Source organism: Oncorhynchus mykiss, chromosome 7 (genome assembly GCF_057628025.1).
Source record: "Oncorhynchus mykiss isolate SJ-2025 chromosome 7, ASM5762802v1, whole genome shotgun sequence".
Lineage (NCBI taxonomy): Eukaryota > Metazoa > Chordata > Actinopteri > Salmoniformes > Salmonidae > Oncorhynchus > Oncorhynchus mykiss.
The window spans coordinates 58,868,986-59,112,778 of record NC_143028.1 but is presented as its reverse complement, the minus strand read 5'-3'; the positions used below and the strand labels follow the sequence as shown (position 1 = coordinate 59,112,778).

At 41.4% G+C, this 243,793-nt stretch overlaps 7 protein-coding genes and 1 long non-coding RNA gene across 22 annotated transcripts; 5 read left to right on the top strand and 3 right to left on the bottom strand.

Annotated features, from left to right (window-relative positions):
• Positions 1-582: 582 nt before the first annotated feature.
• On the top strand, positions 583-33,716 carry slc11a2 (solute carrier family 11 member 2). 10 transcript variants are annotated; one of them, XM_090239481.1, is made up of 17 exons: positions 583-918; positions 5,286-5,381; positions 8,814-8,950; positions 12,001-12,120; positions 16,274-16,393; positions 16,510-16,616; positions 16,836-16,906; positions 17,022-17,089; positions 17,254-17,409; positions 17,685-17,843; positions 18,002-18,088; positions 18,266-18,385; positions 18,578-18,727; positions 19,120-19,193; positions 19,482-19,635; positions 19,843-19,905; positions 29,211-33,716. In XM_090239481.1, the coding sequence occupies exons 2-17, from the start codon at positions 5,348-5,350 to the stop codon at positions 29,280-29,282; spliced, it is 1,692 nt and encodes a 563-aa protein (XP_090095607.1). In that variant the 5' UTR covers positions 583-918; positions 5,286-5,347; the 3' UTR covers positions 29,283-33,716.
• On the bottom strand, positions 32,513-35,555 carry LOC110528241 (HIG1 domain family member 1A, mitochondrial). Its single transcript, XM_021610129.3, has 4 exons — positions 35,374-35,555; positions 34,757-34,849; positions 34,101-34,235; positions 32,513-33,936 (listed from the first exon to the last, which is right to left on the bottom strand). The coding sequence occupies exons 2-4, from the start codon at positions 34,842-34,844 to the stop codon at positions 33,872-33,874; spliced, it is 288 nt and encodes a 95-aa protein (XP_021465804.3). The 5' UTR covers positions 34,845-34,849; positions 35,374-35,555; the 3' UTR covers positions 32,513-33,871.
• An 11,990-nt stretch (positions 35,556-47,545) lies between these two features.
• On the top strand, positions 47,546-49,128 carry LOC149982618 (uncharacterized). The gene is made up of 2 exons (XR_016497361.1): positions 47,546-47,706; positions 48,835-49,128. It is a non-coding gene; the product is annotated as an uncharacterized LOC149982618 (long non-coding RNA).
• A 7,924-nt stretch (positions 49,129-57,052) lies between these two features.
• On the top strand, positions 57,053-86,657 carry LOC110528240 (carboxy-terminal domain RNA polymerase II polypeptide A small phosphatase 2). Its single transcript, XM_036983827.2, has 8 exons — positions 57,053-57,430; positions 71,376-71,527; positions 75,300-75,338; positions 77,006-77,107; positions 78,119-78,175; positions 82,170-82,262; positions 82,517-82,702; positions 82,960-86,657. Exons 1-8 carry the CDS (start codon positions 57,370-57,372, stop codon positions 83,083-83,085), a joined length of 816 nt encoding a protein of 271 aa, XP_036839722.1. The 5' UTR covers positions 57,053-57,369; the 3' UTR covers positions 83,086-86,657.
• A 6,679-nt stretch (positions 86,658-93,336) lies between these two features.
• On the top strand, positions 93,337-113,455 carry LOC110528239 (advillin-like). Its single transcript, XM_021610127.3, has 20 exons — positions 93,337-93,688; positions 94,085-94,207; positions 94,313-94,387; positions 102,714-102,910; positions 105,076-105,184; positions 105,298-105,408; positions 106,969-107,174; positions 107,391-107,469; positions 107,585-107,683; positions 107,854-108,007; positions 109,772-109,872; positions 109,989-110,126; positions 110,251-110,409; positions 110,612-110,791; positions 111,046-111,197; positions 111,431-111,575; positions 111,776-111,964; positions 112,093-112,161; positions 112,482-112,592; positions 112,834-113,455. The coding sequence occupies exons 2-20, from the start codon at positions 94,148-94,150 to the stop codon at positions 112,945-112,947; spliced, it is 2,448 nt and encodes an 815-aa protein (XP_021465802.3). The 5' UTR covers positions 93,337-93,688; positions 94,085-94,147; the 3' UTR covers positions 112,948-113,455.
• A 3,458-nt stretch (positions 113,456-116,913) lies between these two features.
• On the top strand, positions 116,914-125,621 carry LOC110528237 (putative Bax inhibitor 1). Of its 2 annotated transcripts, none has more exons than XM_021610125.3 (10): positions 116,914-117,068; positions 118,563-118,661; positions 121,175-121,283; positions 121,503-121,623; positions 122,410-122,458; positions 122,555-122,652; positions 122,899-122,978; positions 123,135-123,235; positions 123,527-123,602; positions 123,888-125,621. In XM_021610125.3, the coding sequence occupies exons 2-10, from the start codon at positions 118,606-118,608 to the stop codon at positions 123,906-123,908; spliced, it is 711 nt and encodes a 236-aa protein (XP_021465800.1). In that variant the 5' UTR covers positions 116,914-117,068; positions 118,563-118,605; the 3' UTR covers positions 123,909-125,621. The 2 variants fall into 2 exon arrangements, with proteins under 2 accessions (XP_021465800.1, XP_021465799.1); XM_021610124.3 differs by having other exon boundaries at positions 123,885-125,621.
• Positions 125,622-127,107: 1,486 nt separating this feature from the next.
• LOC110528238 (ly6/PLAUR domain-containing protein 1) lies at positions 127,108-129,804 on the bottom strand. The gene is made up of 3 exons (XM_021610126.3): positions 129,580-129,804; positions 127,744-127,881; positions 127,108-127,574 (listed from the first exon to the last, which is right to left on the bottom strand). Exons 1-3 carry the CDS (start codon positions 129,629-129,631, stop codon positions 127,345-127,347), a joined length of 420 nt encoding a protein of 139 aa, XP_021465801.1. The 5' UTR covers positions 129,632-129,804; the 3' UTR covers positions 127,108-127,344.
• Positions 129,805-143,046: 13,242 nt separating this feature from the next.
• Positions 143,047-242,997, bottom strand: LOC110528236 (nck-associated protein 5-like). Of its 5 annotated transcripts, none has more exons than XM_021610122.3 (14): positions 242,783-242,997; positions 213,267-213,465; positions 192,973-193,042; positions 180,299-180,433; positions 171,608-171,676; positions 171,382-171,420; positions 171,098-171,217; positions 160,156-160,314; positions 153,648-156,919; positions 151,652-151,820; positions 151,462-151,540; positions 151,114-151,365; positions 150,719-150,852; positions 143,047-146,398 (listed from the first exon to the last, which is right to left on the bottom strand). In XM_021610122.3, exons 4-14 carry the CDS (start codon positions 180,425-180,427, stop codon positions 146,153-146,155), a joined length of 4,668 nt encoding a protein of 1,555 aa, XP_021465797.3. In that variant the 5' UTR covers positions 180,428-180,433; positions 192,973-193,042; positions 213,267-213,465; positions 242,783-242,997; the 3' UTR covers positions 143,047-146,152. The 5 variants fall into 5 exon arrangements, with proteins under 5 accessions (XP_021465797.3, XP_090097632.1, XP_090097630.1 ...); XM_090241506.1 differs by having other exon boundaries at positions 151,652-151,793; XM_090241504.1 differs by lacking the exons at positions 213,267-213,465; positions 242,783-242,997 and adding an exon at positions 202,944-203,384.
• Positions 242,998-243,793: the final 796 nt, after the last annotated feature.

Below are 243,793 nucleotides of genomic sequence, written 5' to 3'. Positions count from 1 at the left end.
CTCTGAGAGGGTCTTCTCGAAAACGGGACAAATAATTACAGAGAGAAGAAACCCAATCAGCCCCTCGAAAGTGAGGCAGCTTGCATTTCTGAATGCAAATCTCTCAGAAAAGCAATATATGGTCAGCATTGCTGTGTGCTGCTGGTTATATGGCAAGAAAGAGAGAAAAGAGGGACCAGTTTAATGTTTTAAGTGGGATGCTGCAGTTTTGCACATTGTTATTTACTTTTCTTTGATATGGTGCAATATTATATTATTATGTTGTTCAAATTGTATTCGTTTAGAATTGTTACATTTATATGCACTTTGTTAATATACATTAAAAAGTTATACTTTAAATGCACATGTTTAATAGCATTGTTTTCCATAACAAACCAATGCATTTGTAAATACATTGTGGTTAAGGTAGAGTATGATTTCTTTTAATAATTTAATTAGAATTGTTTTAACACCAATCATAGTCAAACTATCGCAAAATACAAAACATATTTTTTTAAAGAGCCGTTTGGGAGTCAAAATAGCCGGCTCTTTTTGGTGAGCAGAGCCGAACGAGCCGGCTCACTGAAAAGACCCGGAATGCCCATCACTAATTGGTGAGTTTCGGGCCTCGGAGAGAACATAATTGTACACTCGCAAAGCCGACTGAAAACGAGGGGCTTACGTTGCAAACTTCCCTTGCTTGGCTAATCATTTGGACCACACACCAAGATGGCGACGGGTATTCCCCCAAGGGTTTTAGGCGAGGGTTAGTGGACGAGGGTGTGTCTTTTAAGTGTTTGGACGGTAGACGGAGTGTGCATATAGGTTCACTCCAGGGCCTGAAACTCCCCATAATTAAATTCGCGACGATTGTACATCCGCTAAGAAATGTCCGCCAAAACTTAAAAACAACGTCAATAGAGAAGTCAACATACAAGTGTAAGTAAAAACGAATGCAAATAAGTTAGAAATTGTGATACTAATGCACATGACATCACATGGCACAAACACGTCTTGTAAAAAGTACATATGTTTTTGTTGTGTTATCTTTTGGAAATTGTAGAAATAAAACATGTTCTTTTTCAGAAGTTCCAGCTAGGCAATCTAACTTTAGTTAGCTAATTAATTTGCTAGCAATCATACAGTAGGCGTATATTAATAATTATATATTAAATATATCGGTAGAAACGCTTTTATGCGAAAATATTGATATAATAACCATAACAAAGTAAACTTGGAGTCACGACATTTTGTGTGGTCCTCCCACTACGACTCGTCAGGAAAACATGCAGTTTGTTAGGCTACAGATTAAATGAATGATGATGAACTTCATAGGGAGGTGAAAGTGCAAGGAGCTAAACTTGTTGCACCTTTCCAATAAATATCGAGGGTCTTATTCTGGTGACATGATGATCGATGCTTGGCTGCATTTGGCAAATACAAATAATCTCATAATGTAGGCTATACAGATATTGCCAGCAAACCAGAAATGCAAGGTGAAGCAATTCAGGCATTCTTGAAAGTCAGGACAATCATTGTCCTGCAAAGACACATTTTTATATTAGAAAAAAAATATTTCGCATTTAGAATTAATCGTGGAGTGGAGCTTTATAGTTACGTTACGCGGTTACATCGCGTGCCCCGTGTATCTTCAAATGATTCCGCAATCATTATTTATTCGAGGGAAATTTTTTTTCCATAATTTGTCGCAATGAAGAAAGTTCGACAAAATAAAAATCCACCTCAGTCTAACGGATAAAAATGTCGATCTTTAGAAATTGCCGTTTCCATTAGACATGTCGCAATGACATTCTTTTTTTGTTTTTGCGACATTGCTTTTGTCGAATAAACCTGGGTCAATGGACACCGTCCTACTGTCCTAGTGTTATGTCAGTTTATCTATTCGTTATTTAACGTAATGAAATTGACATGAACACACGTTTTGTACATAAGCTATATCCAGGTAAGACGACGCTGATACATTCATTCCGGTGCTTGTTTTACTTGAACTTTACATCTAGCTTTCTAGCCGGCTAACACCATGGCATCCAAGTTAGCTAGCTAGCTAAGCTAATTGCTTGCCACATCATAGGTCAAAGTGAACTAACTAGCTGGTTAGTTAGTTAGCTGTCAATTATTTACTGTAAAATGTAAGTAGACAGCTATGTAAATTAAATAACACTTATTTGTGGTATTATATTATTAATGCAGCATAAGTTAGCTAGCTAAGTTACACGTTTGGTAACTAGCCAGCTAGAGTCCATGTTAACGTTAGTTGCCCAATGTTCCAGCGCTAGCCGGGGAATGTAGTTAGTTTACCTGTGGTTTGCTAGCTACCTATCCAAGGTTTTGGCGATAATCTATGTTTCTTAAGATATATAACAGTTAGTTAGTATAGACGTCAGAATACTGTTCAGCCAGGAAATTTGGCTCATGTAGTTACTCAACTGACTTCTTACATTTGCTCAGATTCCATTGGTTTGTTATGGTACTCCTTTGACGCTTACTTTTACTTAATTTCAGATAGCTGCCATAGACATGTCTAGACTTTCTGCTCCCCCTTCCTATCCAGTTATTAACCACACTTGCTTGCTAGTCATTTGTTATTGACTGGGTTTCAAAGTGAGCCCATGATTTGACTGGGTTCCAATGTCAAAGTGAGCCCATGATTTGACTGCGTTCCAATGTCAAAGTGAGCCCATGCCACCAAACGGCTTAAAATAAATGCATCTAGTATATGCAGTGTAGATGGAAATTAATGGACAGTTTTTACATTGCACAAGTTTGAATATCAAATTACCTTTAATCACTTCACTGTTTAAACCACAACCTTTGAGACTTGATCTGAAAATGGTCAGTCTGACCTTAGTTTGACAGATATGTAGGCCTAATCATTGATTTGGACAAACTATAACATGTTCTAAACTTGCCAGACTGTTGCCACAGACATTTATTCAGCCCTCAGACATTTCTAGGCCAAACTGTTCTGTTTCCTGATTTCAAGCCTACTCCTTGTGTCATGTGAGGAATATAGCCTAAAGGTTTGTGTTTTCTTCCTAGGCTGCTATACCTTAAAAGAGATGGGTAGATGGGTGTGTGTGTGTGTGCGCAAGGTCCTTGTTCCGTTAGGGAGGTTATATAGAGTGAGCTGTTTTTCACAGATTAGGTCTGTTGGAGAGAGGAGGGGGGAGAGGAAAGGCCCCAGGTTAGGGGAAGAGCAAACTGCTCCCACTCTGTTCTCTCTCCCACCCCAAGTTTTCAATGAGTCATGACTTTATAGTTGCATGCTTTCACAACCCCCCCATTCTCCTCAGCCTCATGCTTCTGTTTCTTGGGAAGAATGAATGATCAGGCTTATTATTTGACAATTTTAACTGAGTATATACACAGGTATTGTACAACTTATTTTATTTACATTGATAGGGGTGTTTGCCCAAGGTTGACAGGATAGCGTCTCCTGATTTGATTTTTTTCTTGTTTGGGCATTTGTAAAGTGTTGAAGGTACACTGTGTGAATGTCAGGAGGTTTTTGTTAACTTCCCGTTGAGGGAAGTGAAATTTGCTCAGTGGCGACAGAATAATATGTATTCTAACCACAGAGACCATGTTGAGGTCAATTTAAGGCTTTTGTACCAAATATTCTCACAGGGTAATATTTTTTTGTATTACATTGTTATTGATTACGACACTGTTGGGGTTAGCGCTTGCTAGAAAGGCGTTACACTGTACTTGTACATGTGACTTTAAACTTGAATGAAGTAGTCATGTGCATTTGCTGAGTCATTTTGCTGTTGCAGAACTAGTTACTCAACAGCATCAATATCAGTCGTCTCCTGTCATGGGTTATTGATACAAGTTTCAAGAGTGCTTATTTCCCATTGTAATGAATACCTTTTTTCTAGGTTACCTTTTTTTAGTTTGTCTTGTCTTGTGTAAGATCTGGTCTAACGCTACAAATTAAAGCATGCACCAGTCAGCCTCTCACCATTTTCTATAGCGGTCCTGCTCTTCTCTGCCAGAGCAGTATTTAGACCCAAGTGGAGAAATGGTGGAAAGAAATGGAACTCTAACCCAGGTATTCCCAAACTTTTTCACTCGGGGGGGCTTCCAGCATTGGAATTTTTCTGTGGACACAAGCACTGTTCATGACACAAACTGTTGACACCTGTTTTGTTGGTAGAGATAATATTGCAGGTTTAAAGTTTATTTCCTGCAATTCTACACATTTTGTCATGAGGTGCAAAGAAAACGTTGCAGTTTTAAAGCATTTTTTGTTGTAATTTTATACATTTGACCTGTCTGTGTACTCGTGTTATTTGAGTGACAAAAAAATTACAACTATAACCCCCCCCCCCCACACACACACACACACACACAGACCCCTTGGGTGTTTGGGAACCACTGCCCTAATATAGAGATGCTCTGTTTTGTTTTTTTGACACCACACTCCAAAAAGGCTCATGTTTTGTCTAATCTTGATTATAGTCCAGTCGTGTGGTCCAGTGCGGCGAGGAAAGACCTAGTTAAGCTGCAGCTGGCCCAGAACAGAGCGGCACGTTTTGCTCTTCATTGTAATCAGAGGGCTGATATACATACTATGCGTGCCAGTCTCTCTTTGCCAAGAGTTGAGTAGAGACTGACTGCATCACTTCATCTTTTTATAAGAAACATTGTGTTGAAAATCCCAAATTGTTTGCATAGTCATCTTACGCACAGCTCTGACATACACACATATCCTACCTGACAGGCCACCAGGGGTCTTTTCATAGACCCAAATCCAGAACAAATTCAAGAAAACGTACAGTATTATATAGAGCCCTTACTGCATGGAACTTCTTTCCATCTCATATTGCTCAAATAAGCAGCAAACCTGGTTTCAAAAAACAGATAAAGCAACATCTCTCGGCACAACGCCTCTCCCCTATTTGACCTAGATAGTTTGTGTATGCATTGATATGTAGACTACGTGTGCCTTTAAAAAAAAAAAAAATGTAGTTCTTGTCAAATTATGTTTTGTGTGGACCTCAGGAAGAGTAGCTGCTGCTTTTGCAACAGCTAATGGGGATCCTAATAAAATCCCAAACCAACTGTTTACTAACACTGATCCTTCAGTGATTCAGTGGGTGACTGGACTGACAGCCTGCAGATACCCACATTGACCAGAGTTTAATTGGTCAGAAATTAAGGCTAGAGATGGAAGCATACTTTTTTCAAACCCGAAATAAGTGTTACTGGTCTCTGCAGTGTTGTATAATATATATTTCTCTTAATATTTAGTTTAATTTCAGTTGCCTGTTTCCAGACAGATCTCCAGTCTCTGCGTTTCCAGAGCTCCCCCTCCGCCTCCCTTTAACCCCAACCCACACTGATGGAGACAGAGCGGGAAGCCGACCTTCTGGAAGGTAACGTTAACAGAAACAAGACATTCCACCACACTAACTCCCACGACTTACTGTGGTCAGCTTTGCAAACATGGTGCACTATAGGCTCTATGCCAGTATACACAATACATTGTAGAAAAAATAACTCCTGAACACACGATTTACCTCTGCACATTTTTGATTCAAGACCTTTTTTCAAGACAAAGTGAGATTCACCTTGTTGTTTTTAGGGCATTAACTCCCAGCCCCACAATGAGATAATCTTGGTGGTAGTGTGTGTGATAACCCTCTTCTAAAGTGTCAAGAAGTGACACTGTGCTCTTTTGGGGAAACAGCATGGTCATGGTTTTCAATTTAGGAACTCGTGCCTTGGACTTAGAAGAGATGTGTTATTATGTTCTTGCATGACTGTTTTTGTGTGTGTGTGGGGGGGGGGGGGGTGATGATGATGTGGCAATAATAGAAATCAGGAGTTTGTGACCAAGCTTTCTTTCCATGGGTTGAAGGGGAATGGGTTAGTAAGTTAGTCTTTGTCATCCTGAGTCTGACTCGTGTATTGAAATAGGAAGTTATTGAGACATTAATTGAGTTAGGCTATATATAGCCTATGTAAGCAACGCTCCTGTTAGAAGAAGTAGACTTGGACCCAAAGAGACTGTAGTGCGAGAGGAACCTTTGGGAGATGAAGGAAGAGAAGCCCAATGAACATTCCAACCTGAGTAAGTACAGATCATTGTATCAGACCATCGGTAGAGTGGTACACTGTTAGTGTAAGGAGGAGGATGCATTAAGGGTCTAGAATTCTTGTGTAATGATGTGATTATTGGGCTTTTGATTCATATGATGTGACAATTCATGTGATCACTCTGTTCATATTTAACCTGTTACGCAAATAGATATTTGGCCTTAGTATTGCTCTTTGTTTAGCCTACTTTTCAGAGGTACGATGTAGCCTATTAATGTAAAAGGTGCATTGAAAGAGAAAAATGACACCTATTAAGCTATTGGGTGGCAGGTAGCCTAGCGGTTAGCGCATTGGTCTGGTAAAGGATAGGTCGCTGGTTCGAATGCCAGAGCCAACAAGGTGAAAAATTAGCCGACGTGCCCTTGAGCAAGGCACTTAACCCTAATTTGTTCCAAGGGCGCTGTATTACTATGGCTGACCCTGTAAAACAACACATTTCACTGCACCTATCCGGTGTATGTGACAATAAAAATATTGTAAAAAAATGTTTTACAATACGTATCTTTTACTTTATAACCTGAAGTGTTTCAAAATGTGTCATAACAGGTTTGTTGGCCCTTCCTGGAGACTCAGCCAGGTTAAGAGAGTTGATTGACACTCCATTTACAGTGGACTTTAATGTGGCACTTCCTTGTTGAAGTTGGCAAACGCTTCTGTCATTAGAGAGACTGAAAGTATGGCTTTCAATCTCTTTACTGTGGCAAGGTTGCCAATGAATGTCTGCTTTAATCTGCAGCTGAATCAAATCAAATGTTATTTGTCACATGCGCCGAATACAACAGGGGTAGATTAATAAACAGTGAAATGCTTATTTACAGGCTCTAACCAAAAGGTGTTAGGTGAACAATTATGTAAATAAAGAAATAAAACAACAGTAAAAAGACAGGCTATATACAGTAGCGAGGCTATAAAAGCCCTTGACCAATAATACTATTTTATTTACTAAAATAAACTGAAGTAAATTTAAAAAAATAATAATTAAGGAGTGACAAAATAACAGTAGCGAGGCTATATACAGGGGGTACCAGTACAGAGTCAATGTGCTGGGGCACCGGTTAGTCCAGGTAATTGAGGTAATATGTACATGTAGGTATAGGTAAAGTGACTATGTATGGAAAATAAACAGAGTAGCAGCAGTGTAAAGGGGGGAGGGGGACGACAATGCAAATAGTCCCGGTAGCTGTGTGATTAGCTGTTCAGGAGTCTTGTGGCTTGGGGGTAGAAGCTGTTAAGAAGCCTTTTGGACCTAGACTTGGCACTCCGGTACCACTTGCCGTGCGGTAGAAGAGAAAACAGTCTATGACTAGGGTGGCTGGAGTCTTTGGCAATTGTTTGGGCCTTCCTCTGACATGCCTGGTATAGAGGTTCTGGATGGCAGGAAGCTTGTCCTGGGCCGTACGCACTACCCTCTGTAGTGCCTTGCGGTCGGAGGCCGAGCATTTGCCATACCAGGCGGTGAAGTAACCAGTCAGGATGCTCTCGATGGTGTAGAACTTACTTTTTGAGGACCCATGCCAATTCTTTTCAGTCTTCTGAGGAGGAATAGACTTTGTTGTGCCCTCTTCACGACTGTCTTAGTGTGTTTTGGACCATGATAGTTTGTTGGTGATTTGGACACCAAGGAACTTGAAGCTCTGAACCTGCTCGACTACAGCCCCGTCGATGAGAATGGGGGAATGCTCGGCCCTCCCTTTTCCTGTAGTCCACAATCATCTCCTTTGTCTTGATCGCATTGAGGGATAGGTTGTTATTCTGGCACCACACTGCCAGGTCTCTGACCTCCTCCCTATAGGCTCTCATCGTTGTCGGTGATCACTGTTGTGTCGTCAGCAGACTTAATGATGGTGTTGGTGTCGTGCCTGGCCATGCAGTCGTGGGTGAACAGGGAGTAGAGGAGGGGACTGAGCATGCACCCCTGAGGCCCCCCCCCCCGCTGTTGAGGATTAGCGTGGCAGATGTGGTGTTACCTACCCTTACCACCTGGGGGCAGCCTGTCGAAGTCCAGGATCCAGTTGCAGAGGGAGGTGTTTAGTCCCAGGGACCTTCGCTTAGTGATGAGCTTTGAGGGTACTATGGTGTTGAGCGCTGAACTGTAGTCACTGAGTAGCATTCTCACAAAGGTGTTCCTTTTGCCCAGGTGGGAAAGGGCAGTGTGGAGTGCAACCTCTGTGGATCTGTTTGTGCGGTATGCAAATTGGAGTGGGTTTAGGGTTTCTGGGATAATGGTGTTGATGTGAGCCATGACCAGCCTTTCAAAACACTTCGTGGCTATGGTTCGGTATTCATTTAGGCAGGTTACCTTGGTGTTCTGGGGCACAGGGACTGGTGGTCTGCTTGAAATATGTTGGTATTTCAGACGCGGTCAGGGAGAGGTTAAATGTCAGTGAAGACACTTGCCAGTTGGTCAGCGCATGCTCGGAGTACACGTCCCGGTAATCCGTCTGGCCCTGCGGCCTTGTGAATGTTGACATGTTTAAAGGTATTACTCACATCGGCTACGGAGAGCATGATCACAGTCGTCAAGGAACAGCTGATTGTCTCATGCATGCTTCAGTGTTGCTTGTCTCGAATCAAATGGTGTGGAACATAGCTTGGTCATGGGAAGAGTGTGGGTAGAATAGAATCTCTTCATATTGCTCAGGGTCATGTGATCACAGTAGTTTTCATGTCTCTCACTCACTCTCTCTCACTCTCTCTCACACACACAGAGGAACCTCCTCAGGAGAATGGGGTCATCCAGAGCACCCAGGGCCTGTACAGCTCCACCTCCCCTCCGGCTTCAGACGACGAGCCTTTCTCCACATACTTTGAGGAAAAGGTGCCCATTCCAGAGGATGTCACCCAGGTACTGAGGCCATGTGCCCTATGACCTCACAGGGATTATTAAAACAGAGCCCAGGACCTCACACAGATTATTAACACAGCCTAGAAAACCCCAGGGATTATTAACACAGAGCCTATGATCTCAGGGTCTATGACATCACAGTAAGTATTAACTCACAGAGGGTTATGACGTCAAGGTCTATGACCTCACACAGATGAACCCAGAGCCTATGGCATCACATGTGCAATTATGACCTTATAAAATAATGTACCAGTCAAAAGTTTGGACACACCTACTCATTCAAGGGTTTTTCTTTTATTTTTACTATTTTCTACATTAAGAATAATAGTGAAGACATCAGAACTATGAAATAACACATGGAATCATGTAGTAACCAAAACAGTGTTAATCAAAATATATTTTATAAATTAGATTATTTGAAGTAGCCACCCTTTGACTTGATGACAGCTTTGCACCCTCTTGGCATTCTCTCAACCAACTTCATGAGGAATGCTTTTCCAAAAGTCTTGAAGGAGTTCCCACATATGCTGAGCACTTGTTTGCTGCGGTTCCTTCATTCTGCGGTCCAACTTATCCCAAACATCAATCAAATCCAATTGTATTTGTCACATGCGCCGAATACAACAGGTGTAGTAGACTTTACAGTGGAATGCTTACTTTCAGGCCCTTAACCAACAATGCCATTTTAAGAAAATACCTAAAAAAATATTTAAAAAAGAGAAAAGAATAACAAATGATTAAAGAGCAGCAGTAAATAACAATAGCGGGGCTATATACATGGGGTACCGGTACAGAGTCAATGTGCGGAGGCACTGGTGTCGAGGTAGTATGTAGGTAAAGTGACTCTGCATAGATATAACAGAGTAGCAGCAGTGTTCCAGAGGGGGGAAGGTAATGCAAATACTCTGGGGAGCCATTTGATTAGCTGTTCAGGTGTCTTATGGCTTGGGGATAGAAGCTGTTTTAGAAGCCTCTTGGACCTAGACTTGGCACTCTGGTACGGCTTGCTGTAGCAGAGGGAACAGTCTATCACTAGGGTGGCTCGAGTCTTTGGCAATTGTTTGGGCCTTCCTCTGACACCGCCTGGTATATAGGTCCTGGTTTGCAGGAAGCTTGGCCCCGGTGATGTACTGGGACGTACGGACTATCTCTGTAGTGCCTTGCGGTCAGAGGCCGAGCAGTTTCCATACCAGGCAGTGACGCAACCAGTCAGGATGCTCTTGATGGTGCAGCTGTAAAACCTTTTGAGGATCTGAGGACCCATGCCAAATCTTTTTAGTTTCCTGAGGGGGAATATGTTGTCGTGCCCTCTCCTTGAAAGCGGCAGCTCTACCCTTTAAGCTCGAATGTTGAATGTAGTCCATGGCTTCTGGTTGGGGTATGTACATACCGTCACTGTGGGGACGACGTCCTCGATGCACTTATTGATCAAGCAAGTGACTGATGTGGTGTACTCCTTAATGCCATCGGAGAAATCCCGGAACATAGTCCAGTCTGTGCTAGCAAAACATTCCTGTCGTTTAATATCTGCTTCATCTGACCACTTTTTTTTTTTATAGACTGAATTACTGGTGCTTCCTGCTTTAATTTTGGTCAGATTTGCCAAATAGAGGGCAAGGGAGAGCTTTGTACACTTCTGTGTGTGGAGTAAAGGTGGTCTTGATTTTTTTTTCTCTGGTTGCATATGTAATATGCTGAAGAAATGAGGTAAAACTGATTTGTTTCCCTGCATTAAAGTCACTTGGAGTGCCGCCTCTGCATGAGGGTTTTCCAGTTTGCTTATGGCTGTATACAGCTCATTGAGTGCGGTTTCAGTGCCAGCATCGGTCTGTGGTGGTAAGAAAAACACAGGTCTTTTACCAGAGACTGCTGTTCTGTCCTGTCGATAGTGCCAGCTGTATGTTCTTAATGTCGTCGTTCAGCTACGACGGTGGGAACCACACACGCAGCGATTATCCGTTCACCTACTGAACCAAAAATCTCATATTTAGACTCCTCAGACCAAAGGATAGATTTCCACTGGTCTATTGTCCATTGCTTGTGTTTCTTGGCCCAAGCAAGTCTCTTCTTATTATTGGTGTCCTTTAGTAGTGGTTTCTTTGTTGCAATTTGACCATGAAGGCCTGATTCAATCAGTCTCCTCTGAACAGTTGATGTTGATGTCTGTTACTTGAACTCTGTGAAACATTTATTTGGGCTGCCATCTGAGTTGCTGTTAACTCTAATGAACTTATACTCTGCGGCAGAGGTAACTCTGGGTTTTCCTTTCCTGTTGCGGTCCTCATGAGAGCCAGTTTCATCATAGCGCTTGATGTTTTTTGCGACTGCACTTGGAAAAACTTTCAAAGTTCTTGAAATGTTCCGGGTTGACTGACCTTCATGTCTTAAAGTAATGATGGACTGTCGTTTCTCTTTGCTTGTTTGAGCTGTTCTTGCCATATGGACTTGGTATTTTACCAAATAGGGCTATGTTCTGTATACCCTCCTATCTTGTCACAACACAACTGATTGGCTGAAACGCATTAAGAAGCAATGAAATTCCACAAATTCTTTTAACAAAGCACACCTGTTATTTGAAATGCATTCCAGGTGACTACCTCATGAAGCTGGTTGAGAGAATGCCAAGTGTGCACAGCTGTCATCGTGGCAAAGGGTATATTGTATGTTTAGTTTAACACTTTTTTTTTTAGCTTACTACATGATTCCATGTTTTCATAGTTTTGATGTCTTTTCTATTATACAATGTAGAAAAATGTAAAAAATTAAGAAACCCTTGTTTGAGTAGTATGTCAACTTCTGACTGGTACTGTATATTACATCACAGTTGAGTCATAGAGCCTATGGCATCATCATGACATCACAGGGCCTATCTTCTAAGTGCGTATGACCACAAAGAGCATATTATGCTAATCTGATGACCTGAATAAAGTTATACACAAAGATATTAGTATAGAATAATTTAGAAATTATTACTTCAATGACTGGTAATACTTCATGCTAAGATTTATTTTCAGGCATTGATTGTAATATTTGCGATCCTCTCTTTTCAGATGTTCAGTTTCCGTAAACTCTGGGCCTTTACGGGACCTGGTTTCTTGATGAGCATCGCCTATCTTGACCCAGGGAACATCGAGTCCGACCTGCAGTCTGGAGCTAAAGCTGGCTTTAAGGTGAACACAAACCTTCATTCAAGGGACGGGTACCAAGTCAAATCAAATGTTATTCGTCATGTGCTTCGTAACCAATAGGTGTAGACTAACAGTGAAATGCTTACTTACGGGCCCTTCCTAACAATTCAGAGAAAGGAAAAATAGAGAAATAATAGATAAGTAATACACAATGAGTAACAATAACTTGGCTATATACATAGGGTACAAATACCGAGTTGATGTGCTGGCGTACGAGGTAATTGTGGTAGATACAGTGGGGCAAAAAAGTATTTAGTCAACCACCAATTGTGCAAGTTCTCCCACTTAAAAAGATGAGAGGCCTGTAATTTTCATCATAGGTACATTTCAACTATGACAGACAAAACGAGAAAAGAAAAATCCAGAAAATCACATTGTAGGATTTTTAATGAATTTATTTGCAAATTATGGTGGAAAATAAGTATTTGGTCAATAACAAAAGTTTCTCAATACTTTGTTATATACCCTTTGTTGGCAATGACAGAGGTCAAATGTTTTCTGTAAGTTCGTCTGTAAACTCGTCTTATGTGGCAGGGCTTGCAAACTATTAGACTACAAAGGGAAGCACAGCTGCGAGCTGCCCAGTGACACGCACCAGATGGGCTAAATCACTTCTATGCTCGCTTTGAGGCAAGCAACACTGAGGCATGCATGAGAGCATCATCTGTTCTGGACGACTGTTATCATGCTCTCTGTAGCCGACGTGAGTAAGACCTTTAAAAAGGTCAACATACACAAGACTGCGGGGCCAGACGGATTACCAGGACGTGTGCTCCGGGAATGTGCTGACCAACTGGCAGGTGACTTCACTGACATTTTCAACATGTCCCTGACTGAGTCTGTGATACCAACATGTTTCAAGCAGACCACCATAGTCCCTATGCCCAAGAACACAAAGGCAACCTGCCTAAATGGACTACCGACCCGTAGCACTCACATCTGTAGCCATGAAGTGCTTTGAAAGGTTGGTAATTGCTCACATCAACACCATTATCCCAGAAACCCTAGACCCATTCCTGTTTGCATACCGCCCAAACAGATCCACAGATAATTCAATCTCTATTGCACTCCACACTGCCCTTTCCCACCTGAACAAAAGGAACATTTATGTGACAATGCTATTCAGTGACTACAGCAATTGCTCGCACTCTGACCGCAAGGCACTACAGAGGGTACTGGGCCGTACACACTACATCACTGAGGCTAAGCTGCCTGCCATCCAGGACCTCTACACTCGGCGGTGTCAGAGGAAGGCCCTAAAAATTGTTAAAGACCCCAGCCACCCCAGTCATGGACTGTTCGCTCAACTACCGCATGGCAAGCGGTATTGGAGTGCCAAGTCTAGGTCCAAAAGGCTTCTTAACAGTTTTTACCCCTAAGCCGTAAAACTCCTGAACAGGTAATCAAATGGCTACCCGGACTAATTGCATTGTGTGCCCAACCCCTCTTTTTACGCTGCTGCTACTCCCTGTTTATCATATATGCATAGTCCCTTTAACTATACATTCATGTACATACTACTTCAGTTGGGCCGACCAACCAGTGCTCCCGCGCATTGGCTAACCGGGCCAGCTGCATTGTGTCCCACGACCCGCCAACTCCTCTTTTACGCTACTGCTGCTCTCTGTTCATCATATTTGCATAATCACTTTAACCATATCCACATGTACATACTACCTCAATCAGCCTGACTAACCGGTGTCTGTATGTATCCTCTACTTTTATAGCCTCGCTACTGTATAGAGGTAGACCGATTAATCGGAATGGCCGATTTAATTAGGGCCGATTTCAAATTTTCATAACAATCGGAAATCGGTATTTTTGGGCGCCGATTTTAACTTTTTATTTTTTTTATAAATACCTTTATTTAACTAGGCAAGTCAGTTAAGAACACATTCTTATTTTCAATGATGGCCTAGGAACGGTGGGTTAACTGCCTTGTTCAGGGGCAGAACGACAGATTTTCACCTTGTCAGCTCGGGGGATCCAATCTTGCAAACTTAGTTAACTAGTCCAACGCAATAACGGCCTGCCTCTCTCTCATTGCACTCCACAAGGAGACTGCCTGTTACACGAATGCAGTAAGCCAAGGTAAGTTGCTAGCTAGCATTAAACTTATCTTATCAAAAACAATCAATCATAATCACTAGTTAACTACACATGGTTGACGATATCACTAGATATTATCTAGCGTGTCCTGCGTTGCATATAATCTGACTGAGCATACAAGTATCTGACTGAGCGGTGGTAGGCAGAAGCAGGCGCGTAAACATTCATTCAAACAGCACGTTCGTGCATTTTGCCAGCAGCTCTTCGTTGTGCGTCAAGCATTGCACTTTTTATGACTTCAAGCCTATCAACTCCCGAGATGAGGCTCGTGTAACCGAAGTGAAATGGCTAGCTAGTTAGCGTGCGCTAATTGTCGTTGTGTTGCTGGTTCGAGCCCAGGGAGGAGCGAGGAGAGGGACGGAAGCTATACTGTTACACTGGCAATACTAAAGTGCCTATAAGAACATCCAATAGTCAAAGGTTAATGAAATACAAATGGTATAGAGGGAAATAGTCCTATAATTCCTATAATAACTACAACCTAAAACTTCTTACCTGGGAATATTGAAGACTCATGTTAAAAGGAACCACCAGCTTTCATACGTTCTCATGTTCTGAGTAAGGAACTCAAATGTTAGCTTTCTTACATAGCACATATTGCACTTTTACTTTCTTCTCCAACACTTTGTTTTTGCATTATTTAAACCAAATTGAACATGTTTCATTATTTACTTGAGGCTAAATTGATTTTATTTATGTATTATATTAAGTTAAAATAAGTGTTAATTCAGTATTGTTGTAGTTGTCATTATTACAAATAAAAACAATTAAAAATCGGCCGATTTAATCGGTATCTGCTTTTTTGGTCCTCCTATAATCGGTATCGGCGTTGAAAAATCATACTCGGTCGACCTCTACTACTGTATATAGCCTGTCTTTTTACTTATTTCTTTACCTATTGTTCACCTAATAGCTTTTTTTTTTTTTGCGCTATTGGTTAGAGCCTGTAAGTAAGCATTTCACTGTAAGGTTGTTTACCTGTTGTATTCGGCGCACGTGACAAACTTTGACTTTTGAATTAATCGGCCATGCCTAATGGCTGTTTGCGTTTTAAATAATGCAGCAGTAGCTCTGGCTTTTTTGTTTCACCTGCCGGTTGGAAGGTGGAGACTACGGTGTCCGAGGCGGAGGGACTGTTCCTGACCACTGCCGATGTGTGGTTGATTTTTCTGGTGCTTTATTGCAGTAGAAGCATCACTCAGTTGGGTGTTACACTGTCGACAATGGAGGATCAGCTACCTATGGAGGAGTGGCTACTATGAAGGAACTGGGAACTTTGGACAAAGGGATGGACCCTGATGAAGAGCTTCTGGCTTGACTGACACTGACTTTCTCCCTGGCTGTACTGTAGCATTGATGCTCCCTCGCAAGCCATAGAGTTTTCCAAACTGCCTCAACCCCATTCGTTTTCCATCTTTCATTTGTTGATTAAATGTTAACATAAGTTTCTAAACATTATTATTTATTTTTTTCCTTGATGATTTGCAATGTATCCACATGTGTGATCTATTGTGATTTTATTGTCAAATATAGCAGTCTTATGGCTTGGGGGTGGTAGAAGCTGTTCAGGGTCCTGTTGGTTCCAGACTTGGTGCATCGGTCAAGCTTGCTGTACGGTACCAGAGAGAACAGTCTGTCTTGGGTGGCTGGAATCTTTGACAGTTTTTAGAGCCTTCCTCACACCGCCTGGTATAGAGGTCCTGGATGGCAGGGAGCTCGGCCCCAGTGATGAACTGGGACATACGCACTACCCTCTGTAGGGCCTTGTGGTTGGCAAACTCCGTGGTGATGTAGCCAGTCAAGATGCTTTCAATGGTGCAACTATAGAGATTTCTGAACCATGCTCAAATTTGAAGACAAATAATTTACTCAAAGGCATAGTTCTATCTCTGGTTGGACAGTAATGTTTTATTCTATAAATCCGCATTTCCTATTACATCTGATCTTTTTGCTCTTGATTATGTTTAATTTACTCCAATGCTTCATCATCATTTTGTCCCCCACTCTCGCTCTCTTTCTCTCTCAGCTCCTGTGGGTGTTGTTGGGGGCCACCATCATCGGCCTCCTCCTGCAGAGACTGGCTGCGCGCCTGGGGGTTGTCACAGGGATGCACCTCGCAGAGGTCTGCAACCGCCAGTACCCCACTGTGAGTAACCCTCCCTTGCCCTACACCATATAGAAGGGTTTAAATTAATTGAATGTGATTGCTTTGTGTTATATCCAGTCTTGTTCTTCACTCCTCCATCCCCCCCTCACTCCCAGGTTCCTCGTATTATCCTGTGGCTGATGGTGGAGCTGGCCATCATCGGCTCAGACATGCAGGAGGTCATCGGCTGTGCCATCGCCTTCAACCTCCTCTCTATGGGCAGGTAGCTACAGTACCATCCGCCAGCGCCCAACCAAGCCACACTTTACTACACTACACAGAGTGCGTCCCAAATGACACCCTATTCCCTATATAGTGCCCCCTGTTCGAAAGTAATGCACTATAAAGGGTGACATTTGGGATGCTGACAAAGGCATACAACGGGTGGTCTAGAGGTCAATGTATTGGGGTCAAAATAACATTGTTGTTTGCTATCTACCAGGATTCCACTTTGGGGAGGTGTCCTCATCACCATCATTGACACCTTTGTGTTCCTTTTTCTAGATAAATATGGTGAGTTTCTTTGACACATTAAGATGTCTGTGATTTTTAAGTCCTTGGGCACAGGTGTGTGTATGCATTTCTGTCTGGGCGTGTTTCAAAATTATTTCTGACTTTTGTTTTTTAGGCTTGAGGAAACTTGAAGCCTTCTTTGGGTTTCTCATCACCATCATGGCTGTAAGCTTTGGATATGAGGTAAGAACAAGCTTTTCCCTGTGTTCATCTATAAAAAATACCCTTCTGTAAACCTGCCAGCTGGTTTTTATAGTATATAGCGCAGCTTTGATAGAATTTGGTAGGTTTTTTTTTCTGCATTTGTGTATATCTGACTGCCGTCTCTTGTGTGTGTGTGCCTGTAGTATGTGATGGTGCGTCCGGACCAGGGGGAGCTGCTGAAGGGGATGTTTCTGCCGTACTGTGAGAACTGTGATTCTGCCCAGATGGAGCAGGCTGTGGGCATCGTAGGAGCTGTCATCATGCCCCACAACATCTACCTACACTCTGCCCTCGTTAAGGTAGGTCTCTTGCATTACGACATAGTGAAAGTCTTTCACTCCTCTATAGTATGACATAGGAGTCAAAGACCTGCTTTATGACTTACTACAGAGTCAAAGATCTTCACTATGACATAGTAGAGGGTCGTCATTGACCTTTACTATGACATAAAATATTGGTAACGATTGAAACAATCATTTATACATTTTTTGGCCTTACAACCAGAAAGTACAATGTCACAAGAATTGTGATTTATATTTTAATTCATTAATTTTAATGATATTTTATTGTCTAGTCTCGGCAAATAGATCGTGGGAACAAGAAGGAGGTGAAGGAGGCCAACAAATACTACTTTATCGAGTCAACTATTGCTCTCTTCATCTCCTTCCTCATCAACGTCTTTGTTGTAGCAGTGTTTGCTGAGGCCTTCTACGACAAAACCAACATTGAGGTGGTGGGTATAATGACTAACCAGACCCAGCATGTCTCCTTGCCTCGGACTGTAGCAATCATTTAGAGATTGTTTATACATTAATATAGCATCAGTATGGCACCTCTAAACCAGTGACCTCCCTTGTTTGTGATGTGCTGCTGTTATTCTGTGTGTCACAGAATGCAAAATGCAATGCATCAGGCAGTCCTCACACAGACCTCTTCCCTCTGGACAACAGCACGCTACAGGTGGACATCTTCAAAGGGGTACATCTTTCAAGGATTAACGACAATCTATATAACCTGTGATATGAAATCACTTTGATACTGTATATACCTGCTATCTCAGTCAGTCATTTTGCCATGAAATGAACATTTGTTTGGTGTTGATAATATGAATAACCATGGGGGGAATTCCTACAATCTCCCACTCACTCTATACAGGGCGTGGTGCTGGGTTGTTTCTTTGGCCCTGCGGCCCTCTACATCTGGGCCATCGGGATCCTGGCTGCCGGACAGAGCTCCACCATGACAGGCACTTACTCTGGCCAGTTTGTCATGGAGGTGAGAACGTGCACAAGTACCCAACTACCGTGTTAGTTTGTGTATGTGAGAGTGCACATTGTATTGTTAACCTTTAAGTCAGTCCTTGTGTATGCGTGTGTTGATGTTTTGTATGTAAACACCTCAGTGTTTTGTCAGTAGGGATGTGTGTTTGTCTGTATGTTGACTATTTTCTCTCTTCCCCTGCCTCAGGGTTTCCTGAACCTGCGTTGGTCCCGTTTTGCCCGGGTGCTTCTCACCCGCTCCATCGCAATCTTCCCCACCCTGCTGGTGGCCATCTTTCAGGACGTACAGCACCTAACGGGCATGAACGACTTCCTCAACGTATTGCAGAGCATGCAGGTCAGAGAGAAGACATGACCAGAGCCCTATCAAAAGTAGTGCACAAAATGGGGACTAGGTTGCCATTTGTGATGCCGAAGGGGTCTGGGAACATGCAGAGAGAAGAGACAGGGCTTGCTGTTTGGGGTTTTAGGCTGTGTTTCTGTATAGCACTTGGACATCGGCTGATGTAAAAAGGGCTTTATAAATATATTTGATTGATTAGGGAGGAGGGTGCAGGACGGAGATAGTGAAGACTTGGGCTAGGGACTGCAGGTTAGAGAGAGGGGTATCAGCTACTCTGGGCTGGCTTGGGAGTCTTTGGGGGTGTTAAACTGATGCATGTATTAAAAGCTATTGAAGGGACAGAGACAGAATGTCATCAGTTCTTTCTGTCTCTCTTTGTTCCACAGCTGCCGTTTGCTCTGATCCCCATCCTGACCTTCACCAGTCTGACATCCATCATGGATGACTTTGCTAATGGACTGTGAGTCACCATAACCCTCAACCCATGTAACACTGAAGATTGCTTCTGTATTTGCACTGATAGACCAAAAAATGAATAAATGTGATGACGGGGGATGCATCTCAAATGGATCCTTATGTCCTACATAGTGCCATACCTAGTGCACTCTGTAGGGAATAGGGTGCCATTTGGGACTTAGTCAGATTTATTTCTGTATTTTCACTGATCGACCAACTAATTCATAAATGTGATGACAGTGACCCTTTATCATTGATGCCTAACTGTTTCGTCTGTGACTGTGCTCCTGAGGGTGTGGAAGATTGGCGGAGGGGTGGTCATCCTGGTGGTCTGTGCCATAAACATGTACTTTGTGGTGGTCTACGTGACTAGCCTGAACAGTGTGGCGCTCTACGTGCTGGTGGCCTTGCTCTGCATAGCCTACCTAAGCTTTGTGTGCTACCTGGTGAGTTACTGTAGTAGTCATTATAGCAGCATGGACTGGGTTGGATAAGCATACAACACTGTAGATCAATTCCCAAATAAAGAGGCTACCGTTCGATGTGGAATACTAGATACTGAATGCAGGGATATGGTTTGAAAAGATGGATTGTAAACTATTATAAGGAGTACAGTGATCCTCTTCTGACCTCCCCTCTCTGTGTGTCTACAGGCGTGGCAGTGTCTGATAGCCCTCGGTGTGTCCTGTCTGGACGTGTCCTGTCTGGGCAACAGGGTAAGCAACAACTGCCACGCTGTGTTCATTGAGGAACAGCCAGCGTATGACACCTAAAATGGAACAGGACATTGTTTTAAAGGACAAGACAGACCAAGACGAACGTTGGCTGTGCACAGCAGATCACCTGCTAGGTGTCGACAAACGTTGGAGATGTAGAATCGTTGGAAAATGAACAGAAAATGACGCACTCGCTGCACATAATGTTCTTGTTGGTCTGTCATGTCCTTCAGGCTTTGAGAGAGACGTACACCTTTTTATAGAGAGATCTTAAGACCTATCCCGATATCTCTAATCATGAGATCAACACTTCAGAGAACATTTTCCCTCCACTGTTCTAATGGTTTTATCGTGTTCTGTTGAGCTACTGGTATGTGGGGTTTATTATGTAAAACCCAATTACGACGACCCCCTGTCCCTTTTTAGAGTCCTCAGGGTTCAGTTATAGTTTATATCCTATCTCCTGTATTTTCATGCTCAAGCAGTGTGACATTCTTATGCTTTTCAATTGGAAAATTAAGTTTGAATTCTATTTCTCAAATTATTGCAGTCCTATTCCAGGTTAAGATGTGACAAGTTATGATCTGGCAAAAGGGCAATTCTTAACCTGCTGACATAATAAGCTGAAGTCTACAGTATTTGGCAGCTGCTATCGTTCTGTTTGGTAATTTACTTTTTCCGTTATTGTACCTCTGTGTGAAGACACCATTTATGATTATTTGGTCAAATGTAGAACTGAAGTATATCTCTCCTTGCTGTATTATTTAATTCATTTTAGATTTTTGTTCATTATAATTACAGTTCTCACCTTTTCAGCAAAAGAAACCATGGGAAGAGAACACTTTTAGTTTGGGTTGAGCATAATTAAAAAATTACCTCTTTTAGTCAGTATTTTCAACACATCTCTCCATTCAAACTGATTTTTTTCAGAGTGCATGTGTTTTGACTTCAAAACTGTTAATATAATCTGTACGTAAATTGGGGTTGTTCCCCACTAGAAGTGAGGCTTTGGAATGGACACGTATGTACAATTTGATGTGACTAGGAAGGACAAACTTTTTAAGTGTAATATCCTTGTTATGGGGAGTAATTAAAGAATTCTCGCATATCTTTTAATTGAGAGTTTTGCCAATTGTCTAACACTGTGGTAGACTTTTTGTAATGTGGTACTAATAACATGCCCCTTGCTACCTTTACTAAATTACGTATGTTATAACATACCACTTGAGGTTAGTTTTATCTTGAATGTTAGTTGTAATGTTTTTGATAAACATCAGATTGGAATTACAGGACTGTTAAAAGCATTCATGAGTAATTTCCTATAATGCCTCAATGCTTTTTCATAAGATTCTATGGTTGTTTTCATTCCAACAAATCCTTGGATAGATAACAAAAACCTATAATTCCAAGTGAGATCGAAGTCAAACGCTGAAATTCTATTTTAACAAGTTGATTGCCCTTAAAGGGATACTTCAGGATTTTGGCAATGAGGCCCTTTATCTACTTCCCCAGTCGGATGAACTTGTGGATACCATTTTTGTCTTTTGATACGGATGTTGCCACTTTGACGGAAGTTGCTAAATAGCATTAGCGCAATGACGAAGTCTAGTCATTGAGCTAATGCTAATCAGCATTGGCTCGCAAAACTAACTTCCTTCATACTGGACACAGACATAAAAATGGTATCCACAAGTTAATTTGACTGGGACATCGCTTTAAAGAAAAATTACATCCCAAAAACATATTTTGTTATTTGGTTCATTAGTCCACTGTTGACAAAGTCCCAAAATGTTTTGCTTGTCAGCAATATATTGTTTTAAGATTGAACATGCATATACAGAACTGGTTTCTTGCTGATGTTTAATGCAACATACCAATCTGTAAACTTAATTCATGCAGTTCTTACATGGTCAAGCTCAATCTATTTGACTAAGAATAATATTCAGCAGCTATAAAAGGTTAAGGATTTTACTATGTTTTTACCAAGGTTTTAAGATAACTCAAATGTAACTATCTGTAGTGTCACACCAGTGCATCTCTCTCTCTGTGTAATACAGGCAGGCAGACTCTCTTAGCAGTGCATTGTTCTGACTAGAGGTGTGTTTGAACCCAGCAGAACCAAGTGAAGCATACTGTAGATATAAGCTATACGACAGTGTCTGTCTCACTACTGAATAAAGCAACACCATGTATCAAAAATAAAAATCAAAACAAACATGGATATTTCTAGATGTCTTGTGTCTTGGTGTTCAATGAGAGGATTTAAGTTTTTTAACTTCCCCCCCCTCTTTAATGATAAATAGTTGGGTGTATACATTTGTCCTATTTCACACATGCACAAGTGTGTATTATACGCATGTGTGGATTGAGAGTGGTGTCAGATCCAGGGATCAGCCATTGACGGTGACCCTGGAGCACTTAATCTTAAGTGCCTTGCTCAAGGGCACAGACAGATGTTTTTTTTCCACCTAGTCGTTGCGGTGTTGACCTTTGGGTTACTGGTCTACCAATCTTAAACCGTGAAATGCTTACTTACAAGCCCTTCACCAACAGTGCAGTTCAAGAAGAGTTAAGAAAATATTTATCAAACTAAAGTAAAAAAGTAACACAATAACGAGGCTATATACAGGGGGTACCGAGTCAGTGTGCAGGGGTACAGGCTAGTTGAGGCCCGCTCATTCTTGGATTACCAGGATGTGTACTCAATCTGGCCCTGCGGCTTTGAATGTTGACCTGTTTAAAGGTCTTGCTCACATCGGCTACCGAAAGTGTTATCACACAGTCATCCAGAACAGCTGGTGCTCTTGTGCATGCTTCAGTGTTGCTGTCCTTGAAGCAAGCATAAAGGCATTTAGCTCACCGGGCAGATCGCATCCGAGTTTCCCTTTGTAGTCCATAGTTAAGCCCTGCCACATCTGACGAGCGTCAGAGCCGGTGAAGTAGGATTCAATCTTAATCCTGTATTGACACTTTGCCAATTTGATGGTTCGTCGGAGGGCATAGCGGGATTTATTTTAAGCGTCAGGATTAGTGCTCCTTGAAAGCGGCAGCTCTAGCCTTTAGCTCGATGCGGATGTTGGGATATGTACGTACGGTCACTGTGGGGACGACGTCATCGATGCGCGTATTGATGAAGCCGATGACTGAGGTGGTATACTCCTCAATGGTATTGGATGAATCCTGGAAAATATTCCAGTCTGTGCTAGAAAAACAGTCTTGAAAGCGTAGCATCCGTGTCATCTGACCACTTTTGTATTGAGTGAGTCACTGGCACTTCCTGCTTTAGTTTTTCCTTGTAAGCAGGAATCAGGAGGCATGCATGTCTACGTGTGGAGTAAATGTGTTCTTGAGTTTATTTAATTCAATAAAAAATCTCTGGTTGCATGTGACATGCTGGTAAAACTGATTTAAGTTTGCCTGCATTAAAGTATCTGGCCACTAGGAGCGCCACTTCTGAATGAGCATTTCCTTGTTTGCTTATGGCCTTGGATGAGTGCGGTCTTAGTGCCAGCATCAGTCTGTGGTGGTAAATAGATGGCTACGAATAATATAGATAGTGTGGTCTACGGCTTATCATAAGGCACTCTACCTCGAGACTTCTTTAATAGAAGACATTGCGCAACAGCTGTTTTTGACATGGCTTCTCTGTTCTGCCTGTGCATGGAAAATCCCGCCCGCTCTATATTTTTTATTTAACCAGGTAAGCCAGTTGAGAACAAGTTCTCATTTACAATTGCGACCTGGCCAAGATAAAGCAAAGAAGTGCGACACAGAGTTACACATGGAATAAACAAACGTACAGTCAATAACACAAAGTCTATATACAGGGTGTGCAAATGAAGTAAGATTAGGGAGGTAAGGCAATAAATAGGCCATAGTGGCGAAATAATTACAATTTAGCAAATCAACAGTGGAGTGATAAATGTGCAAGTAGAGATACTGGGGTGCAAAGGAGCAAAAAATAATACAATAAATAACTATATGGGGTTGAGGTAGTTGGATGGGTTATTTACAGATGGGCTATGTATGGTATGGTGCAATAATCTGATGCTTAAAGTTAGTGAGGGAGATATGACTCCAGCTTCAGCGATTTTTTTTTTTTTTTTTTTTTATTTTTATTTTTTTTGTATTTTATTTTTTAAATTTTTTTATTTTTATTTTTTATAAATTTTTTGCAATTCGTTCCAGTCATTGGCCGCAGAGAACTGGAAGGAAAGGCGGCCAAAGGGGGAATTGGCTTTCGGGGTGACCAGCGAAATATACCTGCTGGAGCGCGTGCTACGGGTGGGTACTGCTATGGTGACCAGTGAGCTGAGAAGGCGGGGCTTTACCTAGCAAAGACTAAAAAATGACTTGAAACCAGTGTGTTTGGCGACGAATATGAAGCAAGGGCCAGCCAACAAAAGCATACAGGTCGCAGTGGTGGGTAGTATATGGGGCTTTGGTGACGAAACGGATGGCACTGTGATAGACTGCATCCAATTTTCTGAGTAGAGTGTTGGAGACTATTTTGTAAATGACATCGCCGAAGTCAAGGATCGATAGGATAGTCAGTTTTACGAGGCTATGTTCGGCAGCACGAGTGAAGGATGCTTTGTTGCGAAAATAGGAAGCAGATTTCTAGATTTAATTGTGGATTGGAGATGCTTAATGTGAGTCTGGAAGGAGAGTTTACAGTCTAACCAGACACCAATGTATTTGTAGGTGTCCACACATTCTAGGTCCGAACCGTCCAGAGTAGTGATGCTAGGCGGGCGGGCAGGTGTGGGCAGCGATTGGTTGAAGAGCATGCATTTAGTTTTACTTGCATTTAAGAGCAGTTGGAGGCCACGGCAGAAGAGTTGTATGGCATTGAAGCTCATCTGGAGGTTAGTTAACAGTGTCCAAAGAAGGGCCAAAAGTATACAGAATGGTGTCGTCTGCGTAGAGGTGGATCAGAGAATCACCATCCGCAAAGCGACATCATTGATTTATACAGATGTCTATTGATGTATATATATTATGTCTCGTCGTTCAGCCATGGCTCTGTGAAACATAAGATATTACAGTTCTTAATGTCCCGTTGGTAGGATAAACGTAGGTCATTTTATTTTATTTTCCAATGATTGCATGTTAGCAAGTAGGACAGATGGCATTGAGAGTTTACTCGCTCACCCACGGATTCTCGAAGGACTTAAAAGGAAACAGCTTCTTGCAGTTCGTGGTGAGTAATTGCTGTTTTGATGTCCAGAAGTTATTTTCGGTCATAAGAGACGGTATCAGCAACATTTGTTGTACATAATTGGTTTAAAAAATAGTTTACTAACAAAATAGCACAATTTGGTTAGGAGCATGTAAAACGTCAGCCAACATCTTCAGTGCCATCTTAAATACCTGCTTTTCAGCAAAAAACTATTTCTCAAGCAAGAATTGTGCTAGGACTGTCTGGGAGTGGTCTGGTGCGGGGCAACCTGAAAACTGGCTGTTAACTAGTGGTTTGGAACTTTTTTATTTTTTATTAGGGGGTGGATAAGCTTTAATATTGCGGATAGATTGTTGCTTCCATCAGTAATTTTATTTTATAATAATTTCCAATTCCCCATATATTTTTTGGGTCACTTAGAAATGTCCTTGTTTTTGAAAGAAAAGCGCTTTTTTATTTTGTCCATTTTAAAATAACATCAAATTGATCCGAAATACAGTGTAGACATTTGTTAATGTTGTAAATTACTATTGAAGATGGAAACGGCTGATTTAAATAAAATAAAAATAGATTAATGGATTATCTACGTAGGCGTACAGAAGCCCATTATCAGCAACAATCACTCCTGTGTTTCAATGGCACGTTGTGTTAGCTAATCCAAGTTTCTAATTTTAAAAGGCAAATTGATCATTAGAACACCCTTTTGCAATTATGTTCGCACAGCTGAAAACTGTTTTACTGATTTAAAGAAGCAATAAAACTGGTCGTCTTAGACTAGTTGAGTATCTGGAGCATCAGCATTTGTGGGTTCGATTACAGGCTCAAAATGGCCAGAAACAAATAACTTTCTTCTGAAACTCGTCAGTCTATTCTTGTTCTGAGAAATGAAGGCTATTCAATGTGAGAAACTGAAGATCTCGTACAACGCTGTGTACTACTCCCTTCACAGAACAGTGCAAACTGGCACTAACCAGAATAAGAGTGGGAGGCCCCGGTGCACAACTGAGCAAGAGGACAAGTACATTAGTTTGAGAAACAGACTCCTTACAAGTCCTCAACTGGCTGCTTTATTAAATAGTACCCGCAAAACACCAGTCTCAACGTCAACAGTGAAGAGGCGACTCCGGGATTCTGGCCTCTGTCCAGTGTCTGTTCTTTTGCTCATCTTGATATTTTTTATTTTTTGGCCAGTCTGAGAGATGGCTTTTTCTTTGCAACTCTGCCTAGATTAGCTAACACAACATGCCATTGGAACACAGTAGTGATGGTTGCTGATAATGGGCCTAGGTAGATATTCCATCAAAAATGTGCAGTTTCCAGCTACAATAGTCCACACTGTATTTCTGATCAATTTGATGTTATTTTAATGGACAAAATATTTGCTTTTCTTTCAAAAACAAGAATTTCTAAGTGACCCTAAACTTTTTAATGGTAGTGTGTCTCTCTCTCTCTCTCTCCCCCCCCACAGTGGGGCATAAAAGTATTTAGTCAGCCACCAATTGTGCAAGTTTTCCCACTTAAAAAGATGAGGCCTGTAATTTTCATCATAGGTACACTTCAACTATGACAGACAAAATGAGAAAAAAAAATCCAGAAAACATTGTAGGATTTTTTATTAATTTATTTGCAAATTATGGTGGAAAATAAGTATTTGGTCAATAACAAAAGTTTCTCAATACTTTGTTATATACCCTTTGTTGGCAATGACAGAGGTCAAACGTTTTCTGTAAGTCTTCACAAGGTTTTCACACACTGTTGCTGGTATTTTGGCCCATTCCTCCATGCAGATCTCCTCTAGAGCAGTGACGTTTTGGGGCTGTTGCTGGGCAACACGGACTTTCAACTCCCTCCAAAAGATTTTCTATGGGGTTTTCTATGGGGTTGAGATCTGGAGACTGGCTAGGCCACACCAGGACCTTGAAATGCTTCTTACAAAGCCACTCCTTCGTTGCCCGGGCGGTGTGTTTGGGATTATTGTCATGCTGAAAGACCCAGCCACGTTTCATCTTCAATGCCCTTGCTGATGGAAGGAGGTTTTCACTCAATCTCACAACTAAATACTCTTTTGCCCCACTGTATATGTTTGTAAACGTACCATTAAAAAGTAACATGATGATTGTCTATATAGCTGCACCATGATATTTGCATTGCTACTAAGTAAACCTACAATTGGTACCCACTATTCGACCTGCTAAAAACCCTCATCCCGCGTTGGGTTGTCATCCTAATGACCGGCAGGCCCCCCCCCCCGGATCCCGGAGAGACCGGGACCCATCCTTCGAAAAGAGCACACAGTGCCACCCACAGATCAACCACCAAAAGCATTTCCATTGCCCTCACTTCGCTTTGTATTATGTCTACTAAACGGGATTTTAAAATATTTATCTTAATTTACATAATGAGCAATTCATATTTGTAGTAATGTAGGCAGATTATGCAAATGATTGTTATCTCTTACCACTATTGCAATTACAAAAGTTACATTTTGGCAAGCAATTATTATTTTAGGAAATAATTATTGTGATTCATCCTATATTGTCCCTAACATCTTTTACTCCCTCGCAACAGATCGAGACGCACACACACTCATACACACTTAGCCCCTTTCCCCCACAAACAACCATAGACTCAGATGCTCAACAGTTGCACCATCCCAGAGCCCAACTCAAGAAAGGTCTTGATTTGCCTCTCAGGTGGCGCAGTGGTCTAGGGCACTGCATCGCAGCGCTAGCTGTGCCACCAGAGACTCTGGGTTCGCGCCTAGGCTCTGTCGCAGCCGGGCAGTGGGGCGACGCACAATTGGCCTAGCGTCGTCCGGGTTAGGGAGGGTTTGGCCGGTAGGGATATCCTTGTCTCATCGCGCACCAGTGATTCCTGTGGCGGGCCGGGCGCAGTGCGCGCTAACCAAGGTAGCCGGTGTGCACGGTGTTTCCTCCGACACATTGGTGCGGCTGGCTTCCGGGTTGGAGGCGCGCTGTGTTAAGAAGCAGTGCGGCTTGGTTGGGTTGTGTTTCGGAGGACGCATGACTTTCGACCTTCGTCTCTCCCGAGCCCGTAAGGGAGTTGTAGCGATGAGACAAGATAGTAATTACTAACAATTGGATACAACGGAATTGGGGAGGAAAGGGGTAAAAAATTAAAAGGTCTTGATTTACAAATGCATATACAGTTGCAACTGTATGAGAAGGCCTGCAAAACTGAGCAAAAATTGGAAGATTTGATTAACCATCCTAGGTGATGGAGATCAGATATACTCCCTTCCCCTGAAACAGTCCGACCTTTGATTTTGCGCCACTAGGGCCACAATAATATGCCCCCTCTTTGAATGTCAGAGTGTGACCCTCCCCATGGAGGGGAGGCAGCTAGTGCTGCCAGTACTGCCAGGGTGGGGGCAATCCACACCGGAACTCTTTGTTATTGGTCTATTAATACATTTACCACATGGTGATCATGGAAAGCTGAAACTCCCACCCTAGTTCCCTAGCCTAGTTCAACGGGTATACAACATCAGAACCAAAAATATAAGCTTGTTTTACTCCAATGTCTGTATTTGGGTTAAGTTTTTTTACGCCCATTTCTGTTCACTTACAGTGCATTTGGAAAGTATTCAGACCACTTCCCTTTTTCAACATTTTGTTATTCTAAAATGTATTAAATAAATGTTTTTCCTCATCAATCTACACACAATAGTGGTCTGTAGCAACCACTACATAATAAAAGTCCTGATCCTATACTCCCACAGCTACGCATTGCACTGGGTTGACCACATTTTATGCTCCTGAACTTGTACTGTGATTTCACAATAATGAATACATACCACCAGGCACAATGAGCAAAAAGTGTTGTGTTGGTAAGCACATACTATGTTTTTGGTTGGTGTCAGTGTCTCAATTTGAGACTATAGATGACAATCCCAGTCGCAAAACTTGATAAAGTGCTTTGCTGCTTACAGTTCGTAGCCTATGCATAGTCAAAACACAACCGCTTAAGCATGCCAGTAATGATTATTGAGTTGATGAACGGGACGTCCCACATATCGAGTGCTTCTGACTTTGAGTAATAAGATAATCAAACTCAGATTACATGAGATGAACCATCTCTCACCCTCCCCTCTTCTCAACAGATGAGGCTGATGGGCCACACAGACGTTTACCTGTTGAATGACATGGACAGCAACACGATGGTGGAGAGATAAGGAGGCTATGTTGGAGGGGTGGATATTAGCAGTGGTAAAGTCAGTAGCTAGACAGGGGTGACCTAACATGGTGGAGGCATGGGACCACAGGCTCAGCCAGTACAGTGCTCCTCCTCCTTTGCCTTAGTGCCAACGAGACCTTTGTAAGTGCCCTTCGTCATCATCTATCCCTTACAAGAAGCCTTGAACCCCTCACTTGACATTCCACTAACTATGATTGGCATCTTAAAGTTAGTACCAATGAGTTGTTGGTTTTTATCATGTTGAGCATGCTTTTAAAATTCTGCAAGTACGCCAGCCTTTTCTCAGGTCAGCATTTCCATATGACTTTGAAACTGTTGTTAAACTGCTGTTATAATTTTAGATGGGAAATACACAGTATGTATTACACAGTTTGTTTGTTTGTCCTCCAATTAATATGCATGTACAGTAGCAGTCAAAAGTTTGGACACCTACTCATTCCAGGGTTTTTCTTTATTTTTACTATTTTCTATATTGTAGAATAATAGAGGACATCAACTATGAAATAACACATATGGAATCATGCAGTAACCAAAAACAAATCTAAATTTGTTATATTTTAGATTATTCAAAGTAGCCACCCTTTGCCTTGAGGACAGCTTTGCACGCTCTTGGCATTCTCTCAACCAGCTTCATGAGGTAGTCACCTGGAATGCATTTCAATTAACAGGTGTGTCTTGTTAAGTTCATTAGTGAAATTTCTTTCCTTCTTAATGCGTTTGAGCAAATCAGTTGTGTTGTGACACGGTAGGGGTGGTGTACAGAAGATAGCCCCATTTGGTAAAAGACCAAGTCCATATTATGGCAAGAACAGCTCAAATAAGCAAAAATAAAACGACAGTCCATCATTACTTTAAGACATGAAGGTCCGTCAATCTGGAAAATGTCAAGAACTTTGAAAGTTCCTTCAAGTGCAGTCGCAAAAACCATCAAGCGCAATGATGAAACTGGCTCTCATGAGGACCGTCACACAAAAGGAAGACGCAAAGTTACCTCTGCTGCAGAGGATAAGTTAATTTGAGTTACCAGCCTCAGAAATTGCATCCCAAATAAAGGCTTCACAGTGTTCAAGTAACACACATCAACATAAACTGTTCAGAGGAAACTGCGTGAATCAGGCATTTTTTTTCCAACCGCCATGTCTTTGTGAGACACAGATTAGGTGAACGGATTATCTCTGCATGTGTGGTTCCCACCGTGAAGCATGGAGGATGAGGTGTGATGGTGTGAGGGCGCTTTGCTGGTGACACTATCAGTGATTTATTTAGAATTCAAGGCACACTTAACCAGCGATACGCCATCCCATCTGGTTTGCGCTTAGTGGGACTATCATTTATTTTTCAACAGGACAATGACCCAACACACCTCCAGGCTGTGTATGGGCTATTTGACCAAGAAGGAGAAGGAGAGTGATGGAGTGCTGCATCAGGTGACCTGGCCTCCACAATCACCCGACCTCAACCCAATTGAGATGGTTTGAGAAGAGTTGGACCACAGAGTGAAGGATAAGCAGCCAAAAAGTGCTCAGCATATGTGGGAACTCCAAGACTGTTGAAAAAAGCATTCCAGGTGAAGCTGGTTGAGAGAATGCCAAGAATGTGCAAAGCTGTCAAGGCAAAGGGTGGCTACTTTGATGAATCTCAAATATAACATTTTGATTTAACACTTTTTTGGTTACTACATGATTCCATGTGTTATTTCATATTTTTGATGTCTAAACTATTATTCTAAATTAAATAAAATGGTAAAAATAAAAACCCCTCAATAAGTAGGTGTCAACTTTTGACTGGTACTATGTTGTAGATTTTTTTTTATTTATGAGAACAAATAACTTCACTTTGGTAAGAATTGAGAAGATATATAATACTTAAAGGGCCAAGTTGCTACATCAATTGTTTTGAATATAAATTAATATACACAGTGTACAAAACATTAGGAACACCTGCTCTCTCCTTGTGGAGTCCATGCCCCAACGAATTGATGCTGTTCTGAAGGAAAAGGGGGGTGCAACTCAATATTAGGGAGGTGTTCCTAATGTTTTGTGCACTCGGTGTATATTGATTCTTGAGGAATATTGTTTCTTAGAAATGCCTCATGAGTTTAATTCAACTGGTATACCCCATCAGAACCAAAAATATAAGCTTGTTTTACTGTAATGTCTGGAAACATTGTAAATGTAAACCAACTCTATATCTTCGACACGTGCCTAAAGCTATCGTTTTGATATCTTGTAAGGTCAGGGCTTGCTTTCATAGCTCGGTCTATGAATTTGCGTGGTTACATTTCTCCAGGCCCATACCTCAGCTTTTTACAAAACACAGGTGGGGTGACGGCATTGTTGTTAACGTCTTTTTATTTTTGATTTAACTTCCTAACCTAATCAGGCACTTGGAATATATTGGCCACCATTTTTATTTATTTTCAAAATATATGCATATGCACCCACTGCCCTGCTTAAACTGGGACAGGGGTGCTCAAAATAATTATACATTTTATCAAATGCAATTTCACACCCAAGGCACAAATAGATATATTGGGTGTACTCATTGAAAATCTGTATAATTTGACCCTTTTACTAATTTCCTGCTATTGTGGTCAAAGCACCACAGTAAAACTGTTGCTTTGGCTTTAAATTGAAAGGCATCAAAGCCCACGTCATGCCCAAATTATCCCATTACCTGAGGATCAGTTAAGGGAAAGGACGATGTGATACTAACCTTTGTGTAAGCCATTTTCTTTTGTACAGAACTCTACCCATTGAAATTCCGTTAAAGTGTAAGTTGTCTCCAAAGCCCATAAATGAAAGATGTAGGCCTTTTCTGCTGCTTGGCGCTGTCTGAAGTCAGGTGTCACTGCTTACAGTTCCTGATGACAATATGAATCAACCATGACACAATAGTGATCAATGTTGTTTCCATCTGACATTGAGTGTAGATCATAAATATAAGGTCTCTGCATGGCCACCACTTTAGTCAAGTTATTACTCTGGATTGTTTTGTCATTCTAACAGGAATCATCCACTGTAAGGTATATAGTTAAACTGATTTTATATACTGTAGAAAGCCAGGTCAGTACTCGTAATTTGTCAATTGTAACAGTCAAGTAGATTTTGACTAGTGTATTTTTGTATATATTTTAAGGAAAACCAAAGTAACAGTTTGGATGTTAAGTTGTTGATACCATACATTTTGTATGAATAAAAGTACAAATTATGCTCAAAAAATATTTATTTCTGGTCACTTTAAAATATATATTTATTTTTCAAAGTACAAACTCATGAACAGTGAGGCTGGACAGAGTGACCACCTTAGCTTGATAAGGTTTTTTGCCAATACTTCTCGTTAGACTAGTTAGTGTGGATAGTTGAAAGTACAACCTACTTCTGTTCCTGTAGAATAAAAACAGTTCACACATGTCAAAGTAAATAAGCTAGATATACACACACACACACAAATAACTCATGGCGAGGATCAGTGTATGGATTAACTATAGTAGTCTATGGGTTTAGTTACCTAAAAGGTGATATTTTACTAGTGGTTTACAGCAGCTGTCTAGCAGAGAGAATGATAAACAGAACACACAATGGATGTGCTGGCCAATTTCCTGACATGTATATACTTTTTCAAAGTGATTGCCAGATTGAAATGCTACTAAACAAAAAGACAACCTCATCCAAAATATACAGAAAAATATAAAACGTAAAGTGTTGGTCCCAAGTTTGATGAGCAAAAATTAAAGAGCCCAGAAATGTTCTATACGCAAAAGTGTTCTCTCATTCTATGCACAAATGTGTTTACATCCCTGTTAGTGAGCATTTCTCACTTGCCAAGATAATCCAGCCACCTGAGAGGTGTGGCATATCAAGAAGCTGATTAAACAGCATGATCATTACACAGGTGCACCTCGTGCTGGGGACAAGGCCACTAATAATGTGCAGTTTTGGCACACAACACAATGCCACAATGTCTCAAGTTGAGGGCATATGCAATTGGCATACTGACTGGAGGAATGTCCACCAAAGCTATTGCCTGAGAAATAAATGTTAATTTCTACCATAAGCAGACTCCAATGTCGTTTTAGAGAATTTGGCAGTACTTCCAAATGGCCTCAAAACCGTAGACCAAGTGTAACCACGCCAGCCCAGGATCTCCACATCTGGCTTCGTCACCTGCGGTATTGTCTGAAACAAGCCACCTGGACAGCTGATGAAACTGAGGAGTATTTCTGTAATAAAGCCCTTTTGTGGGGAAAAACTAATTCTGATTGGGTGGGCCTATGCCCTCCCAGGCCCACCCATGGCTGCATCCCTGCCCAGCCATGTGAAATCTATAGATTTGGGCCTCATGAATTTATTACAATTGACTGATTTCCTTATATGAACTGTAACTCAGTAAAATCTTTGAAATTGTTGCATGTTGTGTTTATATGTTTGTTCAGTATAAATTACTTGCCATCAATGGAATGTTACTTTGACAGATATGATCCATTCTAGGACTTCTATTTTAAAAAGTACAATGCAGGAATGGCAGGCTTGATGCGTTCTCTGGTCAAGCCAGTTGCTGATTGGCTCACTTGCCGTCTTTACCCAGGTCCTTGTGGGCACCGTATTCTTTGTACATGGAGTAGATCACCCCTACAAATAGACAGACAAAGTCATGTTAGCGGTCTATTTTATGTTAGTGTGTAAGGACAACACGGTCAGTCTTGTGTGGTACATGTTTCCCCTGTAAATTGATAGAGATATTAGCTGTTGGACCTGTGTATCTGTTATACAGCACAAATTGGATTAGGATTTACCTAATGTCATTGCGCCTACTATAAAGCCTTGAGCTCCAACACGCATGTGGATGAGGTGGACTGACATCTTTGTGTTCCCCCGTGACTTCAGCCTCCACAGACCAAAGGCTACCACTGCAGCACATCCTGCCATGCCTGTCAAACACACACATGGGAAATGTAATGATGACTGGGTGGGTGTATTCCTACCCAGTGCTCGACTTGGACTGAAATAGGTGCTGGTACTTATTTTGGGTACCGTTTACTATTAGGTGCAGGAGCTCCACAATCATTTTGATCTGTTTTTCTAGGGAAGTGCAGGACCTCAAGCTGTAGAAAATGTGAGGTGCCAGTACTCAGTTCCAGTGAGCTCCTGCCCAAGTCAAGCACTGAGCTTAGTGGAGTTGACAACCGGATGCATTTGGTTCAGGGACACAGCTAATTCAACCTAGCTTCCTTTTCAACTTAAAACCTGATGTGGGAACTCCACTACTCAGTTTGTTTTATGCCTGCATGATATCTAACCATCGAACCAGGGTTGGAAGAGTGGATTGCAATTTATTCGATGACTGACATTCACTCAAACATGCACTATGGAAAACCTCCACTACAGTGAAGCCCCCAACATAATTCCTGCCCTTGAATATGTTAAAAAAAATATATACAGCTTCACTTACCTATTGGGACAAACGGCGACTCCTTTGCTTTCCTCATAAATTTTGATTCATTCTCATCAAATGATGAAAAATTGTTGTTGGAGGACATGGTAACTGGGAGGAAAGAGGGGCAGAATCTGTTATACGGACTTGCTAAATGAATGTGTATCGTTTTTCCTTCAAGTCCATTAAAATGCAATAATTTAATCATAACTTATATTCCATATACATTGCTTAAAACACAGCATGTCCTTACACAACATACTAGCTACGTGACACCTAGCAGGAAAACGCCTTGAATTTATCTGTTCCAGTTTACGAATCAACTGCAGTACAGACTCACTCACTACTAGACCGATGGGCCCCCAGTTCGAGCTTCTGCCCGGTAACTCGCATGTTAAACTAACAGATGATGCTCGACAATCATTAGACACCGCTTTGTTTTCATAACAAGTTATTTGTCGTCGTGACCTTAGATTGTCACCTAAAGTTATTAAACTAGCTAACATCCCTTCAAAGGACAGAATCAGGGTTTATCTGGCAATAAAGTATGGTTCAGCATTCACAACATCATCTCTAAGTATTGACATTACACAGCCCTTCGAGTGAGCTTTAACGTTAGTAGGTTAATAACTTACATTCGTGCTCTGTCGAACGATCCGGTTAAATGCTGAAGACGCTCTCTTCGGCTACCTGTTGCTGTCTATTCCAACCTTCGAAGTCAAATCAATTTATCGTATCCGTAATACGCAATATTCCTATATTCTTCTTCGGTGAGGTTTAAAGGCAATTGGCATCCAATAAATGTTGCATTACCGCCACCTACCCAGACTGGAGTATAACTCCCTTATACTTCGCTTGAAAAATAAATAAATAAAACAAATACCCTACCTTCTAACACACACTCACACACATTTTTTAAATAATAATATATATACACAATACTCCAGGATTTAAATCTGTTTAGTCCTACTTCAGGCCAACAGCTTGAAAGGATGGGACACAACCACTTAACACACCCTGTAACTCTGACGTTAAGTCTCGCACATGCAAGTACCTTTCTGCAGCTACCACCACAACCTCTATTTTCTGCTATTTACATTCCATCCCTGCAGTACAGTTGATAACCATTGCTATAAAATTGCTATAAAATCCAATCTTACTAAAACATATGTGGGTGATTATGCAACTACAGGCACTTCCATGTCCTCGGGTCAATTTTGGGGATCTTATACAAAATAAAACAAATACAAAAATGTGTATGTTAAGTTCACACTGGAATCGCCCCATACTTTTCAAAAAACCTCTCTATCAAGTATTTTAGCTACTTTTTAGATGCATTTTATACCTCAATTTCCCTAATTTGCCCTTGTCCCTGACCCAGACTTTTAAGTTTCTACTATGTTTTTCTATGAGAAAAGATGAATAATTACGCATTATATAATGTTATGTACTACAGAAAGAGGCAATTAAATAAAATCTATATCAATATTTATTGTAAGTATGACCTTTATATAGTTTTTTTACACAAAATATACCTGTCCTTTGGGAGTGGTGTCATTTCCACCACTGAGGACAAATTACTCATTAATAACGTTTTTTCAAGAGAATGTTAATTTAGTTACCATGGAAACATATTGTGACACTGAAGCACATGGCTGCAGTGGACAGTTGTTCCAGATGTGATGTCCTGAAGTTTAAGAAAAGTCAAGGTAAATATTGCTTGTGTAGAGAATATTTTAATTGTCAGTCATTTCCAAACAGGCTATAATTTCTTTAATTTGTGGTAGAACTTTTGATTTAAAAAATATATATTTTCTGTATTTAAGGTAAATTATATGCTAACTGTAATACTAATCAAACCATGCTAAACTGTTTTCTACAGTTTCTGGAGAAAATTGACAATGTTATTTCCATCACAAACTTAAGTGTGGTGGAAATGACAAAGTGGTGGAAATGACACAAATCCATTATCTTATTCGTTTTTACTTAACTTTTTTTTTTAAACTTTAGCCTTATTTAATCATGTTTAAATTATTTGAATCTAGAAAATGCTCCAAGGTGTGCACAAGTTAAAAACTAAGTAGTATTTGTCTTTATTTTTTGAAGATGCCACATAAAACAACACAGAGGTCACAGACATATAGAAACAAAATAAAAAAGTATTCTATATGATACCAGGACATCTGCAAAAAGACAGGGAGAGATACTGGAAGAAAAAAAGAGAAGGGAGAAGTGAAATCTATCTCTGAGCTTACAAAGCGAGAACAAAGAAACGATGGCAATGGAAATGTAACCAACGGTGTAGAAGACAGACTTTAAAGAGAACAGTTGCAATGGAGACCTACCTATCAGCCAACACACCACCTCAGTCACCAGATGACTTGCAGCCAGAACATGAGGCTAACATACCTGCCCCTAACTTACCTACCCCTGATGCACACCCTGGTACCCCTTCCTCATCGTTTGCAACATGAATGAGAAGTCAAATACTTTCTGGAAGGAAAAAGGTTGGAAGAGATCGCTCAAAAGCATACAGAGATCTATCTTAGTATGACAAAGGTCAAACTTGATAATGCTTTACGGAAAGTTAAAATACAAAAAAAGGTATGATCGACTGATGAACAAAATGAAGAGACAAGATTCCCCAAAGACAAAGACAGAACAGCAAATGAAGAGAACTCAGAAGAACGTGAGAAGGATTTTATTGTTTAAAAATGCCATCATTGCAGAGTTAAAACAAAAGTATAAAAAAATGTGCAGTGCCAAAGACAAACAAGTGGCTTCAAAAATTCTCAGAGGCAACATCCTGAGAAAGTATGGCCTGGTCAAAGCTGCAAACAGAGAATTTGGATTTTCAGCAAAAGCAATGAGGGCAAATGAAAACAGGCCATCAAGTCTTCAATAATCCAGGAAAAATCAGTGTAACAGAATTAGCACAGCCACAGAAGAGAAAATCACTAGATTCTATGAATGTGATGACAACAGCAGAGCAACAACAGGGAAAAGGGACACACTAACGAGGAACAAGAAGGAAAAGCAGAAGCATTTCTTGAATGGCACAATTCAGAACTTTTATCAGAAGTTTAAGAGAGAATATTCAGAAATTCAAATTTCCTATTGTGAATTCTGTAAAATACGTCCTTTTTGGGTTGTCAAGCCAACAGTCCAGGATAGGGACACGTCTCTGCAAAACCCACGCCAACCTCCAGTTCATGGCGGACAAACTACAGTATCACAAAGTGATCAGCTGCAGCAACATTGGGAACCTTAATGAGTCTTTGTGCTGTGAGAACCTGAGGAAAGAGTGCATGTGTACAGAGTTCTCCCTTTGTCAAGCCAAAGAGCTTAAAACATCTGATGTTGATGCTGGTGAGCAGGCATGGTGGTTTGAGTGGAAAAACAAAGCTGAAGAGAGAGAGAAGTTCGCTGTACATTTGACAGTAAAAGAAAAGCTATGTGGCACACTGCATATTCTACTGTAGGGCTTCTCCAAAGGATTGAAAGAGAAGTTGGGGAAACACGTGTACAACATTCAACACCAATACTCAACTGAGAGAATTAAGAGAATCTGTAGAAAGAGGAGATCATTGTGCATATTGACTTTGCAGAGAGCTAACTGTGTAAATACACCAGTGAAATCCAGGCAGTTCACTTTGGTGATTCTCACAAATGATACAGTTTCAATTTGCTCACTGAGCTATTCTATGCGGCATGACCCCTTTGTTATCTGGGCCCATCTCTCAAAAACACTGGCCTACTTCCTTGAGCTCTGCTCTTCGGCTACTGCTGTACACTTTGTGAGTTATGGGCCTTTACAACCCAGTATAGGTCTGAAATGTTTAACAATGGTTGTTGTTCAAAATGTTTGTAATAAAATATTGTTTTCATACGATTTTTTTTTTTTTACATAGATGTAATTTCCACCAAACCTTGTCATTTCCATCACAACCCATATTTTGAGGTAAATTAGTATATTATGTATAATTTACATATATGTATTTGTTTTAGATATGGAAATCATATGGTTGTTATCATAATCTCATAAAAAGGTTGGATGGAAATATATTATTTTTCATGATAAATAAATGTTTTCAGCTTTCACAAAGGCAAGTTTATACATTCAGGTGTTGTGTTGAATTATTAATATTAGGAAAACCTTAAAAATCACTTTAAATAATATTCAATGCAAGTTCATGTACAAATGTATAAGAAATCCGTTATAAATCAATTGTATGATATTTCATTTTCAACTAAAATTGATGTTTAATGACATGATGGAAATTACATTTCCATATATGTGTATGGCTGTCTGGGAAAATTGACAAAAATATATAAATTCCTGAAGTACGATCGCAGCCATTATCAGATATAATTTCTAGACAAATCAAAGACAAGTACAATACTGGTAAAATGGTGTTTGAATAAGTTTTAATTTCTGAAAGTTTGCATGGCCAAAGTGCCCGAAGTTGCATAATCACCCATACCTTATACATATATCTTATATCTTACTGAAACCCCCACTATCTTAGGCCTCATCCCACCCCCTATCTGAGATACCTACTGCAGCCCTCATCCTCCACATACAACACCCGTTCTGCCAGTCACATTCCTCAAAGCACATACATCCCTGGGTCGCTCCTCTTTTCAGTTCGCGGCAGCTAGCGACTGAAGCGAGTTGCAAAAAGCACTCAAACTGGACAGTTCCATTTCTTCATTCAAAGACTCAATCATGGACACTCTTACTGACAGATGTGGCTGCTTTGCCTGATGTATTGTTGCCTCTACCTTCAAGCCCGTTATGCTGATGTCTTTGCCCAATAATGTTTGTACCTCATTGTAAATGAGAATTTGTTCTTAACTGACTTGCCTAGCTTAATAAAGGTTAAATAAAAAATTAAAATAACTTGTTGGTTTATCCCTCTGTACTGGTACAGATCTACTACTCACACCACTGCTCTCAGGATCCCTCCCCCTTGACCCATCTTCCTCTATTTTCTTCACTGCCTCAGCTTATGATATCTTCTGCACTACTCTAACCCTGGAAACCTCAACCTGCCTCTCTCGCATGACAATATTCCTTTCGTGTTAGAACAGCTGCGGTAATGTTAGTGTGGTGTAATATACTATAAAAAAAATGACCAAATTATCCAATATTTTATTTTATTAAATTTTTTTATGTAGGTAACATTAGGTACCTGTGATTTTTTGAAGATTTTATTTGTTTATTTCAAATGAATAAAAGGTGCTGATTGATCTCAGTCAGCAAGTATGCCTGAGTCATCAAGGAATGGTAGAAGCCGTATGCCAGAGTCATGGGTACCTGGAATGTCTCTGGAAGTGGGCGTGTCAACCAAAGTGTGCGGGTAAATCGAAGAGGCCGTATTTCAAGTGAACGAGCTAATTGGGCAGATTTGTTGTCACTCAAGACCGTTTTGCGTGGCTGCTTGTCAAACCTTCAGTGAGTCTTTGTCATGGTTTTGGTAGAAGATGGGTCAAGGGGGAGGGAACTTGAGAGGAGTGGTGTGAGTAGTAGATCTTTACCAGTACAGAGGGATAGGCCAACAAGTGATACTGTATACAGTTCCAGTCAAAAGTTTGGACACATGTACTTATTCAAGGGTTTTTCTTGATCTTTAGTCATCTGGAATGCATTTCAATTAACAGGTGTGCCTTGTTAAAAGTTGATTTGTGGAATTTATTTTCTTCTTGAGCCAATCAGTTGCATTGTGACAAGGTAGGGATGGTATACAGAAGATAGCCCTATTTGGTAAAATACCAAGTCCATATTATGGCAAGAACAGCTCAAAAAAGCAAAGAGGAACAACAGTCCATCATTACTTTAAGACATGAAGGTCAGTCAATCTGGAAAATGTCAAGAACTTTAAAAGTTTCTTCAAGTGCAGTCGCAAAAACCATGATGAAACTGGCTCTCATGAGGATCACCACAGGAAAGGAAGACCCAGAGTTATCTCTGCTGCAGAGGATAAGTTCATTAGAATTACCAGCCTCAGAAATTTCAGCCCAAATAAATGCTTCACAGAGTTCAAGTAACAGACACATCTCAACATCAACTGTTCAGAGGAGACTGTGTGAATCAGGCCTTCATGGTCAAATTTCTGCAAAGAAACCATTACTAAAGGACACCAATAAGAAGAAGAGACTTACTTGGGCCAAGAAACACGAGCAATGACCATTAGACCTGTGGAAATCTGTCCTTTGGTCTGATGAGTCCAAATTGAGATTTTTGGTTACAACGGCCAGTAGGTGAATGGATGATTTCCACATGTGTAGTTCCCGCCGTGAAGCATGGAGGAGGAGGTGTGATGGTGTGGGGATGCTTTGCTTGTGACACTGTCAGTGATCTATTTAGAATTCAAGGCACACTTAACCAGCATGGCTACCACAGCATTCTGCAGCGATACGCCATCCAATCTGGTTTGCGCTTAGTGGGACTTTCATTTGTTTTTCAACAGGACAATGACCCAACACACCTCCAGGATGTGTAAGGGCTGTTTGACCAAGAAGGATAGTGATGGAGTGCTGAATCAGATGACCTGGCCTCCACAATCACCAGACCTCAACCCAATTGAGATGGTTTGGGATGAGTTGGACCGCAGAGTGAAGGAAAAGCAACCCACAAGTGCTCAGCATATGTGGGAACTCATTCAAGACTGTTGGAAAATCATTCCAGATGAAGCTGGTTGAGAGAATGCCAAAACTGTGCAAAGCTGTAATCAAGGCAAATGGTGGCTACTTGAAGAATCTATATAACATATATTTTGATTTGATGAACACTTTTTTGGTTACTACATTATTCCATGTGTTATTTCATAGTTTTGATGTCGTCACTATTATTCTACAATGTAGAAAATAAAAAAATAAAGAAAAACCCTTGATTGAGTGGACGTGTCCAAACTTTTGACTTGTACTGTATGTTACAGTAAGATTGGATTTTTAGCATTTATAGCAACTGTACTGCAGGGGATAGAACGTAAGTTGAAGAAAATGTTGGTTTTGGTGGCAGCTGCAGAGGTATTTGGGTGCGAGACTTGACATCAGAAGAATTACAGGGTGTGTTAAGTGGTGGTGTCCCATCCTTTCAGGTCAATGGCCTGAGGTAGGACTAAATAGATTTAAATAGTGGAGTAGGGTGGTGCTATTTTTTGTGTTGTGTAGATGGTAGGGTATTTTTAATTTTTATTTTCAAGCAAAGTACAAGGGAGTTGTACTACAGCCTAGTAGGTGGCGGTAATGCAACATGTATTGGATGCCAACCATCGTTAAACCTTATCGAAGAAGCTATGTCTAAGGATGACCGGAAGTGGTAGGAGCTGAATCGTCAGATTGTAATCAGATTTTCGAGTGGGCTGATGGAAATGTTGTTTTCGTGGACCAGTGACCACTGTTTGGGAAGCTGTGGCTAGCGAACAATCGATGATAAACAATCAAATTTTACTCGGTGTGGCGGTGGTTCGGCTGTGCCGAAAGTAAAGCAAGTATGGAGCATGGTGGTACAAATAAAGGAGGCCGGTGTTGAGCAGCTGGACTGATCAAGCAGGGAAGTAGTGGATTAAAGGGGTGACAACAGGAGTTTCTGTGAGTGTTATATGTGTTATGTGAGAGCTTATGTACTGAAGCCTTTAAGATGTTATAAATGCTAGAGGTTTGGGCATGTGGCAACGGCCTGTAAAGGGAAAAAGAGGTGTGGAGGGGAGTATGGGAAGTGTGGCATGCTGTACAACAAAAGTGCTGCAGCTGTGGGGGTGCTCATTGTGTGGCATATAGTTGGTATGAGGCTATGAAGCAGGCAGTGGAGGTGTAACAAGTGAGAGTGGCAAGAAGGGTGTCATATGCTGAGGCAGTGAGGGTGGTCCAGGGACATATAGATTCAAGGGAGAGATGGGTAAGGAGCAGGGATTATCTAGACCAGGGATTACGGGGCAGGTGGGAGGCGATATGGTATACATAGATAAGAGAATGCTGGTGACGTTCATAGCAGGAGCTATCAATAGCAAAGTAGAGTCTAAAACAAAGAGGATTCAGCTAATAGTGAAAGCTGCTGGGACACATCTGAGTATGACAGGGTTGACATGGGATGAGGTGCGGGATGATCTCAATTAGTGGAGTCATGTATTACTGGATCTTAGTTATGGTGGTAGTGCCACAATGGAATGCTTGAAGCCTGTTGACTAATGGGCAGCAGTTCATTGTAGATATGCCAGCTAAGCCTGATGTGATTTGTGTGCAGGAAACATGGCTCAAACCGAATGTGGTGTGTATCATACAGGGATATGTAGGGGTTTGTAGGGACGGAGATATTTGGGGAGGATGTGCCACCTTCATAAAGCATGCACTTCCTTACAGGATGTTATGGAAAAGGTATTGAACAGGAATGTATGGAGGTGTGGTTGAGGGGGGTGGTAGTGAACTACTATAATCCGTGTCAGATATTGGATTTAGAAGTGCTGGAGAGGGGGAAAGGCCAGGATAGAAGTAAGGTAGTGTGGTGTGGGGATTTTAATGGAAATGGCCAAGTGATGGAAAATCTGATAGGAATGAAAGATCTGGTGTGCCTGAATGATGGCCAAGGGACCAGGATTGATGTAACCACAGTGAAAGAGTCTGCCTTGGACCTCTTTCTGGTATCTAGTGCGATGGCAGGAATCTGTGAGTGGGAAATATTGGAGTCGATGACAGTAGGGAGTGATCATTACCCCATAGTATGCCCAGTAGGACGGAAGGAGGAGGAGGTGTCAGTGGATGGAGTAGGCAGGTGGGTGTTTGGAAGAGCAATGTGGGATCAGTTTCGAGAGCTGAGTGAGCAAGTGATGGCTCGGGTGGATATGAGAGGGGATGTGGATAGTATGAATAACTGGGTGAGAACAGCATTAATGAGGCAGCTACTGAGGCTATACCTAAGAGTTCAGGGAGGAGGAGGAAGCAGTCCCATGGTGGACGGAGGAGTGTGGGGAAATGGTGAGGAGTAGGAACAGGGCATTTAGAGTACTGAAAAAGATGCCTAACTTCCAGTACGTCTGACTCAGTATAAGCAGGCACAGGCCCTGGTGAGGAGGGCCGACTCTTTTCTTTGTATATACACATCAATGATGTCCCTATTGCTGCTGGTGATTCTCTGATCCACCTCTATGCAGAGGACACCATTCTGTGTACATCTGGCACTTCCTTGGACACTGTGCTAATAAACCTCCAAACGAGCTTCAATGCCATACAACACTCCTTCTGAGGTCTACAACTGCTTTTAAATGCAAGTAAAACTAAGTGCATGCTCTTCAACCGATTGCTGCCTGCACCTGCCCGCCTGTCCAACATCACTACTCTGGGCGGTTCTGACTTAGAATATGTGGACAACTATCCATACCTAGGTGTCTGGTTAGACTGTAAACTCTCCTTCTAAACTCACATTAAGCATCTCCAATCCAAAATGAAATCTAGAATCGGCTTCCTATTTCGCAACAAAGCATCCTTCACTCATGCTGCCAAACATACCCACATAAAACTGACTATCTTATCGATCCTTGACTTTGGCGATGTCATTTACAAAATAGCCTCCAACACTCTACTCAAAAAATTGGATGCAGTCTATCACAGTGCCATCCATTTTGTTACCAAAGGCCCATATACTACCCACCACTGCGACCTGTACACTCTCGTTGGCTGGCCGTCAGTACATATTTGTCGCCAAACCCACTGGCTCCAGGTCATCTATAAGTCTATGCTAGGTAATGCCCCGCCTTATCTCAGCTCACTGGTCACCATAGCAACACCCACTCATAGCATGCGCTCCAGCAGGTATATTTCACTGGTCATCCCCAAAGCCAACAGTTCCTTTGGTCGCCTTTCCTTCCAGTTCTCTGCTGCCAATGATTGGAACTAATTGCAAAAATCACTGAAGCTGGAGTCATATCTCCCTGTAACTTTAAGCATCAGCTGTCAGAGCAGCTTACCGATCACTGTACTTGTACATAGTCAATCTGTAAATAGCACACCCAACTACTTCACACCATATTATTACTTACCCTCTTGCACCCCAGTCTTGTTTGATTTTGTCACACTGATTTGCTTTATCTTGGCCAGGTCGCAGTTAGAAATGAGAACTTGTTCTCAACTGGCCTACCTGGTTAAATAAAGGTGAAATTTAAAAAAGGACAACTATCCGTCAGGCAAAATGGTCATGTTGGCATTGGTTCTGTGACACCACTGGAACGGCGACACCTGTGGGAGAAGTGTGGGGGATGAGTAGGGTCAGAAGGGAGTGGAAATACCCAGTGTTGACGAGTGGGAAGGATGTGGTAGTAACAGATAAGAAGGCAGAGATGATGGCCAAAGCTTTTGTCAAAGTGCATAGCTCTGCAAATTTGGCAGAGGGGCAGAAGCGGAGAGGACGAGAGAGTAGCATTCTGGTGTGCTGGATAGGAGGGAGGATGTAAATTATGCGTTGAATGCACCATTTACCATGGCAGAGATGAAAGGGCAATAGGTAAGGCTGGGTTAACTTCTCCTGGGAAAGATTAGGTGTGCTATGTTATGTTGGCCCATCTTAGTGATGAGACCCTGGATAAGGTATTGGGGTTCTACAACACAGTATGGGAGGAGGGGAAACTACCAGGCAGTTGGAAGGAGGCAGTAGTGGTACCAATCCGGAAGCCAGGGAAGGACCCAACGAGGCCAACGGCTTTAACATTACATGTATGTAAGATTATGGAACGTATTATTACAGAGAGGCTAACTTACTTCTTGGAGATCAGAGGGCTCGCATCGCCACATAAGGGTGGGTTCAGGAAGGCTCATTAACTTTGAGCTGTGTCTTTGATGTATGTATACTAGGTTTGTATTGCTGTCTAACATTAGCGTGGATATAATCTACCAAGCTAACATTAGCTAGTATGTGGACACCCCTTCAAATTAGTGGATTCTGCTATTTCAGCCCCCCCTTGTTGCTGACAGGTGTATAAAATCGAGCACGCAGCCATGCAATCTCCATAGAGAAACATTGGCTGTAAAATGGCCTTACTAAAGAGCTCATTGACTTTCAACGTGGCACCGTCATAGGATTCCACCTTTCCAACAAGGCAGTTCCTCAAACTTCTGCCCTGCTGGAGCTGCCCCGGTCAACTGTAAATGCTGTTATTGTGAAGTGGAAATGTCTAGGAGCAACAACGGCTCAGAAAATCGGATGCAGTCTATCACAGTGCCATCCATTTTGTTACCAAAGCCCCAGATTGGCTGGAGTGGTGTAAAGCTCGCCGCCATTGGACTCTGGAGCAGTGGAAATGCATTCTCTGGAGTGATGAACCACGCTTCATCATCTGGCAGTCCGACAGGCATCCGACAGTTTTTGCAGATGCCAGGAGAATGCTACCTGCCCCAATGCATGTTGCCAACTATGCAGTTTAGAGGAGGAGGAATAATGGTCTGGGGCTGTTTTCCATGGTTCGGGCTAGGCCCCTTAGTTCCAGTGAAGGGAAGTCTTAAAACTACTGCATACAATGACATTTCAGACGATTCTTTGTGGCAACAGTTTGGGGAAGGCCCTTTCCAGTTTCAGCATGAAAATGCCTGTTCACAAAGCGAGGTTCATACAGAAATGGTTTGTTGAGATTGGTGTGGAAGAACTTGTCTGGCCTGCACAGAGCCCTGACCTCAACCCCATCAAACACCTTTGGGATGAATTGGAATGCTGACTGGGAGCCAGGCCTAATTGTCCAACATCAGTGCCTGATCTGACAAATGCTCTTCGAAGCAAGTCCCCACAGCAATGTTACAACATGTAATGGAAAGCCTTCCCCGTTATACCACCCATGGCACCACCCTCAGGTACTTAATCTGTTTGTTTTTCTCTCAGTTGTATCAATTACTATTGTTGCTGTAGTACTTCTCTATTTGCCTAGTTAAATAAAGGTTAAATAAAATTAAAAAAATTGCAAATCATGTTCATCAATTTAATTTGTTTTTTCAAATAAAAGTAGACACCACCTGCTGTGCTCGCTGCGGAGAGCGTGATCCGCCTGCAAGTTCCCCTCAGGAGTGCAGGTCCGTGGTGCCGTGGGTGTGCTGTGACTTCTGCCAGCATTGGTTCCACTGCAAGTGTGTGCAGTAGGATCCAGAGGTAGTGGTGGAGCAGGATTTTTATCATTATTTTTGTGACAATATAAGGATGGAGGTTGAGATTTAATTGTTTGCTTTGTTTGTTGTTTTCAGATTAAATGATTTATTTGTATAAAAAATAAACATATACATACATATATATATATATATATATATATATGTATAAAATATGTGTGTGTGTATGTATGTGTATATGTGTGTTTATTCAACCCATTTTGTGTATTTCTTCCTTTACTTTCCAAGTGCATGTCTGCAACACAAACTACAACAGTGTTTTCATTGTTTGTCAATGCACATTAATAAAATGTAAGTTTTATTTGATGTAAATTATTCATACTCATTTATATTTTACTATTAAACTGGTATCTACTTTCTTACAATATAAAATTAATCTGTAAAACAAATTGAGAGATAATTTGGATAAAACACTGAAGATGTTGGTGAAGAACCATTTTTAAGAGTCCACAGGAGGGCGCACCAGGCTACGCAACGAAAAGTTGACGAGCAACTAATTTTATTAATTTTTTTAAATCGGAAGACTAACCAACTAGTCAATTATCTAGTAAACACTTCGGATACGAGGTTGGTGTCTATTTTTGGAACCAAATGAAACGGATATATCTTGTAATTTTAACAAAATAGTAAGGTGGGCAATAACTGGGCGGGGACCGTATGCCGAAAATACGGGACGTCTTTTTATTTTGCTAAACTGCTTATCAAAAAGCTGATAGTATTGCCACAGAAATGTCAAACATTCTAATTGCTAACCCGTTAACTAACATTTTACGACACCAATAATCACAAAACATTGATGGCTTGATCACAAGATAACACCGTTGAAGGTAATATATTTCTTGAAACGCTGTTGAATGTGCCGGTAATACGGGGTCCCACGTCAACTATTGAGCGGAGTTGTGGGAGAGACTCACCAAAACGTTTAATTGTGGCGCAGATCGGTGCAGCAGTCATTCAGATTCGGTAGGCAATTAGATCTGGCATCGACACAGGGCTATCACGACTCCTACTTATATCAATCAGTACACGTGTAAGAACCTAATCATTACGAAACCTGTATTTGATCAAATAAGCCACATCATTTATACATACTTTTTACATTCTTCCTCAAACATAATGCTCTATACCAGTGGTTCCGAAACTTTTAATAGTCCCGTACTCCTTTAAACATTCAACCTCCAGCTGCGTACCCCCTCTATCACCAGGGTCAGCGCACTCCCAAATGTTATTTTTTTGCCACCATTGTAAACCTGCCACACACACACACACACACACACTACGATACATTTATTAAACATAAGAATTTGTGTGAGTTTGTCACAACCGGGCTCGTGGGAAGCGACAAATAGTTCTTATAGGACCAGGGCACAAATAATAATCAATATTTTTGTACTTTATTTAGCCATATTACATAACCTTACTTGTACATCAAAATTGTGAATAACTCACCACAGTTTAATGAGAAGGGTGTGCTTGAAAGGATGCACATGTATTGGAGAGAGTCTGTCTTTTTCTACACACAATCTGTCCCTGTATTTAGTTTTCATGCTAATGAGGGCTGAGAATCCACTCTCACATAGGTATGTGGTTGCAAAAGGCATCATCAGTGTCTTGACATCACAATTTGCAGTTGTTTGTGTCATCTGTTTCGGGAAAGTACCTGCGTAATTGCACACGCAACTCACTCAGGTGCTTTGCTATATCACATTTGACATTGTCTGTAAGCTTGAGTTAATTTGCACACACAAAATCATACAATGATGGAAAGATCTGTGTGTTGTCCTTGTTAATGCAGACAGAGAAGAGCTCCAACTTCTTACTCAAAGCCTCAACTGCGTATATTTTCAGCAAACTTAACCTGTAAATATTTGAATGAACTTAACATTCAACAACAGACAAACTGAACAAGTTCCACAGACTTGACTAACAGAAACACTGACATTCCTGTCTTGCAGGAAGTCACGCACAGAACGAGCAGTATGGCTGGTGGCATTGTCATGCTGGAGGGTCATGTCAGGATGAGCCTGCAGGAAGGGTACCACATGAGGGAGGAGGATGTCTTCCCTGTAACGCACAGCGTTGAGATTGCCTGCAATGACAACAAGCTCAGTCCAATGATGCTGTGACACACCTCCCCAGACCATGACGGACCCTCCACCTCCAAATCGATCCTGAGTACCGGCCTTGATGTAACGCTTATTCCTTTGACAATAAACGCAAATCTGACCATCACCCCTGGTGAGACAAAACCGTGACTCGTCAGTGAAGAGCACTTTTTGACAGTCCTGTCTGGTCCAGCGACGGATTTATGCCCGAATGCAACGTTGTTGCCGGTAATGTCTGGTGAGGACCTGTCTTACAACAGGCCTACAAGCCCTCTGTCCAGCCTCTCTCAGCCTATTCCGGGCAGTCTGAGCACTGATGGAGGGATTGTGCGGTTCCTGGTGTAACTCGGGCCATTGTTGTTGCCATCCTGTACCTGTCCAGCAGGTGTGATGTTCTGATGTACCGATCCTGTGCGGGTGTTGTTACACATGGTCTGCCACTGCGAGGCCGATCAGCTGTCCGTCCTGTCTCCCTGTAGCGCTGTCTTAGGCGTCTCGCAGTACGGATATTGCAATTTATTGCCCTGGCCACATCTGCAGTTGTCATGTCTCCTTGCAGCATGCCTAAGGCACTTTCACGCAGATGAGCAGGGACCCTGGAACCCCCAACCAAAGAGAGGTGTCACAAAAAGCAGAAATATATATAAAATTAATCACTAACCTTTGACGATCTCCATCAGATGACACTCCTAGGACTCAATGTTACACAATACATGTATGTTTTGTTCGATCAAGTTCATATTTATATCCAAAAACCTCAGTTTACATTGGCGCCATGTTCAGAAATGCCTTCAAAACATCCAGAGAAATTGCAGAGGGCCACATAAAATAACAGAAATACTCATCATAAACTTTGATGAAAGATACATGTTTTACATAGAATTCATGATAAACCTGTTCTTTATGCAACCGCTGTGTCAGATTTCAAAAAAGCTTTACGGCAAAAGTACAATATTCAATAACCTGAGAACAGCGTTCAGCCAAAAAAGCAAGCCATAGCCGCCAAATTGTGGAGTCAACAAAAGTCATAAATAGCATTATAAATCTTCACTTACCTTTGCTGATCTTCGTCAGAATGCACTCCCAGGACTCCCACAAGAAATGTTTGTTTTGTTCGATTACGTCCATATTTATGTCCAAATACCTCCGTTTTGTTCGCGCGTTTAGCTCACTATTCCAAAGGCACAATGCGCGAGTGCAAAATCCAGACGAAAAGTCAAAAGAGTTCCATTACAGTTTGTATAAACATGTCAAACGATGTTTACAATCAATCTTTAGGGTCTTTTTTATAATACATCTTCAATAATATTCCAACCGGACAATAGCGTATTCAAGAAGGAACGGCGCGCCCGCGTGACCGCGCAGTAAACAACTGATTGGCCTCAGCCTAGTCAACTTGTTGAAACAGCTCTTATTCGACACCCTTCCACAAAAGAAGCCTCAAACAATTTTCTAAAGACTGTTGACATCTGCTGGAAGCCTTGGGAAGTGCAATCTGTTCCCATAGACACAGCATATTGGATAGGCAATCACTTAAATGAAACTACAAACCTCAGATTTCCCACTTCCTGGTTGGATTTGTCTCAGGTTTTCACCTGCCATATGAGTTGTTATACTCACAGACATCATTCAAACAGTTTTAGAAACTTCAGAGTGTTTTCTATCCAATATTACTAATAATATGCATATACAGTGGGGCAAAAAAGTATTTAGTCAGCCATCAATTGTGCAAGTTCTCCCACTTAAAAAGATGAGAGGCCAGTCATTTTCATCATAGGTACACTTCAACTATGACAGACAAAATGAGATTTCTTTCCCAGAAAATCATATTGTAGGATTTTTAATGAATTTATTTGCAAATTATGATGGAAAATAAGTATTTGGTCACCTACAAACAAGCAAGATTTCTGGCTCTCACAGACCTGTAACTTCTTCTTTAAGAGGCTCCTCTGTCCTCCACTCGTTACCTGTATTAATGGCACCTGTTTGAACTTGTTATCAGTATAAAAGACACCTGTCCACAACCTCAAACAGTCACACTCCAAACTCCACTATGGCCAAGACCAAAGAGCTGTCAAAGGACACCAGAAACAAAATTGTAGACCTGCACCAGGCTGGAAAGACTGAATCTGCAATAGGTAAGCAGCTTGGTTTGAAGAAATCAACTGTGGGAGCAATTATTAGGGAATGGAAGACATACAAGACTACTGATAATCTCCCTCGATCTGGGGCTCCACGCAACATCTCACCCCGTGGGGTCAAAATGATCACAAGAACGGTGAGCAAAAATCCCAGAACCACACGGGGGGACCTAGTGAATGACCTGCAGAGAGCTGGGACCAAAGTAACAAAGCCTACCATCAGTAACACACTACACCACCAGGGACTCAAATCCTGCAGTGCCAGACGTGTCCCCTTGCTTAAGCCAGTACATGTCCAGGCCCGTCTGAAGTTTGCTAGAGAGCATTTGGATAATCCAGAAGAAGATTGGGAGAATGTCATATGGTCAGATGAAACCAAAATATAACTTTTTGGTAAAAACTCAACTCGTCGTGTTTGGAGGACAAAGAATGCTGAGTTGCATCCAAAGAACACCCTACCTACTGTGAAGCATGGGGGTGGAAACATCATGCTTTGGGGCTGTTTTTCTGCAAAAGGACCAGGACGACTGATCCGTGTAAAGGAAAGAATGAATGGGGCCATGTATCGTGAGATTTTGAGTGAAAACCTCCTTCCATCAGCAAGGGCTTTGAAGATGAAACGTGGCTGGGTCTTTCAGCATGATAATGATCCCAAACACACTGCCCGGGCAACGAAGGAGTGGCTTCGTAAGAAGCATTTCAAGGTCCTGGAGTGGCCTAGCCAGTCCCCAGTCTCAACCCCATAGAAAATCTTTGGAGGGAGTTGAAAGTCCGTGTTGCCCAGCAACAGCCCCAAAACATCACTGCTCTAGAGGAGATCTGCATGGAGGAATGGGCCAAAATACCAGCAACAGTGTTTGAAAACCTTGTGAAGACTTACAGAAAACGTTTGACCTCTGTCATTGCCAACAAAGGGTATATAATAAAGTATTGAGATAAACTTTTGTTATTGACCAAATACTTATTTTCCACCGTAATTTGCAAATAAATTCATTAAATATCCTACAATGTGATTTTCTGGATTTTTTTTCTAATTTTTTCTGTCATAGTTGAAGTGTACCTATGATGAAAATTACAGGCCTCTCTCATATTTTTAAGTGGGAGAACTTGCGCAATAGGTGGCTGACTAAATACTTTTTTGCCCCACAGTATTAGCACCTGGGACAGAGTAGCAGGCAGTTTACTCTGGGCACCTTATTCATCCAAGCTACTCAATAATGCTCCCCTGTCACCAAGAAGTTAACTGCCTACCGTCTGTAAGCTGTTATTGTCTTAACGACCGTTCCACAGGTGCATGTTCATTCATTGTTTATGGTTCATTGAACAAGAATGGGAAACAGTGATTAAACCCTTTACAATGAGGATCTGTGAAGTTATTTGGATTTTTACAAATTATCTTTGAAAGACTGGGTCCAGAAAAGGGACGTTTCTTTTTTTGCTGAGTTTATATATTTTTCAAATGAGAATCACGTTTTTATTTGGCGTACCGCCGACGGCATTGCACGTACCCCTGGGGTAATACCTGCTCTATACCATTTTACAGGTACAGCGACTTGTGTACTTTACAGATGGTTTGTTTCAATGAAATGCCAATTATCCCAAAGTGAGCAGTCTGCACTGCTGGGCAGTGAGATTGTTTTGGGAGGTATGTAAGATGGGAGGATATTCGCGGCTTTTATTTCCTTCTCTCCATTTGGGCAATTTTGTTTGCTTCTCTTGTTTCATCACCTCTTTTCACTACACCTCTCTTGTGGGCTGTCTCTCTCTCCTCACTCTCACATTCTCTATCTCGTTCCCTCTCTCATATCCCCCTGTTTCGCTCAGCCCAGGCGTCACAGTTTGCCTTCTAGGACCCTTTTCCTGGAAACGGCCCTATGGCTGAGGCCACCTCGGGGCAAGATGGGAAGGAGTAGGGGGAACAGGCATCTTCCTGCAAATCACATGGTACAGGAGGTGCCTTCACTTCTTGTCTTAAATGAGTTCAGCTTGTGGTCTACGATGTGGTTGAGAGATAAATGGAAGCATGGAGTAGTGGGCGATTACCCTGATATGCCAACTACACATATGTGTCCATCCTGCCACAGCTTTGTGTAGTATTTTGTGTAGTATTTCTACACCACTGTTTTAGTTAGCTTCGTTATGTGTGTCAGCCTGCCCCACCCTTGTGAGTTCTGGTGTTCTCTACTTATCCTGTCTCCCTCTCTCCAGCCCCCTCATTCCTGCCAGACCCTGAGGATCACGTGACCTCTGTATAGGTTTTCCATAAATTCCTCACATTCAACCAATGGGCATCCAGTATCACAACCTTCGGTTTCCCTGTTACCTCATTCCTGCCTGCACGTGTGCTTTCTTCAGTCTCTCTCCCTATAGGTCAATGTATAGGCTAATCTATAGTTCAAGGCCAAGCAGCACAGCACACTGTATTGCTGATCAGGCACAGGTTGTTGGAAGAGTATGTTGTCAGAGAGTGAGACATTACATGTGAAAGTTTAGTCCATTACATAAGTCCTCAGAGGCCATGATGAAACAACATATAGAAAACATCTTTCATCCTGGTGTCAACTATAGACATGTTGGCCTATTTATTATTCGCTGCAATGTATTTTGTTTGTATATCACAATGAAATTCATATACTTAATGTATAGCTCTTATCTGCAGCCTATTCACACTGCTGTTTTTTCATTAGCTTTTTATCTTATAAAAAAACACACTTCCTGTGTTCTTTACTTGCTGTTTGTTTAAACTTTTTCCTGACATTTCTGTTATGCATGTTGTGTTCTGTTTTAATTTGATACATTTATTTTCCAGCTGTGTTTTATCAGCTGGTGAACACTTTCAATATCTTAATCGCTTAGTACAATTAGTAAAAATTTAAAAAATCCAACAGACCCATATGCAAACATACCATCATTATAGATTAATTACATTTCTGCCTGGTATTGCATTGTTTTGCAGGTGGTGTTGCAAAGATTCTGTGATTGCCAATATAACAGATATTCTACATTTCTTAATCCTCCAGACCAGGTATTTCCAAACTGTGGTACGCGCAATGCTGTCGAGGGTACGCCAAATAAAAATGTGATTCACTTTTAAAAAATGTATTTTTTCTTCACATTTTCCAACAGTATATTTATATTTTTCAACAAGTGAGTTTTTTTTCTCACCTGAGTAGCCTCGTTTCACTGCCAAAAATAAAATACAATTATCTAGTGTTCAGCGAAATAACAACACAATGTCAAATACAGGTAGCCTAGTCAAATAATTAACATCCAATCACATTAACCGTTACTCTCTCGCGGGAAACCTTCACTCATAAGCAGACATTTAGAAACGAAGCATGACCATTTGAAAAATAAGCCACAGGAGTTTTTTGAGCGAGAATAAAGGCGACTTTCGAGTAGTAAGACATGTATAAAAGCAACAGATACCATTAAGAAGGGGCTAGGTCTTATTACATGCATACATAATACCACAAGAGGATCTGAAGGAAGCTGCTCCTGCGTTTTCTTGGCTGTGTGCTTAAGGTCGTTTTCCTGTTGAAAGGTGAACCTTCGCCCCAGTCTGAGGTCCTGAGCGCTCTGGAGCAGGTTTCATCAAAATTCTCTGTACTTTGCTCTGTTCATCTTTCCCTCGATCCTGACTAGTCTCCCAAGTCCCTGTCGCTGAAAAACATCCCCACAGCATGATGCTGCCACCACTGTGCTTCACTGTAGGGATGGTGCCAGGTTTCCTCCAGATGTGACGCTTGGCATTCAGGCCAAAGAGTTGAATCTTGGTTTCATCAGACCAGAGAATCTTGTTTCTCATGGTCTGAGAGTCTTTAGGTACCTTTTGGCAAACTCCAAGCGGACTGTCATTTGCCTTTTACTGAAGACTGGCTTCCGCCTGACCACTCGACCACAAAAGCCTGATTGGTGGAGTGCTTCAGAGACGGTTGTTCTTCTGGAAGATTCTCTCATCTCCACAGAGGAACTCTAGAGCTCTGTCAAGAGTAACCATCGGGTTCTTGGTCACCTCCCTGACCAAGGCCCTTCTCCCCTGATTACTCAGTTTGGCTGGGCGGAGAGCTCCAGGAGGAGTCTTGGTGGTTCCAAACTTCTTCCATTTAAGAATGGACGTTCAATGCTGCAGAAATATTTTGGGACCCTTCCCCAGATCTGTGCCTTGACACAATCCTGTCTTGGAACTCTATTGACAATTCCTTTGACCTCATGGCTTGGTTTTTGCTCTGACATGCACTGTCAACCATGGAAGCTTATATAGACAGGTGTGTGCATTTCCAAATCATGTCCATAGGTGGACACCAATCAAGTTGTAGAAACATCTCAAAGATGATCAATGGAAACAGGATGTACCTGAGCTCAACTTCTAGTCTCATAGCAAAGTGTCTAAATATCTTTGTAAATAAGGTGTCTGTTTTTTATTTTAATACATTTGCTAAAATTTCTAACGACCTGTTTTCCCTTTGTCATTATTGGGTATTGTGTGTAGATTGAGGATTTTTATTTATTTAATCCATTTTAGAATAAGGCTGTAACAAAACAAAACAATTGAAAAAGTCCAGGGGAATACTTTCTGAATGCACTGTATTTACTTTTTAAAAAGTTATTCATGTCAAATTCAAACACTCATTTATAATAATGTACCTAAGATTGCATAATAATGTACATAATGTTTATAATCAGTTTATTTGCAGATATGTTCAAATAAAGTGTTATAATATGTTATATACTCCCATTACCACAATCATACTCTAGTTTGAAAATATAATATAGGCCATCAATCAAAGGCAAGATAACTAGTTGATAAGAAATGTATAAAATAAATTTGGTCTTCTGAATGCCTCAGCAAAGGCTTTGTTTTATTTTACTGTTATGACTGATGATACTTTTTAATTACTGGTCATCGGTGATCCGTGCCTCTCCCGGTTTGAATGATTCAATTATGCTTTAGGATTCTTAACGGCCAGCAGGTAGAGTAGCGCTTAAGAGCGTTGGGCTAGTAACCGAAAGGTCGCTGTTTCGAATGCCGAGTCGACTAGTTGAAACATCTGTTGATGTGCCCTTGAGCAAGGCACTTAACCCAAATTACTCCTGTAAGTCACTCTTCTTCTAAATGACTGAAATGTAAAGAGGTAGCTAATTTTAGCCTATATGATAAATCTAAAATGTGGTTTGTAACCAAAAGATTGGTGATGCAAATGGTCAAAACGAAAAAGTATGCTGCCTTTATAGTCTTTAGTTCAAATGTTTTACATGGTAGTCATTTATTCCTTTGTTCTCTGTAGCTGCAGATAGTTGGTGATCATTTTGTCAATAGGTTTCAACCACATAGGTCTACTACGTCATATACATACATTTACTGTAAATAAATAGCATTTGGAATCATATTTAGCATGTAAATATGCAATTAAATAAATAAGTTTAGGATATTAAACCAGTTTTGCATGCTATATCGATAATACAGTATATTTGATGAGGCTATGAGCGAACACAGGAAATATTTGCTATTTCGGGATCCTTGGGACGTCCAATATTGAATTTAAAATGGTTAAGATTAGGGTAAGGGTTGGTTTAGAGTATGGTCGTTCCAATGGGTTCTAGATAGCACTAACCACACAGGAATGCGCTCAGGACGAAGCTGGTTGAGAAGAATGCCTGTGGTACTCCCACTTCTACGAGATCCAATCCGCGACGACGAGCAGTTTCAAGGCGCCCCTGAAATCCCCAGAAGAGAAAAAACAAAGCATTCGATAAACGAAAACAATCCATTACTAATCAGACACATCTATTCTTACTTTGGACCAATGCAATCAATTATTTGACCAATATATTTTCCGCTTTCTTATTGGAGATTATGCTCGTCAGGGTTGTTTATCAGTAGTAAGGGGAACTTGAAACCGGCCCCTGCCATTTCCCCTCGGTTGTTTTGCTTTTTTATCCTGGATTCTCCATGTTGGAGCAATAGCGAGGACTTGCCTAGTATTAGCTAGCTGTCAGAGGGGACCTTGGCGTTACAATAATATACATCGTGTTAAATGCATGAGACAAATTGGGTAGCTTGAACGTGGAAAGATAGCGGCAGCAAGCTGCAATTGCCACGAGAAAAAACGTTTTTATCTAAATATTTTAGGACACCAACGGGTTGGTAAACGCAATTGCTAACCAGCTAGCTGAATGTTGAAAGTAGCTACCTGCGAATTGGGGGAACGGATTGGACTTTGAGGGGCTGTGCATTTGTTAGATGGAAAGTTCTATTATCACTCAAGTGCAGAAAGAAGATAGTCAACTGCCGTCCAAGACAGGTAAATTCTCGGGTTTATTGGCGCGGTGTGATCACTTTTAAATAAAATCTTGTTGAAGCTGACTCCGACACTAGCTAGCCAACTGGTAGCTAGCAAGCAAGCGGCTGCTACTAGGCTAGTAAACATGCTAATAGCTACACGCCAGTCTAATTAATTAATGTAAGGACAGGTTTGAGTTGGTTTTGTCATGTGAACAACATTTTATTTAGGTTCTTGTTGAATGTGTTTCGGACATTTGGGTTATGGCCTGAAGATATCCCAACTGCTGGATGTACTGAATCAGATTTGCCACTGTGTGGGTGTCCATTTTACATTCAGCGCGCGAGTCAAATAATAGAACGTAGCGAGTTCGTGCTATTCATGCGCAGACGATAACATCAGTCAGATAGCGAACATCTGGATAGTTTTTGTTTGTTTGTTTTTAACCGCAAACTTACAAACTACTGTCTTGTTGGCTAATATTATGCAAACCATCGATTCTAGCCTATATTGTCAGCCAGATACTCCATAGATTTTAAATATTTGTATAATTGAAAAGCTGTGAAACACAAGTGTTGACCGCCTGGAAGTACTGTAATGTCTGGAATGTGCCTGATCGTTTTTATTTGTTCAGACCGTCAGATTGCATACTTTTGTTTGCAATTTGTCATATCAGTTTGTATAAATAATTTTATTTTGGCATGGCTGTAACTGCAGTCTTCATTCATGGACTGTCATGCAAATATCTGTCAAAGTAGACTCCTTTTATTAGGGTGTTAGGGGACAAAATACAACTTTGCCTCTGGTATTCTACTTTCTATTCCATGTTTTATAGAGAAGCTTCTTAGAACACTATTTCTTGATGATAGGATTTACCATAGCTGAGATCTTATTTTCAAGTTATTGGAAAAGGTCAACATTAATCCGTTGTCTTTAATGGCACCTAATCACCTTTCTGGATTCTTAAATTCAACACATTCTGTTCAGTGTCTCAAGATAGGGTGGTTATATTATTATAACATTTTCAGGGCTGATGTAGAACACAGATGATCCAAATTAAAGTAATTTATTCAATTAAAATGTGGTATTACAGTAATTTATGACTAATTTAAGCTAGGGTGGTCATTATTAACATATCTTTATGCAAGACTGAGTTTGTAGCAATTTATGAAGTAGAAATACAAATATTTGTATACTATTTTATGCAAATTAGTTACTTAATATGGTAATTAGTTTGTAAGGAATTTTAAAAATACATCATGTTAAGCCCACTCATTTAAAGTAAGCTGGTCATACTAACATATATTGATGTTTTTTTTGCAGTGAGTGGTAACAGAGTACATCAAATTGGGATTAAGTAATAATTATTATTATTTTGACCAATTAGTAACTGTTAGGCTGTATTCAGTAGCTTAACTGATTAGACCTAAAGTGCCAAATAATACACCCAACCCTGTGCCACCTGCATACACACAGCCCCCAACACAGGCTGTGTGTGTGGTAATGATGAAAAGTCTAACACAGACACACACTTCTCACTAAGTATAAACTGTAACATAGACTAGTAGCCTCCTATTTACAGCTTACTTCTAAGGTAAGCCTAAAACTGAGTTGAGTTACATTGTAATGTTATTTTTGGTTTTGATGAGTTACTCTGTGATAAGATGAACTGCACCATTTTGAGCAAATAATTAGCCTAGGCTCAGAAGAGACAGTGAGTTGCCTGCTAGCCAGTTGCAGAGAAGGATAGATGGGACACAATTTCAATTCACTGGTATTTACACTGAAGAAAAATAAACGCAACCATTTCAAAAAGATTTTACTGAGTTAGTTCATTTAAGAAAATCAATCAATTGAAATAAATCCATTAGGTGCTAATCTATGGAATGAACATGATTGGGAATACCTAAATGCATCTGTTGGTCACATACACATCCCTACTTTTTTTTTTTTTAAGGTATCAGAAAACCAGTCAGTATCTGGTGTTTAATTTGCTTCATGCAGCACCACACGTCTCCTTCGCATAGAGTTGATCAGGCTGTTGATTATGGCCTGTGGAATGCTCTCCCATTCCTCTTGAATGGCTGTGCGAAGTTGCTGGATATTGGCGGGAACTGGAACACGCTGTCGTACACGTCAATCCAGAGCATCCCAGACTTGCTCAATCATGAGACATGTCTGGTGAGTATGCAGGCCATGGAAGAACTAGGACATTTTCAGCTTTCAGGAATTGTGTACAGATCCTTGCGACATGATGGTGTGCATTATCATACTGAAACATGAGGTGATTGCGGTGGATGAATGGCATGACAGTGGGCCTCTGGAGCTCGTTGCGGTATCGGAGTTCAAATTGCCATCGATAAAATGCAATTGTATTCCTTGTCCGTAGCTTATGCCTACCAATATTATTACCTCACCACTACGGGGCCCTCTGTTCACGACGTTGACATCAGCAAACCTCTTGTCCCCACATCTGCCTGGTGCAGTTGAAACCGGGTTTCACACTTCTTCAGCGTGCCATTGGCCATCGCAGGTGAGCATTTGCCCACTGAAGTTGGTTATGACTCTGAACTGCAGTCAGGTCAAGACCCTGGTGAGCATGCAAATGCGCTTCCCTGAGACGTTTCTGACAGTTTGTGCAGAAATTATTCACTTGTGCAAACCCACAGTCATCAGCTGTCCGGGTGGCTGGTGATAGACTATGCTGGAGGGTGAACAAGCCTGATGTGGAGGTCCTGGGTTGGCGTTGGTTACACATTGTCTGCGGTTGTGAGGCCGTTTGAACATACTGACAGAGAGAAATTAACATTCGATTCTCTGTCAACAGCTCTGGTGGACATTCCTGCAGTCAGCATACCAACTGCACGCTCCCTGAAAACTTGAGACATCTGTGGCATTGGGTTGTCTGAGACAACTGCACATTTTAGTGGCCTTTTATTGTCCCCAGCACATGGTGCACCTGTGTAATGATTATGCTGTTTAATCTGCTTCTTGATATGCCACACCTGTTAGGTGGATGGATTATCTTGGTAAAGGAAAAATGCTCTCTAAAAGGGATGTAAACCAATTAGCACAAAAATATGAGGGAGATAAGCTTTTTGCGCATATGGAAAATGTCTTATTTTATTTCAGCTCAAGAAACATATAAACCCAACCTGTAAAGTGTTGGTTCTATTTTTGGTTAGTATGGCTATGTTCTTATCAATTGTAGGGCTGTGGCCACGGAATTCTGCTAGCTTTTAATTGAAAGAATAAAATCGTCAATCACAAAATTCGCAGCTGGCACAATACAGCCACGCTGCTTCTCACCCGGCTCGTTGCCTAAGCGAACGGCGTCAGGCACTCCCACACAGCTAGCAAGCTAGAACTCGTCATAGAAACGGGGGTTACGACATTAATTTGGACCAATCCCTGACAACCCATGCCTCAGAACGTAGTTACAAAACTCTAATTTGGAATCTGCTACGTTTCATTTTCGTGTCGCAAAATATTTGAATGACAGAAGCAAAGGAAATAGTTTTACCTTATTTCAGTTAAAAGATGTTCGTGAAATTAACGGGCTGCATTTCCGCAGGACCCGACGGAGATCTTTGCTGCGCAGTCGGCATTTGTCATGCTGCGGGTGGGAGCAGGGATTCTTGAGACCACTTTGGGATAAGAAAATGTTTGTGAAATGGTCGTCTTTCTGCTTTGTATGCGTAATAAATATTGATTCGATAGCCTAATAATGGGCCGTGTGAGAATCTCTGGTAATTTAAAACCTATTTCCTAGGTTAATTTTGCGCATTTTGATATTGCATATCGGGTGCAAAATTGATGGGACCATGCCTGGCAAGTAAGCTGCCTCACATAAGCTTAAAATAAAATTGAGGGACTGCGGTTGGGTTAAGGACCAGTTATTGCGGTAGAGGGTGGGAGTCGGACAGAAAGCCAGCAGGTGCGGTATGAAAAGCTGCAGGTCCAGCGATAGCAGAATGAACAAATCAGTCCCACGCAGACCTCTACCGTGAAATATGCCATCATGACTTTCCCATACATTTTGGCAATACAATGTTGCACCAATCTTACTTTAGGTTGAAGAATACCCATCGCAAAGAGCAAATGAACACACAGATTTAGCGGATTTCACAAAAGGGGCTGGCCCTCAGATTTGAATGTTCTTAGCATGGCAGTTGATTTACGTTTGGGCTCACATCCTATAAATATCATAACATACAGTATTACGATTTTTAGACATGAGTAACAAGTGCCACATTTTTTCAGATTTATGTATTTTTTGGCGAACACATTGACATTTAGTGAAAACAGATTTGTTCACTGTTTTTTTGTAGAATTCTGCATAGCGTCCATTGTTTGTCGCGTCACCTAACACCCTACTTTTTTTTAAACAAAAACTTTTGTTGTTAATTTTGCTAAGCAATACAGACAGTCAACATAAGATCTGGTTAATGCCACAGACAGGAAAGATGGTCATGATGGCTGTATATGATAAGCATGTTTGTTCATTTCAGATAACTTCACCCCTACCCACTATCCTACCCATATGTTGAAAGTATAACACAGACATACCACCATGTAACTACACTGTCTTTAGGACCCCATAAGACAATGATAAACATTCAAAAGCCTGAAATGAGATGGTGCAGCTGATATGAAGGCATTGTGTGTTTTTTACGCTCCGTCTCTGAACTGGATTAAAGGCCCTGCCTGGTCCAGATGGGAAACTCCATGTTTGTTTTTCAGATTGTCTTGAGCTCTTGTGGGTGGGTGGATGTTATTGCACGTTATCGTCAACTGTCCTTCCTTTGTTGTCCTGCACAGATAGGCCTACATCTCACAGGCAAAGAGGGGGAAGTTTGTTTCTTAGCAATGTAGGCATACCACGATGCTACATTGGAGGATGGCATGTTGAGCAGGGGGGGATAAGAAATGTCAGAGTCGGAGTAAATTCCTTAACTTCTGTTATTGGGGTATGGCTTAGGGGTTAGTTGCACTTCAAGACAAGGCTGCGTGGAATGATATGATTCCTCTGTGTGAAGCATTCTGGGTGACAGACTTGTTTTCAGTTTGCGATGAGAGCACGGTACTGTGATTGTCTAACTTCCCATGTTTGGTCTGCTCATCATGATCACTGTTTTTGTTGGAATGCTTTTACTGGTTTCGAGCTAGCTATCTATCGGGATAAAAAGCTCTAAATAAGCTTTGTTGTACAATTAAGGGTAAAATACACTGCCTTTCAAACCGTCAGCAATCGTCTAATGAATTCGGGGCTTGTGAAATTATACCTAGGCTTTACATATAAGCCTTCTAATAATATTTTAATTATAAAGATTGTTTAACCTGCTTTTTGCAATATTCACTGATGTGGCTTTAAAATCTGTCTGAAAATGCCATTTTTGTTGTACATTTAACCTGAACCATTCAAAATGCACATTACTTTTTTTGTAGCAGACATTATAGAAAATTAACCCAGGTCTCCTAAACAATCTCATAAGCACAAGCCCGTGTGCCAGCTAATCTTTATATTTCAAGTTTAGCCAACTTGGATCTATGTGCTAGCTAACAACAATAGAACAGTTGAGTTGTTATGAGCACATCCTTCTGTCCGTCTCCAACTTTTTGAACAGCATGCTAGCCTCTTCACTTTGTTCAGATGCTGAAATCAAGTGGCCTACCTTATTTCTCAGAATGCGAACGAGTTGCCAATTCCATATAATTGTTTTATGCTTGTTGCACATTTATAAAACAGACTAGACAGCTAGCGACAAACTGAGCATGAATTTTACAGAATCAATTTTCATTGATACTCCTGTTTTAGTAGTCTGCTCTGTACGCAATTTGAGGAGTTGAGACAAAGGGTATCGTTAGAATGGTTAACTACTCCTCTATTACAGTAAAATAATGTCTTTCAGTGTCCATATGACCGATTTTCTGTTGGACCAAACCGAGTTAAAACCGCTTGTCAGAGAGAATGCACAGAATGGAGCAAAGGAGACCAGACCAAAAAGACAACATGAGAATATGCAGACATAAACACTAATTAAAAAATAAACGTATTTTGGGGATTCTTGCTATATAGGCATTTGGAATACCATGCAAAAACATACATTTTTAATTAATTTGATATATCGCCTAGCCCTACTTGAAAGCTTTATTTGTCACTCATGGCTGTAAAAGTATCCATTCAACATTCTCAAACACTATGGAAAGGTAATGAAAAGGTAAGATTGGAGACAACATGCTTATGACAGCATTGTCAGTAGTCATGTGCACTGTAGGGAACAGACAGGACAGTGACAGTAGGATGAGTTTCAGTTGTGAAGTTGAACCCAGTTCCAGTGTAGAACAGGAAGTGTACTTTGCAGCAGCTTCATGCCTGTAGTTGAGAATATGTTGGATAAAACTGGGTTGATGAGTTTAGTTGGAAATCCAAATCTACTGATAGGCTAGGCCTGCTGTCCAAAAGTATGATATAAGTTACGAGGGGGATCTCAGACACTGAGTGTGAAGCAGGCCTTAAAAGATGCTACACAGGATTTAAAAAATAATTTTAACATTGTAATTTCAGAAAATGTCCATAATATATCTGCAGTAATAGTGGAATGATTGTGTTTCAGTGTTACTTACCCGCCAGTGTTGTGATTGGCTGTGATATTTGCCAACTAATTTGGGCAAATTGGGAAAGCTGTTTTGACTAGAGGTCGACCGATTAATCGGAATAGCCGATTTAATTAGGGCCGATTTTCAAGTTTCCATAACAATCGGAAATTGGTATTTTTGGGTGCCTATTTTGCCAATTTTTTTTATTTTTATAAATACCTTTATTTAACTAGGCAAGTCAGTTAAGGACACATTCTTATTTTCAATGACGGCCTAGGAACGGTGGGTTAACTGCCTTGTTCAGGGACAGAACGACAGATTTTCACCTTGTCAGCTCGGGGGATCCAATCTTGCAACCTCACAGTTAACTAGTCGAAAGCAATAACCACCTGCCTCTCATTGCACTCCACAAGGAGTTACGCGACTGCAGTAGAAGCCAAGGTAAGTTGCTAGCTAGCATTAAACTTATCTTATAAAAAACAATCAATCAATCATAATAACTAGTTATAACTACACATGGTTGATGATATTACTAGTTTATCTAGCGTGTCCTGCGCTGCATATAATCGATGCAACACCGGGGGATGATTTAACAAGAGCATTTGCGAAAAAAGCACAATCGTTGTATGACAGTACCTAACCATAAACACCAATGCATTTCTTAAAATCAGTACACAGAAGTATATATTTTTAAACCTGCATATTTAGCTAAAATAAATCCAGGTTAGCAGGCAATATTAACCAGGTGAAATTGTGTCACTTCTCTTGCATTCATTGCACGCAGAGTCAGGGTATATGCAACAGTTTGGGCAGCCTGGCTCATTGCGAACTAATTTGCCAGAATTTTACGTAATTATGACAACATTGAAGGTTGTGCAATGTAACAAGAATATTTAGACTTAGAGATGCCACCCGTTAGATAAAATACCAAACGGTTTCGTATTTCACTGAAATAATAAACGTTTTGTTTTCGAAATTATAGTTTCCGGATTCGACCATATTAATGACCAAAGGCTCGTATTTCTGTGTGTTATGTTATAATTAAGTCTGATTTGATAGAGCAGTCTGACTGAGCGATGGTAGGCAGCAGCAGGCTCGTAAGCATTCATTCAAACAGCACTTTCGTGCGTTTTGCCAGCAGCTCTTTGCAAGCACAGCGCTGTTTATGACTTCAAGCCTATCAGCCTAATGGCTGGTGTAACCGATGTGAAATGGCTAGCTAGTTAGCGGGGTGCACGCTAATAACATTTCAAACGTCACTCGCTCTGAGACTTGGAGTAGTTATTCCCCTTGCTCTGCATGGGCCACGGCTTTTGTGGAGCGATGGGTAACGCTTCTTCGAGTGTGGCTGTTGTCGATGTGTTCCTGGTTCGAGCCCAGGTAGGGGCGAGGAGAGGGACGGAAGCTATACTGTTACACTGGCAATACTATAGTGCCTATAAGAACATCCAATAGTCAAAGGTATATGAAATACAAATGGTATAGAGAGAAATAGTCCTATAAATACTATATTAACTACAACCTAAAACCTCTTACCTTGGAATATTGAAGTCTCATGTTAAAAGGAACCACCAACTTTCATATGTTCTCATGTTCTGAGCAAGGAACTCAAACGTTAGCTTTTTTACATGGCACATATTGCACTTTTACTTCTCCAACACTTTGTTTTTGCATTATTTAAACCAAATTGAACATGTTTCATGATTTCTTTGAGGCTAAATGGATTTTTATTGATGTGTTATATTAAGTTAAAATAAGTGTTCATTCAGTATTGTTGTAATTGTCATTATTATAAATAAAAATCGTCCGATTAATCGGTATCGGCTTTTTTTGGTCCTCCAATAATCGGTATCGGCGTTGAAAAATCATAATCGGTCGACCTCTTGTTTTGACCTTGTCTGTGTTATCTAGTGGAAATTGGGTCAAGCACCAATGTAGAAATTGCTATGTAATTTCCTGGTTGCTCCAATTCTACACTGTTCGCTCAATTTCAGTTAGCTTAATCTGAGAAAACAAGCACTGAATAGTGTAGGGAATCCTTGCATCTAAATCGCTGTGAAATATATTTTCAATTACAAAAAATATAGTTTTCACAGCTGAAGCTGGTGGACAAAAACTGAAAGTAAAAGGCTCAAGCGTAAGTCTGCAATGTTAAGTGTAAATGGGATGCAGGGGCGGGGTTGTTTTGAATGCAGGCTAGTATTGCAATTAACCTAGGTTTGTGTGGGGAGCGGGATTGTGAGAAATTCTAGGTGTAGCATCATTAACCTGAACTGGGCAGAGAACAGAAAATGGTTACAATAAAGGACGGGGAAAGTATTAACTGAATTTGTATCACAAAGTGGGAGTGAAATGTAGGCTAAAGAATACTACACAGACATGAGTTAAAAATCAACTAGCTCCTGTTTCAGGTGGATCTATCCTATTTTATAATAGCCTATCTAATATGTTTAGTCTACATTGCCATGCTTCATGTGCTTATTATCTCTATAAGTGTTGAAATGTTACACTTAAGTGTTCCACTTAGAGAAACATGACGTGCGTAATGAGGGCAAGCAACAAGATTGTAGTCTTCAATTAAGATAGTGGCTAGTAGTGCCTCGATGTGACTCCCCACTGCCTCCCTCACACCACACCCGCACTGTTTACATTCATACCAACCATGTGGCCTATTGAAACTTCAGTAATCATTTAACACTAAGTGAGAGGACCAATCTCAAATTGCTTGGCATTCACATCAAAGTTTGTGTACACGTGTTCACCTCATCCAGGAGGGAGCATGTTAAATATATTTGAATGACAAATTACTCATCTCTTTATCTCTTCTCCTAACTAGAGTAGCGGTGCTCAGAGAGCTGGCATACTCAACAACTTCTTCAATTCTAGCCTGTTTTTGGTGCAGAGTAATACAAATCAAAAGCAAATGTTATTTGTCACATGCTTTGTAGACTAAAGGTGAAATGCTTACTTAAGGGTCATTTTCCAACAATGCAGAGTTTAAGATAAAATACAAATGGTGACAAGGAATAAATACACAATGACTAACAAATAAAAATAATTAGTAAAAACATCATGGCTATATACAGGGAGTACCAGTTCTGAGTCAATGTGCAGAGGTAATTGAGGTAGTGTACTATGTACTGTAGGTAGGGGTAAAGTGACTAGGCAACAGGATAGATAGACTGTAGCAGCAATGTATGTGGTGAAAGTGGGGGTGTGTGGTGTCAGTGTATGTGTGCGTGCATATGTAGTGTGTGTATTGGGGTGTCAGTGTAATACTTTGTGCAAAAGATCAGGTAGCTATTTAGCAGTCTTGTTTTAAAGTCTTATGGTTTGGGGGTAGAAGCTGTTCAGGGTCCTGTTGGTTCCAGACTTGGTGCACTGGTACCACCTGCCATGCTGTATCAGAGAGAACACTCTGGCTTGGGTGGCTGGAGTCTGACAATTTTGGGGTGATTTCCTCTTACACCTTCTGGTAGGCTTGGGCGGTATACCGGGTAAGGAAATAGCCATGTGAAGGTTTTTCTATATGTTTTAATATTTGTAGCTACTTTAAGTAAATACCTGCAGTCAACTTGTGCAATACGTTAGGAGATAAAGCAGACCACGTTCTTCATTTCACCTGTCACGTTACTTTACATTATGAAACGTATTGTAGTTCCCCAGACGTGTTTGTTTGTAAATGGCACAACCAGAAAACGCGGGATCAGTTGAGTCCAGCTATGTAGTGACAAGGGTTGTTGTGTTTTATACACTGCTCAAAAAAATAAAGGGGACACTAAAAACATTCTAGATCTGAATGAATGAAATATTCTTATTAAATACTTTTTTCTTTATATAGTCGAATGTGCTGACAACAAAATCACACAAAAATGATCAATGGAAATCAAATTTATCAACCCATGGAGGTCTGGATTTGGAGTCACACTCATAATTAAAGTGGAAAACCACACTACAGGCTGATCCAACTTTGATGTAATGTCCTTAAAACAAGTCAAAATGAGGCTCAGTAGTGTGTGGCCTCCACGTGCCTGTATGACCTCCCTACAACGCCTGGGCATGCTCCTGATGAGGTGGCGGATGGTCTCCTGAGGGATCTCCTCCCAGACCTGGACTAAAGCATCCGCCAACTCCTGGACAGTCTGTGGTGCAACGTGGCGTTGGTGGATGGAGCGAGACATGATGTCCCAGATGTGCTCAATTGGATTCAGGTCTGGGGAACGGGCGGGCCAGTCCATAGCATCAATGCCTTCCTCTTGCAGGAACTGCTGACACACTCCAGCCACATGAGGTCTGGCATTGTCTTGCATTAGGAGGAACCCAGGGCCAACCGCACCAGCAGATGGTCTCACAAGGGGTCTGAGGATCTCATCTCGGTACCTAATGGCAGTCAGGCTACCTCTGGCGAGCACATGGAGGGCTGTGCGGCCCCCCAAAGAAATGCCACCCCACACCATGACTGACCCACCGCCAAACCGGTCATGCTGGAGGATGTTGCAGGCAGCAGAACGTTCTCCACGGCGTCTCCAGACTCTGTCACGTCTGTCACATGTGCTCAGTGTGAACCTGCTTTCATCTGTGAAGAGCACAGGGCACCAGTGGCGAATTTGCCAATCTTGGTATTCTCTGGCAAATGCCAAACGTCCTGCACGGTGTTGGGCTGTAAGCACAACCCCCACCTGTGGACGTCGGGCCCTCATACCACCCTCATGGAGTCTGTTTCTGACCGTTTGAGCAGACACATGCACATTTGTGGCCTTGCACAAGGGCGGAGGTAGCGGTCCTGCTGCTGGGTTATTGCCCTCCTACGGCCTCCTCCATGTCTCCTGATGTGCTGGCCTGTCTCCTGGTAGTGCCTCCATGCTCTGGACACTACGCTGACAGACACAGCAAACCTTCTTGCCACAGCTCGCATTGATGTGCCATCCTGCATGAGCTGCACTACCTGAGCCACTTGTGTGGGTTGTAGACTCCGTCTCATGCTACCACTAGAGTGAAAGCACCGCCAGCATTCAAAAGTGACCAAAACATCAGCCAGGAAGCATAGGAACTGAGAAGTGGTCTGTGGTCACCACCTGCAGAACCACTCCTTTTTTGGGGGTGTCTTGCTAGTTGCCTATAATTTCTACCTGTTGTCTATTCCATTTGCACAACAGCATGTGAAATGTATTGTCAATCAGTGTTGCTTCCTAAGGGGACAGTTTGATTTCACAGAAGTGTGATTGACTTGGAGTTACATTGTGTTGTTTAGGTGTTCCCTTTATTTTTTTGAGCAGTGTATATTAAGTGTTTTTTTGCAGGGTGCTGTCTGCTGATGGAATGCTTGTTTGTGAATTCTCATGTGAGTGGGGAAGTGCAACTGAAGCACAAAATGAGTTTGATGCCAATCAGAAATTACAATAAGAAGCATTTTAGATCTGCGTTTACAAAATGCATCAAGATATTTCTGTAGCGTTTTAATATTTTATTTCCTGTGTAAAAAAACAAAATTCTGCATTTGTGACCCCTAAGTTTAACTTGCTAGTTACTTAATTAAATGGCTGAATTAGTAAGGGCATCAGATTGTTATCTTTCTGCCGTGTTTGAGACTTAACGCATCCAAAGGGCTTTGATCTGTACAGCTGCCACTGCAGCTTGATTTCCTTGGGATTTTTCTCTGCTCTGCTCCTCCCCCATCTTCTCGGAGCTGGGAGCTGAGCTGGCAGGGCTTTTGCCCTAAGAACTCCCAGACTCCACACAGTGTGTACACACTACTATTCTTCCTTCAGAAAAGCATGCTTTAAAACTTTGTCAATTTCCACAATCTCTCGTTCACATTCGCTTGTAAATGTCCAAACTCAACTAAAATGACATTCCGTAGCTCCTACCTATACATGTATTCCTTTGTTAGCTGGATTGCCTGTCTTTGAAATTTGTTTATTTTAGTTTGCACCTGTTAGCTTATTTAGCTAGCAGCCTAAATAGAAATTCGGTATTATTTGTGCTAATTTTGTTAGCATTCTGGTAAAAGATGCCCAATGGTCTTTGTTTTTTTGGTAACCCTTGTGTACTAAGCCGTTAATACCGTAAATCCCGACATGAGAGAAGGATGGTATGACGATGTAAAAATCTGGATACTGCCTAACCCTACCGCCTGGTAGTTACTATTAATAGCAATGTCGGCATTTGTCTAATAAAATACATTAACTGTCATTAAAGCTGCAATATATAACTTTTTGGGTGACCTGACCAAATTCACATAGAAATGTGAGTTATAGATGTCATTCTCATTGAAAGCAAGTCTAAGAAGCCGTAGATATGTTCTATGTGCGCTATTTCTATGCTTCCGGTTTAGTTTTGCCACTTTTAGTTTTGTACACAAACAGCTGAAAATACAATATTTGTATTTATTGACGATACATTTCACAGCGGTTTAGATGGTACAATTATCCTCTTCACTATGCATTGCTTTTTTTGTCACCAACTGAAATAAGAAAAACTTCGAATTTTAGCAACCAGGAAATGGCAGAGCGATTTCTACATATTACACCTTTTATATGTTTGTCAGCGCTTGTTGACTGTAGCCTCCTCTTGACTCTGTTTGTCCCAAATGGCCCCCTATTCCCTATTTAGTGCTCTACCTTTGACCAGGGCCCATAGTGCACTACATAGGCTATAGGGTGCTTTTTGGGAGTCATCTGTGGCTTTTTATATCTTCTCATGCCTCTGATGCCTGAGTGTGTAAATGGAGCCGACTCCCTCCTCTTCTATCAGGCCCGGTGAACTGTGGCTATGCCGAAATAGACCCATACAGAGAGCAGGATCAGTTTCCTTTCTGCTCTGATCTATTAGCCCTGGTAAAGACCAGGCCTGATGGATCTATTCTAGTGGAAACAGGATTCTCCTCTAGAGAGGGATACGGAAGGCACATTATGGCCAGGGTGGTTTCCTGGACACAGATTTGTCATAGTCCTGGACTAAAAAACATGCTAATTGGAGAATCTTAATTGAAATAACTTTTTAGTCCAGGACTAGGCTCATTCTGTGTCTGGGAAACCAGCCCTAAGGTTATACTGGTTATTAGAAAGGGTGACAAAAGGGTTGGTACCAATTAGAGGTGTCAGTTATTGTAGGCCTACGTGTTGTGGGTGTTTGTTACTGATTTGAGATTGACTGGAAGACTCACGAGTGCAAATTAATGTAGTCTTAGAGATGTCTGTTTAGGGGCAAGGTTGTAGGGGATTACATATTTGTCCTTTAATCACATATAACAACACTATCTCTTATTAGTCTAGGTTTGGGATGGCCCATATGGGGTTTCTCCTTCCATGAGTTTATTTACACATTTCTCCATGTGTTAATATTAATTTGTTCATTCTCTTCCTAGGCCTGGTGAACCAATCTTCCCCAAAGAAGCCTCGGAGCCGGAATATCTTCAAAGCGCTTTTCTGTTGCCTCCGAGCACAGGATGCCCCTCAGCCTCCACCCCCTGCCCAGGATACTCTACTCCCTCCTGAGGACAATGGGACGATCGACAAGGTAACACAACCGCCAGTCAGCTAGCCACTCCAGTGGTTCAGAGCTGCATTCCATGTGGCAGGGTTAGACCAGCACTGTTGCTGATTCTACATTAGCATTGAAACCATGACCTGCAATGGGGAAATCAAGTAGTAAAGTGGCTGTAGATAATTCCTTTAAAATTATGAATAGAATGACAGTAAAACAGTTACGCAATGTGTTTGCTGAGTAGTTAGCTGAAATTCACTATGATTGTGTTTATTTTCCACTTTGATGGAGAACTATCTTTTTATATAGTAATATTCACTGAACAAAAATATAAATTAGGGATACAAATGACTAACAGACCCTCATTAAGCGGTCAACAAACAGTTACATTTAATTAAACAGTTAAATGACCCGACCGACAGAGAACACTATTAGAGATCTGTATATAATGACAAGATGCTTATGTTTCCGCCCTAACAACGGGAGTCGGCCCAAGGTGGGAAGGCAGGCGACAAGTTTAGGCACAAAATAAGCCCATAGAAACGTATTAAGCTTATTTTGGACAGATTTCAGCAAAAGTAAAATATCTCGTTTTGCCTCTTCCTCGCTGATACTATGCATACATACATGTACCGGACATTTTTCATTAAGAGTTTAATTCTCAGGGATATAATCCCATTAACGGAATCGGTTTGACAACATCTGGTGAAATGGCAGAGCGTCAAATTCAAATTAAATTACTATAAATATTTAACTTTCATGAAATCACACATGCAATATATCAAATTAAAGCTACACTTGTTGTTAATCCAGCCAATGTGTCAGATTTCAAAAAGGCTTTACGATGAAAGCAAACCATGCTATTATCTGAGGACAGCACCCCATCAAACAAACACAGACAATCATAATTCAACCCACCAGGCGCGACACGAAACTCAGAAATAACAATATAATTCATGCCTTACCTTTGACGAGCTTCTTCTGTTGGCACTGCAATATGTCCCATAAACATCACAAATTGTCCTTTTGTTCGATTAATTCCGTCGATTATATATCCAAAATGTCCATTTATTTGGCGCGTTTGATCCAGAAAAACACTGGTTCCAACTCGCGCAACATGACTACAAAATATCTAATAAGTTACCTGTAATCTTTGTCCAAACATTTCAAACAACTTTCCTAATACAACTTTAGGTATTTTTTTTAACGTAAATAATCAATAAAATATAAGAATGGATAAACTGCGTTCAACAACTGCGTTCAACAGCAGATAAAAACAAAATGGATCGAGCTTTCAGGTCACGCGCCCCTAACAAACAGTACACTTCACTCGACACTCGTTCTGAACTGCTCTACTTCTTCATTACACAAAGGAAAAACATCTAGTGGAAGCGATAGGAACTTGAAAAGAGAGTGACTTCAAAAAAACTGCATGTTTTTTTGTTTGTATTGTTTGTATTATCTTTTACCAGATCTAATGTGTTATATTCTCCTACACTAATTGCACATGGTATCAAGCATATGCATATCCCTGCGTCAGGTCCTGAGCTACAGGCAGTTACATTTGGGTATGTCATTTTAAGCAAAAATTTAAAAAAGGGGTGATCCCTTAACACATGGCAGAGTTTGATCTGTTAGCCTAAGTCTAAATTGCTCACATTTAAGTGCCCATTCACCAACATGCTAACTAAAACAGTGTCATCAATATACTGTGGATCTGTGAAGTGTGGTGGTAAACCTGCCTTTCAACTACGAGAAAACGCTTGCATTTGAATAATTAAATTGTCTTTATCGCCAACGTCTATCTTGGCCCAATTAAATCCATAATACTTTGAACTGGGGATTGAGTAAATTATTGTGATGTTCATGAGCAGTCAGACATCTTAACATGGTGTGGGGACATGAGTAATTAAGCCAAGTGGAACTGTAATTCAGAGAATCAAAGATATTAATCTGCAGGGTAATGACGACATGGGACATGTCCCAAATGGCATCCTATTCTCAATATAGTGCACTACTTTTGACTAGAGCCATATGGGCCCTGGTCTAAACTAGTGTACTATATCAAGAATATGGTGCAATTGGGCACACAGCCATGCTTAACCAAATACTAGTGTTGTACCGTATAAATCAGGTCAGCTCTACTCTAGCCGGTTAATTACATTAATAGATCCATCATGAATCAGAGTCATATTAGGCCCCATTAGCCATCTGTCTTGTAATTACATGGTGCGTCTAGACTACTGAACAACGTGAGTGCAGATTTAAGAAGACAGCAGCATACAATCTGAGGCGACAAGAATGTAAAAGATAAAGTCAAATTTATCAGTCAGGGAGAAGTTATATAAATCTCCATCCAGCCTTTATACTCTATTTACTCCGATTTATCTCAAATGACTTACCTCAAATCAAAACTTTTAATGGGACATGCCACTTAAGACCAATTCTGATATAAAATGACATTACTAGCCACAACCTCTTGGACAGAAGTTGGTCTACTACACTAATGCTAGGTCTTTCTATAAAGTACTCTGTGTACTCAGCCAGCCTAACTTACTTTTAGGAAGTCTGTCCAGTGTTTGCAGCTGTCTAGGTTGAAGATAAAAAGGTTAAGAGAAAGTAATAATTCCATGCAAAAGTGTTCGAAAATAAACAACTTTATTGGACCAGCGCTGGAGAAGAAAAAAATATATACACATATACATACGCTGTTGCCAGAGAATTGAATGTTAATTTCTCTACCATAAGCCGCCTCCAGCGTCATTTTAGAGAATTTGGCAGTACTTCCAACCGATCTCACAACCGCAGACCAAGTGTATGGCGTCGTGTTGGCGAATGGTTTGTTGATGTCAACTTTGTGAACACAGTGCCCCATGGTAGCGTTATGGTATGGGCAGGCAAAAGCTACGGACAATGAACACTATTGCATTTATTCGATGGCAATTTGAATGCACCATGACGAAATCCTGAGGCCCATTGTTGTGCCATTCATCCGCCACCATCACCTCATGTTTCAGCATGATCATGCTGGACACAATTCCTGGAAGCTGAAAATGTCCCAGTTCTTCCATGGCCTGCATACTCACCAGACATGTCACCCATTGAGCATGTTTGGGATGCTCAGAATCAACGTGCACAACGTGTGTTCCAGTTCCCTACCAATATCCAGCAACTTCACAACAGCAATTGAGGAGGAGTGGGAAAACATTCCACAGGCCACAATCAACAGCCTGATCAACTCTATGCGAAGGAGATGGGTCTCGCTGCATGAGGCAAATGGTGGTCACACCAGATACTGACTGGTTTTCTGATCCACACCCTTACTTTTTTTTAAAGGTATTTGTGACCAACAGATTCATATCTGTATTCCCAGTCATGTGAAATCCATAGATTAGGGCCTTATTAATTTATTTCCATTGACTGAATTCCTTATGAACTGTAACTCAGTAAACTATTTTTAATTGTTGCATGTTGCATTTAAATATTTTTGTTTAGTATAGTTCATGCATATTCATCTCCAGCACTACCCCATCATCATATGACAATTGTGCGTTTCTATGTTTTGTAGTAAGAAAGAGAGGAAGATAATTGTTTCAATGACATCATCTGTGATTTTAATCAATTACGAGTAGGCATTGCTTACTAATTGGTTGTTGTCATTGGAAACACTTATCTTCCTCACTTTCTTACTACAAAAATAGAAACATGCCATTTTCACAAGTTGGGGTGGTACTGGAGATGATGAATATGAAGTAGAGAAATTGTGAAATTTCCCTTTAACTGTCTTTTTCATCTCTCTGTTTAGCTTGATCTACTTCAAAACCTTCGCTACCAGTTTCATCAAGTACGTAAAGGACAATATCACTGGTTTTTGTGGGAGTAGAGACAATGGGCTTAGATTAAACTGTCACATTTGGTATGATGCAATGTATTGTAACTGATATTTCTGTGTTTTGATCAATTTTCTTCAGACATGTTACAGTTAAGCTATTGTATTTGGGGTGGAAAAGGAAGTTAATTCACTTTTACAGGACAGTGTGCATTGTGCAATAGGATACGTGTCTGAAATTGTAATGTGTATGGGCTAATTATATACACTAGGACCAAATACATGAACATATTTAGATGACCCATTTGTTACTGTAGATAGGTCATTGGTTATTATTCTGGAACTCACATTGAACCCGTCATTCTCAAACTAAAAGGTTTTCCTAACTGGAAAAATGTGATTCCTGTATAGAATCGCACCAGAGGTTCCAGGTCAATAGATGATCGATTCCCTCTGGAATATTTCATTCAAGATGCAATATGCAGAAATCACGCTGCCATTTCCTGGTTGATAAAATTAGAATAGTTTGCTTAATTTCAGTTTATGTGACTAAACAAGCAGTCATTGTGTAGAGAATCATTGTACCATCTAAACTGCTGTGAACTATATTTTCCATAACCAAAAATATTGTATTTTCAGCTGTTTGAAGCTGGTGTACAAAACCGAAAGTAAATGATGCAAAAACAAAACTTAAGGGAAGCATAGAAATAGCGCACATACTACAGATCTACCACTTCTTAGACATGCTTTCAATGAGAATGACAGACCTTTCTATGTGAATTTGGTCAGGTCTCCCAAAAAAGTTCTGAATTGCAGCTTTAAGTGTGGGGTGTGTCATCTTTCATTTAAATTGTAGGGGAAAAGTCACTCTACCCACCTCTATCCTGCCTCTACCCACCTCTATCCTGCCTCTACCCACCTCTATCCTGCCTCTACCCACCTCTATCCTGCCTCTACCCTCTATCCTGCCTCTACCCACCTCTATCCTGCCTCTACCCTCCTCTATCCTGCCTCTACCCACATCTATCCTACCTCTACCCATCTCTACCCTGCCTCTACCCACCTCTACCCTCCTCTATCCTGCCTCTACCCACATCTATCCTACCTCTACCCTCCTCTATCCTGCCTCTACCCACATCTATCCTACCTCTACCCATCTCTACCCTGCCTCTACCCACCTCTACCCTCCTCTATCCTGCCTCTACCCACATCTATCCTACCTCTACCCATCTCTACCCTGCCTCTACCCACTTCTACCCTCCTCTATCCTGCCTCTACCCACATCTATCCTACCTCTACCCATCTCTACCCTGCCTCTACCCTCCTCCTCTAATCATTTACTCTTTTATCCTTTTAATCATCCTCTCTCCTCTACTCCTCTACTCTTCTACCCTCCTCTACTCCTTTAATCTTCTACCCTCCTCTACTCATCTACACACCCTCTACTCCTATACTCTTCTATCCTCCTCTACTCATCCTATACTCTTCTACCCTCTAATCTTCTACCCTCGTCTACTCCCCTAATCTTCTATCCTCCTCTACTCATCCTCTACGCCTCTTCTATTCTTCTACCCTCCTCTTCTAACTGTCCTCCTCTACTACTTTACTCCTCCACCCTCCTCCTCTACTACTCCTTTATCCTCTACTCTCTTCCTACCCTTCCCCTGTTCCGCTCCTCTCAGGTTCCAGGGACAAGTCTACTGCCCGAGGTAACCCCTCAGGATGAGGGCAAGATCTGTGTGGTCATTGACCTGGATGAGACATTGGTGCACAGCTCCTTCAAGGTAATATACATACACTGTTAATAAGAAACAGGGCTATTGGAAAACATAGTTTGACCTATTATCTCACCACATATCAAGAATTCGAAGACATCTTGTTTTGATCCTATGCAGGCCAGGGCAGTTGATTATATATAATAGCATGATCCATAGCTCTTACTTTACTCATTTGCAACAACAAGCTGTAATCGTTTGATCGGCTAGTCCTCTTTGTTTGTGTCCCGTCTGACTTCTATATCCCACTATTAGACTGTAAGTGTTAATGGACAGCTGTTAGCTGGATCAGGTAGCTCTTTACACTGGCTGTGAAACGGGAGCTGCTGATGCTGTTAACACATTCAATCAACAAATCAATGGTCACTGGCAGACAAATCAGTGTCGTCCATGTTTCTCATAACAAGGCATGATTTGGATTGTGGGAGTGTTAGTTGAGAGGGTTGGAGTGTTAGTTGAGAGGGTTGGAGTGTTAGTTGAGAGGGTTGGAGTGTTAGTTGAGAGGGTTGGAGTGTTAGTTGAGAGGGTTGGAGTGTTAGTTGAGAGGGTTGGAGTGTTAGTTGGGAGGGTTGGAGTGTTAGTTGGGAGGGTTGGAGTGTTAGTTGGGAGGGTTGGAGTGTTAGTTGGGAGGGTTGGAGTGTTAGTTGGGAGGGTTGGAGTGTTAGTTGGGAGGGTTGGAGTGTTAGTTGGGAGGGTTGGAGTGTTAGTTGGGAGGGTTGGGAGGGTTAGCTGAGAGGGTTAGCTGAGAGGGTTAGCTGAGAGGGTTAGCTGAGAGGGTGGGAGGGTTAGCTGAGAGGGTGGGAGGGTTAGCTGAGAGGGTGGGAGGGTTAGTTGAGAGGGTGGGAGGGTTAGTTTTTTCCTCATTTAAAACTTTGCTATGCTTTTAGATGCATCTCTTAATCAGAATATCTAACTTTTTTTGTTAATCTATACGTTTGTCTTTTGCGTGTGTCACTGCAACTGATTATATTTTATCTGAAAACTGATGATAAACGGTTGTCTTCTCCTCTAATGTTGTAGCCCATCAGTAATGCTGACTTCATTGTACCTGTGGAGATTGAAGGAACAACACACCAGGTAACTGACAATGGCATTTAGATCAACACACGTGTGTGTATGTATGTATGTACAGTGGGGCAAAAAAGTAGTTAGTCAGCGACCAATTGTGCAAGTTCTCCCACTTAAAAAGATGAGGCCTGTAATTTTCATCATAGGTGCACTTCAACTATGACAGACAAAATGAGAAAAAAAATCCAGAAAATCACATTGTAGGATTTTTTATGAATTTATTTGCAAGTTATTGTGGAAAATAAGTATTTGGTCAATAACAAAAGTTTATCTCACTACTTTATTATATACCCTTTGTCGGCAATGACAGAGGTCAAACTGTAAGTTTCTGTAAGTCTTCACAAGGTTTTCACACACTGTTGCTGGTATTTTGGCCCATTCCTCCATGCAGATCTCCTCTAGAGCAGTGATGTTTTGGGGCTGTTGCTGGGCAACACAGACTTTCAACTCCCTCCAAAGATTTTCTATGGGGTTGAGATCTGGAGACTGGCTAGGCCACTCCAGGACCTTGAAATGCTTCTTATGAAGCCACTCCTTGCCCGGGCGGTGTGTTTTGGGATCATTGTCATGCTGCAAGACCCAGCCACGTTTCATCTTCAAAGCCCTTGCTGATGGAAGGAGGTTTTCACTCAAAATCTCACGATACATGGCCCTATTCATTCTTTCCTTTACACGGATCAGTCGTCCTGGTCCCTTTGCAGAAAAACAGCCCCAAAGCATGATGTTTCCACCCCCATGCTTCACAGTAGGTATGGTGTTCTTTGGATGCAACTCAGCATTCTTTGTCCTCCAAACACGACGAGTTGAGTTTTTACCAGAAAGTTCTATTTTGGTTTCATCTGACCATATGACATTCTCCCAATCTTCTTCTGGATCATCCAAATGCTCTCTAGCAAACTTCAGACGGGCCTGGACATGTACTGGCTTAAGCAGGGGGACACGTCTGGTACTGCAGGATTTGAGTCCCTGGCGGCGTAGTGTGTTACTGATGGTAGGCTTTTTGCTCACCGTTCTTGTGATCATTTTGACCCCACGGGCTGAGATCTTGCGTGGAGCCCCAGATCGAGGGAGATTATCAGTGGTCTTGTATGTCTTCCATTTCCTAATATTTGCTCCCACAGTTGATTTCTTCAAACCAAGCTGCTTACCTATTGCAGATTCAGTCTTCCCAGCCTGGTGCAGGTCTACAATTTTGTTTCTGGTGTCCTTTGACAGCTCTTTGGTCTTGGCCATAGTGGAGTTTGGAGTGTGACTGTTTGAGGTTGTGGACAGGTGTCTTTTATACTGATAACAAGTTCAAACAGGTGCCATTAATACAGGTAACGAGTGGAGGACAGAGGAGCCTCTTAAAAAAGAAGTTACAGGTCTGTGAGAGCCAGAAATCTTGCTTGTTTGTAGGTGACCAAATACTTATTTTCAACCATAATTTGCTAATAAATTCATTAAAAATCCTACAATGTGATTTTCTGGAAGAAGAAAAAATCTCATTTTGTCTGTCATAGTGTACCTATGATGAAAATTACAGGCCTCGTCTTTTTAAGTGGGAGAACTTGCACAATTGATGGCTGACTAAATACTTTTTTGCCCCACTGTAACTCTCATGAACTTATTCTCTGCAGCAGAGGTAACTCTGGGTCTTCCTTTCGTGTGACGGTCCTTATGAGAGCCAGTTTCATCATAGCGCTTGATGGTTTTTGCGACTGCACTTTCAAAGTTCTTGAAATTTTCCGTGTTGACTGACCTTTGGTCTTTTACAAAATAGGGCTATCTTCTGTATGCCACCCCTACCTTGTAGCAACACAACTGGCTCAAACGCATTAAGAAGGACAGAAATTCCACCAATTAATAAGGCACTCCTGTTAATTGAAATGCATTCCACCTCTTGAAGCTGGTTCAGAGAATGCCAAGAGAGTGCAAAGCTGTCAAGGCAAACGGTGGCTACTTTGAAGAATTTGTTTAACACTTTTTTGCTTACTACATGATTACATGTTATTTTATAGTTTTGATGTCTTCACTATTATTCTACAAAGTAAAAATAGTAAAAATAAAGAAAAACCCTTAAATGAATAGGTGCCCAAACATTGTGTGTGTACACACTACTGTTCAAAAGTTTGGGGTCACTTAGAAATGTCCTTGTTTTTGAAAGAAAAGCACATTTGTCCATTAAAATAACTTCAAATTGATCAGAAATACAGTGTAGACATTGTAAATGACTATTGTAGCTGGAAACAGCAGATATTTTTTTTTTCATGGAATATCTACATAGTCGTACAGAGGCCCATTATCAGCAACCATCAGTCCTGTGTTCCAATGGAGGACAATGAAGAGTCGACTCCGGGATGCTGGCCTTCTAGGCAGAGTTGCAAAGAAAAAGCCATATCTCAGACTGGCCAATAAAAATAAAAGATTAAGATGGGCAAAATAACACAGACACTGGACTGAGGAACTCTGCCTAGAAGGCCAGCATCCCGGAGTCATCTCTTCACTGTTTACGTTGAGACTGGTGTTACTATTTAATGAAGCTGCCAGTTGAGGGCTTGTGAGGCATCTGTTTCTCAAACTAGACACTCTAATGTACTTTTCCTCTTGCTCTGTTGTGCACAGGGGCCTCCCACTCCTCTTTCTATTCTGGTTAGAGCCAGTTTGCGCTGTTCTGTGAAGGGAGTAGTACCCAGCGTTGTACGGGATCTTCAGTTTCTTGGCAATTTCTCGCATTGAATTGCCTTCATTTCTCAGAACAAGAATAGATTGACGATTTTCAGAAGAAAATTTGGACCCTGTAGTCAAACCATCAAATGCTGATGCTCCAGATTCTCAACTAGTCTAAAGAAGGCCCATTTTATTTTTTCTTTAATCAGCACAACAGTTTTCATAATTTCAAAAGAGTTTTCTAATGTTCAATTAGCCTTCTAAAATGATAAATTTGGATTAGCTAACACAACATGCCATTGGAACACAGGAGTGATTGTTGCTGATCTGTACGCCTATGTAGATATTCCATATAAAAAGTCCCGTTTGAAAATAGTCATTTTCAACATTAACAATGTCTACACAGTATTTCCAATCAATTTGATGTTATTTTAATGGACAAAACAATAGCTTTTCTTTCAAAAACAAGGACATTGCTAAGGGACTCCCTGTTGTTATTTTTATACTTTGCAGCCCATTGGAGTAGCGCTACTGCTTCTTAAATGTAGCACTTAAAAATAAATAAAAAAATACATGAAATCTAAAGTCATGTGTAAATGGAACATTTGTTGTATAAATGTGTTCTCTTCCATGGTCAAGATGAATATACTAGATTTTGAAGCTGTATAGTACAGTTAAGCCAAGGGTCAGTGAGGCCTCCCTCTCCCCACTCCGACCTCCTCATCCTGGGACACTGGCCACAGCTCCCTGGCCTCAGCCTGGTTCAAGTAATCCAGGATAGGCTGGTTCTCACCAGCACGGCCTATTCTCGATTACTTGTTTCAGGAGGCGGCTGAACTCTTCCAACATGACCCTCTGGGACAACCACACATACTGGCGCGCTTTCCCTAACCCACAGACGGAATGAGAAGGAAAGAACAGGCAGACCAAACCGGGAGGCAGGCCTCATTTCTAACCCTTATTTTAACATTCATGTTCAGTTATGTTTTTTATGTTCACATTCTATTATTTTCAGAAATGTTGAACCAGGTTGTTGAGTGGATGAAAGATGGATTCACTTGTGCTCACCAGCCTCTGTTCCCCCCCCCCCCCCCCCCCCTTTTCAATTATCCAAAACATTAGCCTTGCTAAGCCAGGTGAGTAGACTTATCACCAGCCAGTAAATAAGGTTGATCAGATTTGAAGATCAATAGATACTGTGGTCCTTAGGGACTGGAGGTGTGTGTGTGTGTGTGTGTGTGTAGTTGCTTCAGTCAGTTAGTACATAGACTAGTGTTCATAGATGGTCGCTGTTAGATAGCTGTACTTGATTCTCCTAGCCAGATGCTTATAGCCGTGCTGTGATGTGTCCCAGGTTTACGTCCTGAAGAGGCCACATGTAGACCAGTTCCTCCAGAGGATGGGAGAGCTGTTTGAGTGTGTTCTCTTCACTGCAAGTCTTGCGAAGGTAACATTGCTTTTACTGTTGATTTAGAGAATTAACTGGTATTTATTCAATTTGCTCCCCCTGGTGGTGGTGATATGCCTGTTAGAAAAAGTAGCAATTCCAGCTATGTTCAGTCGTCTACCATCCAACATACCACTCTCCCCTTAGACACTACTCTCTGTCTTACATCTGTACCTGGCCCTCTCTACCTTTCTGTTTCTATCTTTATGGCCTGTCCTCTTTCTCTTCTCTCTCCTTCCTCCGTTTCCCTGCAGTATGCAGACCCAGTGACAGACCTGCTGGATCAGTGTGGTGTGTTCGGGACGCGTCTCTTTCGGGAGTCCTGTGTGTTCCACCAGGGCTGCTACGTCAAGGACCTGAGCCGCCTGGGCCGCCAGCTCAACAAGACCCTTATCCTGGACAACTCCCCCGCCTCCTACATCTTCCATCCTGAGAATGCTGTGAGTGTTGCTGCCTAGCCCAATCTTTCACTGAGCTTTACTCCAAAGGACTTACTGGCCTGTCCCAATGTTGAATCACTGAGGTGATCTCCCTGTTTTAAGCTATTTGATGATGCCAATTTTATTTTCTGAATGTGTGTTTTGTCTAAACTGTGGAAATCAATGTTTCCCAACTGCAGAGTGTCAGGAAAGGGTCTTTCCTTCATTAATAGCCTTCTCTAAAATGTAAATGTTTTATTCTGATTGTGTGTCCTCAGGTGCCTGTGGTGTCCTGGTTTGACGACCTGGAGGACACTGAGCTGCTGAGCCTCCTACCCGTCTTTGAGGAGCTGAGTGAGGCGGACGACGTCTATGCCAAGCTGCAGCAGCTACGAGCCCCCTGACACAACACGCCCCCTCTGACAAGCCAGAGCCTCCCCCTCTCAGCCAGACCACACCCATCAACCGACGGAAAACAACCAAACCTTACTTACATACACGCACTCTGTGTGCTGTGTTAGTATCCTAGACACACTCGGCGGTGTGTTTGTTTGGCCCCTGAACTGTGTGTTTGGACGGCTGTCCACCGCTCCTACTGTCCTCTTCCTCCTCAGTATGTTAGCTGGTGCTGCAAAACTGTTCTGGAAACAATCCAACAAACACAATGCGAAGTGGCTCACGCTTTTCTCATTTTAAAATCGGAACTCAAACACATACTATTAATCCAATCATTCACACTGACTGGCCAGGTCTTTGTTTCTCCAAAAACAAGACTTTGATTTTATAGCACTAATTGTGACACAAAACAATGGACTCTGCACATCACCTCTCTGCTTCGACAATAATCTCAGTAGAAACACGTTGACGAAGGACTCTAAAGCATTGCAAGGAAACTGCTAAATCCACATAGTGATTTAATTTCAAATTCTTAGTACAACTGCCTATATACAGGCTGTTTTTAAGGACTTTTCTCTCCTGAATGGATTGATTACTTCAGGAAATTCATTTTGAAAGTTGAACAGGTGGTCTTTCTGATCCAAGGCCGTCATGACATAACTAGACATTACAGTACATAAGATGATATGACCTCATTTGACCAGACCTTACATGGGGAGCAAGGGATCTCCATCTTTGTGCCTTCTGTATAAGAACAAAATAATTACATCTTTTTTTGTTGTGTTTTTAAAGGAAAAAAATAAGCTTTGTTCCTTGTAGAAAATGCTTGTTCTTTTTCAATCTTTACGCTTTTCTATACATTTTTAAGATGTCTTTTAAATGTTGGATATGTTGGTTAGAAGTACAGATGATGAATTTTGTAATGTCTGGGATGTTGAGGAAGAACAGCCATACATTAACAGCCTCTGTATGTTGTAGTTATATGAAATTCTCCATTCTCATTTGCTGAAGATATCCTCAGCCAATAGGGATCATTACAATCCAAGGGGTCACACCCATCGTGTAAATGCAGTGGTGTAACAAACCCTGCCTTTATGCTGATTCACCCTGAGCTGCATCAGGTACAATATACTTGAGCTGATTCACCTCAACGTTTAGCACACAAAAAAAAAAAAACATTTAAATGAACAGACTGATTGAGACTTCGTGTTGCAAATTTGGAGTGATTCTATGCTGGTATTTAGTCTTCAACGGATGCCATAGTGGATAAACCAAGGCCTTGTTTTAAAATGATTCACATTTTGTGTCAAGCCTTCTGGGTGCCATATTATTTGGTTAGCTTGGGGGACTTGTATAAGCTGCTAAGAGTGAACACAATGCACACTAGTTTAGCCCCCACCTTTAGCCCTTTCTCCATACTTTGCCAAGTCATTATTTAAAAATGTATTATATTTTTGGTGAGATGTTTCTACATTACTGAGACTTAAAAGTATGTCTGATAAATTATCTTTGCGTTATTGCCTGTTGTTCTAGAAGGTCTACGGTACTCACTGCCATATCTCAGGTGTTGTACACATTGTGGGGTGGCAGCGGTTTTGTGGTGCCATAAACTGGATGGATTTAGCAAGAGATGTTCTACTGCTCAAGTTGTAATTTAGCACACATAGACATGCCCAAGCCAGACTAGTCACTGCATCCCAAAGAGATTTGTTTTGTGGTTTTATTCACAAGATAAAGCGCCTTCTCATACTATTACACTATGAAGTGCCTAAGGTTTCTTTCTGCAATAGAAGCTTTGGAATAAAGCACGAAGGGTCTTCATCCCCATTTTTTATTTTACATTTTTATAACTGTTACCCTGTCTCTCGTATTTGGCTGAAATTGAGTATCCATAAAACTCTTTACCAAGTAATCCTACTCTGCTGTTTCATTTGGATTGAAAGAAGGGGCCGTGTGTTATGATGTTGTGGACCCCACACCCATACTGTCAGAGAAATATGTCAGTTTAGGCCTACTCCATGTCTCCCAATCTATAGTTTCTGTTCTTTAGATATTTGTAAGCATTTTAATCTCTGGCTGTGTCCCAAATAGCACTCTATTCCCTATATAGTAGTTCTGTATGGGATGTTAAGTTGTCTCTTCTGGTGGTGGGATGTGGTAGAGGGTGCACTGTTTTATTGTTATGTCTGAAACACTAAAGGTAAAGTGGGGTTAGACATTCATTTTTACGAAAGCTCAACACTTTTATTTTGTGGAGGTGGGTTGGAGGGGAGGGGGAACCAAATATTCACAAATTTCAATTAAAGCGTTTTCTGCTTCACTTTCCTTTCTTCTAGTCGAAAGAACCAGTCTTGTTGCTTTAAACATGCATCACTTAATTGTCAGTAATTGTAATTAGGTTAGAGGCCCACACATGATACCTGGTATATTCAGTCATAATGTCTGCTGACATGAAATGACTACGTGTAATGAAATATATTGACATTCACATCAGAGGTGACGTGTCGAACCCTAATTCGTAATGTTTTGGATCACTGTTTCGGAAGGAGCAAACGTTCATCCCCGATTGCGAGTTAATATGTAACGCCCATGAAGGGCATGCTTATGGCCCTCAAACCAAAGCGACATCAGACATGTCCTGTGTTTGATTCAAATATAGTTTACTGTTTGTGAGAAATACTAGATTTCATGATCACTTCATGATCGCTAAGCATCTGAATGATGCTAGGATAATTATCATACTATTATTTGATCTTACTCATACAACAGTTTTTATTTTCTCAAAGTCCTGGAAAGAAAGAATGTAAAGAACTGGAGAGAAATGTATTTGAAATAGATTGTCCTAAACAGTCCATCTGTAAAAATAAAAAAGGTTTTGGTGACTTATCAAGAGAATTCTTTGTAATTATTATTTTTTTTTTATATGAAAGCCATATGTATACAAAGTCACAATATTTTTGAAATATTAAAAGCAAAGAATGGCTAGAAATGTAGCTCTTAAAAAGCTTTCGGTGTTCTTTTGTTTTGGAAATGAATTATTCCAATTTAAAATATTTTGGCCATTACAAAATATGGAGATCTATTTTCAGTGTTCAGTTGGCTTACTTTCTGTATGGATTCTTAGATGCCAAACAATCGGAGCAAAATGAGACATGAGTCCGAGGGTACAATCGATTGATGCAGCGTTGTTTTTATGTATATATTGATCAATCTATTGGATAGATTGTGATGGTGACCAGTCTATTATTCTTCTAATGGATGAGATTTCTATTTGGATAAAATCATTTTTCCATTTGAGTTTTTTGTTAACTGGGCTCTGTTGGATTGATTGTGGGGTTGGGTCAGGTTGTGTACAATTAACAAACTTCAAATTTTGCGTAGAAACTATGCAGTAATACATACAGTATAATGCAAAAAATTCTAAAACATTACTCTCGTGTACGTCTGGAGTTAAAAATACTGTTTTTACAGCTATTTTGTCAAACAAACGTAAAACTCCTGCATTATATTTGGGCTTTTTTGTTAAACTAGCAATTCTGAAAGTTGTTTTTCAAAGATGGAATAAAAACATTGATTAGTGCATGTGTCTACTGTAGTGCATTTGTGTCCACATCTCCAGAGAGTAGCAAATTCCTAATCACACAGATTTCCTAATCATAATTAGGAATTATTCCTAATCACACAGATTTGCATTCCACAAACAATATAGTTGAATCAAAGTCAAATTCAGAGGGGGCATCCCAAATAGCACTGTTTTCCCTATATAGTGCACTTTTTTTGACTATGACCCGTAGTGGCAGTGGTCAGAAGTAGTGCACTATCTAGTGAATAGGTTTCATTTGGGATGCGCAGCCAAGGCATGTAGGGACATTCATTACATTATGACATCATAATATGTGATGAACTTGTGTTAATTAAGAATCAGTGGCCATGTCACATTTTGGGCAATAGCAGAGAGGGAGTGGTGACGCGAGAGGTTTTAGTCCTCCCAAACTCTGTCCACTTAAATAAGCCTACGAAGTGAGGAATTTTGGTATGGAGGTCAATGAATGTCAAATTTGGTAAACAAAAAATATAATTGCTAATTTGTTACATGAGGCTTATTTGATTTAATATAAGTTTCGTAATGAATGGTTAGATTGTTACAAATGCAATGATATAAGTGGACGTACGTGGCATTTCTGCAGTTGTGCCCTTTATCATGAAGTTAGAGGACTCATGATATAACCCATTTAGCATGGACTTTGCCATTTTAAAGTAGTCAACTGGGTGGGTATTCCAAAGATTTCGAAGTCAATCAGCCAATGAAAAAGATAGCACGGGCAGCGCCATTGAGGCTGTCACAGACGCTATAATGGCACAGATACAAAGATGAGTCCTCTTATCTATCTCTATGCCCTGTTGTTGAAGCACATATATGTCCTCTCATTGGCTAGAATGGTCAGACCAGATCTCGCCTGCCTTCATCTTTGAGGACATGTATTGCTTGCTCTCTGGGGTTTTAGGCTCGGTTTCTGTTTAAGCAATTTGCAACAAACCCTTGTTTTCATCAAGGGTGAGGTAGTATAATAGTCACAAACTGTGACCAGATTCAACATTATGAAGCTCTGTACAAAATAAACTCAAAAACAGAAACGTTCCTTTTACACGACCCTGTCTTTCAAAGATAATTAGTTAAAAATCCAAATAACTTCACAGATCTTCATTGTAAAGGGTTTAAACACTGTTTCTCATGCTTGTTCAATGAACCATAAACAATTAATGAACATGCACCTGTGGAACGGTCATTAAGACAATAACAGTTTACAGACGGTAGGCAATTAAGGTCACAGTTATGAAAACTTAGGACACTAAAGAGGCCTTTCTACTGACTCTGAAAAACACCAAAAGAAGGATGCCCAGGGTGCCTGCTCATCTGTGAGAATGTGCCTTAGGCATGCTGCAAGGAGTCATGAGGACTGCAGATGTTGCCAGGGCAATAAATTGCCATTTTCGTACTGTGAGACGCCTAAGACAGCGTTACAGGGAGACAGGACGGACAGCTGATCGTCCTCGCAGTGGCAGACCATGTGTAACAACACCTGCACAGGACCGGTACATCCGAACATCACACCTGCGGGACAGGTACAGAATGGCAACAACAACTGCCTGAGTTACACCAGGAATGCACAATCCCTCCATCAGTGCTCAGACTGTTTGCAATAGACTGAGAGAGGCTGGACTGAGGGCTTGTAGGCCTGTTGTAAATGCAGGTCCTCACCAGGCATCACCGGCAATAACGTCGCCTATGCCACAAACCCACCGTCGCTGGACCAGACAAGACTGGCAAAAAGTGCTCTTCACTGACAAGTCGTGATTTTGTCTCACCAGGGGTGATGGTTGGATTTGCGTTTATTGTCAAAGGAATGAGCGTTACACCGAGGCCTGTACTCTGGAGCAGGATCGATTTGGAGGTGGAGGGTCCGTCATGGTCTGGGGCGGTGTGTCACAGCATCATCGGACTGAGCTTGTTGTCATTGCAGGCAATCTCAACGCTGTGCGTTACAGGGAAGACATCATCCTCCCTCATGTGGTACCCTTCCTGCAGGCTCATCCTGACATGACCCTCCAGCATGACAATGCCACCAGCCATACTGCTTGTTCTGTGCGTGATTTCCTGCAAGACAGGATTATCAGTGTTCTGCCATGGCCAGCGAAGAGCCCGGATCTCAATCCCATTGAGCACGTCTGGGACCTGTTGGATCGGAGGGTGAGGGCTAGGGCCATTCCCCCCAGAAATGTCCAGGAACTTGCAGGTGCCTTGGTGGAAGAGTGGGGTAACATCTCACAGCAAGAACCGTCAATTATGGTGCAGTCCATGAGGAGGAGATGCACTGCAGTACTTAATGCAGCTGGTGGCCACACCAGATACTGACTGTTACTTTGATTTTACCCCCCCCCCCCCCCCCCCTTGTTCAGGGACACATTATTCCATTTCTGTTAGTCACATGTCTGTGGAACTTGTTCAGTTTATGTCTCAGTTGTTGAATGTTAATACAAATATTTACACATGTTAGGTTTGCTGAAAATAAACCCAGTTGACAGTGAGAGGACGTTTCTTTTTTTGCTGAGTTTACATGTTTGTGATGGCCTTAACACAACCACAAACACAACACTTCAACACAAGTAATTTGCCTGTCAAACTTCTCAGGCTGTTAAGGGCTCTCTGGTATTTGCATTATGTTTCCAACTAGGTCGAGAAATACACTTTTGAGTTCTTGAACAAACCTTCCAGACTGCCTCCCCACTGGGCACAGACGTCAGTTAAACGTCTAGTTTTGATTTACATTTGGTTGAGTTGTCAACTAACGTGAAACCAACAAAAAAATTCACCATGTCATTGGATTTAGGTTAAAAGTTGGGTGAATAAAATAAGACATTCTGGAAGTAAAAGGGAGCCTTTTACTTTTTTCAAATCCAATCAGTTTTCCACATTTATTCAATGTCATCAAAATATATTTTGTTGTTGTTTTAAATGTTGTGGGAACAACGTTTATTCAACCAGTTTTTGCCCAGGGGCTATGTATGTCTGGCATGAACCATCAGATTTCATGGAAAGCAACAGTTACAGTGCCTTGCGAAAGTATTCGGCCCCCTTGAACTTTGCGACCTTTTGCCACATTTCAGGCTTCAAACATAAAGATAAAAAACTGTATTTTTTTGTGAAGAATCAACAACAAGTGGGACACAATCATGAAGTGGAACGACATTTATTGGATATTTCAAACTTGTTTAACAAATCAAAAACTGAAAAATTGGGCGTGCAAAATTATTCAGCCCCTTTACTTTCAGTGCAGCAAACTCTCTCCAGAAGTTCAGTGAGGATCTCTGAATGATCCAATGTTGACCTAAATGACTAATGATGATAAATACAATCCACCTGTGTGTAATCAAGTCTCCGTATAAATGCACCTGCACTGTGATAGTCTCAGAGGTCTGTTAAAAGCGCAGAGAGCATCATGAAGAACAAGGAACACACCAGGCAGGTCCGAGATACTGTTGTGAAGAAGTTTAAAGACGGATTTGGATACAAAAAGATTTCCAAAAGCTTTAAACATCCCAAGGAGCACTGTGCAAGCGATAATATTGAAATGGAAGGAGTATCAGACCACTGCAAATCTACCAAGACCTGGCCGTCCCTCTAAACTTTCAGCTCATACAAGGAGAAGACTGATCAGAGATGAAGCCAAGAGGCCCATGATCACTCTGGATGAACTGCAGAGATCTACAGCTGAGGTGGGAGACTCTGTCCATAGGACAACAATCAGTCGTATATTGCACAAATCTGGCCTTTATGGAAGAGTGGCAAGAAGAAAGCCATTTCTTAAAGATATCCATAAAAAGTGTTGTTAAAAGTTTGCCACAAGCCACCTGGGAGACACACCAAACATGTGGAAGAAGGTGCTCTGGTCAGATGAAACCAAAATTGAACTTTTTGGCAACAATGCAAAACGTTATGTTTGGCGTAAAAGCAACACATCTCATCACCCTGAACACACCATCCCCACTGTCAAACATGGTGGTGGCAACATCATGGTTTGGGCCTGCTTTTCTTCAGCAGGGACAGGGAAGATGGTTAAAATTGATGGGAAGATGGATGGAGCCAAATACAGGACCATTCTGGAAGAAAACCTGATGGAGTCTGCAAAAGACCTGAGACTGGGACGGAGATTTGTCTTCCAACAAGACAATGATCCAAAACATAAAGCAAAATCTACAATGGAATGGTTCAAAAATAAACATATCCAGGTGTTAGAATGGCCAAGTCAAAGTCCAGACCTGAATCCAATCGAGAATCTGTGGAAAGAACTGAAAACTGCTGTTCACAAATGCTCTCCATCCAACCTCACTGAGCTCGAGCTGTTTTGCAAGGAGGAATGGGAAAACATTTCAGTTTCTCGATGTACAAAACTGATAGAGACATACCCCAAGCGACTTACAGCTGTAATCGCAGCAAAAGGTGGCGCTATAAAGTATTAACTTAAGGGGGCTGAATAATTTTGCACGCCCAATTTTTCAGTTTTTGATTTGTTAAAAAAGTTTGAAATATCCAATAAATGTAATTCCACTTCATGATTGTGTCCCACTTGTTGTTGATTCGTCACAAAAAAATACAGTTTTATATCTTTATGTTTGACGCCTGAAATGTGGCAAAAGGTCGCAAAGTTCAAGGGGGCCGAATACTTTCGCAAGGCACTGTAACTGCCAAAATAATGGAAACACTTGAGTAAATGAGTGATATAAAGTATATTGAAAGTAGGGAATTCCACACAGGTGTGGTTCCTGAGTTAATTAAGCAATTAACATCCCATCATGCTTAGGGTCTTGTAAAAGAATGCTATACAGGCCACTATGTTGGCTACCATGGCTATGCCCCCATTGGATCACAATGCCCCAACCACAGGGCATGAGCGGTCACTGAATGGTTTGATGATCATGAAAACGATGTGAACCATATGCCATGGCCGTCTCAGTCATCAGATCTCAACCCAATTGAACACGCATGGGAGATTCTGGAGTGGAGCCTGAGAGTGTTTTCCACCACAATCAACAAGTCACCAAATTAGGGAATTTCTCATGGAAGAATGGTGCATCATCCCTTCGACAGAGTTCCAGACACCTCTAGAATCTATACCACGGTGCATTGAAGGTGTTCTGGCTCGTGGTGCCCCAACACCCTATTAAAATACCCTGAGTGTACAAAACAGCTCTTTCCATGATATAGACTGAACAGGTGACTCCAGGTGAAAGCTGTGATCCCTTCTTTATGTCACTTGTTAAATCCACTTCAATCAGTGTAGATGAAGGGAGCCTTGTTAAGCTTTGAGACAACTGAGACATGGATTGTGTATATGTGCCATTCAGAAGGTGAATGGGCAAAACAAAAGTTTGTTCTGTGTATCAAGAATGGTCAAAGGACATCCAGCCATCTTGACATAACTGTGGGAAGCATTGGAGTCAACGTGGGCCAGCATCCCTGTGAAACGCTTTTGACACCTTGTAGAGTCCATGTCCTGACGAATCGAGTCCGTTGTGATGGCAAAAGGGGGTGCAACTCAATATTAAGGTGTTCCTAATGTTTTGTGCACTCAGTGCACACTTTATTATTTTGATTTTTCCTTTATTTTGGCAGTTACCTGTACTTCTAGAGTGCAGCTAGATTTGGCTTTAAGGACATCCAGTGAGAGCATTCTAAAAAATCAATAACGCCATTTGAAACATAATCAGTGTAAAGTGAGTGTCACATAGCTCTGTGTCATCATGTGAGATTCTCTCCACAGTATTGTTCTCTACTGGAGATGGCTCTCAGGACCTCTCCACAGTATTGGCCTCTACTGGAGATGGCTCTTAGGACCTCTCCACAGTATTGGCCTCTACTGGAGATGGCTCTCAGGACCTCTCCACAGTATTGGCCTCTACTGGAGATGGCTCTCAGGACCTCTCCCACAGTATAGGCCTCTACTGGAGATGGCTCTTAGGACCTCTCCTACAGTATAGGCCAGTACTGGGGATGGCTCTTAGGACCTCTCCTACAGTATAGGCCTCTACTGGAGATGGCTCTTAGGACCTCTCCTACAGTATAGGCCAGTACTGGGGATGGCTCTTAGGACCTCTCCTACAGTATAGGCCTCTACTGGAGATGGCTCTTAGGACCTCTCCTACATTATAGGCCTCTACAGGAGATGGCTCTCAGGACCTCTCCTACAGTATAGGCCAGTACTGGGGATGGCTCTTAGAACCTCTCCTACAGTATAGGCCTCTACTGGAGATGGCTCTTAGGACCTCTCCTACAGTATAGGCCTCTACAGGAGATGGCTCTCAGGACCGCTCCTAAGGTATAGGCCTCTACTGGAGATGGCTCTTAGGACCGCTCCTACAGTATAGGCCTCTACTAGGTATGACTCTTAGGACCTCTCCTACAGTATAGGCCTCTACTAGGTATGACTCTTAGGACCTCTCCTACAGTATACCTTCTACTGGGAAGGACCTTCTAATGCCTAGTCATTATAGGCAACAGCTGCATTACAGCATCAATAGTCCATTGTGCAGTGCATCATTTATCAAAACATCTATAGCTCTGTGGCTTCCTTCCTCATACTGTCAGATGCATTTCCTGGTAAAGGGAGGGTTATTTATTACTCCCCCTCCCTCCCTTTCTTTCTCCACCTCCTCTCCCCCCTTCCCTCCCACCTCCACTATCACTAATGTGTCCTTTAAGCCTTTTGAATATGAGTCGTGTCTGCTCTCTCATTTCCCTGCTGATTTGTGTATCTTTCCTTTTCTCGAATCAGCGATTGGATGGAGCGATAGGAGAGGTCCTGGAACATGCAAACTCAGGCAAATCTCCCAGGGTCCAAGGGCCAGGAGGAGGAAGAGGAGAAGACGGATGCTTTGATGAGCCAGTGACAATCCTAAATCCTCTGGTACTCTCCTGGGGATGTACTGCTGTGTCCAACCTTGAGTCAACAGAAGAACCATCCAGACACACACAGAGACACTTACTCCTACAATCAAGCAAGTAACTTTCTAGCTGGACACCCTTGTCTTCTACCTCTGCAACAGCAACTCCAGGTACTGTTTGACTTGATCATATCTGCCCTCTGTGATTTCTGAGTTTCATGGTGTGTATTGAGAGAAGATAATCAGGATGTTTTATGGCTGGATCGATATAGGCGTACACAGCTTTGACCATCAGAACAGTAAGATACAGTATGTTGTGGACTTTGTGACATCTAAATCTGAATCTAATGTATAGTAATGGAGTTCAATGGCAACGCAGTGCTTTTGAATGCTTCTCCCTCTTCTTCCGACAACACCCATTTTTTGATGCAAATACATTCGTTCTGCAGTAAAACTCCATAAATCCTGAAATTGATATTGAAGTCATTTTTAATATCCATCTCAATAACCTCCTGTGTCAGATAATGCAATTTGGTTCAGTGGTTACAGAAATACTCCTTCTTCCAGGGTCCAAAAATCAGGTCCAAGGAACTTTCCCTCATAGATTGAGATTGCCTGTATCTGAGAAACATGGAGTACACATTCAGAGCAGTATCCCACAATCCTGGGATTATAATCTGGCGAATCGAGGTAAGGCAGCTGTCAGTCAGTGTATTCTTTGAAAATGATCAGGGTGTGGATTTCACAAAGTCAGTTGTGAAAAAGACAGATGTCTGCATTTCTTTGTCCTCACAGAAAATGGAGCTGGTGCAGGTCCCTGAAAAATCACATGGAAACTTCTACGAGGGCGACTGCTACATCCTACTCTCTGTGAGTCTCGGGGCCATGATACTCATCAGGGATGTCATGTCAGCACATTAATTTGTTGAATGAGGGAGTTATGATTTTCAGTGCCTAGTGAAAGTCTACACACCCCTCTTCACATTTGTCTGTCTTAAAATGTAATCTAAATGGGATTCAATAGTTTTTTCCCCTCTACAGATATACACAACTTCTCCACATTTTTTTTTGTGGTACTTTTTACCCCTTTTTTGTGATATCCAATTGGTAGTTCCATTCTTGTCTCATCACTTCAACTCCCAACTCGGGAGAGGCGAAGGTCGAGAGCCACGCATCCTCAGAAACACGACCCTGCCAAGCCGCCCTGCTTTTTGAAACACTGCTCACTTAAGCCGGAAGCCAGCCGCAACAACGTGTCGGAGAAAACACTGTACAACTGGCAACCGTGTCAGCGTGCAAGTGCCCGGACCACCACAGGAGTCGCTAGAGCGCGATGGGACAAATACATCCCGGCCGGCCAAACCCTCCCCTAACCTGGACCAATTGTGCCCTGCCTCATGGGTCTCCCGGTCACGGCTGGCTGCAACACAGCCCGGGATTGAACCCAGATCTGTAGTGACGCCTTTAGCACTGCAATGCATTGCCTTAGATCGCTGCGCCACTCGGGGGAGGCCTACTCCAAATTTTCAAAGTGAAAGAAAGCTATAGAATAATTTCCATTAACACAAAAAACCCTAAGATTTCTTGAATGCGCATGTCTTCACACGCTAGAGTTAATACTTGGTGAAAGCACCTTTGGCAGCCATTACAGCTGTGAATAGTTTTCAATACGATTCTACCAACTTTGCACAACTCTTAGCGTAACATATATCCATCATTTTTGTCAAAACTGGTCAAGCTCAGTAAATTTGCTTGGGAATCATTGATGGAAAGCAATATTTAATCCTTGTCTCAGATTTTTTAAATAGATTTAAATCGGGACTGAGACTGGACCATTCAAGAACACTCAACTCCTCTTGGTATGTCATTCTGATGTCTTTACATAAACATTTGTGTAATTTTCCTGCGGAAATATAAAACCCTATCCCAAGGTTAGGTTTTCAGAAGACTACGGTAGGTTTTCCTCTCAACTTTTTACCTGGGATTTGCTCCGTTCATATTTATTTTGACCCTGGCAAACTCCCCAGTCCCTGCCAGTGACAAGCATACCCATAACATGATGCTGTCACCACAATTCTTGAAAATACAAAGGGATCCACAACATTGCATTCACTCCATACTAGCCTGTGTGATAAAGTAAAACATTCACTCCAAATCATCCATTCTGTTTGCAATAAGGATGTTAAGCAATACTGCAAGACAACACAGTGAATACATTAAATAAAAAACTACAGGTTTGGGTCAAATCTAATACATTACAGAGGGAAACCCTCTCTATTTTCAAGTATTGTAGTGGCAGCATCATGTTATATGTATGCTTGTCATCGGCAGGAACTGAGGAGTTTGTCAGGATCAAAATAAATATGAAAAGAGCAAAGCCCAGGTAAAAAGTTAGAGGAAAACCAGCCTCAGCCTTCTGAATACCCTGGGATAGAGTTTTATTTTACAGCAAGACAATTACACCAATGTTAATGCCAAAGACACACCAGAATGTCTTTCAAAGTGGTGTTGAGTGTTCCTGAATGGTCCAGTCTCAGTCCTGACTTAAATCTGCTTGAAAAATCTGAAACAAGGTTTGAATATTGCAAGTCAGTTAAGAACGCATTCTTATTTACAATGACGGCCTACCCAGTCCAAACCCAGACAATGCTGGGCCAATTGTGCGCCGCCCTATGGGATTTCTTAACTCTGGGTTGTGAAAACATACGCAATCCAGATGTATTTGTTTATTTTTTACATTTTCTATAACTTCCTTTAAACTTTGAAAATGTTGTGTTGATCTGTAGGGACCCCCCCCCGCACACACATTTACTCAATATTTAGATTGAATTTTAAGGCAGCAAAATGTGAAGACTGTACATAGGGTGTGTAGACTTTCACTAGGCACTGCATGTTAATTAATGCCCTGGAGGGAATCAGTGTGTTTGCTTTGGAGTCTGTTTTGCATGATTATCATAGTGGTGACAGTATTTGCTTGCTAACGGCTATATACCATTGGTCCTGGTTTGAAGGCCTGTGAGTCACAAAATGCTCTTTGTGATGGTTCCTCTTTCTATCTCTGTCGGTTTGTTTGTTTGTCTGTCCGCCTCTACCTCCTCTTCTTTCAATCTCCCTCCATGCTTTTTATCTCTTTCTATCTCCACCCTCTCCCTATCTGTCGCTCTGTTAATCTATCTACAGTGCCTTCAGAAATGATTCACACCCATGACTTTTTCCACATGTTGTTGTGTTACAAGGTGGGATTAAAATGGATTTAATGGTCATTTTTTTGTCAATGATCTACATAAAAATTCTAATATTGGTCAAAATTTTTTAAGTGAAAAATAAAATACTAATATACATTATCTTGATTACATAACTATTCAACCCCCTGAGTCAATACATGTTAGAATCTGTGAGTCTTTCTGGGTTAGTCTAGGATTTTGCCTGTGCTTAGTTCTATTCTGTTTATTTTTATCCTAAAAAAACTTCCTAGTCCTTGCAGATGACAGCATACCCATAACATGATGCAGCCAGCACCATGCTTGAAAATATGAAGAGTGGTACTCAGTCATATGTTGGATTTGCCCCAAACATAACACTTTGTATTCAGGATATAAAGTTAATTTCTTTGCCAAATTTTTTGGGGCCTTTCGTGCCTTACTGCAAACAGGATGCATGTTTTGGAATATTTTTTTATTCTGTACAGGCCTACTTCACTCTGTCATTTAGGTTAGTGTTGTGGAATAACTACAATGTTGTTGATCCATCCTCAGTTTTCTCCTATCACAGCCATTAAACTCTGTAACTCTCACAATTGGCTAGTGGTGAAATCCCTGAGTGGTTTCCTTCCTCTCCGGAAACTAAGTTAGGAAGGACGCCTGTATATTTTTAGTGACTAGATGTATTGATACACCATCCAAAGTGTCATTAATAACTTCACCATGCTCAAAGGGATATTCAATGTTTGTTTTTTGTATTTTTACCCATCTACCAATAGGTGCCCTTCTTTGCGAGACATTGGAAAACCTCCCTGGTCTTTGTGGTTGAATCTGTGTTTGAAATTCACTGCTCGACTGAGGGACCTTACAGATAATTGTATGTGTGGGGTACAAATCATGTTAAACACCATTATTGCACATAGAGTAAGTCCATGCAACTTATTATGTGACTTGCAATAACAAAGGGGTTGAAGACATTTTAGTAAAAACATAATTCAACTTTAACATTATAGGGTATTGTGTGTAGGCCAGTGACACAAAATCTCAATTTAATGCATTTTATAAATTCAGGCTGTAACACAACAAAATGTGGAAAAAGTCAAGTGGTGTAAATACTTTCTAAAGGCACTGGATCTATTTCTCTCGCTCTCTCAATTCAATGGGGCTTTATTTACATGGGAAACATGTTTACATTGACAAAGCAAGGGAAGTAAACAATAAACTAAAGGGAGAAGACACAAAACATCAACAAACAGTTATTAGAAATTAACAGTAAACATTGCACTCACAAAGGTTTCAAAATGTTAAAGACATTTTAAGTGTAATATTATCAACTATGTACAGTGTTTTAGCCATGTGCAGTCATATTATCAACTATGTACAGTGTTTTAGCAATGTGCAAATAGTTGTAGTAGGAATAGTAGGGAAGATAAATAAACAGATAAGTGTTGGTGGTGTTTACAGTGTTGTTTCTGCTCCACTAGTTGCCCTTTTCTCATGGCAACGGGCCATACATCTTGCTGCTGCAATTGCACGTTGTGGTATTTTGCCAAACAAATATGGGAGTTTATTAATGTTTTATTTGTTTTCAAATTCTTTGTGGGTCTGTGTGATCTGTGAGAAATATGTATCTCTAATGGGGTCATGCATTTGGCAGGAAGTTCAGCTCAGTTTCCACCACATTTTGCAGCCAGTGTGCACATAGCCTGTTTTCTCTCGAGAGCAATGGCGGACTCTCGCAATAGCAAGGCTATGCTCACTGAGCCTGTACATAGTCAAGGATGTTCTTTAATTTTGGGTCATTCACAGAGGTCAGGTGTTCTGCCACTGTCTACTCTCTGTTTAGGGCCAGAGAGCATTTCAATTTGCTGTTTTTTGGTTAATTCATTTCCAGTTTGTCAAATAGTTCTCTTTTTGCTTTCTCATAATTTGGTTGGGTCTGATTGTGTTGCTGTCCTGGAGCTCTGTGGGGTCTGTTTGTGTTTGTGAACAGAGCCCCAGAACCAGCTGGCTGAGGGGACTCTTCTCTAGGTTCATCTCTCTGTATGTGAGGGCTTTGTGGTGGAATGTTTGGGCATCGGTTTGTTTTAGGTGGTTGTACAATATAACACCTCTATTCTGGATTTGGATAACTACCGGATATAGTCCTAATTCTGCTCTGCATGCATTATTCAGAGTTTTGCGTTGTACACTAAATATATTTTTGCAGAATTCTGCATGCAGCGTCTAAATTGGGTGTTTTTTCAAATTTTGTGAATTCTTGGTTGGTGAGTGGACTCCTAGACCTCACAACCAGAGGACAATGGGTTCTATAACTGATTCAAGTATTTTTATCCAGACTCTAATTGGGATGTCGAATTTTATGTTCCTTTTGATGGCGTAGAAAGTCTCTTAGATCGTTCACAGCCTTGTGGAAGTTACCTGTGGTGTTGATGTTTAAGTAATGCTTGACTTGGGATGAAAGAAGTGCAGGAGCTGTCTTTTTCCAAGTTGGTTCATTAGACTATGCTCACCGAAATTCACAAATTACATTATGCTACTGAGACCTGATTATTCACTGTTAATGGTTTATACAAATTTTCCATTACTTCTCCAAGATTTTTAACCACGTTTTCATGACTATTATTATAGCGTACATGAAAAGTAAGCATTATTGACACTGGAAGGCTGCTGTGTCTGATCCCATGTAGACTTACCATCTCCTGCCATTGTGCCCTTGATCAAGGCACTTAACCTTCAACTAAGTAAAACTCCAGTTGTCACATGTGGTCAACCCTCAATCTGGAGAGCTCCTGGGTGAGGAGGCTTGGCTATTGATCCAGCCCTGAAACACCCAAGTCTACCCTGTTGAGCAGCTCCTGTTTTGACTACTATGTGGTTAGAACAGGGCTTGAACAAAAGCCTGCACACTCAGTAGCTATCCTGGAGGATGGTTACCACCCTTGATATAAAATATTGCAACATTACAACAAAATGCTTTTGTCTTTATAAAATGATTCCCTCATTCAATGAATCAGGGATCAAATGGATAAAGTAAGCTACTTCAAAGCCAGGTATCTAACTAGACATATTTATATATAAGGCTATAATATTCATGTTTTGGGGCAGATCTGTGCACAGCATGTTATTTGTCAATTAGACTATTCTTCGAATATTTTTTAACATTGTCGCAATTAGGGCTACTGTCTAGTAGAGGGGAATCCCAACTTTCCAACATTGCAGATTTATTTAGGCTCTACGGTGGTGGTGGAAATGTGACAACGACATTAATGCTTAGTTAGCTATAACAAGATAACTTGTAGAAATTATGTTTTGAATTGGCTATCTAGTTAGTCTTGTCTGTAATTATTTTATACCTTCTGCTGAAATGTCGCGCTCTTTCTCAGGCAACGGCCCACTCGCACTGGCACACAAACAGCACACACAGACAGGCATTGAAGGGTCATTCCCATTTAAAAATGTGCCTTTATGAAATACATAATAAAAAATTATTCAACTAATTTCCATGACTTTTCATGACTTTACAATCCCTAATTTGACAACTTGGAACAGCATTCAGGCTGGCACATTTTCAATCTGCGCACTTTCAAACAGTTTGCTGTTACGCACAGATTCACAGACTAGCAGCCAATAAACTTGAACAAAACGGAATAAGGAAATGAATGCCCACTCTCCATTGCTATTCAATGCAGATCTCGCCTTCATTCCACTTCGATCAATAATTTTTTGCCTGTGTGTGAATCTGGGCCCAGCGATAGACTACTTTGTTTTATAGAGGAGGTGGTATGCAGTTCCCCTAAACTTTAAAGTGACGGTATGGCGCTCTGTACTGCTCTGGCCGAAGTCAAGCAATGTGTCACGCCCTGACCTTAGAGAGCTTTTTATATGTCTCTATTTTGGTTTGGTCAGGGTGTGATTTGGGTGGGCATTCTGTTCTTTTTTCTATGTTTTGTATTTCTTTGTTTTGGCCGGGTATGGTTCTCAATCAGGGACAGCTGACCATCATTGTCTCTGATTGGGAAACATACTTAGGTAGCTTTTTCCCACCTATGTTTTGTGGGTAGTTTTTTTCTTCTTCTGTTTAGTGTTCCTCACCTGACAGGACTGTTTCGTGTATGCACTTTGTTATTTCTGTTTATGTGTTCAATAAAAGTAATGAACACTCACTACGCTGCGCTTTGGTCCGATTCCTCCTCTTCCGACGACGACACCCGTTACACAATGTATTTAGGCCAGGAGCTCAACTTTCACATGCCGCCTAATGAAAATGAAAAATCGTTTTTTTTTTAGAAATGTTTGAACATTTATTTACAAAAACAACAGATATGTAAATAACGTAAGTATTCAGACCCTTTGTTATGAGACTCGAAATTGAGCTCAGGTGCATCTTGTTTCCATTGATCATCATTGAGATGTTTCTACAACTTGATTGTAGTCCGCCTGTGGTAAATTCAATTCCTTCGACCTCATGGCTTGGTTTTTGCTCTGACATGCACTGTCAACTGTGGAACCTTATATAGACAGGTGTGTGCCTTTCCAAATCATTTCCAATCAATTGAATTTACCACAGGTGGACTCCAATCAAGTTGTAGAAACATCTCATAGATGATCAATGGAAACAGGATGCACCTAAGCTGAATTTCGAGTCTCATAGCAAAGGGTCTGAATACTTATGTTAAGATATTTCTGTTTTTTAACATTTCTAACATTAAAAAAAACCTGTTTTCACTTTGTCATTATGGGGTATTGTACGTAGATTTGTAAGGTAACAAAATGTGAAAGTCAAGGAGTCTGAATACTTTCCGTATGTGGTCTGTCGTATGTTTTTTTTTGGTAAGAAGCCAATTTGACATTTGCTCAGGACATTGTTTTCACTGAGGAAATGTTGGTGTCTGCTGTTGTTGATACTGCAGAGGATTTTTCTGTGATTGCTGTTGACACAGATTCCACAGTAATTATTGGGGTGAAATTTGTCTCCACTTTTGTGGCTTGTGGTGATCAGACTTTGGTTCCAAATATTGGGGAATACACCAGACCTAAGAATAATGTTGGAGAGTTTAAGAATAGCCCATTTGAATTTGTGGTCTGTATATTTTATCATTTTGTTTAGTATACCATTAACAACACAGGCCTTTTCAGGTTGGAGGGTTTGTATTTGTCCTGTAGCTCATCCAATGTAATTGGAGAATCCAGTGGGTTCTGGTAGTCTTTAATAGCTGATTTACGCTCTTATTCTTTGCCTTATTCTAGAATTTATTAAATTTGACTTTTCTCTCATCAATCTACATACAATACCCCATAATGACAAAGTGAAAACTGTTTTTTTTTTTAAATGTTAGAACTGTTGTTATATTGCCGAAGAGGTTGGAGAAGTGGTTTATCCATACATCTCAATTTTGAATAGATAGCTCTTCATTAAACCATTTCTCATTGCTGTTAGTTTTCTTAGGTTTTCTGCCTGAATTAAAATCTGATATGTTAGCTGATAGGTCAAATATATAGTCAGGCTTCCTACTTCTAAGTTTACACCTTCACTATTGCAGGGAAACATTTTGTCCAGGAAGTTCTCTAGGGGTGATTGGCTTTGTTTTTGGCCAATTGTTTTTTGGTAGGTATCTACACTACCCTCCTTCCATCGATAGCATTTCTCAATAGCATGCAGTTTTTTCGGCTTCGATGCCTCATGGTTGAGTATTGCTCTCTAGATTGTGATTTTGCTGTGATCTGATAGGGGTGTCAGTGGGCTAACTGTGAACACTCTGAGAAACTCTGGGTTAAGGTCAGTGATAAAGTGGTCTGCAGTATTACTGCCAAGAGATGAGCTATAGGTGTACCTACAGATGTAGTTCCCTCGAAGCCTATCATTGACTATGTACAGACCCAGCGTGAAACAGAGCTGCAGAAGTTGTGACCTGTTTATGTTGGTTGTTTTGTTGTTGTTGTGTTAAGGGGGGCATATTGATCTCTCTCTCTTTATCTCCCCCTGTCTATCTCAGACCCAGAAAGTGGGTAGCTCTCTCTCCTATGACATCCACTACTGGATCGGCTCCCAGTCCAGTCAGGATGAACAGGGTGCGGCCGCAGTTTACACCATCCAGCTGGATGAGTTCCTGGGATCAGGGCCCATCCAGCACCGCGAGGCCCAGAACCATGAGTCGGATGCCTTCCGGGGATACTTCAAACAAGGGGTCATGTAAGTATATACAGTGGCTTGTGAAAGTATTCACCGCCCTTTGAATTTTTCCTATTTTGAAACAAATGACAAATAAGACAAAAAAACTGAAAACTTGATGGTGCACACCTATTGGGGTATGTCTCTATAAGCTTGGCACATCTAGCCACTGGGATATTTGCCCATTTGTAACAATCTTCTTAATCTGAGGAACAGGAAAGATCGGACCAAAACGCAGCGTGGTAAGTGTCCATGTTAATTTAATAACTGAACACGAAATACAAAATAACCAAGTGAAACAACGAAAATCGAAACAGTCCTGAAAGGTGACACAACACAAAACAGGAAACAACTACCCACAAAACCCATGTGGGCAAGAGCTACCTAAGTATGGTTCTCAATCAGAGACAACAATAGACAGCTGCCTCTGATTGGGAACCATACCAGGCCAAACACAGAAAACATAGAAAAACAACATAGAATGCCCACCCCAACTCACTCCCCGACCAAACCAAAATGAAGACATCAAAAAGGAACTAAGGTCAGGGCGTGACACCATTCTTCAAGGCAAACTGCTCCAGCTCCTTCAAGTTGGATGGGTTCCGTTGGTTTATAGCAATCTTTTAGTCATACCACAGATTCTCAGTTGGATTGAGGTCTGGGCTTTGACTAGGCCATTCCAAGTCATTTAAATGTTTCCCCTTAAACCACTCAAGTGTTGCTTTAGCAGTATGCTTAGGGTTATTGTCCTGCCGGAAGGTGAACCTCCGTCCCAGTCTCAAATCTCTGGAAGACTGAAACAGGTTTCCCTCAAGAATTTCCCTGTATTTAGCTCCATCCATTATTCCTTCAATTCTGACCAATTTCCCAGTCCCTGCCGATGAAAAACATCCCCACAGCATGATGCTGGGGATGGTGTTCTCGGGGTGATGAGAGGTGTAGGGTTTGCGCCAGACTTAGCATTTTCGTTGATGGCCAAAAAGCTCAATTTTAGTCTCATCTGACCAGAGTACCTTCTTCCATATGTTTGGGGAGTCTCCCACATGCCTTTTGGCGAACACCAAACATGTTTGCTTATTTTTTTCTTTAAGCAATGGCCTTTTTACTGGCCACTCTTCCATAAAGCCCAGCTCTGTGGAGTGTATGGCTTAAAGTGGTCCTATGGACAGATACTCCAATCTCCACTGTGAAGCTTTGCAGCTCTTTCAGGGTTATCTTTGGTCTCTTTGTTGCCTCTCTGATTAATGCCCTCCTTGCCTGGTCCATGAGCTTTGGTGGGCGGCCCTCTGTTGGCAGGTTTGTTGTGGTGCCATATTCTTTCAATTTTTAATAATGGATTTAATGGTGCTCGTGGGATGTTCAAAGTTTCTGAATTTTTTTTTATAACCCAACCCTGATCTGTACTCCACAAAATGGTCCCTGACTTGTTTGGAGAGCTCCTTGGTCTTCATGTGGCCGCTTGCTTGGTGGTGCCCCTTGCTTAGTGGTGTTGCAAACTCTGGGGCCTTTCAGAACAGGTGTATATATACTGAGATCATGTGACAGATCATGTGACACTTAGATTGCACACAGGTGGACTTTATTTAACAAATTATGTGACTTCTGAAGGTAATTTGTTGCACCAGATCTTATTTAGGGGCTTCATAGAAAAGTGTGTGAATACATATGCACGCACCACTTTTCTGTTTTTTATTTTTTATTATTGTTTGAAACAAGTAATTTTTTAAATTTCACTTCACCAATTTGGACTATTTTGTGTATGTCCATTACATGAAATCCAAATAAATATCAATTTAAATTACAGGTTGTAATGCAACAAAATAGGAAAAATGCCAAGGGGGATGAATACTTTTGCAAGGCACTGTACATAAAATATATATAAATATATACACAGAGACAGGGAGAAATCAAACAATCTCATCGTTATACTCTGTTCAGTATTCCCATTCTGATCTTATTCTGAGGCACTGTGGGTAATTCTTCTGTGGGTGTAGGTTGGGCAAAGCAGCATAGTTATCAATGGTGATTAGTGTACCCACCCATACAGATTTGATTATTGAGCAAAAGCTCTTATTTCAACGTCACTAAAAACACAATGTATATTGTGCACGCAATACAGACATTACACTGTAATAAAACCAAGATACATTTATTTTATAGCCTACTTACCTCTCTGTCTCCTACAGCTATAAGAAGGGTGGGGTGGCATCAGGAATGAAACACATAGAAACCAACAGTTATGACATCCAGAGACTGCTGCATGTGAAAGGGAAGAAAAGGGTCAGCGCCATGGAGGTGAGAAACAGATACAGGGGGATTTCATTATGTGTAACACAACAGGAAGTGCTGCTGAAAATGCTTGAAAATGAACTTGTAATGTATCTGGCACAATTCTGCCTATACTGTAGGTAGAGATGAGCTGGAAAAGCTTCAATCTTGGGGATGTCTTTCTGTTGGACTCTGGTAAAACCATCATTCAGTGGAATGGACCAGAGAGCAACAGACAGGAGAGGCTCAAGGTACGGTAACGATCTGTGCAATTGCTATTCTCAAGGAGTGCATCAACAGTGAAGTCAATGTAATCTTATTACACCTACCTCCTATCAGTGACACGATGAAGCTAATTCCACATTGGTAGCTCAATAAACCAAGAGTGGTTGAAGTGAAATCCACTTCACTCCCCTAAAGATTGTCTGAAGAGACCCCTAGTAGAAACACATTAGAAGCAACACTTTAGATTAGATTCACAGTAAATCAATCACGCACCTCTGGGTTATTCCACCAATTCTGTGCCTTTTGAAAATATTTGATTTCACCTCATTTTAACATTCTGTCATAAAGAGCACATGTTCATGTAATGCGGTGTGTGCTGGTGGCAGGGAAGTCAGGCGCAGGAGAATGAACTTGGTAAAAACAGAGCTGTTAAATAAACATTCCAAAAACCTCTGAAAACCAAAGTATACAAAAATAACATAATAGGATGCAAAACCCGTCTCACACCAGAACAAATAACACACCTACATACAACAAACAATCTCTGACAAGGACATGAGGGGAAACAGAGGGTTAAATACACAACATGTAATAAATGGGATTGGAATCAGGTGTGTAGGAAGACAAGACAAAACCAATGGAAAATGAAAAATGGATCAATGATGGCTAAAGGTCGGTGACTCGACCGCCGAACACCACCCGAACAAGGAGAGGGACCGACTTCGGCGGAAGTCGTGACAGTTCAACTTTATTCAAAACAAATCTTTCCATCTTGAAAGGTTAAATAAATAAAAAATACTATAATAAGTGCCTATTAAGTGCCAAATAAAATAACAGGGTTGACCGTAACAGGGTTGATGATTTCATCTTAAATCCACCATAAATCCCATTGTGACAGGGGGAATGGAAGCTTGTTGTGTGCAACAGAGAGCGGCAGTTGAATGCAAGCTTCACAAAAAAACTTTATCTCGCCTGTCTATCTTATGGGTAACAGGGTTGACAGGTGTTATGCTCGACCTGTTTAGTTGTCCCATCACAAAACACCAGAAAATGGCCAAAAAGAGTAGAACCAGCTCACTTGCGTTTACACTATGATTTGACTATTAGATGTTCAATGTTTCTTTTGGAAAAAATGATCCAAAACTCAATAAAAATGCAGTTATTGTAACAGAGTTGACCTTAAAAGAGGGAGAAACGTAAATTGAACCACTAATCACATTAAATAAATCATCTTTAGAAATGAATTTGGCAAATCAAGTTAATAACTAGGGCTTAACAATGATGATGAAACTTGGGAAAATGTTTGATGGGTTGAAGTGGGTTGAAATCTTCCTAAAAGTGACACAGGGTTGATAGAGGGACATGCACAAATGCAGAAGTTTTGCACTTTATAAGCCATAATTCATATTAAAAAATCTGATTTATCGAATTCTCCAGGTGATATATATTAAAGGGCACTTCATTTAATTTAACAGACTTTTAAAATGTAATACTGGTGAACAATTTCTACTGAAAATATCAAAGGGACGCAACATACACTCTTTTCATGGAACGACATCTTTAACTTTACATTCTGTGACTCTTAGGGCATGCTGCTGGCTAAAGACATTCGGGACAGGGAGCGAGGGGGTCGGACGGAGATAGGGGTGATAGAGGGGGAAGCAGAAGCAAATTCCTCTAAACTGATGGACATCCTGACTAGCATCCTGGGGCAACGGACCTCCAAGCTGCCAAGTGGAACGCCTGATGAATTAGCTGACCAACAACAGAAAGCACAGCTTACTCTGTACCAGTGAGTGGCTAAGGGCCCATGTCCAGATGTCCTGCATTTTTGCCTGTTTGGATTGTGTCAGGCATTTATTCCAAAAAAAGTTAACTCCAAAAAGTTTAAAACTCATTCTGAATCATAGTTAGCCTAGTCCAAGCCATGTTTGGCATGACAATAAGATACAAGGAGTTGACATGATAGCATGCTTAGTCATTAGTAAGTATGTCCTGTCCCCAACAGTGTGTCTGATGCTGAGGGCCAGATGAAAGTCATAGAAGTTGCCACTAGGCCACTGGTTCAGGACATGTTGAATCATGACGTAAGTCTGCAGAGCAGAAAATTGTACAAGTCGGACATCATTTGATATAAGCATTATGAAGAGTTGTGGGCTCCCAGTTATAGACATTTGCTCATGTGACTTAATCTTTCTCCAGGACTGTTATTTCCTAGACCAGGGAGGGGTGAAGATCTTTGTGTGGAAGGGGAAGCGAGCCAACAAGGCAGAGAGACAGGCTGCCATGTCCAGAGCTTTGGTGGGTATAAGAGATCACACATACTGTACATACTGTATGGTATTTTCTTTTTGTTTCCTCTTTTGTAACAAAAAATCAGCTATAGTGGCAGCTTGAGTTTTGTGTGCCAAGTAACCAGTTGCAGTATCTGATAGGAATGTACTGAATCTGTCTCCTTCCTCTGTGAACAGGAGTTCATTAAGCTGAAGAACTACCCCACCACCACCAATGTGGAGACAGTGAATGACGGGGCAGAGTCTGCCCTCTTTAAGCAGCTGTTCCAGAGCTGGAGTGTGAAGGATCAGACTGTAGGCCTGGGCAAAACACACAGTGTGGGGAGAGTGGGTATGTGTTTCTATGTTAGGTACCAGATCCAAATCAATAGCTAGAAATGGGATAAAAGTTATTGTCTTTAAGTGACTACCTTTCCCCCTTTTGGATGTATGTTTGACATGAGTGCTTGGAAAATACTATCTTTAGTATCTAATTGCTCACTTTGTGTTTGTCTATATTTTGTGGAGTCATTAAAACTCGTTTTTCAACCACTCCACAAATTTCTTGTTAACAAACTATAGTTTTGGCAAGTCGGTTAGGACATCTTCTTTGTGCATGACACAAGTAATTTTTCCAACAATTGTTGACAGACAGACTATTTCACTTATAACTCACTCTATCACAATTCCAGTGGGTCAGAAGTTTACATACACTAAGTTGACTGTGCCTTTAAACAGCATGAAAAATTATTGTAAATTGTAGACCTCCACAAGTCTGGTTCATCATTGGGAGCATTTCCAAACGCCTGAAGGTACCATGTTCATCTGTACAAACAATAGTACACAAGTATAAACACCATGGGGCCACGCAGCCGTCATACCTCTCAGGAAGGAGACGCGTTCTGTCTCCTAGAGATGAACGTACTTTGGTGCGAAAAGTGCAAATCAATCTCAGAACAACGGCAAAGGACCTTGTGAAGATGCTGGAGGAAACAGGTACAAAAGTATCTATATCCACATTAAAATGAGTCCTATATCAACATAACCTGAAAGGCCGCTCAGCAAGGAAGAAGCCACTGCTCCAAAACCGCCATATAAAAGCCAGACTACTGCACATGGGGACAAAGATCGTACTTTTTGGAGAAATGTCCTCTGGACTGATGAAACAAAAATAGAACTGTTCGGCCATATTGACCATCGCTATGTTTGGAGGATAAAGGGGGAGGCTTGCAAGAGGAAGAACACCATCCCAACCGTGAAGCGCGGGGGTGGCAGCATCCTGTTGTGGGGGCGCTTTGCTGCAGGAGGGACTGGTGCACTTCACAAAATAGAGGGCATCATGAGGAAAGGAAAATTGTGGATATATTAAAGCAACATCTCAAGACAACAGTCAGGAAGTTAAAGCTTGGTCACAAACTGGTCTTCCAAATGGACAATGACCCCAAGCATACTTCCAAAGTTGTGGAAAAATGGCTTAAAGACAACAAAGTCAAGGTATTGGAGTGCTCATCACAAAGCCCTGACCTCAATCCTATAGAAAATTTGTGGGTAGAACTGGAAAAAGCGTGTTCGAGCAAAGAGGCCTACAAACCTGACTCAGTTACACCAGCTCTGTCAGGAGGAATGGGCCCAAATTCACCCAACTTATTTTGGGGAGCTTGTGGAAGGCTACCCGAAACATTTGGCCCAAGTCAAACAATTTAAAGTCAATGCTACCAAATACTAATTGAGTGTATGTAAACTTCTGACCCACTGGGAATGTGATGAAAGAAGTAAAAGCTTAAATAAATTATTCTCTCTACTATAATTCGGACATTTTACGTTCTTAAAATAAAGTGGGGATCCTAACTAACCTAAGACAGGGAATTTTTACTATGATGAAATGTCAGGAATTGTGAAAAACTGAGTTTAAATGTATTTGGCTAAGGTGTATTTAAACACTTTTTTTGTTTGTGTGTTATTATAAGTGTTATATCATAGTTTTTTATAAGTGTTATATATGTGTTATTTCATAGTTGTGATGTATTCACTATTATTCTACAATGTAGAAAATAATAAAAATAAAGAATGAGTAGGTGTGTCCAAACTTTTGACTAATACTGTATACATATGTTAGCCAACGTCACTCAGGAGAAGTTTGATGCCACACGGATGCATGTGATGCCAGATGTAGCAGCACAGGAGCGCATGGTGGATGATGGCACTGGCCAAGTGCAGGTAAACTCACAAAAACATTAACTCTGATTTGTCATTTGTTCCAAGATATCTCTCGGTCATTTGACTCAATGTTTGTTCCTTGTGGACATTTCATACACTTTCTGTGACACATGCAGGTGTGGCGTATCGAGGACCTGGAGCTGGTCCCAGTGGAATCCCAGTGGCATGGCTTCTTCTATGGAGGAGACTGCTACTTGGTCCTCTACACTTATGAGGTCCACAACAAACTCAACTACCTCCTTTACATGTGGCAGGTAAAGGAGCTCACTGCCATTGTAGAACGCATGACGGTTCATCCATTTATTTGGAATAACATGGCAATAAAATTGCATGACTTTAGACCTAAATACATCACATTATAGTTCATTTTTTTTTCAGGGGCGTCATGCCTCTCAGGATGAGATAGCGGCATCTGCCTTCCAGGCCGTGGCCCTGGATCAAAAGTATGGTGACCAGCCTGTACAAGTAAGGATCACCATGGGCAAGGAACCCAGACACTTCATGGCCATGTTCAAGGGTAAAATGGTTATATTTGAGGTGAGACAGTTTTATTTTTTGATTTAATGGTACAATGATACAATTTAAGAATTGTGAAACTGGTTTTCATTTTCTGATATCCATGGATTGTCTTTTGTTTATCCGTGATTATAGGTTGATTTAGGATTTCAAACCATGAAGTAATTTATTACAACATATTTAAATCAAACCTGACCTGCTCTCCTCATCTTCTGTTCCTCAGGGTGGTACCTCCAGAAAAGGGACATCTGACCCAGAGCCCCCCATCAGATTGTTCCAGGTCCGCGGTTCTGACGCCTCCAACACCAAAGCCATCGAGGTGCCGGCCCTGGCAGCCTCGCTCAACTCAAACGATGTCTTTCTGCTGAGGAGCCAGTCCGGGATTCACCTGTGGTGTGGCAAGGTACTGTAAGGAGGATAAATAGATATATCCAGGTGTGGAATCTGCTGGTTTTCTGTTCTACCAGATAATTAATTGCACACACCTGGTGTGACAGGTCTAAATCAGTCTCTGACTGAAGGGGAACAATTAATAAAATGAAGTGGAACATGCTTCGTGGTCCAGAGTTGAGTTTGTGGGGTATAGGGAATAGGGTGCCATTTGGGACACAGAGATGGTACAACATTCTGTCTAATAGTCTCTCTCTGATTGGCCAGGGATCAAGTGGGGATGAGAGAGCCATGGCTAAGGAGGTCAGTTCTGTAATTGGACAGCACTCAACTGCTGAGGAGATCGTGGCGGAGGGTCAGGAGCCTGTTGAATTCTGGGATTTACTTGGAGGGAAGGCCCCTTATGCCAACGACAAGAGGTAATAAACGGTCATAAAGTATGGCAGTATGTTACCTTGCCATTATCTGTATTTCAACCAAATATTCTCTCATATAATGTCAATTGGAGCAGCTGTATTACGTTAGTGAAGTGATTGCAATCCTAAACCATGTACAATTGATTGATGTGAGTCACTGTGCTAGATATGTTGGATTTCAAGTAAACAGTTTGGTGTATTTACATTTGTGTGTGTGTGTTTCTTGTCTCTGAAAGACTACAGCAGGCTGCTCTGGATCATCAGCAGCGTCTCTTTGAATGCTCCAATAAGACTGGCCGTTTCATCGTTACCGAGGTGACCCAGTTCACACAGGATGACCTCAGCGAGGATGATGTCATGCTGCTAGACACGTGGGACCAGGTACAGTGTGTATTGTTAAAACACAACTTGCAATGTTAACCAAATTGGTATAAAGTAAATCACACAATTATAAAACATTATACTAACAAAAAGGTAATAGGTCTGCAATCAAAGCATTGTCACATGAAGCTTACTTTATTTTGTATATTTTATATTACATTTGTGAACTGTCATCAGATATCTGATCATGTTGCATCCAGGTTTTCCTCTGGGTAGGGAATGAGGCCAATGAGTTGGAGAGGAAGGAGGCTGTGGTCACCAGTCAGGAGTACCTGCGAACTCACCCAGGGTCCCGGGACCCTGACACCCCCGTCCTCCTCATCAAGCAGGGGTACGAACCCCCCACCTTCACCGGCTGGTTCACCGCCTGGGACCCCTCCAAATGGAGCGTGAGTGCAAGTGATCTCCTTCTCTTCCAGTTGAACTCTCTGTGTGTCTGTGTGTGTGTGTCAAAAAGTAAAAAGTAAAAAGTATATAGATTCCATCAATAATGCTGTACACACATTTGTTGTGTTAGGGAGGGAAAACTTACGAAGAGCTGAAGAAAGAGTTGGGGGAGGTGACATTCCTCGTAAGGATCACAAATGTAAGCACAATTTTATTTATCTATGCATTCACCAAAACTTGGTGTAAAGAGGGAGATTGAGAAAATTATGAGCTGAATCCATCAATCAATTGACCTAACCTTGCTGTGAACTCAACCCAACAGACGAAGGGATACCTCAATTGTATTGGCCCTGTACACACTCAAGCCATTACAACAGATTTACAACCCACTTTGGTTGTGATACAACTGATCGTTTAGTTTTTCTGAACAAAAATTATTACACATCCATTATGCCTCGGCAGCCGTTGTGTAAAAAAAAACTGGCAGACAAACTCCTGAATCTAATCTTTGCCTCTCAGGAGCAGAATGGTGTTGAGACCAAGAAGAACTTCCAGTCTTACCCACCTAAGGACCTGATCAACAAACTAGCCAATGAGCTGCCTAAGGGTGTCGAACCCACCCAAAAGGAGGTAGGTGTACTGAGCTGCTATAATGAAGTGACTAGTGTTCAAAGTACTGCCACACTGATACACTCAGATGCTGTATTCATTGGTAGTTTTTAAAGTGTGAAAAGTATATTCTCTCCTCAATATGAGTTACGCTGTAGTACAACTTGTTTTAAGTGTCTTGACAAATGTATTCTTTACACTTGAATGTTGCCTTGAAACATGTAAATGGTCTCCTTCTCTCTCTCCCTCCTCTGTCTTCCAGAAACATCTCTCAGACTCAGACTTCAGTGCCATATTTGGAATGTCTAAAAACCTGTTTGCCAGCCTGCCTCTATGGAAGCAGCTGAGCATTAAAAAAGTCAAAGGCTTATTTTAAGGGGACTGAAACTCTCATAATTTTGCATCAATTTCCAGATGTTTAAATTTGCAAAGCATACTAATTGTACCTTGTTCCAACATTACTTTTAATTTGTGTCTTATTATTTTGTTCTAATTTCAAAGACTGTCATAAATGCAATGGACGTCAGAAGACATTAACTGAGATATTTAATGTTTTGTGCACTTAAAAAAACATTTTGATTGTACATGTCTACCTCTCAATCAAACATCCATGTTAAATACAATCAATCGAATAAAAACATCAATGTGTGTATTCTCAATAATGCCTCTTCGGACCACGCACAACTACCATATATCCTGTAGTTTAGTTGATTGTAATATGGTAGGACTCAATATACAAATAAAAAAGGGGATATGTCTATCATTGTTATGTGTGTTTCATGCGTGTAGTTCACAAGAGGCTTTCAGGGTCTTGATTTCTTGGTGTAATTATCTTTCTCCTAATCCATCTTCAATAAATTGATGTTAATAATGTCAAAATCAAACATGCATAATTGTGAATGAATTGTTTTGAGTCCTGAATATATATTTTATGGCAAACTATTTTTATTAGCAGACATTTTTGCAGATGTGTTCAATGCAATGCATGCAACTTTTGTACCATGTCGTTGCACTATATTCGGGGTGTGTCTATTCCTATGATGTCACCACGTACCCTATAGTTACGTACACATTGAAACAACAACAGAATCTAAGGCAGAGATACAGAAATACACTATAGAAAAAGAAGGAACAGCATTGTCAGAAATCAACTCAATGTAATCGAAGACTCCATAGACTCTAACCACTTCTGGGAAAATTGGAAAACACTAAACAAACAACAACACAAAGAGTTATCTATCTAAAACTGAGATGTATGGGTAAACCACTTCTCCAATCCTTGTGGCCCAATAACAAAGAACAAACAGCAAAAACATATACATGATCAAATACAAATCTTAGAATCAACTATTAAAGACTACCAGAACCCACAAAATGCAAACCCTCTAACCCAAAACGGCCTGTGGTGTTGATGGTATCCTCAATGAATTTATAAAATATACAAACCACAAATTCCATTTGGCTATACTTAAACTCTTTAACATCATCATTAGCTCTGGCATCTTCCCCAATATTTGGAACCAAGGACTGATCACCCCAATTCACAAAAGTGGAGACAAATTTGACCCCAATAACTACCATGGGATATGCGTCAACAGCAACCTCGGAAAAATCCTCTGCATTATCATTAAAAGCAGACTCGTACAATTCTTCAGCAAAAACAATGTACTGAGTAAATGTCAAATAGTTTTTTTTTACCAAATTACCGTACGACAGACCACGTATTCACCCTGCACACGCTAATTGACAAAGGGTCTGCTATACAAATTGATGGAAAGTGGTGTTGGGGGAAAAACATACGACATTATAAAATCCATGTACACAAACAAGTGTACAGTAAAAAATGAAAAGAAAAAACACACACATTTCTTTCCACAGGTGTTAAGGGATTTTTTTTTATCTATAATGACTAATTATGTATACATTTCAATCAGGATGAATTAAAAGACTTATGTTACTGTACATGTATGAATTTTCTCTGTTGCTCTCAGTATTGAATATAATGTAGCCAGGAGTTTAGTACAATGACGGTCTGTTCCTTTGTACAAATGAATGAACTATCTCCAGATGGCAGGGACGGACTATCTCCAGACTGTCTAGAATGCTAATCTACACTGGCTGACCTTGGCTCTAGGCGAGGAGGGAAGGCTTGAGAGCTATAGGGCCTTTCTACCAGTGTCAAGAAGAGACGGAACATTTAGAAAACGCTGACGTCATTTTCAGTTTATAACTTGTGGCAAAATGTGTATGAACTTAGTACTCTCTTGAATGAAACGCTGTTACCTGACTTTTAAGACCGGGGCTCTGTCCATTCTTATAAAATATAGGGTCTTACAAACCCTTCGAATGCATTGACAGAGTGTTTGATTTTGATTGGGAAATAAAACAGAGGAATTTAGAATTCCTTCAACAACAGGGCTGTGGGGTGAGACAGGGATGCAGCTTAAGCTTCACCCTCTTCAACATATATATCAACGAATTGGCGAGGGCATTAGAAAAGTCTGCAGCACCCGGCCTCACCCTACTAGAATCTGAAGTCAAATGTCTACTGTTTGCTGATGATCTGGTGCTTCTGTCCCCAACCAAGGAGGGCCTACTGCAGCACCTAGGTCTTCTGCACAGATTCTGTCAGATCTGGGCCCTGACAGTAAATCTCAGTAAGACTAAAATAAGGGTCTTCCAAAAAAGGTCCAGTTGCCAGGACCACAAATACAAATTCCACCTCGACACCGTTGCCCTAGATAACACAAACAACTATACATACCTCGGCCTAAAAATCAGCGCCACAGGTAACTTCCACAAAGCTGTGAACGAGCTGAGACAAGGCAAGAAGGGCCTTCTATGCCATCAAAAGGAACATAAAATTCGACATACCAATTAGGATCTGGCTAAAAAATACTTGAATCAGTTCTATAATTCATTGTCCTTCATGGTTGTGAGTTCTGGGATCCCGCTCACCAACCAAGAGTTCACAAAATGAGACAAACACCAAATTGAGACGCTGCATGCAGAATTCTGCAAAAAATATCCTCTGTGTACAACGTTAAACACCAAAAAATGCATGTAGAGCAGAATTAGACCGATACCCGCTAATTATCAAAATCCTGAAAAGAGCCGTTAAATTCTACAACCACCTAAAAGGAAGAGATTCCCAAACCTTCCATAACAAAGCCATCACCTACAGAGAGATGAACCTGTAGAAGAGTCCCCTAAGCAAGCAAGCTGGTCCTGGGGCTCTGTTCACAAACACAAACAGACCCCATAGAGCCCCAAGACAGCCACACAATTAGATCCAACCAAATCAAGAGAAAACTAAAAGATAATTACTTGACACATTGGAAAGAATTAACAAATCAACTGAGCAAACTAGAATGCTATTTGGCCCTAAACAGAGAGTACAAAGTGGCAGAATACCTGACCACTGTGACTGACCCAAACTTAAGGAAAGCTTTGACTATGTATAGACTCAGTGAGCATAGCCTTGCTATTGAGAAACCTGGCTCTCAAGAGAAGACAGGCTATGTGCACACTGCTCACAAAATGAGTTGGAAACTGAGCTGCACTTCCTACCAAATGTAGAGACACATATTTCCCTCAGATTACACAGATCCACAAAGAATTCAAAAACAAACCCAAATTTGACTCTTATATCTACTGGGTGAAATACCCCAGTGTGCCATCACAGCAGCAAGATTTGTGACCTGTTGCCACAAGGGCAACCAGTGAAGAACAAACACCTTTGTAAATACATCCCATATTTATGTTTATTTATTTTCCATATTGTACTATTTGCACATCGTTACAACACTGTATATAGACATAATGTGACATTTGTAATGTCTTTATTATTTTGGGTCTTCTGTGAGTGAAAAAAAAACAATAAAAATGGACATTACTGTTCATTTTTATTGTTTTCTTTTCACTTTTGTTTATTATCTATTTCACTTGCTTTGGCAATGTTAACATATGTTTCCCATGCCAATAAAGCCCTTAAATTGAAATGATATTAAAGAAAGGAGTAGCTCTGGCTAAAGTACGTAAAGAAGCTGCAAGATTATTCTACTCAAGATAGACCACAGCATTTCGTTTCAAATGGGAACAAATAAGTCATAGTGGGCAGAGCCAAGCACGCATGTATTTGATAGAAATCTAAACAACGCAAATTTTAAATAAACTTTTGCAAAGGTTAAAATCTACAAAACTCAGTCCACTCTGTTCGTAATAGATTCTAGTTTTGGCAACAGTAAACTGTATTGAGATAAAATGTTTCATCGATGAGAACATTTGCATAATTCCGGCCAAAATCCATCTCACTCCATCTTCTCCCACTGGGCTTCCTCTCATCGCCATATTTGGTAGTGAGCGGAAAACGCCAACCGGATGCTTCACACTTGTACTAACAGTGAAATATCTGGCTCATCTGTGGAAACAGCTTGCCTTTCGTTAGCTATTTAAACATCTATCTGTTGCTGATCGTTGTCCAAATATCACCATCAGGTAATTTGTATTATATATAAAATGCAGCTATCCAGAAAGTTGTAAACGACACCTGCACTTATGTTCGTTTTGACGTCTGACAATGAAAAGCGTTGTTAGCCAATGTCGATGCTAACATAAACTAGCTAGTTAGTGGCCTGTTCGACATTGCAGCCAACAGTGTAGGCGGCTACCGACTGACTGATCTAAATAACTGTCCATTAAAATGTCTAGATCAGTCAGTCAATTCACCCATGCTACATTACGTTTTTGATGCTCTCGAACACGGCCAATGTTAGCTAGCTAACGTTAAATAGTTGACTTTCTACTCACATTTTATTTATCCATAAAAATTATCTAACGTTATCCTGTTACCTGGTTTTTATGTAAATGGTTGTGGTTATCTATATTACAATAGGCAACTGTAATTAATCGGAGTGAAGTTGGCTAGTTTTAGATAACCTTACACGAAACGGCGAACAAGCTAAGTTTGTTTGAGTTACGCATGATTGAGTAAGGGCCTTCGTTAGCCAAGTTGTCTAGGATAGCGTGCTGGAATTAGATGTCTGGCTATCATGACAGCGCCCCCTTCAACTAGCCATCTGTTTGGGAGCATCTAAGCGCTAGATATCTTAGTTTACGATTACATTAAATAGCTAGATACATTAACAATGTAATCTGAAGTGAGTTAGTTAGCTTCCTAGTTGCTCTATCCTCTTCCACCACTAAAAGCACTTGCCGCGTTCATGTACTAGTCGGAACTCGGAAATGTACGACTTGCTTACTGGTTGTCGTTATAATCGTGACGCGTTTAACCATTTGGCAAGTCGTACAATTCCGAGTTTCCTAGTTCAGACTAGACAATGAACATGGCAACTGTCATTTTGAATTAGTGCGTCTGTGGCCTGAGGTCAATTGTCGACTCTTGTGCGATTACGACAAGGTTTCATTACGTTTGACAAAAGTGTTGACTATTTGTTTACTGTAGGCCTAATTACCCGTAAAAGTTTGTTACTCTGCTGGGATTTTGGCCAAGGTGTATTAGCTAACAACAGTTGCTTACCGATAACTAAGTAAATCTGAGACGTAGCCAGAGATGGTCATGGTGAGACTGCTATATAAGAATTGAACTCAGGAAGCTCTTACCATAATCCCTTACAACCAAGTCAGTAAAAAGCTAAACCCCATCCCAGACCTTCGTAATGCCAGACTAATCATTACACGAATGATTGCTTTGCATAAGAGGAGGCTACATTCATTCAATTTCAGACCCACACAGTTAACGTTAGCTGTCCGTTGATCTGTCCAAGTATTTGATCCATAATATAAAGAATGAAGTGAAAAAAGTACATTTGTCTCGGGTGATTCAGCCAGATATCTTTTTTTTCACTTTCATTCCAGGACATATAGCTAGTTCAAATTTGATTTAATTTAGAAGGCTGTTTTTATTTCAATCCATTACTGTACTAATCATCAGTAATGCCTAATGTCCATCACATATTTGTTTTGTTTCAGGAAATTTTACTCCAGGAACAGGGTCCAACCAAGTCCAGACAAGATGAACATGTTTGATCGGAATATACATTTTGATTCCCTTTTTAAATTTTCCCAAATGTAAGTAACTTGCTTGGTTTACTATTTCCACACACTATCTGACAACATTAAGGAGACTTACTGGCATCATTAGTGTTGTCATCATGAGTCAGTCATTGAACAGAAGCAGTCTGTACTGGTCACTAACAGGCTTTGCTACTGTTGCAGGCATTGATGTGTTACTAAATTACAATATGACTAGATTAGTCCTAACTGATGAGTTGGACATTTTATGTTAAAATACATTTTCTGTAGAGCTAAACCTGTTCCTCATACAATAAAAACTCTCCGCTTGATCTCACCTCCTGCTCCACTCAGGCTACAAGCATACCTGATTCTGGGTGGGTTGGGTGTAGTGATAGATCAATTCTCTGTTGATGTTAGGCTTTGTGGGTGTTGCATGTGATGTGCACTACCGTTAAAACGTTTGGGGTCATTTAGAAATGTCCTTGTTTTTGAAAGAAACCCTCATTTTGTACATTAAAATAACATCAAATTGATCAGAAATGCAGTGTAGACATTGTTAATGTTGTAAATTACTATTGTAGCTGGAAATGGCAGTTTTTTAAATGGAATACAGAGGCCCATTATTAGAAACCTTCACTCGTGTCCCAATGACGTGTTGTGTTAGATATTCCAAGTTTATCATTTTAAAGGGCTAATTGATCATTAAAACACCCTTTGCAATTATGTTAGCACAGCTGAAAACTGTTGTCCTGATTTAAAGAAGCAATAAAACTGTCCTTCTTTAGACTAGTTGAGTATCTGGAGAATCAACAATTGTGGGTTCAATTAGTCTCAAAATGGCCAGAAACAAAACTTCCTTCTGAAACTTGTCAGTCTATTCTTGTTCTGAGAAATGAAGGCTATTCCATGCCAGAAATTGCCAAGAAACTGAAGATCTCGTACAACGCTGTGTACTACTCCCTTCACAGAACAGCGCAAACTGGCTCTAACCAGAATAGAAAGAGGAGTGGGAGTCCCCAGTGCACAACTGAGCTAGAGGACAAGTACATTAGACTGTCTAGTTTGAGAAACAGACACCTCAAGTCCTGAACAGGCAGTTTCATTAAATAGTACCCGCAAAACATCAGTCTCAACGTCAACAGTGAAGAGGCGACTCCGGGATGCTGGCCTTCTAGACAGAGTTCCTATGTCAAGTGTCTGTTCGACCATCTTAATCTTTTCTTTTTATTGGCCAGTCTGGGATATGGCTTTTTCTTTGCAACTCTGCCTGAGACATGAAATACATAGAGAAGATTAAGAGAGATGTGTGTGTATGTGCATGTACAGTGCCTTGCAAAAGTATTCGGCTCCCTTGAACTTTGCGACCTTTTGCCACATTTCAGGCTTCAAACATAAAGATATATAACTGTATTTTTTTGTGAAGAATCAACAACAAGTGGGACACAATCATGAAGGGAACGACATTTATTGGATATTTCAAACTTTTTTAACAAATCATTTGAGTCAATTGGAGTTGTACCTGTGGATGTATTTCAAGGCCTACCTTCAAACTCAGTGCCTCTTTGCTTGACATCATGGGAAAATCAAAAGAAATCAGCCAAGACTTCAGAAAAAAACCATTGTAGACCTCCACAAGTCTGGTTCATCCTTGGGAGCAATTTCCAAACTCCTGCAGGTACCACATTCATCTGTACAAACAATAGTATGTAAGTATAAACACCATGGGACCACGCAGCCGTCGTACCGCTTAGGAAGGAGACGTGCAAAAAGTGCAAATCAATCCCAGAACATAAGCAAAGGACCTTGGGAAGATGCTGGAGGAAACGCGTACAAAAGTATCTACATCCACAGTAAAACAAGTCTAATATCGACATAACCTGAAATTCTGCCCAGCAAGGAAGAAGCCACTGCTCCAAAACCGCCATTAAAAAATAAAAGCCAGACTATGGATTGCAACTGCCCATTGAGAAATATTGACATATGACCCCAAGCATACTTCCAAAGTTGTGGCAAAATGGCTTAAGGACAACAAAGTCAAGGTATTGGAGTGGCCATCACAAAGCCCTGACCTCAATCCTGTAGAAAATTTGTGGGCAGAACTGAAAAAGCGTGTGTGAGCAAGGAGGCCTACAAACCTGACTCAGTTACACCAGCTCTGTCAGGAGGAATGGGCCAAAATTCACCCAACTTATTTTGGGAAGCTTGTGGAAGGCTACCTGAAACATTTGACCCAAGTTAAACAATTTAAAGGCAATGCTACCAAATACTAATTGAGTGTATGTAAACTTATGACTCACTGGGAATGTGATGAAAGAAATAAAAGCTGAAATAAATAATTCTCTCTACTATACTATGGACATTTTACATTCTTAAAATAAAGTGGTGAGCCTAACTGACCTAAGACAGGGAATTGTTACTAGGATTAAATGTCAGGAATTGTGAAAAACTGAGTTTAAGGCTAAGGTGTATGTAAACTTCCGACTTCAACTGTGTGTGTGTGTGTGTGCGCGCACACACGTACGTGTCTGTGTGTTCCTCATACAGTACAACTCTCCCTTCTGTCTCAGCTCCCGCTCCACTCAGCTGCACCTGAAGAATGTCTACTCCAGCCTGGCCCTGTGCATGTTTGTGGCTGCAGCTGGAGCCTACGTCCACGTCATCACCAGACTATTCCAGGTAAATGGAGATAATGGTAGTCATAGGAACAAGTACAACCAAACTGAAGCACTCTATTAGTGTTGTAAGTATTAAGAACACTTAAGTGTGGAGTTTGGGGTAGATTTCACAAAAGAGGGCCATATAACATATGATTGTGTGGTAATGTTTCGTAATTGACAATCACCATTTATCTTATTACATTATAATAACGGTTGCTGTGTGTTTTATGTCCATTAGGGTGGGCTGTTGACAATAATGGGCTCCCTGGCCATGATGGTCTGGCTGACGATGACCCCCCACTGCCCTCAGACGGAGAAGAAGAGACTGGCTATCCTCTCTGGCTTTGCCTTCTTCACAGGTAATCTGTTGTGGACAGATCTACGTAAATATAACTGGTAACGTAGAGTCTGTCGGGAAGGAATGGGACGCGTAGGATAACGAGCAGCAGTAGTTTCGTTGTTTGCGTTTTCCGTCACTGGTTATTTGGACAATAACGATTTCGCAGGTGTTAGCATTTTTTGGAAGGGGAGGGGACAATCAGCCCCGTAACTTGCAAAGAGGGGGTGGAGCTCCTCGTTCCAGTTCCGCTCTGTTTTAGCATCTCTTGATCCCTTCTCTTAACACCTATGGACCCAGAACTTAATTGAGCAGCTGAGCAATTACACAAGACTTTAGTTCTGGGTTAACCAAGGTTACTTGACATCTGGTTACCAAGGTTACTTGACATCTGGTTACCAAGGTTACTTGACATCTGGTTACCGAGGTTACTTGACATCTGGTTACCGAGGTTACTTGACATCTGGTTACCGAGGTTACTTGACATCTGGTTACCAAGGTTACTTGACATCTGCCTCATAGCGCTGTCAGAAAAGGGCCTACACTGTGTGTGTGTGTGTACTTTTTCACTCACCCTCATGCATTTTAAAAGCTTTGGATTGGTGCAAACATGGCTGGAGGGAGTTGCCACCATATTCCTTACACCAGTCCATTCTTTTCCTTACACCAGTCCTAATAAATCCTTGAGGGGGAGGGTACGAGTGCACACTTCCAAAGAAGGGTAGAGAATCTAAACGCAGCCTATGTATTTTTAGCTATTGTAGTGGTCATGTGCTGACATTTTGTTTTGTTTTCTTCTCCATTCCAGGTGTTGGTTTGGGCCCAACCATGGATTACATCATCTCTATTAACCCTAGGTAAAATGACAATAATGATCTGTAAGTAGCTAGTTTCCTTTTGACTGAAGGTTTTTTTCTAAATGTTTCTCATATCTACTCTCCTTCTCCAACCAGCATCATAGTTACAGCCTTCCTGGGGACCGCCATCATCTTTGTGTGCTTCACACTGAGTGCTCTTTACGCCCAGCGTAGGAGCTTCCTCTTCCTCTGGGGTAAAGTGTTGTCTGCTGCTAACCACATTGTGTAATGTAAAGGAATTGAAACTATAGAACGTAAACTTGCACACCTTGACGTGCTACTAGGTCAGATACATGGAGAAAATAGTCTAGTCATTACCAGTGTCCTGGAGTTTTATTTTTTATTAAGGGACTGAAACGAATCACTCCGGTTTTAGTGAAACTGTACTGTTGTACAAAATAAATGTTACTAAATTAAAATACCCCATGTCTGCCTTTCAGGTACTCTGACATCCGGATTGTCCATCCTGCTCCTGGTCTCTTTCCTCAACATGTTCCTGGGGTCTGTCATGTTGTTCAAGGTAAGAGGAAAACAACCTACTATAGTCATGTTTGCATTGTTTTGAATAATAATAATAATACTATACACAGTGCTGTCCAACACTACTCTTTATGGACAGTTATAGTATGACTTACTAGTTGTCATTTTTACCAATCAAGCGTTTTTGTGTGTGTAGGCTCACATATACCTTGGCCTGGCCATCATGTGTGGATTTGTGCTGTTTGACACTCAACTCATCATTGAGAAGGCTGAGATGGGAGACAAAGACTACATATGGTAAGGGGGACACACTTTCTTGACCTGGTGAAGAGGGTGGGGGACTAGTTGTTGAAACAGTCTTTTGCCATTGTGATCTGGAATTTACAAATGTGCATGGGTGTGTCTGTCAGGCCATGCAATCTTTCCTTATCTAACACGGTAAAACGTAGAGTAGGGTGGGTATACAATGCAATTGGTATGGACTTGGTATTATGTAGACTGTGTCAATAGCTTGGCTCTTTTACAATGAGCTTTTCAAGTGTTTTATAAGATATTTGTTAACTCTTTTCTCTCTTCACCCTATTGAAGGCACTCTGTGGATCTCTTCTTGGACTTTGTGACTATCTTCAGGAAGCTAATGGTTATTCTGGCCATGAATGAGAAGGTACAATACTGGCAAGGGTGCTCTAACACAGTGCATTTTTATATAGTATACCAACTATACTATACTTCCACTAACTCTTATACACATTGCTATGTTTTGAACAATCTAATAACATGCACATAGGACCAGAAAGCATCTTAAATACTATGTATGATTAACCAGCATAGTGTACCTTAGTAATCTTGTACTTTGCACTGCCAGGTTCAAAATGGTTTGAGGTTAGTTAGGTGAGAATTTGTCTGTTTTATGTAGAACTGTATTGAAAATATGTTATTTATTTAGCAGGACAACAAGAAGAAGAAGTAAATTAAGTGGAGGAAAGATCTGTGACCTGGAATTGCATCAGGAGTGCGTCTGGTGCATTCGCCTTAACTGCTTGATCATTCTGAATTATTTAGACCCTGATTTGATTTTGTTCTTTGGTATATTGTCTTCATTTTTAGGAACCGATTGGTTGCATTTGGAATTTGACTTTGTCATAAGGTTTGATGTCTTTGAGCTTTGATGTAAAGGTCTAGAAGTCCCATTTTGAAGGGACCGTGTAGTTGCTTTGAAGTAATTAACACAGACTTATTTTGATAGTTATTTTCACATTGTGTTGAGGAGACGATTATAATTTTTTTTCTTTTCCATGTGAACAATGCCTCAAATTATTAAAGGCCACTTTTTATATACCTACTGATAAGTACAATAACAGTTTGCATTTGTGGGACCTCTTCAGCAAATGTTAATATAATGGAAATGGATACATTTACTGCAAAGAGGATGATAATTCTGTGAATATTATCTGTTCAGTTGGGAATTCTGCCACTTAAATAACCCCCCACACCATATTCGTCTCATAACGATGACATCGCAGGATTTCAACGTTGTGATGAATGAAGAACATGAGTTCGTAGGGTGGTCATTTACATGGTTTATCATTGTTATTAGCATACCGGTATAACAAATATTGCTACTTCTATTACAGTACAAACCCTTTCTAGGACATTTATTTTATGTCTGTTAACTGATCAGAGTAATTTACTGGTTTCATTTAAGGCATTGTCTTTCTCAAAGTGAGGATGCTCTTATATCAGTATTTTTATTTTGTAGGTTGTCATTTAGGGAATGTTCTCAGAGTTTTTTTTTATAAGATGCAAACGATTGCATTCGAGGATTTTAATCATGTTAAATATCCAGACCTGGCCCAAAGCACCTCAATCAACATAAAAAATGATTGCTATAGGAGTTGTATGGTAATTGCTGGTGGTGTTGTCCGCTATGGTGTCTAGAAAGTGATATATATTGATTGACTTGTGTTGAGGAAGTGTAATATATTTTTCCAGATATTTATTTTGTCAAGCTTGTTCTGTCTTTTCCTTACTAAAAAAAGATTCAGTGCTTGAAACGGGTGAACAGTAGAGAACCTGTGTTTCATGTGCTATGGATTTTATTTTATGTATTGAGGTGAAATGAAATAAATAAATCCCACTCATCTTAGAGGAATGTCCAGGAGTAACAAAATTGATTTACAAGGTGCACTTACAGTTTAATTGAGAAGGTATGGCATTTCTGCCAAATTCAAACTATTCCGGTCAATTCAGTCACTGAAGCACATGGCATAGCATCCAATTACCAGTCCGAACTAGTCCTCTTCTACCCATTAATTCTGCGTCCTTGGCTAAAGGACGAGCTGTTACGAATGTTTCTTCCTTGATGTTGAGGGGAATCAAGATGCAGGGAAATTAACTGTTTCCATTCTGATATGTGTCATAGTCCTTAGGTTTTCAACATTGGTTGAATGAAATTGAACAGTCAAAGATCCTCCCTGCTAGGCTTTATTTTCTTAAAGTGCCAATAACAATACAGGTTTACCAAACTATTACTTCTCATCTGAGGATTTTACGGTTTCAAAAATTAAATAACTGCTCTCTTATACTGTGAAAACTTTTGTTTTTCCAGGAATTGCTGTTGTAAATCTGCTAAATTAATGTAAGAATAAAAACGTGTTAAAATAAAGTTTAATGGGACTTGTAATTTATGTTCATTATGATTTTTTATGGGTTGCAAAGTATCACACACATCCCAAGGGTTTTTTAATCCTTAGTCTATTGACACACCTGTGCATCAATCTAATTAACATGATAAAAACATCCCCATCAAAATCTGTCAGTTTAAGATTTTTTTGTTTGTTGCATGGGCTTCATCTCAATCCACCACATCAGCCTTTGTCAGCCTTCCAAATATGCGGTGGAAAGTGGCTACAGGACTGTCAGACCAGGAGACATCCCAAAAGTCGGTATTCTCACAAAAACCTCTGTAGCATCCTAACAGTTTGGCCTTTAACTATTTTGACCACTATGGAAAGAGTCCTGTGGGACTCGCCTGAAGTCAGTACCGCCGATGTGGCAACTTCTGTCTCTACCGTCCAAACTGTTTGGACAACAAACTAATATGCTAATTTGCTCTTCAACCCCCACAAATGTCATGGGACTTGTCTCAAGGTAACCCATACAAATGTCATGGGACTTGTCTCAAGGTAACCCATACAAATGTCATGGGACTTGTCTCAAGGTAACCCATACAAGTGTCATGGGACTTGTCTCAAGGTATCCCATACAAATGTCATGGGACTTGTCTCAAGGTAACCCATACAAGTGTCATGGGACTTGTCTCAAGGTAACCCATACAAGTGTCATGGGACTTGTCTCAAGGTAACCCATACAAATGTCATGGGACTTGTCTCAAGGTAACCCATACAAATGTCATGGGACTTGTCTCAAGGTAACCCATACAAGTGTCATGGGACTTGTCTCAAGGTAACCCATACAAATGTCATGGGACTTGTCTCAAGGTAACCCATACAAATGTCATGGGACTTGTCTCAAGGTAACCCATACAAATGTCATGGGACTTGTCTCAAGGTAACCCATACAAGTGTCATGGGACTTGTCTCAAGGTAACCCATACAAATGTCATGGGACTTGTCTCAAGGTAACCCATACAAATGTCATGGGACTTGTCTCAAGGTAACCCATACAAATGTCATGGGACTTGTCTCAAGGTAACCCATACAAGTGTCATGGGACTTGTCTCAAGGTAACCCATACAAGTGTCATGGGACTTGTCTCAAGGTAACCCATACAAATGTCATGGGACTTGTCTCAAGGTAACCCATACAAATGTCATGGGACTTGTCTCAAGGTAACCCATACAAATGTCATGGGACTTGTCTCAAGGTAACCCATACAAATGAATGGAGGTAGTTTTGTGGCAACAAAAAAGCTGTTAAATATGTAAAAAAAAAAAAAAAAATCCTAAGCTTATCTCCTAGATATTAGGACAGACACTTAAACCATATTCCTTATGTCTTTTTTTGCCATGTATGAATGTGTTATTCAATGTGTTTCTATGGGCTATAGTAGTAAAGGCCAAATTCAATATTTTCTTTTTTGAATATATTTTTTGATACATAGTGGTTCTAAAATTCAAAATCAAATTGCTTAATGATCCATGGTTTGAGCACCTTAAAACAATTATACATGTTATCTTTGTAGACCAATTTCACTTATGTTTGTCACTCTTTTTGGTCAATGGAGCCATATGTGTCAGTCAGCCCTGTTGGTAGATTGTAGAATCTCTGTCCACAGTAGACCTAGTTTTTCCAGTCATCTCTCAGGGCAGTGTCGGTTGGCTCCAACGCAAGGCATCTCCACATCTGAGAACCTTCTATCCAATCCAGCCAATACTAGTGTCCACATCAGGGAAGTGTTCCCATGGCAACAGTGATGATGAGGAGAGTAGTGGGTCTAGTGGGAGGATGGGTGGGGGCCAGGGAAATCCTGGGGGGGCGGGGTCCGTTGCAGAGGGGGGTGTTACAGCAGCTGATGCAGACAGAGCCCACCCGACCCGGGACGCAGAAGGACTGATACCCTGCTGATACGATCAGACAGGTGGAGAAAGAGGCACAGGTCTTCCTGTAGGACACACCTGGAGAGAGAGAACACTGAAACATCAAAACCTTAGCCAAACGTTACACAAGTCAAAGGGTGCAATTTTGTTTGTTATTTTTAAACAACAAAGATATTTTTTTTATATTACTATTAACCCTGCTAGAATGGATTCAGACTTGACAGCAAAAAAAGTTCACCAGGCTCACCATTTTCACCCACAATCACCTCCTTCTGACAGGCATTCTGGATGTTTGCTGTGCAGTTGACAATGAACTTTGGAGCTGAACAGTCATTGTCCAACAGAGTCTCTTCACAGTGGTAACACTGCATCTGAAAAGGCCAGCCTGACACACACGCATGCTTAAAATACATGGAAGGAAACATCTAGTTATGGTGCAATACAACATGGAAGCGCATTCACGTGTTTCCAAGCAACGTCCATGGAGATAAATGCAGTGCAGAATATCCACAAGAGGGAGCCATTTCCTTCTGTTGATGCCTCTATTCCTTCTCTAATACGAAGACATGACCATTTGCTAGTACCCTTTTCAATTAGCATGGGTTTAAACCCTCTAAAAATGCTACAGCTATTGCTTTGACACTGTTTCTCGTTTTAACACCATATTATTATGACCACTGTCTCAGCAAAATAGGGAGCGATCATCACATGCACCTTCAAGTTTGAAAGCTATCCAATCACTGCCACCATACAGAGAATCATTAGTATTACGAATCCTTGGCAATCAGTAGTCACCCAGCTCTGATCAACATAGATGTTTGGAGTTGATCTGTTGTTCGTCCTCTGACTATCTGGGCTGGATTGATGTTTATTTATTTTACATTTATTTATTAAACAAGGTGTCACCAATGAGACCAGGGTCTCTTTCGCAACGGAGACCCACACATACATAAAAACGAACTAAATACAGTACAACAAACAATCAAGAAAAACAGCCACATTCCTCGGCAAATAGTTCCCCAATCAATATTTTAAATTGCCCAAGTGTTATCAGAGCATCCAATTGCAGTGTATTTTGCAATTGCTTCCAGCAATGAGGTGGATTAAAAAAACCAAAAATGACGTATTTCGGTGGAAACCCAAGGAACCTCAAGAGTTAACCAATCCTGGGAGCGGGTTTGGTTTCTCATGTTTTTAAAAAAACTTTAACAACGAAGTTAGGTAAATTGGAAGCTTGTGTAGTAGGGGTTTTTAAGCAGAAAGATAGTAATGAGTTGATCTACGGGACTTTAATGAGGACCAGCCTACCTTTTGATACAGGATGCAGCGGTGAGTATTAAAACTGTCACCAGTGGCAAAACGAATGGCGCTATGGTAGACGACATCCAAAGGTTTACGAGTAGAGGCTAATGCAATCTATTATGCCAGCATGATCTGATGGGTATTGCTTGCAACTCATGAACAACATTATAGCAGCACGTTGTAAAACACATATCTCTATACAGCTCCACTATTTTGAAATCGTATTACTATTTTTCTGTGTGATTGCATCCTATATGCATGGTTCAACATTGATCTGTCTGTTTGTAGGGTCATCTACCATAAAGAATAATCCAAAGTGGCCACACATACAGTATGATTATTGCATTATCCACATTTCAAACAAAGAGATTAACTGGTCTAACTATAGGCTAATGCTGTTGGAGCAGAAATTATTCATGCTTCTGTCTAAATGACAGAGACTGGATTCACGATTTTGTGTTTATGACAGGTTGTCTCAGACTTCAAAGGTAAAACAAGTTAAATAAATCATTCACTTCTGTCAATGTTCGTAATTGTGCATGGTTAGCTTAAATTTAAAACGATTGCATACATATTTAGTCTACATTTTAGTTTAGAAAGTAAAATAAAATAAATTTGTGAGAAGCCTTCCCACGCCTAAAGGCTATATTCTTAATTTGAGAGATTTTAGGGCACCGAGGCAATAATTGAGAAAATAATCAATACTGGGGATTGAAAATATTATACATAATATAAATAAACCTACACTGAACTGTACAAAAGAGAAACAGTAGATATGTACCTGAGCAGAGGACGCATCCACATAGAGAAGCTAGGAGAACAAACGATTGCATCTTCCATAAACTCCATCAAAAGGTTACTGTGTCTCCCAAAAAATATTACTCATGTGTAAGGTTAGGCTAGACTTTAATTCACGCCTGATAAAGTATAGTGAAAGCAGTAATATCACCAGTAAGCGTCCAGTAGCCGAAATTGGTTCCAGTGGGTGGGCTTGCGTTTCCTAACTTGGATGCGGTGAGTGCGCTCTTGTGGGCAATCAATCTCAGAGTGCTGTGTGTAGTGATGTACAGTTCGCAAACGATTCGTTCCTTTTGAACAACTCTTTTTACTGACTCGAGAGTCATGATTCATTTTTCTGAGTGACTCGTTCATTTTAGTCGTACATTGACCTGCTAGTGCTGGTCGCAATGGGCCCTACAGGAGGATTAAGAGCAAATGTATGCTTGATCTGTAAATGTGTCCGGAGACTCCATTTGGAGGGTGTGGCGCAATTGCGAAGCTTCCAGAGGCCAAATCGTGCTCTGTACTGCATCGCTGTGCAGCTCCTAAATGTTGTAGGGCTCTGCATGACCAATCCGACGTCTGAAGTGGCCGTACATAATTTACCGCGATACAGCCACCAAAGACATCAGGGCTTTCATACTTCTTGCGCTTAGTGGAGCAGAGCTATTGCGAAGGAAGTTGTCAAGGAAGTGAGTTTGTGTTCAAAGGCGCTGCATGGTGAATCTTTCGTCTGCATTGGGTTTGCTGCATTTAGGGTGACACTGCCTATGCAGAAGTCAGGGCATTCATACTTCTGACACTTCGCCAAGCACCACAGACAGAGCTGTTGTGAATGAAGTTGTCAAGGAAGTGAGTTTATGTTAATACAGGACGTCCTGCCCTCACCTACTGTCAACCAATCATGTCAACGCAGCGCTATTGCCCTCTACATTTAAAAAATCCTATTTTTTAAATAATATTTGTTATTTTGTACAACAAATCAATACATAAAGCACATGAGGGAACACAGGCATACATAGATTACAAACAATGGACAATCGAGCTAGGGGGTACAATATCACATTACAATTACACAAGGACCTTAAGGGACATACATATACTTACAATTCTAACAGCTTTTTTGTTAGAAGAGCATTTAACCGTCTTAAAATACAGTTACATTTATTTTTGTAGGGTAAGAAAATGTGGTTTTCTGTTTGTAAATTTACATTTGTGTATATGAAATTTGTCCAAAAGAATAATGAAATTAATTACATAAAAATATTTCAGCTTATTCCTATTGTATGTAAAGAATCCAAACAGTACATCTCTCCACAATAGTGTAAAATGTTTATAAATGTGTTCCATTATAAACCTACTGATGTCTTGCCACAGTTTTCTTATATGCATACAATGCCAAAAAAGATGCAACACTGTTTCTAGGTGGTCATTACAAAAGGAGCAATTTGAGTTGATGTTTTCCTTAAACTTCTTTATATAGTGGTTGGCAGGATAATATTTATGAATAATTTTAAAGGAAACTTCCTTAATTTTGTTAACAGGTATGTTTGTGTGGCAACATCCACACTTTTTTTCCAGCAGATAATATCAATAAATCCATTCCAATAAGGCATGACATAAGGTTTGCATACAACATTGTGCTGAAACAAGGTTTGAATCGCTCTGTTGTTGAATGGACCAAAAGAGAAACAAATCTTTCCTACTGATGAGTCAACAGGGTCAACAGAAGGTAGGCTCTGAGGGTCCGGTCTTGACACGTTCCTGAATAACAGAGCAACACCTGAGGGAATGGCATCTAAAACAATTGCAAAATCTTTAGGTGTTACAGAGACCTTGTAAAGTGATAACAATTCCTTATAACTGAATAAAATACCCTCTGCATTTACCAGTTGGCTCACCAATAGGATATTATTTCAGAACCAATATTCTAAAAACAAAGAAGTATTTTTATACAATATATCTCGATTATTCCATATATAATATCTGCGTGGAGAAAAATTGTGTTTATAAATTAAGGACCATGACAAGAAAACCTGCCGATGAAAAGCAGAAAGTTTCACTGGAACTTTGTCAATTATAATTGCAAAACAACATGAAGTTAAGGCCACCAAAAGTAGAGAAGACATGATGAGGAATACAATTCCAGATAGAAGAGGGTCTTAGGAATTGTTTTATCCAATTGATCTTAAAAGTATTTTTTTAAAGTAGTGAAGTCCAGAATTACAACAGTTTTCCTAATGTAATGGGTACAGTTTCTCCAAAGAAAGTTGAAAAGCATCTGGTCTATCTCCTTGCTTATTTTACTGTCAAGATATAAAGATAGAGTGCCATGTGTTAGTCTAGAGATACCTTCGGCCTTGGTTATTAGGACTCTACCTTTTAAACATAAGTCCCTCTGTAGCCATTGATTTAGCTTCTTCTGGGTTTTTTTAATACGAGGGTTAAAATTTAGTAAGCCTCTAGACTTCTGATCCTTTGTAATGGTTATGCCTAAATATGTAAGTTCTTATTTTACTGGAATACCATAATATGAAGGTGTCACACAATCTTTGACAGCTATGAGTTCACATTTATTAATGTTAAGATATAGACCAGACGCTTTGGAAAAGGATTGTATCACATTGATCGATATAGGAATTTGGTTAGCGTCTTTCAGAAAAAGTGTAGTATCATCAGCCAGCTGGCTTATAATAATTTCTTTACCAGCTGTGGAAATACCTTGTACGGGACTATTGTTTAAAGAATTTGCAAGAAGTTGGGTGATTTAATAAAAACAGGTACGGAGAGATAGGACAACCTTACCTAATTCCTCTCTTTAACTCAAATCTAGGTGAGGTGCCATATTTCAATTTGATAGAGCGTTTATAATTTGCATAGAGAGTCTTAATAGCCTTACAGAAAAAATCCCCAAAGCCAAGTCTCTCAAGGGAGTGGAAGAGAAACTGATGCTCTACTGTGTCAAATGCTTTATAAAAATCTAAAAATAATATGAAGCTATCCTCAGTTATTAGGTCTGAGTAGTCAAGTTAGTCTAATACTAGTCTGACATTGTTAGAAATATGTCTGTACCTCATGAAGCCAGACTGTGTTTCATCAATGATTGCATCCAGGACCTCTTTAATTATTTTTGCAAGTAGTAAGGCTAATATCTTATAGTCATTATTAAGAAGACAAATTGGACGCCAGTTATCGATGAGCAGCACTTCTGACTCATTGTAGGAGGGAGAACATTGTTTTTAATACTCTCTAAAAAGACTTCAAATAGGAAGGGATCTACTTGTTCAGAAAATAATTTGTAAAATTCTGATGTAATTCCATCAACACCTGGTGATTTATTGTTCTTTAGATGTTTGATAGTCTCTATAATCTCTTCAACTTTGATGGGTTCATCACACTGTTTAGATTCCACATCACTGATAGAGTGAACCTTATTCAGTGAGTTAAAAAACATATTTGTGGATTCCTGACAGTATGTAGAGCTATACAATTTTCTGTAAAAATTGCTACAGTATTTAGCGATTCATTTTTGGTCATCTGTAATAACACCATCAATGTTGTGGATAGTGTTATATTTAGAGTGAAATTTCTCAAGTTTAAAGAAATAGGATGAATTCTGTTCTCCCTCCTCAATCCATTTTTTCCTAGATCTAATAAAGGCTCCTTCTGCTTTTAATATATATATATTATCCAGTTTATTTTGTAATTCAATTAATTCCATCTTCTCATCCCCCGAGAGGTCGGCTGGGGACCTCTGAGAAAGGGAAGATATCTTAATGATCACCTTTTCCTCCTCAGCTCTTCTGGTCTTAGCGAGATTACTACCATATTTTCTAAGGTATTTGAACACCTCAAATTTAAAGAGCTCCCAGTTCTTGCAATAAGATTTTTCTTCACAAGCCCTTTCCCAAAAGTGTGAGAGCAGATTTCTAACCTCAAATTGAACTATATCATTATTTAATAATGTGCTATTTAGCTTCCAGTAGGATGCTCTACCAAGGTTAGTATCAGGGGTAAATATTTTGATATCAATGTAAATAGCCCTATAGTCTGTGAGGGGAGCAGTACAAATATTTGTAGTAACACACTCACTATCAATACATTTGGATATAAGCCAAAAATCTATTCTGGATTGTCTGGAGCCTGTTTTGTTACTCCAAGTGAATGATTTGTCGGCCGGAAACCTCTCTCTCCATATATCAGTAAGATCAAACTTTTCCATAAAAAGTATTAAACCCACATTCTGATTGGTTGGCCTACCTGGGGGCCATCTATCAGTTGAATTATCTATAGTAATGTTAAAGTCCCCTCCTATCAATAATAACGATTTGGGAGATTTATTTAACCAATGAAGTATATGTTTCTCTATACATTGAAGCAACTCATCATTCTCATGTTTGGTGTTATACCCGTAGAAGTTTAAAGTAATGAGCGTAATGTCATTGTAACTGATCACAAGACAAATAAAGTGACCGAATGGGTCACATTCCGAGTGTAGAATATTACCACCAAAGGTATTTTTCATTGTAGTGACACCAGCGGAGCGTTCAGATCCATGGGAAAGCCAAATATTGTTGCCCCACTTTGACCTCCAGAAGTTGGCATCAGCTGAAATTGAGTGAGACTCTTGAAAAAAGCAAAAATCTGTTCGAAATTGTTTAGCAAATACAAATAAGGCCTTGCGCTTCACATTGTTTCGTAACCCCCTAGCATTAAGAGATACTATAGACAAAGACAAAACAACAAAGATTATATAAAAGTATAAACTGTAGTAGGATGAGTCAAAGACGTAGGAGCAGTGAACGTAAACGATAAGGAACCGAGATCTGCACCATTTATGTCAATTTAAAGTGAAAATAGCTTATTCCATAACCTTTGAGCTAGATGTTATCCGGCTTTGAAATTCAACTCAACTGAAAATTATGTTCAAGACCAAACCAAGGGTTCTTGTAGAAAGAGAGACTAAAAACCCTCTTTAGTGTAATCAGGAACTATTCTAAGAAATAAAATAACAAATAATAATTTAAATAAAAGGGTACCTACTATTTTAAGTGCATATGAAAACTGATCATAAAATAATTGAATAAAAAATGTTTTACATATAAACATTCTTAAGACCTTTTTTGGAAATAAGTATTAATAACTAAATAGAACAATAACTGTGTAAAGTCAGAGCAGACCTGTATGCCTTTTAAAACAGTTTCTTAGTTACGGTATACATAACAAATAAATACATCTTTCAATCTTCTTCGTAAGTTTGTAAACAAAATAGGTCTTCTGGTCATACAAGAACAAACTAATAAATTGAAATACCTGAGTATTCCTGAAAAATAGTCACCTGATGCTTGTTAGGTAAACCACATAAGGAAAATGAGAATAGCATGGCTGAAACCATCAACCTGTTCCTTCTAGTGAGATTTTAGGGAGGAATATGGATTTCTGAACCATTGATGAAGCCTCGTTTCACCACATGCAAACTCCACAGTCTTTTTCAAGCCTTTGATAACCATGGTGTTCGCGCCAACCATTTTCTCAATGGCGTCACACCTGGAGTTGATGAGTAAGGAGAGGGTAGCCACGATGTCAGAGTTCATGTTAGGTTTTTTGGAGGATGGAGGTTTGCACGGAGTAATCGGTAAAGAGGGGAATTCGTCATCTTCAACAGCATTCGAAAGCATGATATTATCCATAGGGCAAGTGTAGTTATGGCAGTTGTCTATAAGCACGTTTCTCTCTTGTTGATTAGCAATAGAACGGCTAACTTCTTCCTTTCTTTTTTTTGTCACGACTTTGCATGGACATGCCAAAATAAACGATCCAATTATTATTATTCCAGTCACAGGAAAGGTCTTATATCTTGAACAAATAAAAATAGTAATGATTGTAAACTTGTTTTGTTTTTTTCACAATCTTTCTGAAGTTCGGTACGGAGCTCGGTAAAAAAGCGTCTGTTCAAGCCGCCATTTTGGCACCACCAATTGCCCTCCACATTGTTACAACATTTGAGAGAAGCACTGGGATACTGTATGGAGCTCAATTTGGCCTCTGCGTGCCTCCGTAGGCTCCTCGAACGCATCACACCATCCATACAGCATCGCCGACCACATTTTCGGATCAAACATAAATTGTCTCTTATACTGGACCTCCCACCCCCAACTACCGTCAACCAAGCATGTCAATGCGGAGCTATACTGAGCCCTCCGCATTGTTACAAAATTTGAGAGGTGATGCAGTAAGGAGCTTGATTTGGCCTCTGCATGCCTCCACCGATTTTGCATTGCACCCTCCATAAGAAGCCTCAGACTACTTTTTCAGCTCAAGCATAACAAAAAATGCAAAGTCAAAGGTTGCGAGTTCGAATGTCATCACTGACAACTTTAACATTGAACTAATTAGCAACTTTTCAACTACTTACTACGTTTTAGTTACATTGCAACTACTTAGCATGTTAGCTAACCCTTCCCCTAACCTTAACCCTTTTAGCTAACACTTCCCCTAACCTTAACCTAACTCCTAAACTTAACCCTAATTAAAAGTCCCAACATTCAACCTTCAATTGTCCATTTCACTGTCAGTGTTCCTTTTCTTTCCTTGTTAGTTTTCTTTTTGACTGGTATCTGACGGGTCTCTTCACAGGTCGTCCCGGTAACTTTTGGTGACTCTGTAGACCTATGTTTTTTTGGTGTGGTTGGAGGATCACCAGTGTGGTTTGCTTCCAACTCTGGCTCTGGGGTAGCAGATGGCAGACATTCCACTATAACATCAGACTCGCCTTTTGGGGTTTGCATTGTGTGGTGTCTGTCCTCAGGAGCAGCTTGGAGGTGTCTCCGGTTTCTCCTGAACTCGCCACGCTCAGTATCCACAATGTATGATCTGGCCTGTTCAGCTTGACCTTTCACTGTTGCTGTGGTCATCCAGCCTTTGTCTTGGTCGAGCTTCACGAGCACAGAGTCACCCAGCTGTAACGGTGGCAGGGGTCTGGCTCCGTGACGCCTGTTTTAGTAGGTCCTGTAGGATGCTTTTGCCTCAGTGTCTTGCTTGGCAACCGTCTTCATGTCTGGCCACCTAGGTTATAGGTTCTTCGCTAGGTTTGGACGCGTTGTCCGTAACTGACAACCCATGAGTAGCTGTGCTGGGCTACAGCCTGTAGCCGCAATCGGTGTCGCTATGTAGGTAAGAAGAGCGAGAATGGGATCTTCTCGCTTTAAGATTTTCTTAGCAGTCTGGACAGCTCTCTCAGCTTCTCCATAAGCTTGTGTGAAGTGAGGGCTGGAGGTCACGTGGTCAAAGTCATACTCTTCCTTGAAGAACGGGAATTCGGAAGATGTGAACTGCCTTGTGTTATCGGACGCCAAGACCTCAGTTATTCCTAAATGCAGGAACATGCTCTTCAGCTTCCTGATCACTCTTTTGCTTGATGTATCTGGCATGTGTACCACTTCTATGAATCTTGAGAAGTAATCGACAACAACCAGGTACTGCTGTCTGTCAACCTCACATAGGCTGGCTGCAATGCGTTTCCAAGGTCTGTCTGGCAACTCGGTCGTCATCAACGGTTCTTTGGGTTGGCTTGGTAGCACTGCTTGCACTGGCTCACTTTGTCCTTTATGTCCATGCTGATTCCTGGCCACCACACAAAGTTGAGCATGTTCTCTGTACTTTGTGAAGCCCTGGTGACCCTCGTGGATCTTGCTGAGAATCTCGCTTCTCAGGACCTTTGGAATCACGATTCTATCTCCGTGCAGCAGTAGCCCATCTGATTCACTTGGGAACCCTTGCTCGCTAAAGTAGGTCTTGATTGTCTCAGGAACTGTTTTGATGTGCTTCGGCCATCCGTGCCTTGTGTACTTCAGTGCTGCCTGTATTTCCTCATCTTCACTGTTTGCTTGCGCAATCTGGTGAAGCTTCAAAGGCTGCGACCTCTTCTTCCAGGTCTGAGCTCTCTAGGCGGACCGACGGGTTTCTTGAGATTGTGTCAGCAATGAGCAGCATTTTGCCTGGGGTATATTTAGCTTGGGGCTGAACCTCATCATTCTGATAAGCAACCGCTGGCAGCTCAGAGGGACCTCATCCAGGTTTTTGTAGTTAAACAACGCCACCAACGGTTGTGGTCTATTAGCAGTTTGAAAGACTCCAGGCCACACAGGTAACGTGAGAACTTCTCACAAGCTCAAACTGATGCCAAGCAGTACCTCTCTATCTGGACATGTCTTCTCTCAGCAGAAGAGAGGGTACGTGAGCAGAAGGCTACAGGCAGCATTTTCCATTCATGCTCTTGTAACAGTACTCCTTCAATGCCATAACTACAGGCAACGTTCTGTGGTTTTTCCAGTTTATCAATATTTCTTAGTGTTTTAGAATAAGTTGCTTATTAACAGTGCTTGACTTGAACTGAAATAGGTACCAATACTCAATTTGGGTGCTGGTACTGTTTATATTTAGGTGCAGGAGCTCCACAAAACTTATGAGCTAATATTCTATAAGAGGAACAGGAGCTCAAGCAGTAGAATATTTGAGGTGCCGGTACTCCGCTCCGGTGAGAGTTCCTGCCCAAGTCAAACACGGCTTATTAGGCTATAAATTGATGTCCCTCATCTCTGATTCTCCGCTAGGTGTGCAGTATCAAGTGTGCCTATAGGGTACTTAGTGTGGTCTCAATCAAATGAGCCATAGCCTATAGGCTATAGGCTAAAAAGAGCGTGCTCGGAGAAGCACAGAGCAAAGTTATATTTCTAACAGCTGCTGGGATGGTATAAATACAACTAGGCTGCATTACACACTGCAATGGATTTTCCAACCCTTAGCCCTGGCCTGCTCTGCTCATAATTTTTTTTTATTATTGTGCTGCCTAACCAATGGCTGTGCTGTCTAGGCCTAAGGTGGCAATTTGTATTTGTATTTATTATGGATCCCCATTAGCTGCTGTCAAGGCAGTGTGTGTATAGTGCGTATGTTATCATGTGTGTGTATGCATGTGTCTGTGCCTATGTTTGTGTTGCTTCACAGTTCCACAAAGTGTATTTGTATCTGTTTTTTAAATCTGATTCTACTGCTTGCATCAGATACCTGATGTGGAATAGAGTTCCAAGGGTCTATGTAGTACTGTGCACATCCCATAGTCTGTTCTGGACTTGGGGACTGTGAAGAGACCTCTGGTGGCATGTCTTGTGGGGTATGCATGGGTGTCTGAGCTGTGTGCTAGTCATTTAAACAGACAGCTTGGTGCTTTCAACATGTCAATGCCTCTCACAAATACAAGTAGAGATGAAGTCAAACTCTCCTCCACTTTGAGCCAGGAGATATTTACATCATTAATGTTTGCTCTCCGCCCTGCCCTGTTCTGAGCCAATGGCAATTTTCCTAAGTCCCTCTTTGAGGCACCTGACCACATGACTGAACAGTAGTCCAGGTGTGACAAAACTAGAGCCTGTAGGACCTGCCTTGTTGATAGTGCTGTTAAGAAGGTAGAGCAGCACTTTATTATGGACAAACTTCTCCCCATCTTAGCTACTGTTGTATCAATATGTTTTGACCATGACAGTTTACAATCCAGGGTTATTCCAAGCAGTTTAGTCACCTCAATTTGCTCAATTTCCACCTGATTTATTACAGGATTTAATTGACTCAAAGCCAGTGGCATGTCGTTAGTAAAAATTGAAAAAATTAAGAGGCCTAGACAGCTGCCCTGGGGAATTCCTGATTCTATCTGGATTATGTTGGAGAGGCTTCTATTAAAGAACACCCTCTGTGTTCTGTTAGACAGGTAACTCTTTATCCACAATATAGCAGGGGGTGTACAGTCATAACACATACAGTACCAGCCAAAAGTTTGGATACACCTATTCATTCCAGGGTTGTTCTTTATTTGTATTATTTTCTACATTGTAGAATAATAGTGAAGACATCAAAACTATGAAATAACACATATGGAATCATGTAGTAACCAAAAAAGTTAACAAATCAAAATATTTTATATTTGAGATTCTTCAAAGTAGCCACCCTTTGCCTTGCTGACAGCTTTGCACACTCTTGGTATTCTCTTAACCAGTTTCACCTGGAATACTTTTCCAACAGTCTTGAAGGAGTTACCATATATGCTGAGCACTTATAGGCTGCTTTTCCTTCACTCTCCGGTCCAACTAATTTCAAACCATCTCAATTGGGTTGAGGTCAGGTGATTGTGGAGGCCAGGTTATCTGATGCAGAACTCCATCACTCCTTCTTGGTCAAATAGCCCTCACACAGCCTGTAGGTGTGTTTTGGGTCATTGCCCTGTTGAAAAACAAACAATAGTCCCACTAAGCGCAAACCAGATGGGATGGCGTATCGCTGCAGAATGCTGTGGTAGCCATGCTGGTTAAGTGTGCCTTGAATTCTAAATACATTTGTTAAACACTTTTTTGGTTATTACATGATTCCATATGTGTTATTTCATAGTTTATGTCTTCACTATAATTCTAAAATGTAGAAAATAGTAAAAAAAACTAAAAAAAACTTGAATGAGTAGGTGTGTCCAAACCTTTGACTGGTACTGTTTGTTTTTCCAGCAGCAGACTGATCGATAATGTCAAAAGCCACACTGAAATCTAACAAAACAGCCCCCACAATCTTTTTATCATCAATTTCTCTCAGCTAATCATCAGTCATTTGTATAAGTGCTGTGCTTGTTGATTGTATTTCCCTATAAGCGTGCTGAAAAACTGTTGTCAACTTGCTTACTGTAAAATAGCATTTTATCTGGTCAAATACAATTTTTTCCAAAACTTTACTACAGGCTGATTGGTTGGTTATTTGAGCCAGTTAAAGGGGCTTTACTATTCTTAGGTAGTGGAATGACTTTTGCTTCCCTCCAGGCCTGAGGGCACATACTTTCCAGTAGGCTTCAATTGAAGACATGGCAAATAGAAGTGGAATTATCGTTTGCTATTATCCTCAGTAATTTTCCATCCAAGTTGTCAGACCCCGGTGGCTTGTCATTGTTGATAGACAATAATACTTTTTTCACCTCACACTCACTTTACGGAATTCAAAATTGAATATACTTGGATGACCTCTTATAGACTATATTAGGCCCAGCTTTTGGAACTTTGGTTTTCCTAGATATAGCTACTATATTGTGATCGCTACATCCGATGGATCTGGATACTGCTTTCAAGCACATTTCTGTAGCATTAGTAAAGGTATTATCAATACATGTTGAATATTTCACTCCTGTGCTGTTTTAACTACCCTGGTAGGTTGACTGATAACCTGAACCAGGTTGCAGGCACCGGTTACAGTTTGAAGATTTTTCTTGAGTGGGCAGTCAATATTTCAATCACCCAGAAAACATACCTCTGTTGATATCACATACATTATCAAGCATTTCACACGTTATCCAGATACTGACTGTTAGCACTTGGTGGTCTATAGCAGCTTCCCACAGTGCAGGGTGAGCTGCACACAGTTGACTTCCTACTAGGGCACACCGCCTCAGTGCTAACAGCATAAATCTGGTTCATAGGCACATGATTGTTGCATACAATAGCTGTAGGATCAGCAGAGGCATTAAGGGCAGTTAGAGGGACATACATTAGGTTACTTACATTGTGTCTACCAATGCTCTTGGTATAATGTACATTTGCTAAAGCATTATGATGACTCAGCGACACAATGGTAGGGATTAACTGAGCTGGGGTCATTGATAAGTCATTGTCTCAACACAGCCTTAATGCTGTGAAAGGGCCCCGGAACCCAAGTGATTTGAGTGGATCCCATCTTCCTTATAAAACGTGTTTTGTTTCCAAAAGGTATAGAAATTGTCAACAAATGTTACACCCATTTAGCTGCAATAATCATGTAGCCAGTTGTGAAGAGAAAGAATCCTGCTAAAGCATTCAATGCCATGATTCAGAGAGGACACAGGGCCAGATATGACAGGTATTTTATTAGTGTCTAGCAGAGTCAATCAGCTCTTTGAAATCCAGTTTCAACTGTTCAGAGCTGCCCTTCATAATGTCATTAAAACTCACAGACTACGATAGAATCAATGTCCATGTCCTGGCGCAGTACATTCGGGAGCAGCATAGTAATGTAATTTACTCCAGCTCCGGGATATGACATTGTTTTTGTACCAGGAAGTCACATTTCTTACCATGGAGCTGCCCAAAATCACGGCAGGAGAGAAGGACGAGGAAATCCGCCCACTCCCACTCTTCACAGGATGGTGCAGGTTTCCGACAGATGGAGAAGCTCCGCTCAATCCAGAGCAGGAATGGAAGGTTGCCGACGTAGACTTCAAAATCATAGGGAAGGAGTATGAGTAGGCACAGCGGCCGCAGACACATGTACAAGCAGCGACAAAGGTGCAGGAAGATCAGGCTCCAGGGCGGCGAAACTATTAGTCGTTTGTATCCACTCCGGGCCTTTTGGTAATTTATACTTGAATAATTTATGTGTCCATATTGTCCATGAGTGTCTGGTGGATAGACCATATGGTTCAAGAGAAAATAGCTTAATTAATGAAAAAAAGCATCTAATCAACAATGGCATTCTTTTCTATTAACTCTGCAACTATTCCAACGATTAACTTTTTTTAATTTGATTTTTTTTTACAATTGCCACTAGTTTGGAGCTAAAACATTTATAAAGATATTGACAGTCCTAATAAATAACTGTGTAAAAAGTATATCAAGGACATTTAATTCTGAAACTCTCATTAAAACGCCACTGGTATTCACCAAGTTGATGGTTTGTAATTAGGATAATGTAAAATCATCTTATTTGATTATTTAATATATTTTACATGGAATAAGGCCACACATTAGACACCTGTGATCTGAAGTACCCAAAAAGACCACTAGATGTAATCTGATAAAATACAATAAAAAAATACAAATTATGGTAGTTTACTGGTAAAATTTCCAGTAATATATCCTCCCTCTGAAAGAAACCCTAGCTTCATGTCTACACCCAGTTCAACACAAACCCTAGCCTTAACACAACCCTAGCTTCATGTCTACACCCGGTTCAACACAAACCCTAGCCTTAACACAACCCTAGCTTCATGTCTACACCCGGTTCAACACAAACCCTAGCCTTAACACAACCCTAGCTTCATGTCTACACCCGGTTCAACACAAACCCTAGCCTTAACACAATCCTAGCTTCATGTCCACAACCTGGTTTAACCCGAACTCTTGCCTCAACCCGAATTCGGCATAACCCTAACTCTAATCCAGAGTATTGCATTTGCAGAGTACTGAAACAGCAAGAGAGTCTTGTTTGTTTCAAAATCATAGCATGCTCTGATGTTTCATGGATATTGCGAGCTTTTAGAAAGAGGTGTTCAATCAAGAGCCTTGAATGAATAAATTAAGATTGGCAAGCGAGCTCAGATTTTTATTTGTTGGGTTCTTGCATTTGTTTAGAGCCATAAATGAACAATCATAATTTTGTTTTTACAATCTTGATAAATAAAGCCATAAACCGTAATCTATTTTAAGTTTAAGCTTTATTAAGCTTCATTTAAGTGGAAATGGTATATACACATCACTTGAAATACTATTTACCAAATCAGAGTAATAACATGAGAATACCCCAGAAAACAGAACACCAAACACAGACCTCTCATGGAAAAAAAATTACTTTAATTAAATAAGACTATAGTACAAAAATAAATCGGTATCAGAATAAAAACGTCTATAACAACAATGTCAACGACATCAACAATAACAAACAGTTCATTGATTATGATTTGCCCTCAAAAATAAATAAATAAATACAACAAATAGATAGCTGCAACAACCTCTTTGAATGAAGTGACGTAAATTGAGTCCATAAAGCAAACATATTAAGTAGAGATTTCACCTCTATGCCACTCCATCCTGGTCAGCATTGCCATAGTTAAGGTGTATGGTGTTGCTAAGACCCATGTTTGACTGACACAGAGGGAGTCCATAAAGGCTTCCCTGCAGATAGATGACGTGTGTTACCATGGTGTTAACATGTAGCTGGCTACCTATGGCTCTCCCAGTTACTTCCAATGGAATGAAAAATGCTACCATCTGAAGTACTGTAGTTGGTTAGTTATTATTTAGTTGTATATGGTTTGGTCGCAACGTAGAACACAGTGATCCAAGACAAAATGATTGTGTTAAATATGTCCCATGGAAACATTTGAATTATGAGATGATTGTAAAAAAGAGAATGGGCTTCATGTCACACACTTGTTTTCCTTTAGCCATGATTCAGATGGGGTTGAAAGGGTGGACCGGCAGCACATATCCTGGAAGACAACCTCTTCAACTCAAATCTGTTCTCACAGAGAAGTGTATATACAGTAACAGTCAGATCTCCATTTCCATGGTATAACACAGTAGTTATTATGTTAACTCCGAGGGGGGCTGAAGGACAAGCAATGTTCAAAGTGGGATTATGAAAAAATGTGAACGAGAAAAGTCAAATCCATGTCAGTTTGGAAAGATCACATGCTTCTGAAAGCAGAGTTTGGAAGCACAAGGATGTCTTATCCCTGAAGAAGTTTGTGGGGACTTATGAAGCGGATGGAACTACTTATGAGGACATAATCAAGTACATGGGCTGGGAGGGAGGGAGGAGTCCATGTCCTTCTTAGTGTCTCTTGGTGCTGTTCTGAAGTGGCTGTTTAAACAAGGGGTGCATTCCAAATGGAACCACATTTCCTATATAGCGCACTACTTTTAACCAGAGTAGTGCACTTTAGGAAATAAATTTAAATACAGCACTTCTCCATTAGGATAACCTCTGATTCTTACGAATGCTAAATGTGTTTAGAAACCATACTCTTCCATCTGTAAGCCTGCCAAAACACTTGTGTGTACATCATGGGGTAGCATCTGCAGTACAGCAATGGTGATCGTACAATGATCCATGTCGAACATTCCTATAGCACAGACATTTTGTCTTTCTTAATTGTACAACAGTAAATGGATTGAATGCGTGTCTGTCTGTGCCTGTTAAAGGAAGTAAGCAACTACTCTACGTTCAGTGGGGCTGGATCGTTACTTCTTCACAACTACTCTACGTTCAGTGGGGCTGGATCGTTACTTCTTCACAAGGAAGGCCTACATCCATCTTTTTGCTTTAGTGGAGCAATTTAAATAAAGTAGAGTTATCGGTTCAATCGTTTCTGGCAGGATAAATATGGAACCTGTGCCAAACGAGACTTTTGGCAGGGTGCGTTATAGAGCAGTGGACTAAACAGCCGACAATGAGCCTTTTAAAGGCATTTTCCCCAGACATTCACATAGATCGCATTCATGGGAAACACTGTGCATGTCAGGTTAAGCACAAATGACCTTTAAAAAGTCTGTTAAAGTACGCTGTTCTTTAACTCGTCTTAAATTGAATCCTGGCTCATGTATGCCAACTCAGTTAATAGTATATAAAAGGTGGATGGATCGTGTCACTTATTTAGTCTTTCAGCTTGTCAAACTATTTTGAGTATTAAATAGCAGCTCAGTTTAGACCTCCATTGTTAATGGTGCATTCACAGGCTGCCTATATAATGCTGTTATAATGGCATTATTCCTGACAAATGTTTCACTACGTAAAACAGTCTGACAATGCATTAAACACATGTAAAACATTTGACTCTTGGTTGAGATTCTTCGCATTTCATTGTCCATAACACATACACTACTAGGTAATGTCTGGTCATAAGTGTAATATAATGGCTGTTGTCATGATCTGCCACTATGTGTTACAGTAGGTTGTGAAACAGTACACTATATGGCAGCTTCAGAGAAAGTGTGAACTTCTTTCCCCTGGTCAGAAGCTCATTGACATAGTCATAGCTAGTGTGGAGACCCTGCATTAAGTCTCACTCACATACACACATCCTTCCATTCATACCCATACTTTTTTATTTTACTTAAAATTACATGATACATAACATGTAACAAAGCACAACAGGTAAAAAAACAAAACATAACTGAAAACAGGGAAGTTTATTATAGTCGATCCCCACATTGCAACATATTTAGTGGGCAGTAAAATGTGGTTGTTTTCTGGCATTAATGGCTGCCCAATTTTCCTAGACTGAAACATGTCCATATCCAGGACAGACTTGAAAAACCCCTGATACCAGCCACTTCTTGGGGCCGACCTCAGGAGCCTGGTTAAATTATTTAACAACAATTCTTCAGATTATCCAGACCATGGTGATCGTGTGGCTGTCTTGAACGTGTTATTTTCCCATGCATCTCGTCGGTGTGTGTACACATTTGAGTTGAGCTGGTCTGTCATCAGATGCTTGTTGCTTGGAGAACAACAGTGCCCAATTCTCAGTCTAGTTCCACAAAGGATGTGTGTGTGTGTGAACATCAGTCAACCTGAGGGTGAGTTTTCCAGCAGTACTAACCAAATCTCAGCAAAGTAGACAGGGTCAGCAGAGAGAGCTGTGTGTGTGGAAGAGGGAAGGAGGTACTTCAACTTGGTCTGCCTTATGGGCTGGGCCACCATTACAAGGAGGGATGGATGTGCATCATTAGCCGTGGTTTAAAGGGTGTCGGTTGGTCCATCTCTCCCTCTGTTCCCCTATCTGTCCCTGGGTCCTAGCCCTGGCTGCCACAGGAGGACAGGCTGTCGTAGAGGGAGTCACTGAGGGATTCAGGCGTCTCTCTCAGGGACAGGAGGTCCTCTGGTCTCTCCTTCACCAGCTCCAGCCCTCCGTCCTTCCCCACCTCCGAGGCGCTGGGCATCCGCCCCTTACCCCGCTGGTTAAGCCCTGTCTGGAGTGGCAGGGGGAGGCTGCCTGGGTCAGTGGCCAGGGGGCGCTGGGGGGAACACTGTTTCAAACTCTTGGGGGAGAGGAAAGGTGGGCACATGAAGAAGGGGGAGGGTGGAGGGGAACAGGGGAGGATATGGATGATAGGGAGGGACAGGGGGACAGAATTATGCTATAGTTAGTTATTTTAGGACAAGGTGAGATTTAACAGGTTCTAGGGCAACATGTGCACCGTTGCATTTGACTGGGTTCATGCAAGTGATTGATTGATCATGCCTGGGAGAAATCCTCACTATCAGTATAATGCAATTTAGCAGTATGCCCAGAACATTGTTTTGAGACCCGAAATGGGTGTCCCAGTTTTAAGGTCTCAGCTTGGAGAGAAGAAGCCTCGTATTGGGGCATTGGTTGGTCACATGCATGAACCAAATGTTAATGAATAATAAATGATGAATGATAAATAAGCTAAATCATGCAAATATAACTTGTCTGTGTAAGCAGTAGAAGAGAACTAACGGGACTGACCCAGGGGAGCATTTGACAGACAAGTACTACTTGGTGCATTAAGTTTGTTGGAACCTCTCCAGCTTTCCAATAATAAAGAATTATTAATTTAATATTGACTTCAGGTGTCCCTGGTGGTAATTTCCGCGACAGTCAGTAACCATGCTTCCATTCAACTCACTACGACATGGAAAAGCATGCACAGTTTATTAGGCTACAGATTAAATGAGTTCTGATGAATTTCACAGGGTGGTGAATGTGCACGGCGATAAGTTTGATTTTCCTTTCTAATAAATATCGAAGGTCTTTACCCTTTACACTCGTTAGAATTGGTCTATATGGATAGGGCTAAATTGAAATGTTTCTTATAGAAGAAATATGAAATGCATAACCATGTTAGCAATTGAAAGGGACAGTTTGGAGATAATGGGAAAATTATTAGATCAAAAGGTAAGAATACAACAGTTCACTTGACAAGACTGAATCCAAACATTACATTATTGATTTTATATGAATTTTACATTTACTGTACTTTGCCACATTTGTTTATAAATACTCTGGATACTTTCAGTGGCATGATAAGACTATTCCTGGAAAATGTGGGTTAGGTCCAACATAAGACAACAAATGTCAAGGGTTTGAGTGAGAGGACTAACCTCTCCAAAGTGTGCAATTTCAATGCACTTTAATGACTCAAAGAGTCAGAGTTTTAGCTCTCCTAGTTGTGCTGTTAAGGATCTAGAGCACACTTCATTTTGAAGACATCCCCGCCATCACACAATTACTGTTGTTGTTTACGCAATCCAGAAACAGCCCATTATAAATAGCAATCTGGGTCAGGTGAGCATGATTTGAAAGCTTGTTCTAGTTCCAACATGACTAGCGAAGTTAGAAAACATGATCTTACAGTGTTCGGCTTCACAAGGCAGTTCAGAGAAACAGATGGTAATGTTGGTGGGTATAGAAAGGAGTCATGAGTGCATTCAGGTTCGTGTGCTGCAGCAGATTCTCTTCAAGAATAAATAAAAATGAGCTCATTCTGTTCAGAACAACCCAGGGTATGACGACATGTCATCTTGTAACTGTACATCAGACATAGTGATCATAAACATTTGACACTGTAGTTGTATAGGAGTTTTATGATTTGGAAATGTGAAGTGCACATTTGGACTCACGGGTCTTTGGCTTGCTTGTATGTATCTTTCAAAATACATTGAGTCATCTTAATTAACATTTCCCGCACACAGACATATTTTTGTTGTTGTTGCAAAAGTTGCCCAATTACCGGGAGGGATGGGGGCAACTTGTTGTCACGTGCGGTGCTCAAGTTCACAACGGCTGCCAGGAAAAACCCATACAGCGCTGTGAAGTCCAGAGCCAGAGCTCTGATGTCATGTATAGCATGTTACTGTACAGTCACTACATTCCAATTTAGGTGCCTATTAGTGCCCAAATATGCCACTGTAAAGGGTTAATTTGTATTCTGGTGACATGATGATGATCGGTGCTTAGCTGCTAATTGACAAATTAAAAGTGGGCACATTTGCTGTTTATTCATAATCTCATCATGTACCCTCTACACTGTATCAATGAGCTGTTTGCTAGAGTACCTGTGCCAAGTGGGCACATTTGCTGTTTTCGCAGGACTTTTTATGCCAAATGGGATGGAAACATAACTTCTATTTTTTTTTTTATTCTGTGAATTAAAAGTTCTACAAGTTATACTTATGTGCACTACGTCATTACGCACAGCTCTTCATTCGTAACAAGCCAGTTTGATGGAAACACTGCTGTTAAAATGCATATATTTCTTTGTGCACTCTTTACCCTCAATAAACTTCAAATTTCTAAAAAAAAGGGAGAACTTGGCATTAAAAGCTGTGGACTTTCTGTGCATTTCAGTCCCAGTCTGCCATTAAAGCAGCCCATTCAAAGGGAGAGAGTCAAAAACAAGTTAGTCAAAACCCCTTCACCCTCTCGTTTTCACAGCAACGCCCCCATACCCGAGAAAAGGCAGGATGAGCTCTCACTCACTCACAATGCTAATGGGACTCTGGTGCTGACAAGGGATAACAACTGACAGGCGACAGTGTTCAAGGCCTCAGCTATCTTTCTATCAGCCTTATCTCTTAAAATACAGTGCCTTGCGAAAGTATTCGGCCCCCTTGAACTTTGCGACCTTTTGCCACATTTCAGGCTTCAAACATAAAGATATAAAACTGTATTTTTTTGTGAAGAATAGACAACAAGTGGGACACAATCATGAAGTGGAACGACATTTATTGGATATTTCAAACTTTTTTAACAAATCAAAAACTGAAAAATTGGGCGTGCAAAATTATTCAGCCCCTTTACTTTCAGTGCAGCAAACTCTCTCCAGAAGTTCAGTGAGGATCTCTGAATGATCCAATGTTGACCTAAATGACTAATGATGATAAATACAATCCACCTGTGTGTAATCAAGTCTCCGTATAAATGCACCTGCACTGTGATAGTCTCAGAGGTCCATTAAAAGCGCAGAGAGCATCATGAAGAACAAGGAACACACCAGGCAGGTCCGAGGTACTGTTGTGAAGAAGTTTAAAGCCGGATTTGGATACAAAAAGATTTCCCAAGCTTTAAACATCCCAAGGAGCACTGTGCAAGCGATAATATTGAAATGGAAGGAGTATCAGACCACTGCAAATCTACCAAGACCTGGTCGTCCCTCTAAACTTTCAGCTCATACAAGGAGAAGACAGAGATGCAGCCAAGAGGCCCATGATCACTCTGGATGAACTGCAGAGATCTACAGCTGAGGTGGGAGACTCTGTCCATAGGACAACAATCAGTCGTATATTGCACAAATCTGGCCTTTATGGAAGAGTGGCAAGAAGAAAGCCATTTCTTAAAGATATCCATAAAAAGTGTAGTTTAAAGTTTGCCACAAGCCACCTGGGAGACACACCAAACATGTGGAAGAAGGTGCTCTGGTCAGATGAAACCAAAATTGAACTTTTTGGCAACAATGCAAAACGTTATGTTTGGCGTAAAAGCAACACAGCTCATCACCCTGAACACACCATCCCCACTGTCAAACATGGTGGTGGCAGCATCATGGTTTGGGCCTGCTTTTCTTCAGCAGGGACAGGGCAGATGGTTAAAATTGATGGGAAGATGGATGGAGCCAAATACAGGACCATTCTGGAAGAAAACCTGATGGAGTCTGCAAAAGACCTGAGCCTGGGACGGAGATTTGTCTTCCAACAAGACAATGATCCAAAACATAAAGCAAAATCTACAATGGAATGGTTCAAAAATAAACATATCCAGGTGTTAGAATGGCCAAGTCAAAGTCCAGACCTGAATCCAATCGAGAATCTGTGGAAAGAACTGAAAACTGCTGTTCACAAATGCTCTCCATCCAACCTCACTGAGCTCGAGCTGTTTTGCAAGGAGGAATGGGAAAAAATGTCAGTCTCTCGATGTGCAAAACTGATAGAGACATACCCCAAGCGACTTACAGCTGTAATCGCAGCAAAAGGTGGCGCTACAAAGTATTAACTTAAGGGGGCTGAATAATTTTGCACGCCCAATATTTCAGTTTTTGATTTGTTAAAAAAGTTTGAAATATCCAATAAATGTCGTTCCACTTCATGATTGTGTCCCACTTGTTGTTGATTCTTCACAAAAAATACAGTTTTATATCTTTATGTTTGAAGCCTGAAATGTGGCAAAAGGTCGCAAAGTTCAAGGGGGCCGAATACTTTCGCAAGGCACTGTATGAATAAAGAGCGGCGCTTTCATAATTTGAACGTAGATTAATAAGATGTAACATGTCAGCACAGAGTAAATGGATGTGGTGTTCTTCTAAATTTCTCATTAGAATGGAGATGACTGACTCACTCACCCTTCTGGATGGGGTCCCCAGGTCTCCCTGCACATCCAGGTAAACATCAGTGGCTCCCGCAGAGCCTTTCAGATTGGAAAAGGTCCAGTTCTTGGTGAGGGGATTTTGCATATGAGCTCCATAGGCATCTATATCTATAAGAGCAAATTAAATTCAAAATGGAAAAAAAGAGTGTACCTCAGGTGTTTTGTTGAAGGCTTAAATATACAAAATATTTGTTTTGCAGGATTTATCATTATATTAACACAACTGATAAAATATGAACTTTCAACATTTTTTTTTTTGTGTAAAATGTCAGCATTGAAATGGTCTACATGAGAACACAACAAGTCCTATGGTAATACAAAGTCTAAGCTTAACCTCGTGGATTGTACTGGACAGTTGCATGTTGGTACCTTTTCCCTCCAGCCCTGAGCCATACAGGACAAACGGGTTGACTTCATCCAGAGATGACAGCTCTCTCTCCAGTGTATGGGCCTTACGCGGAACCTTCATCATGGCCCCATGCTTACCCTGGGAGCAAGAAAACCCTTGCTCTCCCTGTGGCTTCCCCTTAGGGATGCTCTTCCCTGCCATGCTACTGGCGTAGTCTGGCATGGGGAACGTGCCAATGCCACTGTCGAGGGTGCGCATGGAGGCCCCAGAACCTAAACAGTGAGGAAGGAACAATCAAGTGAGACTAGAGTCAGAGCTACTCAAGGAAAATAGACGACTGGCATTATTATGACTCAGCATCATGCTACCTGTAAAATGCTGAGAACTAATGGACTCTCCCAAGCTGTTTTCTGATGTGACCTCATCCTTGCCGATCATAACCGAACCCTGAAACAGCAAGGGTTAATGACAATCATATATATCACTGACACTACATGTGTAGTTTATTAATCTTTCTATAGTGTATCAGAGGAATACGACAGAGAGAAAAGAGTTTACCTGGGCTATCTTGTCCTTGCTCTTGGTGTGGCTGATCCCGTTCCTCTGGTGACTGAAGTTGGGCCGCGACCTCTTAGAGTCAAAGGAGAGGCGTCTGTGTGTCATTCCAAAGGTGGTAGGTATAGCTCCCCTCTCGTCCACCCTGTTTCCAGAACAAGACGTCGAGGGACTTAAGGAGGAAGACGTTACAACAAACTCATAGGGGAACTAGCTTTCGACTTAAACTCCATTTACAAATCCAATTTGATCAGATATGAATCATAAGAGAAAGAGGTTACCCTTTGGCCAAGTTTTATAATTATCTTATGATCACAAATTTAGTACACTGACAGCCCCAGTCCAATATATCCTAGACAGGGTTTGGATGTACAGTGGGGCAAAAAAAGTATTTAGTCAGCCACCAATTGTGCAAGTTCTCCCACTTAAAAAGATGAGAGGCCTGTAATTTTCATCATAGGTACATTTCAACTATGACAGACAAAACGAGAAAAGAAAAATCCAGAAAATCAGATTATAGGATTTTTTATGAATTTATTTGCAAATGATGGTGGAAAATAAGTATTTGGTCAATAACAAAAGTTTCTCAATACTTTGTTATATACCCTTTGTTGGCAATGACAGAGGTCAAACGTTTTCTGTAAGTCTTCACACACTGTTGCTGGTATTTTAGCCCATTCCTCCATGCAGATCTCCTCTAGAGCAGTGATGTTTTGGGGCTGTTGCTGGGAAACACAGACTTTCAACTCCCTCCAAAGATTTTCTATGGGGTTGAGATCTGGAGACTGGCTAGGCCACTCCAGGACCTTGAAATGCTTCTTACGAAGCCACTCCTTCGTTGCCCGGGCGGTGTGTTTGGGATCATTGTCATGCTGAAAGACCCAGCCACATTTCATCTTCAATGCCCTTGCTGATGGAAGGAGGTTTTCACTCAAAATCTCACGATACATGGCCCCATTCATTCTTTCCTTTACACGGATCAGTCGTCCTGGTCCCTTTGCCGAAAAACAGCCCCAAAGCATGATGTTTCCACCCCCATGCTTCACAGTAGGTATGGTGTTCTTTGGATGCAACTCAGCATTCTTTGTCCTCCAAACACGACGAGTTGAGTTTTTGCCAAAAAGTTATATTTTGGTTTCATCTGACCATATGACATTCTCCCAATCTTCTTCTGGATCATCCAAATGCTCTCTAGCAAACTTCAGACGGGCCTGGACATGTACTGGCTTAAGCAGGGGGACACGTCTGGCACTACAGGATTTGAGTCCCTGGTGGCGTAGTGTGTTACTGATGGTAGGCTTTGTTACTTTGGTCCCAGCTCTCTGCAGGTCATTCACTAGGTCCCCCCGTGTAGTTCTGGGATTTTTGCTCACCGTTCTTGTGATCATTTTGACCCCACGGGGTGAGATCTTGCGTGGAGCCCCAGATCGAGGGAGATTATCAGTGGTCTTGTACGTCTTCCATTTCCTAATAATTGCTCCCACAGTTGATTTCTTCAAACCAAGCTGCTTACCTATTGCAGATTCAGTCTTCCCAGCCTGGTGCAGGTCTACAATTTTGTTTCTGGTGTCCTTTGACAGCTCTTTGGTCTTGGCCATAGTGGAGTTTGGAGTGTGACTGTTTGAGGTTGTGGACAGGTGTCTTTTATACTGATAACAAGTTCAAACAGGTGCCATTAATACAGTTAACGAGTGGAGGACAGAGGAGCCTAAAAGAAGAAGTTACAGGTCTGTGAGAGCCAGAAATGTTGCTTGTTTGTAGGTGACCAAATACTTATTTTCCACCATAATTTGCAAATAAATTCATAAAAAAATCCTACAATTTTCTAATTTGGTCTGTCATAGTTGAAGTGTACTATGATGAAAATTACAGGCCTCTCTCATCTTTTTAAGTGGGAGAACTTGCACAATTGGTGGCTGACAATACTTTTTTGCCCCACTGTATGTCATTCATTCTCAGGTAAATTATCAGGTTATTTAGGAATACATATCATTATTACCTGTTGAGGAGCTGCTGCATGAAGTTCTCTGCGGTCAATCCTCTGCACATGAGTGACAGTTGGCCTTGGGCCTGGTCCATCACCACCTCACATGAGTGGCCTCTGCCAGAGCGGTCCATCCCGACCCTGTTCACATATGCCCGCTCCTCTTCCAGCGCCTTCCGCAGGTCCTCTGCTTTCTCCATCAGCTTGGAGATGTTCAGGCTCTCCACCACCTTCTGGGGACCACCTGTCTTAGGGTCCTTAGCCCCTCCGCCAGAGGCAGACGATGACGAAAGAGATGAGGACATGTTGATCTTGAACTTGGACACTTCCGGTTTGCGGTTGAGGGCGGGGAGCTTGCTCTTCCTCAGGCCGAACCAGTTGGCGATGCCATTGGAGGCCTTCTGCTTTGGCTCGGCCACCTGGCCCTGGTCCTGCTCCTGCAGCTTCAGCATGTTTTCCTCGATGCCACGCATTACCTTCTGCTCAATGGCAGACTGGAGCACGGGTGGGCCAGACGAGTACTGCTTTTTATCCTCTTTTGCGATGGCTTCAGTAGATGGCCGTGGTGGCAGAGGGGGAGGCGGGAAGCTCTCTGCATGGCCAAAGGTCTTCTTCTTGCCGGCTGGGAGCTTGGTTTTGTCCTCTGGCCGAAGTGGGTTTCTCTGAGCCAGGGCACGGTCCTCAGGAATGGGTTTGACCCCTCTGGGATAAGAGGAAGCTTGACCTACCTTTGAAGGGGACTTTGACGGGACTTTAGTGGGGCTGTTTTGTGGGCTGGGGGCAGTTTTACTGTGGTGGCTCTGGGTGATGGGGCATTTCCCATAGCTCCGCACCACTGGAGCAGTCTCTGTGTTGGAGGATGATGTGCCCATCTTGATCTTTGGACCCTCTGCTTTTGCTACATATATCCTGGGAGAAAACGGTGTCTCCTGCTCTCCCTTGGGTATCATTGATTGGGTGGCTGAGGATTTGGTGCCCGATTCATGTATTGGACCAATCACCCTAGTGTGACTGCCAAGGCTGGTTTTGGGGTAGGGCTTCCCATCCACGGAATCCGTGGATTTCTGATTTCTGTGCTGCTCTGCTCCAGTTCGCTCACCTTGCCTTTCAGTGGTCTTGCTTTTCTCAATATTGTTGGTGGGGGGTTTGCCTAGGTTACTTTGTACATCCTTCTTGTCCACAGACTGTGCACCTACTGGCAGATCTTCTGTGCTCTTCAGTTTCCCCAAAGCAGCCAGGCGCTCTTTGAAGGGGTGGTGACTGGACTCACTCTGGGAAGTCTTGCCCTGCACCAGTCTCTTGGGGTCATCTCGCCTGGCTGAAGACTGAGTTGGCTGGGCAGGTTCACAGTTCTGTTGGCTGGCCTCTGGAGCTGCACGGTGCTCCTGGTGCCTGTCCCTCATGCTGGAGTAGCTGGGGTGACTACTTTGTGCTTTACTGGCGGCGGAGGAGGATGAGGAGGGGAGGCTGAAGTGTTGGTTTGGCTTGTGCCAGACGGGGCTTTCTGAGTCAGTGTCCTGGTCAGAGAACAGCTGGTCAGCCGTCCCTGGGGACGAGTCAGGGTGCTGTGAAGACGGGGGGCTGAGGAGGCTCTCATCTTGCTGACAATGCTTCTCTACAGGACCCTCGTGTTGGGGGTAAGGGAGGTACTGGGACTTCTTAAGACCCTCCAGGAACTGGGGCGTCCCATCTGAGGGGCAGACATTCTCGTATTGGGGTACCTTCTGAGAGCCCCTTTGTGCATGAGAGGAGGGGGGTGCCTTTGTGCTATCGCTGAGTTTGGGCGCAAAGTGGCTGCTGAAAATAATCTCCTTGGCCATGGGAGGGGTGTCCACAATGTCCTCTGATTTGGGTGGGGAGGTGGGGGCGGAGTGTGTGGCAGGGTAGGGGTCTGTTTTGGAGGAGGATGAGGATGGCTGCTTCTCCCTCTCTGTGGTGGTGGCTTTGCGGGTCAGGACGGGAGAGTGGTACACCTCATAGTTGTTGTTCCTGCAGGGGATCTTGGAGCTGCGGGTGAGCTGGGGACTTAGACGGAGGGGGTTGCCTGGTTGTGCCTGGTTGATCCCCGGAGGGATCTTCAGGAACTTGAGCAGCCGGGACGGGGAGGAGATAGGGGAGGGCTTGACTTCACTCAGACCTGAAGAGGGAGAGGTGGGGCTGAGTGCAAGCTTGCTCTTCCCAGAGGGATTCAGGGCCTGAGCTGAGCTGTTCCTCTCAGGCACTGGGGCTGGAGAGTAAGATTCCACCGTCACCTTCTTGGAGACAGACGTTTCATTGGAGAAGTAGAGCCCGTTGCAGATCTGATCACTCACTTCCTGCTCCTTGAGATATCCTGGTTCCGTCTCAACATGGTCTGTGTGTGAGGTAGAAGAGTGCAGGCTGTTGTTCACATTGTGTGCCGCTGCCTCTACTTCCAGGTAGCAGCACTCTTCCAAACTGTCCTCGTTCTGGCTCTGCGACGTTGCCATGACAGCCTTTATGTGCTTTATATCCTCACCGTGAGAGGGCTGTACCTCCGCCTGAGGCGGAGGTTTGCCGGACGGATGCTTGTCTGTGTGTTTTTGTAACTTCCTGGGGTCCTGACCTAGCATCCCATAAAGGTTGTCTTGGCTTAGCAAGGAGAGGAAAGGATCAGAAGAACCCAGACCTTCTGGAGTGCGCTCTAGAAAGTCCAAAGCTGTTTTGCGCATGTAGCACTGGTTTGTGCTGTCAGCAGAGAGGAGGTGGGAAAAAGCCGCTGCTTGGGGAGGGGTTGTGCTCTGTGCCGATGCCCCCTGGTCCTCTGCACAGGCCTGCCTGTTAAGGATCTCCACTCTGGCCTGGTGTGAGGCACCGTGGCCCTGGGCACACTTCAGCAGGCTGTCCAGGCTGCTCTTCTGGGAGAGTATGTGGCAGGACTGACATCTCCCGTGTTGTTGTTGCTGAAGCTGGGCATGGTCCTCCTGGAGAGCCCCTTCTCCATTGGCATAATCGTGAATGTCCGAGTCAGAGCTGGAGTGGTGGCAGCGTGACGATGGGTGTGCCACCGGGCGCTGTGGGGCAGGTAATGCCTCAGAGGACATCAGGGATATCTGGTCTCTCTCCATGGAGACCGGCACCTGGCCCAGGTTATGGTGGGGGGACAGGCAGGAGGAGGGGTGGAACTTGAGTGGGTCTGACTCCTCCAGCTTGCGCAGGACCTCTAGGATGTGTGCTTTCTTCTTGAAAAACGGAGACAGGGCCTCCATGGAGGTGGCAGGGGCCCGGGCCAATGCGGCTGACCCGTTCTGTGTGCGGTCCCCATTGCTCTGCATAAACAAGGACATCAGGATGGAACTTTGTTACATCTTCATCAAACAACAAACTTAGAACAACACTTCAAGTTAAGTACAGTACGACTGCTATCTGAAGATGTGCACAATGCCTCCAACATCTAACACATTGCATGCACGGTGCACCAGGAGTGATATGCATTGATTTCATGCAGACACTCGATTGTGGAGGTTCCTTTTTACTCTGTTTTTTCTTGGATAAGTAATGACTTACAGAGGGCCTGCAACTCTTGTTTCAAGTGAATGTACTCGTTTCAAGTTAACAGTCCAAGTCACCAATGACTATGTCACAGCAACAGAGGACATCCTGAGAATTCTGAGCACCCTAGTCCTGAGAGGGGGAGGAATAAGTTAACGACAGATTGGGAAGGAGAGAAGACTGGAGAAGCGACTGAAGCTACTTTGGTTACACATGGCCTGCCAACCTTAGGAAGCTGTCTTTATCTTTAATTAAATATGCAATTAATTCTGTAATCAGTGAGAAAATGTATTCTGCTCTCTTCCGCCCGCCTCATTACCACTTCCTGAAAAGTGGCAATTAGAGGTCGACACAGGAGTGAATTATCCCCCCCCCGTACTATCCTAATCCCGCAACAGTTCCCTAACCACGGAACTTTACAGTCCCGCCCGATAAAAATTGCTCCCATCCTGTGCAGAAATCAGAAATAAATTCTTCCATTAACTGCTTGGCTGTCTCCACTCTGAGTGTGAGTAGCCACCCAGCTAGCATATAACATTCAGAGAGCCATTTGTTTCTTAGAGCTTGGTGAAAGTGTGGTTGTCATATGGTTACTCTATATACAACCTTCCCACAACTTTCTGGGAATGGTGCAACATAGTGGCTTTGGAACATTCTCAGCACATTTAATGAACTTAACAAGAAAAAAGTTTAATTTTTTTATGGTAATTTCATTACTTTAACAGAACAATTCTCTATGAACATTCTCTAACTGGTTTGGCATTGGGAATGTTCTCAAATTGTTCCAAGAATGTTAACACAAACAACATTTTCTGTGGGAATTTCAGTACTTCGAGAAAGTTAAGAACATTTTCCATAAAAACCACAAGAAAACCTTTAACGTTCAGAGAATGTTCTAAGAATGTTATTTAAAAACATATACATTCCATTCTCAGCATCAACAAAACTCTCCATCCTCTATCTTGTTAAGTGTGTTGGCTGTGCCCACTAATTGGCCACACCGGATCTTAATGAGTGCTTGTTTCCTTTGAAATGGTATTGGTAAAAAAAACATGGCGCATAGGACTAATTCCATGGATAGAGAACAGAAGATTACTTTATCACATTGGATGTTGTATACTTTTTTCATTTATTTAATAAACAAATGTATCACATTTTTGTGTTATTTGATCACTCAGGTTCCCTTTATCTAATATTAGATTTTGGTTGAAGATCTGATAACATTCCGTGTCAAAAATATATATATGAAAAAGAGAAAATCAGAAAGGGGACAAACACTTTTTCAGGGCACTGTATATACAATCTGGATGGGAGCTGCACCTGGATCAGTGGAGCTAGGGGGAGTTGGGAGCAGTGCAGAGCTTAGCTGAGGATGTAACTGTATTCAGTCAGTCAATAAATGTATATACTCTAACCATGGTTCATTAAGACCACAGAGACAAGGGGCTTGCTTCTGCATTACATTAGCTGGTTATCCAAAGCTCTGGAGGGAAGAAATAGCATTTGGATTGAGATAAAGCTAAATAACCCTTTTTCAGCTCCCATTATCCCTGTGAGAGCCTTTATATTCTAAAGCAGCATTTCAACAGCGAACTTCACAGGTTTGTGTTAATGGGTTCACTAAAGGTATATTGCATTAACTATAAATTGACCCAAAATCTCCCCCTCACTACATTATTGTGTAACACCCCAGGGATATATGAAGGGTATACAAAATGCAATCTGAAGACTCTGGGATGATGGCTATGTTGCTTTGAGACTTGGGGCCAGAGAGAAACCAAGGATGTCTGATGAAAATAAAGGGAGAGAAAGAAAGGAGTGCATAGGTTGAGTGTTTGTTCAGAGGGAAACAAAAATCTAAAATCAATTTGACACCTCTGTCCCTGCCTGACAATGAAAAACCAATCAGTTTCCCTCAGTGTTGAAATGACTGGTTCTCCCTCTTTCCTTTCTTCCACTTGTTTCTCAGTCATTTGTCAGCAGAAGTCTAGTGCTGGTCATCGGGCAGTGATTACAGCGGCCTATTTTGAGAACATTAGAGGGACTTGGTGAGAGCCGTTGGGGGTACTTAGGTGAGTGTAGGGGAAAAACAGGTGGAACTTTCACAGCAGAAAATTGAATGGTGGCGCTAGAACATTGAGCAAGCCAAGCCCCTTTCAATTATATTGATTTGTGGTTCAATTGATACTGGGAATGGGAATTCCGGACTTGGGTGACTGGGGGACCTCCTTGGAACATATGAGTATGAAAATCAACATTGTGATTACTAACAGCAGGGGTCCAAAGCTGGTGAAGCAGAGGTAAACCAAATATGACTTTGCTGAGCTGCATAAGGTGGGACAGAGGGCTGATTGACATTGTGACAGTATCCTATGCGATAGTGGAATGGGGTTTACGATTGGCTTTGAGATCTGGGTTAAGGGTCAGAGTCATAGAGATCCTATAAATATACAAATAGACTGAGTATACAAAACATTAAAAACTGACCAGAACTGACCAGGTGAATCCAGGTGAAAGCCATGATTCCCTTATTGATGTCACTTGTTAAATCCACTTCAAATCAGTGTAGAGGAAGGGGAGCAGACACGTTAAAGAAAGATTTTTAAGCCTTGAGACATGGATTGTGTATGTGTGCCATTCAGATGGCGAATGGACAAGACAAAATATTTAAGTGCCTTTGATCAAAGTATGGTAATGGGTGCCAGGTGCACCAGTTTGTGACCATAACTGCAATGCTGCTGGGTTTTTCACGCTCAACAGTTTCCCGTGTGTATCAAGAATGGTCCACTACCCAAAGGACATCCAGCCAACTTGACCCAACTGTGGGAAGCATTGGAGCCAACATAGGCCAGCATCCCTCTGGGGGGTGCAACTCAATATTAGGAAAGTGTTCTTGTTCCTAATGTTTGGTATACTCAGTGTATATATATCCTACATATATACATTTGTAATTTTATGGTCACATTGAAGTTTTAGTTGGGGGTTAAGGTTTGTGTGTGGGCTAGCTGCTCACCTTTAGTTCCCCCTGGTTTTTGGACACCAGCAATTTGTCACTGTCCATGGTCAGGGGCTCTGTGCTGGGCTCTGTGCTGGGCTCTGTGCTGGGCTCTGTGCTGGGCTCTGTGCTGGGCTCTGTGCTGGGCTCTGTGCTGGGCTCTGTGACAGACACCAACTGGAACAGGAGAGGACAGGGAAAGAAGAATGTCAGTAACGGCACCATATCGACTATTGTCATTATTTGCACCCTCTCCTGATTTCCTTTAACCTGCCTCCTAATAGACAGAGAAAATGGCATTACCGGAGTGGGCCAGCCTCGTTTCATTCCCATCCTAGCGCTGAGTAATTAAATTGCTTCGGCATTGAGATGGCATCAGGTTTCCTTATAATATTCATCAAAGAAAGGTGATGGCGGGGGAAGAGGCATTCACTCTGCATGTGAGGGAAAAGGTTTTTTCCCCTCACAGGTAAGAGAGAGGCAAAGAAAGCGACGGAAGAATACAGAAAAATGGAGGCATGGGGAAGAAGGGGGTTGGGGGAGCTGGGGACAGTTTCCATTTACAGTAATAGAATGTGCCACTTTGCCCTCCTGTGAATTACAAGGCAATTTATTTTAGATGAAATGCTGTATTGATATTTCTGCAGCAGATGGCTTCTCTCTCTCCTATCCCCTCTACCGTGGAGTGGGTGAAATACTAATAGAAGATAGAGAGAGGGAGTTGGTGTAAACAAACAGAGGTGAAAAAAAGAGAGGAATGGAAAGGGATAGAGAAGTGGCGTGGGAGAGAGAGGTGCCAAGTGTCATACACTTCAAAGAAGAAGAAAAATGATGACCAAGGTCACTGAACATCTTTATCAAAGACAAGATGATCTCTGCATCTGTTCTTTTGAAGCCAAATTCACGGAAACTTCAGAGTCGTTGTATAATCATCTTTAAGCTCCAGAGTGGCGCAGCGGTCTAAGGCACTGCATCTCAGTGCTAGAGGGCTCACTACAGACCCTGGTTCGATCCCTGGCTGTATAACAACCGCCCGTGATAGGGAGTCCCATAGGGCGGCGCACAATTGGCCCAGTGTCGTCTGGGTTAGGGGAGGGTTTGGCCGGGGTAGGCCATCATTGTAAAATAAGAATTTGTTAATTGACTTGCCTAGTTAAATAAAGGTTAAATAAAAGTCTCAGCAGGGGATTCTAAAACCCTGTAGCGTTTTTTTGGTTTCTTTCAACAAGGCCAAAATGGACAGAGTAAGAGCTCCAAGAAGCTTTCAGGCTCCAGGCTATAGTCTATTTTACAATTGATATTAGATATCAGTTTAGGTTAATACAGTGGGGCAAAAAAGTATTTAGTCAGCCACCAATTGTGCAAGTTCTCCCACTTAAAAAGATGAGAGGCCTGTAATTTTCATCATAGGTACACTTCAACTATGACGGACAAAATTTGAAAAAAAAATCCAGAAAATCACATTATAGGATTTTTAATGAATTTATTTGCAAATTATGGTGGAAAATAAGTATTTGGTAACAAGGTTTTCACACACGGTTGCTGGTATTTTGGCCCATTCCTCCATGCAGATCTCCTCTACAGCAGTGATGTTTTGGGGCTGTTGCTGGGCAACACTGACTTTCAACTCCTTCCAAAGATTTTCTTGGGGGGTTGAGATCTGGAGACTGGCTAGGCCACTCCAGGACCTTGAAATGCTTCTTACGAAGCCACTCCTTCGTTGCCTGGGTGGTGTGTTTGGGATCATTGTCATGCTGAAAGACCCAGCCACGTTTCATCTTCAATGCCCTTGCTGATGGAAGGAGGTTTTCACTCAAAATCTCACGATACATGGCCCCATTCATTCTTTCCTTTACACGGATCAGTCGTCCTGGTTCCTTTGCAGAAAAACTACCCCAAAGCATGATGTTTCCACCCCCATGCCCCACAGTAGGTATGGTGTTCTTTGGATGCAACTCAGTATTCTTTGTCCTCCAAACACGACGAGTTGAGTTTTTAACCAAAAAGTTATATTTTGGTTTCATCTGACCATATGACATTCTCCCAATCTTCTTCTGGATCATCCAAATGCTCTCTAGCAAACTTCAGACGGGCCTGGACATGTACTGGCTTAAGCAGGGGGACACGTCTGGCACTGCAGGATTTGAGTCCCTGGCGGCGTAGTGTGTTACTGATGGTAGGCTTTGTTACTTTGGTCCCATCTCTCTGCAGGTCATTCACTAGGTCCCCCCGTGTGGTTCTGGGATTTTTGCTCACCATTCTTGTGATCATTTTGACCCCACGGGGTGAGATCTTGCGTGGAGCCCCAGATCGAGGGAGATTATCAGTGGTCTTGTATGTCTTCCATTTCCTAATAATTGCTCCCACAGTTGATTTCTTCAAACCAAGCTGCTTACCTATTGCAGATTCAGTCTTCCCAGCCTGGTGCAGGTCTACAATTTTGTTTTCGGTGTCCTTTGACAGCTCTTTGGTCTTGGCCATAGTGGAGTTTTGAGTGTGACTGTTTGAGGTTGTGGACAGGTGTCTTTTATACTGATAACAAGTGCCATTAATACAGGTAACGAGTGGAGGACAGAGGAGCCTCAAAGAAGAAGTTACAGGTCTGTGAGAGCCAGAAATTTTGCTTGTTTGTAGGTGACCAAATACTTATTTTCCACCATAATTTGCAAATAAATTCATTAAAAATCCTACAAAGTGATTTTCTGGATTTTTCTTCTCATTTTGTCTGTCATAGTTGAAGTGTACCTATGATGAAAAGTACAGGCCTCTCATCTTTTTAAGTGGGAGAACTTGCACAATTGGTGGCTGAATAAATACTTTTTTGCCCCACTGTAAATCCAAAGAGCAGCAAGGCATCATAGTCCTTGCTGTAATATTTCAATCTCACATCTATCTGACTATATCAACACAGAATAGATCACTACGCACTATGGAGGATATGTGATAGAATTCTAAAACTAGCCTTCATATAACAGTTCCACATTTCACCTTGACAACAATCACCTAAGCAACAACAATAATGAGATCAGCGTGACAGAGATGTGTGATAGCTTCTCATCTCCCTACCAAATGAAAGCAGATTACCTCAGAAACAACGTTCTTATTAAGTAGTAAACAGAAACAGGATGACACATAGGACCATACTTTGATCGTGTTCTGAATATAATCATAATGAACAGGAGACAAGCAAGGCAGAAAAGAGGTTCTCCCTCTCCCCCAGTGGTTTAGATAAGCATATCACACACAGGCAAAAATGAGTCTCTCCAATTTGATGGGATAGACGTTATTTTCTCTGTGGGTATTCTGATGTGAGGAATTATGGAAAAAAACATTCATATCCAAATTCTCATTAACAGTCCAAATGATCCGAGAGCCAACGGACAGACTTAAATCCATTCTTTGGTCACACTTTCAACAACAGTCTGTCAATACTAATTTCTATATATTTTATTTCACCTTTATTTAACCAGGTAGGTTAGTTGAGAACAAGTTCTCATTTAAAACTGCGACCTGGCCAAGATAAAGCAAACAGTGTGTCAAACACAGAGTTACACATATAATAAACAAACATACAGTCAATAGTACAATAGAAAAAGTCTATATACAGTTGAAGTCGGAAGTTTACATACACCTTAGACAAATACATTTAAACTCAGTTTTTCACCATTCCTGACATTTAATCCTAGTAAAAATTCCCTGCCTTAGGTCAGTTAGGATCACCACTTTATTTGAAGAATGTGAAATGTCAGAATAATAGCAGAGAGAATTATTTCATCACATTCCCATTGGGTCAGAAGTTTACATACACTCAATTAGAATTTGGTAGCATTGGCTTTAAATTGGTTAACTTGGGTCAAACGTTTCGGGTAAGCTTCCACAAGCTTCCCACAAGAAGTTGGGTGAATTTTGGCCCATTCCTTCCCGACAGAGCTGGTGTAACTGAGTCAGGTTTGTAGGCCTCCTTGCACGCACACGCTTTTTCAGTCCTGCCCACAATTTTTCTATAGGATTGAGGTCAATCAATCAATCAATCCATCAATCGTCTTTAAAATGTCCTTCTTACATCAGCTGATGTCACAAAGTGCTGTACAGAAACCCAGCCTAAAACCTCAAACAGCAAGCAATGCAAGTGTAGAAGCATGGTGGCTAGGAAAAACTCCCTAGAAAAGCCGGAACCCTAGGAAGAAACCTAGAGAGGAACCAGGCTATGAGGTCAGGGCTTTGTGATGGCCACTCCAATACCTTGACTTTGTTGTCCTTAAGCCATTTGCCACAACTTTGGAAGTATGCTTGGGATCATTGTCCATTTGGAAGACCCATTTGCGACCAAGCTTTAACTTCGTGACTGATGTCTTGAGGTGTTGCTTCAATATATCCACATAATTGTCTTTCCTCATGATGCCATCTATTTTGTGAAGTGCACCAGTCCCTCCTGCAGCAAAGCACCCCCACAACATGATGCTGCCAACCCCGTGCTTCACGTTTGGGGTGGTGTTCTTCGGCTTGCAAGCATGCCCCTTTTTCCTCCAAACATAACGATGGCCATTATGGCCAAACAGTTCTATTTTTGTTTCATCAGACCAGAGAACATTTCTCCAAAAAGTACAATCCTTGTCCCCATGTGCATTTGCAAACTGTAGTCTAGCTTTTTTATGGCGGTTTTGGAGCAGTGGCTTTTTCCTTGCTGAGCGGCCTTTCAAGTTATGTCGATATACAGTGGGGCAAAAAAGTATTTAGTCAGCCACCAACTGTGCAAGTTCTCCCACTTAAAAAGATGAGGCCTGTAATTTTCATCATAGGTACACTTCAACTATGACAGACAAAATGAGATTTTTTTTCCCAGAAAATCACATTGTAGGATTTTTAATGAATTCATTTGCAAATGATGGTGGAACATAAGTATTTGGTCACCTACAAACAAGCAACATTTCTGGCTCTCACAGACCTGTCCTCCACTCGTTACCTGTATTAATGGCACCTGTTTGAACTTGTTATCAGTATAAAAGACCTCAAACAACCTCAAACAGTCACACTCCAAACTCCACTATGGCCAAGACCAAAGAGCTGTCAAAGGACACCAGAAACAAAATTGTAGACCTGCACCAGGCTGGGAAGACTGAATCTGCAATAGGTAAGCAGCTTGGTTTGAAGAAATCAACTGTGGGAGCAATTATTAGGAAATGGAAGACATACAAGACCACTGATAATCTCCCTCGATCTGGGGCTCCACGCAAGATCTCACCCCGTGGGGTCAAAATTATCACAAGAACGGTGAGCAAAAATCCCAGAACCACACGGGGGGACCTAGTGAATGACCTGCAGAGAGATGGGACCAAAGTAACAAAGCCTACCATCAGTAACACACTACGCCGCCAGGGACTCAAATCCTGCAGTGCCAGACGTGTCCCCCTGCTTAAGCCAGTACATGTCCAGGCCCGTCTGAAGTTTGCTAGAGAGCATTTGGATGAGCCAGAAGAAGATTGGGAGAAAGTCATTTGGTCAGATGAAACCAAAATAGAATTTTGGTAAAAACTCAACTCGTCGTGTTTGGAGGACAAAGAATGCTGAGTTGCATCCAAAGAACACCATACCTACTGTGAAGCATGGGGGTGGAAACATCATGCTTTGGGGCTGTTTTTCTGCAAAGGGACCAGGATGACTGATCCGTGTAAAGGAAAGAATGAATGAGGCCATGTATCGTGAGATTTTGAGTGAAAACCTCCTTCCATCAAGCAAGGGCATTGAAGATTAAACGTGGCTGGGTCTTTCAGCATGACAATGATCCCAAACACACCGCCCGGGCAACGAAGGAGTGGCTTCGTAAGAAGCATTTCAAGGTCCTGGAGTGGCCTAGCCAGTCTCCAGATCTCAACACCATAGAAAATCTTTGGAGGGAGTTGAAAGTCCGTGTTGCCCAGCAACAGCCCCAAAACAATCACTGCTCTAGAAGAGATCTGCATGGAGGAATGGGCCAAAATACCAGCAACAAGTGTGTGAAAACCTTGTGAAGACTCTGCTATCTCTGCTATATACCCTTTGTTGGCAATGGCAAAGTATTGAGATAAACTTTTGTTATTGACCAAATACTTATTTTCCACCATAATTTGCAAATAAATTCATTAAAAATCCTACAATGTGATTTTCTGGAATTTTTTCCCTCATTTTGTCTGTCATAGTTGAAGTGTACCTATGATGAAAATTACAGGCCTCTCATCTTTTTAAGTGGGAGAACTTGCACAATTAGTGGCTGACTAAATACTTTTTTGCCCCACTGTAGGACTCGTTTTACTGTGGATATAGATACTTTTGTACCAGTTTCCTACATCTTCACAAGGTCCTTTGTTGTTGTTCTGTGATTAATTTGCACTTTTCGCAACAAAGTACATTCATCTCTAGGAGACAGAACGCGTCTCCTTCCAGAGCGGTATGACGGCTGTGTGGTCCCATCGTGTTTATACTTGCGTACTATTGTTTGTACAGATGAAAGTGGTACCTTCAGGTGTTTGGAAATTGCTCCCAAGGATGAACCAGACTTGTGGAGGTCTTGGCTGATTTCTATTGATTTTCCCATGATGTCAAGCAAAGAGGCACTGAGTTTGAAGGTAGGCCTTGAAATACATCCATAGGTACACCTCCAATTGACTCAAATGATGTCAATTAGCCTAATCAGATGCATCTAAAGCCATGACATAATTTTCTGGAATTTTCTAAGCTGTTTAAAGGCACAGTCAACTTAGTGTATGGAAACTTCTGACCCATTGGAATTGTGATACAGTGAATTGTAAGTGAAATAATCTGTCTGTAAACAATTGTTGGAAAAATGACTTGTGTAATGCACAAAGTAGATGTCCTAACCGACTTGCCAAAACTATAGTTTGTTAACAAGACATTTGTGGAGTGGTTGAAAAACTAGTTTTAATGACTCCAACCTAAGTGTATGTAAACTTCCGACTTCAACTATACAGTGTGTGCAAATGAGGTAGGATAAGGGAGGTAAGGCAATAAATAGGCCATAGTGGAAAAATAATTACAATATGGCAATTAAACACTGGAGTGATATATGTGCAGAAGATGAATGTGCAAGTAGAGATATTGGGGTGCAAAGGAGCAAAATAAATAACAATATGGGGATGAGGTAGTTGGATGGGCTTTTTACAGATGGACCATGTACAAGTGCAGTGATCTGTGAGCTGTTCTGACAGCTGGTGCTTAAAGTTAGTGAGGGAGATATGAGTCTCCAGCATCAGTGATTTTTGCAGGTTGTTCCAGTCATTGGCAGCAGAGAACTGGAAGGAAAGGCAGCCAAAGTAGGAATTGGCTTTGGGGGTGACCAGTGAAATATACCTGCTGGAGCGCGTGCTAAGGGTGGGTGCTGCTATGGTGACCAGTGAGCTGAGATAAGGTGGGGCTTTACCTAGCAAAGACTTGTAGATGACCTGGAGCCAGTGGGTTTGGCGGCAAATATGAAGCGAGGGATCACTTGCTCTGACCCAAATTACAAAAGATCCCACCAGGATATGTGAAACAGTGCAAAGTACAATTAACTTAATATTGGTGTCTGATAAATCTAAAATATCACAGAGTGGAGTAATAGTCTATGGAATCCGTGATCATTTTATTACATTTTGCACAAGGAGGATTTTTAAAGATATATTTAAGTGTCACAAAACCAAATCAGAGGACTCAAAAAATACTGTGTAGAAAAGTTTAGGGAGGAAGAAGGTACAATTGACTGGTCACCTGTACTAGATAGTGTAGAGGTAGACAATGCCTGGGAAGTCTTTAAATGTAGATTCCTTGATGTGGTGAATGTGATGGCTCCCATTAGACGGGCCAGGGTAAAGCAGAGATCAAGCCCTTGGTTTAATCATGAAATTCTAGAATCTATCCAAGCCAGGAATAAGGCCTTTAAGACATTTAAGAACTCTCATGAGCAACCTGATTTTGTCCTATATAAACGTCACAGAAATGGAGCACAGAGGAGGATGGATGAAGCTAAGAGGGGTTACTTTGCTGAGAAAATCATTGAAAACAAAAAGGGCCCTAACAAGCTATGGAAATCATTTAAGGTTCCTTACCTAGGCTGTAGTAGTACTACCAAAAACAAACTAAACAGTATTGGACTGAACATCAAAGGGGAGATGGTATAGGAAAAAGCAGAGGTTGCCAATGAATTCAACTCTTTTTTTAAAAACTTCTGTTGCCAGCAAGCTGGTTAGCAAGCTGCCCACCAGTTATGGTTTGTATGGAAGCAACCAAGTCGAGAAGTATTATTTAGAGTTAGGGGTTCAGCCAAACTCTTTTTCTTTTGCAAAGGTAGCAACAGCCAAAATAGTCAGTATGCTGGCAGAGCTTAAATGCTCCAAAGCCACAGTCCTGGATAATATTCCTGCAAGGTGTCTAAATGATTCTGCTGAGCAAATTGGCCCTTGTATTACGCATATTGTTAATCTCTCTTGAACAAGGCACCTTTCCCAGGGACATGAAACAAGCTAAAGTTATACCTCTGTATAAGAAGGTGATCAAGTCTGACCCTGGGAACTATAGGCCTGTATCTATCCTCTGTGTAACATCAAAGATGGAGAGTTGTACATGAGCAAATGTATGAATATGTTAACAAACAGGGTCTAATGTATGATTTTCAGTCGGGTTGTAGAAAAACATACTCCACTGATTCATGTCTACTTTACTTGACTGACTTCATCAGGAAAGAGATTGATGAGGGAAATCTGTGTGGAATGGTACGGCTTGACCTACAGAAGGCCTTTGATACAGTTATCCACTGTCTCCTAATCTCCAAACTGTAGGCACTGGGGTTAAGTAGTATCACTCTAGGCTGGGTAAAGTCCTAGTTATCAGGAAGGGAGCAAGTAGTAGAGGTTAATGGTTCACTGTCTCAGGCAAAACCAATCAGTTGGGGCGTTACGCAGGGAAGCGTGCTTGGGTCTCTGCTGTTTTTATTGTATATTAATGATATGAAAGAGGCCTGTTCTTGCCTTCTATTTCTTTATGTGGATGATTCTACACTTCTGGTGTCTCACAAAAGTTAAACTATGTTGGAGAACATACTTAGCATAGAGCTTACTAACATTAGCAAATGGCTTGGAGATAATAAGCCATCTCTGCACTTATTTTTGGATCCAGACCTAAATTGTGTAGGTTGTCTGAAATCAGAGTGGAGTTAGGGGGTGAGATGCTGACTACAAAAACCTCCGTTACATCAAGGATACATCCCAAGTAGCTAAGTTTGGGGGGTGTGAGCATGGGCAATAAGGTGCTAGGGAAGGTTAATGCCAGGACTAAGTTTTTGGCTAGAAAGTCCAAGATGCTTGATAAGGAAAGTGCTAGCTACTGCCCTCATTCAATGCCATTTTGACTATTCTAGTACTTCCTGGTTTGGGGGCTTATCTAAACTTATGAAGGGGAAGCTCCAGATAGCCCAGAATAAGTTGATCAGGGTAGTATTGAAGGTGAGTCCACGTACAAACATAGGCAGGAGCTGCTTTCAGGAACTAAACTGGCTGCCTGTTGAGGCTAGGGTGTCCCAGATTAGACTAGGTTTGGTTTTCAGGAGTATTTATGGTCCTGCGCCCAGATATCTAAATTACTTACCTTGTGTTAGGGATGCACACAATCACAGCACCAGATCAGGTGTTGCTGATGTGTGCTCATACAGGTTCAGGAGTAATGCTGGGAAAGGTACTTTCTTGTATACTGGAGCCTCAGAATGGAATGAGTTGCCTCTGCCTATAAAAACAACGTCCTCTCTGGACAGCTTTAAAAATAAAAAGTAAAAATATGTTTGATGTCCTCTGTCCCCATATGAATAACCCCTATGATGTAACTGGAATGATGAGATAGATGTTCTTCTTCTCTGTTTTTGTTTTATTATTTCACTGCCATACTGTGTTTAACTGTGTTCCATCTTGTATAGCCATCGTGTCTCAAGAGGACCACAATGGAAATAAGTCCCAGACTTTATTGTGTGTTATCTTCAATGATTTTATTAATGTGCGTGTATGGCTTTTAAGTTTTATGTGCTTGTTTTTTTAAATGGTTGAATTAATCAAACTAAACTAAACGGAAGGAGAGTTGTATGGCATTGAAGCTCGTTTGGAGGTTAGTTAACACAGTGTCCAAAGAAGGGCCAGAAGTATACAGAATGGTGTCATCTGCGTAGAGGTGGATCAGAGAATCACCAGCAGCAAGAGTGATATCATTAATGTATACAGAGAAGAGAGTCGGCCCGAGAATTTAACCCTGTGGCACCCCCACAGAGACTGCCAAAGGTCCGGACAAAAGGCCCTCCGATTTGACACACTGAACTCTGAGAAGTAGTTGGTGAACCAGGCAAGGCAGTCATTTGAGAAACCAAGGCTGTTGAGTCTTCCGATAAGAATGTGGTGATTGACAGAGTCAAAAGCCTTGGCCAGGTCGATGAATACAGCTGCACAGTAGTCTCTTATCAATGGCGGTTATGATATCGTTTAGGACCTTGAGCGTGGCTGAGGTGCACCCACGACCAGCTCGGAAACCAGATTGCGTAGCGGAGAAGGCATGGTGGGATTCGAAATGGTCAGTGATCTGTTTGTTAACTTGGCTTTCGAAAACCTTATAGAAAGGCAGGGTAGGATAGATATAGGTCTGTAGCAGTTTGGGTCTAGAGTGTCTCCCCCTTTGAAGAGGGGGATGACCGCGGCAGCATTCCAATCTTTGAGGATCTCAGACGATACAAAAGAGAGGTTGAATAGGCTAGTAATAGGGGTTGCAACAATTTTGGCAGATAATTAACTCATGCCTAATTATCCTTTATCTTGTCAAATTCATTACAGTTTTGCAAAAACTAAGCAACTGAAACAAAATGAAAAGCAACTTGTTCATTTATGCGTAATTTATTTCTAAATCTTCACAGAGAAATCAATTTCATGAACACACACAGAACACATCACACATTCTGTACCTGCTGCAGATGGCTGGCCTGGGGGTGTGGTTTCTGGGCAAAGAGCTTAGTCAGGGTTATGTTCTGTCTCTCCAGGTCAAACACACGCATCTTCAGCTTAATACACTCCTCCCGCAGGTCCTAGAACAAACACGCACACAAAACAAATCAACAAACCTTCACATTTACACACGCAGGCATGCACGCACGAACACACACTAAACTTGTGTAAAATAACTGCTCATTAACTTGTTAGACTGTTGAGTCTGAACGTCATCGACTTGTCTTCATGAACTATGTCTTACCTTTTGATTCAGAAGAGCCTGTACTACATGGTTGGCCACCTGAAAAAGATAGAATTAAAGTTTCATCTTTACTAGTCTTTGGTCATAAATGGAGAATGATTTGAGGCTTAAGAATAGTAAACTTAGCAGTGTATAAAAGCTGAGAATTATGTAGTGGTTACAGAGACAGACAAAACATAGTGTGACACAGTCAGGACGACCTTCTCCTTCTCTATATGAAACTCACCTCATCCAGACACCTTTCATAGGCTTCTCTCTGGCTTTCATTCGCAAGGGCCAGGGCTGAATTCTCAGCCTACAAAGGAGAGAGAAAGGACAAAGACAGAGAAAAGAGAGAGGGAGACCAATTACATACATCTATCGAAAGCATAAATTTGACAACAAAGATCAACCTCGGGAGATTCATCCCCACCCGTCTCATATGATCACAGTGCATTTCAATGTCTACACCTAGAAGAGCAAGCTTCTTTGTGGCCGAGAATGAACAAAATCAGTTGATTTCACAATAGTCCCCATGGAGAATTTGACAATGCGAAAGAATAAACGAAAGAGCAAAATATTAGGTAGATCTCCAAAGGGGTTTGATACATCTGAACAAGGACCATTTATAAAAAAATATAGATATATCCTTGCTGTAATAGGTGTAGACTGGTGTAGACTCATTAAAAAGAGAATCCTGCCAATGTCTTATTCGCCATGATCAAAGGCGGGAACATGTCACCACGGCAACTATGAAATCAAAGGTGTGATGGGGGACTGAAACAAAGGGGAGGAGAGATGGATTCTGAAAGATTGAAAGAATGAAATGGGAGGGAAACAGAGACAAGACAGAGAGTTAGGAGGAATGAGAAAGAACAACATGCTGATTGGAATAAAAAGGGAGTGAGACAATAGAGGGAGAGAAGGTGCGAAAGAACAAAACATGTCTTCATAGAAATAGAATCACCTAAGCCACCAGTGATTGCACATCAAAACAGCAGTCACACATTTAACGCTCCCTCTACAGTGCGTCATGGAAGCTGTGATGGTCCCAAGTGTTCAATGATCAGGGAATGGTGGATGGCGAGAGGAACGGGAGGATAGGAGACCAAATTATTTTGGCAACATCAATTCCCATCGCCACCGAGCAGAGAAAAGAGAGTTTTCAATTTGCTTGTCTACGAGGTTTCGAAGTAGAATAGGAATCAAACAGTCTAGCTTGAGGCTCGATGACTGTCGCTTAGTCAGAAATCATTGCATTGTCCAGTGGAGGGTGTGTGTAAGACAGAAAGGGGGAGAGTGTGTGGGCAAGTCAGGCCAGTTCAGATCAGTTGCAACACTGTTTCTAAGATTTTCAGTTTTGGACTGTGGATAGCCTACCTCCTAAAGAGAAACATGCAGAGGTGAAAAAAGTACCGAATTGTCATACTTGAGTAAAAGTAAAGATACCTGAAAGTAAAAATGGAGTCACCTAGTAAAACACAAGTCTAAAAGTAGTTGGTTTTAAATATACATAATTATCCAAAGTAAAGTATAAATAATTTAAAATTCCTAAGATTAAGAAAAACAGAAGTCACAATTCTTTCATTTATTTATTTTATTTACGGCTATCCAGGAGCATGCTCCAACACTCAGACATAATTTACAAAATAAGCATGTGTGTTTAGTGAGTCCGCCAGATCGGAGGCAGTAGGGATGACCAAGGAGGTTCTCTTGATAACTGCCTGAATTGGACCATTTTCCTGTCCTGCTAAGCATTTCGGTGTCAGGGAAAATGTATGGAGTAAAAAGTACATAATTTTCTTTAGGAGTGAAGTAAAAGTTGTCAAAAATATAAAATGTACAGATTCCCCCAAAACCTACTTCAGTTGTACTTTAAAGTATTTTTATTTAAGTACTTTACACCACTGTAAAGCAGATACTTTATTGCCATGCAACCAAGGTTGGTGGTATTTGTTTACAGTACTGTAGCTCTGAAGTACCTAATATACACATATATATACAGTGGGGAGAACAAGTATTTGATACACTGCCGATTTTGCAGGTTTTCCTACTTACAAAGCATGTAGAGGTCTGTAATTTTTATCATAGGTACACTTAAACTGTGAGACGGAATCTAAAACAAAAATCCAGAAAATCACATTGTATGATTTTTTAAGTAATTCATTTGCATTTTTATTGCATGACCTAAGTATTTGATACATCAGAAAAGCATAACTTAATATTTGGTACAGAATCCTTTGTTTGCAATTACAGAGATCATATGTTCCTGTAGTTCTTGACCAGGTTTGCACACACTGCAGCAGGGATTTTGGCCCACTCATCCATACAGACCTTCTCCAGATCCTTCAGGTTTCGGGGCTGTCGCTGGGCAATAGGGACTTTCAGCTCCCTCCAAAGATTTTCTATTGGGTTCAGGTCTGGAGACTGGCTAGGCCACTCCAGGACCTTGAGATGCTTCTTACGGAGCCAGTCCTTAGTTGTCCTGGCTGTGTGTTTCAGGTCGTTGTCATGCTGGAAGACCCAGCCACGACCCATCTTCAATGCTCTTACTGAGGGAAGGAGGTTGTTGGCCAAGATTTCACGATACATGGTCCCATCCATCCTCCCTTCAATATGGTGCAGTCGTCCTTTTCCTAACCCTTTGCAGAAAAGCATCCCCAAAGAATGATGTTTCCACCTCCATGCTGCACGGTTGGGATGGTGTTCTTGGGGTTGTACTCATCCTTCTTCCTCCAAACACTGCGAGTGGAGTTTAGACCAAAAAGCTCTATTTTTGTCTCATCAGACCACATGACCTTCTCCAATTCCTCCTCTGGATCATCCAGATGGTCATTGGCAAACTTCAGACGGGCCTGGACATGCGCTGGCTTGAGCAGGGGGACCTTGCCTGCGCTGCAGGATTTTAATCCATGACGGCGTAGTGTGTTACTAATGGTTCTTTGAGACTGTGGTCCCAGCTCTCTTCAGGTCATTGACCAGGTCATGCTGTGTAGTTCTGGGCTGATCCCTCACCTTCCTCATGATCATTGATGCCCCACGAAGTGAGATCTTGCATGGAGCCCCAGACCGAGGGTGATTGACCGTCATCTTGAACTTCTTCCATTTTCTAATAATTGCGCCAACAGTTGTTGCCTTCTCACCAAGCTGCTTGCCTATTGTCCTGTAGCCCATCCCAGCCTTGTGCAGGTTTACAATTTTATCCCTGATGTCCTTACACAGCTCTCTGTTCTTGGCCATTGTGGAGAGGTTGGAGTCTGTTTGATTGAGTGTGTGGACAGGTGTCTTTTATACAGGTAACGAGTTCAAACAGAAGCAGTTAATACAGGTAATGAGTGGAGAACAGGAGGGATTCTTAAAGAAAAACGAACAGGTCTGTGAGAGCCGGAATTCTTAATGGTTGGTAGGTGATCAAATACTTATGTCATGTAATAAAATGCAAATTAATTACTTAAAAATCATACAATGTGATTTTCTGGATTTTTGTTTTAGATTCCGTCTCTCACAGTTGAAGTGTACCTATGATAGAAATTACAGACCTCTACATGCTTTGTAAGTAGGAAAACCTGCAAAATCAGCAGTGTATCAAATACTTGTTCTCCCCACTGTGTATACACACACACACACACACACACACACCTTAATTGGTGAGGACAGGCTTGTGGTAATGGCTGGAGCGGAATCAGTGGAATGGTATCAAATACATCAAACACATGGTTTCGTGTGATGCCCTTTCATAAGCCTCATTCCAACAATTATGAGTCGTCCTCCCTCAGCAGCCTCCACTGACATATACAGGATTTACATTCACAAATGTGCCAAGCAGCTAGAATAGCATCACCACAATTCATAAATATCAACAATCCATAAAGTCCCTAGATCCCTAGAGCAGCCATAGGGAGGGGGTGGGGGGGGGGCTAGTGAATAGAGTTCAAGGTTCTGACTGCTGTGGGGGAAAAACGGTTTTAAAAACATTCTGTTTTGGTGGTCAGTGACCTGCAGCACCTACCAGGTCATTGTATAATCTTATTGAGATTTGGTTCTGCCTCTGATTTGAGCGTGGTGGGGCCCTCAGTGAGCAGAACAAGATTATCACAATTAATATATTTACAGAGATATTACCCAGAGACACCCCAGCACAGGGAAGAGACGCAGCAGTAATTACAGCCGGATTCACACATCAATACACAGCTGCGCTAAGGGCGAAGGTGTTTGCATGTGTATACGGTAGGGACAGGGAGAGTGTGTGACATTTTGTGAAGGTTTCATCTTCGTAGAGTGTGTGTATGGAACTGACTTTGTGTGTGTGATCCTAGTGTCACGTGTGAAACTCAATCTGTCACTCAACTATCCAATCTGAGAGCAATACGTGCATTACGTTTCAATAGTGTACTCTATACAAAGTGTGGGCTGGCAAAGGCAGAAGACCTTGGCCTGATTCTACAACATAAGTGCTATAAGGCCTCAGCCAAGGGAATTTAACCACAGTAACATTAAGAGCCCTCTCCATCACAGTGGCATGATTATAAACACTAAACACTGTTTTCAAACAGGTGCTCTGAGAAAAGTGTTTTAAAGAACTTTCCTTCCCACCTCTCATTCTGCCACTAGGGCTCAGGAAATGATGGCCGGGAGAGCTGGGAGACTAAAAGTTTTCACAACACCTGAAAAGGTGCCGCAAGGGTCCATTGTGCTGAGTTAGGAGATTTAACACAGTCTCTAATAGAAGAGCCTTTTAAATTGCTTTATAAAGCAAAGGCCTAAGAGAAGCTGCAGGTTACTCAGTCACGTGATATCCGCAGTATCCGCAGTGCTTAATTTGAGCCGGATCCTGCCGGAACAGGATCCGGGCACATCTCAGTTTTGTTTTGGACGGTTTCATTCCGAAACCTATTTGGCTGGATCCGGTAGCTCTTGTGGCATGAAAAAGAATTGTCACTATTTGCAATGTAAAAATTTGATTAAATGGGATCAAAGCTCATTCGAGTGGCCTCTTCGTTAATTCTATTCAGAGACGTACTAAATCAGCACCACCCTCTGAAGGTTCTGAGCCTGCCAGGGTTGGCCTTACGAAGCCAAAGCCCCCTGATGGGTGAGCATAATATTTTGAAATAATTTCATACCTCTTTTTCTCCCCAATTTTGTTTGTTACAGTCTTGTCCCATTGCTGCAACTCCCGTACCGTCTCCCGGTCTCAGCCTGCTGCGACACAGCCCGGGAATGAACCCGGATCTGTAGTGACGCCTCTAGTACTGCGATGCAGTGCCTTAGACCGCAGCGCCACTCGGGAGGCCCGGGTGAGCATAATATACAAGGAATTTCTCAAAGCTGCTAATGAGAACCTTGACAACCTTGTACGATTCCGGGTGGGGTGCCCCCACCCAGGTTGTGGCAGTGCTGGCAACACTAGCTGCAGTAACCCATGGGGAGGAGGTCACACTCGGACAAATCAGAGGGGGCAAATTGTGGCCCTGGTGGCACCAAATAATAAAAGGTCTGACTGCACAGCGATGCTTGGAAAAATGGTCACAACGGGGGACCAGTGTGTGTGTTTCAGGGGAAGGGGATGTATCTGAGCTCCATCAGCTCAGACTTGACATTGGTTAATCAAATCTGCCCATTCTTGCTCAATTTTGCATGCCATCTCAAACAGCTACAACTGTATATGCATTTGCACATCACGTCCTTTCTTGAGTTGGACTCAGGGATGGAACAACTGTTGAACATCTGAGCTTGTGGTTGTTTGTGGGGGAAGGGTGCGAAGTGTGTATGAGTGTGTGTGTGTCCCACATCTGTTGCTATGGGGTAATTATGTTAGGGACAATATAGGATGAATCACAATAATTGTTTGCTAAAATAATAATTACTTGCCAAAAAGGTACATTTTGTAATGGAAATCCTGGTTATATGTAACAATCCTTCACATGAACTGCCTACATTATTAAGCATTTTATTTGTTAATTGTGGAAATTAAGATACCCAAGATGATATATATATGTATATATATATATATATATTATATATATATATATATACACAATACCAGTCAAAGGTTTGGACATACCATACCTATTCATTCAAGAGTTTCTTTATTTGTACTATTTTCTACATTGTAGAATAATAATGAAGACATCAAAACTATGAAATAACATATGGAGTCATGTAGTAACCAAAAAAATTGTTCAAACAAATCTAAATATAATATATACATTTTATATTTCAGATTCTTCAAAGTAGCCACCCTTTGCCTTGATGACAGCTTTATACACTCTTGGCATTCTCTCAACCAGCTTCTTGAGGTAACCACTTTTTGAGTTACTACATGATTCCATATGTGTTATTTCATAGTTTTGATGTCTTCACTATTAATCTACAATGTAAAAAATTGCAAAAATAAAGAAAAACCTGAGAATGAGTAGGTGTGTCCAAACTTGACTTGTACTGTATATATTTACCCCAAAATATATGGGGGATTGGAAATTATGCAATTACATTGATGGAAGCTACAATCTATGTGAATACAAAATCTATCTGCAATATTACGCTTTTGTCAGGCGCATCAGCCATCACCAGCGAATGAGCTGCACATCATTGTGTGAGTCAGTGAAACTGGAAAGCATTTTTAGGACTATAATTTCCTCCTCAGATTGTATCCTACAATAGGTATATCCACACAGCTAGGCCTAGGCTATTGATGGATTCAAGACAAAGGTAGTTTTTATTGATCTCAGATTCTTAGTTTGTCAGTGTCAAAGTAGCCTGTCATTTCGATCACTTGTGCGGTATTATGGCGCTTTCAAGACAACTGGGAACTCTGAAAAAACGAGGTTGAATCATGACGTCAGTGATCTTCAGATCAGAAAGTCTGATCTCTAGAAAGAGGCCAAAGTTCCCCACTTTGAATTCCGAGTTGGATGACCATTTAAAAACTCATTTTTCCAGTCAGAGCTAGTTTTCATAATTTCCCAGTTGTGTTGAATGCACTGAAGTCTGATTTCCCAGCTTCGACTTCCCAGTTGTTTTGAACGTGGCATTAAAAAAATATTATGCTAAAGTCTTCAGTCATGTAAAATGATGTAGAATTGCACGAAATGTGTTTATAAAAAGGCCTAAAATTTCCCAGACCCTAGGCCACACATTTATTTCCCATGTGTGCAACTTCTGTAAGTGCCTCTCCTCCACTGTTCTATGCCACTACGCAAATGTGATGATTTGCATCCAATGCTTTATTATAAAAAGGTGATGTATTTTTTTCCCATGCTCTCCGGTACCTCAGAACTCCCCAGTTTACCCCCCTCTCGCGATCACTTTTTCTTCCAGCACCTCCCGATTTACAAATTATGCACTGGATATCTGTCTCGGTACTAAGCTGAAAGGAGAGTGGATGCAAGTCATACGATGTGGCCCTTGACTCGCAAAACATTCCTTCCAAAATACCCTAATCACCAGAAGAAACAAACATTTTTAATTTGTAAAATGTAGGGAGGGATCCTTGACTGACAAAACCATTCAAATCCAATACCATTATTCAGCATATAAATGACATTCACTTGCCATTGATAGACTCTCAAAACCACTTCTTTCACAGGAGGAGGGAGACACCTGGTGGACTATGATACAGTCAGATGCATAGCCCTGAAATCATGGTCTGTATGTATCAAGACTCTCAGAGTAGGAGTGCTGATCTAGGAGGTCCTCCTAGTCCATGTAATCTTATTCATTATGATCGAAAAGGCAAAACTGATCCTAAATCAGCACTCCTACACTGAGAAACTTGATTCAGGTTCACATCTATCAAATTGGCATGCATTTTGAAATAGTGAAATACAAATTCTATTAATATTAAAAATAAAGTACTAGTGATGATATTAATAGTAAATAGTATCATGACTGCTCCATCCCTAGGATGAATCAAATACTTTAATTATTTGATTGAGTTTGGTTGTTTGGACTGAAGCAGGTAATCGTTTTGACAGGTGCAGCTATCAGTCAAAACAACCAACTGCATCAATCAAATGTTGCAAACAGTTATTTGTTTTCATTGATTGCTTTATCTGATGCAGCTCTGTCTCCAGGGTGTTTTAGACTACCTAGATTTGCTCAACTCCTGCGTCCGCCGTCCTCTCTTGCCTCCGTTTGAAAAAATATCAAAGATAATCGAGGAGAGGCGGCAAGGAAGGAACATGGACGAAAATGAGACTCCTCCACTTGCAGATCATTCAAAAGTACTGGGTGATGTAATATTGAGTGACTGTTTTAAGCATCGTTATTATTCTGGACCAATCCAAGTTCACCAGACTGTATCCGGAATGTATTGAATGAATTTTCACTGAGGCAAATTACTTTTACAGGGGTAGATCCAAAAATAAATTTGTAAAGTGATAAAAACTAAATGAAGTTAGCTGTGCAAGACATTTTATAGATAAAACAATAAGTAGAATATTGTTTTTAAATGTATGCATGCTCTTCTCCTCCGACAAAACAAAAGCTGATTCAAATGGGGTATGACAGATTTAAAAACTCTTCGGTGAAGGACTCCGGTAGGATGCACATGACTATACTTGATGAAAAGTGGCCATCGAGGAGGGGAAGACACTCTTCCATTCGCCTAATTGACACTCTCCTCGACCACTTATCGGTTTCTGGGTCACGAAGAAGATAGGATGGAGGAGAGAGGGTGGAAGACGGACTTTTGCCCAAACGAGAAAAGGCATGTACCCAGAGGGTCAACAGCTCCAGGGGTCAAGACTTGAGCTCTTAATTCATCCTCATCTTGTCTCCTTCTCAAAACCCATTGAAGAAGGTCAGAGTGGAGGGACCTTGAACCTTCTCCTCCAATACAGTTGAGGAGGTGAGGAGACAAGGTGCGAGGAATCAAAGACAGACAAAATGCGATATAGCCTAGACGAGCCCTGAATTCCCCCTCCCTGGGCCTCACCTCCAGCTCCTTGAGCCTCTCCAGGAGCTCCCTGCTGCTCTCTGGCTCTTCCAGGTAAGACTCTACATTGCCTTCATCTGACTCAAAGGCTTCATCACACTCCCTCAGCTCTGGCTCCTCAGACTCCATCACCACCTGTGGTGCAGAAAGGACGTCAGGGATACGGTTAGTAATGGTGTAGGGCAGTGGTTCCCAAACTTTTTATAGTCCCGTACCCCTCCAAATATTCAACCTCCAGCTGCATAGCCCCTCTAGCACCGGGGTCAGCACACTCAAATGTTATTTGCCATCATTGTAGGCCTGCCACAAACAATCACACACTATACGATACATTTATTAAACATCAGTACGAGTGAGTTTGTCACAACCCTGCTTCTGGGAAGTGACAAAGAGCTCTTATAGGACCAGGGCACAAATAATTATATACTAATCAATACTTTCACTCTTTATTTAACCATCTTCCATATAAAACCTTATTTGTAATTGGAGAGAGTCTTAAATCATTTTCTACACACAATCTGTCCCTGTATTTAGTTTTCATGCTAGTGAGGGCTGAGAATCCACTCTCACGTAGGTATGTGGTTGCAAAAGGCAACAGTGTCTTAACAGCCAATTTGCCAAGGCAGGATACTCTGAGCGCAGCCCCATCCAGAAATCTGGCAGTGGCTTCTGATTAAATTCAAATTTCACAGAACCGCTTGTTGATATCTCTTGTTCAGATATCAGTAAGTGGACTGGAGGCAGGGCATGAAAGGGTTGTTGTTTGTGTCATCTGTTTCAGGAAAGTACCTGTGTAATTGCACACCCAACTCACTCAGGTGCTTCACTATATCACATTTAACATTGTCCGTAAGCATGAGTTAATTTGCACACAAAAATATAATTCAATGATGTAAAGACCTGTGTTGTCCTTATAATGCAGACAGAAGAGCGCCAACTTCTTAAATCATAGCCTCAATTTTGTCCTGCACATTGAATATAGTTACGGAGAGTCCCTGTAACCCTAGATTCAGATCATTCAGGCGAGAAAAAACATCACCCAGATAGGCCAGTCGTGTGAGAAACGGTCAGACAAGTGAAAATTATGGTCAGTAAAATAAACTTTAAGCCGTCTCCCAATTTAAAAAAACGTGTCAATGCTTTGCCTCTTGATAATCAGCACACTCTGTATGTTGTAAAAGCGTTACATGGTCGCTGCCCATATCATTGCATAGTGCAGAAAATACACAACAGTTCAGGGGCTTTGCTTTAACAAAGTGTCCAAAACGTCTTTCAAGCTGTCAGGCATTCCCTAGGCAGCAAGAGCTTCTCGGTAGATGCTGCAGTGTACCCAAGTTGCGTCAAGAGCAACTGCCTGCACTCACGTTACCAAATCAAATTTATTTATATAGCCCTTCGTACATCAGCTGATATCTCAAAGTGCTGTACAGAAACCCAGCCTAAAACCCCAAACAGCAAGCAATGCAGGTGTGGCTAGGAAAAACTCCCTAGAAAGGCCAAAACCTAGGAAGAAACCTAGAGAGGAACCAGGCTATGAGGGGTGGCCAGTCCTCTTCTGGCTGTGCCGGGTGGAGATTATAACAGAACATGGCCAAGATGTTCAAATGTTCATAAATGACCAGCATGGTCAAATAATAATAAATCACAGGCAGAACAGTTGAAATTGGAGCAGCAACACGGCCAGGTGGACTGGGGACAGCAAGGAGTCATCATGCCAGGTAGTCCTGAGGCATGGTCCTAAGACTCAGGTCCTCCGAGAGAGAGAAAGAAAGAGAGAAAGAGAGAATTAGAGAGAGCATACTTAAATTCAGGACACCGGATAAGACAGGAGAAGTACTCCAGATATAACAAACTGACCCTAGCCACCCGACACAAACTACTGCAGCATAAATACTGGAGACTGAGACAGGAGGGGTCAGGGGACACTGTGGCCCCATCCGATGATACCCCCCCGGACAGGGCCAAACAGGAAGGATATAACCCCACCCACTTTGCCAAAGCCCAGCCCCCACACCACTAGAGGGATATCTTCAACCACCAACTTACCATCATGAGACAAGGCAGAGTATAGCCCACAAAGTACGGGGCCGTTAGTGGAATTCCCGTGAGAGAGTGACGGTTAATTTTATTTATTTAACTTTTATTTAACTAGGCAAGTCAGTTCAAATTAAAAACTTCAGGCTAGAGTCAATCTTTCTCAATTTCCACCGTGCCCAAAGTTAACTGCCTATTGCTCAGGCCCTGAAGCCAGGATATGCATATAATTGGTACCATTGGAAAGAAAACATTTTGACGTTTGTAGAAATGTTAAAATAATGTAGGAGACTATAACACAATATAACAATAGATATGGTAGAAGAAAATCGGAAGAAAAACCAACCAGAATTGTTTTCTTTTTTTGAGAGCCCATGCTCTTACAATGGAAGGTATAGGGAAATAATTAAATCTATCTCCCAGTATGCAATTCCATTGGCTTTCACAGGGGGTCAGAACTCTATGTTCAAGGTTTCAGGCTGGTTTCTTCCAAAACGAGTAAGAATAATGAGTTTTAGTACTGGGACACACTATTGGAAATTCGTGTTTGGGTGCCCGAGGAAGACGCACCTGCTAATATCGGTTTCCTATTGAACATAATTCTTTCCGTATGAAATATTATAGTTTGATTACATTTTAGGGTATCCGAGGATTAAATAGAAACGTATTTTGACTTGTTTTAACAAAGTATAGCGGTATATTTTTGGATTCCTTTCTCTGCATGTTGAACGAGTTAAGGATATAAAGAAGGATTTTATCTATTTAAATCGCTATTTGTGAATTTATGAAACCTCTGCCGGTGGAAAAATATTTTAATGTGGGGCGCCGTCCTCAAACAATCTCATGGCACGCTTTCGCTGTAATGGCTACTGTAAATCGGACAGTGCAGTTAGATTAACAAGAATATAAGCTTTCAACCGATAAGACAATTGTATGTACCTACATGTTTAATATCCATAATTCTTTAAATTATTTATTTGAATTGCGCGCCCTCCAGTTTAACCGGAAGTTGTCCCGCTAGTGGGACGCCTAGCCCTAAGATGTTTTTTAAGAACAAATTCTTATTTACAATGACGACCTAACAAAAGCCAAAAGACCACCTGATTTAAAAAAAATAAAAAATAAAAAAATAAATAAAGGACAAAACACACATCCCGAAAAGAGAGACAACACTACATAAAGATTGACCTAAGACAATGACATAGCAAGGCAGCAACACATGACAACACATCATGGTAGCAACACAACATGACAACAACATGGTAGGAACACAACATTGTACCATGTTTTGTGCCGCTACCAACATTATTGGGCACAGACAACAGCACAATGGGCACACAGACAACAGCACAAAGGGCAAGAAGATAGACAACAATACATCACACAAAGCAGCCACAACTGTCAGTAAGAGTGTCCATGATTGAGTCTTTGAAGAGTTTGAGATAAAAAAATATCCAGTTTGAGTGTGATGCAGCTCGTTCCAGTCGCTAGCTGCAGTGAACTGAAAAGAAGACCCCCAGGGATGTGTGTGCATTGGGGACCTTTAACAGAATGAGACTGGATGTTAATTATTTGGTCTAGGCTACCTGTACAGTGGGGCAAAAAAGTATTTAGTCAGCCACCAATTGTGCAAGTACTCCCACTTAAAAAGATGAGGCCTGTGATTTTCATCATAGGTACACTTCAACTATGACAGACAAAATGAGAAAACAATATCCAGAAAATCACATTGTAGGATTTTTAATGAATTTATTTGCAAATTATGGTGGAAAATAAGTATTTGGTCACCTACATACAAGCAAGATTTCTGGCTCTCACAGACCTGTAACTTCTTCTTTAAGAGGCTCCTCTGTCCTCCACTCGTTACCTGTATTAATGGCACCTGTTTGAACTTGTTATCAGTATAAAAGACACCTGTCCACAACCTCAGTCACACTCCAATCTCCAATATGGCCAAGACCAAAGAGCTGTCAAAGGACACCAGAAACAAAATTGTAGACCTGCACCAGGCTGGGAAGACTGAATCTGCAATAGGTAAGCAGCTTGGTTTGAAGAAATCAACTGTGGGAGTAATTTCTGGGGCTTCACGCAAGATCTCACCCCGTGGGGTCAAAATTATCCCAAGAACGGTGAGCAAAAATCCCAGAACCACACGGGGGGACCTAGTGAATGACCTGCACAGAGCTGGGACCAAAGTAACAAAGCCTACCATCAGTAACACACTACGCCACCAGGGACTCAAATCCTGCAGTGCCAGACGTGTCCCCCTGCTTAAGCCAGTACATGTCCAGGGCGGTCTGAAGTTTGCTAGAGAGCATTTGGATGATCCAGAAGAAGATTGGGAGAATGTCATATGGTCAGATGAAACCAAAATATAACTTTTTGGTAAAAACTCAACTCGTCGTGTTTGGAGGACAAAGAATGCTGAGTTGCATCCAAAGAACACCATACCTACTGTGGGGCATGGGGGTGGAAACATCATGCTTTGGGGCTGTTTTTCTGCAAAGGGACCAGAACGACTGATCCGTGTAAAGGAAAGAATGAATGGGGCCATGTATCGTGAGATTTTGAGTGAAAACATCCTTCCATCAAGCAAGGGCATTGAAGATGAAACGTGGCTGGGTCTTTCAGCATGACAATAATCCCAAACACACCACCCGGGCAATGAAGGAGTGGCTTCGTAAGAAGCATTTCAAGGTCCTGGAGTGGCGTAGCCAGTCTCCAGATCTCAACCCCATAGAAAATCTTTGAGGGAGTTGAAAGTCCGTGTTGCCCAGCAACAGCCCCAAAATATCACTGCTCTAGAGGAGATCTGCATGGAGGAATGGGCCAAAATACTAGCAACAGTGTGTGAAAACCTTGTGAAGACTTACAGAAAACATTTGACCTCTGTCATTGCCAACAAAGGGTATATAACAAAGTATTGAGATAAACTTTTGTTATTGACCAAATACTTATTTTCCACCATAATTTGCAAATAAATTTATAAAAAAATCATAATGTGATTTTCTGGATTTTTTTTTCTAATTTTGTCTGTCATAGTTGAAGTGTACCTATGATGAAAATTACAGGCCTCTCATCTTTTTAAATGGGAGAACTTGCACAATTGGTGGCTGACTAAATACTTTTTTTGCCCCACTGTAGGACTCTTTACTGTGGATATAGATACTTTTGTACCAGTTTCCTCCATCTTCACAAGGTCCTTCACAAGGTCCTTTGTTGTTGTTCTGGGATTAATTGGTGGCTGACTAAATACTTTTTTGCCCCACTGTATTTGACATTGTGTTGTTATTTCGCTGAACACTAGGTGGTTTAATTTAATTTTTGGCAGTGTAACGAGGCTACTCAGGCGAGACAAAAAAAACTCGCCCAAATGTATAGCCCCGTTGGAAAATATAATTGGACCATTTGAAAATGCAAAAAAAAAAAAAAAAAAAAAAAAAAAATCAATGGATGCATATAATTAAATTATACGTCCAAAAATGGATTAACAACTGCTGATTGCCCCTTTAAGGTTAGCATTGGGAGAGGGGACCAGGGGTAAAGTCAACCCGAAGCTTAGTATTGGGGACATGGTCTGGAACACTTAAGAGAGAGAGGTTGGGGACACGGTTGGTAATAATGTCACTCCACACAATAAACTTCTCATTGGGATTTGTCATGGTTTTACACTCTTTCCAGGGTGATAATTAAAGAGGCTTTTATATTTTCATCACCTTTCCACTCTCTCTGCTTTTGGTAACGGTGACTGTTTTCAATAGTGATAGTGACAATGAAAAGAGGATTACCTGAGATTTAAATGAAGAACACGGAGGCTGAATTATAAAAAGCTTTACGTATCTATTTTAACACCTCTGAGAACACGCATGGCGATCACATGAATGAAGCAGGGGATGGTCGTCTAGATATTACAGTTTATTTTACTCTCCAGGTCAACCATGGCTGAGCGAGAGGTGCCGAGACTCATGGCATCAGAAGCTCTGTGGTTTTACAAAGTTGCCAGACTCAGCCTCGTACGAACCATCCTGATCTCACAAGCTTACATTCTGTTTCGCTACACAGATCTGTAACGAAACAGAATTGAAGCTCTCGAGATCAGGATGGTTCGTACGAGGCTAAGACAGTTTCCAACAAAGGCTTCAGAGTCCTTTATCTCTAAGCCATCGATCACTATCCATGTAAAGGTGAGGTCTCATGTAACATAACCATTGATAAGGAAAACAATAAAGGTATTCAATAGAAAGAACATTAACAGGGCTTCAGTTAGAGATGTGTAATGAATGTCTAATGGGAATTATAAAAACAATAGAACTAAAAACAAACAAATAATATATTTTAATGGAATAGAGGAAGACTGTCCTTTTGATTCCCTAACACTTCCTAGAGTCTATTCCTAGCTCTAAATTTAGGCCATACTTTGATGTTAAAAAAATATTATTGGTTGATGCTAAGCGAGATCCTTGGGACATCCATACCCTTAACCCTAACCATAACACCTACCCCAGCCCTAACCTAACCGTTTTACATTTCAACTTCAATGGGGTGACGTCAGAGTACCAAGGATCTCACTTAGACTTTTCCGTCTTTTCTCCTCCCCAGTCTTGTGCTTTAGTGGGAAGGCCCGCACCCTCAGGACATAAACCAATCGCTCTATTGTATCCAGATGGGCGGTAAATTAAAGCATATTCCACCCTTATCTAACCTCTTTCTCTGCCCATCCAAAATGACCTATTCAGTACTGGCAGAAGGATCTAAAGAGTGAAGTACGTGGGGTAGACAGCCCTCTTCTGGCCTGTATGGAATTTACATTAGCTGAGTTTATTTTATTTTTACAGGGACAGTGCATATTAATCAATGTTTCAGTAAAAGTGCCGGTTTTAGCCAGTCGGCTAATTTTCAACCACAGTCTCTGGGCAGGATAATAAAAACAATTACAATATAACCAATCATTGAGCAGTGAGCACACGCAGAGCAACATAGGACAAGTAAGACGTAGCGTACAGCCCGAGCAACATAGAACAAAAAGCAGCAAGACAAAATTCATAAAAGCAACAAAGTGTTTCCACACCTCACAAGCTACAGACAACAGACAACATGGAAAGCGGCAAAACACAGCTAGTGATTATGTTCACAAGTCTGATTGACCTTTAGCCATGTCTTTATGCATTTTGTGAACGTGTGATATGTGGTGCAGTTGTGTGTCTGATGGCAGTGTATTCCAGACATGGGAAGCTCTCAGAGAAAGCGGATTTACTAAAGGTGCTTTTACTTTAGGGAACTATACAGTCACCTCTCATGGCAGACCATGTGGCTCTGCTGCCATCTCTGCTGCCATATGTTTGGGTTTTCTGTTTGACAAAAATACTGAGTGGAGGGGGAGCCAGGCCATTTAGGATCTTGAATACAAGACATGCGTAACCCTAATAAGTTCTTCCGAGAACCCTTTAAAAGGGTTCTTCATAGAACCCCTTTTAATGGATCCTCAAAGAACCCTTTAAGAAGAACCCTCAAAGAACCTTTTGGGATTCATTTTTGAACTACCCCCCCCCCGTCCCCGTCCCCGTCCCCTATTAATAATAATAATACGTATAACAATGACACAATATTTTAGTTGTCAATGTTTATGATTTTAGTGGAAAAGCAGAATAAAAAAATCTAAATATGAGGTAAACTCCCAGCAGAGCCCAGAGTCCAATGGGTTTATCCTCTGGCGTATTGATGTTAATGTCTTGATGGTCTCCGTAGCCATAGCCAGAATGATTTTGCAGTGCATGGTGATTGAACAGATTTCCTGTTATATTCAGGTATAGGAAAGGTAGAGTCTGGGAATTCCCCCCCCCAAAAGACATTATATAGATGATTAACAAAAGATGCACACAACAGAATTCATAACTTTTTGTGGTGAATGTGAATTTAAAAAACTGTTTTGATAATGGTTTTCATACACATACCGTGTCCATAATGTAGAGGCCTATGGGATATTCATTGAAGAGGTAAGGGAGGAGGATGATAAATGTGATCTGCATTACATGCCAATACCTACTTACATACCTTTTTATGCCTCCTCGTATACCTGCAGATAGACACAAAAGTGAGCAGTTCCGTCATCTGCACGCAATACAGCTAGCCTTCAACATATTCTTACCTCTTTGTTGCTTGATATCCATTGAATTGTGTCCATTTTCTGTTTTAGAAAGATTGTCACAAATATAAAAAGATAGATGGTATCATCATAAAACAATATAAATGTAGGTAATACAAGGGACAAACCTTACCTTAAACTGAGGAGATTTTTCAGTTAAGTGCCTGCACCTGCTGTCCTTTCAAATCAAAATGTTTCAGTTGGGTTCCTGCAAGAACCCCCACCAACTAAGGAGGTTCCTCGATAAACCCACCTCCTATGGGGTTCTTGGAAGAACCTTTTAGATGCCATTTTCAGTGTCAAGAACCCTAAGGTTCTTCAAAGAACTTTGAGGAACTTAGAAGAACCCTTGTTGAACCCCACATTTTTTTTGAGTGTACAACATAGAAAATCCAATAAATCATGAATACGGACTTGCTAATGTGCAAAAATTCTGGCATGTCCCTCTGCACTCTGATGTCTAGGAAGATTTTAACTCACTTAACCCCAACATTTGCCCAAGTTATAAAGTTCCTTTTGTTGCTTTAACAAAGTAATTTCTGAAGATGATTATTTATTTAATGTGATTAGTTATTCATTTTATTAGGTAAAAAAAAAAAAAAAAAAACTAATTTTAAGTTCAACCCTGTTACATAAAATTAACTCTATTTTTAATATGGTGAAATGATTCCTTTTGGGAAAAAAAAATCCCCCCAAAAACATTGAACATCTAATAGTCAAATCATAGTGTAAAAGCAAGTGAGCTGGTTCTACTCTTTTTGGCAATTTTCTGGTGTTTTGTGATGGGACAACTGAGTGGGTCAAGCATAACATGTCAACCCTGTTACCCATAGATAGACAGGCTAGAAATGTTTTAATTTGAAATATTTTGCAAAGCTTGCCTTCAATTGCCCCTCCCTGTTACACAAAACAAGCTTCCATTCCCCCTGTCACAAGGTGATTTATGGCTGATTTAAAAGGCACAGTGCAGTCAAAATTCATTTTTTTCTGCATTTTGTATCATATTGTATTTCTGTGTTTTGTAGCATATTGTACACAACAGATGATGAAACACACATTGTAAAAGTGTATGTGTTATTTTCCGATAGTTGCTGCTTGAAAATACAATCTACACAGGAGCTTCTAATCAGGAGGTTCGCATGGGGTGGTAGTTTTGGCTTTCCATGGTGACATCACCATGTGGTAAATTGGTTAATAGACCAATACATTATTTTTTTCCCAAGCCTTTCTGCCAATAATAGCTAGATTTTAGTTTTCCCCTCCCCACTCAGACCACTCCTAGACAGTCCTAGCAAATTTCTTGTTTGAGAAATAGGTTTGTCCATTTTCATTTAAATCTATTACAGAAAAGTACTTAATTGTTACCCAGAAGTTATTTGATATTGAATTAAAAATGGCTGCATTGGGCCTTTAAAATTAAATCAACCTGTCAACTCTGATACTTTATTTGGCACTTAATAGGCACTTACTATAGTCATTTTTTAAATTGAACCTTGAGATGGAAAAGTACAATGTAAAATTATGCAAAGATTTATTTATTTTCCCCACCAAATTACACTACCCAAAAGGGACTGATTTCGTGGAACGACCCAACATGACTAGTGGGTGTTGCAATACAAAGCCATATTTATGCCGATAATATGTTAGAACAAGTCACAAAAAGCTTAATAATGATGGAGAACACATGAGACTCATAAAAAAAGGTATGGGGTGCCAAAGAGAAGTAAAGAGAAACTCTCTCAGATGAAGAGTGCACAAGGTGCCACTTTGAAGTACACTTCAGAGAGACTGTTTGGGTCGGTTCAAGGCAAGAGTTCTTCCTTTGCATGACTGCCAGGGTTGCGACAGCCAGCAGTAATTGTTGGTTTATTGTCCAGTGCAGCTGTTTAGAGCTGAGGTAACGGATTCTTTGAACAGGGGATTAATGTAAGGAAGGATCAAAGAGAACGAGGCTGCATGCCAGAGTCTGAAGATGCACTATTATAAGGAGTAGGGTGCCATTTGGGACGCACTCTATCTAGGCCAAACAGATAAAGTATTCTCAGGGACATGTGATTTGTGCCACATGCCGGCTTGGATCAATACATTGATGGCGCTGCAGCCTCCTCCTCTCCCATGTATCCCTCTTTCTGAGAATCCAAAATAAACAGGGCAGTTGTATATCCAGACTTGGGTAGGCAGGGGCTTATTTTCACCAAGCCACATAAAAAAGGTAAAATGAGAACACTGACATTTTCTAAATTAGTAATATATTCCATTTGCATGCATACATTTGTTACATATGGGTGATCCCGGGAATCAAACCCACTATCCTGGTTTTGCAAGAGCCATGCTCTACTAACAGCTACAGTTCCTTCCCATTTTCCCATCCTTTTCCTAACCATCCTTCATCTTTCCTATCTGTCTTTCCCCTTTTCCTATCTTTCCGCAGATCAGTGCGCTGTTCCCTTCTTATTTTGTGATGGATGTCTGACTGACTTGAGAGAGCTTAGGTTTCGGGTTTTGATTCAGCTAAGAATATAAATCGATGTGGCCGGTGTGGTTCAGCGATTAGTGCCGTGGACTCCAGCAGACATGTATTGTATATCCTACCAGAGTAGTCATGGATTCATATCAGACCCACTACCCTTCTGACTCTCAATCTCTCCTATCTTAATAAAATAAATAAAACCCACAACAACAAAAATATATATATATATAAATAAGAGAAGAATAACTCCAATAGACTTAGTAGATTCTGTCAAATAGACTCATGGTGGTGAACATGTGCACGTCATTGGAGGCTCCTCATAGGAGGAAGGGGAGGACCATCCTCCTCAGTGATTATTTAAAAAAAATAGTAAAACACTTATACTTTTTAGATAAAACTATACTAAATATAATCATGTCACCAAAAAATCAATTAAAACATTATATTTTGCAATGAAGGTCTACAGTAGGCTCAACATCACTCTGTAGGGTAGCACCATAGGTACATTGACTTCAATACAAAACCTAGGAGGCTCATGGTTCTCATCTTCTTCCACAGACTTAACCAGTAATCATGAGCTCATGCAGCATGAACTGACATGTCCACCCAATCAAAAGATCAGAGCATGAATCTAGTACTGAAAGCATAAGATACAGCTAGCTAGCACTGCAGTGCATAACGTGTGGTGAGTAGTTGACTCAGAGAGAAAGACAATAGTTGAACAGTTAAATTAATTTCTTCCAAAATTAAGGAGAAGCAAGATAGTCTATTTTTTTTCTTCCACTTTCACTTAGCTAGCAAATGCAGCTATCTAGTTTAGCCTACTCAAACACCCTGCTCAGACAGAGGGATGCTATGTTAGCTAGCTGGCTATGACTATCCAACACGACTTGGAAGAGTTGCAGTGTTAAGGTAAGCTTTTGGTTTTACAAATGTATTGCCACTGTGGCCCGTGGGTTTAGGTGCAAAACGGCTTACTGACTGTACACTAACATTACTGTATTATTGCAGCAGGTTCACTAATGCCTTAGTTCTATTAGCTATGTTGACTATGATGTTACTTTAGCTAATATGATGACAATGATGTAGGCTGTGTGTAGCAGTTATGATATGGTTTGGCTTGGAAAGTTTTTTTTGCCTGGTCACATACAGCTGATGTGTTGTGCATTTACGTCCACACATGATGAAGGGAAAAGATGAGGAGGAGAGAGCATAGTTGCGAGAAGGAATACAATGTGGCTGTTATGAAAGTGAACTGTGTTTATGCGTGATCAGGGGTGTATTCATTCCTGCCGATTCTGTTAAAATGTTTCTTAAACTGAAACAAATGGGGATAAACATACCTGAATTTGTCCAATAGAAACTCTCACTTGCAACTGTTGGACTATGATTACACCCTATATTAGCTAGATGCAGGCAAGAGTGTGCAAGGCGGTGTTGTCCATGTGTCGATCAGCTCAAATTTCTCTCGACCTGTGCGCACCTACGTTGTAAACTTTCATTTATAGGCTAGATTGTAGCAACCTCATGACGGGTATAGGGAAAATGTAATAGCCTAAACCTATTGCTGTTACATTTAACTAGGTGAATGGAATATGAATGACATTCAACCTATATGCTGTAATAGAAATAAGGCCATGCTCATGAAAAAAATTATCTTCCTCCCGCATCTTAGACATCACTGACCGCCACTGGGATAAATATACCTGAATTTGTCTAATAGAAACTCTCGTTTGCAACTGTTGGACTAATGATTACACCCTAGATCAGCTAGATGCAGGCAAGATTGTGTAAGGCATGTAATGAATGTGTCACTGTTTGTGCACCTACATTGTAAACAAATTCGTAGGCTGTAGCAACCTCATGACGGGTATAGGGAAAATGAAATCTATCAATGTTACATTGAGTGGCGTGGACGGAATATGAATGACATTCATCCAAAATGCTGTAATAGAAATTAGGCCATCCTCCCTAATCCTAAATGGTACCCACCACCACTGGTGTACGTGTGTAGGAGGGGGTACCCACCGGTGAGGCTGGCTAAACAATGTGCAGAAAGGTCAGTAATGATGCCGTTCAGTCCCGCTCCGCAATTTACCTGAGAAACACACAAAAAGACAAAATGTTAGTCTCACAGTATTCCCAGGGTAAATCATTTAGTTTAACATCTTACCTAAAAGACAAGACACACCAAAACAACAAAGGTCAAGAATTGCATTAACTTGTCACACAAAAAGCTAAACCTATTTTCTAGGGCTGATCCCATTTAGTCAACTGGTTGATTGTTTAGTAGATATGCTGTTGGTGGACAGATCTTTTAGTAGAGCAGTGACAAATATATAAAAATAGTGGACTAATCCATTGCAGACACTGTGGGGATGGCACACCAGTATCACCGGTAGTACATTTACCTTTAATTACCATAATTTCTCACCTACTTTTGTTTGTACGGTAATTTCTGTTAATGCATTCAATATTTTATTGTTACAGTCTTACCGTTGTCATTGTAGGAGTGTACACATGTTTTTGCAGAGCGCACAACCTAGGCTACACTTGTGAGTAAACAGTTTTGATTTATTTCATTCCATTTACAAGTTGTCAATTTATTAATTGGTCTTTTGTTTGAAGCGCTCCTGTCAATCTTGAGTAAGGACACGCACCTGATTCGGCATTGAAGTAGGCATAAGCTACCTGGCCTGCATGCAAATGTAGGCATAAGCTACCTGGCCTACATGCAAATGTAGGCATATAACCTCTTGAAGCTAGGGGGCACTATTTTCATTTTTTGGAAAAATAACGTTCCCAAAGTAAACTGCCTATTTCTCAGGACCAGATGCTAGAATATGCATATAATTGACAGCTTAGGATAGAAAACACTAAAGTTTCCAAAACTGTAAAAATATACTTTCTATGCATCCCTATTGCCCATTGAAAGGGATATCAACTAGATTCCTTTTTCTGTGGCTTTCCTAAGGTGTCTACAGCCTTTAGACATAGTTTCAGGCCTTTATTTTGAAGAATGAGCATAAACGTCCACATTGCGTTAGTGGTCTGTTGTTGGCTCTCAGTGTGATTTTTGCGCAAAACAGAGAGGTAGCCATTTTTCCTCCCGGTCCTAGTGAAAAGCCAACTGTCCCGGTTTATATATTATCGAATAGATATTTGAAAAACACCTTGAGGATTGATTATAAAAAAAGTTTGCCGTATTTATGTCGATATTATGGATATAATTTGGAATTTTTGTCTGCGTTGTCGTGACCGCTATTTCCGGTGGATTTCTAGGCATAACGCATCAAACTAATGGAGGTATTTGGATATAAAAAAAAGGAACATTTGCTGTCTAACTGGGAGTCTCGTGAGTGAAAACATCCGAAGCTCAAAAGGTAAACAATTAATTTGATTGCTTTTCTGATTTTCGTGACCAAGTTACTTGCCGCTTGGTGTACATAATGTTTTGTTGGTATGTCGATAAACTTACACAAACACTTGTATTGTTTTCGCTGTAAAGCATAATTTCAAAATCTGGGACGATAGGGTGATTAACAAAAGGCTAAGCTGTGTTTCGCTATATTTCACTTGTGATTTCATGAATATTAATATTTTCTAGTAAGATTATTTAACCGTTGCGCTATGCTATTTAGCGTAGTTGATGACAATTATCCCGGATCCGGGATGGGTGGTTCCAAGAGTTTTTTTTTGCAGAGCGCACAACCTAGGCTACACTTGTGAGTAAACAGTTTTGATTTATTTCATTCCATTTACAAGTTGTCAATTTATTAATTGGTCTTTTGTTTGAAGCGCTCCTGTCAATCTTGAGTAAGGACACACACCTGATTCTGCATTGAAGTAGACATAAGCTACCTGGGCTGCATGAAAATGTAGGCATAAGCTACCTGGGCTGCATGAAAATGTAGGCATAAGCTACCTGGGCTGCATGCAAATGTAGGCCTATAAATGTGCACGGTTAGGGATCTGATACTATTTCTGATTGTCTTAACTCCCCATCACTGCAGAGCTTCTCAAAGTTATTTTTTATTCACCTCAAACAGCAAGTAAACAAAGTCTGTTTTTACATCCATTGAGAATGACAAACGTGTCAATGTAGCCCATTTGAAAAATGTTTCCAGCGCTCTCCCTTTTGATAACCACTCAGCATGAAAGGGGAAAAAATGCATGCTCTGATCTGGTGGAAACGATAACTGCACTCCAAATGGAAACGGTTGCCGACCGCTGGTACAGTTGGAAGTTTACATTCATTTAGGTTGGAGTTATTGAAACTTATTTTTCAACCACTCCACAAATGTCTTATTAACAAACTATAGTTTTGGCAAGTTGGTTAGGACATCTACTTTGTGCATGACAAGTCATTTTCCCAACAATTGTTTACAGATTATTTCACTTAATCACAATTCCAGTGGGTCAGAAGTTTACATACATTCAGTTGACTATGCCTTTAAACAGCTTAGAAAATTGCAGAAAATGATGTAATGGCTTTAGAAGCTTCTGATAGGCTAATTGACATCATTTGAGTCAATTGGAGGTGTACCTGTGGATGTATTTCAAGGCCTATCTTCAAACTCAGTGCCTCTTTGCTTGACATCATGGGAAAATCAAAAGAAAATCAGCCAAAACCTCAGATAAAAAATTGTAAACCTCCACAAGTCTGGATCATCCTTGGGATCAATTTCCAAATGCCTGAAGGTACCATGTTCATCTGTACAAACAATAGTACGCAAGTATAAACACCATGGGACCATGCAGCCGTCATACTGCTTAGGAAGAAGACACGTTCTGTCTCCTAGAGATGTATTCTGGAGATTCTGGAGGAAACCGGTACAAAAGTATCTATATCCACAGTAAAACTAGTCCTATATCGACATAACCTAAAAGGCCGCTCAGCAAGGAAAAAGCCACTGCTCCAAAACTGCCATAAAAAGCCAGACTACAGTTTGCAACTGCACATGGGGACAAAGATCGTACAGAGGAAATGTCCTCGTCTGATGAAACAAAAATAGAACTGTTTGTCCATAACGACCATCGTTATGTTTGGAGGAATAAGGGGGAGGCTTGCAAGCCGAAGGACACCATCCCAACCGTGAAGCACGGGGGTGGCAGCATCATGTTGTGGGGGGTGCTTTGCTGCAGGAGGGACTGGTGCACTTCACAAAATAGATGGCATCATGAAGAAAGGAAAATTATGTGGATATATTGAAGCAACATCTCAAGACATCAGTCAGGAAGTTGAAGCTTGGTCACAAATGGGTCTTCCAAATGGAAAATGACCCCAAGCATACTTCCAAAGTTGTGGAAAAACTGTTTAAGGATAACAAAGTCAAGGTATTGGAGTGGCCATCACAAAGCCCTGACCTCAATCCTATAGAAAATGTGTGGGCAGAACTGAAAAAGTGTGTGCGTGCAAGGAGGCCTACAAACCTGACTCAGTTACACCAGCTCTGTCAGGAGGAATGGGCCAAAATTCACACAACTTATTGTGGAAGACTACCTGAAACGTTTGACCCAAGTTTAAATTGTTTAAGGTAATGCTACCAAATATTAATTGAGTGTATGTAAACTTCTGACCCACTGGGAATGTGATGAAAGAAATAAAAGCTGAAATAAATAATTCTCTACTATTATTCTGACATTTCACATTGTTAAAATAAAGTGGTGATCCTAACTGACCTAAAACAGGGAATTTTTACTCAGATTAAATGTCAGGAATTGTAAAAAACTGAGTTTAAATGTATTTAGGCAAGGTGTATGTAAACTTCCGACTTCAACTGTATAGCCTAACGGCAGAATCTGCAGAGGCCAGCAGCAGCAGGAGGTGAGTCGGGAACAGGTTTTTTCCTTCTGGTTAGGCTATATTGATCTCTGGCTCCCTCTTTAGTAGTTTTGTGTCTTAGATGTTAAATATCAGTGCTTAAAGCATCAGACAAGCTCAGTAGCTTACATATAGTTGACTTTATTCAAACATAGAAAAATACACTGTCGACCAAGATTTTCTTTTCAGGGACAGCCCTAATATTTTCACCATCTTCGCAGCAATCCTCGTTGAGTGTTTGCCATAGCATGTGGCATTTAACATGTGAAACAAGACACACCAAAAACAGCCTATCACAGCCAGTCTACGTCATTGACATTTACAGTGCCCTATATTAGCCATATAAACATACACGACATCCTCTATCCAACCGGGCAGATAAATAACTGAAATCAAGCTACAGACACGAGACACTATGTGATATTAGGTTCACTTAACTGATCCATCCCTTATGCTGGTCTTCTCTGGCATTTCCAAATCACCAGATAAGTGCTACATCTTTAACTATTTTATCCAGGTTTAGTTTGAGTAACCTTTTCCAAATAAAAACTTTATATCAATAAAAGCTCCGCCCATTTCCCACTATGTTTTGGTCGGTGGAACAACAGACACACTGCAGAGCGTAAATCACAGCAGGTTTGTATGCGTGAAGCTAATAGTACCGCAGATGGTAAAGCAGGACACCACAATGCATTGTTTCACATTAGCTCGAACCCTGTCAAAGCAGTACCTAACTAACTCAAAGCTCAGGGTTTGCACTTTACCTGCTGGGCAAAATTCAAAGTGGTTAATGGTTATGTGGGGTGGTAAGTTCAAAGATGTGGTCGCGGTCTGAGATCTCATTGGGAGTGGATCAGAAGTTTCGGTGTCGGCCCGATGTAACGCACAGCGTTCACACGTCAGGAAAGAGGAATTTGTGGACAGAAAGCATTGCCAAATATGGAAGCTTATGTTACCGATTGTGAGCAAAAAGCTGATTCATCAACAGAGTGAAAGCTGATAGACCAGTGTGAAAAGCGAGTGTGAAAAGCGAGGAGAGAAAAAAAAGGCAAAAAAAAAAAAAAAAAAAAAAAAACACTGCAATGAAAGATGCTTGTCAAGCATTTTTATCCACTCCCCCTCTCCAGACCATGTTCCTCTCACTGTCTGTCCCACATCACTTCTGACAGGCAGTTCCCCATCCCAGCCCCCCTGGACTCCCACAGACCCCTTCAGGGGCCAATACTTAATCCTGTTAAATCATGTCAACCCTTCCCAGAATTACATTAGCACTTGAGAGCATCTTCCATATCCACCCAGGGTTTCCCTCTATAGACAGCACAGACAGGCAGGCAGGGCTGCCAGGTGGGATGGAAGTTCACACCACCAAACAGGTGCTTCAGAGGAGCTCCTCACTTGTCTCAGACTCGACATCAGCTGCTGTTGCCTCCAAAAGCCAAAAAGACTGGAGCGGCATACAGTACTGTTAATTAAGCAGTCACATGTTAGGGGAATGCCTTCTTTTTGGGGCAGAGAGAAAGAGAAGGTAAGATAAAATAGTTTGATCAGCTCTGGCTGTCTCCCTTCAAACCTAAATTGAGATCATCCAACATATCAATATCAAAATAGATGATGCAAAGGTGCTAATAACATAATTGAATAGTATTGATATCTATGCAGCAGAATGCTATCTTGCAGTAGATTACCTAATAATAGTGTTCTATCTACAGTGGGCTCTACATACATTTAATCTAATCTCTAATCTACAAGGTAAAGTCTACAGTGTGTCTGCATCTGGCAAATACAGACAACAATTATGAGGGTTGGGCTATAGCCTAACGTGCCAGTTTTTCCCCAACACACACGGCTGTTGAACAAGACTATGTATGGGCTGATTCCAATGCTGTGATCCTGTGAATCACTGCAATGATAATATGCCCTGAGGCATCAGCTGACAATGCATGGGAATGAGGGCCAGACCTATGAGGCCTGCCTTCACCAGCAGCCTCAGCAACACTGGGCTAGACAGTCCAAAACCACTCTGTCACTGTGCACCTGGAGGCTGGTAAGGGGGGTAAGGCAGGCAGGCGGGCAGGAGGCGGGACATTCTTTCAGGATGAGTGTCAGGGAGGGTAATTGTCTGCCAGGAGTTGGCCTCACAGTTGGAGGCTCAGTGGGTTTGAAGGTTTTTTGGAGAGAGTCGGTATGTGGAGTCGACACACAAAAAAGGCATAGAGGCAAAGAGGAAGCGAAAGAGTTATACACAGAGAGGATGACAGTAGGGCTGGGCGATATATCGAATGTATGTTTTTGCGCAATATTCCAAATGCCTATCGCAGAATCAAGTTTTTTTTTTGTATTTTTCGTTTTTATGAGGGTTTATGTCTGCTTGTTCTCATGTTGTCTTTTTGGTTTTGTCTCGTTCACTCCTTCTGTGCTGTCCACCTTCTCCTTTACACCAGAGATCTATATAATGACTAAATGGTCATGTCTCCACCATAACAATGGGAGTCGTTGTCCCAAAGCCGGGAAGGTAGGCGACAAGGTTCAAAATATGCGCATTGGGCATATTTTGGACAGATTTAGGCGAGAGTAAATCCTCTCGCTTCGCCTCTTTCTCCCGAGCACCTCCCCCTACCTCTCACAACAACAAAGATGAGCGATTACTTCTTCCTCTGTGACAAGCCGTTTCAACTCGCTATTTGCATTTGAGGTTTGGTCCAACAGCATCGATCATATGGACACCGAAACACATGGAGACATTATTTGACTTAACTTTTCGAACAATACCCAGTTTGTTTCAACTCCTCAAATTTCGAGAAGACACTACTAAAATGGATGTACAAATTAACATTCATTATGGAAAATGTATGCGCAGTTCGTCGCATTACGGTACCACGTATCGCTAGCTGCATTTAAGTCAAATAAAGATTGTTATACTAGCAGTTTAGTCTGTTTTATAAATACATTTTCTATAATGCCTGCTACATTATTATTGGATGTGCATTATGCATGTTTCTATAAAAAAATAACAAAAAGGACATTTTTATAAAAACAGACGTGAAAGCCAGATCAGTGATTATTGCACACACAACAAAGCAGGTACAACAATTTTGATAAAATAATGAAATTATTAGTGGGTCTTTTGGTTGTGGAAGGAATATATCCAGCCTAGGTATAATTCCACGAGCTCGGAATTCATTAGATTATTGCTGTCTGTTTTAAATACAGTGTATTTGACCTTTAACTGTTCAACAAAGCTTATTTAAAGAAAATATTTTTTTAAATGTTGATGTATATCGTGAATTTCCCATAAGTTATAAAAAATTTAGATATGAGGTTTAGGCCATATCGCCCAGCCCTAGATGAGTGGATAGAAAGGTGGCACGAGAGAAAGAAAGATGGGAGACAGACCCATATAGAGATGGAGAAGGAGGGGGAGGTTGTGGGGGTGGATCGTCTACCCGTCTGAACGCAATCAAAAATAATTCTACCCTTGGGGCATTTCTATGCTCTTGCCAAGAGCCCCCCCCCCCCCCCCCCCCCCCACCCCCGTTTGGGATCTCTCCTTTCCCCAAAGACTGGGTTAGGGTACGATCACAGAAACTTGAATATTAATCCACACTCACATGCATGATAAGTCCCATTCCACCATAATTAGCTCATCAAAAGAACTCAAATATATGCAAATGTTAATGAATCGAGTGCCGGGTGGGTGGAAAGGAGGGGGAGTGATCTTAGCTGTGCTAAAAAAAATCTGGTGCTTATAGGGGTTCAAAATAAGAGCAGATTAAACAATCAATCAGTCAAACAATAATACATTTGATCCAAGGGCCCTTTGAACATGGCAGAGTAAGAATTTGCACATTCTCCGAAACAAACCACCATTTGTTGACACTGATTGGTCATGGCAATGGGAGAAACTCGTGGAAAGGGCATAGAGGAACTGAGTCCGTAGGGTACAGCTACAGAGAAAAAGCTATGCAAGCGTTTTAAGAAAACTCTGCATCACTACTCCAATAAAAGAGCTGTGCCAGTTTGTTATAAGTCACAGGGTGAACTGCAAAGTTTGGATAACATGTACACTAAATCTTTCCCATCGTTAAACAAAATACAGATGCCAACATTAACAAAGAATTACAAGCTTATCAAAGAGCCAGACATCACTCATCAACCACCCTTTGCAATCATTTTGGCCAACTCGGCAGAACAGACAGACAACCCCCACATCCATGTTTCTCAGACCTCAGCCAGACACAGAGTAGACTCACTTAGGATGCAGCACCCTATTCCCTTTATAGTGCACACATTAAGACCAGACCCCTATGGGCCCTGGTCAAAAGTAGTGCACTATATAGGGAATAGGGTCCCATTTGGGACGCATCCTCAAACTAGCCAGCCAAGTCTAAAGCGCAACCATCTTGATCAACTTTACCTCAAACTCTTAAGAGTTTGATCTCTTCTGAGAGTTACAGTCTCTGACTGACTCAGTGCTGTGACATTGCAGTAGTCAGCAAAGTCACCAGACAGAGCGTAGTGGAATAGAACAGAACTTAGGCTGGTGCTGCTGAAGAGCTATAAAATCCCAGCAGGTCATTAAGGAGACAGATAAAGCCAGTTTGAAGTATGAGGTTATCAACAGAAACAGCATCTGTCTGCATTTTAGTGGAGGACTCACTGTGTCCTAGAAGAGACATTAAAATACAGGACATTTTAGAGGCTTTGTGAGAGTCTTGTAAATTCACCATTCTCATCATGGTGTTAGGTTTTCACTTTATTTTGAGCCCTTCGGTCTCTGTGAAGGTTGGTTGGCCGTTTGTTGAGGCACATGACAAAGTTAGTTGGCATGAATCAAACTCTGCTGACAACACTCAAAGTCACAGACTTGTCATCAAAGTCAATGAGCAAGATGTCTAGCTCTTTGAACACATCCAAATGCATGGCATATATACCAACACTGGCCAGCCAACTGGCAGGAATAACACATGCTTAGAGGACTCCTGAAACAAGATCAAATACTGTGGACTGGCTCTCACACAAACACGTTAACAAGAACTCCATGTCTCTTCCTGGTCACTTTGAAGAGACCAGAGTTTGTCCATTAAAATCTCTGTTTTTAAATGTGAACCTCTCTCAGTATGTGAAAACAGCAAGCAATACTAGTAAAAATCAGCACACTCAATACCTAGTGAGGACAGAGGAAAATCCAAATGATCAAAACACTGAGGCACATACTAACAATATGCACACAAACACACACACAACAATACTCTCATTGCTAAGCCTTGTGTCAATACACCAGAGTACCACTTCCCCAGTGCTTATGACAGTTAATTAAGCAGTATGGAGGCACCCACAACACTTAAAAATCACTGGATCGTTTGTTTAACCAAAGTTAAATATTAATATGGAAATATGATAAAGCTTGACCATGTAAAACAAACAGAATGCTAGAGCAGGACACTGTTTCACCACAAACTGCAGGTTAATCTGACTCTAGTCAATGCTTTATGGTGATGATAATTGGAATAGGACCCTCGTTTTTTTCACTGTTTTGCCCATATTTTCTCTAAGTACAGTGATAGAGCTGTACTTATAATGTACCATGTGCCTGTAGTGTACACTAAGCATGCCCAAGCCAACTCTACTCTATAAACAGTTGCTTGAAGCTTTGTGAACACTACTTACACACAGTATAATATCACACTGCTGACTAAGTAGAGCAGCAATATCAAATGTAGCCTGCAGTGCCCCCTTTCCACCGACCCAAAGATGGATTAGTCCCCAAGGGTGTCTGGTTATGACTACGCCAAATTGAGTATTAGGGGCTAGTAGCTGATCCATGCCAATGAGTGACCCCTCATGCCTGCCCCTCTCCACAGCAGCCCAGCTGTTCTGCCGACCATCCTGCTCCCCCTCATCATGTACAGAGATTCAGATCCCCACCCGCCACAAAACCCAGGCAAAAACCTGCCAACCCACGGATTTGCAGCCCGCTGACAAAATAAGATGCACACAGAGAGAAAAAACAACAAAGCAAATAAAAGCACTCATGTATACGAGTACAGGGAAACGTTTTTGTGTGTTCTAGAAAATAAATTGTATACAGCAATCTAATAAACACATACACAAATGCACATTAACACAGAAGTACACAATGCCATCCTCTTCTGAAAATACACTATAAAATACTCACACACAAAATTGCACGTTAGTATCTCCCTCCTTTCTTCCAGTTCATCGCCCCTCTTCCCCCATCATCACCTCATAGGTCACTAGACGTTCCAGAGCTCCTGTTCCTCCACTGGGGAATGACTGGGATCAATATGGAATAAACCCTACGTACAGGAATGAGATAATATCCACAGCACAGAATGCCTCTGCCAGGCAGCCACTGCTCCAGTCACAGTGTCAGCTGGGCCAGCCTCGTGCTGCAGTGACAGCCTCTCTCCCTCCGTTCTCACCCAGAGAGGAGGAGCAGGAGGAGGGGACGTGTGTTGTTTCTAGATCTCTCTAACTGAGGCTCAGTGCTGAGACGTCAGGGCCATCCTAGTGCAGCAGTAGCAATGTTGACCTATTGTACGTGTCTGCAGTAGCGACTGCCATTGTTCCAGAGACCTAGCCGTGAGAGAACACTAACCAGCGCTAAAGCACATAAGAGCATGCGAGAGAGAGAGAAAGAGAGAGCGAGAGAGGAGAGGCCCTCCTCCACTCAGACAAACCCTGCCAACTACAACAGTTGTGGACAAGCCCCTGTGTGCTGTTCCTCCTTCTCTCCTTGAGCCCAGAATTAACTCTAACTGCTGGCTGGCTGGGGGGGAGCAGGGAGGGAGGGAGCAGGTAGGGACGGGGGAAGTCAAAGAAAGAAAAGGGGGTTAGCTATTGACAATTGTATTTTACCTTTATTTAAGGCTTTATTTTAGGCTAGTTGAGAACAAGTTCTCATTTACAACTGCGACCTGGCAGTTACACATGGAATAAACAAACATACAGTCAATAATACAATAGAGAAAGTCTATATACAGTGTGTGCAAATGAGGTAGGATAAGGGAGGTAAGGCAATAAATGGGCCATAGTGGCTAAATAATTACAGTATGGCAAATTAAACAATGGAGTGATAAAATGTCCAGAAGATGAGTGTGCAAGTAGCGGTACTGGGGTGCAAAGGAGCTAAATAAATAACAATATGGTGATGAGGTAGTTGGGTGGGATATTTACAGATTGGTTATGTAGAGGTGCAGTGATCTGTGAGCTACTCTGACAGCTGGTGCTTAAAGTTAGTAAGGGGGATATGAATCTCCAGCTTCAGTCATTTTTGCAGATTGTTCCAGTCATTGGCAGCAGAGAACTGTAGGGAAAGGCGGCTGAAGGAGGAATTGGCTTTGTGGGTGACCAGTGAAATATACCTGCTGGAGTGCGTACTGCGGGTGGGTGCTGCTAAGGTGACCAGTGAGCTGAGACAAGGTGGGGCTTTACCTAGCAACGACTTATAGATGACCTGGAGCCAGTGGGTTTGGCGACGGATATGAAGCGAGGGACAGCCAACGAGAGACAAAGCCTGGGGAGGGGAGGGGAGTGTAGTGTACATCCGCCCGGCTCCATCCACACATTTTGAGTTGAGCGGGACAGGGGCTGCCAGTTAAGAGCATTTCCAGTCCCTGAAAAAGAGAGGCTGCAGTCTAATAAAAGTCACGCACAATGACTTGAATGCGGAAGTGGAGCGCTCCTAAATGTGAATCGATAATGTAACATTTCTGTTTTTAATCTGTGAGGAATAAGAGGATTTATAAACTGAGGGAGAGGGCCACAGAGTGGAGGTTTTCTAAACTCTACAATTGTAGATTAAACTGTCTTTCATCTATTGAGCAAGCTCCGGGCTACTTTAACCTTAGATCTATTAAAATACGGCTGCGAAATCTAATAACAGTTTAAAATAGATGAGGGGTGAAAGGTGAATAAGCTACCGGCCGCAGAATGTTTTTCCATGGACCATACGCTGAGGGTGCAGAGATGGAATTAGACTGGTGTAGAGACACATTTCCTCCCCACCAAGACAGGTGGCTACTACACACTACTACACACTTAAGGTAAAAATGGTGGCAGGCTGTAGGCTACAACCTGTCACCATCTTTACCTTAGTGTGTATGTGTGTGTGTCTGTCTGTCACAGCCACACACTGTCAGCCTGTCAGTGCCTGGAAGAGAACACACACACACACACACACACATCACCACCAGACCCTAAACATGGAACATGCCTACCAAACCCCCCACCACACACCAAACCCCCACCACTATTGCCTAATTACATATCTGGAATGCTGGTTATTCATTGATGCTATGTGGTCCTGAATCCTGGGCCCACCCTGCTGCTGTCACAACCACATGACTGCCCTTCCTCCCTAGGAACTATGTCAAATAGGGAATTTTCAACTCTACTACAGCACTCAATGTTTGGAATCTACCTTTCACATAAACGGTCATACCACACGGACAAACCACCCCCATACACGCCCATATAAAGATATTACATTTCTTTTAAATGACAATTTATTCTACTGTGACCCTATTTTGGCCCTGTTGTCAGACAGCAGGGTTGGGTTGGAATCTTTGCATTGATTTACAGTCCATGGGGCATGTTGGGATTAGAAAGGGGAGGGAAAGTAATGTCTTCGAGCATGGCTGTTCTTAGACTACCCATCTCCTTCCCTGTGGTGGAAAAGATCAATCAAATTGTGTTTGTCACATGCGCCGAATACAACAGGTACCTTACCGTGAAATGCTTACTTACAAGCCCTTAACCAACAATGCAGTAAAAAATTATACAAATATAAAAAATAATGAGGCAGAGATGGAATTAGACTGGTGTAGAGACATGTTCTGTTGTAGAGACACATTTCCGTGTACTGAGGGGGTACCGGTACTGAGTAAATGTGTGTGGGTACAGGTTAGTCGAGGTCATTTGTACATGGAGGTAGGAGTAAAGTGACTATGCATAGATAATAAACAACGAGTAGCAGCAGTGTAAAAACAAAGACTAGGGTCAATGTATTTGATTAATTGTTCAGCAGTCATATGGCTTGGGGACAATGCTGTTAATTAAGGAGCCTTTTGGACCTAGACGTGGCGCTCTGGTACCCCTTGCCGTAAGTGTGGTAGCAGAGAGATCAGTCTATGACATGGATGACTGGAGTCTGACAACTTTTTGGACTTTCTCTGATACCGCCTGATATTTTTATATAGGTCCTGGATGGCAGGAAGCTTGGCCCCAGTGATGTACTGGGCCATACGCACTATCCTCTGTAGTGCTTTACAGTCGGAGAAGTTGCCATATCAGGCGGTGACGCAACCGTTAAGGATGCTCTCGATGGTGCAGCTGTAGAACTTTTTGAGAATCTGGAGACCGATGACAAATCTTTTCAGTCTCCTGGGGGGGAAAAGGCATTGTCGTGCCCCCTGCACAACATTCTTGGTGTGTGGAATTCTGTACATAACCTCCTCCCATGACTAAAGCACCTCTCAGGGTGAGAGAGAGCACTCTGGGGGAGAGGAAGAGGGTGATAGTGTGGTCAGATGGGGAATGTTTTACATTGTGTGCGCTGTAGTTAAAAGAAGCAGCCTAGAATACGTTTATAAACTCAAAAAGGTTAATGTGTTCTTGAAGAGTTGAAACAGTGCATGTTCTGTCTCCCCTACTGTATATGGTTGGCCTGTGACTAGCATTGTCATAATGCTCAAAGGTCCTCACTGTCGACTGTGCATTGTGGTTCGTCTCACTACCCCAGGGCAAATGGTTGACAGTTAGAGTAGACAGTAGACACACCGCAGAGAGACAGACACACCCCAGCTATTTTTGAACTTTTCCTGGCAGAAAACAATATCTGATATATAAATACATTAATGTACACAAAAAAATATGTTTAAAGAAAAATCTTGTTTTTCAGACACGTGCAAACTTCACACTATCATTTGAGGACCACCTATTGAGATGTGCCTTTTATGTAAATAAGGTGATAAATCAGCTGAAGATTAGACTGAAGTAGGACCTGAGATGCAGTGCCTTAGACCGCTGTGCCACTCTGGATGCCCCTAGTGAATAGCCTCTTAATGGAAAAGACACATTTAGCCATGTAAAGCTAAAGGGTTCTTAGCCTGAGCGGCAAATAAACACTGTGTTGCTCTAAAACATACAGGCTACGCGTCAAATACCACCCTATTCTCTTTATAGTGCACTACATTTGACAAGGTTAACAGTATTGCACTATATATGGGATGCATTCAGTGTGGCTCTGGGTCTTACGCTAGTCACTGAAGTTGGCTGTATAAGCTCCATTACCCATACACTTGTTCAGACACAACCCATGAGTCAGACAAGCCCATGCGAACACTATCATTACTGAAGCGTTCAGCCACATTAACCAGCCGCCGTCGATGGCATTTCTATAGCTTACCACGTACGAGGTATTCATCATCGAAATCGATAATTAAATATATTTCTGCCTATATCAGCAAATTCATCACTCATCAGTTCTTAGAATGAACATCAGTAACAATAACACACAACTGCTTCATTACGTTACTGGAAAAAAACACATCCGTCTGCAAATTTTGTTTCATCATAATGTTTGTATAGCACTAAACGTGTGTGCATTTGTGTGATAAAACTGCAAAGTGTAATTGTTACACTTCTCTGGTACTAAAGTATAGCTCCCTTTTTCATCCCTTTACTACTACTACTGACCGGAGAACTGTTTCTTTGCTTGGGGGGGGGGGTTACTGATTGTGTCGGTCTCCCAGTCAAGGGGGTGGGATTCCCATCCGGCACATCATCCCTGGGGGGGGGGGGGGGTTATCAAGCCAGTCATCTGATAAATAAGACAAGACAGTGACTCCCCTCTGCCAGATGGTGAAGCGTGATTCATCACTCCAGAGAATGCATTTCCACTGCTCCAGTGTTCAATGGCGGTGAGCTTTACACCACTCCAGCCGACACTTGGCATTGTACATGGTGATCTTAGGCTTGTGTGTGGCTGCTCAGCCATTGAACCCCATTCCATGAACTCCCAGCAAAGTTGTTGTGGTGACGTTGCTTCCAGAGGCAGTTTAGAACTCGCTAGTGAGTGTTGCAACCGAGGACACTCGGCGGTCCCGTTCTGTGAGCATGTGTTGCTCCTAGATGTTTCCACTTCACAATAACAGCACTTACAGTTGACTGGGACAGCTCTAGCAGGGCAGAAATTTGACAAACTGACTTGTTGGAATGCCACTTGAAAGTCACTGAGCTCTTCAGTAAGGCCATTCTACTGCCATTGTTACTATGGAGATTGCATGGCTGTGTGCTCAATTTTATACACCTGTCAGCAACGGATGTGGCTGAAATGGCTGAATCCACTCATTTTAAGGGGTGTCCACATACTTTTGAATATATATAGTGTACCTTACAAGACAAGTATTTCAATGTGAACACCCACAGTTAGTCTCCCTGTTCAGCCTTGTCTGCCCTGGTGGCCATTCTTTGCAGCAATTCAATGATGAAGGCTTGATTCACGCAGTCTCCTCTGAACAGTTGATGTTGAGATGTATCTGTTACTTGAACACTGAAGCATTTATTTGGGCTACAATCTGAGGTGCAGTTAACTCTAATGAACTTATCCTCTACAGCAGAGGTAACTCTGGATCTTCCTTTCCTGTGGCGGTCCTCACGAGAGCCAGTTTCATCATAGCTCTTGATGGTTTTTGCTACTGCACTTGAAAAAACCTCAAGTTCTCAATTTTTCAGATTGACTGACTAGGTCTTAAAGTAGTGATGGACTGTCATTTCTCTTTGCTTATTTGTTCTGTTCTTGCTATAATATGGACTTGGTCTTTTACCAAATAGGGTTATGTTCTGCATTCCACCCCTAACTTGTCACAACACAACTGATTGGCTCAAACGCATTAAGAAGGAAAGAAATTCCACAAATGAACTTTTAACAAGAGACACCTGTTAATCGAAATGCATTTCAGGTGACTACCTCATGAAGCTGGTTGAGAGAACGCCAAGAGTGTGCAAAGCTGTCAAAGCAAAGGGTGGCTACGTTGAATAATTGGTGTTGTGTTATTTCATAGTTTTGATGTCTCCACTATTATTATACAATGTAGAAAATAGTCCAATTAAAGAAAAACCCTTGAATGAGTAGGTATAATACAACATTTGTCCAAACTTTTTGACGGGTACTGTATGTACATCTACCTGAACACTCCATTAGGAGAAACCACCGATCTTGGGTCTTGTTCATTCAAACCCCCTAACCATCAGCGACACTACTCCTCCAGAGTTGCAAAAGTTCACGTTTGTGAAACCTAATAGCTTATTAATCAATAAAAGCATTCATTTAACCATGCTCTCGCTGCCAAGGCAGCAGCAACTCATCCTGGGGTCCAAACAAGATTAAGGAGATTATATAAAAAATAACACAGTACATCACACAACACATTACACACTACTGTACAATATATCTACAGTAAAATCCATTATACAGCAATATAACAATATTACAATGTAGGTGTGTGTGGAGTGCATGCTTTAGATTGTGTGTGCTTATGCTCGTGTGCGCATGTGCGTCTCTTCACAGTCAATTCTGTTCAATAAGGTGTAGTTAGATCTGTATTTAAATCTGACTTTACTGCTTGCATGGGATACTTGATGTGGAAGAGAGTTCCATGTAGTCGTGGCTCTATGTAGTGCTGTGCATTTCCCATCGTCTGTTCTGGACTTGGGAACTGTGAAGAGACCTCTGCTGAGGAGTATGCATGGGTGTCTGAGCTGTGTGCTAGGCGTTTGAACAGACAGCTCGGTGCTTTCAATACCTCTTACAAAGACGGGTAGCGATGCAGTCAATCTAATATGTTAGCTTAAGGGCCAGCTGTGCTGTTCTGGGCCAACTAATATGGCTCTGTTCTTCTTTGTTCCACTTGACCAGGACTAGGCAGTAGTCCAGGTGTGAAAAAAACTAGGGCCTGTAGGACTTGGTTTGTTGATAGCGATGTCAAGAAGAGCAGTGTTTTGTTACAGACAGACCTCTCCCCATTTTAGCTACCGTTGCATCAATATGTTTTGACCATAAAAGTTTACAATCCCAGGTTACACCAAGCAGTTTAGTCTTCACAACTTGCTAAAATTCCACATTCATTACAAGATTTAGTTGAGGTTTAGTGAATGATTTGTCCAATGCTTTAGGTTTTTGAAATATTTAGGACTAACTTATTTCTTGCCACCCATTCTAAAACTTACTGCAGCTCTTTGTTAAGTGTTGCAGTGATTTCACTTGCTATGGTAGCTGGCATGTTTAGTGTTGAATCATCAGCATACATAAACACACAGGTTTTACTCCGTGCCAAAGGCAGATGATTACTAAAGATTGAAAAAAGTAAAAGGGGCCAAGACAGCTGCCCTGGGAAATGCCTGACTACCTGGGTTAGACAATTTCATGTACATGACTACATGCCCCTGTGTAGCTATTTTTCATACATTTATTCACTTAGCAGATGTTCTTACACAGAGTCAACCATCCAGAATAAGATTTTCAGAATTCCTCTTATTTAGGAAAGTATTAGGTCATTTCAAGAGAGAATGATAGTGGATACATGCCAAAAGGTTTTGCATTAGACTCTTAAACAAACACACATTTTGAGGACCACCCCCAGAGAGGGACATTTTGGGTGTCCTTCACGCTGCCTGTTTTGAAGACGTGCTTTATTAAAAATCTCTTGCTTTTGTGGCAATTATATCTGTATCAATTAGGCACCCAAACCAGCCAGGACCATGCTGTTTAATTTTGTCCAATTCAGTCAGTTGGATTCCTGTTTGGTTATTTTGAGAAAGAGAGGGAGGTGAGAGGGGCACTCAAATCCCTGCCTAGGGAGGGAGTATGAATAAATTCATTAATTAAAATATGAGGGGCTCCATTAACACCCCACACATCAAAGGGAAGGGGGAAGCTGGAAGGGGAGCACTGTAGATACTGTGTGTATGCGTTGCGTGTGTCCACACACACTTTCAAGTTTTTATTAGTCATATGTACAGGATACACATAGTATACGCCATCCAACGAAATGCTTACTTGCAGGTTTCTTCTCGACAATGCAACAATAAGAGATAATAAAACAGACCAGGAACAAAGTAAATGTCTCAGCAAAATAGAATAAACATTTTAGCATAATACAGGAAGGCACAATTTAGAACTCGCAAAGAAGAACTGGCAAATCTGGTGCAGTCCATGAGGAGGAGATGCACTGCAGTACTTAATGCAGCCGGGGGCCACACCAAATAAAACAGAATAAAGTTCAGTTTAACACCACTTGGAAAGCAATGTGAACAGTGTTTGATTATTAATTTAAATTAACTGTTACTTTTGATTTTGACCCCCCCTTTGTTCAGGGACACATTATTATACACATTATTCAATTTCTGTCACGTCTGTAGAACTTGTTCAGTTTATGTTCAGTTCATACAAATATTTCCACATGTTAAGTTTGCTTAAAATAAACAGTTGACGATAGATAGATATAGAGCAAGAGAAAGACACCCTCATACACACACTACCGAACGTGCATACATAGACACACACACCACAAACCCCTCAACTCCCCCCTCATTGTGTATAGTATACACAAACAAAGATGCATACACATTACATACACTTGTCCCCAGAGAGTTGAGGAATGTGAGATCACTTGTCATAGGACGTTAATCCTCATGAACACCCACACAATAGGAGTAGCATGTGCTACAGGGAACCTCCAGGGGCTCAGAGTGTGTCCCACAGGGACAGCCATTATGGAGAATCACGGCACAGTTTCACATACAGTAGACACCCTCTAATGGGATATGGATGTGAAAATAATAACAATGTCACGGAGGTCTGATAACAAGAAGTTTTTCCTTCATTCGTCTTTTATGGTAATATTTTGAGCGTATCTGATTTCCAGGGACATTCCTTGATTTTTGTGGCCTGTGAAAATGTGTTAACTATTTCCCAGATTTGAATTTAAAAAATCAAGTCACCATGGTGTAAAGAAACATTAGTCATCCACCCCTTCTCTCTCTCCATTGGAATGTGTGCCATCCTGGGGGGCTAGCAGTTGTTAGCAGGCGTGTGCGGCTGCAAGTGCCAGCTCTGTTTGTGCACCTGGTCAGAAATGTTGGCGCTATAACACAACAGACATTTCTCAAAATATCCCTTTACACCCGTTACTGCTGTTAGGGAAGATGGATAGTAGACTCTGTCCAGTAGTTTTACCTCTTTTCCAAAACTGCGACAAAACCAGTGTTAAAATAATTTGGTGATACAGTAAAACCTCTTGAATAAAAAACAAGAACTCAACATGATATCCAAGAATGGATTGAAAATATAGTAATGAACCACAGACAAATGGACAGCCTAGTGGATCAGAAGCCTGCACAGCGATGCATATGAAATCAAAGGGAAATTAAAAAGTAATTTTACCACGGCGGCAGAAATAGACCGTCTTGCTGATGAAACAGCATTTCCCCAACCAGACATTAGCCTCCTCGCATGCATTTAAATAATCTCATTTACAACCGCAGCAGAATAGTGCCGTTTGGCATCAATAGTGTCCATTAATTAACATGGGAGAGAGTAAACCCGCACAGAGCAATAATATACTCCTTAAAGACCAGAGAAGAGATAGAAAAGAGCAAATAAAAAGACAGAGGGAGCAAAAAACTGCATACTTTTGAAGAATACTTGAATAATTAAATCAAGGTGAATCTGAAATGGAAAATAATTAAATCAACAGATGGTCTCTCTATTACTCCTGTTTCGTTCCCTTCTCCACTCCCAAGCTCTATCCTTCACTTAATCTTGGCTTTGTGTGTGTCCAGAGAAGCCCCTTGCTTTGCCCCCCACTCTTCTTCCCGTGCAACAGACTGACCCTGGAACCCTGGACAGACTCCATTCACTCTCCTGTGCAGGCCAGCCTCAATGGAGACACTGAGGGGCTCAGTGGCCAGTAAATCCCCCAGATCAACACGAGCTTGGAGGGTCTAATCCATCTTATTTTATAGCATTGTGACACTCAACTCTCAGGCATGGCCCACTGTTGAAATCGGCACAAATGGAAAGTCATTAGCGGGACACACTTAAGGTTACGGCACAGACGTCAGGCTAGCTAATTCTAATGGTCAACATAAGCTAGATAGGAAAAGCTCCTTCTCAATATTAGCTGGAAAATGCTCCTACTACACACTTTCTAAACCCCAATTTCAACAAACAAAGGATTTGATCAAATCACTATGCCATTTGAACAAATAACTTGTCCTCATATTGACCTCTTTCTCTATAGGGAGCAATGACATGCACTGCTAAGTGAATGTTGACATTAACCATTAGGAGCATGTGTGCAACATCGCGACAGCTACACTAAAAGCAACGTCAATAAGGTTATCCCCCAGTAATACACTTGTTATTAACAGTTCATTTCAGATAGCAGTGACACACATCATTTAGCCCACTCACCTCAGAGCTGCTCGCTGTCTATTGTGTGCCCTAAGGGGCCAGAGACCTCGGAGCCTCAGGAATAAGAGTGTGGTTCCTGTCTCCGGGGGCCAATCCCATGCTCTACCCCACTCTCCCAGACACTGGCTCACTGTTGTTCCAGTATCACATCATAACGCGTTGAATCACCAGGGATGAGAGAAGATGGAGGGTGTGAATCCTGTTGACAAAGAGAGATAGATGAGTCACTACGGCCTATTTATGAAGAATGCGCATTTCCCATAAAGGGAGGCAGTAGGCAGCCTGCTGGCAGCAGAATTGATATAAATGTAGCATATTCAACGCTGACAATAATTTATTGGTACGGAAGTTGCCGATACCCCAGGCTCTGATGATTACAGTTGAATAGGAATGTCTATATAAATAAATTACCATCACTGCCAAGAACCATTGCACAAGGATGTGGAAATGCCATCTTTAAATTTTCAAACCTCTGTTTTGAATGTTTATCTCTGAATATTAATTGTCCTTTCTGCTTTCTTAGTCAAATAAGTGACATAGCCTGGAGCATTATTAGTTCAGATGATTTAATTCCACACCACATACTGCTCAGCTAATCAATATATTCTATACAGTTCAAGGAAAGTCTATGCAATACAACAGTTACGTATACCGTCAGTCAGCTTATCGGAAGACATGACCAGTACACTTCGCCTCAGCCTGACACACTCACGTCAACTGAGTGTGAGCCTGCTAGATTTAGACTATTGTGGGGGAGGAAACCACAACAACATCCAATGTATACCTTTCAAACACAAAGCTCATGTATCTCTACCAGTAGCTAATGGGTCTTCTGCCTTCACTCCTCATCAATCAACCAAAGGTGACACCGTCGTCCGTCTCTGATCAAAAGCGCATAATTTAAAAACAAAAAAAAGGACCAAAAGCATCACTTTGGTGATGACAAGTCAAGACCTTTGACGGGGAACCCAACTTCGAGACACCAGGAGCTAGCTGGCTGTGGTCCTCTGGTTGACCCATGGCGCCACTGTGTCCAAGAAAACCCTGAGGGGAAGATACCAAAAAAAGACGTGGTCCCAGTTAGCAACCTTCACACCCTCCACGTCTGGTTTTCCATTTAGCCCAAAGACTTCATTAAGCTCTTGAACATTGCTTTGCCTCACTCCACACGTTTCCTGTGAGAATCCACATCCTGAAGAAATATCACCGTGCAAACCAGTTGTGGAACTTCAGACGCGCTGTCGGCTGTGTAACTGGCAAAAGAGATGATATTAATAATAAACTGTTTTGATTGCTTCTCTACCGTTGTAAAAAATACAAAACATGATTGTGAACAGTCGCTATCAAGCACCAGTTTCTCCATCTGGTAAACCAATGTGAGTCTCTCTCACTCTGCCTCTATCTCCATCCCACTGCCACCAACGCAACTCTTCCCTGTAGGCAATGAATGCATGATCAAGTACCCAAGCATCTTCTATGACCTATATTCCTGCAGCAACACCAGAGACTTGTCAAGTTGTCACTGATCCCCACTCTTTACCATTTGGTATTTTAATTAAGCAATGCTTTCCTGACAGTTTCTGCCACTCTCCCAAGGCTAATACAACTTTTTGTATTGTATTTTTTGACTGTCACCTACATTAAATTAGAGCATCTGCGTTCTGATTATGACCAAATGTAATACATTACATGCACTCCATATACATTGAGTATACCACACATTAGGAACACCTTCCTAATTTTGAGTTGGGTGGTGGACCATTCTTGATACACACGGAAAACGATTGAGCGTGAAAACCCAGCAGCGCTGTAGTTCTTGACACAAACCGGTGCGCCTGGCACCTACTACGATACCTCTTTCAAAAGGCACTTAAATATTTTGTATTGCCCATTCACCCTTTGAATGACACACATATACAATTCATGTCTCAATTGTTTCAAGGCTTAAAAATCCTTCTTTAACCTGTCTCCTCCCCTTAATCGACACTGGTTGAAGTAGATTTAACATGTGGCATCAATAAGGGATCAGAGCTTTCCCCTGGATTCCCCTGTTCGGTCTATGTCATGGGAAGAGCAGGTGTTCTTACTGTTTTGTACACACACATTTATGCATTCAAGAAAGAGATGGTCTGAGAGAGTCAAAGGGGAAAGGAGTGACAGAGTCAGGGTAGGGCCCAAGAAAGAGTGAAGGAGTGAATGAGTCAGGGTAAGGTCCAAGAAAGAGTGAGGGAGAAGTACCTTGACAGAGGGACAGACAGCTGGTTACATCTGCATGGAAGACTTTGCAATTTGGCATTGAGTGTGCTTCAATGCCCTGTAATCTGGTTGAGCTAGCCCCCAGCGAAACATACACACGACACGCACACACTGATGCTCACACTGCTGCTCAAGCTCACACACACACACACACTACCCGTCCAAAGGTTTCAAAACCCTGTCCTGTTTGATACACACATTCTGTCATATCCATCTAGGCATCAAAAGGTAATATGACAGAAAGGTGGGGTCATGTCATGTGGTTTCTGCAGTGTTTAGCCCACAGGCTGTGAAGTGTGTGAAAGTATACACGTGAAGGTAAGTCACAATCCTGCAACTCGCATTAAAAGCTGTAGTGGAGCAGGCAATATGTGCGTGCACCAAGTCAACTAGATCAAATCGCTTGTTTCTGAGCAAGCAGTCATATATCAGGCCTAAAATACTGTGGGGCTCAACGGTCGGTCACACATCCCAAAAAGTGCTTGCCTTAGTGTAACACAGCTATTGTTCCTAACCGCAATAGCCTAAAACTCTATTTGAGTCACAAGGTTTTAGACTACTAATATACAATCTTACATTTTCCAATATCTGTTTATTTAACATGTGTTTGGTCAGCAAACTGTCCCCCTTTCCTGTAACAATCAAATTCCATCACTCAGTTGATGCCTTAGGAAATGTATTGAAAAGGGCATTTCTGCTTTTACTGTACCTGCTTTCCCAATGTTTAAGCTTTTTTTCTTATTCATGCCGCAAAATGTGCAAATATGCCAAAACGGCTACTTTTTGTCAGTTGAAGACTTGTACTGTGATATCAGAGGTGATCTTAAAGAGTTCTAAATGTGGTTTATACGACTACCAATGATTTATCGTTTGTATATGCCACCAAATATAGAACCAAAGAAAGAAGGGATTTTCTCCCAGAAATGAGTGTATATCTGAGAACTCCCCATAATGCACTGCTCTCCCACCCCACCCTTCCACCCATTAGGTCATGGCACACACCTATACAAAAACATTCCCTTCGCTTGTACACTGTTGACCAGGATGATTGAGGCAGGAGAGGGGGAGGGGTGGAGGAGGGAGGGAGAAACAGTGCTTTCTTCACATCTGCAAGTAATAATCTATACTATGTGAATGCTTGTGGGCTGGATTAGCAGGCCTGTTGTTTTAAAAGCACAGTAACCCCCTTTCGCAAAGAGACACTGGTATTAACGGTGGGGTAGGCGGGGTAGAAACCAGAGGCTGTTAATCTTCTTATGGGAATGCTTTGGCCTTGATTACCAGACCACTGTGCTCTGACAGACGACCCTTCCTTTTTCATTCTGCCACAGACATTACATACATACATACATACAGTGGGGCAAAAAAGTACAGTGCCTTGCGAAAGTATTCGGCCCCCTTGAACTTTGCGACCTTTTGCCACATTTCAGGCTTCAAACATAAAGATATAAAACTGTATTTTTTTGTGAAGAAACAACAAGTGGAAGTGGAACGACATTTATTGGATATTTCAAACTTTAACAAATCAAATACTGAAAAATTGGGCGTGCAAAATTATTCAGCCCCCTAAAGTTAATAATTTGTAGCGCCACCTTTTGCTGCGATTACAGCTGTAAGTCGCTTGGGGTATGTCTATCAGTTTTGCACATCGAGAGACTGAAATTTTTTCCCATGATGGAGATGGAGAGCATTTGTGAACAGCAGTTTTCAGTTCTTTCCACAGATTCTCGATTGGATTCAGGTCTGGACTTTGACTTGGCCATTCTAACACCTGGATATGTTTATTTTTGAACCATTCCATTGTAGATTTTGCTTTATGTTTTGGATCATTGTCTTGTTGGAAGACAAATCTCCATCCCAGGCTCAGGTCTTTTGCAGACTCCATCAGGTTTTCTTCCAGAATGGTCCTGTATTTGGCTCCATCCATCTTCCCATCAATGTTAACCATCTTCCCTGTCCCTGCTGAAGAAAAGCAGGCCCAAACCATGATGCTGCCACCACCATGTTTGACAGTGGGGATGGTGTGTTCAGCTGTGTTGCTTTTACGCCAAACATAACATTTTGCATTATTGCCAAAAAGTTCAATTTTGGTTTCATCTGACCAGAGCACCTTCTTCCACATGTTTGGTGTGTCTCCCAGGTGGCTTGTGGCAAACTTTAAAACGACACTTTATGGATATCTTTAAGAAATGGCTTTCTTGCCACTCTTCCATAAAGGCCAGATTTGTGCAATATACGACTGATTGTTGTCCTATGGACAGAGTCTCCCACCTCAGCTGTATATCTCTGCAGTTCATCCAGAGTGATCATGGGCCTCTTGGCTGCATCTCTGATCAGTCTTCTCCTTGTATGAGCTGAAAGTTTAGAGGGACGGCCAGGTCTTGGTAGATTTGCAGTGGTCTGATACTCCTTCCATTTCAATATTATCGCTTGCACAGTGCTCCTTGGGATGTTTAAAGCTTGGGAAATCTTTTTGTATCCAAATCCGGCTTTAAACTTCACAACAGTATCTCGGACCTGCCTGGTGTGTTCCTTGTTCTTCATGATGCTCTCTGCGCTTTTGACGGACCTCTGAGACTATCACAGTGCAGGTGCATTTATACAGAGACTTGATTACACACAGGTGGATTGTATTTATCATCATTAGTCATTTAGGTCAACATTGGATCATTCAGAGATCCTCACTGAACTTCTGAAAAGAGCTGCACTGAAAGTAAAGGGGCTGAATAATTTTGCACGCCCAAATTTTTCAGTTTTTGATTTGTTAAAAAAGTTTGAAATATCCAATAAATGTCGTTCCACTTCATGATTGTGTCCCACTTGTTGTTGATTCTTCACAAAAAAAATACAGTTTTATATCTTTATATTTGAAGCCTGATTTTTTTCTGTCATAGTTGAAGTGTACCTATGATGAAAATTACAGGCCTCATCTTTTTAAGTGGGAGAACTTGCACAATTGGTGGCTGACTAAATACTTTTTTGCCCCACTGTATGCTGAGCACTTGTTGGCTGCTTTTCCATCACTCTGCCGTCCAACTCATCCCAAACCAATTTGGTTGAGGTCAGGTGACTGGAGGCCAGGTCATCTAATGCAGCACTCCATCGCTCTCTTTGGTCAAATAGCCCTTACACAGCCTGGAGGTGTGTTTTGGGTCACTGTCCTGTTGAAAAACAAATGAGTGGGACTAAGCGCAAACCGGATGGGATGGAGTATTGCTGCAGAATGCTGTGGTAGCCATGCTGTTTGTGTGCCTTGAATTCTAAATAAAATCAGTGTCACCAGCAAAGCACCCCCACACCTCCTACATGCTTCACGGTGGGAACCACACATGCAGAGATTCACCTACTTCCATTTCCATTCACCTACTCTGCGTCTCACAAAGACACGGCGGTTGGAACCAAAAATCTCAAATTTGGATTAACCAGACCAAAGGTCAGATTGCCACCAGTCGAATGTCCATTGGCCATGTTTCTTGGCCCAAGCAAGTCTCATCTTATTGGTGTCCTTTAGTGGTTTCTTTGCAACAATTCAACCATGAAGGCCTGATTCACACAGGTCTGAAATTTTCAGGATTGACTGACCTTCATGTCTTAAAGTAATGATGGACTGTCATTCCTCTTTGCTTATTTCAGCTGTTGTTGCCATAATACGGACTTGGTCTTTTACCAAAGAGGGCTGTCTTCAGTATACTACACCTACCTTGTCACAACAACTGATTGGCTCAAACGCATTAAGGAAAGGAATTCAACAAACTAACTTTTATCAAGGCACACCTGTTAATTGACATGCATTCCAGGTGACTACCTCATGAAGCTGGTTGAGAGAATGCCAAGAGTTTGCAAAGCTGTCGCCAAGGGGGGTCTCTCTCTCTCACTCTCTCAAACAGGGAATGCGTCCCAAATGGCACCCTATTCCCTATGTAGTGGACTACTTTTAAATGGGGCCTATAGGGCTCTGGTCAAAAGCAGTGTCCTATATAAGCAATAAGGTGCCATATTGGGAGGCAAACAGGCTCCTCGCATAGAGGAGCAAAACGGATCAAAAGGCTCTTTATGACCACATCTACTGCACACCTAGTGATGATGAATATCAAAGGATGATGTGCTAAAATGTGTCACAGACACAGTGCCTTCTACACATCAAGAACAAACCCTGTCTATAAATAACCCTGGTCCCTTTGTGTTTCACACAGCCTTATGTAACAGCACAGCAGCTCCAGGGTGAGAAAGACACACTAATAATAAAAGAGCAGAGAAAGAATGAAATATACAGTAGTTATGTGTAATCTGATGTGATAGAGCTGGGCAGAGAGCCTTTGAAATATACTATACAGTAGTTATGTGTAATCAAGCAAAATCTACAATGGAATGGTTCAGAAATAAACATATCCAGGTGTTAGAATGGCCATGTCAAAGTCCAGACCTGAATCCAATCGAGAATCTGTGGAAAGAACTGAAAACTGCTGTTCACAAATGCTCTCCATCCAACCTCACTGAGCTCGAGCTGTTTTGCAAGGAGGAATGGGAAAAAATGTCAGTCTCTCGATGTGCAAAACCGATAGAGACATACCCCAAGCGACTTACAGCTGTAATCGCAGCAAAAGGTGGCGCTACAAAGTATTAACTTAAGGGGGCTGAATAATTTTGCACGCCCAATTTTTCAGTTTTTGATTTGTTAAAAACGTTTGAAATATCCAATAAATGTCGTTCCACTTCATGATTGTGTCCCACTTGTTGTTGATTCTTCACAAAAAAATACAGTTTTATATCTTTATGTTTGAAGCCTGAAATTTGTCAAAAGGTCGCAAAGTTCAAGGGGGCCGAATACTTTCGCAAGGCACTGTAGTCCACTACTTTTGACCAGGACCCATATGGATCTATGTAGGGAATATTGTACCATTTAGGAGGCCAACAGTGTTGTAATCAGAGGCTTTGGGTCTTTCATATCACCTTCCTGCTAGTTGACAACAGGAAACCTCTATCTGGGGACAAAGCAGAGCACAACTCCATTGCCTTGCCACCCTCCAATAATGCAGCTTCCACATGTGAGATCAAATGGATGAAGCCAGTGGATGTGCTGTTGGATATTTCACATGAAATCCAACAGGCCATAGTCACTGAGAACACGCATTCAAACGTGTTCTCAGGGAAATGTGCAGTGCACTTGGAACTTTTAATAAGACCCCATTCTTTATGGCAACTTACTTACAAAATCTGTAACCAATGTTTTGAATGATAACGCCCACTGTGGTTAAATCAAGCTCTGCTATCCCACATGCATAGGATGCATAGGGTGATGACATTCCATTTTGGCGAGGATTTTCTCAAGCTAGCATAGGAGGCTCAAAGTTCAATCTGTTTGCAGCTAGCCTATGGGGAACATTTCTCTCAACAACACTCTGATCAGTTCAGCTGACCTCATTATTGCGACCACCATGTCGACGGAGAGGGCATCCCAAATGGCACCCTGGTCCCTACATAGTGCACTACTTGAGATCAGAGTTGTTTAAAAGTAGTGCACTATGTGGGGAATAGGGTGCCATTTGGGGGACACACTATAAATTTGGAATATCTGGAATACATATTCATACACTGAGAGAACCCTTTAAAAACACAGTCTACAGGTCGACATTATCGCATGCCTCCAGTATGAGAAGAAAATCAAGCATTGGTTTGAATAAACCTCTTGAACAACAACAAAAGTCCACTCACTCCATCCATCCCACCCAGGCCATTGAACACGCAGCAGGGAGGGCTGTTTCTGCTGTCATCGAGGGCTGGGGCAGATCCCTTAAGCAGGATTTGGGATTTTAGCAGGATTAGAAAAGAGTTGCAGATCAGGGAGAGGAGGAGAGAATATGGAAACCAATTTCACTCTACGGAGAACCAGCTGTGATGGGCATGTGGAAGTTCAGAATATACACTGAATGTAAAAAACATTAGGAACAGCTGCTCTTTCCATGACAGACTGACCATGTGAATACAGGTGAAATATATGATCCTTTATTGAGCCACTTCAATCAATCAGTGTAGATGAAGGCGAAGAGACCGGGTTTAAAGAAGGATTTTTAAGCCTTGAGACATGGCTTGTGTATGTGTGCCGTGCAGAGGGTGAATGGGCAAGACAAAATATGTAAGTGCCTTTGAATAGGGTGCCAGGTGCACAGGTTTAAAAGTGTGTAAAGAAGTGCAACACTGCTGGGTTTCTCACACGCAACAGTTTGCAGTGTGGATCAAGAATGGTGCACCACCCAAAGGACGTCCAGCCAACTTGACACAACTGTGGGAAGCATTGGAGTCAACATGGGCCAGCATCCCTGTGAAATGCTTTTGACACCTTGTAGAATCCATGCATTGACAAATTGAGGCTGTTATGAGGGCAAGAAAGGGGGTGCATCTCAACTCAGTATATATAGAGTATTTATGCTTGTGTGTTAATCAAAATAGGGCTGTAACGGTCATGGAATTATTTGTCAGGCAAATGTCCACCTTCACCATTTATAGCCAGTGTTGCCAACTATTTTTCAGTGAGAATCGCCATTGGCTCCTCGATTTGTCGATAGATGACGACGCTTACTGATGTACAACTGCGAGAGCCTCATATGAAGCATCCTGTTCTCACTAGTTTATATTCTGCTTCGCAAGATCGGGATGTTAGTAAGAGGCTACAACGGCGGTCCTCGACGTAGCATTCACCCCCTCTCGCTTCTCTGCCTAAATGCTATAAAAATGATAGAAATCCTCAGTGTCAAAACTCCTCAAAAGGTAGCCTGAAAAGTAGCCGAATCGCTAACCTCTTACTAATAAGTCGCTGGAGGGGTCTGAAAGCTTGCTAAATATAGCAACAAACCCTAGCAACCACAGTAAAAAAGTAATCAAGCAGTGGTCATGCAGTTGCACACATATTACGCTTGCTAGCCTAGCATGGATTTCAACTTCGGTTTTCATCACATCACTCTCGGATTCACATTGATTTATAGATGTCTACACACACCAAGAATGACATTTGGTAGTTCATTCAGTAGATATGGTGGCTTTTAGCATTGTTTTTGCATCTTTACAAACCAAAAAATGTAGCCAGAGCACTATGCATAAGGTAGTATAGCTGACTCAACTCCACATGAAGTAAGTTTCTAATTAATTCCAACGGAGTAGAGGAGAGATGAGGGGTTGTGGAATTCAGCTCAGACTACATCAATTCGGCCAAGATCAATACTTTCAAAAAACAATATTATGAAACGCTAACCTTGTACCTTTGTTTGCTGAAATCCATACTTTATCAATAAATGTTAATCAAATACAACCACCGAATGTTTACTCATTAATGTTGCTCTAAGATGGCAAATCAGCGCAAATGCATGTGCCAATTGAATCACAACAAGGAAACAGTCAGTGGTTGTACAGTATTTGAATAACGTTATTTGAAAAAGTATGGATTTCAGCAACCAAAGAAAGGCATGTAACTACAGAGGACAAACATAGGTACAAGGTTAGCTTTTCATAATAAAAATAATAAATGATTTTGGGCGAAATCGATGTAGTCAGGGCTGAATTCCAAAGCCTGGTCTCTGCTCCACTCCATTGGTCGAGTTCATCAGAAACGTCCTTCACTGTGGAGTTTTGTCAGCTAAAAGGTAGTAAAGATAAAGATCATGTTACAGCATCAACAAAACTCATGTCTACTCCCGCTCTCCGGCACGAGACTTTGCCGGTCTACTTACCACCAATCCTCACAACCCATTACACATGCCTGCACCTCAGTCACACCTGGAGATCATCACTTCCTGATTACTACCTGAGGGTTGAATACAATGGCGTGCTGGATAAAAGGGGAGTATTGGTTGTTTCCTTGTCAGGCATTGTTTGTTAATATTAAAAACACTCACTAACTGCACCTGCTTCCTGACTCCCTACGTCAATGTTAAAAAAAGTGAGCACGTTTTTAAAGGACATTGGAGGGAGGAGATGGAGACAGTTTTATGGATTAAGGTACAAAAACAATTGTTAGTTCATTTACACTACTGTTATTGGTTATATTGATAAAAATATAATTTAAGTAAATATATTGGATTATGACGGTTATTTTAATCACGGCCTTCATCCATAATCGGCGGTAAGGCTACACGGTTATACAATTACAGAGCCAACCCTAAATAAGAACAACCCTTGCATTCAATAATTAGAACACGAGTCACGTGGGACAGCCGAAAAAGACAGCAGCATGTTAGAGAGCTCCCAATACCCACATGTAAATACTGAAAATCAACGGCATACACTTTATCTATAATATTGACCTGAAGTACAGTTTAATATAAAGAATTTACATTTTGAAATATCTCGCTAAAGTGGTGTTATTGGAACGTCAACACACGCTAAACTTTCTGCCTAACACACGGTATTCACAGAAAGCCACGGACTAGCAAACAGCAAATCCTCCCGAATCCCCCCCACCAAGACATGGATAAACACAGAAACCCAGAGAAATCTGTAGGATCTATTTGAGAAAAATGGGACAGATGAACACAATTTTGTTGGATGTTGCATCCCATGTCTCCACGATAAAAACAACTACCAAGCTAAAGGAAAAAGTTGATGCGATACAAGAGGATGAATGGGGCAGAAGGACGGATTTTGACAGTCGAGGATGCCATCTACAATCTGGAGAAGGGTAATGAGAATCATGAGAAAAAGCTGGATATATTGTGGAATCGTGTCAAAGAATGAGTACAGAAGTAGGAGAAATACGGTGAGATCAGTTAATCTGAAAGAGGAGAGTGAGGCTGGCGGTGGACTAATCGTGTGTGCAGAAGAATTTTATGACAGGCACAAATTCGAAATTGAATTGTGATGATTGAATCATTGAGAAGCAACGTTACGTTCCCAGGTGAGATTTATTTTGGGATTGGTTTTCTGTTTATTTACACGGTTTTATTGTACTGCTCGAGTGTGTATATGTATATATATATATATATATATATATATATATATATAGAGTGAAGTGTTATATGACGTTCATTAGAGTTGTCACGTGTTAAGTGGGCCACTTCACAGGCTATAACTACTCAGCGCAAATATGGCTAATGGTTATGTAAACACTCTTGGAATATAAAATGGTTGTGGTAACCAAGTGAAGAGGAAAAAGATTGACATTTAAAATAAAAGGCGAATATTGTGTTTATACAGGAATCATATTTAACAGATAGAGGCACTGAAATTTAGGAGAGGCTGTGTTGCAGAAGTTTATCATAGCTCTTCTAATTCCAAACAAAATGGGGAGAGAATTGTTAATTTTGTAAAGTTGAAGCAACACTGAGTTTGGCAGGCTGATCTGCATTGAGGCTCTTATAAAATGGGATTACGGTAGTATTATGCAACATGTATGCTCCAACAAGGAGGACCCCAATTTCTTTCCATGAGGTCAACGTTATACTAGGAAATATGGAGTGGCAGATCATCCTTGGAGTTACCTGTAAATGTACTTACATCAATCATATTGTCAATCACTTGGTTGAAGTCTCCACACCTAAGTATAGACTTGCAATACATTTGCTAACAGAAGATATTACAGACATAAGGACATTAGTCCATCCGCATGATAGAGAATACCTTTTCTCCCAGTGTTATAAGACACACTCCAGAATAGATTTATTGATATCTAATTGCATGGTTAATAATGTGATTGATTGCAGGACTGGGCCTATTGCCCTCACAGATCATGCTAGATTAGAGTTACATAATGATATTGTCACAAACTATCTCGAAGCCCATAACAAAAAAGGGAGACAACGTGGAGATAAGGAATAACAAAAATATATATTTATTAAACGGAGGTAACCTAGGTACAAATAAACAATGGTGTGTGTAGTCAGTAATCAGTAGTGTGCGTGGTTGCATGTATAGATGTGATAACGAGGAGTGTTGAAAGATGCCAAATCACGCAAACAAACCGGCCACAAAAATGCCACAACCAAAATCAAACAGTGTGTCTGCATGGAGAGAGTCTCCTCAATGAATGGGGAAAAGGTGTATTTATCCCGGGACAGGCATGTCCCATTTCACTGATGACCCTCCCAGCTCCGTCCACCGACATCCTAATTTAGGAAAACAAGAGCAAAGAGAGAATTTGACAGACAGAGTGGAAGGGTCGTCACACTCCACCCCATAAAACCCAGGGACCAACAAGGACCCTGGAACACCACACAAATCACACAAACAAAATACTGCCTCAATAATGCATCCCAAATCCATGAGGGGTACGTGTTCACACTTCCACTTGCCCCAGCCAACCTTGTCCTCCCCAGACCTCAGCAACCTTTGCACACAGAAAGCAACCTTTAAGAGGAAAGAAGAAAACGAGACTAGAAGGGAACAGACAGAAGCGACAGAACAATACCAAACAAAAGGTCAGTCACAGACATTCAGGAACAGGGCGCACGGGAGAGCGCGTCAGCAACAAGCTCCCAACGAAAAGAACATCTCAGGGTCCTTCTCATTAAATTTTGGCAACAACCGTAAGTTTCCAACAATATCAAATGAGTGCGGGGCACGACAGAGAAGCGACCCCTAGGTAAATCTGGGTCACGTTCCCAGAGCAAACTTTCCCCTGAGAGCTTTCCTTTCCTTTCCTTGGTTGATATTAAAGGCCAAAATGTTTTTGGGGACATTTGTCACTAATTTCAACCTGGTAGTGATCAGTGATCTTCAACAGCTGTTGTTTAGTACATAATTCTAACAGTTCCTCTGATGGAAAGCGAATGAACTTGTCTACACATTAAACGCCATAGTCACAAGTAAATACAAACACAAATCTCGCTCTTCCCCTCTGCTGAGCACACCAGACCACAACAAGAGAAATGCCAATCACACTGGGCACCACAGAAGAGAGATGAGATATTGTAGGATTTGGGGAAGCGCCATATAACTCAACCTTAGTCTTGGTGCGGATTTGCGATCGGTAAATACGCACTGTAGCCTGCTGGCATGGGGGAAAAACAGCACGCTGGCAGATTACCCCCAAGCCACAGATGTGCAACCGAAACAACTGCTCAGTCCACGGACACCACACAAAAATAACAACCATGCCCAACGTATTCCAAAGTGAAACACATCGCAAAGCCTAACAGGGGAAAAAGAAAGGATATAGCTCCGGGTAGCAAATGGCACTACCCTACCCAAATCTCCCACTGAGGTACACAGCAGATTGTATTCACCTCAGACCGATGTCCCAACAGGGAGTAGAGCAAGAGTTTCCAGCCTGGGCAGGGGCCTGGAAACTAACCAATGTACGCTCTCCAACACAGCACACAACCAACTATCCACCGCAGTACCAAACAAAGGCAACCAATACTGGGCCAACCAAACATTACAAATTTAAAAAGCTGTCACAATAGATGCTAACACACCTACAGAGTTTAACATTAACTCAGTTTTCTCCCAAAATACAAATACCAGTAAGCCCCAACAACACTACCAGGCAACACACTTGTTTAATGACGTCACCGGACAACCAAAACCACTGATATGTATCTAAGGCACTATACCAAACACTTAAGAATATGCCGTGAATACCAACCAAAGCTCATTCCAATAAGCATTAACGCATCATAATGCAACAAAATACTAGACACAAAAATGTCTAGGAATCAACATTATGATCCCGGATGACTCGCACCACAACGCGAGAAACATACACCTTTCAGATCAATATCCTTCCAGGATACCCGGACCAGGTCGATTAGAAAGGCCTGCTCGCTGAAGTGTTTTAGGGAGCGTTTGACTGATGAGGGGTAGTCATTTGACCGCGGACCCATCACCCACAAAAATATTTCCACAGTACAGGAAACCTCTAAAGCAGATAGAAGGAAATAATGGCACATGCATCCAAAAAGAAGAGAGAAGGGGCTGAAAGCAGTAAAAAAAAAAAATAGAAACCGAGATATATGGTTTGGAAAGGGATTTGGCAAGACATTTCACAGATATCACATTTCAAAATGACTGCAAATTGAAATTTTTGTTGCAAGAAATGTATAACCAAAAAAAAGGCAGAAAATGCACTGTTTAGACTTTGAACCAGTTAATGGAGGTGAGAAGACAGGCAGGCTACTAGCAAGACAACTAAAAATGCGTAACACTTCTAACATTCGTTCTGCCCCTGAACAAGGCAGTTAATCCACTGTTCCTAGGCCGTCATTGCAAATAAGTATTTGTTAACCGACTAGCTTAGTTAAATAAAAAATTCCAGCAATTAAGATGGACAATAAGATGGTGATCTCCTCCAAAGAGAAAGTGTGTCAGATCGTACAGTCCAGGTTATAGGTCGGCCGATTATGATTTTTCAATGCCGATGATTGGAGGACAAAAAAAGCCGATACTGATATAAAAATAAAATACGGCCGATTTGTTTTATTTATAATAATGACAATTACAACAATACTGAATTTACACTTATTTTAAATAACCTTCTCTAGGGTAGGGGGCAGCATTTGGAAATTTGGATGAAAAGCATGCCCAAATTAAGCTGCCTTCTACTCAGGCCCAGAAGATAGGATATGCATATAATTAGTAGATGTATAGAAAACACTAAAAAGTTTCCAAAACTGTTAAAATAATGTCTGAATATAACAGAATTGATGATTTGGCAAAACCTGAGAAAAATCCATTCAGGAAGAAGGATTGGTGTGTAGTTTTCTATTCAATGCCATTACAGTATCCATTGACTTAGGACTCAAATTGCAGCTCTTATGCCTTCCACTAGATGTCAGTCTTTAGAAATTGTTTCAGGCTTGTATTCTGAAAAATTAGTAAGTAAGAGCAGCCTGAATGAGTGAACCCTGCCATGTCAGAGCTTTTTCATGAGCACGACAGAGAGCCTTTCTTGTTGACCTTTTAAAAAAAAAAATAAAATTCAGATATAAAAAGAGACTTTATTGAACAAATGTCTTGAGTGCAAACATATGAAGATCAAAAGGTAAGTGATTAATTTTCTCTCGATTTCTGACTTGTGTAACTCTTCTACTTGGGCTGGTTACTGTTTGTAATGATTTGTCTGCTGGGCTATGTTCTCAAATAATTGTAAAATATGCTTTCGCCGTAAAGCATTTTTGAAATCTGACAGGTTTAACCTCTCTGCGCACCGAACCCGTTAGCGGGATTAAATTCGACAACATACGGTGATCGCTACATAAATAGTCATATTAAACATTCATGAAAGTACAAGTGTCTCACATGGTTCGAAAGACTAGAATCTTGCCAATCCAACTGCATTGTCAGATTAAAAAAAGTATTTATTGCGAAAGAATACACACTCAGAATACTATCTGAGCACAGACCCCCATATCAAACTACTTATTCAACCAGCACTTGCGTAACAAAATCACAGATTGCATTGAAATAAATAGTTTACCTTTGAAGATCTTGCTCTGGTTGCAATCCCAAGGCTCATTGTTACACAATGGTCATTTGTTCGGTTAAATCCATTTTTTATAGCCTAACACAAAACATTGTGAATGCTTATCTCGTTGAATTTCGTGTCATTCAATTTCCAACGTAACATCCAACATAAAATAGACAGACTTTCCCTGACTTTATCCAGTCATGTTTGGTTTCCTTGCAATCAACTGTTTGTTTGTTTGTAACACAACCAAACCTGATGGGTCATTTTGCAGGACGTATTGACCCGGATAAACCAATTGGAAGACAACAAGTGACGAGCCCATTGTGCACCAATTAAATGACCACGGTCTCGTTGATTGACTGTATTTTAACCCAATGACCACTGGTCGTCTTGAAATCTAGCTGGGTAGATCGCCAATGAGCAGAGGTAAACGGCAATATCCCCTGATTCTTTGTTGTAAGACAAACCTTTCCATTGAACGCTGGCGTAAGGACCGCTCTTTCACCATTGCCAATTCAACCGTGAAGGAGCAGAGCTTATTACGCACAGCAGTATTTCAGTGACTTGCATCTTCAGCTGTTTATTTATCCAACATCATGGCGAATAAGTCAAGGAAAGCTAATTCTAGGACTAGATATACAAATGTAGAAACAATTGAGGAAATTCATCGTGAATTTTTTGAAGACTCCATTTTGGAGACTGAAACTGAGGCATATTTTTTTGAATGGAGAGGACATTGTTTTGGACTGGCAAGTTGCTCTCATGCCAATGTCGTTGTTTGAAATTTATATAAAACATTTGTGATTGTTTTTACATTTTATTTGCAATATATAAAGATGTAATGAAATGGGTAAAGTACACGTTAGCTAGTCATTGTGAGTGAGGGTCTGTTTGTATGAGAACAACCATAGTCAGTCAGTCAGTCAGTCTAGATTTCTCAAAAAAATAAAGGGAACACTAAAATAACATCCTAGATCTGAATGAATGAAATATTCTTATTGAATACTTTTTTCATTACATAGGTTTAATGTGCTGACAAATCACACAAAAATGTATCAACCCATGGAGGTCTGGATTTGGAGTCACACTCAAAATTAAAGTGGAAAACCACACTACAGGCTGATCCAACTTTGATGTAATGTCCTTAAAACAAGTCAAAATGAGGCTCAGTAGTGCGTGTGGCCTCCACGTGCCTGTATGACCTCCCTACAACACCTGGGCATGCTCCTGATGAGGTAGCGGATGGTCTCCTGAGGGATCTCCTCCCAGACCTGGACTAAAGCATCCGCCAACTCCTGGACAGTCTGTGGTGCAACGTGGAGTTGGTGGATGGAGCGAGACATGATGTCCCAGATGTGCTCAATTGGATTCAGGTCTGGGGAACGGGCGGGCCAGTCCATAGCATCAATGCCTTCCTCTTGCAGGAACTGCTGACACACTCCAGCCACATGAGGTCTAGCATTGACTTTCATTCGGAGGAATCCAGGGCCAACCGCACCAGCATATGGTCTCAAGGGGTCTGAGGATCTCATCTCGGTACCTAATGGCAGTCAGGCTACCTCTGGCGAGCACATGGAGGGCTGTGCGGCCCCCCAAAGAAATGCCACCCCACACCATGACTGACCCACCGCCAAACCGGTCATGCTGGAGGATGTTGCAGGCAGCAGAATGTTCTCCACGGCGTCTCCAGACTGTCACATGTGCTCAGTGTGAACCTGCTTTCCTCTGTGAAGAGCACAGGGCACCAGTGGCGAATTTGCCAATCTTGGTGTTCTCTGGCAAATGAAAAACATCCTGCACGGTGTTGGGCTGTAAGCACAACCCACCTGTGGACGTCGGGCCCTCATACCACACTCATGGAGTCTGTTTCTGACCGTTTGAGCAGACACATGCACATTTGTGGCCTTGCTGGAGGTCATTTTGCAGAGCTCTGGCAGTGCTCCTCCTTGCACAAAGGCGGAGGTAGCGGTCCTGCTGCTGGGTTGTTACCCTCCTACGGCCTCCTCCATGTCTCCTGATGTACTGGCCTGTCTCCTGGTAGTGCCAAACCTTCTTGCCACAGCTCGCATTGATGTGCCATCCTGGATGAGCTGCACTACCTGAGCCCCTTGTGTGGGTTGTAGACTCCGTCTCATGCTACCACTAGAGTGAAAGCACTGCCAGCATTCGAAAGTGACCAAAACATCAGCCAGGAAGCATAGGAACTGAGAAGTGGTCTGTGGTCCCCACCTGCAGAATCACTCCTTTATTGGGGGTGTCTTGCAAATTGCCTAGAATTTTCATCTGTTGTCTATTCCATTTGCACAACAGCATGTGAAATGTATTGTTGATCAGTGTTGCTTCCTAAGTGGACACATTGATTTCACAGAAGTGTGATTGACTTGGAGTTACATTGTGTTGTTTAAGTGTTCCCTTTATTTTTTTGAGCAGTGTATATACACACACAAAAGTATGTGGAATCAACTATTTGTCACACCTGTTGCTGATGGGTGTATAAAATTGAGCACACCGCCATGCAATCTCCATAGACAAACATTGGCAGGGAACAGCTTTACTGAAGAGCTCAGTGACTTTCAACGTGGCACAGTCATAAGATCCCACCTTTCCAACAAGTCAGTTCATCAAATGTCTGCCCTGCTAGAGCTGCACCGGTCAACTGCAAGTGTTGTTGTGAAGTAGAAACGTCGGAGCAACAACGGCTCAGCTGCGAAGTGGTACACCACACAAGCTCAGAACAGGACCGCTGAAGTGCATAGGGGGTAAAAAATAATCTGCCCTCGGTTGCAACTCACTACCGAGTTCCAAACTGCCTCTAGAAGCAATGTCAGCACAAGAACTGTTCGTTAGGAGAATTATGAAAGCGTTGGCTGGAGTGGTGTAAAGCTCGCTGCCATTAGAATAATGGTCTGAGGCTGTTTCATGGTTCAGGCACTTTAGTTCCAGTGAAGGGAAATCTTAACGCTACAGCATACAATTACATTCTAATCAATTATGTGCTTCCAACTTTGTGGCAACAGTTTGGGGAAGGCTCTTTCCCGTTTCAACATGACAATGCCCCTGTGCACAAAGCGAGGTCCATACAAAAATGGTTTGTCGAGATCGGTGTGGAAGAACTTGACTTGCCTACACAGAGCCCTGACCTCAACCCCGTCGAACACCTTTGGGAAGAATTGGAACGCAGACTGCAAGCCAGGCCTAATCACCCAACATCAGTGCTCGACCTCACAAATTCTTGTTGCTAAATGGAAGTAAGTCCCCACAGCAATGTTCCAACATCTAGTGGAAAACCTTCCCAGAAGAGTGGAGGCCTGTTATAGCAGCAAAGGACGGACCACCTCCATATTAATGGTCATGATTTTGGAATGAGATGTTCGACGAGCAGGTGTCCACATACACTACATGACAAAGTATTTCCATCGACTGGTATTCCCATCAATTAATAGGCTAAAAGGCATTATTTCGCAATGGGATTTTTTTTCTTCTCCTGGACAATTGGCTGGCACCAAATTTTATTTTAAAATCGGCTTTTCTATTTTAATCTGACAAAAGCCAGCTATTACCAGCTAACAGAAACCCTGGTTGAGTTACTGTAACTACATGACTAGAAGGATTACTTTTGGCTTTAGAGATGGACATCTGTAATTCCGCTCTACGCCCTCTCGTTGAACTAATGAAACCAAGACGTAAATCACTCTTAGCGAATCTAAAAGTGTCTATGAAATGTAGTTGCATGCCAACTCAGAAAAAAAGTATAACTTAGTTAATCAGCAGCACAAATATCAAAGTAAATACATTTATGAACTTCTTATAATCAATATAGGTATAATGTATGCAAGCACAAGATCACCAATTGAGTTACTCCGCTTTTGATCAAATAGAGAAAGGACTACACCAATCCAATTAAATGTAAAGTGGAAAGAGTCTTCTACAAGCTGGAATGTTGAATACAATTACATTTGTACTTACTGTACCAAGTACAACAATATCCACAGGAAAATATTTTTAATCCAACTTGTCAAGAAGCTGGTAGCTGATCTCACGTACATGCATTTACATTGTGTGCATGCTGTATACTTGCCAAGCTCGTGCACGTGGTTGTGCACATGCGTCATGGGAATCTGAAATATCAAATTTACACAAGTACTCAGACCCTTTACTCAGTACTTTGTTGAAGCACCTTTGGCAGCGATTGCCTCCTGAAGTCTTCTTGGGTATGACGCTGCAAGCTTGGTACACCTGTATTTGGGGAATTCCTCCCAATTTTCTCTGCAGATCCCCTGAAGCGCTGTCAGGTTGGATGGGAAGCATCACTGCACAGCTATTTTCAGGTCTCTCCAGAGATGTTCGATTGGGTTAAAGTCTGGGCTCTGGCTGGGCCACTCAAGGACAGAGACTTGTCCCGAAGCCACTCCTGCGTTGTCTTGGCTGTGGGTTGTTGTCCTGTTGGAAGGTGAACCTTCACCCCAGTCTGAGGTCCTGAGCACTATGGAGTAGGTTTTCATCAAGGATCTGTGTACTTTGCGCCATTCATCTTTCCCTCGATCCTGACTAGTCTCCCAATCCCTGAAAAACATCCCCACAGCATGATGCCGCCACCACACTTCACTGTATGTATGGTGCCAGATTTCATCCTGACGTGACGCTTGGCATTCAGGCCAAAGAATTCAGTCTTGGTTTCATCAGACCTGAGAATCTTGTTACTCATGGTCTGAGATTCTTTAGGTGCCTTTTGGCAAACTCCAAGACGGCGGTCATGTGCCTTTTACTGAAGAGTGGCACTACCATAAAGGCCTCATTGGTGGAGTGCTGCAGACATGGGATAACCTTCCATAAGGACAACCATCTCCACATAGGAGCACTGCAGACTGACCATCAGGTTCTTGGTCACCTCAATGACCAAGGCCCTTCTCTCCCGATTGCTCGGTTTGGCCGGGTGGCGAGCTCTAGCAACAGTATTGGTGATTCCAAACTTCTTCCATTTAAGAATGATAGGCCACTGTTCTTGGGGACCTATGCTGCAGAAATTGTTTGGTATCCTTCTCTAGATCTGTGCCTCTACACAATCCTGTCTCAGAGCTCTACAGACAATTTCTTCGACCTCAAGGCCTGTTTTTTTGTTGCTGTGACATGCACTGCAAACTGTGGGGCCTTAGACAGGTGTGTGTCTTGGTGGACTCAAATCAAGTTGGAGAAACAATGGAAACAGGATGCACCTGAACTCAATTGAGTCTCATAGCAAAGGGTCTGACTACTTAACTAAAATGTGACAGTTTTTTTTATTTTAATACATTTGCAAAACTTTCTACAAATTCTGTTTTCACTTTCTCATTACACAGAATACCCCATATTGAGAATTATTTTTTTAAATCCATTTTAGAATAAAGCTGTAGGGAAAAGGTGAAGGGGTATGAATACTTCCCAAATGCACTGTATATACAGGGGGTACCAGTACCGAGCCAATGTGCAGGGGTACAGGTTACACGAGGTAATCGATACATGTACAGTGCCTTGCGAAAGTATTCGGCCCCCTTGAACTTTGCAACCTTTTGCCACATTTCAGGCTTCAAACATAAAGATATAAAACTGTATTTTTTTGAGAAGAATCAACAAGTGGGACACAATCATGAAGTGGAACGACATTTATTGGATATTTCAAACTTTAACAAAACAAAAACTGAAAAATTGGGCGTGCAAAATTATTCAGCCCCTTTACTTTCAGTGCAGCAAACTCTCTCCAGAAGTTCAGTGAGGATCTCTGAATGATCCAATGTTGACTTAAATGACTAATGATGATAAATACAATCCACCTGTGTGTAATCAAGTCTCCGTATAAATGCACCTGCACTGTGATAGTCTCAGAGGTCCGTTAAAAGCGCAGAGAGCATCATGAAGAACAAGGAACACACCAGGCAGGTCCGAGATACTGTTGCGAAGAAGTTTAAAGCCGGATTTGGATACAAAAAGATTTCCCAAGCTTTAAACATCCCAAGGAGCACTGTGCAAGCGATAATATTGAAATGGAAGGAGTATCAGACCACTGCAAATCTACCAAGACCTGGCCGTCCCTCTAAACTTTCAGCTCATACAAGGAGAAGACTGATCAGAGATGCAGCCAAGAGGCCCATGATCACTCTGGATGAACTGCAGAGATCTACAGCTGAGGTGGGAGACTCTGTCCATAGGACAACAATCAGTCGTATATTGCACAAATCTGGCCTTTATGGAAGAGTGGCAAGAAGAAAGCCATTTCTTAAAGATATCCATAAAAAGTGTTGTTTGAAGTTTGCCACAAGCCACCTGGGAGACACACCAAACATGTGGAAGAAGGTGCTCTGGTCAGATGAAACCAAAATTGAACTTTTTGGCAACAATGCAAAATGTTATGTTTGGCGTAAAAGCAACACAGCTCATCACACTGAACACACCATCCCCACTGTCAAACATGGTGGTGGCAGCATCATGGTTTGGGCCTGCTTTTCTTCAGCAGGGACAGGGAAGATGGTTAAAATTGATGGGAAGATGGATGGAGCCAAATACAGGACCATTCTGGAAGAAAACCTGATGTAGTCTGCAAAAGACCTGAGACTGGGACGGAGATTTGTCTTCCAACAAGACAATGATCCAAAACATAAAGCAAAATCTACAATGGAATGGTTCAAAAATAAACATATCCAGGTGTTAGAATGGCCAAGTCAAAGTCCAGACCTGAATCCAATCGAGAATCTGTGGAAAGAACTGAACTGCTGTTCACAAATGCTCTCCATCCAACCTCACTGAGCTCGAGCTGTTTTGCAAGGAGGAATGGGAAAAAATGTCAGTCTCTCGATGTGCAAAACTGATAGAGACATACCCCAAGCGACTTACAGCTGTAATCGCAGCAAAAGGTGGCGCTACAAAGTATTAACTTAAGGGGGCTGAATAATTTCACGCCCAATTTCTCAGTTTCTGATTTGTTAAAAATGTTTGAAATATCCAATAAATGTCGTTCCACTTCATGATTGTGTCCCACTTGTTGTTGATTCTTCACAAAAAAAATACACTTTATGTTTGAAGCCTGAAATGTGGCAAAAGGTCGCAAAGTTCAAGGGGGCCGAATACTTTCGCAAGGCACTGTAGGTAGGGGTAAAGTGACTATGCATAGTCAATACAAATAGTCCGGGTGGCCATTTGTTAATTGTTCAGCAGTCTTATGGCTTGGGGGCAGAAACTGTTAAGGAGACTTTGGACTTGGTACGCCAGTACCGCTTGCTATGCGGTAGCAGAGAGAACAGTCTATGACTTGGGTGACTGGAGTCTGACAATTATTTAGGCTTTCCTCCAACACCACCTAGTATAGAGGTCCTGGATGGCAGGAAGCTTGGCCCCAGTGATGTACTGGGCCACACGCACTACCCTCTTTTTGAGGATCTGGGGACCCATGCCAAATCTTTTCAGTCTCCTGAGGGGGAATAGGCATTGTCGTGCCCTCTTCGACTGCCTTGGTGTGTTTGTACCATGATAGTTTGTTGGTGACGTGGACACCAAGGAACTTGAAGCTCTCGACCCACTCCACTACAGCCCTGTCGATGAGAATGGGGGGGGGGGGGTGTATTTGGCACTCCTTTTCCTGTAGTCCATGATCAGCTCCTCTGTCTTGCTCACGTTGAGGGACAGGTTGCAGTCCTGGCACCACACTGCAAGGTCTCTGACCTCCTCCCTATAGGCTCTCTCATCATTGTCAGTGATCAGACCTACCACCATTGTGTCGTCAGCAAACTTAATGTGTTGGAGTCGTGCTTGGCCACGCAGTCATGGGTTAACAGGAAGTACAGGAGGGGACTAAGCACGCACCCCGAGGGGCCCCCGTGTTGAGGATCAGTGTGGCAGATGTGTTGCCTACCCTTACCACCTGGAGGGTGGCCTGTCAGGAAGTCCAGGATCCAGTTGCAGAGGGAGGTGTTTAGTCCCAGGGCTCTTAGCTTAGTGATGAGCTTAGTGGGCACAATGGTGTTGAACGCTGAGCTGTAGTCAATTACCAGCATTCTGTTGGGGCGGGAATGTGAATTGGAGTGGGTCTAGGGTTTCCGGGTAATGGTGTTGATGAACCATGACCAGCGTTTCAAAGCACTTCATCAGTGCTACGGGGTGGTAGTCATTTAGGAAGGTTATCTTTGTGTTCTTGGGCACAGGGACTATAGGTGTCTGCTTGAAACATGTATGCATTACAGACTGTCAGGGAGATTTTTAAAATGTCAGTGAAGACACTTGCCAGTTGGTCCAAGCATGCTTTGAGTACACGTCCTGGTAATCCGTCTGGCCCCACGGCCTTGTGAATGTCGGCTACAGAGAGCGTGATCAGTCTGGAACAGCTGGTGCTCTCATGCATGCTTCAGTGTTGCTCGAAGCAAGCATAAAAAAAGGCATTTAGCCCATCTGGTAGGCTTGACCCAGGTCCAACAGTATATTCTTCGTGTAAGACTCATTGAAAAAAAAGTTGCCGTCAATAAAATGTGATTGTGTTCATTGTCCGTAGATTATACCAGCCCATACCATAATCCCACCGCCACCATTGGGTACTCTGTTCACAATGTTGACATCATCAAACCACTCGCCCACAAGACGCCATCCACTTGGTCTGCAGTTGTGAGGCCGGTTTGAAGTACTGCCAAATTGTCTTAAACGACGTTGGAGGCGGCTTATGGGAGAGAAATTAACATTAAATTCTCTGGCAACAGCTGTTGTGGACATTCCTGCAGTCAGCATGCCAATTGCATGCACCTTGGGGCCAACTTGAGACATCTGTGGCGTTGTGTTAGATTGTTGTTCAGAATACATTAGGGATGCACTGAAATTACTTGGCATTTGCGCCTAGAAATAAATAAAAGCTATCGATACCAAAAAACGAAATTTCAAAATGAGGAATTAAGCATTCTAGTACAGTTAAATAGTTGAAACACACCAAAAAGTTTGACATTTACGCATGTCCCCATTACCAGTAAGACATAATCAATCCCTATTTTTCCACGTACTTGCGGTGCTGTTTCGTTGTTCAGTCACTTCATTCTCAACCAGGATTTCATCATACATGTCAAGCAGTGAAGTTTCAGCTCTGGCGGTCCGTGGCCGCTCTTCCTCAGTGCGCACTGTCGCTGTGTCCGTTTCCATCATGTCCAGTTGTGTCTAACATTTCACGTAAACACTGTTTGTCTGTATCGAAAGTAGTGGTCATTGTACCTAGCGTCGAGCATAGTGGCGACACAGTAAAGAGGCTCAGAGAGAATGCTACCAAATTCCTTGTTCACAGTTTCTAGTAGAGAACTTGGAATAGTAAACCCAACGGTCGGTGTCGCCAGTTTTGTTGAGCAGGTGTTTCAATGCCATAACAGAGGGTATCATGTCTGCTGCGGGCACAGTTGATGAGCTTATTTCTCGAGTCAGTTTGAATGGAGCTAGCTAGTGTGTTCATGTTTCAAACATGTTTTTAAATGCCATTGAAATGGCAGCAGCGGTATGAAAACCAGCACATTCTTGAGCAATACGGTTTTCCTCAGTACGAAATCCTCATTGACCCACTGTGCTGTCAGACTCAGCATGCTCATAGGGCTGATATCGCTGGTCCAAATGTCAGTTGTGAAGCTAATAGCAGTGACGCCCATAGCAAGTAGATCATGGAGGTGCATTTCAACAATACTGTGTAACTCCAGTAGGGCAGCATCTGAAAAATAGCACCTACTTGGTAGTGTGTACCGGGGCTCGAGGTGCTTGACCAGTCGGCGAAAGTCATCATCCACGACAAAGAACAGGTGATTGTCAAGGGCAATGCATTCCATTATCTTGGCGTTAAAGGATTTTGCCTTTCAGTTGTCTTGCTGAAATGTTCTTACTCTTTCAAATGACTGCTCGACTTGTTGACTGCTCGTTCCACACAGCAGACATTGTGGGCTAGGTTAAGAATGCTGTGTTGCACATGTAGCACAATGTTTTTTTGTGACATGTCATCTACCTACGTTATATAGGTATGCACGTCAGCTTTGACATCGGTTTTGCACATTAGTGTAAAACTAGACATTGGGCCGATGTTGGCATTTTTAGCAAATATCGGTTGATTCTGATATGCTTACCGGTATCGTACATCCCTAGTGTACATAATTGCCATTTCCTGTTGCTGCAGAATTATTTTCCTGATGTAGCAAACTAGTCCAAATTAAGATTATACATATGTATGATCTTCAAAATGTTGGTGATCATGTGTCCTTTTACATGGAAATGACCCTCTTAGAAAAAAGGGTTCTGCAGCTGTCGCAATGAACCCTTTTTGGTTCCAGGTAGAACTCTTTTGGATTCCCTCTGTAGAAATGAGACATATGGAATTGTGTTGTGACAAAACTGCACATTTTAGTGACCTTTTATTGTCCCCAGCACAAGGTGCATCTGTGTAATGATCACGTTTAAAACCTCTTGATACTACCCATCCCGGATCCGGGAGCGTAATCATCGACTGACACTAATTAGCATAACGCAACGGACATAAATATTACTAGAAAATATTCCTATTCATGAAAATCACAAGTGAAATATATTGAAACACAGTTTCGCCTTTTGTTAATCACCCTGTCATCTCAGATGTTCAAAATATGCTTTACAGCCAAAGCAAGACAAGCATTTGTGGAAGTTTATTGATAGCCTAGCATAGCATTATGTCCAGCTAGCAGCAGGTAACTTGGTCACGAAAATCAGAAAAGCAATCAATTTAAATCGTTTACCTTTGATGAGCTTCGGATGTTTTCACTCACGAGACTCCCAGTTAGATAGCAAATGTTCCTTTTTTCCAAAAATAATATTTTTGTAGGCGAAATAGCTCCGTTTGTTCCTCACGTTTGGCTGAGAAATCAACTGGAAATTGCGGTCACGACAACGCCGAAACTAGCTCCATAATAGCGACAGAAACATGGCAAACGTTGTTTATAATCAATCCTCAAGATGTTTTTCAAATATCTATTCGATAATATATCCACCGGAACAATTGGTTTTTCAGTAGGAGCGAAAGGAAAAATGGCTACCTCTGTATTTTACGCGAGAATCACTCAGAGCCATCAGGTGACCACTTACACAATGTAGCCGCTTACGGGTATTCTTCAACATAAAGGCGTAAATGCTGTAGACACCTTGGGGAATACGTAGAAAAAGTAATCTGGTTGATAGCCCATTCACTGCTCAATAAGGACGCATCGGAACACAGAGCTTTCAAAACATGAGTCACTTCCGGATTGGATTTCTCTCATACTTTCACCTGCAATATCAGTTCTGTTATACTCACAGAAAATATGTTTACAGTTTTGGAAACTTTAGAGTGTTTTATATCCTAAGCTGTCAATTATATGCATATTCTAGCATCTTGTCCTGTCAAAATATCCTGTTTACTTTGGGAACCTTATGTTTCCAAAAATGAAAATACTACCCCCTAGTCACAACAGGTTTTAAATCAGCTTCTTGATATGCCACACCTGTCAGGTGTAACCCAAAAGGATCTACCTGGAACCAAAAAGGGGTTATTCAAAGGGTTATCCTATGGGGACAACCAAAGAACCCTTTTTGGTTCTAGATAGAACCTTTATACTGAACAAAAATATAAACGCAACAATTCCAAAGTTTTTACTGAATTGCATTTCAGATAAGGAAATCAGTCAATTTAAATAAATTAACTAGGCCCTAATCTATGGATTTCACATGACTGGGAATACAGATATCTGTGACCAACAGATGCACATCTTTTTTTTTGTAAGTTAGGGGTGTGGATCAGAAAACCAGCCAGTATCTGGTGTGACCACCATTTGCCTCATACAGCGTAACACATCGCATAGAGTTGATCAGAGTCCTTTGCATAGAGTTGAGCAGACTGTTGATTGTGGCTTGTGGAATGTTGTCCCACTCAATGTCTGCGCGAAGTTGCTGGATATTGGCGAGAACTGGAACATGCTTTTGTACACGTCGATCAAGAGGTTCCTAATCATGCTCAATGGGTGACATTTCCGGTGAGTATGCAGGCCTTGGAAGAACTGGGCCATTTTCAGCTTTCAGGAATTGTGTACAGATCCTTGCGACATGGGGCCGTGCTTTACCTGAAACATGAGGGAACGGTGGCGGATGAATGGCACAATAATGGGCTTCAGGAGCTCATCACAGCATCTGTGCATTCAAATTGCCATTGATAAAATGCAATTGTGTTCATTGACCATAGCTTATGCCTGCCCATACCCCCAACATGGGCACTTTGTTCACAATGTTGACATCAGAAAACCGCTCGCCCACACTACGCCGTCTGCCTGGTGCAGTTGAAAACGGCCTTCATCCGTCAAGAGCACACTTCTCCAGCCTGCCAGTGCCCATAGAATAGAGGTCGACAGATTTAAAATCGGCATGGCCGATTAATTAGGGCAGATTTCAAGTGTTCATAAAAATCAGTAATCTGCATTTTTGGACACCAATTATGTCCGATTACATTGCACTCTACGAGGAGACTGCGTGGCAGGCCTGTTATGCAAGTGCAGCAAGGTGCCATGGTAAGGTGCTAGCTAGCATTAAACTTATCTTAACATAATCACTAGTTAACTACACATGGTTGATGATATTACTAGTTTATCTAGCTTGTCCTGCGTTGCATATAATCAATGCGGTGTCTGTTAATTTGTCATTGAATCACAGCCTACTTCGCCAAACGGGTGATTTGCGAAAAAAAGCAATATGTACCTAACCATAAACATCAATGCCTTTCTTAAAATCAATACACAAGTATATATTTTTAAACCTGCATATTTAGTTAATATTGCCTGTTAACATTACATTTATTTTAACTAGGGTAATTGTGTCACTTCTCTTGCGTTCTGTGCAAGCAGAGTCAGGGAATATGCAGCAGTTTGGGCCTCCTGGCTCGTTGCGAACTGTGTGAAGACCATTTCTTCATAACAAAGAACGTAATTAAATTTGCCAGTGTAAGAATGTAGCTGTGTAAGTAAAGGCAGATACACTTAGTACTCTAAGGCATGCCACATTTTCTAACTGTAGAGAGCATCAAGGCTGATAGTTTGAGCAGATGTTGTGCCCTATACATTTGTATTTATTTAACTTAGGCAAGTCAGTTAAGAACAAATTCTAATTTACAATGACAGCCTAGATAGGATACTGCAAACGACTTATTACTAATGACGAGGCTTAACTGCCTTGTTCAGGGCCAGAACGACAGATGTTTACCTTGTCAGCTCCGGATTCGATTTCTAGCAACATTTCGGTTACTGGCCCAACGCTCTAACAACTAGGCTAACAGTAGTCCTTCATGTTATGTAGCCTCAGAAAATGATCACGTTTGTATTATGTCCCAAAAAGAAAGAAAAAAAAACAGCAAACGACTTATTACTAATGGCAGCCAGTATCCTATCAATATTGGCACTTACGTGCACTTAGGCTATAGCAAATGCTACATGTTTAGGTATTTAATAGGCCTTTTGTTATTGAAACAAGTCTTAGGTGATGTCCAATGCATAGCAAGATTTTAATTTGGGATAATATCGTGATGACCGTCTGGGCGCGATAATTCGTGTTCGCTGACTAACCGGTTTCATGCTCACGTTTAAATTAATGCAGCGACATGAACAGTTGATGATATTGATATGATATTAACAGTTCATTGTGTTTACATATAGCCACCGCGTACGACAGGCACCGCCAAGTACATGGGAGTATCGATAGCCTACTACAAACCTGTTTGCACACCATTGTTTGCAACGTTCAATACATTAAATACCCAGTCTAAGGTTTGTCCCACGACCGTACTCGCAAGTATTTTTTCTAAACAGCACATCGGTACACGGTGGTGAAAATAACATTCACTTACCTAGAAAAATGGTGCATAGGGAGAGACACGGACAGTAATGCAGCACCAACGTTAAATAGGGCACGTCTTAAAATACATATTTAAGTCAAGAGAGAATCCGTATTGCTTAAAAAATAAGCTGCATTCATTATTTTCCTCGGACGGAGCAAGCTTGAAAAAAGTCACTCTCCGAGATCTTTTCGCATTTGGAAGCCGTAGTCAGGAAATGTGATGTCATGGCTTTATATTGCTCTCGCCTCGGAGTCCCCGAGCTCTCATTGGGGCAGCCAATGTCCGTGTGGTCCTTATCATATTTTGAAAACTAACCAAAACTAACCATCTTAGTCAATTTAAAAATAATAATAATTACAGTACATCCCGTGGCAATATTATGTTGTTATACTAAATTCATGCCTACTATCCTATACTATATGTACACTCTATTACAGCCTACTATAAAGCATACTAGCCTATACTATACTATTTTGTCCCCTTTGAGATGATATCCAAGTGGGGTAAATGCTAAGAAAGTCCTGTGCTCCAGTCATTGTGATTTATTTCTCACTATGTAATTATCTGTTTTACCAGGTAATTTCCTGTGTCTAACCTCCAGACATACACCACCGTTCAAAAGTTTTGGGTCACTCAGAAATGTCCTCATTTAATTTTTTTTTTTTTTTAAGTCCATTAAAATGACAGCAAATTGATCAGAAATACAGTGTAGACATTGTTACTTTTGTAAATGACTATTGTAGCTGGAAACAGCAGATTTTTTCTTTTTTAAATGGAATATCTACATAGGCGTACAGCGGCCCATTATCAGCAACCATCACACCTGTGTTCCAATGGCATGTTGTGTTAGCAAATCCAAGTTTATCATTTTAAAAGGCTAATTGATCATTAGAAAACCGACTCCGGTATGTTGGCCTTCTAGGCAGAGTTGCAAAGAAAAAGCCATATCTCAGACTGGCCAATAAAAAGAAAAGATTAAGATGGGCAAAAGAAGAGACACTGGACAGAGGTACTCTGCCT

What these genes read in the sequence shown, in the direction of transcription:
- LOC110528236 (XM_090241507.1), bottom strand. Translation starts at nt 188,440, where the DNA reads ATGACGGAACTGCTCACTTTTGTGTCTATCTGCAGGTATACGAGGAGG. An exon ending in AGAGGCTCAAGGAGCTGGAG is followed by an intron (nt 171,677 to 180,298) that starts GTGAGGCCCAGG and finishes TCTCCTTTGTAG; the next exon opens with GCTGAGAATTCAGCCCTGGC. An exon ending in AAAACCAGGGGGAACTAAAG is followed by an intron (nt 156,920 to 160,155) that starts GTGAGCAGCTAG and finishes TTGTTTATGCAG; the next exon opens with AGCAATGGGGACCGCACACA.
- LOC110528239 (XM_021610127.3), top strand. Translation starts at nt 94,148, where the DNA reads ATGGAGTACACATTCAGAGCAGTATCCCACAATCCTGGGATTATAATC. An exon ending in GCACAGCTTACTCTGTACCA is followed by an intron (nt 107,175 to 107,390) that starts GTGAGTGGCTAA and finishes TGTCCCCAACAG; the next exon opens with TGTGTCTGATGCTGAGGGCC. An exon ending in TGCTAGACACGTGGGACCAG is followed by an intron (nt 111,576 to 111,775) that starts GTACAGTGTGTA and finishes TGTTGCATCCAG; the next exon opens with GTTTTCCTCTGGGTAGGGAA.
- slc11a2 (XM_090239479.1), top strand. Translation starts at nt 6,043, where the DNA reads ATGAAGGAAGAGAAGCCCAATGAACATTCCAACCTGA. An exon ending in AACCTCCTCTCTATGGGCAG is followed by an intron (nt 16,617 to 16,835) that starts GTAGCTACAGTA and finishes GCTATCTACCAG; the next exon opens with GATTCCACTTTGGGGAGGTG. An exon ending in ACGTATTGCAGAGCATGCAG is followed by an intron (nt 18,728 to 19,119) that starts GTCAGAGAGAAG and finishes TTTGTTCCACAG; the next exon opens with CTGCCGTTTGCTCTGATCCC.
- LOC110528238 (XM_021610126.3), bottom strand. Translation starts at nt 129,631, where the DNA reads ATGCAATCGTTTGTTCTCCTAGCTTCTCTATGTGGATGCGTCCTCTGC. An exon ending in TGGATGCGTCCTCTGCTCAG is followed by an intron (nt 127,882 to 129,579) that starts GTACATATCTAC and finishes CGTGTGTGTCAG; the next exon opens with GCTGGCCTTTTCAGATGCAG. An exon ending in GGTGATTGTGGGTGAAAATG is followed by an intron (nt 127,575 to 127,743) that starts GTGAGCCTGGTG and finishes CTCTCTCTCCAG; the next exon opens with GTGTGTCCTACAGGAAGACC.
- LOC110528240 (XM_036983827.2), top strand. Translation starts at nt 57,370, where the DNA reads ATGGAAAGTTCTATTATCACTCAAGTGCAGAAAGAAGATAGTCAACTG. An exon ending in TTCGCTACCAGTTTCATCAA is followed by an intron (nt 75,339 to 77,005) that starts GTACGTAAAGGA and finishes CGCTCCTCTCAG; the next exon opens with GTTCCAGGGACAAGTCTACT. An exon ending in TCACTGCAAGTCTTGCGAAG is followed by an intron (nt 82,263 to 82,516) that starts GTAACATTGCTT and finishes GTTTCCCTGCAG; the next exon opens with TATGCAGACCCAGTGACAGA.
- LOC110528237 (XM_021610124.3), top strand. Translation starts at nt 118,606, where the DNA reads ATGAACATGTTTGATCGGAATATACATTTTGATTCCCTTTTTAAATTT. An exon ending in CTTTTTAAATTTTCCCAAAT is followed by an intron (nt 118,662 to 121,174) that starts GTAAGTAACTTG and finishes CTTCTGTCTCAG; the next exon opens with CTCCCGCTCCACTCAGCTGC. An exon ending in GAGCTTCCTCTTCCTCTGGG is followed by an intron (nt 122,653 to 122,898) that starts GTAAAGTGTTGT and finishes TCTGCCTTTCAG; the next exon opens with GTACTCTGACATCCGGATTG.
- LOC110528241 (XM_021610129.3), bottom strand. Translation starts at nt 34,844, where the DNA reads ATGTCCTCCAACAACAATTTTTCATCATTTGATGAGAATGAATCAAAA. An exon ending in GTCGCCGTTTGTCCCAATAG is followed by an intron (nt 34,236 to 34,756) that starts GTAAGTGAAGCT and finishes TGTGTTTGACAG; the next exon opens with GCATGGCAGGATGTGCTGCA. An exon ending in AGTAGGCGCAATGACATTAG is followed by an intron (nt 33,937 to 34,100) that starts GTAAATCCTAAT and finishes GTCTATTTGTAG; the next exon opens with GGGTGATCTACTCCATGTAC.